The following is a 248,048-nucleotide window of genomic DNA, read 5'->3' as shown; positions in this document are numbered from 1 at the left end:
AATTAGTCAGTGTATTGTACTTAGACATTTGCATAACTTTAAAACGTGCTGCAGGGGGCACTATTTAATAAGAAAAAATAAATAGGCACGCTATTGGGGCTAGGGAGTGAATAATTTTAAAAAATATAAAGGGTGTTTTGATCCATGTAGTTTCTTATTCATTTCAATTAGATATGAAGTAGGGATTCAATTCAAATATTTTTTTCCCCGAAATTCATAGATCTGGAAGTGTCTGCACTCTGAATTTACTCAGGATAACGCATACTCCATTATTATTTTTTCAGGAAAAAACAATTTTTGCTAATTCCATATTATCTGACAGAATTTTATGTCTGAGTTTTATAATTTGAATTTATTCTTGTCAGTAAGAAATCAATGGCAAATGAAGTAAAGTCAAGATATAATCGCATAGAGACTAGTATTATACCATAGTTTTCCACAAAAAAATGTAAAAAAATGACTGAACAAGATAAGATGGTCAAATTCACCATTATAATGTTCTCAGAGAAGATGAGCATATCACTTTCTATCGGTAAACAAGATATTTTGTATTTTAATTTAAATGTGGACATCCTGCTGGTAATAATCTACATATTGTAAACTCCCTCATGGATGCCAGACAATAAAAAAAATTCAAAATTTTCTTGTGAGTTTAAAGGGAAGTGAGAAGATGTCAGTTAAGAGACTGAAAATGTGTTTTAAGACATGAAGCTCTGAATATCAATATATCACAATATTCTATTCAGAGTCTGACTGCATGTCTTATCACATATTTTATCTTTAAAAATTATTTATAAGACTTGCAGAACACTTAGAACACCAAAGAAAAGACAAACCACTTCTGCTCAGAATATATTTATGCTAAATTCTCACTGGTCCGTAGCAAGTTTAAGAGACAGCTACTGCTCTTTTATTTCTGAAGAAAGCAATACAAATGTGATAGTAAGATGCTAGCTCTCGCAGCCAGGAAGGCCAACCGTATCCTGGGCTGCATCAAAAGAAGCGTGGCCAGCAGGTCGAGGGAGGTGATTCTGCCCCTCTGCTCTGCTCTGGTGAGACTCCATCTGTAGTACTGTGTCCAGCTCTGGGGTCCTCAGCACAGGAAGGACAAGGACCTGTTGGAGAGGGTCCAGAGGAGGGCCACAAAAATGATCAGAGGGATGGAACACCTCTCCTATGAGGAAAGGCTGAAAGAGCTGGGGTTGTTCAGCCTACAGAAGAGAAGGCTGCGGGGACACCTTATCGCAGCCTTTCAGCACTTAAAGGGGGCTTATAAGAAAGATGGGGACAGACTTTTTAGCAGGGCCAGTAGCGATAAGACAAGGGGTAACGGTTTTAAACTAAAAGAGGGTAGATTCAGACTAGATATAAGGAAAAAATTTTTTACAGTGAGGGTAGTGAAACACTGGAACAGATTGCCCAGAGAGATGGTAGATGCCCCATCCTTGGAAACATTCAAGGCCAGGCTGGATGGGGCTCTGAGCAACCTGATCTAGTTGTAGATGTCCCTGCCAATTGCAGGGGAGATGGACTAGATGACCTTTAAAGGTCCCTTCCATCCCAAAGCATTCTATGATTCTTTGTGTCAAACATAGCAGTTCAGCATGCACACACTTTCATAGGACTGGGAAATAGTTTTCTATTCAATTTCTGTGGATATGCAGTGGCAGTGCAAGATACCTGTACTGGTTTGGGCTGGGATAGAGTTAATTTTCTTCATAGTAGCTTGTATGGGGCTATGTTTTGGATTTGTGATGAAAACAGTGTTGAGAATACAGGGATGTTTTAGTTACTGCTGAGCAGTGCTTACACAGCATCAAGGCCTTTTCTGCTCCTCACACTGCCCCACCAGCGAGTAGGCTGGGGGTGAACAAGAAGTTGGGAGGGGACACAGCTGGGACAGCTGACCCCAACTGACCAAAGGGATCTTCCTTACCATATGATGTTGTGCTCAGCAATAAAATTGGGGGGGTGGAGGTTGGCAGGGGCTGCTGTTGCTCGGGGACTGGCTGGGCATCCGTCGGTTGGTGGTGAGCATCGTTTGTTTTTCTTGGGTTTTATTTTCTTCTCTCTTTGTTGGGTTTTTTTCCTTACATTTTTTAATGTGTTTTTTTTTTCTTAATTATTAAACTGTCTTTATCTCAACCCATGAGTTTTCTCACTTTTACCCTTCTGATTCCCCCCCCCCCCATCCCACTGTGGGGGAAGCAAGTAAGTGACTGTGTGGGGCTTAGTTGCCAGCTGAGGTTAAACCACAATAGTCTGTTTTTGGTAGCAGAGGATGTGTTGGTGGAGACATAGCTGTTATTTTATTGATCACATCCATTGGGATATGACGACGCCCATCTTGCCATTTTATTCCTAAAATTTGGATCTCCTGTGCGGATCCTTTGACCTTACTTTGTTTCATGGCAAAACCAGCTTTCAGAAGAATCTGGATTATTCTTCTCCCTTTCTCAAACACTTCCTCCGCTGTTTTGGCCCACACAATGATGTCATCAATGTATTGCAGGTGTTCTGGAGCTTCACCCTGTTCCAGTGCAGTCTGCATCAATCCATGGCAAATAGTAGGGCTGTGTTTCCACCCCTGGGGCAGTCGATTCCAGGTGTACTGGATACCCCTCCATGTGAAAGCAAACTGACCTGCACTCTGCTGCCAAAGGGATCAAGAAAAATGCATTAGCGATATCAGTTGTGGCATACCAGTTGGCTGCCTTTGATTCCAGTTCATATTGAAGTTCTAGTATGTCAGGCACAGCAGCACTCACTGGCAGCGTGACTTCGTTCATGCCATGATAGTCCACTGTTAGCTGCCGCTCTCCCTTAGATTTTCGCACTGGCCATAGTGGACTCTCTTAAAGAGTAGGCGAGTCTTGCTGATCACTCCTTGACTCTCTAGTTGCTGGATCAGCTTATGGATGGGAGCCAGGGAGTCTCGATTGGTGCGATACTGTTGCTGGTGCACCGTCCTGGTACCAATTGGCATCTGCTGTCTTTCAACCTGCAGCAACCCCACAACAGAAGGATCCTCTGAGCGACCAGGCAAGCTAGACAGCTGTTTAATCTTCTCTGTGCTCAAGGCAGCTATACCAAAAGCCCACTGGTACCCTTTTGGGTCCTTGAAGTACTCTCTCCCTTGAGCAGAAAAAGGCTGACTTTTAATAGCCAAGACATTGGTCGATATGGGTGAGGAAGACATATCCTTCTTTAATTGCTGGGACAATTGTTGGGACAGTTTCTCCACAGCTGAGATGCAGGCCCATAGGGAGGAAGCGAGATTCTCTTCAAATTCTCGGAGTTGGCTGGCCAATTCATCCATAGTTGGTGCCTCCATGTCTGTCCAGCTCATTATTGCCAGGATGTTGGCATATGACATCAGTGCACTTTGTACAAACTTTTGCCACATGGACCGCATGCACTGGATTTCATCTAGGTTCTTGGATACCTGGTTGTCGTCCAGGTTGCTGTAGATCACCTCCACCTCAGCTAATTCCCTCAGATACTGGATACCTCCCTCAATGGTGGTCCACTTGCTTCAGGAATTTGCAAGATCTTCCTTGAAGGGATACCTGTCCTTCACACTCAACAGGAGTCGTCTCCTGCCCCTTTTCCAATCCCTTTGCCAATGGCCTTATCCCTAGCAAGGGATCCCAGCTGCTGGGCTTCCTTACCCTCTAATTCCTGACTATTGGCCCCAATATCCCAGCATCGTAGTAAACAGCTGATAATTTGCTTTCTGAAGAAAGCAATACAAATGTGATAGCAAGACATGTCAAACATAGCAGTTCAGCACACACACACTTTCATAGGGCTGGGAAATAGTTTTCTGTTCCAGTTCTGTGGATATGCAATGGCAGTGCAAGATATCCCGTTTTGTCAGCAGGAACTTTTCAGCAGGAATGGTTTCCAGCAGTCCTTTATATGTTATTACTTGATTGAATTAAAAATGGGGAAATATGAAATCAGATCAGTTTTATGAGTGTTAGTTTGAATAGGACTTTTATCTACAAATCAGGTTACATCAATCTGGATCTTTAGCTGTTGCTAATCAATTCTGAGTACTAGATCTTAGACTGGAGAATGAAGTAGACTGTATCTTGGGATGATTCCATTATACTAATCAGGAAAATTTGAATATTGATCCAGTCACAAGATATAACTTCCACAACCCATTTTTCATGCTATTATAAAGTAGCCAAAAATAAACATGCAATAAGATGTTCTGGACTTACAGGAAGCCATGTCACTTGCTTCAATCACTATAAGTGTAGAGGCTGCCAAGTGATTGAATTAACCATCTGTATCTGGTGGATCCTTCTGCCTTGACTGGAGCTGCTCCTGGCCAGCTGGAGGACCTATTTCTCCAAGCAGTGCAGTGAGAAGCAGCAGCTACATAACTCACATAATTTGTTTTATATTATTAAGTAGGTTGAGGAAAAGAAGCCAGCAGAAAAATCACATCAGTGTATTATTGGAGGAGACTATAAATTCCCTGTGCTTCCCAAAAATTTATTACTTTTTGATATATTTGAACTCCATCAACTATAGTGGTCTATTACATACAATCATCAATTTCTTCTTTGTCATGTGTGATATGAAGATAACAAAGTGTTATATGTTGCTGTTCATATGAAGATTTCTGGGGATTTTAGTGGCATTAAAAAAAGGTCAAAGTGGCTGAGAAATTTGTTGGTTGTTATAATGAAAACCACATATCCCACTAATTCCTTAACTGAAAACTTGCTCTCCTAAAATTCAGGGTCCTGACTATACTCTTCACCTGGCCCATATCCCTCAAGACTGTGAATGGTTGAGGTTGGAAGGGACCTCTGGAGGTCATCTTGTCCAACCCCCATGGACAAACAGGGTCACCTAGAGATGGTTGCCCAGGACCATGTCCAGATGTCTTTTGAATATCTCCAAGGAGGGAGACTCCACAAACTCTCTGGGCAACCTGCTCCAGTGTTCGATCACAAACCATCTCAGCTTCAATTAACAGAAAGATAAAACAGATCTGTTAACCTGTTTCTGTTACAGAAGTGAAAGTCTTGAAACACTAAGAGAATCAATTACCGAAGTTGGACTTTTTCAATACTATTTCATCGCTAATGTTGAAACAGCACATACCATCAAACTCATTACAGTGGTGGACATGTCTAAGTAATAGATAAACCACAGCCACGCGGTTTTGAAGAACACCTTTGTGGCAGCATTGTTTAAAATTACTTGGGATTTAGTGGCATTAACAAAGATTGCACAAGCTTCTGCAAGGGTAACGTTAGCAATGCAAAAAGCATAGGTGTGATAATCTAACTGGGAAGTGACAGTACCCATATCATATAGGTTAGCAAAAGTCACGCATATTCGGAAACTTTTTAACAGAGTATAATTCTGCAAAACATTCAGTGGTGTACTGACTCCTAAAAAACATGTCTCCATCAGATCCCCAACAGCTACAGTGTGAGGTAAACAGAAGTCTGATGCATTTAAAGCAGTGTGTGCCAACAATACCCATACGCTTGTAGTGTCCTCGGCACGTGGTCCCCATCGATCTGCTGTGGTGCTTCCCAACAGAACAGGAGCAAAACTCTGTCATTCATAGTGCTCGCCGAGTTAACAGGGACCGTTTGTTTTCCTGGTCCCTCGTGATACCAAGTGCTGACAAGTAGTACACGAGCGGATTGTGGTCCTGTAAGGACAACTTGACCTGTTTTGGGTAACAAAGCAGAAATGGTTAATACGTGTTGACCTGCTGTCCAAGATATTTCATGATCGCCACAATTGTGGCAACGGAGGGCCGTTAATGGTAGCTCTTCTGGTTGCCATAAAGTTGAACTCCTCTGCAGGTCTGCGATCGGCAATGTCAGTGCAAAAATGGTATTTGGTATGCTATGTCACTTCCCACTTGCTGCCCATGGGATAGCAGTAGTGGCAGGGGCAAGATTTCCTGCTTGCCCCGCGAGCAGCTGAAGTTATGTGCCATCCATCCACAATTGTCCCATCAGGTCTTCTTGCTGTATACAAACAGTTATTGTGCGATCAGGTGCATCTTGCAAATGCTCATAGGGTGTTGGGTAGAACATTGCCTGTTGCAGCACCTCCCCCCACCCCTTCAATGTGTGGATAGCTGTCAATTTTTGTATTTGGTCCTTTAAGAGGCCATTCATACGCTCTATCAGACTGTTTGCTGTTGATATATATGGTAGGTGATGCAACCATCGTATACCCACATCATTGGCCCATTCTTGGACTTGCTGTGGAGTAAAATGGGTTATATATTCAACAATTGGAGCCGCAAGCGCTGTAGCTTTAAATGGGGGTGCTTTACCTAATGTCAATGTTACTGTTACAAGGCCAGTCGCAGTCTCCACCACCCCCCAATCCTTGTACCAGGACTGCAAGTCCCTGCAAGTCCCGCGAAGCTGAATGCAAAATAGTTACTTCTGCCCCTGTGTCCAACAAGGCCAGTACATGTTGTGTTCCTCCCCACAGCCAATGAACTGTAAGCGGAACAAAGTGGCATCGGTGCCCCACGCTCATTGTCACCGCTCGCACCGTGGAGGGCCAGCCTGCAAGTCCATCCTGCGCAGGCGGCAGGGACCATTCAACCGGGGCACGGGGCACTGCGGAAGCGAGTAGCATCGCGGCATTTCTCGCAGCCCCCTTGCATTTCGGCTGGTGGCGCGCTACGCTGCCCTGCTGGCAACTGTAGCCAACGTTGGTGATGGGCTCAGCTTTGGCCAGCGGTGGGTCTGTCTTGGAGCCAGCTGGAACTGGGTGTGTCTGACATGGGGACAGCTTCTGGCATCTTCTCACAGAAGCCACCCCTGCAGCCCCCCTGCTACCAAAACCTTGCCTCACAAACCCAATACATTCCACCCTTCGCCTCTGTGAATCACATATTTAAGAATTATCATTAAAATACACATTCATCAGACAATTTACAATCTTCACAAACTTCACTTACATCAACAAAAAGAATTCCCCACACCAAAATAAAAATAACATCATCACAACACCAACAAAGGTGGGCAATTTATACACACTCCACCCCTCGTCCCTTCACCACAATTACAACAACAGAAATTCCCAACAATTATTCTGCTCTCTGCTCTCTAGCAATGTTCAGTCCATGTTTTGTCTGTTACCTCTCCAATTATTATCCTTATCTCGAATTCCTCATGCCCCAAGTTGGGCACCACAAAGGATTGTGGTGGGTTGACCTTGGCTGGCTGCCAGGTACCCACCAAGCTGCTGTATCACTCCCCCTCCTCAGCAGGACAGGGGGGAGAAGATAAGATTAAAACCTCATGGATCGAGACAAAGGTGGTTTAGTAGAGAAAAGCAAAGGTCGTATGCAGAAGCAAAGGAAACCACACACAAAAAAATTATTCTCTACTTCCCATCAGCAGGTGATGTCCAGCCACTTCCTGGGAAGTAGGGCCTCAGTATGCGTAGCAGTTGCTTTGGGAGACAAACACCTTAACTCTGAATGTCCCCCATTTCCTGACATTGTTGCTCCTTACCTGAGAGCATCCTATGTAAACGTAAGATCTCATCATCCAGGGCGTGGAGAGCAGTGAGGAATAACCACAATGCTTCACCCACCGCTTTCTTCTCTGCCCCTGGCCGGTGGCCCAGGCGCAGCCGAGTTAACATCGCCTCAACTTTCTGTGGCATTACTTTGGCTGTTTTTTGCAGCTCCAGCCAGTCCACCGGAGTCGCCCAGCCTACCACCATTTGCACAACTGACCCCCATCGCTCTGTTGAGGGCCATTACAGTAGGCACTGCAGGGACAGCTCAAGCTTCCCTGCCTCCCCCGCTTTCAGCCAAAGCTGATGGATCCTGCTGACTGCGCCAAGTGTTACGAGCGAAAAGCAGGTGCGGATCCCTCAGGGACGAGGCAGAACACTCAGCAAGTGAAAGCTTTGGCTTTACTGAAAGCATAGCGTTACCACAGTGGGAGACCCAGGACACCAATGCTGATCAAATGGGGACCCGACACAGTGGAGCCCTGGTCAGGAGTGAAGCTCAAAGGAAAGCACCACAGGGCTGGATAATAAAACTGGCGCTGATTAAGATATGATACATATACAATGTCCTGTTTTGCTCATTAACGAACTCACTGATGTAATGCAGGTGCTGTTGTCCGAATTCCGAGATCCACAGCTGGCCGTCACTTTGGCACCCATGCAAAAGTAGGTGCAGATGGGAGGGGACGCGTACTATCCTGGGTTACTGTAACAAAGTCTTCTTGCGCCCTACAGGAGGATTCCATAATACACAAGGAGGCTTTATCCTCTAAATTTCTCTACTTCATTACGGATTACCACAAATACCACAAAAATCACCACTAGGAAGTATACCTATGATTAATAAAGCAAATATATATAAATCAAGCTATTATAAATTATTAGCAGCAATCAATAGTATAGCAGCACTCAATAATAGCAGCACCAAATATATGTATAATATTACAAGTTACTACAAACTTACGAACAATATAACAGCAGATATACTTATGATAGATCGCTTATATGTATATATATGTATGTTCATAATATTAATGGTACCAAGCGCATTAAACCGATCCCAGAAGGGGGAAAAACCATCCCAGAGGGGAGGACAAACCAAACCCAGAGGGGGACCCAACCACCCCAGAAGTGGGAGGACAAACTGAATCAACCCCAGAAGTGGGCCCAGAAGGGGGGACCAGTAAAATAACAGACAGACTCTCACTTCAAGGATGATCTGCATCATGGAGTTTGGAGTCAGCCAGGTGTTCCCGGCGAGGGTCCAAGATCTCGTAGAAAGTTCATGAAGGGAGTTCGACCTGTTTAGGTGTAGGAAAAGGAAAAGTACATGCAGCACGGGAAGTTCTCAGGGAGACAAGCTCCATTTTGGGTAAAAATTAAGTCCTTTTTATATCATAGAGAAATAAGAGGGCATAGGACACCATCACTTAGAGCAGCCAATAGATGCTGTTATTTTCTAGTTTCAACCTGGAACAGCCAATAGACGATGATGATTTCTATTGTCTCAGACCAATTTTTATCTTTCCAGACCATTTTCCTGTTCTTGCAGTTAGAACAGCCAATGGCAGTTACCGATTCTTACTTTCTCAGGATATTTAACCTTTTTCCAGACTATTTTTCGCCTTTTCAGACGATAAGTTGCTGTTACAGTTCCTTAGTTTTGCACTTATTAATGGTATCTCAGGATGTCTCCAGTTTCTAGGTACCCAGATGTACTTCAAAGATGCCAGCTGCATTTCTCAAGGATTCTTCTGGTTCACAGGCCTAGTTCCCAATCTTGCAGTTCCCAGGCTGGCAGGCATTTTCTCTGTCAGTATTTCAGCAAACATTTTCTTCTATTCAGTAATTTTCCCCTTCTGACCAGGTCACCTTTATGGCTGCTCACATCAGGGTGTTATCAAAAATACAAGCTAACAACTGGAGAACTGCGCAGATCAAAACCAGCAAGTGTACTTAATACTGGGTAACAAGCAGGAGGAGTTGGAAGCCACTGTGCAGCTACAAAGCTACAATCTAATCACTATCACTGAAACGTGGTGGGATGAATTGCACGACTGGAGTGCTGCAATCGATGGCTATAAACTGTTCAGAAGGGACAGGCAAGGAAGGAGGGGCAGGGGGCTTTGCCCTCTATATAAAAAAATGGATTGACTGAACAAAGCTGTCTTTGAAAAATAGAGATGAGCAGGTTGAGAGCTTATGGGTGAAAAATAGGGGCCAAGCCAACAAAGGAAACCTTGTGGTTGGTGTTTACTACAGGCCACCTGACCAAGGGGAGCCTGTTGACAAGGCATTCTTACTTCAACTACAGGAAGCATCATGCTTGCAGGCTCTGATCCTGCTAGGGGACTTCAGTCACCCTGACGTCTGCTGGAAAAGCAGCACAGCAAGCTGTAAGCAGTCCAGGAGACTCTTGGAGAGTGTCGAGGATAATTTCTTAATCCAGGTGATAGACAGCCCAACCAGAGGAAAAGCATTACTGGACCTATTCCTCACCACCACAGATGAACTAATTAGAGGTGTCAAGATTGGTGGCAGCCTGGGCTGCAGTGATCATGCCCTGGTGGAATTCACAATCTTGAGGGATATGGGCCAGGTGAAGAGTAGAGTCAGGACCCTGAATTTTAGGAGAGCAAACTTTCAGTTGTTTAAGGGATTGGTGGACGGGACCCCCTGGGAAATTGGCCTCGGGGACAAAGGAGCAGAACAGAGCTGGCAGCTCTTTAAGGACATTTTTCTTAGAGCACAAGAGCTCTCGATTCCCACGTGTAAGAAATCAGGCAAGGAAGGCAGGAGACCAGCATGGATCAGTAAGGACCTCCTGGTCAAACTAAAGTGTAAGAAGGAAATGAACAGGCAGTGGAACCAGGCACGTGTGTCCTGGGAAGAATATAGGGACGCTACCCAGATGTGTAGGGATGGGATCAGGAAAGCTAAGGCACAGTTGGAGCTCAATTTGGCAAGAGATGCGAAGAATAATAAGGCAGGCTTCTGCAGGTACATTGGCCAAAAAAGGAAGATTAAAGAAAATGTATCCCCCCTGAAAAATAAGACAGAACTGGTGACAACCAACATGGAGAAAGCTGAGGTACTCAACAATTTTTTTGCCTCAGTTTTCAGTGGTAATCTCTCTTCCCACATCTCTCAAGACCTTGAACCTCAAGGCAGGAACTGGGGGAATGAAGTTCTTCTCATCGTAGGAGAAGATAAGGTTCGAGACCACCTGAGGAACTTGAACATACAGAACCCCATGGGACCTGACAAGATGCACCCCAGGGTCCTGAGGGAATTGGCTGATGTAGTTGCCAAGCCACTCTACATCATATTTGAAAAGTCATGGCAGTCAAGTGAAGCCCCCAGTGACTGGAAAAAAGGGAAACATCACGCCCATTATTAAAAAGGGTAGAAAGGAATCATAGAATGCTTTGGGATGGAAGGGACCTTTAAAGGTCATCTAGTCCATCCCCCCTGCAATGGGCAGGGACATCTACAACTAGATCAGGTTGCTCAGAGCCCCATCCAGCCTGGCCTTGAATGTTTCCAAGGATGGGGCATCTACCACCTCTCTGGGCAACCCGTTCCAGTGTTTCACTACCCTCATTGTAAAAAAATTCTTCCTTATATCTAGTCTGAATCTACCCTCTTTTAGTTTAAAACCATTACCCCTTGTCCTATCGCTACTGGCCCTGCTAAAAAGTCTGTCCCCATCTTTCTTATAAGCCCCCTTTAAGTATTGAAAGGCCACAATAAGGTCTCCCCGCAGCCTTCTCTTCTCCAGGCTGAACAACCCCAGCTCTTTCAGCCTTTCCTCATAGGAGAGGTGTTCCATCCCTCTGATCATTTTTGTGGCCCTCCTCTGGACCCTCTCCAACAGGTCTATGTCCTTCTTGTACTGAGGACTCCAGAGCTGGACACAGACCTCCAGGTGGAGGGAAGATTTAGACTGAATGCAAGGAAAAAAATTTTCACGATGAGGGTGGTGAAACACTGGAACAGGTTGCCCAGAGAGGTGGTAGATGCCCCATCCTTGGAAACATTCAAGGACGGGCTAGATGGGGCTCTGAGCAACCTGATCTAGTTGTAGATGTCCCTGCCCATTGCAGGGGGGTTGGACTAGATGACCTTTAAAGGTCCTTTCCATCCCAAAGCATTCTATGATTCTACGATATAATTCTATGATATTGGTAGATGAAAAATTGGACATGAGCTAGCAATGTGCGCTTGCAGCCCAGAAGGCCAACCATATCCTGGGCTGCATCAAAAGAAGCGTGGCCAGCAGGTCGAGGGAGGTGATTCTGCCCCTCTACTCTGCTCTTGTGAGACCCCACCTGGAGTACTGTGTCCAACTCTGGGGTCTCCAGTACAAGAAAGACATGGACCTGTTAGAGTGGTTCCAGAGGAGGGCCACGGAAATGATCAGAGGGCTGGAACACCTTTCCTATGAGGAAAGACTGAGACACTTGGGGTTGTTCAGCCTGGAGAAGGGAAGGCTGCGGGGAGACCTTATTGCGGCCTTTCAATATATAAAGGGGGCTTAAGATTTTAAACCGAAAGAGGGTAGATTTAGATTGGACATAAGGAAGACTTTTTTTTTACAGTGAGAGTGGTGAGACACTGGAACAGGTTTCCCAGTGAAGTTGTGGATGTCCCATCATTGGAAGTGTTCAAGGTCAAGTTGGACGAGGCTTTGAGCAACCTGATCTAGTGAAAGATGTCCCTTCCCGTGCCAGGGGGGTCGGACTAGATGATCTTTAAAGGTCCCTTCCAACCCAAACCATGCTATGATTCTATGAAAACAGGAAAAAAAAATAACTGATGAAATTAAAAAGGCTACATCAAAGTTTTACTAAACTTTCCTTTTAAGGGAAAGTAATTAAAAGATATAGGAATTAAAAATGGAATGCCATGAACATGGGTTTATCAAATAATCGTTTATGGCTGACTAACATGATACGTTTAGTCAGCTAACTTATCTAAAGCAGGGATGATGTCGTTTAATTTTTTGCAATCAAAAAGAATGGGAGTTTACAGTAGGTACAGGTTGCAGTGGAGGTTCAGATCATCCCTGAATATGCCCTGTAGTTGCAATAACAGAAATTAATTAAAACCAGCATGAGATGTAATGTTATGGGTATAGTGACTCACATCAGTAATTTTTATAAGCTGGTGGCAGGGAGGGAAACAGGGTCATAATTTGAAAACTACTTATAAAGTAGTAGCCCCCAGGACCTCTTTGTTCCTAAATGACTATGATCCATCAGTGTAACAACACTATGAAAAAAGGTGATTAGTTTTAATACACCATGAGAGAGGGAGAAAGGCTCTAAAGACTCATCTAAAATAACTGTTCATTAAAGTTTAGCCATCTGTGTTCAAAAATATATCTAAGCACAAAAAAATCTATCTATCACATACATTGCATGAATGCAACTATTACTTGTTAAAGGATGTTAGGAGTGGCTGCCGCCTTCAGGAGCTCCAGCCCAGGACTTCCTTCTGCCCAGCCTCTGGAGCCCAGTCCGATGCAGGGACTCAGGCTGAGGGACATGGCTGCCACTTTCCTGTTTCAGGTTCTACCACTAGCAAAGCTGAGCACATATCCAGAGACACACATAGAACGCAGAATACTGACACGGCCAGTTACGCAGATTGCCACAGACAAGGCACTGCCTTCAACAGCACCTACATACAGGATTCACATAAAACATAAGCATTGACAGACAGCCAGGCCTCCTTCCTCCTCTTCGGTTGGTAGAGATAGAAGTTCACTAGTGAAAGCATACACTCAATACTCTCTAGGTTCACAAGCACATGCACTTTCACAGATGCCTCGAGTACCAGCACAGCCCCTTCTGTTCATCTGGTACCACTGCCTGGATCCTGGCCCCTCTTACCTGCTTCACAGGTCTCCTACTCACTGGCTAGTTGATCTTGATGCTCGCTAGCAAACACACGCACTCACACACTCATCCCACAGGCACCCCACATTCGCAAGTCCCCCTGGATACCAGCATGGACACTCTGCCTGCCTGACACCCCTGCTCGGACCCAGGACTTCTTACTCACCAGCTAGTCCAGCTTGAAGTTTGCTAGCAAATTACACATGCACACCCACACACACACCAGGTTTGGAGGACATACAAACACTCTGCCTCCCCAAGCAGCTGGCACCAGGCACACAGGCTGTGACACGCAGTCCCACTCCAGCCACCAGCACCGAGCCCCTCACTCGCCTCACTCATGCTGTTCCCTCACAGTAGCTGGTTTTTGGGACACAGACACTGTTCCCACCCCAGTGGCTGGAAACAGAGACCCTCACCCACTCCAGTAGTAGTCTGACTCCAGTAGCTGGTGAAAGGGTTAAAGCCAAGATAGACAAAGCCACTGCATCAAAATGCCTCCTGAAAAGCCTAGGGGCAAGGAGTATATTTAAATATCTTAGTCACTTAACTAAACAAAAGAAAGGCCTTTGTGATTTAGGGAGTAGTTAAGAATGGTTGTAAGATAAGGGGGCTCCGGGATAATCCCATCTCAGACAACTGGGCCTTGGGAGAACAAATGCGCGGAAGATAGGAAGTCACAGAAGAATGACGACAACAGCCTTGAAGGACACCGTTTAGGTGATCCTAGGACTGAGTTTGCACAGAAGCAAAGGTCAGTCAATCAGCGAGCACGTTGAAGAAGACTACGAGCCTTCATCTGAAGACCCGCAAAGACCACCTGAAGACCACCACGGGAGAGGACTGCGCATGCAGATCGGACAATTGCATATGTTAATAAGTTCCAGGAAATCTCATGTTTATGTAAATGATTTTTGGGAAATCCTGTGAATATGTAGGACTTTATAGTATATAATCTCTGAAAGTCCACCAAATCGGTGGAGCACTTATGGTGGAGAATCCCCAGTGCTGCCCAGCGCTGCAATAAAGAATACCTGCTTAATAGTAACTTCGTTGCTATTGAGTTTCATTTCAGGGACTCTCTGAATACTCCGTTTTTCCCTTGGGGGAGATTCAGACTGTGAGGAGAAGCATCCGTGAATTTTTGTATCACTGGCACCCAGTCCACTCACGCCAGCTGGCACTTAGACCTTGCAGCAAACATACACAGGGGACAGAGAGTGAGATTACACAGAGAGAAAGTTAAGAAAAGTTTTAATAAGATAGGACAGACTGCGGTGATCACACACAGGGCTCAGCCAGACAAGTGTACTGATGTGCCCTGTTTTACACGTGACTGGCCCCTTTTATACCCTTTTCTGTCTAACTCCCCTTTTGTTCCTCCCTGCTTCTCCTTCCCCTGCACATTCCCTCATCAGCTGGCATAGCTCCACTGACCCCACTCCAAAATCCTGGACCCTCAGGTTTGCATCCTTATCAGTTACAAAGTCCTAGGTTTGCCTGAAGTTTCTTGATAGCCCATCAGTTAGCGTGACTGATTAGGTTTGTTTCTGGTTATTGTCTTTGTTAATGCTAATTGTCTGTCTGTCTCCCTCCCTCCCTCATCACCCCAACTGAAAAAATAAACATTCTCGCACTCCACATATCCTTACCAATTAGTGTGACTGACCAGGTTTATTCTTATCACTACCTCCTTTATCATGTGTCCCTCAGGTTTGTGCCTGAATGGTCTTGTTTATGGCTCCTTTGACCAGATGCCCTTAAAGGAGCAGACATTCTACTTCGACATACCCTTACACTACTGCCAAAAAGAGGTGCCTTACATCAATATAGGCATTCCTGTAGATTATATTGAATTATCTCAACTGTCTATTTCAGTTCCATGTTTGTGCACTTGCGTGCAGATTAAACCTTGTTCCAGTTTATGTATTTTAATGAAAAGACACAATTTTTAAAAAATTGGTGATACCCAATTAGATATTATGCCTAACATAAACATTGTCAAATCTGAATAAGAGTTTTTAAAAAAATATATCTTAAACTCCAAAAATTTTGAGATCCTAGCTTAAAAGTAGCTTGTTTGGTACTTGGTGGTGAAGTATTGTACCAAGAGGGAGCTCAGCTTAACGCTAATGTGCAAAATTTTAAAAGAGAGAGAGGAGAGAGATGTTTGAGAAAGAGAGGGAGAGGAAGCTCAGCGTGAGACTGAGAGAGACACTTGAGAGGTGTGAGACAGAAACCTGAGGGAGGGAGACAGTTGAGATGATAGACTTATGAGAGAGCTGAGATGCGGGGGGGGCAGGGCTTGAGAGAGAGACTTGAGGGAGAGAGACTAAAGCAGGAGAGAGAGGAACTTGAGAGGTGGGGGGGGGGAGGGGCGGGAGAGAGGGAGAGACTAGTCACAGAGCGGCTTGAGAGACAGAGACATGTCATGGTTTAAACCCGGTAGGCAGCTAAGACAATCGGAAGAGTAAAAGGGAGAAAACTCGTGGGTTGAGATAAAGACAGTTTAATAGGTAAAGCAAAAGCTGCGCACGCAAGCAAAGCAAAGCAAGGAATTCATTCACTACTTCCCATGGGCAGGCAGGTGTTCAGCCATCCCCAGGAAAGCAGGGCTCCATCACACGTAACGGTTACTTGGGAAGAAAAACGCCACAGTATCCCCCCCCTTCCTTCTTCTTCCCCCAGCTTTAATTGCTGAGCATGACTCAACCATTTCGTGATTACTGTGGCCAAGACAGCCGCCTACCATCATATCTCCCACGAGTCCTTCTCTATTCACAAACAACAAGTCTTTTCTAGTTGGCTCACTGAGTACTTGTGACAAGAAGTTATATCTTCCACAAGCTTCAGGAATTTCCCAGACTTGCTTGTCACAGCAGTATGGTATTCCCAGTTGATGCCTGGGAAGTTGAAATCTCCCATAAGGACCAGGGCTACCGATCCAGAGATTTCTCCTAATTGCCTGTAGAATAACTCATCAGTGCTATCATCCTGGCTGGGCAATCGGTAGTAGACACCCACTACGACATCTGCTTTGTTTTCCATCCCCCTAATCCTCACCCAGAGGCTCTCAACCACATCATCCCTAACTGTAAGGGCTGTACAGTCACACCTCTCCCTTACATACCGTGCAACTCCTCCACCTCGCCTGCCCTGCCTATCCCTCCTGAACAGCCTGTAGCCCTCCATCCCAGCACTCCAGTCGTGGGACTCATTCCACCAAGTCTCGCTAATACCAGTGACATCATAGCTCTGATTTTAAGGAACCACACTAAAATGGTAGTGATAAAAAATTATGGGGATCTGTCCTTGTATGTGAATTATTACAGAGCCCAGGCCGGCAATGGTCACCCTGGTTTTCAAGGCATTCCTGTGATGTACGGTGCAGGTGTCAGAGATATATTCTGTAGTCTGTTTAGAAAGGGCATCCTGCTTTTGAAAAGGGTTTTAGAAATTGTTAAGCCATCCATTAAAAGCATTGCTCAAGATATTGCAATAAACACATTTGGACATGTTACCAAAGCCATCCTGGATAAGCTGGAAACACTGGCAAATTAGGAGGGCTTGAGACTTGCTTATATTCAAAGAAAAAGCCTTAACAGAAAGTCTGCTATTTCATACTCCCGGAGGGAAAGTCCACCCAACCCCTGTAAAAGAAAAAGAATGAGGGAGGCTGTCCTGGTTTCAGCTGGGATAGAGTTAATTTTCTTCCTAGTAGCTGGTATAGTGCTGTAGTTTGGATTTAGGATGAGAATAATGTTGATAACACACTGATGTTTTAGTTGTTGCTAAGTAGTGTTTATACTAGTCAAGGACTTTTAGCTTCCTATGCTCTGCCAGATGCACAAGAAGCTGGGAGGGGGCACAGCCAGGACAGCTGACCCAAACTGGCCAAAGGGCTATTCCATACCACATGACATCATGCTCAGTATATAAACTGGGGGGAGTTGGCTAGGGGGCAGTGATTGCTGCTCAGGGACGTGCTGGGCATCGGTCGGCGGGTGGTGAGCAATTGCATTGTGTGTCATTTGTTTTGTATATTCTTTTATCATCATCATCATCATCATTATTATTATTATTATTATTATTATTATTATTATTATTATTATTATTATTATTATTATTATTTCCTCTTCCTCTACTGTCCTATTAAATTGTCTTTATCTCAACCCGTGGGTTTTACTTTTTTTTTTTTATTCTCTCCCCCATCCCACTGTGGGGGGTGGGGAGAGGGTGAGCAAGCAGCTGTGTGGTGCTTAGTTGCCAACTAGGGTTAAACCACGACAGAGGCCACATACAACAGCAGTCTAATCAGGGAAGAAGAAGAAAAAGAACAACAAGCCAGGTAAACGGTGCAAAAGAAACAAAACCCAGAGAAAGAGGTTCCATTTTACTGCTTGAAAAGGAACTATATTTTAGAAGGAATGGCTTTCATTCATGGCTGATCAGAAGAATGTACCAAATCTGAGCTGGATTTGTTTGAAGTATCCCCAGCACAGATCAGCATTGAGAAAAGCCTGTTTATTGAGGACCCTCTGCTTTCCACTATTGTGGAGTCCACACCTCTGGACTTTTTCATAGCTGGGAATGGGGAAGATTACATAGATCTGAACAACACATGCTGTACCTTTGCTTCAAGATTATAAAAGCTGATGGGTCCAACCTTGGTGCCTGTGAGGCTGTGGGCCTTGTGATTTACCCAGCAGGATGTTACGCTAGGGGGCCGACTGATAAGCCGGAGCAACAACTGCTACCCCTACCATGCCATCATCGGGCTGCTTCTCACTTACAACCATGACACCCTGTTCATACACTTCTCCACAGAGCTGTTCTGCAAAGACACATCCGGGCAGCAGGAAGCAGTAATGCTGGATGGTATTGGTAATCAGGGATTCAGGCAACGTTCAGTTCTGATGGCCCAGAGTAGGAATATCAAACTATTGGGACCCCTCCACAGCAATTTGCTCTTTCAAGACAAGCTTTTGTTGAACAACATGGATGTAAAAATTAAGCTGACACACAGCAAAACCAGCTTTTGTTTGATGAGCTCCCCAGCAGCAGGATCCTGCAGGCTAGTTATTACCAATGCCTTGCTGTTTGTGAAGATGCGGGTGGCACCTGGAGTGCATTTGGGGCACTCTGAGGGATTACTTACGTCCCATGCTAAATACCCAGTAGACCAGGTGGGCAGGAAAGTGTCCAGTATACCATCCAACAGTTGTGTCAGCAACCAGGAAAATTTGTTTCTGGGACAGCTACCCAAGCTTTCTGTTATTGGGTTCATAGATAATGACGCTTTTAGCGGCAATTATGCTAAGAACCCTTTCAGCTGTAAACATCATGATATAAATTTTGTGGCCCTCTGTGTGGATAGTGAACAAACCTTGGCAAAACCAATGCAACCTGATTTTGAGAATGCCTGCGGTGTGAGAGAATACATGCAGCTCATTCAGGTGATCAGCAGCCATATGAAAAAACATTCCCTGTTCTTTGAGAGGGAAGAGTTCACCCACAGCTATACCCTGTTTGCCTTTGACCTGTCTCCAGACCAGAAATGTGTTGATCACTATTCCCTGGTTAAAACAGGAAACATGATAGCTTTGCAGCGTCCTTGACCACCACCATTAATATGATTGTGTATGGAGTATTTGACAATGTGATAGAAATGAACTGGCAGAGACACATGCTCTTCAACTACATGTGAGGATAGACACCAAACAGCTCTCTTGTTTTTTTTTTTCAGCGGACCCCTATGCCAAAGAAACACTTCTAGGCATTTACCCTAGGGCCTGTGTTTCTCTAAGACCAGCAAGTGAGGTTGTGAATACGCATCCACATAACCAACCTGGAGAGCACTGGCTAGCAGTTGTCCTGGCAGTTCAGAACCGTGCAGAGTTTTTTGACTCATACATCTATCCCCCAAATAGTGTTCTCTTTCCTGAAAGCATCATGTCCTTTTTAAAACACAATGTTATGGATATTGCTTTCCAGAGGAAGCAACTGCAGCATCCCCTCTCCACGGCCTGCGGATACCACTGTGTCTTTTTCCTACATCACCATGACAACAGACTACCTTTTGTACAGCTTTTAAAACTGTATTCTGACCACCTAGTACAAAATGACGAGATGGTGATGCATTTTGTAAAATATGAATATGGAGCTTTCCCCGTGACCAGAGCTACTCAAAATATGTTTCGGAAGACCCAGACCTGCATCTCTTGTAATGATTTTCATAAATGTATTCTGTAAATAAAACTTACAGCCCAACTGAAGGGCTGTGTGTGTGTCTCTGTGTGTGTTCTTTAACCATTCCCCCCCGCCCAAATAAGTTTTTTTAAATGAACACTACAAACAACAAAGTTTAAGGATTTTATAAATATTTTATTTTCACCAGTAAACTTTACAGGGTGAGCCACTGGGCTTTAGGTATCTTTCTCATCTTCAGGGGTGTGTGTGGTGCTTCTCAGTCTTCTCTTTTCCAAGAGATCCCTGTTTGCTGTATGATCCATGACAGAAGATGGGATGCATTGGATTTACCTGGCAAGGTTTTGGTAGAAGGGGGGCTGCAGGGGTGGCCTCTATAAGAAGAGGAATGGGGCTGCCCCCTTGCCAGACAGAGCCAGTTCCATCTGGCTCCAAAACACACTCACTGCAGGCCAAAGCTGAACAAATCAGAGAAGCTGGTGGTGCCTTTGTGAAAACGTATTTAAGAAAGGGCAAAACACTGCCTGGCACTGTGAGGAGCAAGGAAAAAAAAGTGTGAGAAACAGTCCTGCAAACACCAAGGTCAGAGAAGAAGGAGGGGGAGGAGGTGCTCCAGGCACCAGATCACGTATTCCCCTGTAGCCCATGGAGAGGATCACACTGGACTAGATATCACACTGTAGCCTATGGAGGACCCCAAGTCATAGCTGGTGGCTATTCCATCATCATGCAGGAGCAGGTTTTCCTGGCAGGAACTATGTCCTGTGGAGGACTCACTCTAAAGCAGACTTTATCCTGAAGGATGGCAACCCGTGTATAGGACCCACACTGGAGCAGTTCTTGAAGGAACTGCAGCCCTTGAGAAGGGCCCACACTGGAGCAGGGGAAAAATGTGAGGAGGAAGGAGGGACAGAGAGGAACTGTTACAAACTGCCCACGATCCCCCATTCACCATCCACCATGTGCCACTATGAGGGGAGGAGGTAGAGGAGCTGGAAAAGAAGGAGTGAAGTTGAGCCTGGGAAGAAGGGGTGGGTGGGGGGAAGGTGTTTTAGGTTTTTTTATCTTTGTTTCTCACCATCCTACTCTATTGGCAATAAATTAAATTAATTTTCCCTAACTCGAGTCTGTTTTCCCCGTGACGGTAATTGGTAAGTGATTTCCCTGTCTTTACCTCTACCCATAAGCTTTTCCATCTTATTTTCTCCCCCTGTCCTGTTGAGGAGGGAGAGTGAGTGAGTGGCTGAGTGGGGGTCTGGCAGCCAGCCAAGGTCAACCCACTACAGCAGACATTCACTGCTGCCATGGCTTTCATAAAAACATCCCAGTCTTTAGGTGTTCTCAGGCTAGAAGGGGCCCAAGTCTGAAGGATGCATCAGACTAAATCAAGCAGGCCAGTCCCCTTGAGGACATCTTTGTATACAAAACTTCCCTGGTTGGCCCAAGAATAAATATGCTTTTGTTGCCCTAGTTTACCCAGGAGCACTTGTGCATTCTTCTGATACCGTGGATGTACATTACACAACATTTCCTGAACAACAATATCAGGGGCCTCAGCAGTCTCCAGGGGCTTTTCTGCTTCTGTCTCATTTTCTTCCAGAAAAACAAGAGTTATTTTCCCCCTTTCCTGATCGCTCTGCTTCACATGTGCCAAGTACATTTGAAGCTGTATACACCTTAGCTTTCTCATAGGCTGTCAAGCCTGGTTTCTGGAGAACGTCCTTCATTTCAGCATCCAAAGAATGGACTGCATCAACCCTCATGTCTTCCCTGGGCAATGGTGGCACTCAGCTACTCCAGCTGATTTGCAGGCACCAGATACAGTTTTTCTGCATATTCTGCATATTCGCTGCTTTACCAAAAGCCCCGTGATGAGCAGAAGAGCAAAACGTACAAGAGGACCAATACACCCAACAGTGTGCTTCACTGATAGCTTCTTTCTTTTGAAGAACACACTTTTACTACTCAGGCTTTTAATGAATTTGCATCCCTTTTTAAGGACACATAGCTGGTGGGATGTTAATGGAATGTCCCCCTTCAAGGTATTCAGGGACATTTCAGAAATGGCCTTTATCAGATCATCAGAAGCAGTGCAGAGTATTACTTTCCTCTGCCAGGAGGAGGACCAGATCAACAGCCCCAGGAAGAACAGAATACTCTTCACACACTGGGACATCATCCTCACAAGTCTGTCCCAATACCAATGCAAGGTGTCAGTCCAGCTCCTCTCTATTTATTGCTGAATACCAGTCTTTTTTTTTTTCAATATGTAAATGGCTGGCATTTACCACTTTTTAGCCTAAAAGCCTCAAGGGTAGAAGCGTTTAAATCAACAACCAGGTACTCATATGGTGCCTTCATAGCATCTTTAAACACTTGTAAAAAGAACCAGGCCTTCCCAGGATACATTTGTCAGGCTAGGGACACAACCTGGAGCTTATCTCAGGGGTTCATAAATAACACCATATATTTTGTACTGAGAGTAATGGTGTGGCTCTTTGTACCCTGACAAAAAACATTTCAGGCAATCTACAGGATGCTAAGATTATTTTGATGCATATACTTCATAAAAGCTTTCTTAATTTCATCACTCTCACAAGCAGAGTTCATCAAATCATCGATCACAGCCATATTTACTTTACTAGGGGGAAATAAATGGCTATCACTAAGATTTTCAGATAAATCCTCCACCAGTTTGATAAAGGGATATTTACAGAGCAGTTCCTGACACAGCAGTTGCCAACAACTGTAACACCACACAATATTCTCAGACATAACAGACAGCAAGCAGTCGGCATTCTCCAAAAGACTTTTGACAAAATAACTTTTCCCACAGTTGCTAGGCCCTACCAGAACAGCAGAAAAGAGGTGCTTCCAGCGCATGCCTATGATCAAAAACCATAGGGGAGGCTGTTAAAATTTTTAGTCAGTGCTCTATTGTCATAGACCACCTTCTGCGTCTTCTGGTTTCTGCGTCTTCTGGTTTCTATTGCCCATTCTGCTTGTTCCTGACCATAGAGCACTGCTCTATCATGATCCACTGTCTAGATTTACATCATAATCCAACATAAGATCCCTCAGGGCCTCAAGATTAATCTTTTATCTGTTTGTTGCATTTAGAGTGATGCCTTTAACCTTTAAACAACACTTTCCTCCAGACTGCAAGTAGCCATAGGATTTGGAGCCTGATGACACAAACTCAGTAATGTCCTTATCTGGCAGCAACTTGCTCATCAACTCACCTAAATAATTGCTGAGCAGTGGGGCCCAATCTCCTGGATGACTCACAAATATTGCAGAGTCTATGTCATGATAAAGGCAGTGGTTCTGCAGGGCATCTAAGAGATCAAAAAGCTCTAGGTACACATATGCTGCAGTGAAGCAAGCTATAAAAATGCTAGTGTTGTGCTCCAGAGTCATGCGTCCTTTGGCATGCTTCCATGAGACAGTGGCCACATCCTCATCAATAAAATCACAGGAGGGCACATGATAAGACAGAGAAAAGAGGTAACCATACAACTCATCTGGTTCTCTTGCAATGGTGGTGTCGGGTAGGTTGAACCTCTGTCCAAATTTTCCCCACAGGATTTTTCCTAATATGTTCATGCCACAAAAAAGGTCTTTTTTTCTGCCTGCAGTCTTCAACATATTTAGCTTTTCTGTTATACAGACAAATGGCATTTTTCCTGCCATGAAAAGCATGTCTCAGCATCAGCAGTGTGGGCAGTTTGGTACAGGCTAAGAACTCTGCCAGCTCCCCATCTGAATTTGTCATCGCGATCCACTGATGCTCCCATATAGATCCGATGTTAAAAGCCACTCTGTTTAGGTGGGCCATCTTTTGTTGTGTTGTATAATACAAATATCCAAAGGTGGCCCCTCACCAGAGGGTTCCAGTCATTTTCATGGTAGCATTTGATAGAGCCATGGAAAAACTACCCATTAAATTCAAAAGCTGTCAGCACCCCATCAATATGACTGCATAGCCATCCAAGAAGCAGGATTCACTACTGTGTGATGCATGAAAGATTTGAATACTTTCCTTTTTGGGCACATATATAAGCCATTGAATAGATGGGGTTGAATATCTCTTTCCTCCGATGACAGCCATCTGGAGGGAGGAGTGCAATTGTGTTAGGTTTAAGGAACGTAAACCGGTATGTGGACATGCAAGTAGGGGCCAGCACGGTATGCTGAAAGGTGTCTATACAGCGCTAAACCTTCACCTTTTCACAGTCTTCTTTCTCATTGAATGTGCAATGGGTCATCACCATCATCTCATTCCTGTATGATTGGCAGGCCTTCCTCGGAATTTTTACATCTTGCTGGCAATAGTAACTCAGTTCTTTTTGCAAGTCAAAAATCTTCTCCAGATTAGCTGTGTGACGTTCTAAGAACTGCTTTTTCTCTTCAAGCATCATGCTGTCCACCCCATAATATTCTGGTGGCGGAAGAGGGCCCACATAGCTTTGATTTTCAGCAGTGCTGAAAAAATTGTGGAAATAACCTTTGCAGCCCTCAATACCCCAAGCTTGGGGAAGGCTGCTTAGTTTCATGGGTAAAGAATTTAAAGAGTCTTTGAAATGTATGCTCAGGCTGGGTACTTCCGTGCACATGCATTTAGCACCTTGGATGATTAATTGCATATCCATTTTTTCCTTCAGAAGTTGACTAACAACAAAGTAGCCATCACAGCCTTTGGCATTATGCACTAGGAAAGTGTAATCCTGAAACTTTGTGTCCATAAACAACTGAATAAAGTCCATGAGACACATGTCCCTTTTAAACTCCCATTCTCATTCAGTTTTCCTTTCTGCCCTTTCTTCTTCATCCCAAGGGGCATTTGGAGCTAACTACATGGCAGAAATGTAATTCAAGACATGTGTCCCGGTTTCCTGCATAAATTCCATGTCATAGATGATATAGCCCTGCCTTCTGGATTTTTGATCATGGGCATGAAACATTGGTACTGGTTTACATTACAGATCTTCTCAAAGCACATTCTGCACTTCCAGACTTTACATTTGTGATGCTTTTCCACATAAGCCTCACACTTTTCACAGAAAAACATAACCAAACAATCAATTTACTTTTTAAATAGCCAGGGCCTTGTGCTTCTGTAAGCATTCTCCAGACCTGCACAACAGCCTGCAGCTGGAGCACCTTATCCTTATCTTTGTCCCCAAGTTAAATGCAAAAATGCAAGACAAGCAGAGCCAGCAATAACATTTACAGCTGTGGCCATGGTTATACAATGTATGACAAAGCTCACAAAACACAAGTTTCTCACTCCAAATACCTTCCTGACATCCTTAACACCATAATAATGTTCATCATATAAAAGGAGGAAACAGGTCTTGGGATATCTAAGATTGTCTTTTGGCTTAAAAATCCCCCAACCCTTTTTCCCCCGCAGATAAGAGGATGATGCATATATTAACATGTAGCAGATCCTCAGACAAGGGCATGTCACTCAGCATGACCTTCCTGTGTACCGACCATCCCCCATCCCCAGTTTGTCATGTAGCTCTTTTGCTCTGCTTAACAATTCTGCATCTATTAGATGCCTCAACGCTGTAATCGCTGTGAAACTCCCAGCAAACAGAGATTATTGTCGCTGTTACTTAGATCAATTAAATAGCACTGGGCTTTGTCTATAATTTTGGAATGGGGGACAGACTGCAGGATTCTGCGAACCCCACCCCCAACAAATTTTACAAGAATGATAGCCAGGTGGAAAGTCTGATTGAAACACAGCTCTCCCACTTCGCGGGAGAGTACTGACTAAGTCTAAAAATCTCTCTGCATTCATATTGCTTAAATTAATAGTAGGAGAATATGAAGAGTTGTGCATGCTGACATCTTCAAGATTGAAATTAATGTAATCACCAGGTTCAAACAGCTAGTGTAAATAGTAAAAAAAAATTGCTCTACACCCGAAACAAATATTTCATAAGCTTCATGAAGTCATACCTGATCTAAATTAACAAATCTGTATTTTTCTACATATCGCCTAGCCCCAAACCTCTGGATCAGCCATTCTCACTGCCAAACATGTTCCATCCTAGTGATGGGGTGGTCTACCGCCTCCTCCACCACCCCCGCTACATTTGAGGGTGGGGGTAAAGCTGGGCTTTTCACATGCCCCCTCAGGCCTTGGGAGTGCAACAGGCAGCCTCCCCTGGGAAACATCCTCATTGTTTTCAGCAGCATTTTGCTCTGCAGGGATCTGCAGGTGTCGTGGTTTAACCCCAGCCAGCAACTAAGCACCACACAGCCGCTCGCTCACTCCCCACCAGTGGGATGGGGGAGAGAATCAGAAGGGTAAAAGGGAGAAAACTCATGGGTTGAGATAAGAACAGTTTAATCACTGAAGTAAAATAAAATAGAACAGTTAAATAGGCAAAGCAAAAACCGTGCACGCAAACAAAGCAAAACAAGGAATTCATTCACTCCTTCCCATGGGCAGGCAGGTGTTCAGCCATCTCCAGGAAAGCAGGGCTCCATCGTGCGTAACGGTTACTGGGGAAAACAAACGTCATCATACCCAATGTGTGTCGCCCCCCCCTCCTTCTTCTTCCCCCAGCTTATATACTGAGCATGACGTCATACGGTATGGAATAGCCCTTGGGCCAGTCTGGGTCAGCACCCCCCCGGCTGTGCCCCCTCCCAGCTTCTTGTGCACCCGGCAGAGCAGGGGAAGCTGAAAAGTCCTTGACCAGTGTGAGCGCCACTTAGCACCTATTTAGCAACAGCTTAGCACTACTTAGCAAGAACCAAAGCATCAGTGTATCATCGACATTGTTCTCATCCTAAACCCAAAACACAGCCCATTACCGGCTACCAAGAAGAAAATTAACTCTATCCCAGCTGAAACCAGGACAGCAGGAAACAGGAAATCCCTTCCAGGGTGTCATCTTCTACCCTAGTGGGAGACAGGTTCAGAAAAGCAGTTTGCATTTAAGGGCCCTTGTGGTCCCTGTAACTCCTTGTCAACAAGACACTTGCAGCAATGCAAAATTTGTTTAGTTTGCCTAATCAGCAGTCTTAGCTGTAACAGTTTTTTTCTGTTTTGTTGGTCTGTAAGCCAAGGCCCCAGAACTAAGAACCCCACCAGCCCTTTTATGAACTCCATCCTGCCTGCTACTCCTCTGTGCCCAAAAACAGTCATGGTCTTTCAGCTCTGCAGCACCCCGCTTTCTCATATTGATCTGCTTGCTCTTTCTGTGGTAGCTGTGGTCTCACAGTATGGGGCTGCAGTCTGTCCGAAATCTTGGATCTTCTGGTTCGCATGGTCTTTTTCTTATTTTTCCCATGCACATGTTCTTGAGAGAGAAAGACTTATGAGAGAGACATGGTCTTGTGAAGATGGCATTTTGCTCTGGTTTTCTGTTTTTGCAGACAGTCTGGCCTGTATCTTGCAGCATCATACAAAGCCTAAATCTGCTCCAGTACTTCATGGTCCTCCTGTTGGGCTGGTCCCGGATGCAGGGGCCTCTCAGTCCCGCTCACAAGACTGGGCTCTTCTTTGTATGCAACAGGGTTTCTGCAAGGGGCCTCTTGGTGGACCTCCTACTAGGGGTCTGTAGCCCTTGGGATGTTACAACTTGTCCATGCCCCCCCCCCCGTTTTGATGAAGTTCTGCCCTCTTGAAGTTCCCCCACCCCAGACATGCTAGGGCATGTTCAGCAGCCTTGTAAAGTTGGCTGGCACCAAACCTGACTTTTACTTTTGTTTAATTACATTCTATTCACATTTAAACTTTAATTGTTCATTCCATTAGTTCTTATTAATGAGTGTTTTATTCATGTTATACCTATGCTTTTACAGACATATATATAATTCCTATAGCTTTATAAATGTACATATATAAAATAGTGTATGTATAAATAAATTAGATATATATTTATACATAGCTGTACACTTCATTATATATATGTCTCTGTATATATTGTATATAAACATATATATTTTTATATCTTAGTATTTCTTGGTCCAAAGGTAGCAGGCAGCTAATCAGAGAGAGATCTGAGAACACTCTCTCACAAGAATATTTTCCACAAATCTCTCACAGAATTCATAGTCTCTCTCTTTCTCATGTCTCTCTCATAAGTCTTTCTCTCCCACAAGCCTCTCACTAACAAGTCTCTCTCTTTCTACACAAGCCTTTCTCCCCCATCCCCAGGTCTCTCTTTCACACAAGTCTCTCTCAAGACTCTCTCACATCTCTCTCTCACACAAGGCTCTCCCCATCATGTGTCTCTCTCATGTGTGTCTCTCTGCCTCACAAGTCTCTCTCTTTTACAAGTCCCTGTCTTTCCCTCCATTCTCTCTCTTTCTCTCAAGTCTCTGTTACAGTATCTCTCTCTCTCTCAAGTCTCCCTCCTATATTCTCTAAGAAGTCTCTCTCTCTCTCACACATGCAAGTCTCTCCTCCCCCATGTCTCACTCGCTCTGTCTCACAAGCATCTCACTTTTGCACAAGCCTCTCTCTATCACAAGTGCCCCACTTTCACACACGGTGCGCTCTTTCTAACAAGTTTTTCGCTCTCTCACAGGTCTCACACATGCCCCCCTCTCTCATGTCTCTCTAGCTCAAAAGTCTCTATCACTCTCAAACAAGTTTCCCTCTATTTCACAAGTCTCTTTCTCAAGTCTCTCACATGTGTCTCCTAGTCAGACAAATAACTCTTTCAAAAGTGTCTCTCTCAAAACTAGCGCGTTCTCACAATCCTTTCTCTCTCTCTCTTCCCCCCACAACAGAGAAGTCTCTCAAGTCTTTCTCTCTATCACACTGTGTTGGGTTTGCATGGCAAAATGGGGGCTACAGGGGTGTCTTCTGTGAGAAGCTGCCAGAAGCTTCCCCTATGTCCGATAGAGCCAATGCCAGCTGGCATACAGTTAATACTGGGATGGAGTTAATTTTCTTCATAGTAGCCTGTATGGGGCTATGTTTTGGAATTGTGCTGAAAGAGTGTTGATAACACACTGATGATTTAGGTATTGCTGAGCAGTACTTACACAGTGTCAAGGCCTTCTCTGCTCCTCACACTGCCCTGCCAGCAAATAGACTGGGGGTGCACAAGAAGTCAGGAGGGGACACAGCTGGGACAGCTGACCCCAACTGACCACAGGTATATCCCATACGTCATGCTCAGTTAGAAAACTGGGGGGGTGGAGGTTGCCGTTGCTGGGGGACATTTGTGGTTATGGTGTTTGTCTTGCCAACAGGGACTTGTCATGCATGATGAAGCCCCCTATCTTGGGTTTGCGTGGCAAGGTTTTGGCAGTGGGGAGGGGCTACAGGGGTGGCTTCTATGAGAGGCTGCTAGAAGCTTCCCTTATGTCTGATAGAGCCAGTGCCAGCCAGCTCCAAGACGGACCTGCCACTGACCAAAGCTGAGCCAATCAGTGACAGTGGTAGCACCTCTGTGATAACATATTTAAGAAGGGGTAAAAACTGCTGCCCAATAGCAGCTGGGAGAGAGGAGTGAGACTATGTGAAATAAACAACTATGCAGACACCAAGGTCAGTGAAGAAGCGGGGGGGGGAGGAGGTACTCCAGGCGCCGGAGCAGAGATTTCCCTGCAGCCCATGGTGAAGACCATGGTGAGGCAGGCTGTCCCCCTGCAGCCCATGGAGGTTAATGGTGGAGCAGATATCCACCTGCAGCCCATGGAGGACCCCACACCTGAGCAGGTGGATGCACCCAAAGGAGGCTGTGACCCCCATGGGAAGCCCATGCTGGAGCAGGCTCCTGGCAGGACCTGTGACCCCGTGAGGGACCCATGCTGGATCAGTCCGATCCTGAAGGACTGCACCCCGTGGAAAGGACACATGAAAAAGACCCACACTGGAGCAGTTCGTGAAGGACTGCAGCCCATGGGAAGAACCCACGTTGGAGAAGTTCGTGGAGGACTGTCTCCCATGGGAGGGACCCCACGCTGGAGCAGGGGAAGAGTGTGAGGAGGAAGGAGCGGAAGAGACAACGTGTGATGAACTGACCGCAATCCCCATTCCCCGTCCTCCTGTGTCATTTGGGAGGAAGAGGTAGAGAAATTGGGAATGAAGTTGAGCCCAGGAAGAAGGGAGGGGTGGGGGGAAGGTGTTTTATGATTTGGTTTTATTTCTCATTATCCTACTCTGGTGTTAATTGACAATAAATTAAATTAATTTTCCCGAGTTGAGTCTGTTTTGCCCGTGACGGTAATGGCTGAATGATCTCCCTGTCCTTTTCTCAACTCACGAGCCTTTTGTCATATTTTTCTCCCCTTGTCCAGTTGAGGAGGGGGAGTGACAGAGCGGCTTGGTGGGCACCTGGCATCCTGCCAGGGTCAACCCACCACACACACATGTCTCCTTCTCTTTCTCTCAGAAGTCACTCTCACAAGTCTCTTGCATGTCTCTCTCATTCACAAGTCTAACAAGCCTCTCTCTAGTCTCTAATGCCTCCCTCTCTTTCTCCCATCTCTCTCAAAAGGCTTTCTTTCTCACCAGTCTTTCCCAAGTGTGTCTCACATGCATGTCTTTCTGTCAGAAGTCTCCCTCTCAAAGTGTCTCTATCTTTCGAGAGTTTCTCCCCTTCTCTCTCTCAAACAACTCTCTCTCAGGTCTCTCACACAAGTATGTCTCTCTTGTAAGTCTCTCTCACAGGACTCTTGACAAGTCTTTCTCTCTCACAAGTGTCTTTCACCCCCCTCCCCCCAAGTCTCTCTCAGAAATCTTTCTCAATTGTGTGTGTCTCTCTCTCATGTGTCTCTCACACAAACTTCTTTCACAAGTCTCTTGCACACAAGCCTCTCACAAGTATCTCTCTCACTGTCCTGGTTTCAGCTGGGATAGAGTTAATTTTCTTCTTAGTAGCTGGTATAGTGCTGTGTTTTGGATTTAGTATGAGAATAATGTTGATAACACACTGATGTTTTAGTTGTTGCTAAGTAGTGCTTACACCAGTCAAGGACTTTTCAGCTTCCCATGCTCTGCGTGGCGCACAAGAAGCTGGGAGGGGGCACAGCCAGGACAGCTGACCCAGACTGGCCAAAGGGCTGTTCCATACCATATGACGTCATGCTCAGTATATAACTGGGGCGAGTTGGCCGGGGGGGAGGGGATTGCTGCTCGGGAACAGGCTGGGCATCAGTCAGGGGGTGGTGAGCAATTGTACAGTGTATCACTTGCTTTGTACATTATTATTGTATTATATTATTATTACTACTACTACTACTACTATCATTCTATTTCATTTTACTTCAATTATTAAACTGTTCTTATCTCAACCCAGGAGTTGTCTGACTTTCACCCTTCCAATTCTCTCCCCCACCCCACTGGGGGGGAGTGAGTGAGCAGCTGTGTGGTGCATAGTTGCTGGCTGGGGTTAAACCACAACAGTCCTTTTTGGCGCCCGAACAGGGACAAAGGGTTTGAGATAATAACAGATTAATCAGAGTGTATTAAGGAATTTGTATCTGTTAACAGTTGCTGGTCATAATATTGATTCATCTGCTCTCGGTATTAGTCTACCTGATCTGCACCATGCTCTTGCTTTTGCAGTACATGTTAAAGATTGGTGTTGGGTGTTGCAGTTTTCTGTGCTCTGCCGTGATTAGTGATGTTTTGCCTAGGAGATTTGTTATTGAAACACTGACCTTGAGCACTATCTGGTATTTGGGTTCTGTACTGAAGCCATTACTGTACTTTGGGTACCACCTCATGGAGCCAATTAGCAATTATATCTCTTCCTCTGAGAGGTTTTTTATAGAGGAAATACAGAATGGCACCTTCACTGCCGCCTTCTATGTTTCCTCCTTCATTACAACAACTTTTCAGTATCTTGAACATCCTTGGGTAGTTAAGATACATCTATTGGTATTTCTTGGGTATATTGTTTCGGTTTTGTCTAGAGTTAATAAGCATTTTAAGAATATCATCCAGAGATCTGCCCCAAGGCTGGATAATTATGAGTGGCAGGGTGTGTGGGAGAGTATGGGCAAATGCCTAGGACGGTGGGCCCCTCCAGTGTTTTGGAGTTTCACCCCTGAACAAGTGCAGAATCCTGAAAAATTAGTAGAGCATTTGGAAAAAGTATGCTGTCATCCTGACAATTCTAGGGAGACACAAATCACTGCAACGTGCTGGGGCCTGGCCCATGCCTACCGAGCCGTATTAAACACTATTCAGAACCCTCAAGGGGAAGAGAAGGTCTCTGGATCTGACAACAAAACAACTGGCGTTGCAGCTATGCCAGCCCCGGCAACAGACACTACGGCTACGCCAGCCCCTGTGACGAGTGCTGCCGATACGCCAGCCCCTGTAACAGGTGCTGTGGCTACACCAGAGAACCAACCCGTGCCAGTATCAGTTGCCCCTATACAGAAGAAAAAATACCCAAGGAAATCAACTCGTTTAGTAAGGGCTGATGATGAACCAGGGCCATCACAAGAACAGGAGGAGGAAGAGGCAGAACCCACAAATGAGATGGTAACAACCCGATCTCTGTCCCTGAGTGAGCTGCGAGATATGCGAAAAGATTTTAGTCGTCATCCAGGCGAGCACATCATCACTTGGCTGCTCCGATGCTGGGATAATGGGGCTAGTAGCCTGGAATTAGAGACTAAGGAAGCCAAGCAGCTGGGATCCATTTCTAGGGAAGGGGGCATTGACAAAGCGATTGGAAAAGGGGCAAAAGTCCTCAGCCTCTGGAGGCGACTTCTGGCAGCTGTGAAGGAAAGGTATCCTTTCAAGGAAGATTTTTTTATGTCAGCCAGGCAAGTGGACCACCATGGAGAGAGGTATCCAGTACCTGAGGGAATTAGCCGTGCTGGAGGTGATGCATAATGACTTGAACAATGAGCAGTTATCCAAAGATCCAGATGAAGTCCAGCGCACACGACCCATGTGGCGGAAGTTTGGGCGGAGCGCACCGTCATCATATGCAAACTCTTTGGCAATAATGACCTGGTAAGATGAAGAGGGACCGACGGTGGATGAAATGGCTGGCCAACTCCGACAATACGAAGAAAGTCTCTCTTCCTCCCTACGGGCCTGCGTCGCGGCTGTGGAGAAACTGCCTGATGTGCTAGCTGAGAAATTATCCCGGGAGTTCCAGCGATTCAAAGAGGACATGTCCTACTCCTCACCTGTACGGACCAGTATCTCAGCCATCAGGAGTAAGCATCCCTCTCTTCAAGAGAGAAGATATAGTGAATACACACCACGGGCCACCCTGTGGTTTTATCTGCGTGACCATGGAGAGGACATGAGGAAGTGGGATGGAAAATCTACCTCGACCCTAGAGGCACGAGTACGTGAGTTGCAAGGAAAAACAATCACAAAAGGTGGTTCTTCCAGGAAAATTGCTGCTCCAGTTTCCAGTGAGCAGTTCCCTAGACAGGATAAAAGGGCTGATTTTGCTTCCGATCTCAATAAAGGGGTTTTTGATTCGCATTTACAAGAAGTGAGTAACGAATGCTATGACCAGGACTAGAGGGGCCCTGCCTCCAGCCAGGTGGAGGAAAGGGACAACCGGGTGTACTGGACTGTGTGGATTCGATGGCCTGGCACATCAGACCCACAGGAGTAGAAGGCTCTAGTAGACACCGGTGCACAGTGTACCCTCATGCCATGAAGCTATGAAGGGGCAGAACCCATCTGTATTTCTGGAGTGACAGGGGGATCCCAGCAGCTGACTGTATTGCAGGCCGAAGTAAGCTTAACCGGGAAGGAGTGGCAGAAGCACCCCATTGTGACTGGCCCAGAGGCTCCATGCATCCTTGGCATAGATTACCTCAGGAGAGGGTATTTCAAGGACCCAAAAGGGTACCGGTGGGCTTTTGGTATAGCTGCCTTGGAGACGGAGGAAATTAAACAGCTGTCTACCCTGCCTGGTCTCTTGAGGGACCCTTCTATTGTGGGGTTGCTGAGGGTCAAAGAACAACAGGTGCCAATCGCTACCACAACAGTGCACTGGCGGCAATATCGCACCAACAGAGACTCCCTGATTCCCATCCATAAGCTGATTCGTCGACTGGAGAGACAAGGAGTGATCAGCAAGACTCGCTCACCCTTTAACAGTCCCATATGGCCAGTGCGAAAGCCTAATGGAGAGTGGAGACTAACAGTAGACTATCGGGGCCTCAATGAAGTCACGCCACCACTGAGTGCTGCCGTGCCAGACATGCTAGAACTTCAATACGAACTGGAGTCAAAAGCAGCCAAGTGGTATGCCACCACTGACATCGCTAATGCGTTTTTCTCAATTCCTTTGGCGGCAGAGTGCAGGCCACACTTTGCTTTCACTTGGAGGGGGGTCCAGTACACCTGGAATCGACTGCCCCAGGGGTGGAAACACAGCCCCACCATTTGCCATGGACTGATCCAGACTACATTGGAACAGGGTGGGGCTCCGGAACACCTGCAATACATGGATGACATCATCGTGTGGGGCAACACAGAAGCAGAAGTTTTTGAGAAAGGGAAGCAAAAAGTCCAAATCCTTCTGGAGGCTGGCTTTGCCATAAAACAAAGTAAGGTCAAGGGACCTGCACAGGAGATCCAGTTTTTAGGAGTAAAATGGCAAGATGGATGTCGTCAGATCCCAATGGATGTGATCAACAAAATAACAGCTATGTCTCCACCAATCAGCAAAAAGGAAACACAGGCTTTCTTGGGCATTGTGGGTTTTTGGAGAATGCATATTCCAAATTACAGTCTGATCGTAAGCCCTCTCTATCAAGGGACCTGGAAGAAGAACAATTTCAAATGGGGCCCTGAGCAACGACAAGCCTTTGAACAAATTAAACAGGAGGTAGTCCATGCAGTAGCCCTTGGGCCAGTCCGGGCAGGACAGGATGTAAAAAATGTGCTCTACACTGCAGCCAGGGAGAATGGCCCTACCTGGAGCCTCTGGCAGAAAGCACCAGGGGAGATTCGAGGTCGACCCCTAGGGTTTTGGAGTCGGGGATACAGAGGATCTGAGGCTAGCTATACTCCAACTGAAAAAGAGATATTAGCAGCATATGAAGGGGTTCGAGCTGCTTCGGAAGTGGTTGGTACTGAAGCACAGCTCCTCCTGGCACCCTGACTGCCGGTGCTGGGCTGGATGTTCAAAGGGAGGGTCCCCTGTACACATCATGCAACTGATGCTACATGGAGTAAGTGGGTCGCACTGATCACACAACGGGCTCAAATAGGAAACCCCAGTCGCCCAGGAATCTTGGAAGTGATCATGGACTGGCCAGAAAGCAAAGATTTCGGAATATCACCAGAGGAGGAGGTGACGTGTGCTGAGGAGGCTCTACCATATAATAAACTATCAGAAAATGAGAAGCAATATGCCTTGTTCACTGATGGGTCCTGTCGTCTTGTGGGGAAACATCGGAGGTGGAAGGCTGCTGTATGGAGTCCTGTACGACAAGTTGCAGAAACTGCTGAAGGAGAAGGTGAATCGAGTCAGTTTGCAGAGGTGAAGGCCATCCAGCTGGCTTTAGATATTGCTGACTGAGAGAAGTGGCCAGAGCTCTATCTCTGTACTGACTCATGGATGGTGGCAAATGCCCTGTGGGGGTGGTTACAGCAATGGAAGCAGAGCAACTGGCAGCGCAGAGGCAAACCCATCTGGGCTGCCGCATTGTGGCAAGATATTGCTGCCCGGATAGAGAACCTTGTTGTAAAAGTACGTCATGTAGATGCTCACGTACCCAAGAGTCGGGCCACTGAAGAACATCAAAACAACCAGCAGGTGGATCAGGCTGCTAAGATTGAAGTGGCTCAGGTGGACCTGGACTGGCAACATAAGGGTGAATTTTTTCTAGCTTGGTGGGCCCATGACACCTCAGGCCACCAAGGAAGAGATGCAACATATAGATGGGCTCGTGATCAAGGGGTGGACTTGACCATGGACACTATTGCACAGGTTATCCATCAATGTGAAACATGTGCTGCAATCAAGCAAGCCAAGCAGTTAAAGCCTCTCTGGTATGGAGGACGATGGCTGAAATATAAATTCGGGGAGGCCTGGCAGATTGATTATATCACACTCCCACAAACCTGCCAAGGCAAGCGCCATGTGCTTACAATGGTGGAAGCAACCACCGGATGGCTGGAAACATATCCCGTGACCCATGCCGCCGCCCGGAACACTATCCTGGGCCTTGAAAAGCAAGTCCTGTGGTGACATGGCACCCCAGGAAGAATTGAGTCAGACAACGGAACTCATTTCCGAAACAGCTTCATATACACCTGGGCCAAAGAGCATGGCATTGAGTGGTGTATCACATGCCCTGTCATGCACCAGCCTCCGGGAAAATCAAACAGTACAATGGACTGTTAAAGACTACACTAAAAGCAATGGGTGGTGGGACATTCAAACACTGGGATACCCATTTAGCAAAGGCCACCTGGTTAGTCAGCACTAGGGGATCTGCCAATCGAGCTGGCCCTGCCCAATCAAGACTTTTACGTACTGTAGAGGGGCATAAAGTCCCTGTAGTGCACCTAAAAAAATATGACGGGGAAGACAGTCTGGGTTACTCCTGCTTCAGGCAGAGGTAAACCCATTCGTGGGATTGCTTTTGCTCAAGGACCTGGATGCACTTGATGGGTGATGCGGGAGGATGGGGAAGTCCGATGTGTACCTCAAGGAGATTTGATTTTGGGTGAAAATAGCCAATGAACTGAATTGTATAATGTTAGTTGCTATATAATACTGGATGTCATCACTTCAATGATCACTATGTGCCATATCAACAGTATACAGTAAGAATCACCGAAATTAATGACGAAAAAACTTTGAGGAAACTGAACAAAGTGCAGTGGTGATGGAACCAGAACTGGCTTCAGCATGCAACAATTCAACACCACACTCTCTTCTGCCCTGAAAGACTATTATGACAGATGAAGCCTAAAGTCATGGACTAAATGAACTCAACAAACATTTTAGAGGGATAGCCTATAGACTAGGGAAATTATATCTATATGTGTATGTGTGTGTATATATATATAAAAAAATATATCAAAAGACTGGAAAAGTGGTAGTGATTAATTGGAATGTATTTGAAAGACCTGGGCATGACGTATATGGTATGGAATAAGGGGTGGATACTGTCCTGGTTTCAGCTGGGATAGAGTTAATTTTCTTCTTAGTAGCTGGTATAGTGCTGTGTTTTGGATTTAGTATGAGAATAATGTTGATAACACACTGATGTTTTAGTTGTTGCTAAGTAGTGCTTACACCAGTCAAGGACTTTTCAGCTTCCCATGCTCTGCGTGGCGCACAAGAAGCTGGGAGGGGGCACAGCCAGGACAGCTGACCCAGACTGGCCACAGGGCTATTCCATACCGTATGACGTCATGCTCAGTATATAACTGGGGCGAGTTGGCTGGGGGGGAAGGGGTTGCTGCTCGGGAACAGGCTGGGCATCGGTCAGCAGGTGGTGAGCAATTGTGTCATGTATCACTTGCTTTGTACATTATTATTGTATTATATTATTATTATTATTACTACTACTACTACTACTATCATTCTATTTCATTTTACTTCAGTTATTAAACTGTTCTTATCTCAACCCAGGAGTTGTCTGACTTTCACCCTTCCATTTCTCTCCCCCACCCCACTGGGGGGGAGTGAGTGAGCGGCTGTGTGGTGCATAGTTGCTGGCTGGGGTTAAACCACAACACTCACGCATATATTTCTCTCTCAGAAGGCCGCCTCTACCAGAAGTCTGTCTCACTCTCACCATTGTCTCTCTCAAAAGTCTCCCCCTCTCACAAGTCTCCCTCTCACCAGTCTCTCTCTCACACGTTGTGCTCTCTCCCCCCATTCTCTCCCTTGCTCTCTCAATTCTCTCTCTACACAGGCATCACTCTTACACACAACACTTGCCCCCTCTCAAGTCCCTCTCTGTCAATTCTCTCTCCCTCAAGTGTCTATTGCTCTTAGTTTCTCCTTAATGACTCTCTTTTGAGTCTCTCCCCCTCTCTTTCTCAAGTCTCATCTTCTGGTCTCTTCCCCCCCCCCCCCAGTCTCTCTCAGCTCTCTCTCTGAGGTTTGTCTCTCATCTCTCAAGTCGAAGTCTCTCACTCAAGCCCTCCTCTCTCAAGACGCTGATACAAAAATTCACGGATGCTTCTCCTCACAGTCCGAATCTCCCCAAGGGACAAACGGAGTATTCAGAGAGTCCCTGAAATGAAACTCAATAGCAACGAAGTTACTATTAAGCAGGTATTCTTTATTGCAGCGCTGGGCAGCACTGGGGATTCTCCACCATAAGTGCTCCACCGATTTGGTGGACTTTCAGGGATTATATACTATAAAGTCCTACATATTCACAGGATTTCCGAGAAATCATTTACATAAACATGAGATTTCCTGGAACTCATTAACATATGCAGATGTCCGATCCGCATGCGCAGTTGTCTCCCGTGGTGGTCTTCAGGTGGTCTTCGGGGGTCTTCGGATGAAGGCTCCTAGTCTTCTTCACTGTGTTCACTGATTGACCTCTACTTCTGCGCAAACTCAGTCCCAGCATCACCTAAACGGTGTCCTTCAAGGCATCTTCCATGCATTTGTTCTCCCAAGGCCCAGTTGTCTGAGATGGGATTATCCCGGAGCCCCCTTATCTTACAACCATTCTTAACTACTCCCTAAATCACAAAGGCCTTTCTTTTGTTTAGTTAAGTGACTAAGATATTTAAATATACTCCTTGCCCCTAGGCTTCTCAGGAGGCATTTTGATGCAGTGGCTTTGTCTATCTTGGCTTTAACCCTTTCAATGCCGTCTCAGTCAAGTTTCTCTCCCAAGTCTTTCTCTCTGTCAAGTCTTTTGCTTGTCTCTGTCACGCTTAATTACTTCAAGTCTTTTGCTTGTCTCTGTCACGCTTAATTACTTCTTAAGGTTTCTCTCTCTAGTCTCTCCATCCCTTTCTCAAGCCTCTCGTCTCTCTCTCTCAAGTCCCTCTCTTCCTCTCTGAAGTCCCCCCACCTCGTCTCTTAAGGCCATCTCTCAAGTATCTCAGTTCTCTCTCAAATGTCTCTCAAGCCTCTCAAGTGTCTCCTTCCCCGCCCCATCCACTTGGGAGCACTTCGGTGCTCATCTGGGGGCACTTCGGTGCCCATCTGGGAGTACTTCGGTGCTCATTCGGGGGCACTTCGGTGCTCATTTAGAACACTTGCATTTGGGTATATTGGACCTTGGCTTTGGAACTCGGTTATTTGATTTTGGGATTGTGTTTGGCATGTTATAAGGACCAGTAGTTGCTCTGTGTTTGCTTTTAGGATTTTTGTTCATTGTATTGGTATGTGAGCTTTTTGTTGTCAAAAGTGTCTATACTGTCCTGCACGTCTGAGAATGAGACGTACTTGGTATTTGAGTGTTTTGTCGTCAAAAGTGTGTATGCTGTCCTGTGCGTGTGTGAATGAGACGTACTCTTAGTACGAAGCGAGTCCTGATCCGCAGTGTCGTTGTCCCGCGAGGGAAACAGCCGGAGACGGACGAAGCGAAAGAAAAAGGTTGTAAGGATGTAAAACAGTAATTCTGTAACCCTCTAAGTGGTAAAGTGTGAACCGTGGAATTAACTATTAAGATACTGTGGGAATACAGGAGAGAACTGAGACCAACAAAATGGGAGGGTCACAGCAAAGTAAAGAGATACCAAAGAAAACCCCATTAGGTTGCATTTTATATCACTGGAAGGACATAGGGGGTCCTCCTGGAGGAAATGTGAATAAGAAAACTCTAATTAAGTATTGTAATCAGTGGTGGCCATTGTATAAATTAGATGATGAAGAAAAGTGGCCTGTGAATGGGACTCTGAAGTATAATGCCTTGCTGCAACTCCTGTTATTTTTAAGGAGGGAGGGAAAATGGGACGAAGCTATGTATGCGGATATGTTTTTCACCCTCCGAAATCACCCTGAGTCCCAGAAAGATTGTGGTTTTAATTTTGCTCCCCAAGATCCCATGGTGTTGGCTTTGGAAAAGGAAAATCAGAAAGAGTTAGGGAAGTTGAAGCGGTGTTGTTCAGCATGTAGTATTGGACAGAGGTGTTTGAAGGTGAAAGAGAAACCCAGAACGGCAGAAGAAAAGTGCCTTTCCAGATGGATGATGTGGATAAGTGGAAGGATGCAGTTAAAAGGTATAGGGAGGACCCAAGTGGGGTTGCAAAAAGGTTTGAGTGGATTACTAAGAATTTGGACCCGGATTGGAAAGATGTGGATCTTATGCTAGATGCTATGACTGAAACTGAGAAGCAGCTTGTATTAAAGGCAGCCCGAGCTCATGTAGAAACACAGATTGAGGGACCAGTGTTACAGGGCACAGCCGAAGATCATGTGCCCTCCAGGGACCCGGGTTGGGACCCTAATGATCCAGCTCAGTACCGTTTGTTGCAACAATACCGAACCTGGATTAAGTTTGGAATAGAACATGCGATCCCAAAGGCAGTTAACTGGTCTGCTCTGTATGCTATCAAGCAGGGGAAGACTGAAACGCCCACGGAGTTTTTAGATTGCTTACGGGCTGCTGTGAGAAGATTTACTACTATGGAACCGGAGTCAGAAGCTGCCACGCAGCAGCTGGTATCTCTGTTTCTGGGACAATCCACTAATGATATCAGAAAGAAACTTCAGAAACTTAGGGAACCAGATATAAGGAATTTAGAAAAATTGCTGGAGGAAGCATGGAGAGTATATCGGAATGGGGAGGGGGAGGACAGAAGGAAACTGGGAAAGGAGATAGTGGCTGCATTAGCCACATTCTCTGTATTGAATCAAACCTTGTTACCTATAAGTAAACAAAATGTTAATGTTGTGGGAGCAACTGGGCAGGTTGAAAAAGCTTTTTTCTTGAAACCACTAAAATTTAGAATTGGGAAGAGTGTGGGGATTCACAAATTTCTCTACCTGCCTGAGGCTCCTAGACCATTACTGGGAAGGGACCTATTAGAACAACTAAATGCCGAAATAAAATTTAGAAATGGGGAAATTGAGTTTAAAATACTAGACAAAAATCACATTGGAATTTTAAGCTTAGTTCTTACTGAACCCCAAATTAGAGAAGAAGAAAGTATACAAGAAATAAAAGACTAGGTATACCCAGGAGCGTGGGCCTCAGGAATACCTGGAAAGGCTAAAAATGCTGAATTGGTTGTTGTTAAACTCAAAGAAGGGGCACGACCTGTTAAGATAAAGCAATACCCCTTGAAATTGGAAGATAGGCGAGGGGTAAAAAGTATTATAGAAGAGTTTATAAAATTTGGACTATTAATTGAATGCTCTTCAGAGTGTAACACTCCCATTCTGCCTGTCAAAAAGCCTGATGGCAAAACTTATCGATTGGTGCAAGATTTGCGGGCAATAAATCAAATAGTTGAAGATTTGTATCCGGTAGTGGCAAACCGATATACTCTGCTGACTGGTTTAAACAAAACCTATGAATGGTTTACTGTGTTAGATTTAAAGGATGCATTCTTTTGCCTTACCTTGGCTCCAGAAAATTGCAATTTATTTGCCTTTGAATGGGAAAACCCTGATACAGGATGAAAAAACCCAACTGACCTGGACAGTGTTACCCCAAGGCTTTAAAAACAGCCCTACCATTTTTGGGAATCGATTAGCTAAGGAATTAGAGACCTGGGAGAGGCCCCCAGGAAATGGGATTCTTTTGCAATACATAGATGATATCTTAATAGCCACAGGAAAGGATGAAGAGTGCAAGGAATGGACTGTGAGCTTGTTGAATTTTCTGGGATTAAGTGGTTATTGAGTCTCATTACAGAAAGCCCAAATCCTGAAGAAGGAAGTAATATACCTGGGATTCGTGATTTCTAAGGGACAAAGACAGCTCGGGAATGACCGAAAGGAAGCTATCTGCAGAACTCCAGAACCAACCACAGTAAAAGAGCTTTGAACCTTTTTGGGAATGTCAGGTTGGTGCCGATTATGGATCTATAATTATGGACTTTTGGTTAAACCTCTATATGAACTGTTGAAAATAGCCAGACACAAATAATATGGACTGATGAAGCTAAGAGGGCATTCAAGGAACTGAAACTGGAGCTAATGAAGGCTCCAGCTTTGGGCCTACCAGATGTAACGAAACCTTTCTGGCTGTTCTCGTATGAAAGGCAAGGAGTGGCTCTGGGAATTCTGGCCCAGAAGCTGGGTCCTTATAAACGAGCTGTAGCATACTTCTCTAAACAATTGGATGAAGTAAGCAAAGGATGGCCAGGATGCCTTCGGGCAGTGGCTGTCGTTGTTTTGATTATCCAAGAAGCTCGAAAATTTACTTTGGGACAAAAGATGATTGTGTACACTTCCCACACTGTAACCTCCGTTTTAGATGATATAGAAATCATAAGCGATAAACATGAAATGGAGACTGTCATGATTGTATAGAAACTATTGAAACTGTATATGCAAGCAGACCAGACTTGAAGGAGGAGCTGCTGGAGGAAGCCGACCGAACCTGGTACACTGATGGGAGCAGTTTCCTAAAGAATGGAGTTCGAATGGCAGGATATGCTGTAACCACCACAGACCGACTGGTGGAAGCAAAGTCACTCCCTAAGGGCACATCTGCACAACGAGCTGAAATAATTGCCCTAGTGAGGGCGTTGGAGCTGGCCGAAGGGCTGCGAGTAAATGGACGGATTCAAAATACGCCTTTGGTGTAGTCCGTGCCCATGGAGCAAACTGGAAAGAACGAGGACTCTTAACTGCTCAAGGGAAAGGTATAAAACATGCTGATATAATTTTACGACTTTTAGATGCTGTACAACTTCCGTCAGCAGTGGCGATTATGCACTGCAAAGGGCATCAGAAAGGTAACGCTGACAGGGAAGTGGGAAATAAATTGGCTGATTACGAGGCAAGATGAGCTGTGGAACAAGGTGAGGTATTAAGTATAATTCCTGAAAAATCTTTGCCACTACCTGAGACAAACATATGATTTAGATCTTGGTGAAACCACCTCTGAGGGTATCTTATGTGGACAACAGTCTCAATTATATGAACCATGCTTATTAGAACATTCTGTTAACAATTGCAAATGGATGATCCTGTCTCCTGATGCGTTTGAAATGTTTGTAGAAATTAATGCCAGACGTGTGTGTTTAGTGACTAATAACTGATTGGTAGTTGAAGAATATCACCTAATCACTCCCTTTATGTGTTTGCATATACAGAAGAATAAGTGGCAATGTTTTGGCTTAAATATAAGTCGTGCAAACATATCTCTGGAAAAATTAAACAAAATCTTGAACCAATAATAACTAAGGACAAACTTATTGGACTGTCTAGTCAAATTAAAGATGATACCGCCCATCATTGGTGGGATATCTTTTGGGATACTCACCCTCTGCAGAGAAAACTTTGAATGTTCTAGCCCACCCACTCTTGATATTATTGGTGTTTGTTATTATACTAACAGTTGTCAATTGCCTTTTGTGGTATAAGCTGAAGAAATTGGCTATGAGAGTTTGGGCCTTGAAAACTTAAGACCTTTGTAAAGAAATTTACAAAGTTTAAAGAAAAGGGGGGAATGAAAGGGTTAAAGCCAAGATAGACAAAGCCACTGCATCAAAATGCCTCCTGAAAAGCCTAGGGGCAAGGAGTATATTTAAATATCTTAGTCACTTAACTAAAACAAAAGAAAGGCCTTTGTGATTTAGGGAGTAGTTAGAATGGTTGTAAGATAAGGGGGCTCCGGGATAATCCCATCTCAGACAACTGGGCCTTGGGAGAACAAATGCACGTAAGATAGGAGGTCACAAAAGAATGACAACAGCCTTGAAGGACACCGTTTACGTGATCCTAGGACTGAGTTTGCACAGAAGCAAAGGTCAATGAGCGAGCACAGTGAAGAAGACTACGAGCCTTCATCTGAAGACCCCAAAGACCACTTGAAGACCACCACGGGAGACGACTGCACATGCGGATCGGACATTTGCATATGTTAATAAGTTCCAGGAAATCTCATGTTTATGTAAATGATTTCTCAGAAATCCTGTGAATATGTAGGACTTCATAGTATATAATCCCTGAAAGTCCACCAAATCGGTGGAGCACTTATGGTGGAGAATCCCCAGTGCTGCCCAGCGCTGCAATAAAGAATACCTGCTTAATAGTAACTTCGTTGCTGTTGAGTTTCATTTCAGGGACTCTCTGAATACTCCGTTTGTTCCTTGGGGAGATTCGGACTGTGAGGAGAAGCATCCGTGAATTTTTGTATCAGCCTTTCTACATTTTAGCAGAAGATAATGGCTCAATGGAATAAAGGGTAGATGGGTAGATGTAACGCACCATTTCGGAAGGCGTGTCTCATCAGAAGTTCGGGAGTCAGTTTGACAAAATTTTTAAGCTCTGAAGTTGTGCAAGTTAGTGATAACCGAGCCACACTGTACTTTTCAAAAAAAAACTTTCCTGTACAATTATGTCAATCTCTTACTGAGAAGATACTGTTATCATGATCTTTGTTTACCTAAAAGCTAAGAACACAACCAGGACACTGATTTAGTCCTGCTACAGATAATGTAAGTTCATAGGTTTAGTCTATGAGGCTGAAGAAAATATATTATCCTGCATAATAGCTGAGAGCTATGATCATGCTTTCTATCATCTGCCTTGCAGTATAAAGGTGCTGGAATTGGCATGAGAGTAGACTGCAGCATGGGCCAATTAAATATATTTCCTTCTTTGCATGTTTTGTCAGGGTAAGTTAGTCTAAGCTCCTCTTAAAGTTAAGTTGGGGAATCTCTGTACTGCATTGCTCAGGAGGGAGATCCTTAGCAGAGGACTCTTTCCCACCTACTACCCATCCACACACATCATTGTTGTAGTATGACTGTACAAGTTAGCTGACTTCAAAGTTACTACACTTATGTTTCGATTTTATAATCAGGAGGGAGAAAAGTCATTACAGAGATCAGACTGCTTTAAAACAAGCCTCCATGGATTTAAGATAATGTTTTCACTAATGAAACAGTACTAAAACTTTACAACAAAATACTGCTTCATTTGGCCCTCGTTAAAACCTTGAGAAGCTAACAAAACATTCTCAAATCACTTAGCACCAGACCAAGTCGCATCATGAACCTCCTTTGTTCACAACCTTTGTCTGTCTTCAACTTGTTCAAATAAGTGGCTCTTCATATTATCTTTGGGGTTTTGAACTTTTTAGGGAAAAAATAAAAAAGTACATAAATCTCTTTAGATGAACTCTCATTTTTAGCTCTTGGAAAACAAGCTAGAGCACACCAGGAGAAATGTTGAAAGGGCTGTACAGTGAAACTGCAGATATTCCCCTTTCCTAACACATGTTGAAAAGTAGCTTTGGTAATGCTATGCAGAAAATAAGTCACACCGTCAAAATTGGGGAAAGCTCAAAGAGCAAGCAAAATAGCTAGCTGCATCTGCTACAGGATGCCATGTAAAATTTCTTAAATTTTTTAGCGTTTGGTACTTGATGCAAAACAACTTTTTTTTTCTTTTACTTTGCAAGTTATTTTCAATGCCTGCAAGTGCTGCTTGCTTGTCTGTTTCAGAATTCAGTTCGTTCTCATCTAAATTGTTGTCAACATCTTTGTCCTGGTTCAGTGCTTCATGTCTGCATTTGTCTGGAAAAACATTTAGATTAATTTTGTGCTACACCATAACACCATCTGCACAAGAAACAGTTCCTGTAACAATCTACTACAGAATTTATTTTGCAGTTGAATGAACTGCTGTTTAAAGAGTGAGTTTTTGTATTATTTTTCCTTTTGAACTCTTAAATTTCAGAACGGTTTTTGCTGTAAATCTTGTACTAGAGCTAGACAACAGAGAATCTTCTGGGATTTGGAAAGTGTAATAAGTCAGAGCTCAGAAGGACAGAAAGTAAAAGCATTAAACAATTACAGAATACATTAAATCACAGCCTATGAAAGAGTAAAAACTGAAGCAGATATTGAAAACTTGACCAAGGTGTTGTTTTTAAATGTGTTAGCACCACCACTAGGAAGTATCTCAGATTCCCCCCTTCTTGTTTTGGTTTGTCCACTAAGTAGAAAGCTGTGAAGATATAGCATAAAAAGAGTACTTTAGGATGTACTAACTTGACACAAAAGTGGTTTTCTATAAAAGAGATTTTCTTCACCCTGCTCCATACAGATTTATCTCAAACAATCTTTATTGACTACCTTAAGATTTCTTTATAGAGAGCTCAAAAATAAATGAAAATTTTATTTCTGACCCCCCCCCCCTTATTTTATAATTAACCAGGCAGAAAAAATACAATGGCATAGAGGTATAAGTATACCACAGTTAAGAGAGACATGAGTCTCTGGTTCTCAAAGAGAAAGAAAAGCTAGACCCTCGAATTAGCAAGTGGTTTAGAAAAGGGCTTGAAAACATTCAGCCTTATATTGGCCGTGTTCAGACCACCACATCAAATAGGTTTTTATGGTAGTAGACCTAAAGATCTCAAGCTTTTAAAAGAAGTTTTAATTGAAAGAGAGAGGCTACTCAGAAAATGTATAAGAAATCCTTTTCTGCCTTGCTGCTGAAAGTAGCTCTCTGTTTCTAGGAATTTCTGTGCAACTGACAAAAATATTGTCTTGCCATATTCTAGTACAGAACAGTTTACTTACTCTCTCCAAATACATAAAAAAGTGTCAATTTAAATTTGAAAGATTAGCTGATCTGTTATTTCTAAAACAGTGTCTCATGGGCTTATTGAACACATACTTCTTGCTTCAAGTTCTATCCTACACAATGTATTTCAAAGTCTTTTTTATGTTTATCAAGAAGCTTAGCTGCAAGGAAGATAAGCAGTAAGGATGCTATTTTTGTTGAGTAATTAAGCATGAAGAACATCCTCCTAGTCTTTTTAGCTCACAGAAACTGACCTTTCATAGGCTATATGGTAGAGTTTCTTCCTGTACTAATTGTTGAATGATTTTTGTACCTAATTTTTCTGTTATTTCAATTAAAATGGAAGTAGTTTAGAGATATATTGGCATTTCTTTGGAGAATAGTGTAAAAGTCAGTTCTTCACCGGCCAAGGAGGGAGACAAAGATGCTTAGCATAGAATTACCAAGGGAATATATTTTCTCATGTTAGCTATGTGCATAGCAGTGCCCCAGTCTAATGCATGGAGGACCCCAATACAGAGGAAAGCAGGGTTTACATACGTTACAATGCAGTTGCGTAGACCAATCAAATTATTCATGTTAAGGGGTGGGCTATTGCTCATGGAATCAGTACGTGCTTGTCTCGTACAGGTGGTGTAGACACATGGTCAGTGGTGTGTTAATCTTCATTGTTTTAAATCAATGTCTCATGCAGGTGGAGTGTTTTTATACTGGATTCTGGTTGATTGCTGTTCTGGCCATGGTTATATGCCTGTTTTTTTTTTTCCAAAAGGCAAATCTTCTACTGTTTTATCATCGGTATAGGGTGTTCTCAGCCAGTGGGAGCTGGCTTAGGTCAGGTCTTCAGGTCACATTGACCCTGAGGTAATAGCTCATAGTCTCGGGTAGTGTTCGTTCTTCTAAGCAAGTTGTATTGCAGTTAGCATCTTGCCTTTCACAACAGCTTGCTCTGGCCAGCATCTTTTTGGGGCAATCAGGAAAATATACTTTAGTAATGCAGATGAGATTATTTATCCCTACCAAGCTATCAGCTGTATTAACATCATTATTCATGATTACATGAAAGCATTCACTGGATTAAAAAGCATAAACAACATTTCTTGTGGGTGTTAGTCCCTGCTCTGACTGTCATAAGGCTTCCTCTTGCTTATTCTGTCTGGGCTATTGACTCAACTTGGCATTATACTGGGAAGAGTGAAGGGTTGGTAGTGAGGTACTTAGGATACTCTATCAGAAGATACAAGACACAGACTTGAATGAGCTCAGAAAAAAAACAAGGAACTGAGCCTGCATGAATGCTGTCAACTTCTCCAACTGCATAAGAAAATACTACTCTGTTCTGTGAAAAAGTAACCAATACTACAGTTTTAGGAGAATCGTCCTGTGTGCATGAATTAAAATCCTCTTGCAGCACACATGTGGCTGAGTTCCTCAAGATGGACAGAGAGATGTCTAGAATCTGGTCAGGTTTAGGCATGACATCGATACTCTGCTGCTCAGCAGTGTGGAGACAGGTGTTTTGGGGGCACACATGTTAGAGGCCAAAAACTGGCACCTTTGCTGGCAACCTCCTATCAACCTCTGATTTTAGACACCTAAAGTCTTATGTTGAGTTGGCCGTTTTCTTCTATGCTAGTATATTTTGAAACAGGGCTAGATAACATTTACACATCAACACTATAGACCACCTGCAACATTAATGTATAGTATTTCTCTACCTATCAGTGCTCTGGATGGATAATATATCATCGCATTCCTTTTAAAATGCACAGACCTTATTCTTATAAAGCCTCAATACCAAAAAGTTTCAGGGGCTAATTTTCCCAAGCACCTTGTACAGTCAATGGAGAGAGACACAGGAAGGCTGCTATGGTGATGCAGAACAAGACCCCTGTTAGGTTAAGTGATAAGAAGCTCATCTGCACATACAAAGAAGGCACAGAGAAACAATGGCAGGAGGAGTAACTTGATTAATTACCTGCCTCAACTACTCCTAGGCCCATCACAGGAGCCATCTGTGGCAGTGTGCTCCCCCCCCCCCCCCCACCTGTTCCCATAACCCTGCTCAAGCAATAATCACCAGTGGCAGTTGTGATGGATACATTCAGCTCAAGGTGGATTCTGGGTAGACAGATAACAAAATAGCCAAGGGCTAATTTATGGCAATGTGTCCACCTAACCACAGTGCTGGTCAATGTCCGACTCAAGCCAAATTTGGAAGAAACTAACATACGCAGTTGGTATGTAAATATGACTATGAGTTAATCATCTTACCCCCATAAACAGTGAGCAGCCCAAGAACCCTTTGAGCTCTCCTGCACGGCAGTGGGCTGCACGCCAGGATCTCCCCTTGAGTAGGGATGCCTCTCGAGGTTACTCCTTGAGGTTGAGAGATTCCTTGCCACAACAGATCCTCGGTAAGTGACTAATAGCATGCTAAACTTTGAAACCTTAGCTAAGTGATATAAAGGCTTGATTGTGCATATATAATCCTTTAGACATAAACCGTTGACCAAGTCTGGGACTAGGATTGGATCCAGCTGCACCTAGACTCCTCTCTGAGAAGGAGTTTAAAAAGCAAGGGGGGTCTTCTCTGAACCTCATGACTCAATGGGAGGATCTCCCTGACAGTTTTGTCTGACCCTGTCCCCTATGCAGTAAATAATCAAGTGTACCTTGCCACTGAATCTCGTTAAACCACTGTCGCATTTACTATCAAACTTTGTTATCAATAAACATATTGCTCTTATGAGTGCACTCTCACTCCATCTGTGACACCATCAGCCCATCAAAGGCCCATCTCCACAAGCCCAGACGAGCAGGGGGGTACAATGGCAGGTGGGGAACCCAAATTAAAGACTCAGAGGAAGGTGTACCCTGTCTGGGCCCCTCCCAGGGCTGTCCCAAGAGAGTCTCAGTCCCAGTGTCCAGGTATGAAACCCATCAAGATGACTCATTGGAAGCAGCTTTTAGACTAAGCGGGGGTTGCTACCTGGGGTGTGGGATAGATTATGGGATGCAGGGGAAGAGCATTTTGGGATTGCACAGGATTTATTATGGGATGTTTAGGGGAGGAACCAGAGGTGGGAAAAGGGAGGGATTTAGGTGATTTGGGAAGGAACGAATGTGGGAAATAGGGGCCGTGCCCTGCGCCTGATCACCACAGGCTGCTCTGTCTCCTTATTAAGCTCCAACATCAACTGTTTTCTGGTAAGGGACTTTTTACTCTGTGTGCTCGTGTGTATGGGGGTCTGTGGTGCCAGCAACTGGAGTGAGTGTGTGAGCACTAGCAAAGATCAAGCTGGACTAGCCCATGAGTAGGTGAAGTGGCCTGGGAGCCAGGGGTGTGTGTGAGCCTCTAAAGGCCAGCTCTGGGTGCGGGAGTGCCTGTGTATCTCTCTCTAAAGGAAAGAGCTATTGGGAGCAGGGGAGTCCTGGCCACATGTGCACATGTGAGACTGTCTGTACCAGCAACTGGAGTGGGGGCTGCAGCCTTGGAGGCATGTATGTCCAGAGACCAGCTACTGGACAGACTGAGTGTCTGAGCTCAAGTGCTGAAGGGATCCACCTTGTACAATGTATATACATAGTTTCACTAGTGGACCACCATCCTGCCCAGCCAGAGAGGGGAGCAAGATGAGGCCATTGGTGCTGTTGGTGTTTGTGTGAGTGCTGTGTGTGTCTGTTATTTGTGTGGCTGGCTGTGTATATACGTACATATGTGGTGTATACACGTGCTCTGTGTGCATGTGCCTGCTGGGAATACATTTTCAGCCTCGCTACTGGTTGGACCTGGGGGCATGGGGCTACAGCAGCCTTGCCTCTCTTGGGCTGTCAGATCTAGCATGATATATTTTCCTCTATTTCCCCCAACCTGGGGGTTGCACAAACAGAAACTTCCATCTTTACCCACTGACTGTAGAAGAGTGCTAGGGATTGACAAATCTTTTGTATTTCTCACTAACCTTTATGAAACCTCACATTATGTCTGGCTAGGTGGCATTACTGTTTCAGAAATCCTGCCCCATTCTACACTTCTTTATTGGCACCATAACATGTTACCAACCATCCTTTCCAGGGAGTGGGTCATCCTGCTAAGCATCATAATTTAAGAGCTGCTCGCTCCACTTCCTCATTGGCAGCCTGCTCTGCTGCCAGCTGTAATGCATCTCAACCAGCTATGTGTGTTTCATCTTCATTCAGACTCAATTCCTTCTCTGGCTCAGGGGGCATCTCCTTACAACCTGCAGCAACCTTGAATGAATCCTTGTGGGTGTTTCAGTTCACTAGAAAGCATCTCTTCCTCTGCTTTAGGCTCCTGTTTTCGGCAACTGGTCCATTTATTCTTTCTATAAACAATAAAAATCACTCTGAGTACAAAACATAATGCCCTTCAGTGGCAGCACAAGTTAAGAGCCTTAAATAAATACTGCTTTATCCTTCTATCTCACAATCGCTAGCCCTTGTTCTCATGGGAGACTTCAACTTACCAGATGTCTGCTGGAAATAAAATACAGCAGAGAGGAAACAGTCTAGGAGGTTCCTGGAGTGTGTGGAAGATAACTTCCTGACACAGCTGGTGAGTGAGCCAACTAGGGAAAGCGCCACTCTGGACCTGTTGTTTGTGAACAGAGAAGGACTTGTGGGTGATGTGACAGTTGGAGGCCGTCTTGGGCATAGTAATGATGAAATGAGTGTTTTCGATTCTTGGAGAAGTAAGGAGGGGGGGGCAGAAAAACTGCCACCTTGGATTACCGGAGGACAGACTTTGGCCTCTTTAGGGGCCTGGTTGAGAGAGTCCCTTGGGAGGCAGTCCTGAAGGGCAAAGGAGTCCAGTCTTGAAGGACATTCTTCAAGAAGGAAATCTTACAGGTGCAGGAGGAGGCCATCCCCATGTGCAAAAGACAAGCCGGCGGGGGAGAAGACCGGCCTGGCTGAACAGAGAGCTTTGGCTGGAACTCAGGAATAAAAGGAGAGTTTATGACCTTTGGAAGAAGAGACAGGCAACTCAGGAGGACTACAAGGATATTGTGAGGTTATGCAGGGAGAAGATTAGAAGGGCCAAAGCCCAACTAGAACTTAATCTGGCTACTGCCGTAAAAGACAATTAAAAATGTTTCTACAAATACATTAGCAACAAAAGGAGAGCTAAGGAGAATCTCCATCCTTTATTGGATGCAGGGGGAAACAGAGTGAGAAAGGATGAGGAAAAGGCTGAGGTACTTAATGCCTTCTTTGCCTCAGTCTTTAATAGTCAGACTAATTGTTCTCGGGGTACCCAGCCCCCCTGAGCTGGAAGACAGGGACAGGGAGCAAAATTAAGCCCCCATAATCCAAGGGGAAATGGTTAGCAACCTGCTACACCACTTTTAGACATGCACAAGTCTATGGGGCTGGATGGGATCCACCCAAGGGTACTGAGGGAGTTGGTGGAGGTGCTCACCAAGCCACTTTCCATCATCTATTATCAGCAGTCCTGGTTAACCGGGGAGGTCCCAGTTGACTGGAGGTTAGCAAATGTGATGCCGATCTACAAGAAGGGTCGGAAGGAGGATCCGGGGAACTACAGGCCTGTCAGCCTGACCTCGGTGGCAGGGAAAGTTATGGAACAGATCATCCTGAGTGCCATTACGCGGCACGTGCGGGACAACCGGGGGATCAGGCCCAGTCAGCATGGGTTTATGAAAGGGAGGTCCTGCTTCACTAGCCTGGTCTCCTTCTATGACAAGGTGACCTGCTTAGTGGATGAGGGGAAGGCTTTGGATGTTGTCTACTTGGACTTTAGTAAGGCCTTTGACACAGTCTCCCACAGCATTCTCCTGGAGAAGCTGGCTGCTCACGGCTTGGATGGGTGCACTCTGCTCTGGGTTAAAAACTGGCTGGATGGCCGAGCCCAGAGAGTGGTGGTGAATGGAGTCAAATCCAGTTGGCGGCCGGTCACGAGTGGTGTTCCCCAGGGCTCAGTGTTGGGGCCGGTCCTGTTCAACATCTTCATTGATGCTCTGGATGAGGGGATTGAGTGCACCCTCAGGAAGTTTGCAGATGACACCAAGTTGGGTGGAAGTGTCGATCTGCTGGAGGGTAGGAAGGCCCTACAGAGGGACCTGGACAGGCTGGATCGTTGGGCCGGGGCCAACTGTATGAGATTCAACAAGGCTAAGTGCTGGGTCCTACACTTGGGTCACAGCAATCCCACGCAACGCTACAAGCTTGGAAAAGCTGCCTGGTGGAAAAGGACCTGGGGGTGTTGGTTGACAGTCGCCTGAACATGGGCCAGCAGTGTGCTCAGGTGGCCAAGGCAGCCAATAGCATCCTGGCTTGGTGGTGGTGATATTGGTAAAGATTATCTTAGCTCATTTTACCCTAACAATACCATGACATCGTGAAACAGGATATCTGTCTCAGAACAAAAACCCCAAAGTGAATGATAGTCTGTTTTGTTAATTGCCCGTGAAGGGCCAAAGTTAAGTGAAACTAGGGTAAAGGTAATTCCAGCAAGGGGAGATCACGACCACCAACTCAAAGACCACCCACTCAAGAAACCCACCAACCCAAAAGATTAAGGAAGTAAAGGTCTCGAAAATCATAGTGAGCATGCATAGTAATTTACATGGCAGGCGAAGAATTTTAACCAATCATTTAACAGAGAAACAATGAATATGTATTAGATGATTAGATATGTTAAAATCTTGTGTATAAATAACTGTTAGTTTACACCAACGGTGTGCTGGTTTGTACCATGCACCCATATCTGCGCATTTACATAATAAAGGAAAATACCTCGAGTCTGTGTGTAAATTGGGCGATGCACACCGGGTAACGGACCCAAGTTTTTGGGACAACAGTGGGTTGACCTTGGCTGGCCACCAGGTGCCCACCAAGCTGCTCTATCACTCCCCCTCCATCAACAGCATAGGAGGAGAAAACATGACAAAAAGCTAATGGGTTGAGATAAGGACAGGGAGATCACTCAGCCATTACCGTCATGGGCAAAACAGACTCCCGTCATGGGCAAAACAGACTCAACTTGGGGAAATTAATTTATTGCCAATTAATCAGAGTAGGATAATGAGAAATAAGAACCAATCTAAAACCACCTTCCCCTCCCTTCTTCTTGGTCTCAACTTTACTTCTGAATTCTCTACCTCCTCCTGCCAAGCAGCGCAGGGAGATGGGGAATGGAGGTTGCAGTCAGTTCATAACATTTCATCTCTGCCACTCCTTCCTCCTCATGCTCTTTCCCTGCTCCACTGTGGGGTCCCTCACACGGGAGACAATCCTTCATGAACTTCTCCAACATGGGTCCTTCCCATGGGCTGCAGTCCTTCAGGAATGGACTGCTCTAGTGTGTGTCTCCCACTGGATCACAGGTCCTGCCAGAAACCCGCTCCTGCTTGGGCTCCTCTCCACAGGCTGCAGCTTCCTTCAGGGCACAATCCCACCTGCTCTGATGTGGGGTCCTCTACAGGCTGCAGGGTGGATATCTGCTCCACCATGGACCTCCATGGGCTACAGGGGAACAACCTGCATCACCATGGTCTTCTCCACAGGCTGCAGGGGAAGCTCTGCTCTGGTGCCTGGAGCACCTCCTCCCCCTCCTTCTTCACTGACCTTGGTGTCTGCAGGGTTGTTTCTCTTACATAGGCTCACTCCTCTCTCTCCCAGCTGCTGTTGCGCAGCATTTTTTACCCTTTCTTAAATATGTTATCACAGAGGCTCTACCAACATCACTGATTGGCTCAGCTTTGGTCAGCGACAGGTCTGTCTTGCAGCCAGCTGGAACTGTCTGTGTCCGACCTGGGGGCAGCTTCTGGCATCTTCTCACAGAAGCCACCTTCTTCCTCACACTTTTCCCCTGCTCCAGCATGGATTCTTCTATGGGCTGCAGTCCAGGAAATATCCAGCTGCTCTGGCATGGGGTCCTCCATGGGCTGCAGTGTAGATATCTGCTCTGGTGTGGTCTTTTCCATAGACTGTAGGGAAATCTATGCTTTGGCACCTGGAGCACCTCCTCCCCCTCCTTCTTCTCTGACCTTGGTGTTAGCACTACTGTTTCTCTTTTTTGCCCTCCTCCTCTTCCTGTGTGGCATGTTTGCCCTTTCTTAAATATGCTTTCACAGAGGCAAAACCAGCTTCACTGATTGGCTCAGCTTTGTCCTTCGGTGGGTCCATTGCAGAGCCGGCTGGAACCATCTATGTCCGGCACAGGGCAGCCCCTGACCTCTTCTCACAGAGGCCACCCCTGCAGCACCCCCCCCCCCCCCAATCTTGCCAAGTACACCCAATAATACAATCTTGCAAACTTAGCATGGAAAAAAATTTCGCAGTATCCCAGCTACTGTGATCCATGAAAACAGGCATTATTCCATCTAAAAACATCAGCTAAAACCACACACAGATTTATACAGGTTTGCCCCGCACTAATGATAAATATCTCGGTCTTTGTACAAGCAAAAGTTACAAGCCCTGGGCAAACAAACAAGTGAGAAAGTTACAACTTGATATAAGAAACAGTATCCCAGATAGTAGGGAACACACGCAGACATAATTTCTTTAGGCTGCAACTATATTAGTGGTTATCTCACCCTAGACCATTCCATCTATAGATTAAATGGAGAACTGATAACCTGCCCTGCCTAAATTGCTGACTACTTTGAGTGAAGATTGCTTCCAACTATCGGTCTTGTTGAAGAAGGCTGAAATTGTGCTGTAGAGGAGCTTCAGCCAAACTCCCCAGTTTCCTTCTGGGATGACTCCCAAACTGGAAATGGAAGTAGAGTATAAAGGAAACCTCATCTGGTACAAGTAACTTTAATGAAAACCTGCCACAAAGCAACAATTGAAATTAAGTTGACCTCTTTAGTTTGCCCTCCCCCAAGTCAATTTTCCAAATGATTAGCATTGTCCATCTTGACATCAAACATTTGTTCTGCAAGGTTTCCTTAATCATCTCCAAATGATGCACTTAAAATGATGGTTGTTAAAAATTACCAAGTTAGACAACCAAGAGCATTCACTTGTTTTTAAAAGGATAAATGACTAGTGTTTCCTGTCTCTAATGCTTCATTAATCTTGTAGCTGTCTTGAACAATGCAGGTTCTCCCAGGATAAAAGATCCCAAACTTCAGCAGTTCTTTCTTCCACCATTTTACATAGGGGATTTGTAGGAGGAAAACAGAACAGGCACAGACTGGAACAATTATCTGAACCTTGAGGGGTCTTTGTGCAGGTAATACTGATGGAATTTTTTTCCCCCCACTCATTTCCAGCTATTTGCAAAACTCAGCTTTCAACTCCAGTTATTTACCCTTTCCATTTATGAAGTCATCAGATTCTTTCTTCTAGTATCTTTTTCCTAACCAAAGAGTAAAGAGTATATACTACCAAACCATGCTCCATCAAAATAAACAAATTATACAAATGACAAAACATTTGAATGTTGCAAAGGCTAGATGGTGAGACATCTTTAAGGGAATATCTTTTTCTCTTTAAGAGGAAGGGAAAGGTAAACTGTATGTGGATCAAGGGGTGGAATGTAGCAATCCTGACCCAGAGACCATTGTACATTGAGGAGTTAGTGATCCACATACCTGCCATGCTGCAGGTACAGCTCAGCCTTCAGGCCTGTGTTGTGCTGCACATATTCCTTGGCAGCAGAATAAACTCAGCCAGCTCACTGTAACAAAGGAGCCTGCAGGCAGCTCCCATTTGGTACCAGCGATTACACCACCAAAGTGCAACAAGTTCTCATGTGAACATCCTTTATGAATATAAGTTTCTAACAAGAAAACAACTCTATAATAGCTTGAATGACCAAAAAGGAGGAACCTTTCTCCACGGACGGGATCTGTGCAGCACGCTGTGGGAAAATCCATCTGGGGTCTGTCCAACACTTCAGCATCTGAAGGGACATAACATTTACTCACTATCTATATTCCTCTTTTTATTCTGTCTTATTAAAACAGCTATTGTATTAAGCCATTTGTTGTCAGGCCTTTCTTACTGAGATCCAGAAAGAACCCTGCACTGTCTCTCACCTGTCCCCCTCCACCTCCAGTGCAGAACACTGTCTGTCACTCTTTTGCTATGTCTCTCTGTTCCATTGTCTCTCTCCCCCATCCATCTTGTTCTCTCTTTCAAACCCTCTCTCCCCCACTCTTTCACTCAAAGTTGTCTCTCTCCCTTTCACTCTCATGCTCACTCCCTCTCCCGCCACATCTGTTTCAGTCCATATCTTTCACTCCGTGTCTCTCTTCACTCCATCCCTCACTCTCTTACTACATCTCTCCCTCCCTCCCCTCTGTCTTACTACATATCTCTCTCACTCCATCCTGCTCTGTCTTTACTTTGTCTCTCTTGTTCATTCAATTTCTCTCATTCCATCTCTCTTTCACACCCACTCTGTCTGTGTCTCTCTCCCCTGCCCCTCCCCCCATTTCTCTCTCCATCTCACTCAAGCTCTCTCTGCTCTGCCTCTCATTCTCTTTGTGTTTGCACCTCTCTTTCTCACTCCAGATCTCTCGCTCTTTCAGTTTGCATACCTCTGTCTCTCACTCTGCATCTCTCTCTCATGCCTAATATATCTCTCTCATGCTCACTATCATTCTCTTTCACTCCACATCTCTCCCTCTTTCACTTCATATCTCTGTCTCTGACACCATTTAGCTCTCACTCCATCTGTCTCTCACGCTCCTTCAGTTCACAGCTCGCTCTTTCTCTCTCTGTGGTGGCTTGACCCCAGACAGCAACTAAGCACCACCACCACCCTCTGCAGCAGGATGAGGGAGAGACTAGGAAGAACAAAAGCAACAAAAAATTGTGGTCAAGATGAAGATAGTTTAATAAGTGAAGACAAGAGGGAAAAAAATTATGCAAAGGCAATCACTCTACCTCTCACTAGCAGGCTAATGCCCAGCGAGTCTCTGAGCAACAGCTACTTTGGAAAGACTAATCCCTAGTTCTATTGCTGAGCATGACATTACATGGTATGGAATGTCAATTTAGGTCAGCTGTCCTGGCTATGGCCCCTCCCAGCCTCTTGCCTACCTCTAACCTACTTGCCAGTGCAGCAGAGTGAGAAACAGACAGGGCCTTGATGCTGTGCAAGCACTGTTCAGCAACAGCTAAAACATTGGTGTGTTATCAGCATTGTTTTAGTCACAAATCTAAAACACAGCACCATATGTGTTGTTATGAAGAAAATTAACAGCATCCTAGGAAGACCCAGTACATTCCCTCTTCCATTCTCTCCCTCCCCCTCTCTCTGCCTCCATCTCTCTCTCTCCGCTTATACTGGTTTTGTCTGGGATAGAGTTAATTTTCTTCACAGTAGCTTGTATGGGGCTAGGTTTTGGATTTGTACTGAAAACAATATTAATAACACACTGATGTTTTAGTTATTTCTCAGCAGTGCTTAAACAGTGTCAAGGCCTCTTCTGCTTCTCACAATGCCCTGCCAGCGAGTAGGCTAGGGGTGCACAAGTTTGGAGGGGACACAGCTAGGACAGCTGACCCCAACTGACCAAAGGGATATTCCATACCATATGATGTCATGCTCAGCAATAAAAGCTGCAGGGAGGAAGCGGGGGGGGGGGAACATTCAGAGTTATGGCTTTAGTCTTCCCAAGCAACCGTTACACATAGACTCATAGAATGTCCTGAGTTGGAAGGGACACACAAGGATCATTGAGTCCAACTCCTGTCCCTGCATAGGACAACCCCAAAAATCACACCATATGTCTGAGGGCGTTGTCCAATTGCTTCTTGAATGTTGTCAGGCTTGGCGCCATGACTACCTCCCTGGGGGATCTTGTTCCAGTGCTCCACTACCCTTTGGGTGAAGAACCTTTTCCTAATGTCCAACCTAAACCTCCCCTGGCATATCTTCCTGCCGTTCCCTTGGGTCCTATCATTGGTCGTCAGGGAGAAGAGATCAGCGCCTGCCCCTCCTCCTTCCCTTGTGAGGAAGCTGTAGACCGTGATGAGGTCTCCCCTCAGTCTCCTCTTCTCCAGGCTGAACAGACCAAGTGACTTCAGCCGCTCCTCGTACGGCTTCCCCTCTAAACCCTTCACCATCTTTGTGGCTCTCCTCTAGACACTCTCCAGTAGCTTTGTATCCTTTTTGTACTGTGGCGCCCAAAACTGCACACAGTACTCAAGATGAGGCCGCACCAGTGCAGAGTAGAGCGAGACAATCACCTCCCTTGACCGGCTAGCAATACAGTGCTTGATGCACCCCAGGACACGGTTGGCCCTCCTGGCTGCCAGGGCACACTGTTGGCTCATGTTCAACTTGCCGTCGACCAGAACCCCCAGATCCCTCTCCGCGGGGCTGCTCTCCAGCCTCTCGTTCCCCAGTCTGTATGTACATCCAGGGTTGCCATGTCCCAGGAGCAAAATCCGGCACTTGCCCTTGTTAAACTTCATACGGTTGGTGATTGCCCGGCTCTCTAATTTGTCCGGATCTCTCTGCAGGGCCTCTCTGCCCTCGAGAGTGTCAACGGCTCCTCCCAGTTTTGTGTCATCGGCAAACTTGGATAACAAACCTTCAAGTCCTGCATCCAAGTCATTTATGAAGATATTGAAGAGCACTGGCCCCAAGATGGATCCCTGCGGAACCCTGCTAGTGACTGGTCACCAGCCCGATGTAATCCCATTTACTATAACCCTTTGAGCCCGACCCGTCAGCCAATTGCTCACCCATTTCATTATGTGTTTATCCAGCTGTATGCTGGACATTTTGTCCAGGAGGATACTGTGAGAGACAGTATCGAAGGCTGTACTGAAGTCCAAAAAGATTACATCGACTGGCTTCCCTTGGTCAACTAGGTGGGTAACCTTGTCATAGAAGGAAATCAAGTTTTTTAAGCAGGACTTTCCCCTCGTGAACCCATGCTGGCTGGGACCAATGACTGCGTTGTCTTTCAGGTGTTTTTCACTAACTCCCAGAATAATCTTCTCCATCATTTTGCCAGGCACAGAGGTGAGACTGACAGGCCTGTAGTTACCGGGGTCATCCCTGTTGTCCTTCTTGAAGACTGGGACAACGTTTGCCAGCTTCCAGTCAGCTGGGACCTCCCCAGATTCCCAAGAGCATTGAAAAATCATTGAGAGAGGTCTCGCTATGACATCAGCCAGCTCTTTAAGTACCCTTGGATGAATCCCATTGGGCGCCATTGACTTATAGGAATCCAGCTGGAGCAGCAAATCCCGCACAAGTTTGGGGTTGGCTGGGAGTTTGTCGTTCTCGCAGTCGTGGTTCTCTAGCCCAGGGCTCTGGGGGTCCCAGAGCCCATCATCGGTGTTGAAGACCGAGGCGAAGAAAGCATTAAACATCTCTGCTTTGTCTATGTCCCTGTTTGTGAGGTGACCATGCTCGTCAAGTAATGGGCCAATGTTATTTCTGGCCTGTCTTTTGCTATTTATATATTTTAAAAAGCCCTTTTTATTGTCCTTCACAGTAATGGCCAGCTTTAGCTCTACGTTTCCTAATGTCCAGTCTGAACCTCCCCTGATGCAGCTTTGAGCCATTCCCATGCATCCTGTCACTGGATACCAGGGAGAAGAGATCAGCACCTCCCTCTCCACTTCCCCTCCTCAGGGAGCTGTAGAAAGCAATGAGGTCGCCCCTCAGCCTCCTTCTCTCCAAACTAGACAAACCCAGAGTCCTTAGCCGCTCCTCATAGGACATGCCTTCCAGCCCCTTCACCAGCTTTGTTGCCCTCCTCTGGACGCATTCAAGGACCTTAACATCCTTCTTAAATTGCGGGGCCCAGAACCGCACACAATACTCAAGGTGAGGCTGCACCAACGCTGAATACAGAGGGATAATCACCTCTTTTGACCGGCTGGATATACCACGTTTGATGCACCCCAGGATGCGGTTTGCCCTCTTGGCTGCCAGGGCACACTGTTGACTCCTATTGAGCCTGCCATCAAGCAGCATCCCCAGATCCCTTTCTGCAGGGCTGCTCTCCAGCCACTCCTCTCTCAGTTTATGCTTGTGCCCGGCGTTGCTGCATCCCAGGTGCAGAATCTGGCATTTGGTCTTGTTAAATTTCATGCCACTGATGATTGCCCAATGCTCCAATCTGTCTATATCCCTCTACAAGGCCTCTTGTCCCTTGAGAGAGTCAGCAGCACCTCCCAGTTTAGTATCCTCAGCACTACTTGCTAATGGTGCATTCAACTCCTGCATCCAGATCGTCGATAAATATATCAAACAGAACTCGCCCTAGGATTGAGCCCTGAGGAATGCCGCTGGTGACCGGTCGCCAGCCAGATGTAGCCCCATTCACCACAACCCTTTTGAGCCCTGCCCTTCAGCCAGTTCTTCACCCAGCGCACCGTGAACCTGCTCATCTCACAGTTGGACAACTTGTCCAGAAGGATGCTCTGAGGGACAGTATCAAAAGCCTTACTAAAATCCAGAAACACTACATCCACCACCTTCCCTTCATCCACCAGGCGGGTGACCTTATTGTAGAAGGATATCAGATTAGTTAGACAGGACTTTCCCTGTTGTGAACCCATGTTGACTGTGCCTGATGATTGCATTGTCCTTTAAATGCCTTTCAATAGCACCCAGCATGATCTTCTCCATAATTTTTCCAGGAACTGAGGTTAGACTAACAGGTCTGTAGTTTCCTGGGTCTTCTCTCACTCCCTTCTTGTAAATTGGAATAACATTGGCTAGCTTCCAGTCAGCGGGGACCTCCCCAGACTCCCAAGACCTTTGGTAGATGATTGAGAGGGGTCCTGCCATAGCATCCGCTAGCTCCTTCAGTACTCTGGGATGAATCCCATCAGGCCCCATGGACTTGTGAACATTCAGCTGATACAGCTGGTCCCTTACAATTTCGGTGTCCACAAATGGAAAGGCACTGTTCCCACACTCGCTGTCCTCCAACTCAGGGGACCGGGCAGCCCAAGGTTGATCAGTATCATTAAAGACTGAGGGGGGGAAAAAAAGCATTGAATGCCTCCGCTTTTTCTTCATCCCTATTTGTCAGGTGACCATCTTCAACAAGTATCGGTCCAATGTTTTCCTTAGACCTCCTCTTGCTATTAACATACTTAAAAAGCCTTTCTTGTTGTCTGACACAACGCTGGCCAGTTTCAACTCTAGTTGAGCTTTGGCCTTTCGTGTCTTCTCCCTGCATATGCGAACCAGGGCCCTGTAATCTTCCTTCAAAGCCTGACCTCGCTTCCAGAGATCATACCATTTCTTTTTCCTCCTGAGTTCCAAGAGGGGTTCCCTGTTCAGCCAAGCTGGTCTTCTGCCCCACTCGCTTGACTTGTGGCACAATGGGCTTGCCTGCTCCTGTGCTTTTAAAAGGTGGTTCTTAAAGACTGACCAGCACTCATGAACCCCTAAGCCCTCAAAGGCAGATTCCCAGGGGACACTGCTAACTAGCTCCCTGAGTAGCTTAAACTTTGCTCTCTTGAAAACCAGGGCAGGAACTCTGCTGACCTTTTTCCTCATTACACCGAAAATTTTAAACTCAACCATTTCACTGTGGCCAAGACAGCCACTTACCATTACATCTCCCATGAGACCTTCTCTATTCACAAACAACAAGTCTTTTCTAGTTGGCTCACTGAGTACTTGTGACAAGAAGTTATATCTTCCACAAGCTTCAGGAATTTCCCAGACTTGCTTGTCACAGCAGTATGGTATTCCCAGTTGATGCCTGGGAAGTTGAAATCTCCCATAAGGACCAGGGCTACCGATCCAGAGATTTCTCCTAATTGCCTATAGAATAACTCATCAGTGCTATCATCCTGGCTGGGCAATCGGTAGTAGACACCCATCTGCTTTGTTTTCCATCCCCCTAATCCTCACCCAGAGGCTCTCAACCACATCATCCCTAACTGTAAGGGCTGTACAGTCACACCTCTCCCTTACATACCGTGCAACTCCTCCACCTCGCCTGCCCTGCCTATCCCTCCTGAACAGCCTGTAGCCCTCCATCCCAGCACTCCAGTCGTGGGACTCATTCCACCAAGTCTCACTAATGCCAAAGGCATCATAGCTCTGGGAGACTGACCAGCGCTTCCAGATCACCCTGTTTGTTTCTCGTACTGTGTGCGTTGGTGTACAAGCATTTCAGATGTGCTCCTAAGCCCTCAGTGCTCCCTGGAGCAGTGTAAATGTTCCCATTAGCATTGCCACCCCCAGGCAATGCCATGTCAACCCTTGGCTTACCTTCAGCTCTCCTGTTGGTATCCCCTTCCCCCATCTATTCTAGTTTAAAGCCCTCTCAATCAATCAGTCCTGCCAGATTATGAGCAAAGAAGTGTTTCCCCCATCGGGACAGGTGGATCCTGCCAGGCCCCAGCATGCCTTGTGTCTCAAAGACTCTTCCATGGTTATAGAAACCAAAGTTCTGGTGGAGGCACCAGTCCTGGAGCCAGGTATTGATGTCTTGGGCTTGCCCGTTTCTTCCAAAGCCTCTCCCCATTACTGGGAGGATTGAGGAAAACACTACCTGTGCTCCTGAACCTTTTAGCATTCTTCCCAGGGCCCTGAAATCTCTTTTGATTGACCTTGAACTTCTTGTTGCGACATCATTAGCACCCATGTGAAAGAGCAGGAGTGGGTAATAGTCCAAAGGCTGTACTAAGCTCATCATAAACAGGTGATGTTTACACAGAAGAGAAACAAAATTAGAATATTTGCAAAAATCAGCAATAGTCTGTGCTCCCCAAGCACCAGAACAATGTACCCTTTAGGAAACATGGGTTTCCAAAAATGAGTGCATGTATAAGGGAGAGCACATTAGGCCTTTTTGGAGCTTCCTTGGGCCTGTGTTTCTAGGTGAAGCTCAAAAGCTTACATCTAGATGGGTTATCACTATTCTAGGTCAGGTGACAAAAAAAACCAAAAGTCTTTCCAGCACTCCAATGTTATGCCCTCACTGCAGTATAAATTACTGTTATTTTGTTTCTAGAGCTTTCTTGTTTAGGAGTTGAGACACAGACAGGAAAGAAGATGCTAGATTTTGAGGAGTTCACTAAGTCTTTGTCAGCTCTGCACAAGGATGGCCATGCTGCTTTGCTTGCTAAGTGACCCATGCTTCTGAAACATTGATGTTTTGCATCAGAACCATGAGATGTCATTTGAGATCACTTTGGTTTCAAATATGTAAAACTAACAGTTTGGATTTCTGTACATGGAGGTAAATTGCTGCAAGTTGGCTATATCGCTAAGTTCTTGGTCCTTGTATTCTCTTGGGTCTCATCTCTACCTCTTCCCTTGATACTGTAGTAGTAGCTGGTAGAGCTGTGGTGGAAGTATATATCCTCCCTGACAAGATCCCATCAGTGTTCTGTCTGGATTGCTTTGTTGGTTTCTGAATAGCAATGATAGTAGAAGTATAGGGAAACAGTGGGCAAAGGACTAGTTGGAGCAGCATTGATGAGAATATCATGCATGGCACAGGGATGTGACCCTGCTGCTGTATCTTGGAAGAGAAAGCAGCACTACAGTTGAAACACAACTATGTGTAGGGGCTCTGCTATCTTTTGTCTGCCTATGGCATGCCAAGGCTAACTCCTGAAATCAATTCATACTCCTTTGCACAGCCATGGACTGCTTTAGGTTTAACTGCACATAAACACCTTTCATGAGCTGATTGCCCTACAGCACAGACAAGCACATATGTGCCAAAACAGTCTTGGAGCTCATCAGATCTGTATGTCATTCATTGCACTATCCCGGTTAGCTCTTTGTGGCCGCCCTCTGTAGAAGTGTAGTCAGAGCTCGCCCTGATCCAACATCCATAGCCCTTTATAGACTTGAAGGATCATGCATTTGAAATAATACACTCAAAACCAGAATGCGACAGCCAGCTGGATCATAGCTCAGCACAGACTGTCTCACCCAGTGCCTGAGGAGTAATAAGTGGGGACTAATTGCATTGATCATTCTCTTCCCTGATTGTATGAATGTAATTTTTAAGAGTCTAGGATCAGCTGCAAGTACAAGATCTGAGAACCATTTTCTAATCTATTGCTGCCAACAGACTTGTGCCTGCCCTGAAATACTCCAGGACATGAGTGTGACCAAGCAATGAACCTCTACAATGGAAGAAGGCTCAGAGAAGATAGATAAGGATGATGAAGCTCATGAAGCTCAGAAAAGAATGTAGGAAGTGACCACAGCTATCATAAAGGAAGCTGAACTTATCTCAACACTAAGGGGACTGGAGGGTGGCCTTTGTTGTAGATAAACGGCTGTATCAGCTGAGTGGGTCAAGTGGTTATGTAAGTGGTGTTCCTAAAATAATCAATAGAAAGTATTATCTTACTAAAACAGACAGACCAACATGGGGTAAGGGTATATGTATCTCAGCCCAACACAGAGTATAGAAATTGAACACCCAGCAAAATGAACTTTGAAGAGAGCAATGGGCTTGAGCTGGCTTCAATCCACGTATTCCTTCCCAGCGACTGGGGATGCCCAGCATCATGACGGTGAGCATACAGAATCATAGAATCATAGAATCGTTAAGGCTGGAAAAGACCCTTAAGATCATCAAGTCCAACCGTTAACCTAACACTGCCAAGTCCACCACTAAACCATGTCCTCAAGCACCACGTCTATCCGTCCTTTAAATACCTCCAGCGATGGGGACTCAACCACTTCCCTGGGCAGCCTGTTCCAATGCCTGACTACCCTTTCGGTGAAGAAGTTTCTTCTAATATCCAACCTAAACCTCCCCTGGCGCAGCTTGAGGCCATTTCCTCTCGTCCTATCCCTTGTTACTAGGGAGAAGAGACCAACCCCCACCTCGCTACAACCTCCTTTCAGGTAGCTGTAGAGAGCGATAAGGTCTCCCCTCAGCCTCCTCTTCTCCAGACTAATCAACCCCAGCTCCCTCAGCCGCTCCTCATAAGACTTGTGCTCTAGACCCTTCACCAGCTTTGTTGCCCTTCTTTGGACATGCTCCAGCACCTCAATGTCCTTCTTGTAGTGAGGGGCCCAAAACTGAACACAGTACTCGAGGTGCGGCCTCACCAGTGCCAAGTACAGGGGCACTATCACCTCCCTGGTCCTGCTGGCCACACTTCTTGATACAAGCCAGGATGCCATTGGCCCTCTTGGCCACCTGAGCACACTGCTGGCTCATTTTCAGGCAGCTGTCAACCAACACCCCCAGGTCCTTTTCCGCCAGGCAGCTCTCCAGCCACTCTTCCCCAAGCCTGTAGCATTGCATGGGGTTGTTGTGACCCAAGTGCAGGACCCGGAACTTAGCACTGTTGGACCTCATACAGTTGGCCCCGGCCCAACGATCCAGCCTGTCCAGGTCCCTCTGTAGGGCCTTCCTACCCTCCAGCAGATCGACACTTCCACCCAACTTGGTGTCATCTGCAAACTTCCTGAGGGTGCACTCGATCCCCTCATCCAGATCATCAATGAAGATGTTGAACAGGACCGGCCCCAACACTGAGCCCTGGGGAACACCACTCGTGACCGGCCGCCAACTGGATTTGACTCCATTCACCACCACTCTCTGGGCTCGGCCGTCCAGCCAGTTTTTAACCCAGCGTAGAGTGCACCCATCCAAGCCGTGAGCAGCCAGCTTCTCCAGGAGAATGCTGTGGGAGACTGTGTCAAAGGCCTTACTAAAGTCCAAGTAGACAACATCCAAAGCCTTCCCCTCATCCACTAAGCAGGTCACCTTGTCATAGAAGGAGACCAGGCTAGTGAAGCAGGACCTCCCTTTCATAAACCCATGCTGGCTGAGCTTGATCCCCCGGTTGTCCCGCACGTGCCGCGTAATGGCACTCAAGATGATCTGCTCCATGACCTTCCCCGGCACCGAGGTCAGGCTGACAGGCCTGTAGTTCCCCAGATCCTCCTTCCGACCCTTCTTGTAGATGGGCGTCACATTAGCTAACTTCCAGTTGGCTGGGACCTCCCTGGTTTTCCAGGACTGCTGGTAAATGATGGAGAGTGGCTTGGCAAGCTCCTCTGCCAGCTCCCTCAGTATCCTTGGGTGGATCCCGTCTGGCCCCATGGACTTGTGAGCATCCAGGTGGAGGAGCAGGTCAGTGACTGCCACCTCTTTGACAACCGGGGCTTCATTCTGCATACTATCTCCATCTCCCAGCTCAGGGGCCTGAAAACCCCGAGGATGATCAGTCTGACTATTAAAGACTGAGGCAAAGAAGGCATTCTCAGCCTTCTCATCCTTCGTGGCAAAGTTTCCCTCCGCATCCAACAAAGGAGGGAGATTCTCCCTGGCCCTCCTTTTGTCACTGATATATTTGTAAAAACACTTTTTGTTATCTTTTATGGTGGTGGCCAGTTTAAGTTCTAGCTGGGCTTTCGCCTTTCTAATCATCTTCTCCCTGCATAACCTCACAACATCCTTGTAGTCCTCCTGAGTCGCCTGCCCCTTCTTCCAAAGGTAGTAGGCTCTCCTTTTTTTTCTGAGTTCCAGCCAAAGCTCTCTGTTCAGCCAGGCCGGTCTTCTCCCCCACCTGCTCGACTTGCGGCACATGGGGACGGCCTGCTCCTGTGCCTTTGAGATTTCCTTCTTGAATAACATACAGCCTTCCTGGACTCCTTTGCCCTTCAGGACTGCCTCCCAAGGGACTCTCTCAACCAGACTCCTAAACAGTCCAAAGTCTGCCCTTCTAAAGTTCAGGGTAGCGGTTTTGCTGACCCCCTTCCTTACTTCTCCAAGAATCGAAAACTCTGTCATGTCATGGTCACTGAGCCCAAGACAGCCTCCGACCACCACATCACCCACCAGGCCCTCTCTGTTCGTAAACAGCAGGTCCAGCGGGGCACCTGCCCTGGTTGGCTCGCTTACCAGTTGTGTCAGGAAGTTATCTTCCACACACTCTAGGAACCTCCTAGACTGCTTTCTCTCTGCTGTGTTGTATTTCCAGCAGATATCTGGTAAGTTGAAGTCTCCCACAAGAACAAGGGCTAGAGATTGTGAGACTTCAGCTAGCCGCTTGTAGAAAACTTCATCTGTTTCCTCATCCTGGTTGGGTGGTCTATAACAGACTCCTACCAGGATATCTGCCTTATTAGCCTTCCCCCTGATCTTTACCCATAAGCACTCAACCTTATCATTACCATCATTGAGCCCTATACAATCAAAACACTCTCTAACGTATAGAGCTACCCCACCACCTCTCCTTCCTTGCCTGTCCCTTCTAAAGAGCTTGTAGCCATCCATTGTAGCACTCCAGTCATGGGAGTTATCCCACCATGTTTCCGTGATGGCGACCACATCATAGTTTTCATGCCGCGCAATGGCTTCCAGCTCCTCCTGCTTACTGCCCATGCTGCGTGCATTGGTGTAAATGCACTTCAGTTGGGCTATTGATCTCTTCTCCAACACAGGCATGCCACCCCTAGGCTCATCCCTAGCAAGCCTGGTTTTATCCCCTTCCCCCTTCGCATCTAGTTTAAAGCTCTCTCAACTAGGCCTGCTAACTCCTGAGCCAGAATCCTTTTCCCCCTTTGAGACAGGTGAACCCCATCTGTCTCCAGCAGGCCTGGTGCCATGTAAACTGCCCCATGGTCGAAAAAAACAAAATTCCACCACTGGCATCAGCCTCTGAGCCATGTGTTAATGAGATGGGTCTTCCTGTTCCTTTCCGTATTCCTCCTGGCTACTGAAGGGATGGAGGAAAACACTACCTGCACTCCTGATCCTTCAAGTAATCACCCCAGTTCTCTAAAGTCCCTTTTGATTGTCTTTGTGCCTCTGTCAGCTACCTCATCACTGCCAACCTGAACAACCAATAGTGGATAATAATTGGACGATTTCACCAGCCTAGGGAGCTTCCTAGTAATATCTCTTATCCTTGCCCCAGGGAGGCAACAGACTTCCCTATGGGATGGGTCCGGTCGGCATATCGGGCCCTCTGTTCCCCTCAGAAGGGAGTCGCCTACAACAATTACCCTTCTTTTTTTCTTACCAGTGGCCGTTGTAATGCGTGGGGCTGACTGGTTCCCCCAGTCAACCCCTTGGATGGATCACTGTCCGTATCTTCATCCTCCTGGCCCTCGAGTTCCAGAGCCTCATACCTATTGTGTAAGGGCACCTGGGAGGGCGAGGTAGGCCGGGAGAGGATTTGCCTGCTGCGCCGAGCAGGGATCTGTTTCCATCCCCCTCCGTCTCTTAGGTCCCCTCCTTCTGCCTGGTGGCAAGAGGGTAGGGGAGCCTCTCCTTCTCTTGATGCTTCCATCTGGCGTGCTCGTCTCAGGGATGGTAGGGAGTGGCTCCACCAGTCTATCTCCCTCTCGCACTCCCTGATACTCCTCAGTCTTGCTACTTCTTCTTTCAGCTCTGCCACCATGCTGAGCAGATCCTCCACCTGGTCGCACCTCACGCAAGTGTTGTCTTGGCTGCCCTCCATCACCAGAGCAAGGCTCTGGCACTCCCTGCAGCCAGAGACCTGGGTGGCTGCATGTTTTAGTGGGAGCTCCGTCTGTGTCGCCACATCCCTTCTGGCGATGGCTTTTGTCTGAGTGGAAACCATGGCTAAGTGTCTTCTGGGAGGGCGTAGATCACAAGGAGAGCTCACCAGCTGCCTGCTCGCTCTGCCTGCGAAAACTGCCGTGCCACGCCCTTTCTGACGCACCACACCCTGTTTGCCTGTCCTGGTCGCTTGTGCTCCCTAGGGGCCCGTTTAACTCTCCCGCGGTTGCCCCAGCAACGCCCAAGCCTTGTCTGCCTCGCTCACTAGAGCAGTAATTTTTTCTTTGGCGCGAGGGCCCCACCAGGCTCTTTATCGGGTTCCCCGGCACAGGAAACCCCCTTTTCCACCCCAATCTAGCGCCCAGTCGCAGGATTTACCGTTGCTGCTGCCGCGTGCTTCGCCAACTGAGTGCTGCTTCCAGGATCTCCGTGTTTAAATATAGAGACCGGTAATGAGAATCATGTTTGTATTGTGTTTCAACTGTATATTGCAATTGCTATATTGTGCTTGTGTTGTGATTTCAGTATATTGCTATATCACTTTTCTAAATCAAAATCCAGTTTAACGTCAAATATCTTCAAATAAGTAAATTTAGTATTAAAACATTAAACCCTCCTCATGTGGAATATCTAAAAGAACCTGGTCAGAGAGTATTGGACTCTGACACTAATGAGAATGCAAACGTTCTCACTTCTTTTACAATGGCTGCTCAGCAGCGTTCTGAGTCTGCAGTCCCACTGTCAGGCATGATCTGTGTGCTGCTCTCCCCACTAATATTATTCTCCCACCACACAAAGAAGGAGCTTTTCCAAATCTTTCCTTATAACAAAACAACCTTAGCAGAAAAATAATAAGCATTCAAGAAAACAACAGTTTCCTAGCTAGATCCATAATACTCTCCTATATCTGCTTTCTGAGTGGTTGCCACTTCAGGTGGGAAATGGCATTCTTTAGGTGTCTCCATCAAATGTAATCACCCTCCTCTCCAGATAAGGCAACCCCTTGAAGCAATTGGAAGAACAGTCTAGAAACTGTTATTTTGTGAATCTCAGTGTATCTATCTGCTGTGATTTGTGCCACATCTTTTATTTCTACCATGCCTCAGGCTCTACTATTTTTTTCAAAAACATGCAAATTCTTAGTATAAATTCTGCAGTCCCTCAAGAAAACACAGACAGGGCTTTGCACCTGCATTACATAGAATTGATAACTGTAAGATGTAACAATCATTTACATATAGCCCCATTCATGCTACTCTGGCAACACGCAGGGCCCTTTACAATCAAGGGAAGCATAGTTTATATCTGCTTTGGGGCAATGCGTGTTTTACAAGGCATAATAAATAAAAGAGACTAAAGGCAAGAGCTCTTGAAAATAGTTTCCAGCTGTGATACTATGTCCATCTGACCTTGGGAGAGCAGGATCTATACTTAAGTTTGCGTGCATGTATTTGTTCAGTGGCTGTAATGTTTTTTAGCTGATGAGGTCAGTAGTTGTCCAGTGTGCACCATTCATATAACACAACAGAAGCTTTACAGAGCAACATCATGCAAAACAAAACAAGTACATTATCAAGATAACACTAACAAGACAGGAATATTTACTTGTTGTACATTGGGAAACAAAACAAAGGCCATTACCTTGTAAAAGTTCTTGTAACTTTCTCTTACACTCCCATGATCCTTATGGGTCCCTTCCAACTTGAGATATTCTATGATTCTATGATTCTGTGATTCTGTTTGTGCTCACAGCTTGAACTGACACATGCCTATTTCTGAGAGCTTGGGGACAGCCAGTGAAATCCCTGCTGAGGGTTCTAAGCAGGTGCATGAATGCAGAGAACACTGTCACTGTCAAGCATTACTTAAAAAAAACCCAAACTATGAAAGCTTGTTACATGTTATAACAAGTTGTTATATATTATAACAAATCTGTACAAGGTAAATAGTTACTCTGCTATGTAACAGAAGGAAACTTCTGCTGCATCATGCCGCCACCGCATGTTACTCTTGAAACAGAATGATAAAGCAAGATTTTAGTGAGGATTATAAAGTTCTGGTGGGGATGGAGCCTTTTTTACCAAGGCAAGAAATGACCCTGGTTCTTTATGTTTTACATATCATTTGCAAAAGAGCCTGGTCTTCTGTTCCCTCTACGGTATAACTTTATGGTGAAGCTGTGCTTCTGATGTGAGAAAAAACAACCCACTGTGACATAGCCATTCCTAACTAAGCAAGCTGGTGATGTCCTGCAGGACATCATTAATTTTCCAATTAGCGAAACTACTAACCACCTGTGCCTTGGGAAAGGAATTTGGGAGGGAGCTAAAAGATATGGAAGTGTTTGTGTAAGTAACAAACCGTGGAAAATTAACAGCTCTAACCTTGAAGAAGAGCTAACAAGCTGATAGAAGGGAACATCTTGGTGCCAAAGACTGGATGGTGGCCAGAGAAGCATGAAGTCTGATAAAACTGCAGTAACTGGGTGAAAGGTAAATGCGGTGAGGGGAGATCGCAACCACTGACTCAATTCAGGACCGAAAAGACTTGCCCCCCCACACCTGAAAGGAGCATGCGTGCTGATTTACATAGCAAGCAAGACTCATTTAAATATAGTTAACCAATAGTGTGTGAAATGTTAATCACTAACCAATAAGTGTAGATTTAGGCATGTTTATACTAATCATTTAACCTGATAAATATGCTGTGGTTTTGTATGATAGGGTGCTTGATTTGTGGAATTACCACCGAGCACCCTGCGCAGAATAAAGCACCGTCGGCTCTCTAAACTAGACTTTTAGTCTTTCGTTTGGAGGGTTTTCTCAATTACGAGCAACACTGGTACAGTACCGATTCTGGAGCAAAGAAAACTGGTATTGCTGCACTGTTAGATCAGAGGCAGTCTTAAAAGGAAAAAACCCACCCTTTTTGTTTTATATATTCAATTTGTTGCATGAGAAGCTAAAAATACTTGACTAAGAGTGACTAGGGGAGAAAGGAGGAAGAGAAGGGAGAGGTTTAAGATCAGCTTTAAAGATCTAACTTTTAATCACCTTGCTGCATAGCTGAATTCAAAGATCCACATTAAACAGTGAGGCTCCTTACTCAGTGCACAGAATGAGGTGAGCAAGTTCCAGCACCCTGAGTGGAATAAAGCACTTCAGAATTATACATCCAACATCACAACAATCACTGAAAGTTACACACGTTTCTTAATAAAGGTAACTAAAGCTCCTATTACTCCTCAAAAGGAGCAGCAGATATTGAAAGCTTTTATAAATAGACTGTATTTCTGCCATATAGTTTTTGGTTACTCAGTTTCAGCAACAATGTTATAATAATTTTTATTAAATTCCTCACCATAAAAACTTCTACATCAATAAAAGCATTGATGCAAAATATAGGTAAGAATGCCTTCCTCCTCATTTGCTTATCCTCCATTGACTTCTCAAAAGACTTTTACAGTAATTTAATGTTTTAGCTCATCCATGAATGTTAAGCACCAGAAATAAAGACAGCATAAGCTGACCTCCTTGACATTAAGCGATTTTTGTTTCGTACTAGGAAATCTTCAAACACTTCAAGAAAGCTGGTCTTTCCTGCAAATTACAGACAGTGAACCATTATGACAGTGCTACCACTGAAATGCAAGCACTGCTCCAGGAGCTGTTAGAATCTAAGGCACAGTCTTGCCTTTGGACCACATTAAAACAACTATTTTTAAAAGAATAATTTCTATAGCTGTCCTGGTTTCAGCTGGGATAGAGTTAATTTTCTTCTTAGTAGCTGGTATAGTGCTGTGTTTTGGATTTAGTATGAGAATAATGTTGATAACACACTGATGTTTTAGTTGTTGCTAAGTAGTGCTTACACCAGTCAAGGACTTTTCAGCTTCCCATGCTCTGCATGGCGTACAAGAAGCTGGGAGGGGGCACAGCCAGGGGGCCTGACCCACGTTGGCCACAGGGCTATTCCACACCATATGACGTCATGCTCAGTATATAACTGGGGCGAGTTGGCCGGGGGGGGGGAAGGGATTGCTGCTCGGGAACAGGCTGGGCATCAGTCAGGGGGTGGTGAGCAATTGTGTCATATATCACTTGCTTTGTACATTATTATTGTATTATATTATTATTATTATTATTACTACCACTACTACTATCATTCTATTTTATTTTACTTCAATTATTAAACTGTTCTTATCTCAACCCAGGAGTTGTCTGACTTTCACCCTTCCAATTCTCTCCCCCACCCCACTGGGGGGGAGTGAGTGAGCGGCTGTGTGGTGCATAGTTGCTGGCTGGGGTTAAACCACAACAGTCCTTTTTGGCGCCCAACGTGGGGCTCGAGGGTTTGAGATAATAACAGATTAATCAGAGTGTATTAAGGAATTTGTATCTGTTAACAGTTGCTGGTCATAATATTGATTCATCTGCTCTCGGTATTAGTCTACCTGATCTGCACCATGCTCTTGCTTTTGCAGTACATGTTAAAGATTGGTGTTGGGTGTTGCAGTTTTCTGTGCTCTGCCGTGATTAGTGATGTTTTGCCTGGGAGATTTGTTATTAAAACACTGACCTTGAGCGCTATCTGGTATTTGGGTTCTGTACTGAAGCCATTACTGTACTTCGGGTACCACCTCATGGAGCCAATTAGCAATTATACCTCTTCCTCTGAGAGGCTTTTTATGGAGGAAATACAGAATAGCACCTTCACTGCCGCCTTCTATAATGTTTCCTCCTTCATTACAACAACTTTTCAGTATCTTGAACATCCTTGGGTAGTTAAGATACATCTATTGGTATTTCTTGGGTATATTGTTTCGGTTTTGTCTAGAGTTAATATGCATTTTAAGAATATCATCCAGAGATCTGCCCCAAGGCTGGATAATTATGAGTGGCAGGGTGTGTGGGAGAGTATGGGCAAATGCCTAGGACGGTGGGCCCCTCCAGTGTTTTGGAGTTTCACCCCTGAACAAGTGCAGAATCCTGAAAAATTAGTAGAACATTTGGAAAAAGTATGCTGTCATCCTGACAATTCTAGGGAGACACAAATCACTGCAATGTGCTGGGGCCTGGCCCATGCCTACCGAGCCCTATTCAACACTATTCAGAACCCTCAAGGGGAAGAGAAGGTCTCTGGATCTGATGACAAAACAACTGGCGTTGCAGCTATGCCAGCCCCGGCAACAGACACTACGGCTACGCCAGCCCCTGTGACGAGCGCTGCCGATACGCCAGCCCCTGTAACAGGTGCTGTGGCTACACCAGAGAACCAACCCGTGCCAGTATCAGTTGCCCCTATACAGAAGAAAAAATACCCAAGGAAATCAACTCCTTTAGTAAGGGCTGATGATGAACCAGGGCCATCACAAGAACAGGAGGAGGAAGAGGCAGAACCCACAAATGAGATGGTAACAACCCGATCTCTGTCCCTGAGTGAGCTGCGAGATATGCGAAAAGATTTTAGTCGTCATCCAGGCGAGCACATCATCACTTGGCTGCTCCGATGCTGGGATAATGGGGCTAGTAGCCTGGAATTAGAGACTAAGGAAGCCAAGCAGCTGGGATCCATTTCTAGGGAAGGGGGCATTGACAAAGCGATTGGAAAAGGGGCAAAAGTCCTCAGCCTCTGGAGGCGACTTCTGGCAGCTGTGAAGGAAAGGTATCCTTTCAAGGAAGATTTTTTATGTCAGCCAGGCAAGTGGACCACCATGGAGAGAGGTATCCAGTACCTGAGGGAATTAGCCGTGCTGGAGGTGATTTATGATGACCTGGACAACGAGCAGTTATCCAAAGATCCAGTTTTTAGGAGTAAAATGGCAAGATGGACGTCGTCAGATCCCAATGGATGTGATCAACAAAATAACAGCTATGTCTCCACCAACCAGCAAAAAGGAAACACAGGCTTTCTTCGGCGTTGTGGGTTTTTGGAGAATGCATATTCCAAATTACAGTCTGATCGTAAGCCCTCTCTATCAAGTGACCCGGAAGAAGAATGATTTCAAATGGGGCCCTGAGCAACAACAGGCCTTTGAACAAATTAAACAGGAGATAGTCCATGCAGTAGCCCTTGTGCCAGTCCGGGCAGGGCAAGATGTAAAAAATGTGCTCTACACTGCAGCCGGGGAGAATGGCCCTACCTGGAGCCTCTGGCAGAAAGCACCAGGGGAGATTCGAGGTCGACCCCTAGGGTTTTGGAGTCGGGGATACAGAGGATCTGAGGCTAGCTATACTCCAACTGAAAAAGAGATATTAGCAGCATATGAAGGGGTTCGAGCTGCTTCGGAAGTGGTTGGTACTGAAGCACAGCTCCTCCTGGCACCCTGACTGCCGGTGCTGGGCTGGATGTTCAAAGGGAGGGTCCCCTGTACACATCATGCAACTGATGCTACATGGAGTAAGTGGGTCACACTGATCACACAACGGGCTCGAATAGGAAACCCCAGTCGCCCAGGAATCTTGGAAGTGATCATGGACTGGCCAGAAAGCAAAGATTTCGGAATATCACCAGAGGAGGAGGTGACGCGTGCTGAGGAGGCCCCACCATATAATAAACTATCAGAAAATGAGAAGCAATATGCCTTGTTCACTGATGGGCCCTGTCGCCTTGTGGGGAAACATCGGAGGTGGAAAGCTGCTGTATGGAGTCCTGTACGACAAGTTGCAGAAACTGCTGAAGGAGAAGGTGAATCGAGTCAGTTTGCAGAGGTGAAAGCCATCCAGCTGGCCTTAGATATGGCCGAACGAGAAAAGTGGCCAATGCTGTATCTCTTTACCGATTCATGGATGGTGGCAAATGCCCTGTGGGGCTGGTTACAGCAATGGAAGCAGAGCAACTGGCAGCGCAGAGGCAAACCCATCTGGGCTGCCACATTGTGGCAAGATATTGCTGCCCGGATAGAGAACCTGGTTGTAAAAGTACGTCACATAGATGCTCACGTACCCAAGAGTCGGGCCACTGAAGAACATCAAAACAATCAGCAGGTGGATCAGGCTGCTAAGATTGAAGTGGCTCAAGTGGACCTGGACTGGCAACATAAGGGTGAATTATTTCTAGCTCGGTGGGCCCATGACACCTCAGGCCATCAAGGAAGAGATGCAACATATAGATGGGCTCGTGATCGAGGGGTGGATCTGACCATGGATACTATTGCACAGGTTATCCATGAATGCGAAACATGTGCTGCAGTCAAGCAAGCCAAGCGGTTCAAGCCTCTCTGGTATGGAGGACGATGGCTGAAATATAAATACGGGGAGGCCTGGCAGATTGATTATATCACACTTCCACAAACCCGCCAAGGCAAGCGCCATGTGCTTACAATGGTGGAAGCAACCACCGGATGGCTGGAAACATATCCCGTGACCCATGCCACCGCCCGGGACACTATCCTGGGTCTTGAAAAGCAAGTCCTGTGGCGACATGGCACCCCAGAAAGAATTGAGTCAGATAACGGAACTCATTTCTGAAACAGCCTCATAGACACCTGGGCCAAAGAGCATGGCATTGAGTTGGGTGTATCACATCCCCTATCATGCACCAGCCTCCGGGAAAATCGAACGATACAATGGACTGTTAAAGACTACACTAAAAGCAATGGGTGGTGGGACATTCAAACACTGGGATACACATTTAGCAAAGGCCACTTGGTTAGTCAACACTAGGGGATCTGCCAATCGAGCTGGCCCTTCCCAGTCAAGACTTCTACGTACTGCAGAGGGGGATAAAGTCCCTGTAGTGCACCTAAAAAATATGACGGGGAAGACAGTCTGGGTTACTCCTGCTTCAGGCAGAGGTAAACCCATTCGTGGGATTGCTTTTGCTCAAGGACCTGGATGCACTTGGTGGGTGATGCGGGAGGATGGGGAAGTCCGATGTGTACCTCAAGGAGATTTGATTTTGGGTGAAAATAGCCAATGAACTGAATTGTATAATGTTAGTTGCTATATAATACTAGATGTCATCACTTCAATGATCACTATGTGCCATATCAAGGGTATACAGTAAGAATCACCCAAATTAATGAAGAAAAACTTTGAGGAAACTGAACAAAGTGCAGTGGTGATGGAACCAGAACTGACTTCAGCATACAACAATCCAACACCACACACCATCTCTCCTGTCCTGAAAGACTGTTATGACAGATGGAGCCTAAAGTCATGAACTAAATGAACTCAACAAACATTTTAGAGGGATAGCCTATAGACTAGGGAAATTATATCTATATGTGTGTGTGTATATATATATATATATATAAAATATATCAAAAGACTGGAAAAGTGGTAATGATTAATTGGAATGTATTTGAAAGACCTGGGCATGACGTATATGGTATGGAATAAGGGGTGGATACTGTCCTGGTTTCAGCTGGGATAGAGTTAATTTTCTTCTTAGTAGCAGGTATAGTGCTGTGTTTTGGATTTAGTATGAGAATAATGTTGATAACACACTGATGTTTTAGTTGTTGCTAAGTAGTGCTTACACCAGTCAAGGACTTTTCAGCTTCCCATGCTCTGCATGGCGTACAAGAAGCTGGGAGGGGGCACAGCCAGGGGGCCTGACCCACATTGGCCACAGGGCTGTTCCACACCATATGACGTCATGCTCAGTATATAACTGGGGCGAGTTGGCCGGGGGGGGGGAAGGGATTGCTGCTCGGGAACAGGCTGGGCATCAGTCAGGGGGTGGTGAGCAATTGTGTCATATATCACTTGCTTTGTACATTATTATTGTATATTATTATTATTATTACTACCACTACTACTATCATTCTATTTTATTTTACTTCAATTATTAAACTGTTCTCATCTCAACCCAGGAGTTGTCTGACTTTCACCCTTCCAATTCTCTCCCCCACCCCACTGGGGGGGAGTGAGTGAGCGGCTGTGTGGTTCATAGTTGCTGACTGGGGTTAAACCACGACAATAGCAAATTTCTATTACCCTCCTTCAGCTAGTACCCTTTTGCACACTTTTTCAGAGGCAATGCTTTCTCCCAGCAGTACATGTCTGGGGAATCAAGCTACGTGTGTTTGAAATCAAAATTCTAAAGCAGGGACAGCTATTATCAGAAAATAGCCAGGAAACTCAGTGAATAATTATTTTTCTTAAGTCAGAAGAAATCCATTGCTTTATAGTCCTAATCCAAAATTCACCGAAGCCTGTGGTTTTTCATTGCCTTTGACGGGTTTCAAATCAGGTCTTTAAAAAAAAAAACACACCACAAAATAATACGGACGGACCAAGACGGACCCACCGCTGACCAAGGCCGAGTCAATCAGCGACAGCAGTAGCGCCTCTGTGATATTTAAGAAGGGGGAAAAAAACCAACAAAACCTGTGCAGTTGCAGCCAGAGAGAGGAGTGAGAATACGTGAGAGAAACAACTATGCAGACACCAAGGTCAGTGAAGAAGGAGGGGGAGGAGGCGCTCCAGGCGCCGGAGCAGAGATTCCCCTGCAGCCGGTGGTGAAGACCATAGTGAGGCAGGCTGTCTCCCTGCAGCCCATGGAGGTTAACGGTGGAGCAGATATCCACCTGCAGCCCATGGAGGACCCCACACCAGAGCAGGTGGATGCCCAAAAGAGACTGTGATCCCATGGGAAGCCCACGTTGGAGCAGGCTCCTGGGAGGACCTGTGGACCTGAGGGGGACGCACGCTGGAGCAGTTCATGAAGAACTGCAGCCTGTGGGAAGGACTCAGGTTGGAGAAGTTCATGGAGGACTGTCTCCCATGGGAGGGACCCCACACTGGAGCAGGGGAAGAGTGTGAGGAGTCCTCCCCCGAGGAGGAAGGAGTGGCAGAAACAACGTGTGACGAACTGAACGCAACCCCCATTCCCCATCACCCTGTGCTGCTCAGGGGGAGGAGGTAGAGAAAATCAGGAGTAAAGTTAAGCCCGGGAAGAAGGGAGGGATGGGGGGAAGGTGTTTTAAGATTTGGTTTTATTTCTACTCTAATTTACCCAAGTCGAGTCTGTTTTGCCTGTGACGGTAATTGGTGAGTGATCTCTCCCTGTCCTTATCTCGACTCATAAGCCTTTCATTATATTTTCTCTCCCCTGTCCAGATGAGGAGAGGGAGTGACAGAGCGGCTTTGGTGGGCACCTGGTGTCCAGCCAGGGTGTCCTGGTTTCGGCCGGGATAGTTAATTTTCGTCCTAGTAGCTGGTATAGTGCTGTGTTTTGGATTTAGGATGAGAATAATGTTGATGATAACACACTGATGTTTTAGTTGTTGCTAAGTAGTGCTTACACTAGTCAAGGACTTTTCAGCTTCCCATGCTCTGCCAGGTGCACAAGAAGGTGGGAGGGAGCATAGCCAGGACAGCTGACCCAAACTGGCCAAAGGGCTATTCCATACCATATGACATCATGCTCAGCATATAAACTGGGGGGAGTTGGCCGGGAGGGAGAGACCACTGCTCGGGGACGGGCTGGGCATCGGTCAGCGAGTGGTGAGCAATTGCATTGTGCATCACTTGCTTTGTATATTATTATTATTATTATTACTACTACTACTACTATTTTACTTTATTGTATTTCAATTATTAAACTGTTCTTATCTCAACCCATGAGTTTTCTCACTTCTACTCTTCTGATTCTCTCCCCCATCCCACCAGGGCAGGAGGGAGTGAGTGAATGGCTGCGTGGTGCTTAGTTGCTGGCTGGGGTTAAACCACGACAGTCCTTTTTGGCACCCAACGTGGAGCACGAAGGCAACAGGTGGAAAATCGCTACCACAGCAGTGCATCGGCAGCAATATCACAACAGCTGAGACTCCCTGATTCCCATCCATAAGCTGATTCATTGAATGGAGAGCCAAGGAGTGATCAGCAAGACTCACTCACCCTTTTACAGTCCCATGTGGCCAATGCAAAAGTCTAATGGAGAGCGGAGACTAACAGTAGACTATCGCGTTTGCAGATGACGCTAAGCTGAGCGGTGCAGTTGACATGCCTGAGGGACGGGATGCCATCCAGAGGGACCTGGACGAGCTTGAGAAGTGGGCCTGGGTGAACCTCATGAGGATCAACAAGGCCAAGTGCAAGGTCCTGCACCTGGGTCGGGGCAATCCCTGGTACCAGTACAGGCTGGGGGATGAAGGGATTGAGAGCAGCCATGAGGAGAAGGACTTAGGGGTACTGATAGACAAAAAGCTGGACGTGAGCCAGCAATGTGCGCTTGCAGCCCAGAAAGCCAACCGTATCCTGGGCTGCATCAAAAGAAGCATTGACCAGCAGGTCGAGGGAGGTGATTCTGCCCCTCTACTCTGCTCTGGTGAGACCCCACCTAGAGTACTGCGTTCAGCTCTGGGGTCTCCAGTACAAGACAGACATGGACCTGTTGGAGATGGTCCAGAGGAGGGCCACAAAAATGGTCAGAGGGATAGAACACCTCTCCTATGAGGACAGGCTGAAAGAGCTGGGGTTGTTCAGCCTGGAGAAGAGAAGGCTGCGGGGAGACCTTATTGCAGCCTTTCAATACTTAAAGGGGGCCTACAAGAAAGATGGGGATAGTCTTTTTAGCAAGGCCTGCTGCGACAGGACAAGGGGTAATGGTTTTAGACTAAAGGAGGGTAGATTTAGACTGAATACAAGGAAAACATTTTTCACGATGAGGGTGGTGAAACACTGGAACGGGTTGCCCAGAGAGGTGGTAGATGCCCCATCCTTGGAAACATTCAAGGATGGGCTAGATGGGGCTCTGAAAAACCGATCTAGTTGTAGATGTCCCTGCCCATTGCAGGGGGGATGGACTAGATGACCTTTAAAGGTCCCTTCCATCCCAAAGCATTCTGTGATTCTATAATGAAGTAATGTCCCCTCCGAGTGCTGCCATGCCAGACATGCTAGAACTTCAATACGAACTGGAGTCAAAAGCAGCTAAGTGGTATGCCACAACTGATATTGCTAATGCCTTTTTCTCAATCTCTTTGGCAGCAGAGTGCAGGCCACAGTTTGCTTTCACTTGGAGGGGCATCCAGTACACCCGGAATTGACTGCCCCAGGGGTGGAAACACAGCCCCACCACTTGCCATGGACTGATCCAGACTGCACTGGAACAGGGTGAAGCTCCAGAACACCTGCAATACATTGATGACATCATCATAAGGGGCAATACAGCAGAAGAGGTTTTTGAGAAAGGGAAGAAAATAGTCCAAATCCTTCTGGAGGCTGGTTTTGCCATAAAACAAAGTAAGGTCAAGGGACCAGTTGGATATTGCATCATTGGGACCGCAGGCGACTGTGCTGGTCCCGGGGAAGGAGAGACTCCCTGTGCCATACATTGCGCTGCTGTCGTCGGGCCTGTTGAGCTGATCACTGGGGCAGGTGGGGATGGCACGGCCCTCAGCCATCCCCTCTTCTCGTTTCCCCAGCCTGGTCTCCTTTGCTGACTCCCCGATTTGCACTGTCGAGCTCTGTGGCCTAGTCGCCCACAGCGCCAGCATCGTAGGTCTCTCTCTCCTTCCCCTGTTCCGGGGGTGTTTATTTTTGAAGGGCATTGTCGCGCCATGTGTCCTTGCCCCCCACACCTATGGCACATAAGTCGTGCGCCGCGGCAGGCCGCATGGACTGCGGCCACTACCGGTTGCATACTTTGCGCCTGTTCCTGTTCCAGCACATAACGAATCATCTGTGAAAGCGTGGTCCCTATGGGTAACTGTCTTAGCAACACTGCAGTTTGTGGGTTTGCTTGCGTACGTGCACAGTCAAGCAATATTGCCTCCTTAGCCTGCTCAGGAAGTCGAGCAACCTGGAGCGCCGCTTGCAGCCGGTCTAAAAACTTTGTGAAGGGCTCACTTAACGATTGCCGTATTTGGACCCATGGAGGCTCCCTTTTATCAAGAGCTGCGATGATGCGTATTGCTTCCTGGGCAGCTTTCGAAGATGCAGCAAAATCGCGCCCCCGCATTCGCTGAGCCTGTGCCTGAGGAGTTGCGAACTGCCCTTCACCCATCAGCTGCTCTAAAGTCACTCCTGCCATGGGATGGTTGGCCTGTTGCGCCTCAATAACAACTTGGGTGCACCGATTCCTCCACTCCTCCCTAAACAATACCATCATCGAGGGGGTCAATACGGCCCGCATCAACTGAATGATATCAAAAGGTGCAAGCGGCGTTGCAAAAACACAGTCTAATAGGACTTGGGTCTCTGGGGAATTTAATCCATGACTTTTCACTGTTGTGACCAATTCTTTCACCAACTTTGCATCTAACGGTTGCCACTCATATCCTCCACCTGGGGCTGCTCGGATAGGAAATGCTTGAATCGGAGGGGCCTGGAATCACACTCCTTCCAAGACACAATTTTTTGCAATCATCTGCCAATCCGTCCCGTTTGCCCTCTCTTTCGGCATTCCCCCTGGCATAAGACTTTCCGCATTTGCCACCACCCCTCTCAATCGGCTGATCAATGCCTCGAGTTCCCTTGAAACCTCGTTAGTCCGTCTTGGAAGCGGGGGCGGATGAGCAACAATCGAGGATCCCTCGTCACCCCCTTCGCCCTCACTGCTATCAGAGCTCATGGGGTAATCGTGTACAGGCTCCCTCCACTGTGAGGGAATACCAGTTTGATTTCTCATTGCCCTAGGGATAGGGGTTCCCTCTGGTGGCTCAAGTATCACTGACAGTGCCGGGGGAGCCCTACCACCCCCCCTCGATGTCCTGCGCTCCGCTCTCTGTGTGTCCAGCACTCGTCGATCACTGGGATACAATGGGGCGTCCTCAGGTGTTTTGCCTTCTTTTTCTCCTTCCCACCATCTTCCTTCACGTAGTTCACGATACTGCTGGGATCCCACATCAGCCCCCGGGACCCAATCCAGCAACCTATCAGTCAGCTCCCTTTCCACACATTGTTGCAACTCGCCCCAGGGGTATTGAGGAAGTGGCAGATCCGCCGGTGCAGGAGGTGCCGAAGGTTCCGTGGGCGGCCGCTCTAAACTCCCCACTTGTATCGGGAACACCTTTCCCGACTCCTTTGTTCCCGCTGCACCATAGTCTCCTTGCACCTCCCCTTCCTCCGTTGGCTCAGCCCCCAGTAACAACGGTTCCGTCTGTGTCCCACAGGCCACTCCTTCCCAGCCAGCCTGGGTCCCCTCCGAAACTAAACTTGTTGGCTTTTCGTTCCCAGGAGATTCCTGCCCCATCAGCACACCACGTGCAGCAGGTCGGCGCCGCCTTGCCGCAAACCCCCTCTTAAGCACCCTTGTCGTTACCGACTTTAGTACCTTTACGAGTTCCACGAGCTCCATCGCTGTTGCCTGATCACGTCGGGGTCACCACTGTGTAGCAAACACTACACATCAAGGTTATCCCACCAGATCTCCAGCCGACCCGGGCTTTATACCCCCAGCAGTAGGTGTGTCATGTTATAAGGGGCGGAGACAAGGGAGGGTCGACCCTTAACTCTTTCCGTACAGCACGTGATCTTCCGGTCGCCAGCCCTTATCTTTACTACAGGGACCTGCACAGGAGATCCAGGTTTTAGGAACAAAATGGCAAGATGGACGTCACCAGATCCCAATGGATGTGATCAACAAAATAACAGCTAAGTCCCCACCAACTAGCAAAAAGGAAACACAGGCTTTCTTGGGCGTTGTGGGTTTTTGGAGAATGCATATTCCAAATTACAGTCTGATCGTAAGCCCTCTCTATCAAGGGACCTGGAAGAAGAACGATTTCAAACGTTGCCCTGAGCAACGACAAGCCTTTGAACAAATTAAACAGGAGGTAGTCCATGCAGTAGCCCTTGGGCCACTCCGGGCAGGACAAGATGTAAAAAATGTGCTCTACACCACAGCTGGGGAGAATGGCCCTACCTGGAGCCTCTGGCAGAAAGCACCAGGGGAGACTCGAGGTCGACCCCTAGGGTTTTGGAGTCGGGGATAAAGAGGATCCGAGGCCTGCTATACTCCAACTGAACAAGAGATATTGGCAGCATATGAAGGGGTTCGAGCTGCTTCAGAAGTGGTTGGTACTGAAGCACAGCTCCTCCTGGCACCCTGACTGCCAGTGCTGTGCTGGATGTTCAAAGGGAAGGTCCTCTGTACACATCATGGAACTGATGCTACATGGAGTACGTAAGTGGGTTGCACGGATCACCCAACGGGCCTGAATAGGAAACCCCAGTCACCCAGGAATCTTGGAAGTGATCATGGATTGGCCAGAAGGCAAAGATTTCAGAATATCGCCAGAGAAGGAGGTGACGTGTGCTGAGGAGGCCCCACCGTATAATAAACTGCCAGAAAATGAGAAGCAATATGCCCTGTTCACTGATGGGTCCTGTCATCTTGTGCGGAAGCATCAGAGGTGGAAGGCTGCTGTATTGAATACTATACGACAAGTTGCAGAAACTGCTGAAGGAGAAGGTGAATTGAGTCAGTTTGCAGAGGTGAAAGCCATCCAGCTGGCTTTAGATATTGCTGACTGAGAGAATTGGCCAGAGCTCGCTCTCTATACTGACTCATGGATGGTGGCAAATGCCCTGTGGGGGTGGTTGCAGCAATGGAAGCAGAGCAACTGGCAGCGCAGAGGCAAACCCATCTGGGCTGCCGCATTGTGGCAAGATATTGCTGCCCGGATAGAGAACCTGGTTGTAAAAGTATGTCACATAGATGCTCACGTACCCAAGAGTCAGGCCACTGAAGGACATCAAAACAACCAGCAGGTGGATCAGGCTGCTAAGATTGAAGTGGCTCAGGTGGATCTGGACTGGCAACATAAGGGTGAATTATTTCTAGCTTGGTGGGCCCATGACACCTCAGGCCATCAAGGAGGAGATGCAACATCTAGATGGGCTCGTGATCGAGGGGTGGACTTGACCATGGACACTATTGCACAGGTTATCCATCAATGTGAAACATGCACTGCAGTCAAACAAACCAAGCGGTTCAAGCCTCTCTGGTATGGAGGACGATGGCTGAAATATAAATATGGGGAGGCCTGGCAGATTGATTATATCACACTCCCACAAACCTGCGAAGTCAAGCGCCATGTGCTTACAATGGTGGAAGCAGCCACCGGATGGCTGGAAACATATCCCGTGCCCCATGCCACTGCCCGGAACACTGTCCTGGGCCTTGAAAAGCAAGTCCTATGGTGACATGGCACCCCAGAAAGAATTGAGTCAGACAACGGGACTCATTTCCGAAACAGCCTCATAGACACCTGGGCCAAAGAGCATGGCATTGAGTGGGTATAGCACATCCCCTATCATGCACGAGCCTCTGGGAAAATCGAACAATACAATGGACTGTTAAAGACTACACTAAAAGCAATGGGCAGTGGGACATTCCAACATTGGGATACCCATTTAGCAAAGGCCACCTGGTTAGTCAACACTAGGGGATCTGCCAATCGAGCTGGCCCTACCCAGTCACAACTGTTACGTACTGTAGAGGGGGATAAAGTCCCTGTAGTGCACATAAAAAAACATGATGGGGAAGACAGTCTGGGTTACTCCTGCCTCGGGCAAAGGCAAACCCATTTGTGGGATTGCTTTTGCTCAAGGACCTGGGTGCACTTGGTGGGTGATGCAGGAGGATGGGGAAGCCTGATGTGTACCTCAAGGGGATTTGATTTTGGGTGAGAATAGCCAATGAACTGGATTGTATGATGTTAATTGCTATATAATACTGTTATCATCACTTTTACAACAATACAACACTACAAACCATCTCTCTTGCCCCGAAAGACTGTTATGACAGATGGAGCCCAAAGTCATTGACTGAATGAACCCATTGGACATTTTAGAGGGATGGCCCATAGACTAAGGGAATGATATCTGTGTGTATATATCAAAAGACAGGAAAAGTGGTGGTGATTAATTGGGATGTATTGGGAAGTGTAAGACCTGGGCATGACGTAGATGGTATGGAATAAGGGGTGGATACTGTCCTGGTTTCGGCTGGGATAGAGTTAATTTTCGTCCTAGTAGCTGGTATAGTGCTGTGTTTTGGATTTAGGATGAGAATAATGTTGATAACACACTGATGTTTTAGTTGTTGCTAAGTAGTGCTTACACTAGTCAAGGACTTTTCAGCTTCCCATGCTCTGCCAGGTGCACAAGAAGCTGGGAGGGGGCACAGCCAGGACAGCTGACCCAGACTGGCCAAAGGGCTATTCCATACCATATGATGTCATGCTCAGTATATAAACTGGGGGGGAGTCAGCCGGGAGGGAGGGACTACTGCTTCAGTGAGTGGTGAGCAATTGCATTTTGCATCACTTGCTTTGTATATTATTATTATTACTACTGCTACTATTTTACTTTATTTTACTTCAGTTATTAAACTGTTCTTATCTCAACCCACGAGTTTTCTCACTTCTACTCTTCTGATTCTCTCCCCCATCCCACCGGGGCAGGGGAGTGAGCAAGCAGCTGTGTGGTGCTTAGTTGCTGGCTGGGGTTAAACCATGACACAGGGTCAACCCACCACCATCCTTTACAGCTTTAAAGTAAGTAAGTCTTAAATCCTTACATAGCTCTCATCCTGTTGAATTTCTGTGAGAATGACTAGATGAGGGTAGCTAAGCGAGATTTAGCCCTCTTCCCTCACATATATTCATAAACACCATCTGATGCAGCAGGGCTGCATCCATGCTTAGTATCTCATCTGTGCAGAATTGACTCTCCTCATCTGCTGTGTTTAACAGTCACATGTATCTCCAGGGAATCACTTACTTACATGATGAAGACAGAAAAAGAGCACAGTTAGGCAACTACCAGCATTGGTGACCTCTGAGCAGCTTAGACAAAACAGTTGTAGCACCTGGAAAGAGGGGCATCTTTGTGGAGAGGCAACACTGCTGGGCTAACTGATTAGAAACAACAACCAGGCAAGCCAGAGATGTTGCTAAGTACTTATGGACTGGGCTTTGGGTCTGGCAGAGAGATCTCCTCTGTTATCAGAACTGAGGGAATCCTGTTATAAAACAGAAGAGCCTGATGGGTCAAATGAGAATTGATAGAAGAGAAGGGAGGAATACACCTGGGAAATCACCCCTGAAGCAAGACAAGCTGAAAGAGGAGTTGTCCCTTGGGCATTTGCAAGCAAAGACTGCTTCATGACTGACAGGGAAAGTCATTGAGAGAAAAGATGATTAAAACAAACACAAGGCATTGTTTGGGAAGATGATAGAAGACAATGGAGAAGTAGAGAAGTGAGGGATTAAAAAAATAAGGAGAGAGAAATGAAAGGAGGACAGAGGAGGAAGGACAGACTTAAATTCCTTAATCTGGGCAATGATTCCATAGCACAGGGCACAACCTGTTTAGGTAAGTGGGGTGACTAACCTAAAACATGCCTGAGCGCAAAATCACATCTGACCCAGGAACATCTCAGACAACAATTAACTGAGCCAAGCTCCCTAGATTGGGAATTATGTTCAACAGAAAAAGACATAATACTTGTTATATAAGCACTGACATATTACTTTCTTGGAGAGACAAAGAAATACATGTTCTTTCTCTGAAGGCTTAGATTTCCCTGCCTCAAGCTACTGCACATCTGAGGAACAGTGAAATCTTTGGAAAAGAGAGTAATTTTTTACTACTGTGTTTGTACAGCATGAAGACGTTATGCTCCAGGCTCAATTTCAAGCTACTACCACAGCCCAAAGAATAACAAAAAATAATGATAACTTCTTAATTAAGGCACTTAAATTTTTATTTGCTTTCTCTGTTGATCTGCAGTCATTCCCATTTACATTCATGACGTAGAACAGCATATGCAGGATAAACAGAGACAATTATTGAATCCTTAAAACTCAAAGGGAGGGTGTAGTGTGTCTTCTTAGGTGTTCCCTCTAGTATCTTGAAAGGTCCGTGTTCTGGTTTCAGTTGGGGTGGAGTTGATTTTCTTAGTGGCTGGTAGAGTGCTGTGTTTTGGATTTAGGATGAGAATAATGTTGATAACACACTGATGTTTTAGTTGTTGCTAAGTAGTGCTTACACTAGTCGAGGACTTTTCAGCTTCTCCTGTCCTGCCAGGTGCACAAGAAGCTGGGAGGGAGCATAGCCAGGACAGCTGACCCAGACTGGCCAAAGGGCTATTCCATACCATATGACACCATGCTCAGTATATAAGCTGGGGGAAGAAGAAGGAAGGGGGGGACGTTCGGAGTGATGGCGTTTGTCTTCCCAAGTAACCGTTATGCGTGATGGAGCCCTGCTTTCCTGGAGATGACTGAACACCTGCCTGCCAATGGGAAGTAGCGAATGAATTCCTTGCTTTGCTTTGCTTGCGCGCGCGGCTTTTGCTTTCCCTATTAAACTGTCTTTATCTCAACCCATGACTTTTCTCACTTTTACTCTTCTGATTTTCTCCCCCATCCCACTGGGGGAAAGTGAGTGAGCGGCTGTGTGGTGCTTATTTGCCGGCTGGGGTTAAACCAGGACAGTCTGTCATTTGCTTCTCCAAAAAATTTGAAAAGGCTCCTTGCTTTTCATTTATACAATTATTTCCATTGTAGCCCCCTCAGATTGTGGAAGATCACATATATTATTTCTAACACTGGCGAAAAGATACATATTATGTTAGCATATATGTAATACTACTGTTTCTCAAAAAGAAGTAGGAGTATACTGTAACAAGGGAGAACACTGAACTCTGCATGCTAGAAACGAAATTGAAGTTCAGGACCTAACTCTGTAGTGAGGTATCCAAAGAGACAAATGCCTACGTTGTTTTTTATTGATGGGTTTTTATTTGTTGCTTTTGTTTTTTTATAAAAAACATAGGCCTAGTCCTGCTTCCAATGATGTGGGTGGAGAAATTCTTACTGATTACAAAGTCAGGAGGAAAAATAATTCACATATCATCATCACTGTTTGGTACCCATGTTTCAAATCTCAGTTACTAGGCCAAAAAATGACTAGCCTCAACACTTAATGACTGCATGCTCTTGCAGATGTGGGATGCTAGCAGATCAGCAAAGACAGGTTTGTACTGATGCTGCCTATGTTGCATCTGTTATTTGAAGTAAAAAACAGACCTTATCTCAGTTCAGCTTGTTTCATCCTATTCCCATGTTAAAGCCTCCTTGGTCATCTAGACATAGATTTTATTGCTGTTGGCCTCCAGGGAACATCTTGACAGAGAAAGCATGAGAACCAGTTGAAAACAGATGCCTAAATGGTTGCCTGCTTCTTGAGGATCATAAGGAAGTAGATGCTATGGCAGTCCTTAGATGCAAAGTAACCTACCTAAAAGTACTGTAACAGTAGAAACCATACTGTATCTCCTCCAAATTGTTCCTTGGAGATTTGAGGTTACATCTGAGAATCCAGAAGCTATAAAGATGGCTTTAACTTTTTCTGAGTTATGCAGGAAGGCCACTCACTGCTATTAAACTGGCATTTTTCTTAGACACATACACTCAGAGCAAAAGTAAGATATGAAAAAGAGATACGAAGCTAAAAGTACTTTGAAGTCATGCGGATGGGGAGTAGGGGAGGAATATGGTTAGTGTAGCTTTGACACAGATTCTCCACTCTGCTGTTCAAGTGGGAGAAAAGATGCTCTGGTGTGGTAGACTCTCCAAGCAGAATAGTCACAGTATATGCAAGCTATCAGCTGTAGCAGATCCATAAAAAAGCCTGTTAATCTACTTCAGGGCCAATGTAGAGTTAAAAAAAACAAGGTGTCATTCAAGCACTATTGATTTGAGAATCCATTCCTTTGTTTAAATGAGGAGAAAATCGTTTTCATTGATCCAGCTCCCACTGAAATCCAAGCCAAGATTCCCACTGAATTCAATGTCAGGAGCAACTAACAAGCTTAGAATAATTAACTGCCCCCGTGCATAAGGGCCAAACATAAACCACCATGAATCTGAGCAAGTTCCCAAATGTCTATCGTGATTTTATTTACCTTTTCAATATTTGTTACAGGCTTTTATAGAAAAATAAATATTTGGCATAAATACACGTAGCAGAACATTTGCTTACTTTTGCTTTGACGAGCCTCTTTTTTCATGTCCCAGCTATTCAGGTTTCTACTATTTGGAAATTATTTCAGAGTGTAATATCTGAGTTCTCATATTCAGGAACTGTCTCTTGAAATTCAGTCTCAATTATTTTCCTTCTTTTAATTTTTATTCTGTTGTTCCTGGCTAATCCCATTTGTGCTATTCTGAGACATCCATAAATAACTATCCATACAGGCTGCTCACCTTCAGAAGTGTGTAATTTAGAAATGGAAGAAATCTCAAATGATGGCTGGAGCCTTTCCTCTTTCCTGAAATGCTGTATTTTGCATAATACCTCCCCATTGAAACATTTGTCTTGGATCAAAGAAACTAGCATAGGAAGGCAATTTCTGATCAAAAACACATAAGGGAGTATAAGTTTTTGCAGTGGGTCACAAACAAGATTTTTTGGTGCCTTCCAGCAACAGATTTTTTTAAATTTAGATTTAGACAGCTGCTTGAAGTCTTCAGATATGAAACTGTCTGAGATTCTCATTCCTGTTCTTGGTGATTCAGCATTTTCCTTTGCAACATCTATATGTGAACAACTATTACTAATAGACTCATCAGAAAAAAAGCTTTGTTTGTTACATGCTGCAGCATCCCAGTTGTTAGATTTTACTGCTGACTGTATAATATGGAAGAGAGAGATGTGCACTTGCTCCAAAAGTAACTGGTACTTTTGCTGCTCATTTTTAGTATTTGCGAGGGATGACAACAATTCTGACCCCTGAAAAAATATCGGAAATTTTCCACATTAATGGCCCATGACTGTAAAAATAAATTCTGTGGACGACTTGGAAGTTTTCTTTTATATTATTATTACTTATATTTTTTAAAGACTAAAAGTTTTGATAAGAGTCTGTGGTGGGTTGACCTTGGCTGGCCACCAGGTGCCCACCAAGCTACTCTATCACTCCTCCTCCTCAGCAGGACAGGGAGGGGAGGAATAAGATGAAAAAGAACTCGTGGGTCAAGATAAAGGCGGTTTGATAAAAGAAAAAGCAAAGGCCACACGCGAAAGCAAAAGAAAACAAAAAGGTTTATTCTCCACTTCCCATCAGCAGGTGATGTTCAGCCACTTCCTGGGAAGTAGGGCCTCAGTATACATAGCGGTTGCTCTGGAAGACAAACACCTTAATAATGAATGCCCCCCTCTCCTCCTTCTTTCTCTTAGCTTTCATTGCTGAGCACAATGTCATATGGTATGGAATATCTCTTCAGTCAGCCTGGGTCAGCTGTCCTGGCTATGTCCCCTCCCAAGCTCTTGCCCATCTCCAGCCTACTGGCCTTTGAAGGGGGGGTTTGGAGAGACAGCCTTGATGCTGTGTGAGCACTGCTCAGCAGCAGCCAACACATTGGTGTGTTATCAACACCTTTCTAGCTACAAATAACAAAGCACAGCACTATGAGGGCTGCTATGGGGAAAGTTAACTCCATCCCAGCCAGACCCAATACAGAGTCACAGTTTGGTAGTCATTGATCTGTATACAATACAAAAAAATCATCCTTGCCACAAAGATCTTAGAATCTAAACCAAGGATAAGAAGTAAAAAAGGGCTAGAGATAAAAGCAAGATGATCATATAAGATATAATGAACTGCATTCCCAGCACTCCAGAATAATGACTATTCATTCCCTTTTGACTGATTTGTATCATCATGCATAGATGTTTCCTTTCTGATGTTTATAACAGATTGTGGATGTCAACCACTCCATGAAAAAAAATCTCAAATTTTCCTACTTCATGCCCTGATTAATAAAATTGTCCAAAACTAGTTTAAAAATGTAATTTGCCTGGAACGGTGTGTAAGTCTATGTATATAAAACAGATCACTAAAGGTGAGAAAGCAAATCTAAGGAAGCTGTAACATTTTGGATCCCCCTGTTTATCTTATGTCAGCACCCAGTGCCAGCCAATCTCTTACTAGGAAGTTGCAAATATGATGCACTAAATCACGAGAAGGATGTGATATCTGCTTGCTGTCATATGCTATTAGGTACTGGATCCAAATATTATGCAGTAAAAGTAATTTTATGTTACTGAAAACTCAGAGAAACTGAGCATTTCTGTATAGATATAAATAACATTGCTTAGAATAGAAACTATTTGAGGCAGAATGCCAGTTGATGAGATTGCAATTGAAAAAAATGGCTTTTTGTTTTATTTAGATATTACTCAAAGATTATGAAACAAAGCAAGCAAGTGAACTGCTTCCATTAAGATAAATGGGTATTAAAGGAGACACAATCTAAAGTAAAAAACAGAATCAGATACCTGGCTCTTACTGACCTTCTGACCAAATATACTGATATATACAGCACCACTGAGAAACAAACAAAATAATCTTTCAATTTATACTATGCACATAAGACAAATAATTATTTTTCTCAGTATAGTGGCAAATGATAGCATCTGAAATACTATGCCCATAAATACTGAGCTTGTAACATTAAACTGCTATAAGTTCTGATATGATTCTTTTTTTGCTACAAAAATTCATTGCAAATGTACTTGTGAGACTTAAAAATTAATTTGTATTTTCTTGTTAGACATCATTCCATCAAAGCCTAGAATACCTTTTCACTCTGACAATGCCACTATACATATCAAAGAGGGTTTTGAACAAATAATTCGGTACTGTAGAGGTACCTAGCTAATCATTTTACCAAAAAACCCTGAGGATAACAGGAAGTAGATGGCACAGAAAACTTGCAAACTGGTTATATGATGTTATAGTAGTCACTTTCCAGCCAGGAGAGAACAATTGTATATCCTGCTCTGTATCTTCTGGCAGTATATCATTCCCTGTTTGACCCATTGTGCCTTTGCTGTGCTGAAAAAAAAAAAAAAAAAAAGCAAGTTTAATTATTACTTACAAGATGTGAAAATTATAGTGAACAGAATTAAAAGAGGAAAAAATGAGCAGGAAAAATACAAATGCCCAAAATTAGGCAGACAGTGAACGGGTCAATCCCTTATTCCCAAGACAGTGTCCTATAAGTGAAAATTATGCCTTTTCTATTATGCATCACAGTATTTTGCCCACCAGAGTTTAAAACCTTCTCAAAGAGAACAGGATTTCTCACTTTCCTTGTGAGATGAGCCTCAGGCCAAGGGGTTTCAGCAGCAAGTTCATCCTAAAATTCTAAGTTTTCCTTGGCTTCATTCTTTTTTCCCTGGTTTCCCTTTTCCTGCCATAAACAAATCCCCTGCTCGCTTGCTGCCTACTTGCTCTCATAGACAACCATTTTTCTCTCCTTTAGTTATATTTTGCCAAGATTCACTGGCGCCTTTTAAGTTTGCTTTGTGGGTTTCATAACACCCTTCTGCTGTTGATACACTCTACCCTGAATGTCTTTCCCATCCCAAGAAGGTTGAAGGCAAGCTGAGAAGAATCCCCCAGGGGTTTCTTGCTCAGAGTGATGGCCTACAGGTTGCTGACATCCCAGTTAAAACCTGGGCCCATCCCACCCACCATGGCTCCAGCCGTGGGCTCTGCCATGCACCACCCACAAACCACTGCACTCTTACGGGGAGAACGGTGAGATGGAGTTCATTAGGAAAGGAGGAAAACCACCGCTCTAAGAAACACCCCAGGGCCTGTGAGGATGGCAGGCTCAGCTGCCCCAGAGCCATCTCAGAGAATGCCCTCAGCCACAGGCCTCGGGTTTCTGCCACCCTCTGCTTCACAGAGCCCTGTGCCACTGGGGAGCGGGGCCCTAAGGGTTGCATTTTGAGAGATGTATGTATGTAAATCCTCTTTATTATGACATGGGCCTAATTATAACACAGCCCTGTTTTAACTAGCTTAACTAATGCCCTGGTATCACAAATTTCAGTAACACACAGGATGACATACATGTCACTCTACCATGAATAATTTTCTTTGAAATTTTCAAAACCTGCAATACACAACTATTGCTCTGAGTCTTTTTATACTACTTTACAGTTCTGCCATGTCTATGTCTATCAAATGAGAATGGCAAAGACCTCTATTAAATGTTTAATAATCTTTGGTTTTAAGGGTTATAAAGTTCTAAATTATTTGTAGAAATCAGAAGTTCTTCATAAAAAGAATACTGTAAGAGACAGCTTACAATGTCCTTGCAGCATATATTTCAGGCTCCCAAGGACATGGGCAGATGACCCCTAGCTCATCTTGATATGGTAATTTAAGTAATCTACACTCACTATATAGTTATTTGTCACTTTGCTGGAGTTTCCCCACATTTTAGCAAAAGAAGACAGGTGCCTCTCTTGAAGCAACTAAGTGCACAACATAACATATTAACATAAACTCATCCTCATCAACTGAGGTTCAGGCACTTGTTTCCCAAATCTGCTGCAGGAGTGGCAATCTCAAACAGAGGGGACAAGTACACAGGAACATCTCAAAATCATTTCAGCAAGATTTGCCAGAGGTTTTTCTGTTTAGTTGAATCTCAGTTCATAGCTTGAATAGTAAAGGCAGAAATTTGGGAAATATATATCTCAAGGAGAAGCAATGTGTGATTTCTCTTTTTAAAAAAGTTTCCAAATAGTTTTTAAATTATTACTATTTACACCTGAGTATTGGATTTTTTGTATTCATTAAAAATTCACTAGAAAATAAACTTTGATTATACAGTTCAACCAGCTCTAATTTGCAAACATGAGAACTGTACTCTGCAAATATCTTATGAAAATGGAGGATGACAGTTTCCAGGAGGGACTGAAGCACATAACACCTATGTGCTTCATAAGATCCCACAACATTAAGTCCATTAGTACCTTACCTTTTCTCCTCATTTGATTACTTGTTTGCATTTAAGCTTCTTACGTTAAACAAGCACAAGGAAGGAAAGAGTATAATTAACAGCAAAGTAATCTAATGTAAACACAGTTTTGCCACACTTCATACAACAGGTCTATGCAAATAATTCACCATGAACAAATGAAAGACTAAAACAGATGCCTGAAGAAGGAAGTGGCTGGGTGGAAATCTTCTGTGTGAAATGAATTCTACTACTCAGGTTATTTCAAATTTTTGGAGGCTGACTCATTGTTTCATTAGCTAATAAGGGTAACTTATTCCTGCTATCTAGACCTGGTTTCAGTAAGATACAGAAGGAAATTATTACTATGTAATACAATCATTATGCAATCAGTAAAAATCCAGAGTACGTAAGGTGCAGGGAATGAGAGTATTTCTGCTGTGAATGGAGACTATACAGTCTCATTAGATTCTTTGCCCCATTGGACTGCATCATTCCAACAAGGAACTTCTGTTATCCTGGAGATTAAAGCTAACAATCAGAAACAAATCTGCAGTAATTTGGAGTCAAACACAACAGTAATGAAGCACACTACTAGCAGGTAGAGGAATGCTTAAAAAAAACCCAAACAAACCAACAAAAAACCCAATGCTTTAACAGCATTTTCTTTAAAAAGAATTGCACTTGGACACAGCTGGTCAGCAAGCTATGCTCTGCTTGTCTGTTACCCTTTGCATCAGGAGGTCTAAAGCGATTTGATATTCTGCATTTCTACAGCCAACAGCCATCCTTCAAGAACAGATAAAAAGCACAGGATGGAATACACAGAAGGACAAACAGCACAACTTAACAATTGTTATCATCAGTATAAGCAAAAGTACTTCAGTATACAATAGGAAATTTAGAACATGGGTATCAGGAGAGAAGTGATTCTTGTTTTGAAATGGACAGACTGGAAACTTGCTGTCACTCTGTGGCAATAGGTATCTGTTCCCATGAACTACTATTTCAAGTCAAGCCTATGAAAAGAAGCAGTGGTTAGGACACTGCAGCTGGACATGGTCTAGGACTCTTGGATTCCACAGCTTGAGGGCTTGGTGAGCACTATTATTAGTTAACACACACACATGCTAAGAAACGGCCCACTGAAATGGACTGTAAAAGATGAGGGTGAAGAGCTTGCTTAAATTCAGCTGATAATCTTCCAGCACTCTATTCCTATTTAAGAAAAACACCAGATATTTGTATATAAAAATTACTATTCACATGCTGCTCAAACCCAAATATACTGGTTTTGGCTGGGATAGAGTTAAATTTCTTCATAGTAGCTTGTATGGAGCTATGTTTTGGATTTGTGCTGCATCAGTGTTGACAACACACTGATGTTTTAGTTATTGCTGATAAGGGCTTACACAGCACCAAGGCCTTTTCTGCTTCTCACACCACCCTGTCAGCAAGTAGGTTGGAGGTGCACAAAAAGTTGGGAGGGGACACAGCTAGGACAGCTGACCCAGACTGGCCAAAGGGATATCCCATACCACATGATGTCACGCTCAGCAATAAAACTGGGGGGTGGAGGTTGGTGGGGGGGATGTTTGGAGTTATGGCATTTGTCTTCCCAAGTAACTGATATGCATGATGAAGCTCTGCTTTCCTGGAGATGGCTAAAAACCTGCCTGCTGATGGGAAGTAGTGAATGAATTCCTTATTTTGCTTTGCTTGTGTGTGCAGCTTTTGCTTTCCTTATTAAACTGTCTTTATCTCAACCCATGAGTTTTCTCACTTGTACCCTTCCAATTCTCTCCCCCATCCCACTGTGGGAGGAGTGAGCGAGTGGCTGTGTGGGGCTTAGTTGCCTACTGGGGTTAAACCACAAGACCAAATGCATGTGAAACTGTGCTAAGTACTTGCATTTTAGCTGACCAAGTTGAATCAACATTATCTCACTGTTTCAGCTGGGATAGCGCTGATTTTTCTTCCTAGTAGCTGGTATAGTGCTGTGTTTTGGATTTAGGATGAGAATAATGTTGATAACACACTGATGTTTTAGTTGTTGCTAAGTAGTGCTTACACTAGTCAAGGACTTTTCAGCTTCCCATGCTCTGCCAGGTGCACAAGAAGCTGGGAGGGGGCACAGCCAGGACAGCTGACCCAGACTGGCCAAAGGGCTATTCCATACCATATGATGTCATGCCCAGTATATAAACTGGGGGGAGTTGGCCGGGGGGCAGTGATCGCTGCTCGGGGACGTGCTGGGCATCGGTCTTCAGGTGGTGAGCAATTGTATAGTGTATCACTTGCTTTGTATATTATTATTGTATTTTATTATTATTATTATTATTACTATTTCATTTTACTTCAATTATTAAACTGTTCTTATCTCAACCCACGAGTTTTCTGACTTTCACCCTTCCAATTCTCTCCCCCATCCCACTGGGGTGGGGGGAGTGAGCGAGCGGCTGTGTGGTGCTTAGTTGCTGGACGGGGTTAAACCACAACAGTCCTTTTTGGCACCCAACGTGGGGCAACTGATACTGGCACGGGTTGGTACTCTGGTTCAGCTGCAGTGCCTGTCGTTGCATTTCCAGGCTCTTGACAACATTTGGTGGTCTCTCTCAATCTCCTCAGTATCATGAATACAAAAATTTATCAATTATCTCCAGCATATTTCCAAAATGTATTACTTTCCCTCAACATTCTGAATCTTCACATAACAGGAAAATGGAATTTAGCTTTAAAGCTGAACAGACCCAAAATGTGGCATAAACATAATAGACTAAGACATATTAGTATCATTAGATAGGACTGATGTGGAATGGCCAGGATATTTCATCGATTCATAGAATGGTTTCGATTGGAAGGGACCTTTAAAGATCATCTAGTCCAACCCCCCTGCCATGGGCAGGCACATCTTTCACTAGATCAGGTTGCTCAAAGCCCCATCCAACCTGACCTTGAACACTTCCAATGATGGGGCATCCACAATTTCTCTAGACAACCTGTTCCTTTGTAACATCACCTTCATCATAAAAAAATTCTTCCTTATATCCAATCTAAACCTACCCTCTTTCAGTTTAAAACCTTTGCCCCTTGTCCTGTCACTACAGGCCCTGGCAAAAAGTCTGTCTCCATCTTTCTTCTAAGCCCCCTTTAAGTATTGAAAGGCCGCAATAAGGTCTCCCTGGAGCTTTCTCTTCTCCAGGCTGAACAACCCCAACTCTCTCAGCCTTTCCTCATAGGAGAGGTGTTCCAGCCCTCTCATCATCTTTGTGGCCCTTCTCTGGACCTGCTCTAACAGGTCCATGTCTGTCTTGTACTGAGGACTCCAGAGCTGGACGTAGTACTCCAGGTGGGGGTTTCACAAGAGCGGAGTAAAGGGGAAAGAATCACCTCCCTCGACCTGCTGGCCATGCTTCTTCATATGCAGCCCAGGATACAACAGCCTTTCTGGGCTGCAAGTGCACATTCTCAGCTCATGTCCAGCTTTTCATCCACCAGTATCCCCAAGTCCTTCTCTGCAGGGCTGCTCTCAATCCATTCATCCCCCAGTCTGCATTGACACTGGGGATTGTCCTGACCCAGGAGCAGGACCTTGCACTTGGCCTTGTTGAACCTCATGAGGTTCACAGGGGCCCACTCCTCAAGCCTGCCAAGGTCTCTCTGAATGTCATCCCTTCCCTCCAGCAAATCAACTGCACCACTCAGCTTGGTGTCATCTGCAAACTTCCTGAGGGCTCACTCAATCCCACTGTCTATGTTGGTGATGAAGATATTAAATAGCATTGGTCCCAGTACGGACCCTTGAGGGACACCGCTCGTTACTGGTTTCCACTTGGACATTGAGCCATTGACTGTAACTCTTTGGACATGGCCATCCAGCCAATTCCTTACCCATCTAACAGTCCATCCATAAAATCCATATCTCTCCTTTTTAGAGGTCAGAATGTTGTGGGGGACCATATCAAAGGCCTTACAGAAGTCCAGGTAGATGACATCTGTAGCTCTTCCCTTGTCCACTGATGCAGTCACTCCATTGTAGAAGGCCACCAGATTAGTCAGGCAGGATTTGCCCTTAGCGAAGCCATGTTGGCTGTCTCTAATCATCTCCCTGTCTTCCATATGCTTCGGCATGTCTTCCAGGAGGATCCGTTCCATGATCTTACCATGCGTGGAGGTGAGGCTGACTGGCTGGTAGTTCCCAGGGTGCTCCTTTTTACCCTCTTTAAAAATGGGCATGATGTTTCCCTTTTTTCCAGTCCCCAGGGACTTCACCTGACTGCCATGACTTTTCAAATATGATGGAGAGTGGCTTGGCAAATACATCAGCCAATTCCCTCAGGACCCTGGGGTGCATCTCATCAGGTCCCATGGGCTTCTGTATGTTCATGTTCCTCACGCGGTCTCGACCCTGATCTTCTATGATGGGAGGGACTTCACTCCCCCTTCGGGGGAGCCTTGAGGTTCAAGGTCTTGAGAGATGTGGGAAGAGAGATTACCATTGAAAACTGAGGCAAAAAAAAAAAAAAGCTGTTGATTCTCCGACTCAAATTGCCTATCTGATTAAAAAAACCCCACACCTTTTATGCAAGCAGTTACTTTGATTGAAATAATTTTCAGCATCAAAATATACCAAAATGATTTTTTGGCATATAGAAGTTTTTACAATAAACATCTGACTATTAGAATTTTTACCCTGAGAACAGTGTGTGGAAAAGCGTAACAGAAGTCTATGTATTAACAGCCCCACCCTTCCAGTATGTGTAAATGCCTTCCTGTACTTGGTAGTTAATACTTTTTTCTTTGTAATATATTCTTATACTATTCCAATAGTGTTAATATTTGGAAGTATTAAATATTTCTCAGAAATATTAAATTTGGCAACAGGCCTAATGCTATGCCACAGTGCTTGTTTTTTCTTGTAAACAATCATTTCAATAGAGGAATATTTCACCAACAGGCAACATTTATTATTATAACTGAGAACTCTACATAAAGTATTATACAAAGTTATAATGGACCAATCAACAAACCCATGTTCCTATATAACCGTTATTAGCATTTTTACAGAAGTTTAATATATTGTGCATTAGGTGTTTTAGTAAATTGACAAATGAGGGCATTATTTCAAGGAGCACAAGCTTGCATTGAAGGCATGTATACAAAACACATGAAAGTATGCTAAATATGCCAAAAGCCTAAAACCACCTCAAAACAAAATTAAATGTATAAAGTAACAGCATTCTTAAACACCAGTGCTACATTCCTAGTCTTATCTTCTAACAAGAAACAGAGAAATGCAATCTGAAAAAATGCCCTTTATCTTTGAGTTTTAGAAATACAACCTCAACTATATCACATTAACTGGATTTTTTTCTGCAAGACTGAAGGACTTACGGCATTATAAATTTACCTAGCCAGTGTATTACTAGTTCTTCCTGAAGTACTATACAAAATAAAGTAACTGTATATAACAGTTGACTATTAAAGGAACAAGTGTTTTTCCATCACAAAGTGATATAGTATGCGGTTAAAATTCATGTATGTAATATTAAACTATACCTGTGGAAATTTTGACTTTCTACTCCTGTGCACTCAAAAAAATATATCAAGAACGATTTTATTTTCATTTTTAGTCTTCCCTCTACACCTTTCCCTCAAGCATGGTCTACCTAGCTGCATTCCTATGTCTTCAGCATGTTAGTACTCCAAAGTTGTCATACCCACATCTATGAACAATTCTCTAGACCAGTGTGACCTCTGGATTTTCCAGCCTCAGTATTCAGTTCCCTCCCATTTCAATACCTTCCTGTCTGACTAAAATATCATGGTCCCTTGTTGTCCACTTGTCCTGGTTTCAGCTGGGATAGAGTTAATTTTCTTCACAGTAGCTGGTACAGCGCTGTGTTTTGGATTTAGGATGAGAATAATGTTGATAACACACTGATGTTTTAGTTGTTGCTAAGTAGTGCTTACACTAGTCAAGGACTTTTCAGCTTCCCATGCTCTGCCAGGTGCACAAGAAGCTGGGAGGGGGCACAGCCAGGACAGCTGACCCAGACTGGCCAAAGGGCTATTCCATACCATATGATGTCATGCCCAGTATATAAACTGGGGAAGTTGGCCAGGGGGCAGTGATCGCTGCTCAGGGACTGGCTGAGCATCAGTCAGCAGGTGGTGAGCAATTGCATTGTGCATCATTTGTTTTTATATTCTTTTATCATTATTATTTCTTCCACTGCTGTCCTATTAAACAGTCTCTATGTCAACCCATGGGTTTTACTCCCCCCCCCCCCCGATTCTCTCCTCCATCCCACACGAGCAGCTGTGTAGTGCTTAGTTGCCGACTGGAGTTAAACCATGACACCACTACATATCATTTCTACTCTTTTGAATAACTGTTCAGATCAGTTGCCTAGACAGACAAGTTCTCTTCTGCACAAGTGAATAGCTTAGCTAAACAATGTCACTTTTAGACAATCAGAAAAACAGGGATATAAAAAGGATGGAATGATATTGCTATAATACTAGCTTTAGGGAAGGCCCATAGAGAGGCTTCTGCTTCTGCCTGAGCACCAGTGGAGGAAGTGCTGAAGACTTATCAGCTTGAAAGGAGGATGGGCTTGCAGAACAACAACTCTGATTATGAGAAAATAAATTAGTTTAATTTCCAAAGAAAAAAATGGCCTCCTATAATCATAGGATTTTTAATACAGTCAGTAATTAACATTTTTTTAAAAAAATAGAAGCCTTTTAAAATTATAAGTGGTTTTCCTGTTAGCAAGTTAATCTCATGAGAGTAGTTAAACAGAAGTTACCATTAGCTTTGTAAGTGGAAAAACCCTAATACTGAGTCAACTTGCTAAATAGAGCAAGTTGTAACAAAATTAGTAACAAATATTACTACAAATAGCTAATGAAAGTTATGAGATTCCTTCCTCCCTCAAAAAAATATGTTCATAGCTTTTTGTGCACAGACTGCATATGACAGTATATACACATTCTGTGAACACCGGTAATCAGAATTTGAAGGCAGTTTTACCAGTTTTGTGATTTAAGTCAGTCAAGACAAATAGAAACAACAGAAACAAGAAGCCTGTATATATTCAGCTTTAATATTTCAGTGCCTGAATATATTTTGTTCTTGAAAACCACCTAGTAACTACAGCAGAGACTGTGCCTTCAACAAGGCAAGGAACAAGACTGAAGTTGGGTTAGCATATTTTGAACTATTACTAGTAGCAGCGCTATGGCAGCCTACTGTTAAATTTGCACATGAACTGCTTTCTGGACTTCCCTAGATTTATGGGTAAATAAACCACCAGACAAGTCTATACATAAAAACATCAGAAACCTAATAAAACAAATTATTTATCTACATAATCATAGTGAACTTTGAAGCTGAGGAGTGTGTGTCTGTGTATATAAATATTTAAACACAAACATAGAAGTGGTATTTTTTTTTTCAACTCAAAGCAGAATAAATAGGCGATATATTCTCGCAAATGGCTTTTGGATGGGGAAGTGCAAGTGGAGTGGACAAAGAAAACGGCAAAGGAAAAGAACAGTGAGATTTTACTTCCATGGTACATGAAAACACAGAAATGCTACAGCACTTAAATGTTCTTACCTTCTGGGTCCCAATTAATCACACATTACAGTGTAAAAACATCAGTGCAGGGATTTAACACACAATTTAAATTTTCAAAATTAATTAACTTTATTTTCCTTAATGGCATCCACACTTTGCACAGCCTAAGAACCTGAAGAAAATGCATTTGCTTTTGAAAGCCACATATTCAGCAAGTGTTTTATGGCTTTCAAAAGTCAAAGAAATAGTCCTGAAATTTCAAATGTTAAAGCTTTCTCCACAGCCACATGTTCCTTTGATGTTTGGATTATTGAAGACAAATTCACTGGACAGTTTGTCTTCCACATAGTCCATTTCAGTTCCTAGAAGTGTCAGCTGTGCTTTCTTCTCAATAAAGATTCTAATCCCTTAAAGGCAACAAAGAAAAATATTACATACAGCAAAACCGTTCATCATTCACTTTGAAATGTTGTTCCAACCAGTGATAAAAGTGGAAGCTAAATACAAAAAAACCTGTCAATATAACTCGTTTTCCCTAGCCTAAGATAGGGCTTTTATTTTTTTCCTCCTTTTTTTTTTTTTTTAAACAAAATTCTAGCAACAGTCTAGTGCTGGTATTTGTGTACATGTGTGCATTTATTTTCATTCGGATTTAAAACCATGATACCCAGAGTAATCAGTTATAGAACTTGGGAATGAATCTCAGCTTTGATACTTCCTTTCCCACGCATTATAGTCAGTAACCCATTTACTGCTGTTCTTAAAGCCTGTGCATCCAACAACATGTAAAAAAACAAAACAAACCCACAATCCCTATAAATCCAACTGAAGAACCCTTCTCTCATAAGGAATATTCTTTGCTCTGCCAAAATTATTAGGTGCACATGAATTATTAGCAATATTGAATCCTATACTAAGGTAGATGCGTGAACTTTTGAAAATATCATAACCTTTAAGGACTAAGAATTAGTAGTTCATCTGCAGAACTACAAAGATCTCCTTTTTCTAAAGTATGCAAAGTATTACCAGCCTGGAAAGTTATTGAACTTTAAAACTGCAAGTATGGTATAAAGTGGTTAGTATGAATAGACTGCTTTAGCTGTCCATAGACTAGGAAATAATAAAAATAAAAATTTAAAAATAGCATCAGTAGCAGCAACAAGAACTCATTAAATTATAGGAGAGTGCTGGAAAGCTGTTTCATCATAGTAGAAGTTGAGATGAAACACTTCAGTAAAACAACTCAAGTCTGTGGGCAACTAAGTTGAACCTCCACATTTTTCTTGGTCAACCTGGACAGTAATACACAGGGAAGGCTAAATCTAATGAAAGAGGACCTGAACCCTGAAGCAGAATCACAATTCTGTATTAAGCATCAGAACTTGCTAACTAAAAGCCAGGAGAATTGGGTTGGTATCCAATGCCACCAGCTCACTGAGCAGTGCGCTATATAAAAGTCAGATCCTTCAGTGGAAAGCTGTCTAGAAGCAATCAAAATAAAACAGAAGGCACACAGCTACAACTGAAACATCGTCTGGCTTTAGAGATTAAGGCCTCTGTCATGACTGAGGGAAACTGCTTCCATCTCCCTTAAGAACCAAGCCAGGAACTGCCTTCTGAAAAATGTGTTTTCAGCCCTGTAAAGCCAGAGCAGCTCTGGAGTCAAGCAGAGGCAACTGTAGGAGCCAGCTAAATCTGAAGTCAAGAAGCACCTGCAAAATTAGGTGGCAGTCCTGACCTCATCTACTCTATTTCAATTTAATCATTTGCTAAAGTTCCAACTAATTTTTTAAGACAAAAAAAAATTATGGAGTTGGTCACAGATATTTTCAAGGCAGCTGGAATTTGAGCTCTGCCAAGTAGCACAGCTATGTAAGAAAATAAATGTGATCTCCTACTCTTATTTGAATCTCCTACTTTGCCACCAGTTGAAAAGTAATCTTTCTGGATGCAAACACAGCACAGTTCAATAACATATAAAATAATAGCAATTTTTAGAAGAACAGAAACCAAGACAAACATTATTATGCCTTTCTAACAATTCATGCTTGACAAAAATATCACTGAGAAAAGTTTCTATAAAAATTGGAAAGATGTATGGAACTTTCAGTACTTTAATAGACCTATAATGGGACTACTCAATGAAATTATCAGGCAGCAAGCCTAAATACCAACCTAAGAAAATGGTTTCAAACACAATGCTTAATTAAAATTATAGAATGCATTGTCACAAAACAACATCAAGATCAAAAGCATAAAGACATTAAAAATAAGTCAATTACAAGGCTAGTTATAGAAGACAGTTGGAAAAACTCTTTGCAAATAAAACCTTTACTTTGCCAAGCCTTATTTTAGGTATGTTAGTAAAGTATCCTCCTGTCCGTGCCTTGTTCTGTATTCTCTCAGATATTTGCTATTTGCCACCTCCAAAGACAGGAATAAAGGGCTAGGCCATTTATTCTGACCCAGTATAGAGACTTTTTTGTTGTTATCATAGGGAACTCCAACTTAACCAAACACAGGCATGAAATGAAGGTTGGATCAAGGATATTCCTTGTTTCCTCTACGAAGCTGCAGATTTTAACTAACTGATTACTTTTACATCTTCACAACAGAAACTAAGGTGTTACTTGTTACTTTGAAGTCCTAACCTGCCCCTTGGCAAACCTGCAATTAGGCTATTCTTCTCCCCCCCCCCCCCAGTTTTGCTTTACTGCATCAGAAACTCACCATCTTGAACTACTTCTTCATCGGAGTCTCCTTTTGACTTTGCATATTCTAGTGCGTAAGAAAGTCCATTGCATCCTCTTGTACGAACACCTACTTTCACACCTACCTAAAATAAAACATTTATTTTTTTAAACCTATTCTTGAACACCAAAATAAAAAGTATGCAGAACAACAAAAAGCTGACATTTATTCTCCCTTGCCTCAAGGTGAGTGTTAAAACAGAAATGAACTAGTTTAATGGATTAAAAGGTAACATTTTTCTCTTATAAAATTGACTACCAAGGTAAATAGCAGACACCAGATGTTTGTTACTGTGGACCAAGCCCTAAAGCATGTTAAAAAAAAAAAAAAAAAAAAAATCTAAGTAATGAACTGTCGACACTCCTTGGTGCTTGATCTCATAAGAGTCAAACTTCAAGGACAGATATTTTTGCAACTACAAATGAAAGTTTATTCAGATGGTAATTCAGGCACTATTTTAAGATTGTTGACAGTAACATAATTATGAAGTTGTGAGGCCAAGTCAAGGGCAGTTGCTAGATTTTTACATAACTCCTATAATGACCATCAGAAATCTACTACTACAATCCAAAGTTCTGAAAACATTAAGATCTTCATTATGTACATTACCGTTCACACTTAAAACTTAATCCTCTCCTTTTTGCAAGTAAGTTTATTCATTTACTGTGTTAACCAATGTTAAAGTCCAACCTAGTCAATATGTTTGTGGATAATGGATATGGATAATTTGCAATTATCCAACACGACCCTGTGAGTCAAACAGAGCACCTATGCAAGTAAAGAGCTGAGTAAAGACTGTAGAAGGTTGATACAGGTTGTTGAAAATGAACTGGAAAATTATTTGTGCACAAGGATCTTCCAAAAGTATCTGTACCACTTTCCACACACAAATGCTTCAGTACATAATTTGAGAAGTATAATAATCTATGGAACCAATGTTATGATTAAAAACGTATCAAAATGTATCGCTTGATGACAAGTGGAACCTCAGACAAACAGCACTCGTTCTTTTCAGACTAAAAACCCTCCTCTACAAGAAGGGCTAGAAATAATGGGTTGGAAAACATGAACACCATTTATAACAAAGGGGATGACTGATCAGCTAAGCTGTAGGCTTTGGGCTTCCTTAGGATGGTTTAAAACATTAGAATGAAGAGTCTAGTTAGTTGCAGAAGTGCAGGAAGCAAAAGAAACAATGGGTTTTATACAAAAGTTGAGGGAAATAATCTTCTTGAACTAGTACTTGCTGTAAAGAAGAAAGCCTAATGCTTGCTTTTATAATGGTTAGAAAGCAAGACTGCGTGCTCTTCCTAAGAAGAAAAGATAACATTCTCAATCAGCTATTTGTTAAAATACTGATTATTTACAAAAAAGACATTGGCAAATTTCATAAGAATGATACCTTTTCCAATGGGTATGAATCTAACATTATTATCTATTTCACAACCAGAATGCCTTCAAGAATTTAATAACATCTTAGTATCAACAGCTGAAGATCTCTAGCCCTACCAGAAGTCACCACTATGCCATACTAGAATAGTTGATTAAAATATGGCTTAGAAATATTTTTCAAGCTTAAGGTGGCTTTTTTTTTTCCTTCAGTTTTACCCATCTCAGAAGTAACTGTACAGTGAAAGGTCATTACAGTCAATTATTTTCTGCATTTTACTTTATATAGAAATGAAGCTTGATAAACTTACACAGTCCCATCAAAAAAAGACACCAACATCTCCAAGTTTTTCAGTGTTTATTTCAAGCTGCTAGGTTAGCCAGAAATGCTTCATAATAATCAGGAGTGCTAATACCTTAGTATAATCTGCAAGATAGCCCCGTTTGCACTTACATGCTCAGGTTTATCTTTAAGAAGCTGTTTTATCTTCTGAACAGCTGATGGGGTCTGAAAGACAAATATATGCATATGATTATATGTAGTTTAAAAAAAAATAAAAATTCAAGTATGCTACACGCTTTGTAATACATGCGAGTCACACACTGCAAATAAAAAGTTCTCTTTGTGCAATCGAATTTTGTCTTAGTGTACAGTTAAGTTTTGTCTATCTGCAAAGTCCACCTACAGCACCAACCATCTGACACTGTCAACTAGCCTTTCTTCTACTTGAAACTGATGCCTCAAGATACATACTGCAAAATTACTACAACTCAGTTAAACAGTTCTGTTCTGGTCAAAATGTTGTCATATATGCATTACAGAAAAATCAGTCAGGCACAGAAATGTTTATTCCCTTCTCTTCCCATTAACTTATGAGGGGAACTATGACTTTACAGAAGATAGATCTATATGAACTATGAGTTTATCTAGTTACTGCAGAAATGCAAGACTATATACACAAAATATACATAAAAGAGTTCCCCTTACATGCTTACAAGTTTCCAAGATATTGAGTAAGATCAAGTTTTTATTACTAGCAGATTCAAACACACAAAGCAAACTTCTACTAGATTTTCATTAGAATACCTTTTCTAATTAGCACTATTAATGTTCAGTTGCTACAAGATCACTACAATACAGGAATTACCTGCCCAGAAAAATGACTGAACTTGACATACTTAGTCTGCCCCTGTCAATGCAGGGAATCCTCCCTCTGGAGTAAGCCTTCCCAACTGTACGGCCTCCGCAATACTGCCACAACTAGTAAATGCGCTTTCTCAATTAACACAGGAATACAGAGTCTACTTGGGAACAACTTACTCGCCAGTTTCTGTACTGAATTTCCATTCTACAAAATAAATATACTTCTTAGAGTGACTGTGCAAAACACCACCCCATATGAAAGCAACCGCACCGGTCTTTCCCCCTTTTCCCGCTGCCTGCCGGCCGTTATCAGGCCAGAGACTGCCCACCGCTAGCACACCGCACCGCAGCTCGGATTTCTCCAAACTCCGAAACAGTCCCGCTTTCTCTAAGCATCGTCTCTACACAGGCGCAGATGAGGAAACACCAGAGCCTTCTCCTCACGGGGAGCACAAACACCCCCGGCAAGCTCACAAGCGGGAATAGGTCCTTTCCACCTCCTCATAGACCCTTCCTAGCGACCAAATCTCAACACCAGCACGCAGCTGGCAACCTCGGAGGGTTAAAAGCGCTCGCCCTCAGGCCTACGGCCCTGTGCAGCGGCAGCACTCAGAAGCGCCGGGCGCAGGTTCGCCTGCTGCTGGGCCAGGCGTGCAGCACCGCCAGCCACGTACACAGGCTCGACAGCACGACCCACGCCGTCCCACTGCCACTAGCAGCCTAGAGGCGTCGGCGTAGCATCTGCCTCGGGGCGGGCAGACGGTCAGGCTGAGGGAGACCCTTCAGCCCAGCCCTGCCCGTGGGCACAGTTCTAACGCCCGCTCTCAGGGCAAAGGCACAGGGCAGAGAGGCCCGTAACCAGCATCCCACGGAGCGGGGCCCGCCACGCCTCCAGCACTGACCAGGGTGAGGGCAGCGCGGGTAGCCTGGATCTTCCTCTTACTCACGGCCCGCACCGTAGCCCTCACGACGGACGAAGCCATGACCATCTCAAACCCTTCCTCTCCCATCTGCCATAGGCACAGCCGACATGACGCCACGACGCATAGCGCGCTCCCTGCGCCCACCCCTATTGGGCAGCAGCCCATGATTGGCAACTAGCAACGGCTCTGCCTTCTTCCCCGGCCCGGCACACCCCCAGCTATTGCCGAGAGGGAGCTGTAAGAACCCCGCTGCCAAGCGGTGTGTACGTGCCTTTTTATTTTAAACTCTTAGACGTTGTGCACCCAGGAAAGGAAGGGCGTTGCACGCAGGAGGGCTGTTCGCAGAGATGAGCAGGCGGGTGGTGCTGAGACTTTCTCAGGGGAGCAGGAGTAGGAAGCCCTTCCCTTCAGGCCTCCACTGGCAGTCCCGAGGGGAAGGCAGGGAGAGGGTAAAAAAGAAATCTCCCCTTTGAATTTTTTCAGGAACAGCATTAGATACTAGTTTTTAACTCTATTCCACCCCCACCCCCCAGACTCCCACTAAAATCGAATTAGTATATAGTCCACCTCTCCATGTCTACAAAAAGCATAGTAAAAAACCGTAAAGATTTATTGATGATAACATAGAGAAACATTTTAAAGCAGATTGGCATAAGGCTATTCAATTTTAAACGTTGGCATCTCAGGCAAAATCTAAGCATAGAATAGTGTAGCTTTGGACAAATTATTTAAATTATACAAAACCAGGAAATGATCACCTGTAGGACAGGGTAAAGTTGATGTATCACAGCTGGATAATGAATGCATACAGTATATGCATAGAAGCAAATATTTTTTCCTCTGTATGTCCTCTTCCCCTTGAAACTTCCTCTTTTTTTGCTCCCCTTTCCTTCTGGATTTATGTCCAATAGTGGTTTGGTGACTGCACTGTGGTCACAGACTTCAGGCACTCTTCACCACTTACATGGGCCTAAGATGCATGCCTGGTTCACGCTCATGTTATTTCTTCCAGCCCCAGAAGATGCTGAAAGAACTGTATTCTGCCACTCCCAAACTGCTTGTGGCAGCCCTGTGGAGGTACATTGGGGTAACTTTTGATACTCGGGAGAAACCTTGAGAGCCTTGGCACAAGAAGAGTAATCACATTGCTTTAATTTGAATGATGGCTACACCAGAAGGAAAAAAATTGCCTATTTTTCATTTCCTTTGACAGCATCCTTAAACATGCTAGACAATACTTTAAACCTATATTTACCTTTAATTTACGAAGTTCAAACACAAGCAACACTTCTGCATCTCATTACTGGATCTAGTTTAGGTAACAGACTCATTGCATGCTTAGCCAGTTTTAGATAGCTTAATAGTAAACATGCAGAATTTTTTTCTTTTTTTTTACATACATAATTATGCCACTCCTCTTTAACACTATGACTGAGGCATGGTACTTCTACCTCAAATATAAAAATCAAGATAGCAAATGTTTAAAAAAAGCTGCATTTTCTTTAGCTACACAAAATATATGCAACTCGTGCACACGTTCTCATCTAAAACACACCTACTTGGGGGGGGGGACCTTAAACCTATCAGCCTGAAGTTGGTGTCAGTAATATGTATACTTAAAAACTGGAAGCTTCTGTATGAATGCAACTAATACATCATTCACAGTTTACCATGCAGATATGAAGAGCTTTACCTTCTTGTATTTCCTTAGTATGCTTCCAATCATCACTCTTCAGTCACCTTTCTGTTGACTATGTCTTGGCATAAAAAGACCGAGTATGAGATAGGAAAATAGCCTTTATTTTTTAAATGCTTTTCATCTTCATTACATTACCAAAAGAAGAAGGCAAAAATCAATATTAAAACCTAAATAGTTCAAGTGAATAATAAGAAAGATTATTGATAACTTCATTACTATAGGAAAAAATATTTTCTTTGCTAGCAGGTACCCATTCTAAGTAATCATTTAACACCCAGAAGATTTACTAGTGAAGATTATTTTTGATGCAGCTTCTCGAGTTCTTAAAAAAATTTGATCAGGTTTATAAAACAAATTCTTGTATATTCAAGACATTTAAATAAAATCTTAATAGATGACAAACCTGTTTTAAATATATCTATAAAACAAATCTTGCCACAACAGTTAAATTGGGAGAGTTGGATTTGTGGTCTTAAGATATGAACATGGTGACTTTTTAAAAGGAAGATGAATTAAGATAATCTAGTAGTTATATAGCTATCTAACTAAGATTAAATAGCTATATTAGGTAAATTAAGCTATATAGTTGACCTTGCTTGGTTTCACCTTAAATAGCAGTAGCTATTGCTGAAGCATAGTCAAAATACACCTCAAAGCTTATTTTTTATAACATAATAACAAATTAAAAGCAGAGGTAAATATTTTAACTGTTAAATCCTCACAATTATACAAAAACATCCTTTCACATTACTGCAAATGAGAATGCAGGTAGGTTCATCTCTTTGTCTTCCTTGGTCTCCAGATTAAAAACCAGGGAGCATAACCAAGGAGAAAGGGTAGGAGAAATAGCTGAAAACTTCATATTCCAGAATCTCAAGACCTCAGTTTCTTCTTCTCCATCTCTGCTAGTGAAAGACTGGCAAGCTTGAAGCTAGAAAGACAGTTAACTGTGCTGCATATATGAAACAGAACTACTTCTTTCTCCTTTTTACAGCACTGATAACTACTGATAGCACAAGACATATCAACTTCGGAAACAGGGACACCAAGAACACAGGGAATTGCTTTGAAACAAGACAATAGTGCATTTTTTTTTTATAAGCAGCACAAGTGAATAGTACTATCAACTCACTTACTGACTAGCCTTCTGTATCATTACAGGGACAGAGTATAGGGGTGGTACAGAAGAGATCTTTCTGCAGCTTTCCAAAGGCTGAAGGGCTGCTAAGGAGAAGCACAATCATTCCAGAAAGACCCTTCCAAAGATTACTGCATCACAGTAAACTAAGTGAAGATGCAGAGGCTTCTACAGCTGAGCCATCTGACATCCCTAAACATATCACTTCCGAGGAGGTAACAAACAGGATGAAGTAGTGAGTTAGAAACTTCCAATGAAAATAAATCATACTGATGCTACAGAATTATGAGCATGTCAATTTTAATATGAATTCTCTCCCTTCCCTAAACATAAATGGCTAAAGACATGCTAGGTACTTAGTGGGTGCTAAATGTCTGCTCTATCCCCGGGAGTGTTTATTACTGAAATTTGTCAGAAGGCAATGTTAGGAGCAATCTGACTTTATACATTCTGTTCAACAGAAGGAATTTGCTTTTTGATCTTCTAAATTATGGATTATCAATTATTATATTTAATAGTATCACTTTAGTTGTAAACTATTAATTTAGTTAACTATTAGTTTTGATACTGTTCTTTTTCTAGAAACTTTTTTTAATGCAGTGGCTTTTTCAGATTATTTTTTTTTGGTGGAAGGTTATTCCCTTGATAATATACTTGCATAAAGTGAGCATGATCTTGGATATCAAGAATGTTATAAAGAATTAACTCCCTTTAATTTTCAATCCCTTTCTTAAGACTTTACAACAAACTAAGCTTTAATAATCAATCCAGCAGATATGTACACCTCATCAACTGTTTATTCTGTGTCACGGATCATTGTTATTTGTCACTATGTTCTTTAACTACTGTTTAGGCAAACATGCATTTATTGTTTAGTTGTTTAATACTTGCAATATATAGCCCAAGTTTGGGGGGGTTATTTTAGGACTGAGATTAGTAACAATATAGAATTTGTAGTTGAATAAGCAAGCAGCAGCTTCACAGTGAGAAGACTGGGGATCTGCAGAATAAGCTTCCATTCAGATATGAGTTTAGTGATTTCACAGTTGAAAACTTCACAGTTAAACTACAAAACACCACAAACAGAAGAGGATAAGTATGTGTAAAGTATTTTTTGTTTGGTTTTGTTTTTTATAAATAAATATCTTCTATCTTTAAAGTGAGATGCTGCTGCTGTCCCTTGGAGGTTTATACATTTCATTCCCATCAGCAAAAATTGAAGATAATTCTGAACATAATTCTACCATATCAGCCTCTGTATATTGTTGGGAAATGAATAAAAGTACATTAAACTTATTTTTGAGGGGAAAAACTGACTTAGTTTTATATGAAAAATATGCTATAGAAAAAAATTAAATTATTTTTTGTTTGTTGCTGGCTAAGATTTTTCTTGAAAATATGGTGAGGAAAAAATATAAAAGAAATCTTTTGGAAAACTCACACATCTAGAAATTTATAGATGGATGGTTACAGATGGATGAAACCCACCCTAGTTAGGAGCCCAGATCTCTAAGGCCTCTTTGGAAATACCAGGTTTCATCTTTATTAAAAATAGTTGAGGAAAGAAAAATAATTAAACATGACACATTTCAAAGAACAGAGATAATTCTAATAAGTTATCATTAATTCTAAATTTAAATCAATAATACTGAAAACTAAGTACAGTGTAAGAAGAAACACAGAAACTTAGGCCTGAATTTTGATTTATTTTATTTTATTTTAAAGTCATAAATAACAGTGGTTTCAGTTTTACTATGTAATTAATTCTTTCCTGAACAAGATAAGATAGTATCCTGCTATCCAGCTCTGGAAGGACTTCAAGTAAAGCTCAAATTGATTATACTAATTAAATTTGTGGCTGTTAGAAGGATCCTCTTCAAATTTTATGAAAAAGGAAATTGGTTTTCCCCAACTGCCAAATATAATTTTTCTAATCCTTAATGAAGTTTTGTCTGTATCTCCAAGGCCATGAAAAAGATTCGTAGCAGCATCAAAACAGGACTGACCTGTTAGTCTTCCCTTTCCTGTACACAAGCTCAGCAGCTAATGAACTCTCATAAAATCACAGAAGGGGAAAACCAAAACAAACTCCATCAATGACACTGCTTGCCCACAGAGATTTTTTACAGAAATTTACACATGTCCATGTTTTCAGTTCTCTACAGAAAAAAGTTTGCAAATCCAACTGTAGCAGTCTACAAACATTTGAAATTCTTTTATACAAGAATTCAGTAAACAGTCAACATTAATAAATACTATTTCCTCCTTCAAAAAACCAATTTTTTAAGAAAAGATATTTGGCTTACACACAATTATAGTGCATTTTAAAAGGGTCAGGTTGAGTGATAAAACCTTGAAAATGGTCCATTTTTTAGTACCTACCCTTATCTATATATATTGGGTTTACATAGCAAGGTTTTGGTAGCGGGGGGGCCATGTCGGACAGAACCAGTTCCAGACAGCTCCAAGACAGACCCGCCGCTAGCCAAAGCTGAGCCAAACAGAAATGTTGGTGATAACATATATAAGAAGGGGTAAAAACTGCTGCGCAACAGCAGCTGGGAGAGAGGAGTGAGAATATGTGAGAGAAACAACTATGCAGACACCAAGGTCAGTGAAGAAGGAGGGGGAGGAGGAGCTCCAGGTGCAGGAGCAGAGATTCCCCTGCAGCCCGTAGTGAAGACCATGGTGAAGGAGGTTGTCCCCCTGCAGCCCATGGAGGACCCCACACAGGAGCAGGTGGATGTGCCCTGAAGGGAACTGCAGCCCATGGGAAGGATCGAAGTGTGAGAAGTTCGTGAAGGACTGTCTCCTGTGGGTGGGACCCCACGCTGGAGCAGGGGAAGAGCATGAGGAGGAAGGAGCGGCAGAGACAACGTGTGATGAACTGACCGCAACCTCCGTTCCCCATCCCCCTACCCCGCTCAGGGGGAGGAGGTAGAAGAGTTGGGAGTGAAGTTGAGCCTGGGAAGAAGGGAGGGGTGGGGGGAGGGTGTTTTTATATTTTTTTCTTATTTCTCATTATCTTACTCTGATTGGCAATAAATTAATTTCCCCAAGTCGAGTCTGTTTTGCCCATGACAGTAATTGCTGAGTGATCTCCCTGTCCTTATCTCAACCCATGAGCTTTTCGTTGTATTTTCTCTCCCCCCCCCCCCCATCCTGTTGATGGAGGGGGAGTGATAGAGCGGCTTTGGTGGGCACCTGCTGGCTAGCCAAGGTCAACCCACCTCATTTACCTAGCAAATACAAAACATCGTGGGTTTTATTGAAATGCTCAAGCTGTTTAAGAGCATATTAAAATTCATAGTTTCTTCAACTAGTGATTTAAAATAAAATAACCATTTCTCTTTAAACTTAAGTTGAAGATTGTTTATGCTGCTGTCCTGTGAATCCAGATGCCATAGCCAAAATAAGCTTTTAAGTGAATGAAGGGCCTGCATTGCAATTTAACAGTGCTTCATATCCCTCATGATTCTTGTTGGGTCCTCTTCTGTGAAGTTTTTCCCTGAGTCATATACTTGGAAAGGCTGCCTAAGATGAGGGGGGAGGGGGAGTGAAGGAAGAGAAAGCATCACACTTCAAAGGTTTCAAAAACCTACATAAAACAACTGAAACAAAAAAATCAGGAGAAAATTACTGTCAAGTCCAACTATAATGAAAGCAAACACAGTTCAGTTTTATATTATTATCTGCTGTTCAACAACAGGGAATATAAAAATTAAGACTAGATTTTTTTCAACGTAACACCTAATGACAAATGACTGTGTTTAAAATGCCCAAACTTAAGTCTTGAAAAAGCCTTGTAGTGAAAACAGAACATATCCTCCCCCCCAAACCAAACTGAGAAGCTAATTGGAAATACTTAATTGCATTTTAGCTTTCAGAAGTTTGTGAAAACTCTTTTATTGAATTCCCTCTTCAGGTGCTGTATTGGGTGCATGTGACAAGGTTTTGGTGGTGGTGGGGTGCTGCATGGGTGGCCCCTTTGGGAGAAGATCAGGGGCTGCCCTGTGCTGGACACAGGCAGTTCCAGATGGCTCTGCAACAGCCCCATCACAGGCCACAGCTGAGCCAATCAGCTAAGTTTGTGGCACCTCTGTGAAAACATTTAAGAAATTGCAGCAAATGCCAGACAGGCAGAGGAGGAGGGAACAAAAAGAGTGAGAAACAAGAGGTAACACTAAGGTCAGAAGAGGAGGAGGAGGTGCTCCACAGCAGAGCACGTATTCCCTGCAGCCTGTGGCTGACCCACCTCAGAGCAGAGGAAAGGCATGAGAAGAAAGGAACAGCTGAAAGAAACCACTATGTACTGACCATAACCTCTGCCGCCCCCGACCTTTGTGCTGCTCCTTGCCTTGCTGAAGGGACTGAGTGTAACCTGTGGTAATAATAAGTGGGGGAGGAGAGGAGTCTGGATTGAAAGAGTGAAGTTCAGCATGGGAAAGGGGAGAGGAAAGGTGGTGTTTTAATGCTTGCCTTTTTGTTTCCCACTACCTGAATCAGTAATTAAATATTTATTTTAATTGGTAATAAATTAAGTTACTTTTCCCCGAGTCAAGTCTGTTTTGCCTGTGACAGTAATTGATAAGCGATCACCTTGTCTTTATCTCAACCCACAAGATTTCTCATTCCTATTCTTCCTATTTTCTTCCCCTGTTACACTGGCGGGGGGGAAATGAGCAACTGGTTGGGTGCCAGCCAAGGCTAACCCACCACAGGTGCCCCAGAAGAGATCTATACATCTTATGATTCTAGATGATTACACTGAGGAAGCCTCACGAGAACGTGCTCCACATGTGAATCCTGAAGAGAAACAAAAAACCCCATGTAGGCCAAAATATGAAGAAGAGAAGAGAGAGAAGGATAAAAATACCACATTTTTCTGCAAAATAAATCTATCAGGGTTAAATAAAGAACAAATGGCAGACAGAACTGACGTGCTTTATAAGTTTTGCTTCCAAAACAAAACCAAAAATATCCAACACACTTCTCCAGTAAAAATATGTCTTCAATTCAGCAGCCTGTCCAGACTCTTTCTGTGATTGACAGATTAGGCAGAGTTCCCTTTTCTCCTCTGAGAGGCATTTGGTGGAGGAAACACAGAATGGCACTTTCACCACCTTCTTCTGTGTAGTAGATGTGGTAGATGTTTTCTCCCTCATTACAATAACTCATTACAATAACTCATTACAATAACTCATTACAATATTGAACAGGACCGGCCCCAACACTGAGCCCTGGGGAACACCACTCGTGACCGGCCACCAACTGGATTTGACTCCATTTACCACCACTCTCTGGGCTCGGCCGTCCAGCCAGTTTTTAACCCAGTGTAGAGTGCACTTATCCAAGCCGTGAGCAGCCAGCTTCTCCAGGAGAATGCTGTAATGCTGTGGGAGACAGTGTCAAAGGCCTTACTAAAGTCCAGGTAGACAACATCCAAAGCCTTCCCCTCATCCACTAAGCAGGTCACCTTGTCATAGAAGGAGACCAGGTTAGTGAAGCAGGACCTCCCTTTCATAAACCCATGCTGACTGGGCCTGATCCCCCGGTTGTCCCGCACGTGCTGCGTAATGGCACTCAGGATGATCTGCTCCATGACCTTCCCCGGCACCGAGGTCAGGCTGGCAGGCCTGTAGGTCCCCGGATCCTCCTTCCGACCCTTCTTGTAGATGGGCATCACATTAGCTAACTTCCAGTTGGCTGGGACCTCCCTGGTTTTCCAGGACTGCTGGTAAATGATGGAGAGTGGCTTGGCAAGCTCCTCTGCCAGCTCCCTCGGTATGGATGCATTTGCGGGTACTGAGTGTACTGATGGATGAAGTTGCTAAGCCACTATCCATCATATTTGAGAAGTCGTGGCAGTCCAGAGAAGTTCCCGCTGACTGGAAAAGGTGAAACATAACCCCCATTTTTAAAAAGGGATAAAAGGAAGACCCGAGGAACTACAAGCCAGTCAGTCTCACCTCTGTGCCCAGCCAGATCATGGAGCAGATCCTCCTGGAAACTATGCTAAGGCACATGGAAAATAAGGAGGTGATTGGTGACAGCCAACATGGCTTCACTAAGGGTGAAATGTGCCTGAGAAATTTGGTGGCCTTCTATGATGGGTTTACAGCGTTGGCGGATAAGGGAAGAGCGACTGACGTCATCTACCTGGAAGTGTGCAAAGCATTTGATACTGTCCTGCACGACATCCTTGTCTCTAAATTAGAGAGACATGGATTTGACAGGTGGACCACTCAGTGGGTAAGGAATTGGCTGGATGGTCGCACTCAAAGAGTTGCGGTCAACGGCTTGATGTCCAGGTGGAGACCAGTGACAAGTGGTGTTCCTCAGGGGTCAATATTGGGACCGGCACTGTTTAACATCTTTGTTGGCGACATGGACAGTGGGATTGAGTGCATCCTCAGCAAGTTTGCTGACGACACCAAGCTGTGTGGTGCGGTCAACATGCTGGAGGGTAGGGATGCCATCCAGAGAGACCTTGACAAGCTGGAGAGGTGGGCCCGTGCGAACCTCATGAAGTTCAACAAGGCCAAGTGCAAGGTCCTGCACATGGGTCGGGGCAATCCCAAGCACAAATACAGGCTGGGCAGAGAATGGACAGAGAGCAGCCCTAAGGAGAAGGACTTGGGGGTGTTGGTTTATGAGAAACTCAACATGACCCAGCAATGTGCGCTTGGAGCCCAGAAAGCCAACCATATCCTGGGCTGCATCAAAAGAAGTGTGGCCAGCAGGTCAACATGATTCTTCCCCCTCTATTCCGCTCTCATGAAACCCCACTTGGAGTACTGCGTTCAGCTCTGGGGCCCCCAACATAAGAAGGACATGGACCTGTTGGAGCAAGTCCAGAGGAGAGCCACAAAGATGATCAGAGGGCTGGAACACCTCTCCTATGAAGACAGGCTGAGAGAGTTGGGGTTGTTCAGCCTGGAGAAGAGAAGGCTGCGGGGAGACCTTATTGCAGCCTTCCAGTGATACCTTCCAGTATCACTTGTTTTTTCCTGTTTTTTTTTTCTCTCTCTCCCTCTCTTGTTGTTTTCCTTTTCATTACAATTTATTATTACTGTTGTTGTTGTTGCTATTATTATTATTCAATTATTAAACTGTTCTTATCTCAACCCACGAGTTTTCTTACTTTTGCTCTCCCCATCCCACTGGGGGGGAGTGAGCGAGCAGCTGTGTGGTGCTTGGTTGCTGGCTTGGGTTAAACCACGACAGGAGGCACCAACTGTGGATGGATCGGCCAGCCAACTCCGACAATTAAAAGATAATCTGTCTTCCTCCCTATGGACCTGCGTCTTGGCTGTGGAGAAACTGTCCCAACAGTTCCAGCAATTCAAAAAGGATATGTCATCTTTCTTGCCCATAACAACCAACATCTCAGCTATTAAGAGTCAGCCTTTTTCTGCTCAAGGGAAAGGGTACCGGTGGCACACACCACATGCCACCTTCTGGTTCTATCTGCATGACAGGGGGAGGACAGGAGGAAGTGGGATGGTGAACCTACCTGGAGACTAGATGCTCGAGTACAGGAACTGTAAGGAAAAAACAACAGCCAAAAGACATCCATCCAGGAGAATTACTGCTCCAGTTTCTATGGGGCAAAGTAGAAGGGCTGATCTTACTCCTGACCCTGATGAAAGGACTTCTGGTTTGCAGTTACCAAAAATCAAGTAATGAATACTCTGACCAGGAATAAAGGGGCTCTGCCTCTGGCCAGGTGGAGGAAAGGGACAACCATGTTCACTGGACTGTGGGGGTTCAATGGCCTGGCACATCAGCCCTATGGGAATATAAAGTTCTGGCAGATACTGGTGCACAGTCTACTCTAATACCATCTGTATTAGGCCTGGCTGGGATGGAGTTAACTTTCCCCATAGCAGCCCTCATAGTGCTGTGCTTTGTATTTGTAGCTAGAAAGGTGTTGATAACACACCAATGTGTTGGCTACTGCTGAGCAGTGCTCACACAGCATCAAGGCTGTCTCTCCAAACCCCCCCTTCAAAGGCCAGTAGGCTGGAGATGGGCAAGAGCTTGGGAGGGGACATAGCCAGGACAGCTGACCCAGGCTGACCAAAGAGATATTCCATACCATATGATGTCATGCTCAGCAATAAAAGCTGGGGGAAGGAGGAACGAGGGACATTCGGAGTTACGGTGTTTGTCTTCCGCAGCGACCGCTACGCGTACTGAGGCCTTACTTCCTAGGAAGTTGCTGGACATTGCCTACTGATGCGAAGTGGAGAAAAAAATCTTTTGTTTTCCTTTGCTTCCATGCACAGCCTTTGCTTTTCTTTATTAAACTGCCTTTATCTTGACCCACGAGTCGGCCAGCCAAGGTCAACCCACCACACCATCAGATTACAAAGGGGCAGAATCCACCTCTGTCTCTGGAGTGACAGGGGGATCCCAACAGCTGTCTCTGTTGGAGGCTGAGGTAAGACTAACTTGGAATGAGTGGAAAAAACATCCTGTTGACTGGCCCAGAGGCTCCATCCATTCTTAGCATAGACTACCTCAGGAGAGGGTACTTCAAGGACCCAAAAGGGTACCAGTGGGCTTTTGGTATAGCTGCCTTGAGTACGGAGAAGATTAAACAGCTGCCTAGCTTGCCTGGTCACTCAGAGGATCCTTCTGTCATGGGGTTGCTGCAGGTTGAAAGATGGCAGATGCCAATTGCTACCAGGATGGTGCACTGGCAACAATATTGCACCAATCGAGACTCCCTGGCTCCCATTCATAAGCTGATTCAGTGACTGGAGAGTCAAGGAGTGATCAGCAAGACTCGCCTACTCTTTAAGAGAGTCCACTATGGCCAGTGCAAAAATCTAAGGGAGAGTGGAAGCTAACAGTGGACTACCATGACCTGAATGAAGTCACGCCGCTGCTGAGTGATGCTGTACTGGACATGCTAGAACTTCAATACGAATTGGAGTCAAAAGCAGCCAAGTGGTACACCACAATTGATATCGCCAACACATTTTTCTCAATCCCTTTGACAGTGGAGTACAGGCCGCAGTTTGCTTTCACTTGGAGGGGCGTTCAGTACACCTGGAATCGACTGCCCCAGGGGTGGAAACACAGCCCTACCATTTGCCATGGACCAGACTGCACTGGAACAGGGTGGGGCTCTGGAACACCTGCAGTACATTGATGACATCATCATATGGGGCAATACAGCAGAAGAGGTTTTTGAGAAAGGGAAGAAAATAGTCCAAATCCTTCTGGAGGCTGGCTTTGCCATAAAACAAAGTAAGGTCAAGGGACCTGCACAGGAGATCCAGGTTTTAGGAACAAAATGGCAAGATGGATGTCATCAGATCCTAATGGATGTGATCAACAAAACAGCCATGTCTCCACCAACCAGCAAAAAAGAAACACAAGCTTTCTTAGGTATTGTGGGTTTTTAGAGAATGCATATTCCAGGTTATAGTCTGATTGTAAGCCCTCTCTATCAAGTGACCCAGAAGAAGAATGGTTTCGAATGGAGCCCTGTGATGAATTCGCTTGACCCCTTGACCAGACTGGTGGTGGTTTGGTGCAGGCTCCGGAAGACGTAAAGGCCTGAGCCGTAGCTGGGCTGTGAACTCCTCTAGTTTCAATCTCTTCTCTGAAAACCCACAAAGGAGCAGAGTGACACAGTGAACGTGGATGCATATGAGCTTGGAACACCGATCATGCGATTAACACATGAATAGCGGGTGGCTTTTCCAAGACTCATTTATCAAGGAACAAAGAAAGTTGTGGGTACAAGGAGTCTCCTGCATACCTTTTCTATGGCATGTAATTTGACTACAAGCCAACCACTTTATCCTATAAATATGACAGCCGAGGTGAGTCTTCTTTGAGCTCTCCCTGCTAGGCAGCGTGGCTGCATGGAGGTGATCTCCCCTTGAGCTGGGACACCTCTCAAGGTTGCTCCTCGAGGCAGAGAGACCTTTTACCAACGACAGATCTTTGGTAAGCGACCGATATCGTGCGTAACCTTGTAGTATGGTAACTTTGATTTTGTCTTGGTAACTTTGACTGCATGCTGAATTGATGCTAATGAAGCATTACATAAACTTTGCATGTACGATCCCTTAGACATAAACCGTTGACCAAGTCTGAGACTAAGATTGGACCTAGCCGCACCTAAGCTCCATCAGGAGTTTAGAAAGCAAGGGGGTCTACTCTGAACCTCGTGACTCAACAGGAGGGTCTTCCTTACTCTTTGCATCTCCGGTCTCTCTGTGAATCATTCTAACTCGAGTGTAACTCAGTTTTCCTTTGTATGATTCTTCCATGCAGTAATTAATAGAGTGAACCTTGCCATCGAACTTTGTTAAGTCGCACTTTTACAACATCATATTAAAACCACTTTTGCTAATACCTTTGTCAGTGATTCCTTAAGTAAGTGTTCTAAATCACCCATTCATGACAAATTGGCATAGTTGGCAGGATCCTAAATCAGGATTTGTGACAAATTGGTGTAGTTGGCAGGATGGCAAGTAATATCACTGATTACTTACGAAGGCATGGAATAAATCCGAGTCCCAAATTCTCAAAAGAATGGGCTCGTGATAATTGGCATGATTGGGTAGCTGTGGAAGAACAACTAAAGGTGGCGAGGGGGCATATAAAAGATGGAAAAGGGAAAGGAATTATTTGCAAAATGCTAGGTACCTGTTTAGAAGCTGCTTATCAAGATAGGAAGAATTACAATAAAAGGGAGCAGGACCTAAAAGAAGAAATAGAAGGCAGAAAGGCAGCTGAATTAATACTGTCTTTGAAAATTGAGCAGCTGCAGAAACAATTACAGGAAGAAAAGGAGAAAGCACAAAAGCTGGAAGAAAAGATCGAGATGATGCTCATGCAGGCCTCACATCCCGCTAACTCCATGCAAATTAGGAAATTAATAGTGTCCCCAGAGGATTGGGATGGTGATATTTGGGGTGATCCTGATGACTATGATGAAGGAAATGATGACCCCTTGTTCCCCTCAGATTGCTCTGAATATGAGGCTAGATTCCAGTTGGCCCTCAATGACAACTGGTGAAATTCCTAATATATACGGGAGCACAAATTTCAGTATTAACACAACAGGATGCCAAGATGCTGGGTGTATGACCTGGATGGCAAAGAGTTAAAATTACTGGAGTGAATGGAGGAAGTGCTATTTGCCAAACCCTGAAAGTTAATTTATGGCTTCTGGGGAGAAGTGCATGTCATCTGCTGCTTTGCAGTTAAAAAGAACAATGAAAATATTTTGGGTTTTGATGTTTTGACCAGACAAAACTGACGCTTGCCAGATGTCAGCGAGTGGTTCTTTGGTACAAGTACTGACCCCAACCCCAGTAGAAATTGGGAGGCTACAGTGTGTGTACTCCATGCAGCCCCTGCACTCCCTGATTCAAAGGTTACTAATGTACCACAATACCCGATTTCTGCTGCAGCACGAAACGGGATTTCTGAAGTAATAGCAGACTTGGAAAAATGGCACATTGTTTCTAGAACCCACTCTCCATACAATTCACCAGTCTGGCCAGTCCGAAAGCTGGATGGGAGATGGCGTCTGACAATTGATTATCAGTGCTTAAATGCCAACACAGCTCCGTTAACGGCTGCAGTACCTAATACTGCAACAGCCACATTACAAGCAGCTGCACACTCATGGATGGCAGTGCTAGATGTGAAGGATATGTTCTTTATGGTCCCCTTGCAGGAGAAGGATAAAGAGAAATTTGCTTTTACCTGGGAAGGCATACAAAACACCTTTAACAGACTCCCACAGGGATATAAACATTCACCTACCGTTGCTCATGCTGCGCTTGCTGAACTCTTACAGTCTCATTCCCTCAAGATGTGACACTGTACCAATATATAGATGATATCCTAATCAGAGGGACCTCCCCTGAAAAGGTGGGGGAAGCGGCAGCAGCAGTGTGGCAAACACTACATAAAGCAGAAGTTGAAATCCCACCCGAAAAATGTCAGGAACCTAGTAGAGAAGTAAAATTTTTAGGTACTTGGTGGATTGCAGGCAGTGCAGCAATTCCACCGGACACACTAAGTAAAATAGAACAACTGCAGATGCCTCAATCTAGGAAAGAATTACAACAACTTATGGGTACTTTAGGGTACTGGAGGAAACATGTACCTGGATTTTCTATCATTGCTCGCCCACTGTACTCACTTTTGTGAAAGGGAAAACTGTGGAAGTGGAACCCAGAGCATGAATAGGCAGTCAAAACTCTAATAGAGAAATTAAAGGCATATCAGTCACTGGGGCCAGTACACCCCTGCAACCCTATTATAGCAGAATGGGGTTTTGCAGAACACGGTACTTATTGCAATCTATTCCAGACCGGGCTGAGAGGGCTAAAAATACCTTTAATGTTTAGCTTGACTGCATTTAAAGAGACAGAACAGAGATATTCCGAGTGGGAAAAGGGACTTTTGTCTTTAGTCCGAGCAGTTAAACAAGTTGAGCCACTAAGGGGTAACCCGTCTGGAAAAACCCCACCGAGACTTGTATTGTTTTCCGTTTCCAGGAATGATACCGGGAATGATACCAGCACACCTCTCCTGGAGATCGTTAACCATCGGCGGATTGCTTATCCTTCTCACTGGAGCAATCATCGTCAGCATGGACCAAATTTGGCTTATACGCCAACAAGCCCAATGCATAGGGTGGAGACCCTCACTTCCTTTATTTATGCTAATCAATATGGTAACTATAGTACATTCTGCACCATATATGTTTCTCATTTGTGGGTGCAATCTACTGTAACAGCAATTATAAGGGAAGGCGATGAGGGCACCTTGCCCACTGAAATTCAAGAGGTAATTTGGGATAATGTGATTCAATTTGAAAGGGAATTCCAGTCCTGGTGGTGTCTAGTCAATTTTACCTATGATCTCACCGACAGGAAAGCCATAGCTTTTGTTCTGACAATGCGCAATGCTTTGGTACACACTATATACTGAATCATTGCGCTAGGATTAAATCACAATGGAACTGTTCTCTATCCGTTAGAACATAGAGTATGGGCCCAACAAAATGGGAACAAATGGCAAACTATTGATGTTGATGCATGTGTTGTGTGGGAACAAGAGGGATTTATTTGTGAAAGTAATACCATTAAGGCACAAGACATTTGCCTTGACACTGAACAAAATGTATCTCATTTTGAAATACATCCTGATGAACCCCCTGAAACTGTACTTGCATACGTTGGAAATGGATGTGTTTGTATGAAAACCCTTTGTGATTCTGTATCTATAGACATCACTACTGTAGATATATACACTCAAATATCTGTAATTTTACCAAAATCATAGGATGTGTCTTTAACTATTCAGCTCTTGTCACAACCCACCAATTGTTACAATCTAACTATATATCATATCAAGATTTATTGCCTACCGCCATTGGAATGAATCTCACATTGCAGAAAGCACCTGGAAAGACTTAAGGTCGACCTTTAGGGTTTTGGAGCTGGGGATACAGAGGATCTGAAGCCCGTTACACTCGAACTGAAAAAGAAATATCAGCAGCATATGAAGGGGTTCGAGCTGCTTCAGAAGTAGTTGGTAATGAAGCACAGCTCCTCTTGACATCTCAGTTGCCTATGCTGTGCTGGATGTTCAAAGGGAAGGTCCCCTCTTCACATCATGGAACTGATGCTACATGGAGTAAGTGGGTCACACTAATCATGCAAGGGGCTCGAATGGAAAACCCTGACTGCCCAGGAATCTTGGAAATGATCATGGACTGGCCAGAAGGCAGAAACTTTGGAGTGTTGCCAGAGGAGGTGACTCGTGCTAAAGAGGCCCCACTGTATAATAAACTGCCAGAAAATGAGAAGCAATATGCCCTGTTCCCTGATAGGTCCTGTCATCTTGTGGGGAAGCATCGGAGGTGGAAAGCTTCAGTGCAGAGTCCTACACTACAAGTCACAGAAACTGCTGAAGGAGAAGGTGAATTGAGTCAGTTTGCAGAGGTGAAAGCCATCCAGCTGGCTTCAGATATTGCTGAATGAGAAAAGTGGCCAATGCTCTATCTCTATACTGACTCATTGATGGTGGCAAATGCCCTGTGGGGGTGGTTACAGCAATGGAAGCAGAGCAACTGGCAGCGCAGAGGCAAACCCATCTGGGCTGCCGCATTGTGGCAAGATGTTGCTGCCTGGATAGAGAACCTGGTTGTAAAAGTACGTCACATAGATGCTCACATACCCAAGAGTCAGGCCACTGAAGAACATCAAAACAACCAGCAGGTGGATCAGGCTGCTAAGATTGAAGTGGCTCAGGTGGATCTGGACTGGCAACATAAGGGTGGATTATTGCTAGCTTGGTGGGCCCATGACACCTCAGGCCATCAAGGAGGAGATGCAACATCTAGATGGGCTCGTGATCGAGGGGTGGACTTGACCATGGACACTATTGCACAGGTTATCCATGAATGTGAAACATGCGCTGCAATCAAGCAAGCCAAGCAGTTAAAGCCTCTCTGGTATGGAGGACAATGGCTGAAATATAAATATGGGGAGGCCTGGCAGATTGATTATATCACACTCCCACAAACCTGCGAAGTCAAGCGCCATGTGCTTACAATGGTGGAAGCAGCCACCGGATGGCTGGAAACATATCCCATGCCCCATGCCACTGCCCGGAACACTGTCCTGGGCCTTGAAAAGCAAGTCCTATGGTGACATGGCATCCCAGAAAGAATTGAGTCAGACAACGGGACTCATTTCTGAAACAACCTCATAGACACCTGGGTCAAAGAGCATGGCATTGAGTGGGTATATCACATCACATATATATCATGCACCAGCCTCTGGGAAAATCAAACGGTACAATGGACTGTTAAAGACTACACTGAAAGCAATGGGTGCTGGGACATTCAATCATTGGGAGTGGCTGGAGAGCAGCCCTGCAGAAAGGGATCTGGGGATGCTGCTTGATGGCAGGCTCAATAGGAGTCAACAGTGTGCCCTGGCAGCCAAGAGGGCAAACCGCATCCTGGGGTGCATCAAACGCGGTATATCCAGCTGGTCAAAAGAGGTGATTATCCTTGAGTATTGTGTGCAGTTCTGGGCCCCACAATTTAAGAAGGATGTTAAGGTCCTTGAATGCGTCCAGAGGATGGCAACAAAGCTGGTGAAGGGGCTGGAAGGCATGTCCTATGAGGAGTGGCTGAGGACTTTGGGCTTGTCTAGATTGGAGAAAAGGAGGCTGAGGGGCAACCTCATTGCTCTCTACAGCTTCCTGAGGAGGTGAAGTGGAGAGAGGGAGGTGCTGATCTCTTCTCCCTGGTATCCAGTGACAGGATGTGTGGGAATGGTTCAAAGCTGCATCAGGGGAGGTTCAGACTGAACATTAGGAAGCATTTCTTTACCGAGAGGGTGATCAAATGCTGGAACAGGCTTCCTAGATAGGTGGTTGATGCCCCAAGCCTGTCAGTGTTTAAGATTCATTTGGACAATGCCCTTAATAACATGCTTTAACTTTTGGTCAGCCCTGAATTGGTCAGGCAGTCGGACTAGATGATCATTGTAGGTCCCTTCCAACTAAAATAGTCTAGTCTATTCTAAATTTAGCAGAAACCACTTGGCTAGTTAACATTAGAGGGTCTGCCAGTTGACCTGGCCCTGCCCAATCAAAACCTCTGCACACTGTGGAAGGAGATAAGGTCCCTGTAGTACATATAAGGAACTGGCTGGGAAAAACAGCCTGGGTTTCTCCTTCCCTGGGAAAAAGCAAACCCATTTGTGGGATTGTTTTTGCTCAAGGACTTGGGTGCACTCAGTGGGTAATGCGGAAGGATGAGGGAGTCCAAAGTGTACCTCAAGGGGATTTAATCTTGGGTGAAAATAACCCATGAATTGAGTTGTATGATGTCAGTGTTACATGATGCTGTGTATCACCACTGCTGTGGCCACCATATGTCAAAGGTATTACAGCAGGAACCCCTTGCTGCTAGCCAGACTGTAGGCAAGAGGAGGAGTTCATTGCAATGTTAAACCCTATGGCCTGGTCCAAAGGGACCAGGGGTGGAGACTGTAATGGATATACCTTTAAACTGTTGTAACCCATGATTTGAGTTGCATGTTATAGGAAGTACTACAGTAGAAACCACCCAAACCAATGGGGGACAAGCCTCACAAGAAGCAGTGCAAGTGCAGCAGCGACCCGACCTGAGTTGGTTTTGGTGCCCAATAACTCCACGCAACACACCACCTCTCCTGTCCTGAGTGACCACCATAACAGATGGAACCCAAAGTCATAGACTAAACAAACTCAGTGGACATTTTATGGACATTTATGGCCATTTTACAGGGGTGGCCCATAGACTAAGGGAATGATATCTGTGTGTTATATCAAAGGATGGGAAGGGCTGGGGGGTGGTTAATAAGGATCTATTGAATAGTGTGGGACCTGAACATGACATAAATGGTATGGAATAAGAGGTAGAGATTGCACTGGTTTTGGCTAGGACAGAGTAAATTTTCTTCACAGTAGCTTGTATGGGGCTATGTTTTGGATTTGTGCTGAAAACAATGTTGATAACACCCTGATGTTTTTGTTATTGCTGAGCAGTGCTTACACAGAGTCAAGGCCTTTTCTGCTTCTCACACTGCCCTGTCAGCGAGTAGGCTGTGGGTGTCCAAGATGTTGGGAGGGGATACAGCTGGGACAGCTGACCCCAATTGACCAAAGGGATATTCTATACCATATGACATCATGCTCAGCAATAAAAGCTGGGGGAAGAAGGAGGAAGGGAGGGACATTCGGAGTGATGGCATTTGTCTTCCCAAGTAACTGTTACGTGTGATGGAGCCCTGCTTTTCTGGAGAAGGCTAACCATCTGCCTGCCAATGGGAAGTAGTGAATGGATTCCTTATTTTGCTTTGCTTGTGCACACAGCTTTTGCTTTACCTGTTAAACTGTTGCATTGGGTTTGCATGGCAAGGTTTTGGTAGCAGGGGGGCTACAGGGGTGGCTTCTGTGAGAAGCTGCTAGAAGCTTCCCCTATGTCCAACAGAGCTCCAAGATGGACCCACCGCTGGCCAAGGCCGAGCCAATCAGTGACGGCAGTAGCACCTCTGTGATAATATATTTAAGAAGGGGGAAAAAAGAAACTGCACAATTACAGCCAGAGAGAGGAGTGAGAAAATGTGAGAGAAACAACTATGCAGACACCAAGGTCAGTGAAGAAGGAGGGGGAGGAGGTGCTCCAGGTGCCGGAGCAGAGATTCCCCTGCAGCCCATGGTGAAGACCATGGTGAGGCAGGCTGTCCCCCTGCAGCCCATGGAGGTTAATGGTGGAGCAGATATCCACCTGCAGCCTGTGGAGGACCCCACGCTGGAGCAGGTGGATGCCCAAAGGAGGCTGTGACCCCGTGGGAAGCCCGTGCTGGAGCAGGCTCCTGGCAGGACCTGTGGACCCATGGAGAGAGAGGAGCCCACACTGGAGAAGGTTTGCTGGCAGGACTTGTGACCCCGTGGGGGACCCATGCTGGAGCAGTTCGTGAAGAACTGTAGCCCCGTGGGAAGGACCCACGTTGGAGAAGTTCGTGGAGGACTGTCTCCCATGGGAGGGACCCCACGCTGGAGCAGGGGAAGAGTGTGAGGAGTCCTCCCCCTGAGGAGGAAGGAGGGGCAGAGACAACGTGTGATGAACTGACTGCTACCCCCATTCCCCATCCCCCCTGTGCCGCTGGGGGGGAGGTGGGAGTGAAGTTGAGCCTGGGAAGAAGGGAGGGGTGGGGGGAAGGTGTTTTAAGATTTGGTTTTATTTCTCATTATCCTACTCTGATTCAAGTGGTAATAAATTAAGCTAATTTCCCCAAGTTGAGTCTGTTTTGCCCGCGACAGTAATTGCTGAGTGATCTCTCCCCGTCCTTATCTCAACCCACGAGCCTTTCATTATATTTTCTCTCCCCCGTTCAGTTGAGGAGAGGGAGTGATAGAGCGGCTTTGGTGGGCACCTGGTGTCCATCCAAGGTCAACCCACCACAACTGTCTTTATCTCAACCTACGAGTTTTCTCACTCTTACCCTTCCTGTTCTCTCCCCCATCTCACTGGGTGGGGGAGTGAGTGAGTGGCTGTGAAAGGCTTAGCTACCTACTGGGGTTAAACCATGACATGGGGAAAGCAATTTAAAAATACATGCTTTGACACAGATTTTCTGAATTGAAATTAAGAGATACAAACCTGGAGGAGACTGAGGGGAGACCTCATCACGGTCTACAGCTTCCTCACGAGGGAAGGAGGAGGGGCAGACACTGATCTCTTCTCCCTGATGACCAATGATAGGACCCGAGGGAACGGCAGGAAGATATGCCAGGGGAGGTTTAGGTTGGACATTAGGAAAAGGTTCTTCACCCAAAGGGTAGTGGAGCACTGGAACAAGCTCCCCCGGGAGGTAGTCATGGCGCTAAGCCTGACAACATTCAAGAAGCAATTGGACAACGCCCTCAGACATATGGTGTGATTTTTGGGGTTGTCCTATGCAGGGACAGGAGTTGGACTCAATGATCCTTGTGGGTCCCTTCCAACTCAGGATAGTCTATGATTCTATGATTCTATGAAACCTGACTGGAGACTCAGAACCACTTTTCCTTTTTGTTTCTTTTTTTCTTCATGTATAAGCTTTCTCTATAAATAACATATACACAGTGATGGATAAACAAAATTGAATTATGGCATTTCACAATCAAAATAAAAGTGTCTCCTTGAAAGCTTAAGTAAAGCTATTGTTAGTTATTTATATGGGCTTTAGAATATTTAAAGAAAAAAAAGACCCAGGAAAAGGGACATTTGGTGTTTACCTGATTTAATTTACCAGCATGTTTGGCAGCACTGGGTAAAGAAGGGGATCCACACAACAGTTGTGGTTTTGAATCACCTAAAAATGTCATGATATAACAAAGACTTACTAATTTGAAACTAGTTTCCCTCTCAAGTATCATAAGATATAAAAACACCAAAATACTTGCAATCTACCTTCATAGCCTCTAGAAGGTAGGACACTTATTTTCCTCAATTTTATAATATGGAAAATGGGCACAATGAGGTGAGATGTATCTATCTCACCTATAATTAAGCATCTAAGTTAGGAACCTACAATAAGTTAAACTCAGTAACTTTTTCCAGAATCAACAAAGGGAGACAGGGACCTTCAGAGGATGACTGAAAATAGATAAGTGAATTGTCCATAGTCCAACAAAATGTTTGTAGCACAGCAAGGAACAAAATTAGATCTCTTAGGTTCCGTTCTTTATAGTGCTCTACTCAACTAGAAAGAACACTTTGGACACTAAGTAAAGAACCCAATCCAACACATTTTCTTCATTAAATTCAAAGATTTTTTCCCAAAATACAATGAGCCAAAACCTCCCATTCCAGAATTCATGATTTTTAGACACATATACTGTACAGTCTCTGCACAGTTCCCAGGTATTGAATGGGATAAAATACAGAAATGTCAATGACTTCGGAACAGTCAGACCTATTCCCTCATCTTAGCCAACTGTTATCATGGCAAAAGGACAGAAGCTGAATGCAATGTGGCTTGAATTTTTATAGATCTTTTTTGCCCATCCAGTACTTCTGGACTGGTTTATCACAATAAGAATACTTTTAAATATTTTGAAGGTTCTAAATACATTTGCATCATTTTCCTCCCACTTCCAGTATCTTGGTAGCATAATCTTACACCCTCTTGCACCAAATACATCTGATGCTTAAGAAGAGTCTCCTTATTTAAGGACAGAACATTTTTGCTAGTAGAGGAGAGTTGGTTTCAGATGATGTTTATGCAAAGGATTCCTATTTGTTACTTTAAGAGGTCAAATAATGAATAATCTGTAGAGCAAACTTTTCTAGCACGAATTTAAGTGTTTCTAGGATTACCTAAAAGGAAACTATAATACTGTGTTCCTTTGGAAACTACCTAAAATTTCATTTTATAAATTTTCATTTCTATCTTATAGTGATTTTCATTTACAAAGCAGATGATGAGATATCTTATCTGAAGGATGACTTAGCTACTGCTTATTAGTTCACTATTTCTTATAAGTCTGTCAGTCAGGACCTGGGTTTTGGGGCATTTTTTCCAGTTTTTAGATGTTTAAGCCAAAGTTGCAAATTGGCTAAGAGAAAAATAAGATAAGACTGCTGTACAGAGTATCCCTCTGACTGCTGAGTTGGGAGGAACGTTTTTTATTTCATTCACAATATTTTATCTGAGCAATTTATACACTGTCATAGTGACTTCAGAGTATTTATGATGAAGTCTGTTTCACGTGATGTGAAGAGCTATAGGCTAGCTTTTATTGCTGCTGTGATGCACTGAAATAGAATCTGTAATTTGTAATGTTAGCAATCTATTATATAATGATGACAATGGAAGCATTTTCAACATACTAGAAAATTTCTTTCTTTACAAGCTTTACTTTCTTTCCTTTCTGTACAAGCATCTTACCTGCTACAAGAAACCATGCGAAATCTCCCAGGATACACCAATGTTCTGAAAGGTAGGTGAAGATGAAGGGAAAACTGACCATACGTGACTACATTTTAAAAAATAAATTATCATTTATGTCATGCCATTAATAGCAAAAACCTTATCCTTAAATCAACCCTGTTAAAAACAGCAAAAAACATATGCTCTGTTTAAACTACTCAACTATATCAGAGTTTCATACCTACAGCTCCTTTATACTGTGGGCATTTTTTTTTAATGTGACCTTCTCTTCCACAGATAAAGCAATGTTTTTCTCTTAAGCCCCTGTATTCCAGGAGTTTCCACTTCTCTGCTGATTGCCTGGAATTCTTTTCTCTTCCAGTTTCCACTATTCCCCTTGCTGCTAGTTTGCTCTTCTGAGGTGTAGATAGTTGCAACTTTCCCTCCTTGATTGAGCTCTCTTTTTCTGTTGTTTTATTCCAAGTTTCTTTGTCCTCTTTGCTTCTTTTCTCTTTTTTTTCTGTGTAACTTTGTTTTTTGACACCTTCAAAATCACATCACCAGCTCAGTCTACAGGAGAAAAATGATGCAGAGTTCATAGGCTTTACATCTATGCATGGAGGGGAAAAAAAAAGTGCTGTGTATAGACAAAATAATCCTAGTGTATTTATTCAGTGGTTTAAAGTGAATTAATGTATCTATTCCTTTGACTCTCCTAACAAACAGTGTTACACTAATGTAACATACATTTAATAATGTAACAACAATTAGATAACAATATAGCACTAAAATCTAATAATTACATCTAAACAAATATAATCATAATGTAGATCTAGATGCTGGAGCTGCAAAAGACAAGTGGAAGAGAAGAAACACCCCAAAAAATGCTAACAAACCATAAAAGCTGAGGCTATATCTCTATTTCTCTTACTCATACACTATCATCAGAAATCTAGCTTCTTTCCACTAGTCTGAAACTGCGTTATACTCACAGTATTTCTAAAAAGCTTTTTTAATGGGAAATGCTTCTAGCATTTTAAGTCACTTAAAGATCTAGCAGTGGAGACCCAGGTATCACTGCTGAACTGGTTTTATTTAAGTTCATCCATGACTTGGGGGAGAGATCAGTGAAACCTCCACATCTGAAGATGTTACTAAGCTATTTTGGTCAGTCAGATGCAGCACTTAATGACGAGCAACTTGAAAATACATCACAAAACTGAATGAACAGGCAAAAAGGTGGTGGATGACCTTCAATGGAGATAAATGTAAGGTAATGTATCCAGTTAAAAATAATCTGAACCATGTCCATATGATGTTGAACTGGGAGCTAGCAATTAAATCTAAGAAAGAGAAGAGACCAGGGGCTGCCCTGTGCCAGACAGAGCCAGTTCCAGACAGCTCCAAAACCACCCCACCACTGGCCAAAGCTGAACCAATCAGCAATGGTGGTAGTGCCTCTCTGATAACATATTTAAGAAAAGGTAAAATGCACTGCACAGCAGCAGCTGAGAGAGACAAGTGAGAAAATGTGAGAGAAGCAACTGTGCAGACACCAAGGTCAGTGAAGAAGGAGGGGGAGGAGGTGCTCCAGGCGCTGGAGCAGAGATTCCCCTGCAGCCCGTGGTGAAGACCATGGTGAGGCAGGCTGTCTCCCTGCAGCCCATGGAGGACAATGCTGGTGCACATATCCACACTGCAGCCCATGGAGGACCCCACACAGGAGCAGGTGAATGTGCCCTGAAGGAAGCTGCAGCCCATGGAAAGCCCATGCAGGAGCAGGCTCCTGACAGGAACTGGGCCCATGGGGGACCCTTGCTGGAGCAGTCTGTTCCTGAAGGACTGTACCTCATGGAAAGGACCCATGCTGGAGCAGTTTGTGAAAGACTATACCATGGGAGGGACCCCACGCTGGAGCAGGGGAAAAGTGTGAGGAGGAAGGAGTGACAGAGAGGAACTGTTATGAACTGACCACAATCCCCATTTCCCATCCTCCCTGCACTGCTTGGACTGGGAGGAGATAGAAGAGTCAGGAATGAAGGAGTGAATTTGAACCTGGAAAGATGGGGGCCTGGGGGAAGGTATTTTTAGTTTTGTCTTTGTTTCTCACCATCTGTTCTGGATCTGGTTGGGATGGAGTTAATTTTTTTCATAGCAGCTCATATGGTGCTGTGTTTTTGATTTGTGACCAAAACAATGCTGATAACACACCAATGTTTTAGCTATTGCTGAGCAGTGTTTGCACAGCATCAAGGCCTCCTCTGTTTCTCACTCTCTCCCCAGAGTGAATAGATTGGGGGGGGGGGGTGCGCACACATGCTTGGAAGGGGACACAACCAGGCAGATGACTGAAACTAACCAAAGAGATATTCCATGCCACATAATGTCATGCTCAGCAATAAAAAGGAGAGGAGGAAGATGGCTGAGGTAGGTAAGTGTCCTGGTTTTGGCTGGGATAGAGTTAATTTTCTTCCTAGTAGCTGGTATAGTGCTGTGTTTTGGATTTAGGATGAGAATAATGTTGATAGCAACAACTAAAACATCAGTGTGTTAAGTAGTGCTTGCACTAGTCAAGGACTTTTTCAGCTTCCCATGCTCTGCCAGGTGCGCACGAAGATGGGAGGGAGCACAGCCAAGACAGCTGAACCCACACTGGCCAAAGGGCTATTCCATACCATATGACGTCATGCTCAGTATATAAACTGGGGAAGTTGGCCAGGGGGCAGTGATCGCTGCTCAGGGACTGGCTGGGCATCGGTCGGTGGGTGGTGAGCAAATATTCTATTATTATTATTATTATTATTATTATTATTATTATTATTATTATTATTATTGTCTCTTCCTCTGCTGTCCTATTAAACTGTCTTTATCTCAGCCCACGGGTTTTACTTTTTTTTTCTTCAGTTCTCTCCCCCATCCCACCGTGGGGGGAGGGTGAGTAAGCGGCTGTGTGGTGCTTAGTTGCCAACTGGGGTTAAACCATGACAGTCCTTTTTGGCGCCCAATGTGGGGCTCGAAGGCTTGAGATAACGACAGATCTGACCAGAGTGTGTTAAAATAAATTTGTGATAAGCATTCATTATATTAGTTTAGTAATCGCTGGTCACAACCTTGATTTACTTGCTCACAGAGTTGTGTTATGTAACACCTTACTTGCCATATATACTGTTTATCAGTATTTATGTGCTGTTTATCACCTCTGGGAAATGGATTAAGGTTGTCACTTTGCTGTACTGTGTAACACTGGTTTATGATATGATAAAATTACTGGTCATGAGATCAATCTCGCATTTGTACGCAGCATTGCCGTCACCTCTCTACTTCGGGAGCCATCTATCGGAAATTATTAGTAATTACACTTTTTACTTTTTCTCCTCAGAGAGACAGCCTATGGGGGAGACACGTTCCTCCATCTTCCCCTTCTTCTCCAGGCTAATTACAGTAGCTCTTGAGAATTTTGAATATCCTTGGGATGTTCAAACCAGCATGTTCCTATTGCTATGTCTCCTGAATGTGTGTCAGGTCTTGCTTAGGGTTAAACAACTATTTAAGAATATTGTGGCTACTCCACCCCCTGCAACAAGCACTGTGGCTACTCAAACCCCAGTGACAAGCATTGCGGTTACTCCAACCCCCGCAGCAGGCACTGCAGCTATTCAAACCCTGATGACAGGCACTGCAGCTACTCAAACCCCGGCAACAGGTACTGTGGCTACTCAAACCCCGGTAACAGGCACTGCCGCTGAACCAGAGAACCAATCTATGCTGGTATCAGTTGCCCCTATACACAAGAAGAAATCTTGGAGGTCAAACTCAGCTCGTTTAGTAAGGGATGATGAAAAAGCAGGGTCATCATGAGAACAGGAGGAGGAAGAGGCAGAACCCATAAATGAGAAGGTAACCACCTGATCCCTATCCCTGAGTGAGCTGCGAGATATGTGAAAAGATTTAAGTCGTTGTCCATCCAGGAGAGCACATCATCATCTGGCTGCTCCAATGCTGGGATAATGGGGCCAGTAGCCTGGATTTAGAGGGTAGGGAAGCCAAGGAACTGGGATCCCTTTCTAGGGAAAGGGGCATTGACAAAGCAATTGGAAAAGAGGCACAAGCCCTCAGCCTCTGGAGGCGACTCCTGTCAGGTGTGAAGGAAAGGTATCCCTTCAAGGAAGATGTTATATGTCACCCAGGCAAGTGGACCACCATGGAGAGAGGTCTCCAGTACCTGAGGGAATTAGCTGTGCTGGAGGTGATTTATGGTAACCTGAACAATGAGCAGTTACCCAAAGATCCAGATGAAGTCCAGTGCACACGACCCATGAGGCGGAAGTTTGTATGGAGCGCACCATCATCGTATGCCAACTCGCTGGCAATAGTGACCTGGAAAGATGGAGAGTGACCAACAGTGGATGAAGAGGCTAGCCAGCTCCAGGAAAACAAAGGAAGTCTCTCTTCCTCCCTTGTCTTGGCTGTGGAGAAACTGTTCCAGGAGGTCCAGCAACTCGAAGAGGACATGTCCTACTTTCCACCTGTATGGACCAGTATCTCAGCCATTAGGAGTAAGCGTTTTTCTACTTAAGAGAGAGGATATAGAGGGTACACACCACGGGGCACAGGGTTTTTCCTGCGTGACAATGGAGAGGACATGAGGAAGTGGGATGGAAAACCTACCCCAACCGTAGAGGCACAGGTATGTGAGTTGCAAGGAAAAACAATCACAAAGGGCAGTTCTCCCAGGAAAATTGCTGTTCCAGTTTCCAGTGAGCAGTTCCCCAGACAGAGCAGAAGGGCTGATCTTACTTCTGATTGTAATGAAGGAACTCCTGGCGCATATTCACAAGAAATGAGTAATGAATACTATGACCAGACATACAGGGGCCCTGCCTCCAGCCAGGTGGAGGAGAGGGACAACCGGGTTTACTGGACTGTGTGGATTCAATGGCCTGTCACATCAGACCCACAGGAGTTTAAGGCTCTAGTGGACACGGGTGCACAGTGTACCCTAATGCCATCAAGCTATAAAGGGGCAGAACCCATCTGTATTTCTGGAGTGACAGGGGGATCCCAAGTGCTGACTGCATTGGAGGCTGAAGTGAGCTTAACCAGGAATGAGTGACAGAAGCACCCCATTGTGACTGGCCCAGAGGCCCCGTGCATCCTTGGCATAGACTGCCTCAGGAGAGGGTATTTCAAGGACCCAAAAGGGTACTGGTGGGCTTTTGGTATAGCTGCCTTGGAGACGGAGGAAATGAAACAGCTGTCTACCCTGCCTGGTCTCTTGAAGGACCCTTCTATTGTGGGGTTGCTGAGGGTCGAAGAACAACAGGTGGAAAATCGCTACCACAGCAGTGCATCGGCAGCAATATCGCACCAACAGAGACTCCCTGATTCCCATCCATAAGCTGATTCATTGAATGGAGAGCCAAGGAGTGATCAGCAAGACTCACTCACCCTTTTACAGTCCCATGTGGCCAATGCAAAAGTCTAATGGAGAGCGGAGACTAACAGTAGACTATCGCGTTTGCAGATGACACTAAGCTGAGCGGTGCAGTTGACATGCCTGAGGGACGGGATGCCATCCAGAGGGACCTGGACGAGCTTGAGAAGTGGGCCTGGGTGAACCTCATGAGGATCAACAAGGCCAAGTGCAAGGTCCTGCACCTGGGTCGGGGCAATCCCTGGTACCAGTACAGGCTGGGGGATGAAGGGATTGAGAGCAGCCATGAGGAGAAGGACTTAGGGGTACTGATAGACGAAAAGCTGGACGTGAGCCAGCAATGTGCGCTTGCAGCCCAGAAAGCCAACCGTATCCTGGGCTGCATCAAAAGAAGCATTGACCAGCAGGTCGAGGGAGGTGATTCTGCCCCTCTACTCTGCTCTGGTGAAGACCCCACCTAGAGTACTGCGTTCAGCTCTGGGGTCTCCAGTACAAGACAGACATGGACCTGTTGGAGATGGTCCAGAGGAGGGCCACAAAAATGGTCAGAGGGATAGAACACCTCTCCTATGAGGACAGGCTGAAAGAGCTGGGGTTGTTCAGCCTGGAGAAGAGAAGGCTGCGGGGAGACCTTATTGCAGCCTTTCAATACTTAAAGGGGGCCTACAAGAAAGATGGGGATAGTCTTTTTAGCAAGGCCTGCTGCGACAGGACAAGGGGTAATGGTTTTAGACTAAAGGAGGGTAGATTTAGACTGAATACAAGGAAAACATTTTTCACGATGAGGGTGGTGAAACACTGGAACGGGTTGCCCAGAGAGGTGGTAGATGCCCCATCCTTGGAAACATTCAAGGATGGGCTAGATGGGGCTCTGAAAAACCGATCTAGTTGTAGATGTCCCTGCCCATTGCAGGGGGGATGGACTAGATGACCTTTAAAGGTCCCTTCCATCCCAAAGCATTCTGTGATTCTATAATGAAGTAATGTCCCCTCCGAGTGCTGCCATGCCAGACATGCTAGAACTTCAATACGAACTGGAGTCAAAAGCAGCTAAGTGGTATGCCACAACTGATATTGCTAATGCCTTTTTCTCAATCTCTTTGGCAGCAGAGTGCAGGCCACAGTTTGCTTTCACTTGGAGGGGCGTCCAGTACACCCGGAATTGACTGCCCCAGGGGTGGAAACACAGCCCCACCACTTGCCATGGACTGATCCAGACTGCACTGGAACAGGGTGAAGCTCCAGAACACCTGCAATACATTGATGACATCATCATATGGGGCAATACAGCAGAAGAGGTTTTTGAGAAAGGGAAGAAAATAGTCCAAATCCTTCTGGAGGCTGGTTTTGCCATAAAACAAAGTAAGGTCAAGGGACCTGCACAGGAGATCCAGGTTTTAGGAACAAAATGGCAAGATGGACGTCACCAGATCCCAATGGATGTGATCAACAAAATAACAGCTAAGTCCCCACCAACTAGCAAAAAGGAAACACAGGCTTTCTTGGGCGTTGTGGGTTTTTGGAGAATGCATATTCCAAATTACAGTCTGATCGTAAGCCCTCTCTATCAAGGGACCTGGAAGAAGAACGATTTCAAATGGGGCCCTGAGCAACGACAAGCCTTTGAACAAATTAAACAGGAGGTAGTCCATGCAGTAGCCCTTGGGCCACTCCGGGCAGGACAAGATGTAAAAAATGTGCTCTACACCGCAGCTGGGGAGAATGGCCCTACCTGGAGCCTCTGGCAGAAAGCACCAGGGGAGACTCGAGGTCGACCCCTAGGGTTTTGGAGTCGGGGATAAAGAGGATCCGAGGCCTGCTATACTCCAACTGAACAAGAGATATTGGCAGCATGTGAAGGGGTTTGAGCTGCTTCGGAAGTGGTTGGTACTGAAGCACAGCTCCTCCTGGCACCCTGACTGCCAGTACTGGGCTGGATGTTCAAAGGGAGGGTCCCCTCTGCACATCATGCAACTGATGCTACATGGAGTAAGTAAGTGGGTTGCACAGATCACCCAACGGGCTCAAATAGGAAACCCCAGTCGCCCAGGAATCTTGGAAGGGATCATGGACTGGCCAGAAGGCAAAGATTTCAGAATATCGCCAGAGGAGGAGGTGACGTGTGCTAAGAAGGCCCCACCGTATAATAAACTGCCAGAAAATGAGAAGCAATATGCCCTGTTCCCTGATAGGTCCTGTCATCTTGTGGGGAAGCATCGGAGGTGGAAGGCTGCTGTATGGAATCCTGTACAACAAGTTGCAGAAACTGCTGAAGGAGAAGGTGAATTGAGTCAGTTTGCAGAGGTGAAAGCCATCCAGCTGGCTTTGGATATTGCTGACTGAGAGAATTGGCCAGAGCTCTATCTCTATACTGGCTCACGGACGGTGGCAAATGCCCTGTGGGGCAATGGAAGCAGAGCAACTGGCAGCGCAGAGGCAAACCCATCTGGGCTGCCGCATTGTGGCAAGATGTTGCTGCCTGGATAGAGAACCTGGTTGTAAAAGTACGTCACATAGATGCTCACGTACCCAAGAGTCAGGCCACTGAAGGACATCAAAACCACCAGCAGGTGGATCAGGCTGCTAAGATTGAAGTGGCTCAGGTGGATCTGGACTGGCAACAGAAGGGTGAATTATTGCTAGCTTGGTGGGCCCATGACACCTCAGGCCATCAAGGAGGAGATGCAACATCTAGATGGGCTCGTGATCGAGGGGTGGACTTGACCATGGACACTATTGCACAGGTTATCCATGAATGTGAAACATGCGCTGCAATCAAACAAGCCAAGCGGTTCAAGCCTCTCTGGTATGGAGGACGATGGCTGAAATATAAATACGGGGAGGCCTGGCAGACTGATTATATCACACTCCCACAAACCTGCCAAGGCAAGCGCCATGTGCTTACAATGGTGGAAGCAGCCACCGGATGGCTGGAAACATATCCCGTGCCCCATGCCACCGCCCGGAACACTGTCCTGGGTCTTGAAAAACAAGTCCTATGGCGACATGGTACCCCAGAAAGAACTGAGTCAGACAATGGGACTCATTTCTGAAACAACCTTATAGACACCTGGGCCAAAGAGCATGACATTGAGTGGGTATATCACATCCCCTGTCATGCAGCAGCCTAAATGAACTCAACAAATATTTTAGAGGGATAGCCTATAGACTAAGGAAATTATATCTATGTGTGTGTGTGTATATATATATATATGTATCAAAAGACTGGAAAAGTGGTGGTGATTAATTGGAATGTATTGGAAAGGGTAAGACCTGGGCATGACATAGATGGTATGGAATAAGGGGTGGATATTGTCCTGGTTTCGGCTGGGATAGTAGCTGTGTTTTGGATTTAGGATGAGAATAATGTTGATAACACACTGATGTTTTAGTTGTTGCTAAGTAGTGCTTACACTAGTCAAGGACTTTTCAGCTTCCCATGCTCTGCCAGGTGCACAAGAAGCTGGGAGGGGGCACAGCCAGGACAGCTGACCCAGACTGGCCAAAAGGCTATTCCATACCATATGACATCATGCTCAGTATATAAACTGGGGGAGTTGGCCAGGGGGCAGTGATCACTGCTCGGGGACAGGATGGGCATCTGTCAGCGGGTAGCATTGTGCATCACTTTATATATATTCTTTTATCAATATTATTATTATTTTCTCCTCCTCTGCTGTCTTATTAAACTGTCTTTATCTCAACCTGCGGATTTTAATTTTTTTTTTTTCTAATTCTCTCCCCCATCCCACTGCGGGGGGGAGGGTGAGCGAGCAGCTGTGTCGTGCTTAGTTGCTGACTGGGGTTAAACCACAACAGTAAGCCATCTTTGTCCTTGGGAACTTGCTGGGCGTCAGTTTACCTGTCGGAGGTGGTGAGTGACTGCCTTTGCATCTCTTGTTTTGTTTTCTCTTTCTTCTTCCCCTTCTCCTTTGCTTATGAAACCGTCTTTATCTCAGCCCATGAGTTTTCTTGCTTTTACTTTATATTTTCTCTTCCCTCATCCCACTGGGGGTGAGGAGTGAGTGAGTAGCTGTGTGGTGCTGAGCTGCCTACTGGGGTTAACCCACACCACCATCCTACTCTATTTTTAATTGGCAATAAATTAAATTAATCTTCCCCAAGTCGTGTCTTTTTTGCCCGTGACGGTAACTGGTAAGCAATCTTTATCTTGACCCATGAGCTTTTCCATCTTATTTTCTCCCCTTGTCCTTCTGAGGAGGGGGAGTAAGAGAGCAGCTTGGTGGGCAGCTGACAGAAAGCCAAGGTTAACCCAGCACAAGAAGGTACAGAGAAAGGCAGCTAAAATGTCTTAGGTAGCAACTGTCTTAGGAGGAGATACTAAAAAGGTTTGAGACTCTTCAACTCTGAGAGGAGCCAGAGGGTAAACACAATCATGACTTAAAAACCTCAGAGCAGTGTCATTACTAACAAAATCTCACAATACTGTGCCTGTGGAATGTTTGATGAAACTAAAGTGAGTTTGGTTTAAAACAGATTTTAAAAAATACTATTTTACACAGCAGTTAGCATACTTCTGGAACTGGTTGCCACAGAAGATTAAGGAAAACAGGAAAAACAGGTTCAGGGGGAAAAAATGCACAACTGCAGTCCACAAATGAGTATTACAAGAACCAAGGCAGGTATGTGTTCTAACATCTCTTATACAGCAACTGAAGATGTTGGGGGAATACAAGAGAAGAGACTGCAGAAAACAGCCAACTAGCATGTCCTCCATAAACAGCATCTCCTATTGCCACTGCCGGACAAAGGATTCAGCTAGATAGGCCAGTGGTCTGACCTCATAGGGCATTTACATTCTTAGAATCGAAATCCCATTGACTTTTGCTCTAATGTTGTATACAGCATAGCTGCATATGTGAAATTAACTGGGGTTTCACTCCAGAATGCAGGATTAAAGTGCATCTGAAACAGCAGTTTAGACATTGAGTGGATTTTCACAGCACCATCAGCATTCTTGATTTTCAACCTATCATCAGCTAGTACACTTACATTTGGTGAAGTTGAATAGATTCCTAAACTAACAATCTTAGCAATATTAGCTCACAGTTCTCTAGAGTTTTTCAAAAAGGCTACTTTATCTTGTCTTTGTACACCAGCTTTTTAGCAGCTTATATATAAGTGTAGGAGATTTTTAATTACAATTAAGATATATAGATTCCAAAAAAAGGTCAGGTTTCCCATTCACCTTACAAACATGAAGAAACATGAAGTCTTTAAAGTGCTTTAGTGTCTTTACTTGGAAAAAAAAAATCAATCAATCAGTTTTAAGTTTAGACAGCTTATCATATAAAGAGCAGAAAATCAGTTTAGCATTCATTTGCTACAGGAAGGTATTTGCTGAATTTTGGACAACTGGTTACTGAGAATCAGGAAGCCAACAAGGCTAAGTGTCAGGTCGTGCACTTGGGTCACAACAACCCCATGCAACACTACAGGCTTGGGGAAGAGTGGCTGGAAAGCTCCCCGGCGGAAAAGGACCTGGGTGTGTTGGTCAACAGCCAGCTGAATATGAGCCAGCAGTGTGCCCAGGTAGCCAAGAAGGCCAATAGCATTCTATCAGGAATAGTGTGGCCAGCAGGACCAGGGAAGTGATCATCCCCTTGTACTCGGCACTGGTGAGGCTGCACCTCGAGTACTGTGTTCAGGTTTGGGCCCTTCACTACAAGAAGGACATCGAGGTACCAGAGTGTGTCCAAAGAAGGGCAACGAAGCTGGTGAAGGGTCTAGAGAATAAGTCTTATGAGGAGTGGCTGAGGGAGCTGGGGCTGTTTAGCCTGGAGAAAAGGAGGCTCGGGGAGACCTTATCGCTCTCTACAGCTACCTGAAAGGAGGTTGTAGCGAGGTGGGTGTTGGTCTCTTCTGCCAAGTAGCAAGTGATAGGACAAGAGGAAATGGCCTCAAGTTGTGCTGGGGAGGTTTAGGTTGGATATTAGGAGAAACTTCTTCACCGAAAGGGTAGTCAAGCATTGCAACAGGCTGCCCAGGGAAGTGGTTGAGTCCCCATCCCTGGAGGTATTTAAAAGATGGGTAGATGTGATGCTTGAGGACATGGTTTAGTGGTGGACTTGGCAGTGCTAGGTTAATGGTTGGACTTGATGATCTTAAAGGTCCTTTCCAACCTAAATGACTCTATGATTCTATAATATTGACCTGAAAATGATCAGTATTTTTTTAAATACTGCTCACAAGTGGCGCAAATCAGCATTCACAGAATAGTATCTCAGAAAGGAAAGCATTAATCTATTACTGCATTTTCAAAATATTTGATAGAAGGTAAGTTCTTGAAATAAGATTTCAGCCCAGGGACGTGAGAGCTATCCGCTGACCCATATGGATGCAGAACTTCAACCACTAATTCTGAAAGTCTTTTCTTGAAGTATGCTCCTCAAGACTCCCCTTGAGCTGATAAAGAAAGTTCAGAAAGTGCAACACTTGGCACTAAAACTTAATTTCCTTTGATGTTTCAAAGAACTGGCTTTTAAAGTTCAAAGACACTGAACCCCCCCCCCAACCAACATACCCAAAACTCACCCAACCACAAAACTTGTTTTTAAAATATTTGGCCAAGGATTTGTTCTCTTCTGTAGACTATAACATGTGTCCCAGTTCAGGCAAGCTGGATTCAAAATCACTATCCCAGGTCTCAAAATTTAAGCAAGAGTCATGAATGGGGGCAGGAAGGCTGAAGTTATGTTATTTTGTCTTTTAAATTACAGAAATTCACCTAAAACACTAATGCTTACTCTTACTGAAGAACTAATATATTCTCTTAGACAAATGACAACTCTAAAGTCTCAATTGTGTAACTGACTCCACTCATTTTGGATATGAGCCAGCAATGTGCCCAGAAAGCCAGTCATATCCTGGGCTGCATATAAAAGAAGCATGGTCAGCAGGTCGAGGGAGGTGATTCTGCCCCTCTACGTCACTCTGGTGAGATCCCACCTAGAGTACTGCATCCAGCTCTGGGGTCCACAGGACAAGAAAGACATGGACCTGTTAGAGAAGGTCCAGAGGAGTGCCACAAAAATGGTCAGAGGGATAGAACACCTCTCCTATGAGGAAAGCCTGAGAGAGCTGGGGTTGTTTGGACTGGAGAAGAGAAGGCTCCAGGGAGACCTTATTGTGGCCTTTCAGTATATAAAGGGGGCTTATAAGAAAGATGGAGAAAGACTTTTTACCAGGACTGTCGTGGTTTAACCCCAGTCGGCAACCAAGTACCACACAGCTGGTCGCTCACCCTCCCCCCACGGTGGGATGGAGGAGAGAATCGGAAGAGCAAAAGTGAGAAAACTCATGGGCTGAGATAAGAACAGTTTAATAACTGAAATATAATAATAATAAGTAATGAAAAGGAAAACAATAAGAGAGAGAGAGAGAAAGAAAACCCAGGGAAAACAAGTGATGCAACCACTCACCACCCGCTGACCGATGGCCAGCCAGTCCCCGAGCAGCGATCACTGCCACCCCGGCCAACTCCTCCCAGTTTATATACTGGGCATGATGTCATATGGTATGGAATAGCCCTTTGGCCAGTGTGGGTTCAGCTGTCTTGGCTGTGCTCCCTCCCATCTTCGTGCACACCTGGCAGAGCATGGGAAGCTGAAAAAGTCCTTGACTAGTGTAAGCACTGCTTAACACACTGATGTTTTAATTGTTGCTATCAACATTATTGTTATACTAAATCCAAAACACAGCACTATACCAGCTACTAGGAAGAAAATTAACTCTATCCCAGCTGAAACCAGGACACAGGTGAAGGGGCAACAGTTTTAAACTGAAAGAGGGTAGGTTTAGATTAGATACAAGGAAGAAATTTTTTACAATGAGGGTGGTGGGACACTGGAACAGGTTGTCCAGAGAAGTTGTGGATGCCCCATCATTGGAAGTGTTCAAGGTCAGGTTGGACGGGGCTTTGAGCAACCTGATCTAGTGAAAGATGTGCCTGCCCATGGCAGGGGGGTTGGACTAGATGATCTTTAAAGGTCCCTTCCAACCCAAACCATTCTATGATAGTCAAATAAAAAACTTGTACTCAGAAATCTAAAATTGAAATAGGTAATTGGTTCATTATCGAACCTCAACAAAACAAGCATTTTATCCTCATGAAGACACCCCACATTTTCCTGTTAACAAAAAAGGAGATAACCTTACCAGGGTGTTATATAAACTGATGTCTACTTCAAGACCACTGACATGGAAGAATTTGACAATTGGGACTTTAGCAGTTGTTATAGGCAAGACATTTCTTAGATCTAGAATGAAATGTTACTGAATGACTGCAATACAGTCATAACACAATCAAGTGCACTACAAACCATCCAAAACTGCAGTAAAAATGTTACAAAATATAATTTTAGTATCAGATAAGATCTTATTTCAGTTATATTTTAATATTGATTTTAAGCATTTATCAGAGACTATGAATCTACTAAATATAATATATACAAATATACATATACTCCCAATAGACTGAAGGTTAATTTAAACTTTACAGCAAAATAAACTTAAGAGATCATTGAAAGTTCACTCCAATTATATTAAATTTATGTGAGATACACCAAAACAAACATTCTACTTTCTTGTAGATAAAACAGAATACTTAGTGCAAACTTCTGTCAGCCCGCCTTTTACTATTAACTTATTGGGTTCTGAACATACAAATACAAGATAACGATTAAATTGAAGCTCCAAGCTTTAACTTAAGGCTTGTTCTCATGCATATAGGTTATAAATATACTATCTATCTGTCCAATTTAGATCTGGACCTATAACATTATAGCCTCAAAGACGTACATATACAAACAAAAATAAATCTGAGTGTTCACAACATACACCCTTGTTCTTAATAATATTACGGTCTTTAATGCAGTTTTATCTTCATTATTTTCCACGTACAATGCCCCAGAACTTCCTCACTGCATCAGTCACATAAACAGAACTACTTATTTTAATTTTCAAGAAAGTTACCTGAATGTTTCTTGAGAACCTTTGCTAAATCTTCAATGATTCTGATGCAATCTAGCCCCTAAGACATGAATAAAAAAAGTCAGCACTGAAATTATGTTAGAAGTGTTCTAGACAAAGTATTTCAGACATACCTTTTTTAACTTGCTGTTAAGCTTAAAGCTGTATGATTCAGTTTCATATTACACAGAATGATGTGAATACCAGAAATTGTTTCAAAATGGCACTTCTTGTAAAATCAACACTAGACAGTATCTCAACATAGGCTTTTTTAAACTTTATATTAGGCGTGAAAGATGATTTATGTCCTTTTCCACCATCTTCCATTTCTAGTTGTTTATGCTACAAAGCATATCTTGTTTATTTGCACAGTTTATGCTAGAATGTTAGTACAGAATTCAGAAAACTGAGTACTGAGTAAAAATTCTTAAACACATACCTAGAACAACAGCAAAAAACCCCTGATAATCTGCTTTTGAGGCACCTGTTTGCATTTTCCTCTAATCTGAACAGCTTTTTTAAAAAGTAAATTTGTTACAATATATACACAATAAAACTATAAAGTTTAATAAAGTTATAAAGTTAATAAGTTGTGTACTTATTAATACCCATCCCCCCAAATGCCTTGTCTAACTAGCTCAGCAGTTTCCAGTCCATCAATTGCCATACGCATATCAAGGTCACTTTGTTTGAAGCCAAAGCCATTTTTTGAGGAGCCAAACAAATTCAGCTTGGTTCCTGTAAGAGATGTGACAGATTATAATCCCATATCAACACAGAATCTCAAATTGTACACAGCTTCAAACCACAGCATGAATACATTACTATTTTTCTGTAGTATTTTAAAACTTATTTTCTCAACAGTTTTGCTGATGAGGAAAGAATTCCTACTTTTACTGGTTCAAATGAGGAGTCTGACAGATCCAGAAACAAATTAGGTGGTCAAATAAATCAGCAGCATGCAGGTCTGAGCTAAAATCTACATAAAATACATGATTGCTCTCTACAGAGATCTTCAGGATAAGGGATAGATCTGCCCACATAGCAGGCTCCAGCTAAAAATTCTTTCACAAATTTTAAAAGACTATAAATTGAAGTCCAGGTTCTACAGATAAGAATTCCAGAAATAAACCAACAGTTTCAAACAACTAGGCTATGTAGGCAGGTTAGATGTTGTGTCCATATTTTAAAACATTTCAAAACCAATAAGCTTTAGTAGGGATGAGATGCAAACTCTTCCAGCCCTATGCAAGACCCTTTTGACTTTTCTATTTTATTTTATTTTTTACTTTGAGACTATCAACTTTTCTCTGTCATAATAAAAACAAGAGCAAAGAAGAATGCTGAAATGAAGGGAAACACATATATGAACTAAAACATTTTTTCTTAACCTTGGGATCAGGACCCCTAAGGAGTTTCTTTAAGGACTACAGAAAGCTTATTGTTTGTAAGAACATATGCAACAACAAGAAAGCTGGAAAATAAATGAGGTTAAAACAACAATTATAAGACTGTTCTGCTACTACTTTGGTCCTTGTTTTCTTAACTTGCTATTGTTCCTTCCTACTGATGCGCTGTATTTCTGACTAAGCCAAAGAAAGCTTAAAACTATTTATTTATTTATACACACACACACCCCTGACATGATTTTGGAGCCTTTATTGTTTGTTTAAAGAAAGAGAATGTCAACATGAAGGGAGTCCAGTACATAATATACAAAGTTAAGACATTAAGCTGTAGTAGATATATGGTTATTATATACCTGTTCAAAGAAAAACATTAATTGGAGAAACAATGCATTTTGTCTGGTCAGAAATGATGAAAGAGAAAGGAGAAAAGTTGGATGACTCTGAAAAGAACGAAAGCGAAGAAGGGTTATAAAACAGCGTTCTGACTGATTTTTCTAGAACATTGATGTCTTTGCTTATTAAAAAAAAATCCACAGCTTGAGGAACAGTAATGAAATTCAAAGTAGAGACAAATGTAAAAGCATCAGTCAAAAAAAACCTACCCAAAATTAAATTCTTAGATTAATATTAAGATGCCTAAATGAGTAATCAGATAGTCAGTATGCAGAAGATAAACATTTTGGATTTTTCTAGATTCAAACTATTTAGTAGTTCTATTATAGTCCTTATGAATTTAAAAGTATATCTAATATAGTTGGATGTAGGATGGCAGATAAATTGGTCCCCTTTATAACAGCATTAGCCTGTGGTTATTTCATTATTTTTTGCAATTCTTTTCTTCCCCACAACAATATTCAAAGGAAAAAAAAAACTTACGGTAGAACTGGACACAAATCTAAAATAAATGAAAATTTGGGTGTCAGTGCTGGAAATGGGTCTAGCTCGATTTTCTTGAGGTCTTCTGCACAAGCTACATACTACTGTAGGAGACTGCATGAACAGAAAGCAAGATTAGTTTTTTTAAAAAAATAAATAATCTTTTAATGAATTTGAGCAATATTTTCATAGAACTGATAATAAAACATAAACATATTGCTTATTTTCTGATAAAGTTTGCTTACCTTGCCCTTAGTAAAAGCTGGTTTACTGAATTCATAAAAGTGTTCAGATTCTAAACACTGTTCTATTGCTGTGTTCTCTTCAAAAAGGCTTCTTTTCTCAGTAAGACCCTCTTGACTCAAATTGATCCTCAGAGGTCCATCCACATTTTCTTTGATATGTTTGTCTTCATATTTAATGGGGATGGACAAAACTTTCTCAGACAGTGCATCCTCATCTCCAGATCCAGTGCATGCATTATCTAGCTCACCTTCAGCTCTTATGATACCATCACATTCTGTCTGATTTAGAAGACTTGGTTCTTCAATTTCATCATTTGAGCTAATAATTGCAGATATCCTATTCTGTATTGATGGTATGAATTTGTTTGGGGATTCATCCAGTTCATCAGTACCTTCAGTGCTCTCCTCAATGCTAATCTTATCATCCATTATATCACTGTACTCTAAGTCAAACTCATCACTCTGTAAGTGCAGGGTTTTGAAAACCTTTGAAGTACTACATGTCTCTATATCATGCTCATTCACTGTAACAGGGAGATGTCCACTTTCACTGTCTTCATCTATTCCCTGATCAGCAGTCATCAAGATATTATTCCATCTTCTCTCTTGTTAACGATGTTCTTCCTCTTCTTCCTCTTCATTTTCCTTCTCTTCAAGACTTGGTTTAAAAACCTCATTATCTCCAGAAATAACTTCTTCAATTACACAGTCTGAATCTTCATGGGCAATTCCCAAATGACTTGTATCATCAGCCAGTTCTTCTGTCAAGCTTTCTGAGACACCACACAGTTTTGAATTCTATAAGCTCAAGGGATACTTGTACTCTCGATTATGCAATCTACTGCTCTGCTTTATCATCTAAGTTTTGCAACTCAGAATTTTCATGCTTTACGGCATCTTTTCCATGGTCCAACATTTGGGATTTCTCCTCATTGGTATGTGGAGATTTTTTTTTGCTCAATTTTGCAGGTTTTTTGTGAGGCAAGGCAAAATACTTATAAGTTACTCTCAGACAATGAAGAATATATTCATACACTAGCTGGCTGTTCAGAGTTCTTGCCACATTCCTTTTGACTGCATATAGGTCTAGCAGAAAGAAGTGAGCCAGCAGTGTAGGAGTTAACTTTTTAAAAAAAATAATATACTTATAGCCTTACAAAATTTAAATACACTACCATCAATTACTACGTGTAGGGACATGACATCTACGAATTGTGCTGAAAACATTTTTTTAAAATGTACTTAATTATATTTGATAACACTAATAAAAATACCCAAGAGAAACATTAAATTTATTTTTTCAAAACATATTCTACTCTACTGTTGTGAATCACAGTCCAATATTAAGAAAATAAGTGATTACACATTATGTCAGTAGCCAAGACAATACCCTAGGAAGTTAAAGGTAATAGCTCTTTAAATTTTTATGATAAACATACCTTCCACAGCAATGTGCTTTTTAGGCCAGTCCTTTGATTCACGAGACACTGTTTCTTTGAGTTGTATGCTAATAACCAAATCAGCCGAATTAAACTCCAAGACATAGAAATGAAGAAGTTCTACCCAGAGCTGCCCAACAGGTGCTGAACACCAGTGTACTGAATCAAATACTAAAGGAGCCTGTCAATTACAAAATAAAAGCTTAAATAACATTTAATGCATACATAGGTATTTAGCTATAAAAATGAATAAATCTGCTAATCTAGAATATGCACTTGTTAATAATGTCATATAATTTGATTTCATTGTAGTCCATCTGTAATGTAATATTACAAAATTTATAGTTGTCTCCATATTCCAATGCTCATGTCTCAACATGGAAGATTAATACTTTACCCAAATAAGAAAAACTGCAATAAACAAAATTTAAAGAAATGAGCAAGGATTATAAAGGTTAAAAATGTCACACTGTAGTAATGGTTAAAGAATAATATCAATGATTAATAACAATGCCTATTAAGTGTTTTTTGTCACAATTAATATTTTTCCAAGAAAATATCACAGAATATATATATTGAGAGAATGGATATAGCTTATGTGTTAGCAAAGCCTAAATTCGAGATATAGCGAGTGCAAAAAAAATATACTAAATATACATTGAAGTTTACAGAAGAAAAACACATATTCAAGCAAGGCATGAAAAAACAGAAGTTGTATCACTTAGACTTTCTGAATGCTTATTCTGCCAGCTCTGAAATGTTTAACCCCCATGAAATAATTGGTTTCTTGTGGCATATATCTGCTTGGTACACAGCAACAGACAATAGATACTATGAATATTATCTCAATATTGACTTTAGTGTATAGTCTTTTAAAACAGTTGGGTTTTTTTTGGAAGGTGGAAATAGTTTTCATATACTTAAATCTAACCTTAAAATAAAATGGCTTCAAGTCTGGAAACTATATTTTCTCCTCTGGTTCACAGATTAAAACCCAGGGTCTTATCAAAGAGTTAGCTGTACCAGGCCTAGAATACTCCCTGCTCTGCTTCTCTCTCCCTCTACTTCCCTATACTTATACTAGCACTCAAGAGTTCAGCACTTTTGTAAGGGTATCCATATTACATAAAACTTTGTCTTAGCACATTACTGATGCATTAAAATACAGTTTTTAATTATATAACCATATACTATAGAACTTTTGCCTCATTCAGTGCAGACAGTGGAGAGACTCTGGGGATGAGTCAATTACAAAGTGAAGAAAGCAGTTAACTGAAATGTCCATGTAATTGGTTATGGAAACAAGAGCACACTTAATCCAACACACAAGTGTAAGAACCCATTTTTAAAAAGGGTAAAAAGGAGCACCCTGGGAACTACCAGACAGTCAGCCTCACCTCTGTGCCCGGCAAGATCATGGAGCAGATCCTCCTGGAAGACATGACGAAGTATATGGAAGACAGGGAGGTGATTAGAGACAGCCAACATGGCTTCGCTAAGGGCAAATCCTGCCTGACTAATCTAGTAGCCTTCTACGATGGAGTGACTGCATCAGTGGACAAGGGAAAAGCTACAGATGTCATCTACCTGGACTTCTGTAAGGCCTTTGATATGGTCCCCCACAACATTCTGACCTCTAAAAAGGAGAGATATGGATTTTATGGATGGACTGTTAGATGGGTAAGGAATTGGCTGGATGGCCATGTCCAAAGAGTTACAGTCAATGGCTCAATGTCCAAGTGGAAACCAGTAACGAGCGGTGTCCCTCAAGGGTCCGTACTGGGACATATATCCAGTGATATATGATGAATATCTTCATCACCAACATAGACAGTGGGATTGAGTGAGCCCTCAGGAAGTTTGCAGATGACACCAAGCTGAGTGGTGCAGTTGATTTGCTGGAGGGAAGGGATGACATCCAGAGAGACCTTGGCAGGCTTGAGGAGTGGGCCCCTGTGAACCTCATGAGGTTCAACAAGGCCAAGTGCAAGGTCCTGCTCCTGGGTCAGGACAATCCCCAGTGTCAATGCAGACTGGGGGATGAATGGATTGAGAGCAGCCCTGCAGAGAAGGACTTGGGGATACTGGTGGATGAAAAGCTGGACATGAGCTGAGAATGTGTTCTCGCAGCCCAGAAAGCCAACCGTATCCTGGGCTGCATCAAAAGAAGCGTGGCCAGCAGGTCGAGGGAGGTGATTCTTTCCCCTTTACTCCGCTCTTGTGAAACCCCCACCTGGAGTACTACGTCCAGCTCTGGAGTCCTCAGTACAAGACAGACATGGACCTGTTAGAGCAGGTCCAGAGAAGGGCCACAAAGATGATGAGAGGGCTGGAACACCTCTCCTATGAGGAAAGGCTGAGAGAGTTGGGGTTGTTCAGCCTGGAGAAGAGAAAGCTCCAGGGAGACCTTATTGCGGCCTTTCAATACTTAAAGGGGGCTTAGAAGAAAGATGGAGACAGACTTTTTGCCAGGGCCTGTAGTGACAGGACAAGGGGCAAAGGTTTTAAACTGAAAGGGGGTAGGTTTAGATTGGATATAAGGAAGAATTTTTTTATGATGAAGGTGATGTTACAAAGGAACAGGTTGTCTAGAGAAATTGTGGATGCCCCATCATTGGAAGTGTTCAAGGTCAGGTTGGATGGGGCTTTGAGCAACCTGATCTAGTGAAAGATGTGCCTGCCCATGGCAGGGGGGTTGGACTAGATGATCTTTAAAGGTCTCTTCCAACCAAAACCATTCTATGATTCTAAGAACAAAAATGGGCGCCACAAATAGAACGGCTGAATGGTGCCCTGAAGAATTAGATTCTGGATCTGTGTCCATAATAGAACTCCTGATATATAAAGTAGTAAAATGCAATTCAGGCTTTAAGTCCAAAAAAACCATCCTCTAAACCCCTAGTCTGATCCCTCAAGGCAGATATCGCACCAGTGTCCTCCCTAACAGTGGTCTACATGTAGTGACAACTAACCTCACCTTTGCCAAGTCAAACCATGTACCCACAATGGTCCTCAGACTAAGTGTTCCCTTACTTAAGTTCTCAGCTAACTAGATCTGATAGGTGTACTTTTTGTAAGGCTTTAACAAATTTAAAAGGTCAAGCTCTACACAAGACTGTGACCCCTACTACTTTCATTAAAATTGATAGGGGAATGAAATGGCATTAGCAGCCATGCTTTATTTCCCAAAAAAAACCCAGTTATAGTTCTCGCCCTGAAAGTACTTTTCTTGGAAAAGGAGATTCCTGACTCTCGGTTCATTGTTCTAGGAACTGCTTAGACATTTCACATTAGTCTTTGGATAAAATACATAAGCAGCACTGGGAACAGAAGGAGCTCAAGAGAGCTCCTGTAATCATCCTTCCACTAGGTATCTTTATCTGGCTTGAGGAGTGTTGCATTCTTGCCTACACAGTGGCATAATTTCACCTAGAAGGACTGATAGTACCCTCAGAGCTGGGTGCTTAGGCTACTCTCTTGGAAAGCATTAAGAGATGGGTCTGAATCCCTTCACACTGAGGAGGAGATAAAAGACATTTCCTATTTACTAGACACGTGCTTTGACCATTAGGCTTATACATAAGAAGCTGAGTACCATCACTACTATTTCTAAACAATGAGCCAATCATCTTCTTCACTAGAAATGAAGAATTAGATGTCAAAGTCTAAGACATTGTTTTGGGAGGTAGCTACATGAATTCAGATTTTTCAAGAGTTTGGAAGAAAGGTTAAAGAAATGAGGAAGTAGGTGGTGTTATGAATCGCATTCTTCAATGCCCAGCTCTCCCTATTCACTAAAGTTCAACAGAAGCACTTAATCCAGTGATTACAATTGTGAATTGAATGCTTAGAGCCAAGCATAAAAAGGTAAGGTGTAGCCTGGTTGAATTCACGTTCTTTCTGAATTTCAGCAGAAGTGACTGGCTTATGGTTTGTGCTCAGTAGAGCAATAAGCTGACACGTTACAACACCACAAGTGAAGAAAAGGATCATCCTCTCGTTCATAATATTCAATGTATTAATACACATACCCATGATCCCAAATAAACAGATAGAAATGGCTTTTTCCTCTGTTGCAGAAAGAAAATAACCATTAAAGCAAATACATAAGTTGACAAGCCTCCTTCTTCAGGATGATCAACACAGCAAAACTGTAAAAATAAATTGTGCAGTCATTAAAGTTTCAAGTGACACTGAAAAATATTCTTATAATTTCTATTCATAAGTGTGCCACATTAAACTCAGACATCTTTGACCTCCTCTTATGAGATGGACTTGGTTCTGAAGGCCTTTATATTTACTGGAGTCATATTACTACTATAGTCTTTTCAGTGTGAGTCCTACTATACAAATATACTGCAGAGTCATAGTATGCAGAATTGCAAAACAGAGAGCATACTGTACATTTGCAAAAAAAATGATATATAGATATAACAGAAGTTTAAACTCATATTTTTCTTAAGTCGTACTTTAATTGCATGCACACAAAGTTTTGGAACAAGTTATTTTAATTTACATGAAAATGTTTTTATCTACATATAGAAACAAACAGTTTTTTCTTTCAATTTTTTCATGATGGATTAAGTTTATGGTAAACCGGTGATTCCATCTTATATACATTCCTCTGACTTGCTTGGTAATGTAGAAGAACAGGACACTTACAGTCTGTGTCATTGGCTGAAGCTGAAAATTCCACTTCTGAAATTTTACACAACACTCTAATGTACAAATGCTAATTATATAATTTATAAAAATTACAATTTACAGATATTTTAAATATCCCTTTTCCAACTATTTCCCTAAAAAGAGTTTCAACAGCTGTTTTCTAATCTATACATACAGTCTCACTAGCATAACATTAATGTTCACAGATGAGGGAATACAAAGAACTCTTACCTTTGCCCGGTACCTGAAGGCAATCACTAAAGGTACAACAGTGGGTTCTAGTTCTCCAAGTGTAGCCAAATGGTATGTTGTCAGACAAGCATTCTCATTCCCTGTACTTACTTTACAAATAAGGCCACTAAAAAATGAAAAGAAACAAAGTAAAAGATCTTGCAGGTGTTGTAAGAAAAGTGATAGGTCAGATGACGTCTCACAAAACATTATGTCAGATGACATCTGTGGTGGTGCATTCCCCCCCCCTTTCTTCTTGTGCACCTGGCAGAGCATGGGAAGCGAAGCTGCTTTACAATCTCAGTAACCACCGTCAAAACTTGGCCTTTGTGTAACGAGTTTGGCGGTTAAGAGTCCCTTGACCGTATCAGAAATTCTTACATGGCTGAGGTGGGAGCAGCCCCGTCTGTCCCAGGAAGGCAGCCCTGACAACCTTGGAACATATTTTTCATCTGTACTAGTCGCCACCTGGCAGCCTTGGGGCCTATCTTATCTAGGCTGTAACTCGGGAGGATCTGTACCAGCATCACTGGAATTTTTGAGGACCTTAGTAATTTTCAACATGGGCTGTGAAAGTAGAATGGAAATTTACTGATGCCTAAAGTCAATCATCTCGTAACTATAAACAGCGGTGCCAAGTGAGACCCTTTGAGCTCTCCTGGACCGCAGTGGGCTGCACCAGAATCTCCCTCTGAGTGGGACGCCTCTTGGAGCTGCGAACTCTTAAGTTTGCATGAGCTGATCTCTGGTGCTCCTTGCTCCTTGAGGTTCGACTTTCGCCCGTTGAGACAGTCATTTACAGCGAGTATTTCACTAAACCCAGCAGGGAATTTTTATTGGTGCCTTTAACTGCGCATATTTCAATAGGTACCTTTAACTGCACATATAATGAGTATTTAGGCCTATTGTGTGTGTGTGAATCGATTCAAATATTATAGTAAACCTCATCTGATCACTTTGTAGATGCTAGATTAATTAATGATTAGTTATTGCTAAATTTTTGTGATTCTCTCCTTGCTGCAAACAAACCTTAAACTGCTGCTAAACATATAATCCTTAGACATAAACCATTGACCAAGTCTGAGACTAGGATTGGATCCAGCTGCACCTAGGCTCCTCTCTGAGAAGGAGTTTAGAAAACAAGGGGGTCCATTCTGAACCTCATGACTCAACGGGAGGGCTCCCTTTTTCCTCCGTGTATTTTCTTCGGGCTCGATTTCCTCTTTCTTTCTCTTTATATATATATTCCATTCATTTAATAAGTAATAGAGTGAACCTTGCCATCGAACTCTGTTTAATCACACTTTTATAAATTTTTATTAAAATCACTATTTGCAAATATCTTTGATGGTGGTTTTTAAGCGGCCTAACCACTCATCCGTGACAACATCTCACAAAACATTCTGGCAGCCAGAAATAGACGTATAATGCACATCAACTTCTGGCTTCGTGGCTGGTGCTGTCGTGAGGGTTTTGGCTTTTATGACAATGGGACATTCTTCTATGACTATAACCTGTTAGGGAGGGATGGAATCCACCTGTCTAGAAGAGGCAAGGGAATCTTTGGCAGCAGGCTGGCCAACTTGGTAAGGTGGGCTTTAAACTGAAGGACTCAGAGGGCGGGGTTCAAAGTGGTAATGCTCACGCCATCGCATCCAACTGGGGAATAAGCCAGGCCAACCAGAGCAGCGACAAATGTTCCTTAGCTGCCTCCCAAGATGAGAATCAGAAGGCCAACCACCTCAAGGCTGTGTGTGGCTATGGTGGATCCCCTTGCACCCCTCCTGGGAAACATGCATGCTCAATTACCTCTCTGAAATGCCTGTACACCAATGCACTCAGCATGGGGAATAAACAGGAAGAATTAGAGATCTGTGTGCGGTTGCAGGGCCATGATCTTATTGCAATTACGGAGACATAGCAGGATGGTTCGCATGACTGGAATGCTGTCATGGATGGCTACGTACGTTTTAGGAAAGACAGGCCAGCAAGGCAAGGTGGTGGAGTTGCTCTTTATGCGAGAGAGCAACTGGAATGTATCTAGCCCTGCCAAGGGTTGGATGAAGAACCAGTCGAGAGGTTATGGGTAAGAATTAAGGGGAAGGCTAATATGGGTGACGTTATTGTGGGTGTTTACTACAGGCCACCTGATCAGGAAGAGGAAGTCGATGAGGCCTTCTACAGACAGCTGAAAGTAGCCTCACAATCACAGGCCCTGGTTCTCATGGGGGACTTCAACCACCCTGATATCTGCTGGAAAGACAACACAGCTAGGCACACACAGTCCAGGAGGTTCCTGCAGAGCATTGATAACTTTTTGACACTGGTGGTGGAGGAGCCAATGAGGAGAGGTGTACTGCTGGACCTTGTACTAACAAACAAAGAAGGAATCCCATGGGTTAGGGCTCTAGAAGGTAGGGGGGTTCAAGAGAGCTGGTTAATATTCAAGCATCACTTCCTCCAAGCTCAAGATTGATGCATCCCTATGAGTAAGAAATCAAGCAAAGAGGGCAGGAGACCTGCATGGATGAGCAAGGAGCTTCTGGCAAAACTCAAATGGAAGTTTACGGAATGTGGAAAAAGAGACAGGGCACTTGGGAGGAATATGGGAACGTTGTCAGAGTATGCAGGGATGCGGTGAGGAAGGCTAAGGTCCACTTGGAATTAATTATGGCAAGGGATGTCAAGGACAACAAGAAGGGCTTCTTCAAGTACATCAGTAGCAAAAGGAAGACTAGGGAAAATGTGGGCCCACTGCTGAATGAGGTGGTTGCCCTGGTGATGGAGGATACAGAAAAGGCAGAGTTACTGAATGCCTTCTTTGCTTCAGTCTTTACTGCTAAGGCCGGCCCACAGGAATCCCAGACCCTGGAGGTAGGAGAGAAAGTCTGGAGAAAGGAAGACTTTCCCTTAGTTAAGGAGGATCAGGTTAGAGATCATTTAGGCAAACTGGACACCCACAAATCCATGGGCCCCGATAGGATGCACCCACAAGTGCTGAGGGAGCTGGCAGATGTTATTACTAAGCCACTCTCCATCATCTTTGAAAGATCATGGAGAACAGGAGACGTGCCTGAGGACTGGAGGAAAGCCAATGTCACTCCAATCTTCAAAAAGGGCAAGAAGGAGGACCCAGGAAACTACAGGCCAGTCAGCCTCATCTCGATCCCTGGAAAGATGATGGAACAGCTCATTCTGGATGTCATGTCTAAGCACGTGGAGGAAAAGAGGTTATCGGGAGTAGTCAACATGGATTCACCAAGGGGAAATCATGCTTGACCAATCTGATAGCCTTCTATGATGGCATGACTGGCTGGGTAGATCACAGAATCATAGAATCATAGAATCATCAAGGTTGGAAAAGACCCTTAATATCATCGAGTCCAACCATTAACCTAACACTGCCAAGTCCATCTATACCATGTCCTCGAGCACCACATCTGTCCGTTCTTTAAATACCTCCAGGGATGGAGACTCAACCACTTCCCTGGGCAGCCTGTTCCAATGTTTGACCACCCTTTCGGTGAAGAAGTTTTTCCTAATGTCCAACCTAAACCTCTCATGGCTCAACTTGAGGCCATTTCCTCTTGTCCTATCACTCGTTACTAGGGAGAAGAGACCAACCCCCACCTCACTACAACCTCCTTTCAGGTAGTTGTAGAGAGCAATAAGGTCTCCCCTCAGCCTCCTCTTCTCCAGACTAAACAACCCCAGCTCCCTCAGCTGCTCCTCATAAGACTTGTGCTCCAGACCCTTTACCAACTTCGTTGCCCTTTTTTAGACATGCTCCAGCACCTCAATGTCCTTCTTGTAGTGAGGGGCCCAAAACTGAACACAGTACTCGAGGTGCGGCCTCACCAGTGCCAAGTACAGGGGCACTATCACCTCCCTGGTCCTGCTAGCCACACTATTCTTGATACAAGCCAGGATGCCATTGGCCCTCTTGGCCACCTGAGCACACTGCTGGCTCATGTTCAGGCAGCTATCAACCAACACCTCCAGGTCCTTTTCTGCCAGGCAGCTCTCCAGCCACTCTTCCCCAAGCCTGTAGCATTGCATGGGGTTGTTGTGACCCAAGTGCAGGACCCGGAACTTAGCACTGTTGGACCTCATACAGTTGGCCCCGGCCCAACGATCCAGCCTGTCCAGGTCCCTCTGTAGGGCCTTCCTACCCTCCAGCAGATCGACACTTCCACCCAACTTGGTGTCATCTGCAAACTTCCTGAGGGTGCACTCGATCCCCTCATCCAGATCATCAATGAAGATGTTGAACAGGACCGGCCCCAACACTGAGCCCTGGGGAACACCACTCGTGACCGGCCGCCAACTGGATTTGACTCCATTCACCACCACTCTCTGGGCTCGGCCATCCAGCTAGTTTTTAACCCAGCGCAGAGTGCACCCATCCAAGCCGTGAGCGGCCAGCTTCTCCAGGAGAATGCTGTGGGAGACTGTGTCAAAGGCCTTACTAAAGTCCAGGTAGACAACAGCCACAGCCTTCCCCTCATCCACTAAGCGGGTCACCTTGTCATAGAAGGAGACCAGGTTAGTGAAACAGGATCTCCCTTTCATAAACCCGTGCTGGCTGGGCCTGATCCCCCGGTTGTCCTGCACATGCCGCGTAATGGCACTCAAGATGATCTGCTCCATGACCTTCCCCGGCACCGAGGTCAGGCTGACAGGCCTGTAGTTCCCCGGATCCTCCTTCTGACCCTTCTTGTAGAGGGGCGTCACATTAGCTAGCTTCCAGTCGGCTGGGACCTCCCCGGTTGACCAGGACTGCTGATAAATAATGGAGAGTGGCTTGGCCAGCTCCTCTGTCAGCTCCCTCAGTATCCTCGGGTGGATCCCGTCTGGCCCCATGGACTTGTGAGCATCCAGGTGGAGGAGCAGGTCAGTGACTGCCACCTCTTTGACAACCGGGGCTTCATTCTGCATACTATCTCCATCTCCCAGCTCAGGGGCCTGAAAAACACGAGGATGACTAGCTTGACTATTAAAGACTGAGGCAAAGAAGGCATTAAGTACCTCTGCCTTCTCCTCATCCTTCGTGGCCAGGTTACCTTCTGCATCCAACAAAGGAGGGAGATTCTCCCTGGTCCTCCTTTTGTCACTGTCATATTTATAAAAACTTTTTTTGTTGTCTTTAACGTCAATGATGAGGGGAGAGCAGTGGATGTTGTCTGCCTTGACTTCAGCAAGGCTTTTGACACTGTCTCCCATAACATCCTCATAGGTAAGCTCAGGAAGTGTGGGTTAGATGAGTGGACAGTGAGATGGATTGAGAACTGGCTGAATGGCAGGGCTCAGAGGGTTGTGATCAGCAGCACAGAGTCTAGTTGGAGGCCTGTAGCTAGCGGTGTTCCCCAGGGGTCAGTACTGGGTCCAGTCTTGTTCAACTTATTCATCAATGACCTGGATGAAGGGACAGAGTGTACCCTCAGCAAGTTTGCTGATGATACAAAACTGGGAGGAGTGGCTGATGCTGAATGGCAACACAGCCTTCTGGTGTGAGACCTGGACAGGCTAGAGAGTTGGGCGGAGAGGAACCTAATGAAGTTCAACAAAGGCAAGTGTAGGGTCCTGCACCTAGAGAGGAATAACCCCATGCACCAATACAGGTTAGGGGTTGACCTGCTGGAAAGCAGCTCTGCGGAGAAGGACCTGGGAGTCCTGGTGGACAACAGGTTAACCATGAGCCAGCAATGTGCCCTTGCGGCCAAGAAGGCCAATGGTATCCTGGGATGCATTAGGAAGAGTGTGGCCAGCAGGTTGAGGGAGAGTATCCTCCCCCTCTACTCTGCCCTGGTGAGGCCACATCTGGAGTACTGTGTCCAGTTCTGGGCTCCCCAGTTCAAGAAAGACAAGGAACTACTGGAGAGAGTCCAGCGGAGGGCTACGAAGATGATTAGGGGACTGGAGCATCTCTCTTATGAGGAAAGGCTGAGAGAGCTGGGTCTGTTTAGCCTGGAGGAGACTGAGAGGGGATCTTATCAACGCTTACAGATATCTTAAGGGCGGGTGTCAGGAGGATGGGGGCCAGGGTCTTTTCAGCATTGCCCAGCGAGAGGATAAGGGGCAACGGGCACAAACTGAAACACAGGAAGTTCTATCTGAATATGAGGAAAAACTTCTTTACTTTGAGGGTGACAGAGCACTGGAACAAGCTGCCCAGAGAGGTCGTGGAGTCACCTTCTCTGGAGATATTCAAAACCTGCCTGGACACGATCCTGTGCAACCTGCTCTGGGTGAACCTGCTTTAGCAGGGGGGTTAGACTAGATGATCTCCAGAGGTCCCTTCCAACCCCAACCATTCTGTGATTCTGTGATTATAGCTGGAGGCCGTAAGGAAAGATTTAACAGCCTCTCAAAGACACCAAATACAATTAAAATTTAAGTACTTGTTTCTAATTACTAATTCTAATGGCATTATTTCACTGAACTAAATCTTACAGTATTAGTTTCCTTCATGAATCAAGAACATCTTCCCATACCACACCATCATAAAACAGTTTCTATACAGTTTCTAGAGCACAAGAAAAATTTTCAAACAAACAGTGAAAGATCAAGGTAGCAGCAAATCCTGGTAAAATTTCTGCATCAGTAGCCATTTATAGAACATTTCATGAACCTTAAGTGATATCAATTAAATGGGCAAAATAAAATGCCTTTCTCCCATTCTCAACATATTACCAAAGCCAAGCAAGCTGCTCTTGCCCTTAAAGAAATTCTTAATTTAATATGGTATCTATATTATCTAGAAGAAAGGAAGGAAATTTCTGCTTAAGCAATCATCCCAAGTGGAGGGGTAAGGGTACATGCTGGAAGCCATAACTGTTTAGAGGACTGGGAAATAGGTAGCTGAGGACAGAACAACCTTTACCCTCTTATTCTAGGCTAGAAATGACTTGCCCATGAGTGTTAATTTGCTTTTCAAGATCCATGGAACTGTAATGATTTAGTACAGAAATATAATTTTTCAGTTATTGGTAATTTACATTGTGTATTCTAATAGCATATAACAAAGTGACAACTGAGACCTTGGCTTTTCTCTGCACACCACCACTGGTATTCTAGCATGGAAATCTGCATCAACTTCAATAAAAGATCCTAGGGGAGGGGAAAGAAAAAGCCACGTTAAGCACGGTAAAGATAAGATAAAATAAATGTTGAACTGGAAGTTTCTGCAACAAGAGGAGTACAGCTAGATTCTGAATCTCAATTTCTTAATTATCTCAAAATTAATCATTTAATTAACTCAGCCAAGAATGCAGTACATCAGATCTGACCGATCAATCCTGTCACTCTTACAAAGCAAGTTTTTAAAATGTGAAGGGAAGAATGTGATCTATACTCTGCTAAGCAGTGTTTAAAAAATATTTAAGAAAAAACCCAAACTTTTCCAAATTCACATAGACAGTAGGTTTAATACAATTAAGCAGATATATTTTTTTCCAAGTGTTCATTTTCACTGTAGACAGATTAAACTCTAAAAAAACTTCAGTATTTCAGGCATACAGACAGACCAATGACATTTGTAAAACAACACTAGAGTGAAAGATAAAAAAAAAACAACAAGCAGAGCATTACATCAGTACTGAACAGAAAGAAAGTATCTAAGTTTGTTTTCCCTGGTAATCTAGAAATGCTTAATGTAAGTATTAGAGCAGGCTTGCTGACATGATATAATGCCTTCTTTCTATATTTTCTATACTTTTTTTTCCCTCTCATGCTTTATATAGGCTTCCAAATTCAATTCAGCTTCATTTTTATCTTAACGCTAAAAAAATTCAAATGCCACTGCATTCCTTTTCTGAACTATCCTGGGTTACCGTGACAACAAGATAGGATGTACTTTGGACTCTACATGCTTGGATGGGGAAGGAGAACTATCCTGGGTTACCGTGACAAAGTCTTCTCACATCCTACAGGGACTCTATGTAATTGTTCCATAAGGCAGCTTTAGCAGAAACAATGAATGTTTCAGGGCTTCATAGGTGTAAACTAATTCTGGCCACTGAAGAGCATCCCAAAGATTAACTCTGTTCTTACTAGCCAATTTGACCAGCGTAATATTGTCAGATTTCCCAGATTTCCTTATTATTTGCACTGCATTTATTTTGGTGTTTGCACCATTTGGGGGCAAGCTAATTTTCTTCTTTTTCCTTGTTTGCTGTCAGCATGCTGTTCAATAACAAAGCCTTTTCACATCAGCTGCACAAGGTAGAGCTATTGTGTCCCAGCTGTAAGTTATAATAAGGCATCTTTAGCTCTAAGTTATTCTAATGAGTGACATGATGTTTCTATATACAAAACTCTTCCACTGCTTTGTAATTCAACACACAAGGCAAAACCCTGAAAGCTGAGCACCTGCTGAGCACCCACAAACTCCCCCTGAAGCCTATCAGTATTGCAGGTATAGAAGTTGAGATACTTAAACATACAGAAAATGTTCTTTATTATTTCTAGTGTATAAGGACACTTGTCTTCTGGATCAAGCTCTACTTGACATGGAGTTGGAGGAGATTTCTAGACCTGGTTAATATAAAAACCCTTATGAGGTCTTTACTAATTTCTTATTTTAGATTTTACCCAGTCCTTGCTGAGTCAACCCCCCTGCCCCAATTTCGGATGACTGAAGACAGTCTGTAATTCACAGGTCTCCTGTATGCTATTCTAAAATTCATTATCATTTTGGAGCTGAATTTCATTTTGTGGATGGCAGAGTTAGGCCTTACACTGCGACTTCCCAGCTATTGGCTGTTCTATGGCCTCGGGTCTCTCAAAATAGACAGCAAATACGTAGTTTCATCACTTCTTGAAAACATGCTGAAAATGAGCTGTGTTCACACTTTCACAGATGTGTTCTGTTAAAAGACAGTCATGTACCTAGAACCCTTCACATTTTACCTACTACTTACTTTTAGCCTTTTCAGGATAAAAAATTTATCAGATCTTAAGCCCTCATAGAATTTATTGGCATGACATTTTGAAGGGCATAATATATCATCACAGCAAAGATCAATATGAAGAAATATGGCCTTAAAATACATTCTCCTACTTGAAACCTAAAATGAACTGAGAGATTCTGTTCTTTGCCCAGAACGCTGCCCTGCAAATGCAAGAGGTCCTGCACAAAACTCTGCAGGCAGACTAGTTTGGCTCTACTTTCAGAAACAGCAGTATAGTAAACAGGCATCCCTACTTTCTTTCCAATTTTTTGCCTGTTAATGTCCAGAACCATATTATATTTTCAGTACCTTTTATTACTGTTCTATGCAAGCTCTGTGGAGGCAAGTGCCCATAACCATTCAGCAAAAGCAGGCAAAAATGTTCCCTTGTTCAGATAAGAGAAAAAAGCATCAATTACCTTGTCCCTGCAGTTGCTGATGGCAATGATGTTCACATTCTCAAGTTCTGTAGAACAATGCCTCCCTCCCTTAATGACCTAAAAGGAGGCATCCAGCCTGGTGTACACATTGCAGCTGATGCATCTAGAGGCCTTTTCACTTTTCATTACTGCTTCCTCGTTTTTTGTTAAACAAAGTTTTTCTCAGTAGGATTTCACAGCCATCACAGAAGAGCAATGTGGTAGAGTCATTCACAATTTAGAAGGTCGGGGAGTGTGGCAGCACAGCCCCATGAGGACTACTGGGCAACAAGAAGAGGCTATTACCTTCTTCTATTTCTTGATATATATGCCCTGAGTTTTGGACAATATACTCTTGCTATACACATCACTTATATCTTACAAGCTGTTAAAAAAAGGTTTGAGAAGCTGATGAAATAGAAAAGAACAGAACAGTTCAGTTGGAAGGGACCTACAATGATCATCTAGTCCAACTGCCTGACCACTTCAGGGCTGACCAAAAGTTAAAGCATATTATTAAGGGCATTGTCCAAATGCCTCTTAAACACTGACAGGCATGGGGCATCGACCTCCTCTCTAGGAAGCCTGTTCCAGTGCTTGACCACCCTCCCGGTAAAGAAATCATAGACTCATAGAATGTCCTGAGTTGGAAGGGACATACAAGGATCATCGAGTCCAACTCCTGTCCCTGCATAGGACAACCCCAAAAATCACACCATATGTCTGAGGGCGTTGTCCAATTGCTTCTTGAATGTTGTCAGGCTTGGCGCCATGACTACCTCCCTGGGGGATCTTGTTCCAGTGCTCCACTACCCTTTGGGTGAAGAACCTTTTCCTAATGTCCAACCTAAACCTCCCCTGGCATATCTTCCTGCCGTTCCCTTGGGTCCTATCATTGGTCGTCAGGGAGAAGAGATCAGCGCCTGCCCCTCCTCCTTCCCTTGTGAGGAAGCTGTAGACCGTGATGAGGTCTCCCCTCAGTCTCCTCTTCTCCAGGCTGAACAGACCAAGTGACTTCAGCCGCTCCTCGTACGGCTTCCCCTCTAAACCCTTCACCATCTTTGTGGCTCTCCTCTAGACACTCTCCAGTAGCTTTGTATCCTTTTTGTACTGTGGCGCCCAAAACTGCACACAGTACTCAAGATGAGGCCGCACCAGTGCAGAGTAGAGCGAGACAATCACCTCCCTTGACCGGCTAGCAATACAGTGCTTGATGCACCCCAGGACACGGTTGGCCCTCCTGGCTGCCAGGGCACACTGTTGGCTCATGTTCAACTTGCCGTCGACCAGAACCCCCAGATCCCTCTCCGCGGGGCTGCTCTCCAGCCTCTCGTTCCCCAGTCTGTATGTACATCCAGGGTTGCCATGTCCCAGGAGCAAAATCCGGCACTTGCCCTTGTTAAACTTCATACGGTTGGTGATTGCCCGGCTCTCTAATTTGTCCGGATCTCTCTGCAGGGCCTCTCTGCCCTCGAGAGTGTCAACGGCTCCTCCCAGTTTTGTGTCATCGGCAAACTTGGATAACAAACCTTCAAGTCCTGCATCCAAGTCATTTATGAAGATATTGAAGAGCACTGGCCCCAAGATGGATCCCTGCGGAACCCTGCTAGTGACTGGTCACCAGCCCGATGTAATCCCATTTACTATAACCCTTTGAGCCCGACCCGTCAGCCAATTGCTCACCCATTTCATTATGTGTTTATCCAGCTGTATGCTGGACATTTTGTCCAGGAGGATACTGTGAGAGACAGTATCGAAGGCTGTACTGAAGTCCAAAAAGATTACATCGACTGGCTTCCCTTGGTCAACTAGGTGGGTAACCTTGTCATAGAAGGAAATCAAGTTTTTTAAGCAGGACTTTCCCCTCGTGAACCCATGCTGGCTGGGACCAATGACTGCGTTGTCTTTCAGGTGTTTTTCACTAACTCCCAGAATAATCTTCTCCATCATTTTGCCAGGCACAGAGGTGAGACTGACAGGCCTGTAGTTACCGGGGTCATCCCTGTTGTCCTTCTTGAAGACTGGGACAACGTTTGCCAGCTTCCAGTCAGCTGGGACCTCCCCAGATTCCCAAGAGCATTGAAAAATCATTGAGAGAGGTCTCGCTATGACATCAGCCAGCTCTTTAAGTACCCTTGGATGAATCCCATTGGGCGCCATTGACTTATAGGAATCCAGCTGGAGCAGCAAATCCCGCACAAGTTTGGGGTTGGCTGGGAGTTTGTCGTTCTCGCAGTCGTGGTTCTCTAGCCCAGGGCTCTGGGGGTCCCAGAGCCCATCATCGGTGTTGAAGACCGAGGCGAAGAAAGCATTAAACATCTCTGCTTTGTCTATGTCCCTGTTTGTGAGGTGACCATGCTCGTCAAGTAATGGGCCAATGTTATTTCTGGCCTGTCTTTTGCTATTTATATATTTTAAAAAGCCCTTTTTATTGTCCTTCACAGTAATGGCCAGCTTTAGCTCTACGTTTCCTAATGTCCAGTCTGAACCTCCCCTGATGCAGCTTTGAGCCATTCCCATGCATCCTGTCACTGGATACCAGGGAGAAGAGATCAGCACCTCCCTCTCCACTTCCCCTCCTCAGGGAGCTGTAGAAAGCAATGAGGTCGCCCCTCAGCCTCCTTCTCTCCAAACTAGACAAACCCAGAGTCCTTAGCCGCTCCTCATAGGACATGCCTTCCAGCCCCTTCACCAGCTTTGTTGCCCTCCTCTGGACGCATTCAAGGACCTTAACATCCTTCTTAAATTGCGGGGCCCAGAACCGCACACAATACTCAAGGTGAGGCTGCACCAACGCTGAATACAGAGGGATAATCACCTCTTTTGACCGGCTGGATATACCACGTTTGATGCACCCCAGGATGCGGTTTGCCCTCTTGGCTGCCAGGGCACACTGTTGACTCCTATTGAGCCTGCCATCAAGCAGCATCCCCAGATCCCTTTCTGCAGGGCTGCTCTCCAGCCACTCCTCTCTCAGTTTATGCTTGTGCCCGGCGTTGCTGCATCCCAGGTGCAGAATCTGGCATTTGGTCTTGTTAAATTTCATGCCACTGATGATTGCCCAATGCTCCAATCTGTCTATATCCCTCTACAAGGCCTCTTGTCCCTTGAGAGAGTCAGCAGCACCTCCCAGTTTAGTATCCTCAGCACTACTTGCTAATGGTGCATTCAACTCCTGCATCCAGATCGTCGATAAATATATCAAACAGAACTCGCCCTAGGATTGAGCCCTGAGGAATGCCGCTGGTGACCGGTCGCCAGCCAGATGTAGCCCCATTCACCACAACCCTTTTGAGCCCTGCCCTTCAGCCAGTTCTTCACCCAGCGCACCGTGAACCTGCTCATCTCACAGTTGGACAACTTGTCCAGAAGGATGCTCTGAGGGACAGTATCAAAAGCCTTACTAAAATCCAGAAACACTACATCCACCACCTTCCCTTCATCCACCAGGCGGGTGACCTTATTGTAGAAGGATATCAGATTAGTTAGACAGGACTTTCCCTGTTGTGAACCCATGTTGACTGTGCCTGATGATTGCATTGTCCTTTAAATGCCTTTCAATAGCACCCAGCATGATCTTCTCCATAATTTTTCCAGGAACTGAGGTTAGACTAACAGGTCTGTAGTTTCCTGGGTCTTCTCTCACTCCCTTCTTGTAAATTGGAATAACATTGGCTAGCTTCCAGTCAGCGGGGACCTCCCCAGACTCCCAAGACCTTTGGTAGATGATTGAGAGGGGTCCTGCCATAGCATCCGCTAGCTCCTTCAGTACTCTGGGATGAATCCCATCAGGCCCCATGGACTTGTGAACATTCAGCTGATACAGCTGGTCCCTTACAATTTCGGTGTCCACAAATGGAAAGGCACTGTTCCCACACTCGCTGTCCTCCAACTCAGGGGACCGGGCAGCCCAAGGTTGATCAGTATCATTAAAGACTGAGGGGGGGAAAAAAAGCATTGAATGCCTCCGCTTTTTCTTCATCCCTATTTGTCAGGTGACCATCTTCAACAAGTATCGGTCCAATGTTTTCCTTAGACCTCCTCTTGCTATTAACATACTTAAAAAAGCCTTTCTTGTTGTCTGACACAACGCTGGCCAGTTTCAACTCTAGTTGAGCTTTGGCCTTTCGTGTCTTCTCCCTGCATATGCGAACCAGGGCCCTGTAATCTTCCTTCAAAGCCTGACCTCGCTTCCAGAGATCATACCATTTCTTTTTCCTCCTGAGTTCCAAGAGGGGTTCCCTGTTCAGCCAAGCTGGTCTTCTGCCCCACTCGCTTGACTTGTGGCACAATGGGCTTGCCTGCTCCTGTGCTTTTAAAAGGTGGTTCTTAAAGACTGACCAGCACTCATGAACCCCTAAGCCCTCAAAGGCAGATTCCCAGGGGACACTGCTAACTAGCTCCCTGAGTAGCTTAAACTTTGCTCTCTTGAAAACCAGGGCAGGAACTCTGCTGACCTTTTTCCTCATTACACCGAAAATTTTAAACTCAACCATTTCACTGTGGCCAAGACAGCCACTTACCATTACATCTCCCATGAGACCTTCTCTATTCACAAACAACAAGTCTTTTCTAGTTGGCTCACTGAGTACTTGTGACAAGAAGTTATATCTTCCACAAGCTTCAGGAATTTCCCAGACTTGCTTGTCACAGCAGTATGGTATTCCCAGTTGATGCCTGGGAAGTTGAAATCTCCCATAAGGACCAGGGCTACCGATCCAGAGATTTCTCCTAATTGCCTATAGAATAACTCATCAGTGCTATCATCCTGGCTGGGCAATCGGTAGTAGACACCCATCTGCTTTGTTTTCCATCCCCCTAATCCTCACCCAGAGGCTCTCAACCACATCATCCCTAACTGTAAGGGCTGTACAGTCACACCTCTCCCTTACATACCGTGCAACTCCTCCACCTCGCCTGCCCTGCCTATCCCTCCTGAACAGCCTGTAGCCCTCCATCCCAGCACTCCAGTCGTGGGACTCATTCCACCAAGTCTCACTAATGCCAAAGGCATCATAGCTCTGGGAGACTGACCAGCGCTTCCAGATCACCCTGTTTGTTTCTCGTACTGTGTGCGTTGGTGTACAAGCATTTCAGATGTGCTCCTAAGCCCTCAGTGCTCCCTGGAGCAGTGTAAATGTTCCCATTAGCATTGCCACCCCCAGGCAATGCCATGTCAACCCTTGGCTTACCTTCAGCTCTCCTGTTGGTATCCCCTTCCCCCATCTATTCTAGTTTAAAGCCCTCTCAATCAATCAGTCCTGCCAGATTATGAGCAAAGAAGTGTTTCCCCCATCGGGACAGGTGGATCCTGCCAGGCCCCAGCATGCCTTGTGTCTCAAAGACTCTTCCATGGTTATAGAAACCAAAGTTCTGGTGGAGGCACCAGTCCTGGAGCCAGGTATTGATGTCTTGGGCTTGCCCGTTTCTTCCAAAGCCTCTCCCCATTACTGGGAGGATTGAGGAAAACACTACCTGTGCTCCTGAACCTTTTAGCATTCTTCCCAGGGCCCTGAAATCTCTTTTGATTGACCTTGAACTTCTTGTTGCGACATCATTAGCACCCATGTGAAAGAGCAGGAGTGGGTAATAGTCCAAAGGCTGTACTAAGCTCATCATAAACAGGTGATGTTTACACAGAAGAGAAACAAAATTAGAATATTTGCAAAAATCAGCAATAGTCTGTGCTCCCCAAGCACCAGAACAATGTACCCTTTAGGAAACATGGGTTTCCAAAAATGAGTGCATGTATAAGGGAGAGCACATTAGGCCTTTTTGGAGCTTCCTTGGGCCTGTGTTTCTAGGTGAAGCTCAAAAGCTTACATCTAGATGGGTTATCACTATTCTAGGTCAGGTGACAAAAAAAACCAAAAGTCTTTCCAGCACTCCAATGTTATGCCCTCACTGCAGTATAAATTACTGTTATTTTGTTTCTAGAGCTTTCTTGTTTAGGAGTTGAGACACAGACAGGAAAGAAGATGCTAGATTTTGAGGAGTTCACTAAGTCTTTGTCAGCTCTGCACAAGGATGGCCATGCTGCTTTGCTTGCTAAGTGACCCATGCTTCTGAAACATTGATGTTTTGCATCAGAACCATGAGATGTCATTTGAGATCACTTTGGTTTCAAATATGTAAAACTAACAGTTTGGATTTCTGTACATGGAGGTAAATTGCTGCAAGTTGGCTATATCGCTAAGTTCTTGGTCCTTGTATTCTCTTGGGTCTCATCTCTACCTCTTCCCTTGATACTGTAGTAGTAGCTGGTAGAGCTGTGGTGGAAGTATATATCCTCCCTGACAAGATCCCATCAGTGTTCTGTCTGGATTGCTTTGTTGGTTTCTGAATAGCAATGATAGTAGAAGTATAGGGAAACAGTGGGCAAAGGACTAGTTGGAGCAGCATTGATGAGAATATCATGCATGGCACAGGGATGTGACCCTGCTGCTGTATCTTGGAAGAGAAAGCAGCACTACAGTTGAAACACAACTATGTGTAGGGGCTCTGCTATCTTTTGTCTGCCTATGGCATGCCAAGGCTAACTCCTGAAATCAATTCATACTCCTTTGCACAGCCATGGACTGCTTTAGGTTTAACTGCACATAAACACCTTTCATGAGCTGATTGCCCTACAGCACAGACAAGCACATATGTGCCAAAACAGTCTTGGAGCTCATCAGATCTGTATGTCATTCATTGCACTATCCCGGTTAGCTCTTTGTGGCCGCCCTCTGTAGAAGTGTAGTCAGAGCTCGCCCTGATCCAACATCCATAGCCCTTTATAGACTTGAAGGATCATGCATTTGAAATAATACACTCAAAACCAGAATGCGACAGCCAGCTGGATCATAGCTCAGCACAGACTGTCTCACCCAGTGCCTGAGGAGTAATAAGTGGGGACTAATTGCATTGATCATTCTCTTCCCTGATTGTATGAATGTAATTTTTAAGAGTCTAGGATCAGCTGCAAGTACAAGATCTGAGAACCATTTTCTAATCTATTGCTGCCAACAGACTTGTGCCTGCCCTGAAATACTCCAGGACATGAGTGTGACCAAGCAATGAACCTCTACAATGGAAGAAGGCTCAGAGAAGATAGATAAGGATGATGAAGCTCATGAAGCTCAGAAAAGAATGTAGGAAGTGACCACAGCTATCATAAAGGAAGCTGAACTTATCTCAACACTAAGGGGACTGGAGGGTGGCCTTTGTTGTAGATAAACGGCTGTATCAGCTGAGTGGGTCAAGTGGTTATGTAAGTGGTGTTCCTAAAATAATCAATAGAAAGTATTATCTTACTAAAACAGACAGACCAACATGGGGTAAAGGTATATGTATCTCAGCCCAACACAGAGTATAGAAATTGAACACCCAGCAAAATGAACTTTGAAGAGAGCAATGGGCTTGAGCTGGCTTCAATCCACGTATTCCTTCCCAGCGACTGGGGATGCCCAGCATCATGACGGTGAGCATACAGAATCATAGAATCATAGAATCGTTAAGGCTGGAAAAGACCCTTAAGATCATCAAGTCCAACCGTTAACCTAACACTGCCAAGTCCACCACTAAACCATGTCCTCAAGCACCACGTCTATCCGTCCTTTAAATACCTCCAGCGATGGGGACTCAACCACTTCCCTGGGCAGCCTGTTCCAATGCCTGACTACCCTTTCGGTGAAGAAGTTTCTCCTAATATCCAACCTAAACCTCCCCTGGCGCAGCTTGAGGCCATTTCCTCTCGTCCTATCCCTTGTTACTAGGGAGAAGAGACCAACCCCCACCTCGCTACAACCTCCTTTCAGGTAGCTGTAGAGAGCGATAAGGTCTCCCCTCAGCCTCCTCTTCTCCAGACTAATCAACCCCAGCTCCCTCAGCCGCTCCTCATAAGACTTGTGCTCTAGACCCTTCACCAGCTTTGTTGCCCTTCTTTGGACATGCTCCAGCACCTCAATGTCCTTCTTGTAGTGAGGGGCCCAAAACTGAACACAGTACTCGAGGTGCGGCCTCACCAGTGCCAAGTACAGGGGCACTATCACCTCCCTGGTCCTGCTGGCCACACTTCTTGATACAAGCCAGGATGCCATTGGCCCTCTTGGCCACCTGAGCACACTGCTGGCTCATTTTCAGGCAGCTGTCAACCAACACCCCCAGGTCCTTTTCCGCCAGGCAGCTCTCCAGCCACTCTTCCCCAAGCCTGTAGCATTGCATGGGGTTGTTGTGACCCAAGTGCAGAACTTAGCACTGTTGGACCTCATACAGTTGGCCCCGGCCCAACGATCCAGCCTGTCCAGGTCCCTCTGTAGGGCCTTCCTACCCTCCAGCAGATCGACACTTCCACCCAACTTGGTGTCATCTGCAAACTTCCTGAGGGTGCACTCGATCCCCTCATCCAGATCATCAATGAAGATGTTGAACAGGACCGGCCCCAACACTGAGCCCTGGGGAACACCACTCGTGACCGGCCGCCAACTGGATTTGACTCCATTCACCACCACTCTCTGGGCTCGGCCATCCAGCCAGTTTTTAACCCAGAGCAGAGTGCACCCATCCAAGCCGTGAGCAGCCAGCTTCTCCAGGAGAATGCTGTGGGAGACTGTGTCAAAGGCCTTACTAAAGTCCAAGTAGACAACATCCACAGCCTTCCCCTCATCCACTAAGCAGGTCACCTTGTCATAGAAGGAGACCAGGCTAGTGAAGCAGGACCTCCCTTTCATAAACCCATGCTGGCTGAGCCTGATCCCCCGGTTGTCCCGCACGTGCCGCGTAATGGCACTCAAGATGATCTGCTCCATGACCTTTCCCGGCACCGAGGTCAGGCTGACAGGCCTGTAGTTCCCCAGATCCTCCTTCCGACCCTTCTTGTAGATGGGCGCCACATTAGCTAACTTCCAGTTGGCTGGGACCTCCCTGGTTTTCCAGGACTGCTGGTAAATGATGGAGAGTGGCTTGGCAAGCTCCTCTGCCTGCTCCCTCAGTATCCTCGGGTGGATCCCGTCTGGCCCCATGGACTTGTGAGCATCCAGGTGGAGGAGCAGGTCGGTGACTGCCACCTCTTTGACAACCGGGGCTTCATTCTGCATACTATCTCCATCTCCCAGCTCAGGGGCCTGAAAACCCCGAGGATGATCAGTCTGACTATTAAAGACTGAGGCAAAGAAGGCATTCTCAGCCTTCTCATCCTTCGTGGCAAAGTTTCCCTCCGCATCCAACAAAGGAGGGAGATTCTCCCTGGCCCTCCTTTTGTCACTGATATATTTGTAAAAACACTTTTTGTTATCTTTTATGGTGGTGGCCAGTTTAAGTTCTAGCTGGGCCTTCGCCTTTCTAATCTTCTCCCTGCGTAACCTCACAACATCCTTGTAGTCCTCCTGAGTCGCCTGCCCCTTCTTGCAAAGGTAGTAGGCTCTCCTTTTTTTCCTGAGTTCCAGCCAAAGCTCTCTGTTCAGCCAGGCCGGTCTTCTCCCCCGCCTGCTCGACTTGCGGCACATGGGGATGGCCTGCTCCTGTGCCTTTGAGATTTCCTTCTTGAATAACATACAGCCTTCCTGGACTCCTTTGCCCTTCAGGACTGCCTCCCAAGGGACTCCCTCAACCAGACTCCTAAACAGTCCAAAGTCTGCCCTTCTAAAGTTCAGGGTAGCGGTTTTGCTGACCCCCTTCCTTACTTCTCCAAGAATCGAAAACTCTGTCATGTCATGGTCACTGAGCCCAAGACAGCCTCCGACCACCACATCACCCACCAGGCCCTCTCTGTTCGTAAACAGCAGGTCCAGCGGGGCACCTGCCCTGGTTGGCTCGCTTACCAGCTGTGTCAGGAAGTTATCTTCCACACACTCTAGGAACCTCCTAGACTGCTTTCTCTCTGCTCTGTTGTATTTCCAGCAGATATCTGGTAAGTTGAAGTCTCCCACAAGAACAAGGGCTAGAGATTGTGAGACTTCAGCTAGCCGCTTGTAGAAAACTTCATCTGTTTCCTCATCCTGGTTGGGTGGTCTATAACAGACTCCTACCAGGATATCTGCCTTATTAGCCTTCCCCCTGATCTTTACCCATAAGCACTCAACCTTATCATTACCATCATTGAGCCCTATACAATCAAAACACTCTCTAACGTATAGAGCTACCCCACCACCTCTCCTTCCTTGCCTGTCCCTTCTAAAGAGCTTGTAGCCATCCATTGTAGCACTCCAGTCATGGGAGTTATCCCACCATGTTTCCGTGATGGCGACCACATCATAGTTTTCATGCCGCGCAATGGCTTCCAGCTCCTCCTGCTTACTGCCCATGCTGCGTGCATTGGTGTAAATGCACTTCAGTTGGGCTATTGATCTCTTCTCCAACACAGGCATGCCACCCCTAGGCTCATCCCTAGCAAGCCTGGTTTTATCCCCTTCCCCCTTCGCATCTAGTTTAAAGCTCTCTCAACTAGGCCTGCTAACTCCTGAGCCAGAATCCTTTTCCCCCTTTGAGACAGGTGAACCCCATCTGTCTCCAGCAGGCCTGGTGCCATGTAAACTGCCCCATGGTCGAAAAAAACAAAATTCCACCACTGGCATCAGCCTCTGAGCCATGTGTTAATGAGATGGGTCTTCCTGTTCCTTTCCGTATTCCTCCTGGCTACTGAAGGGATGGAGGAAAACACTACCTGCACTCCTGATCCTTCAAGTAATCACCCCAGTTCTCTAAAGTCCCTTTTGATTGTCTTTGTGCCTCTGTCAGCTACCTCATCACTGCCAACCTGAACAACCAATAGTGGATAATAATTGGACGATTTCACCAGCCTAGGGAGCTTCCTAGTAATATCTCTTATCCTTGCCCCAGGGAGGCAACAGACTTCCCTATGGGATGGGTCCGGTCGGCATATCGGGCCCTCTGTTCCCCTCAGAAGGGAGTCGCCTACAACAATTACCCTTCTTTTTTTCTTACCAGTGGCCGTTGTAATGCGTGGGGCTGACTGGTTCCCCCAGTCAACCCCTTGGATGGATCACTGTCCGTATCTTCATCCTCCTGGCCCTCGAGTTCCAGAGCCTCATACCTATTGTGTAAGGGCACCTGGGAGGGCGAGGTAGGCCGGGAGAGGATTTGCCTGCTGCGCCGAGCAGGGATCTGTTTCCATCCCCCTCCGTCTCTTAGGTCCCCTCCTTCTGCCTGGTGGCAAGAGGGTAGGGGAGCCTCTCCTTCTCTTGATGCTTCCATCTGGCGTGCTCGTCTCAGGGATGGTAGGGAGTGGCTCCACCAGTCTATCTCCCTCTCGCACTCCCTGATACTCCTCAGTCTTGCTACTTCTTCTTTCAGCTCTGCCACCATGCTGAGCAGATCCTCCACCTGGTCGCACCTCACGCAAGTGTTGTCTTGGCTGCCCTCCATCACCAGAGCAAGGCTCTGGCACTCCCTGCAGCCAGAGACCTGGGTGGCTGCATGTTTTAGTGGGAGCTCCATCTGCATCGCCACATCCCTTCTGGCAATGGCTCTTGTCCGAATGGAGACGATGGCTAAGTCTCTTCCGGGAGTGTGTAGACCACAAGGAGAGCTCACCAGCTGCCTGCTTGAACTGCCACGCAAACTGCCGCGCCACGCCCTTTCTGCCGTGCCATGCCCTGCTTGCCCATCCTGTTTGCCTGTCCTGGTCGCTTGTGCTCCCTAGGGGCCCGTTTAACTCTCCCGCGGTTGCCCCAGCAACGCCCAAGCCTTGTCTGCCTCGCTCACTAGAGCAGTAATTTTTTCTTTGGCGCGAGGGCCCCACCAGGCTCTTTATCGGGTTCCCCGGCACAGGAAACCCCCTTTTCCACCCCCGTCTAGCGCCCAGTCGCAGGACTTACCGTTGCTGCCACCGTGTGCCTCGCTGACTGATCTTGGGCCAATCGATAAGTTTTGCCATCAGGCTTTTTGACAGGCAGAATGGGAGTGTTACACTCTGAAGAGCATTCAATTAATAGTCCAAATTTTATAAACTCTTCTGTAATACTTTTTACCCCTCGCCTATCTTCCAATTTCAAGGGGTATTGTTTTACCTTAACAGGTCGTGCCCCGTCTTTGAGTTTAACAACAACCAATTCAGCATTTTTAGCCTTTCCAGGTATTCCTGAGGCCCACGCTCCTGGGTATACCTAGTCTTTTATTTCTTGTATAATTTCTTCTTCTTTAATATGGGGTTCAGTAAGAACCAAACTTAACATTTCAATGTGATTTTCATCTGGTATTTTAAACTCAATTTCCCCATTTCTAAATTTTATTTCGGCATTTAGTTGTTCTAATAGGTCCCTCCCCAGTAACGGTCTAGGAGCCTCAGGCAGGTAGAGAAATTTGTGAATCCCCACACTCTTCCCAATTCTAAATTTTAGTGGTTTCAAGAAAAAAGCTTTTCCAACCTGCCCAGTTGCTCCCACAACATTAACATTTTGTTTACTTATAGGTAATAAGGTTTGATTCAATACAGAGAATGTGGCACCTGTGTCTATCAAAAATTCTACAGGTTTCTCTTCTTTCCCTAGCTGAACTTTTACCAAGAGTTCTGCTAGGGAGCATTCCCCTGGTCCCCGTCAATCATTCTCTTGTAATTCTGCCACAGTCTTCAAATTACGTGTCTGCTGGGGGCATTCCTTTTTCCAATGTCCAAGCTCTTTACAATAAGCACATTGATTATATCTCAGACTACCCTTACCTCTATTACTCATTCCTCGCCCTACTTGCCCCGCTCTTCCTGCCTGCACTTTTCTAAATTTTGCTGAGCTAAAGCAGCCACTATCGCCTTTCCCAGTTTCCTTCTGTCCTCTCCTTCCCTGTTCCGATATACTCTCCATGCTTCCTCCAACAACTTTTCTAAGTTCCTTATATCTGGTTCCCTAAGTTTCTGAAGTTTCTTTCTAATGTCATTAGTGGATTGCCCCAAAATAACGATACCAACTGCTGTGTGGCAGCTTCTGATTCCAGCTCCATGGCAGTAAATCTTCTTACAGCAGCCCGTAAGCGATCCAAAAACTCCGTGGGCGTTTCATTCTGCCCCTGCTTGATAGCATACAGAGCAGACCAATTAACTGCCTTTGGGATCGCATGTTCTATTCCAAACTTAATCCAGGTTCGGTATCGTTGCAACAAACGGTACTGAGCTGGATCGTTAGGGTCCCAACCCGGGTCCCTGGAGAGCACATGATCTTCGGCTGTGCCCTGTAAAACTCGTCCCTCAATCTGTGTTTCTACATGAGCTCGGGCTGCCTTTAATACAAGCTGCTTCTCAGTTTCAGTCATAGCATCTAGCATAAGATCCACATCTTTCCAATCCGGGTCCAAATCCTTAGTAATCCACTCAAACCTTTTTGCAACCCCACTTGGGTCCTCCCTGTACCCCTTGAGCACATCCTTCCACTTATCCACATCATCCATCTGGAAAGGCACCCTTATTACCATTGCCTGCCTTAAAGGCGCCTCTATAATAGGTCTCATTTTACTGCGGGTCCTGGTTGTAATTGGAGTATGTCTCGGGGAAATAGAGGGTCCCACGTCTCCTTCCGAAACCTCCTCCTCACTGTCTGGGACCGTTGGAGAGGTTTGAAGTTGAAGCTGGTCCCGGACCCGGGGGTGCCACATAGTCCTCTATCCTTTCTTCCGCCTTTCTGGGTTTCTCTTTCACCTTCAAACACCTCTGTCCAATACTACATGCTGAACAACATTGCTTCAACTTCCCTGACTCTTTCTGATTTTCCTTCTCCAAAGCTAACACCATGGGATCTTGGGGAGCAAAATTAAAACCACAATCTTTCTGGGACTCAGGGTGATTTCGGAGGGTGAAAAACATATCCGCATACATAGCTTCGTCCCATTTTCCCTCCCTCCTTAAAAATAACAGGAGTTGCAGCAAGGCATTATACTTCAGAGTCCCATTCACAGGCCACTTTTCTTCATCATCTAATTTATACAATGGCCATCACTGATTACAATACTTAATTAGAGCTTTCTTATTCACATTTCCTCCAGGAGGACCCCCTATGTCCTTCCAGTGATATAAAATGCAACCTAATGGAGATTTCTTTGGTATCTCTTTACTTTGTTGTGACCCTCCCATTTTATTGGTCTCAGTTCTCTCCTGTATTCCCGCAGTATCTTAACTGTTAGTTCCACGGTCCACACTTCACCACTTAGAGGGTTACAGAATTACTGTTTTACATCCATACAACCTTTTTCTTTCGCTTTGTCCGTCTCTGGCCGTTTCCCTCGCGGGACAACGAAACCGCAGATCAGGACTCCGCACTCGCTTCGTACTAAGAGTACGTCTCATTCACACACGCACAGGACAGCATACACGCTTTTGACAACAAAAACGCTCAAATACCAATACAATGAACAAAAATCCTAAAAGCAAACACAGAGCAACTACTGGTCCTTATAACATGCCAAACACAGTCCCAAAATCAAATAACCGAGTTCCAAAGCCAAGATCCAATATACCCAAGAGCAAGAGTTCCCAAATAAGCACCAAATGAGCACCAAAGTGCTCCCAAGTGTATACCTTTAAGGCGCTAGCAGCCCGGTATACTCCACCCAGCGTGAACCACTCACGGCTTACAGGGGTTTCCAACAAATGACTAGTCCCAAACCAAATTTAAGAAAGAATACCTTTTTCCGAATATGGTCCTTGTCTGCTCCCACAGTGATCCGATTGAGGCAAGGAGTCCCTCCGGAAATTTTCTGGGGGTACCCTAGGTAGTCTCATTCTCAACGGGTCCTGCAGCTGAGCAGAGAGGGTCCCATCTGGGGTGCCAAAACTGATAAAAAAATTCATGGATGCTTCTCCTCGCAGTCTGAATCCCCCCAAGGGAGAAACGGAGTATTCAGAGAGTCCCTGAAATGAAACTCAATAGCAACGAAGTTACTATTAAGCAGGTGTTCTTTATTGCAGCGCTGGGCAGCACTGGGGATTCTCCACCATAAGTGCTCCACCGATTTGGTGGACTTTCAGGGATTATATACTGTAAAATCCTACATATTCACAGGATTTCCCAGAAATCATTTACATAAACATGAGATTTCCTGGAACTCATTAACATATGCAAATGTCCAATCCACATGCGCAGTCGTCTCCCGTGGTGGTCTTCAGGTGGTCTTTGGGGGTCTTCAGAGGAAGGCTCGTAGTCTTCTTCACTGTGTTCACTGATTGACCTTTGCTTCTGCGCAAACTCAGTCCCAGCATCATGTAAACTGTGTCCTTCAAGGCTGTCCTCATCCTATTGTGACTTCCTGTCTTCCATGCATTTGTTCTCCCAAGGCCCAGTTGTCTGAGATGGGATTATCCCGGAGCCCCCTTATCTTACAACCATTCTAACTACTCTCTAAATCACAAAGGCCTTTCTTTTGTTTAGTTAAGTGACTAAGATATTTAAAATATCCTCCTTGCCCCTAGGCTTTAATTCTTTCAGGAGGCATCTTGATGCAGTGGCTTTGTCTATCTTGGCTTTAACCCTTTCACCTTAACTGTTGTATTTTCAAATAAGTTTTTCTGTGTTTATTCAGGTTCCTTCTGGAGCTCTTCTTATTTTCACTGTATTCATAAGGAACACTTCAAATCAGAGCAAATTAGGAACTCTCCGAATGCAGTGTTAAAATAATAAAGTGCTCCCCAGTACATTTCAGTAGGTTGGTGGCGTTTTTGCCAGCACCTGTGACTGACCAGCTGTTGGGGGGGAAGAAAGCCATGAAGCTGAAGTATGCATATTCCAAGTTCTTTGACAGTTTTAACATACATAGCAACACAGTACATCTCTGTGTGAGTCAGCACAGGCAGGGCGCAGGAACAACCATGAAACCACGAATGAAATACAAAGAATAAATTTATTTTCATTACCTCGCCAATCGGGGCATCCCCAAAGCAGCACCTGGGCAGAGGCACACAAGCAGGAACGCAGGCACCGCTGAGCTCAGTCCACGCTAGAGGATCGCCAACCCTGCTGTTTTCGCCTGTTTATCAGGGGTTTGCCCAAGCGTAGTTTACCACTGTGCTTTGATTTTCTCCGTAGCAGGGCAGGAATTTCAAGCATGCCCGATAGGGCACCTCTATCATAGGCCTATGTTAGCTAAACACAGATGTTCTACTTGTCAAGCACATAAGGATAAACAACAATTAGTATGATATATGTATTTTTCTACACCCCAGCTGCAGGTCACTTGAGCATGTTTATAATCCTCCTCGCCAATCTTCCGTTGTTTTCTCACATTCCACTCCCTCACTCAAGGGACCATTTCCGCTGGGGCTGGCAAAGCTGGAGGTGTCCATTTGGGCTTGTGGGGTGTAGGGCAGGGTGATTTACAGAAGCATGTAATAAACACATATAAAAAAAAAGGAATAAGCATATCCCTACAATAATGCTTTGAATCAGGTGTCCCACCCATCCCGTCAGGGAATTAAACTTGCAGAAGCAACATCAGCTCCAGTGCCACTGCTCTGTTTTGACCTATGTTTCAGCCTTGATGCTTGAATCTGCTCTCACCCAGTTTGTGTGGTGTCTGGTCATCCAAGGAAGGGCAGGAGTGCTGTCAGCCTTTGCTTATCATATTGCACCTAACCCAGTCTATTTTACTTCACATCCAGTACATGTACCAGACAGATGCAGCAGCACAAGTAAAAGCTAAAGTTGGAGTGATCATGTTAATACACCTATACACCTGTATGGAAATTCAAGTCTGTGTTGCTTAGGTCAAGCCAAAACCTTTAAAAAATGTTATATAACAGGGAACTCCTGTCTCCCCTTTTTATGTTTGTACTCTTTTGACTGACCAACTTCAGTACAGCCTCTTCAGAAATTGGTAAGCGTGAATTAACTCACTCTCAAACCCACTGTGTTTCCCTAATATCTCAGCTGATAGATCTGTCACCATCAGGCAGGGTGACAGGGCATGGGAGTTTATATGTCCTTCCAACAACTAGTCCAATAAAGAAATGTTCCATGAAAGCAGACCTGGTGACTCTCCTGTTCTGCAGGTGATTTCTCTCCAGAAAATTAATTTTTTATTGTTTCATAGCTTTCAGAAAAGAAAATTGATTCTTTGGAAACCTGTTACTTAGAAGATATATATACCATTATATCTTATATAATGTTAATGTTTCTCATGCCAAAGAATCCCAGATCACTTTTTATGTCAATTACCTTCCTGGGAAAGGCTATTGAAATAATATGTTCTCGATGCCCAGTAACATACAAGTCTATCATACTTAGTTTAGAACAGGAAGACTCTTAAGTAGATTAGTTAACTGATACAGCAGGAGAGGAATCAAGAAAGAAGACTATAATTACTGAATTACCACTTGCTATAGCTCAGTTCTCAAGGTGGGAAGCACAATCACCTTTTTGGTTTCCCAGTTTCTTAAAACTGCCTCAGTTCCTCAAAACTGCCTCCACCAGGCTTATAAAGGACATTTGAGCCAGGGCAGCTTCCTGCATCTGATACTAATGAGGTAGGTCCCACCCTGGGAGGGGTAGGCACTGAGTCTCTTCCCTCTTCAGTCCCATTTTGCAGGCAACAGAGGTCAAGAGAGTGTTAAGGCATTTGAAGATTAAATCAAGGTGGTAGGCAATGGTATCAGCACCCTGGCAGCTTTGCCACAGCTGGAGGGTCCCAGGAAGGGAAAGGAGGAAGCAGGTGCTCCTGGGTAGGGTGAGGAAGCACAAAAATACTTGCTTGAAAGCTGAAGAGTTGGCAAAGGTGACTGCCTTCCCTGACAGCCTTGGGAGTCAGAGTCCATGTGTATTAGATTATGCTGTTGTCTCACTTCATGTTAAAGACCGGATCTTCAAGAATAGTTAAATGACTGAAAATACAAGACCCATTCATCTTCACTGGGAAGAGCATGCCTAAGCTACTTCAGCAGTTTTGAGAATCTCAAGCTAAATAATTTTAGTACATCAAAAGTGAAAAGGTCATCTAACTTGAGTCAGATTCAAACCCACTGATTTCAGTTGAAGCTTTGGATGTTCAACAGTCTTCAGGTGTGGCCTCTGAAAGGAAAAAAAAAAAAAAACAGCCACACAAGAAAACCCTCACTCAATACTGGGAGCTAAACCTCCTCCAGAGGGTGTTACATGAGAGAAGTTTTCAAAACAGTCCTTGGAGGGCTTGACTGCAGGAACAGGACAGGCTGAATGTCTGTCTGATACTGGCTGGGGTCAGCAGGTGTGTTTTTTGAAGCAGCACCCAATTACAGTACCTTGTCCAGTTTGATTTGCAGCCATTTCAAATTCTGAAAATGTTTTCTTGTCCACCACTCCTTGATTCCTAGGTCCCCATGAAATAAAAAACAATCAATGTCTTCAATAACAAGAAGGCACCAGAGTGCACTTGTTACCAGAGGGCTCTAACCAGTGAGGACCGCTTTATCTAGCTTAAATCTTTCCAAACATCAGTAGTGCAACCATGTTTTTTCAACTTTGTTTTTTAATGTTTCCTCACAACCCCAGAGGTTAAGGGCCAGATGTTCAAATACAGCCTTAAACTGGCACTATCTGTTTGCAAAACAGAGGAGGAAGGGATGCTGTCTCAAGGGGGAGGCAAAGAATGGAAAGCACTTAAAGTTAAGGGGCATTTTGAAATAACCTATGTGCTTAGTTCTCTCGCTTAAAGGCTGAACTGTTATATCATCACAAAATTGTTCTTCAGATGAAGGGTGCGATTTTCTTTGGTATAGTCTAAATCTCCCCACTTAAGTCAACAGAAGATTTACCACTGACTACCACCAACAGTTAACAATGATTGGAGTTTAAAATGTTACATTATAGAATCATAGAATCATAGAATCGTTAAGGTTGGAAAAGACCCTTAAGATCATTGAGTCCAACTGTTAACCTAGCACTGCCAAGTCCACCACTAAACCATGTCCCTAAGCACCACATCTACATGTCTTTTAAATACCTCCAGGGATGGGAACTCAACCGCTTCCCTGGGCAGCCTGTTCCAAAGCTTGGCCACCCTTTCGGTGAAGAAGTTTTTCCTAATGTCTAACCTAAACCTGCCCTGGCGCAACTTGAGGCCATTTCCTCTCATCCTATCACTTGCTACTAGGGAGAAGAGACCGACCCCCACCTTGCTACAACCTCCTTTCAGGTAGTTGTAGAGAGCAATAAGGTCTCCCCTCAGCCTCCTCTTCTCCAGGCTAAACAACCCCAGCTCCCTCAGCCGCTCCTCATAAGACTTGTGCTCTAGACCCTTCACCAACTTCGTTGCCCTTCTTTGGACACACTCCAGCACCTCAATGTCCTTCTTGTAGTGAGGGGCCCAAAACTGAACACGGTATTAAAGGTGCAGCCTCACCAGTGCCAAGTACAAGGGGACAATCACTTCCCTCGTCCTGCTGGCCACACTATTTCTGATGCAAGCCAGGATGCTATTGGCCGCCTTGGCCACCTGGGCACACTGCTGGCTCATATTCAGCTGGCTGTTGACCAACACCCCCAGGTCCTTTTCTGCCAGGCAGCTCTCCAGCCACTCCTCCCCAAGCCTGTAGCATTGCATGGGGTGGTTGTGACCCAAGTGCAGGACCTTGTTGAACATCATACAGTTGGCCTCGGCCCATCGATACAGCCTGTCCAGATCCCTCTGTAGGGCCTTCCTACCCTCCAGCAAATCGACACTTCCACCCAACTTGGTGTCATCTGCAAACTTCCTGAGGGTGCACTCAATCCCTTCGTCCAGATCATTGATAAAGATATTAAACAGGACCGGCCCCAACACTGAGCCCTGGGGAACACCACTCGTGACCGGCCACCAACTGGATTTGACTCCATTCACCATAACTCTTTGGGCCTGGCCATCCAGCCAGTTTTTTACCCAGAAAAGAGTATGCCCGTCCAAGCCATGAGCAGCCAGTTTCTCCAGGAGAATGCTGTGGGAAACGGTGTCAAAGGCCTTACTAAAGTCCAGGTAGACAACATCCACAGCCTTTCCCTCATCCACTAAGTGGGTCACCTTGTCATAGAAGGAGATCAGGTTAGTCAGGCAGGACCTCCCTTTCATAAACCCATGCTGACTGGGCCTGATGACCTGGTTGTCCCATACATGCCATGTGATGGCACTCAGGATGATTTGCTCCATAACCTTCCCTGGCACCGAGGTCAGGCTGACAGGCCTATAGTTCCCCGGATCCTCCTTCTGTCCCTTCTTGTAGATGGGCGTCACATTTGCTAACTTCCAGTCAACTGGGGCCTCCCTGGTTAGCCAGGACTGCTGATAGATGATGGATAGTGGCTTGGTGAGCACTTCCACCAACTCCCCCAGTACCTTTGGATGGGTCCCATCTGGCCCCATAGACTTGTGCGTTTCTACATGGTGTAGCAGGTCACTAACCATTTCCCCTTGGATTACAGGGGCTTCATTCTGCTTCCCGTCCCTTTCTTCCAGCTCAGGGGGGCTGGGTACCCTGAGAACAATTGGTCTGACTATTAAAGACTGAGGCAAAGAAGGCATTAAGTACCTCAGCCTTTTCCTCATCCTTTCTCACTCTGTTTTCCCCTGAATTCAATAAAGGATGGAGAGTGTCCTTAGCCCTCCTTTTGTTGTTAATGTATTTATAGAAACATTTTTTATTGTCTTTTACAGCAGTAGCCAGATTAAGTTCTAGTTGGGCTTTGGCCCTTCTAATTTTCTCCCTGCATAACCTCATGACATCCTTGTAGTCCTCCTGAGTTGCCTGCCCCTTCTTCCAAAGGTCATAAACTCTCCTTTTATTCCTGAGTTCCAGCCAAAGCTCTCTGTTCAGCCAGGCCAGTCGTCTTCCCCTCCAGCTCGTCTTTCAGCACAGAGGGACAGCCTGAGCTTGCACCTTTAAGATTTCCTTCCTGAAGAATGTCCAGCCTTCCTGGACTCCTTTGCCCTTCAGGAATGCCTCCCAAGGGACTCTGTCAACCAGGCCCCTAAACAAGCCAAAGTCTGCCCTCCAGAAGTCCAAGGTGGTAGTTCTGCTAACCACCCTCCTTACTTCTATGAGAATTGAAAACTCTATCATTTCATGATAACTATGCCCAAGATGGCCTCCAACGATCACATCACCCACAAGTCCTTCTCTGTTCACAAACAACAGGTCCAGAGTGGCACCTTCCCTAGTTGGCTCCCTCACCAGCTGCATCAGGAAGTTATTTTCCACACACTCCAGGAACCTCCGAGACTGCTTTCTTTCTGCTGTGTTGTATTTCCAGCAGGCATCTGGTAAGTTGAAGTCCCCTATGAGAACAAGGGCTAGCGATCGTGAGACTTCTCCCAGCTGCTTATAGAATATTTCGTCTGCCTCTTTATCCTGGTTGGGTGGTCTGTAACAGACTCCCACCATGCTATCTGCCTTGTTGGCCTTCCCCCTGATTCTTACCCATAAACACTCGACTCTTTCTTCACCATCATTAAGCTCTAGACAATCAAAACATTTCCTAACATACAGGGCTACCCCACCACCTCTCCTTCCTTGCCTATCCCTTCTGAAGAGTTTGTAGCCATCCATTGCAGCACTCCAGTCATGAGAGTTATCCCACCATGTTTCCATGATTGCAATTATATCATAGTTTTCCAGCTACACAACGGCTTCCAGCTCCTCCTGTTTGTTGCCCATGCTGCATGCATTGGTATAGATGCACTTCAGTTGGGCTATTGATCCTGCCGCTTTTTTGGGGGGAGAAGTCCTAATTCCTATGTGACTGTTCTCAGGTGCTTTTGTGGTTTCTAACGCATCAACCACCCTTGCATCTTTGCTGCTGCATGGATCTCCATCCCCTACCTGCACTGAGATGGCTAAGGAGCATTCATTGCTGCTCTGGTTGGCTTGGCTTTTTCCTCTATTGCATTCAACTTCACAGGTGTCACCACTATGGACCCTATCCCCCAGGCTTGTCAGTTTAAAGCTTGCTTCACCAAGTTTGCTAGCCTGTTGGCAATGATTCCTTTGCCTTTTCTAGTCAGGTGGATCCCATCTCTCCCTAGCAGGTTATAGTCATCAAAGAGCGTCCCCTGATCACGAAAGCCAAAACCCTGTTGAATGCACCAGCCACGTAGCCAAGTGTTTATTTGCATGATGCGTCTGTTCCTGCCTGCACCCTTTCCTCTAGCTGGTAAAATAGAGAAAAAGATAACTTGACCACCAATCCTTTTCAATTGCACTCCCAGAGCTTTGTAGCCTTGCTGGATTCTGCCCAGGTTCCAGCTTGCCATGTCATCCGTGCCCACATGAAAGAGTAATAGTGGATAATAGTCTGTGTTTCTAACAAGTTGTGGCATCCTCTCGGTGACATCCCGGACATTAGCACCTGGAAGGCAGCAAACTTCACGTGATTCCCTCTCGGGCCAACAAATGGGTGCCTCAGTGCCCCTTAGCAGAGAGTCACCCACTACCCCACTACGAGCACTCATCATTTCTTTTTTTGGTTTCTAGTGTGTGCTGCTGGTACGATTTCTCCTTGTGGAGCTTGCTCATACGTGTCTTCAGCTGTTCAGATGCTGTTGTTATGCAGGAGGGTGGAGAGTGGAGTCCTGCTCTTGTGGGTCACTAGGGTCCACAGTGCCTTGTTCTGAGTAGCATCAACCATAAGAGACTGGTTGTGAAACCATTCATCTATCTCTTCTTCAGCCCCATCTAATACCATGCAGTCTTCCCACTGTCTCCTGTAACTCAGCCACCTGGTGTGACAGATCCTCGACCTGCTTGCATCTTTTGCAGGTACTTGCTTGTGCCTCAGGAGGAAGGTCTGGACACTCATCACAACCTGAGGTCTGCACCACAATCTCCTTCCTTAGCAGTTCTGTCTGAGTGGAAGCATTGGATGTCTCAGGGGTTGTCGCTGTAGAAACCCCAGCTTTCTCTCTGAAACGAGTGCCCACCATTCTACTAAGAGGGGCAGATGGAGCTGACCAATAATAGGAAGAGAGGGTGGCCCTCCCTGCGTGTCCTCCTTGTGTGCCCTTCTGTGCAAACTGCCGCGCAAACTGCCATGCCACGCCCTGACTGACGTGCCACACTCTGTTTGCCTACCTTGTTCACAGCGCTTCTGGTGAGTCTACAATTCAGGAAAGTAAGAGACTTGGGTTTTAAAATTTTCTTTTATAGCTACAGAGACAATATATACATTCAATTAAACATTTTTGAAGAAATGTATCCATAAAACTGTAGTTGATTTTCAACAAAGCCAAAGCCTTAATTCCACAATTAAACCAATATACTGCTTTCAACTGGTGCACAATTCCTGGTTTTATATCAGAAATAGTAAAAGGAACATTGTATTTTCTTAAGCCCCAACCTATATGAAATCCCATTGTTACGGCATTCAATAGTTAACAGTATAACAATAGTTCTTTGGAGCACACAAAATGCCTAACTGTCAATTAGAACAAAGAAGGAACAGGACATTGTTTACATCAGTGCAGCATAATGAAGGTATATACATTAGCTAGGTGAATGCATTCTACTGTGTTTCAGTAAGCCCAGTGCAATCAATGCTAATAGAGTGAATATCAAGCAGATCTATAGTAACAGATTATGGAGATATCAGCTGCACTGTAACTGGGTATTCATTATAACTTTATATGTGGTATGCTCCACAGATTGGCAATATTTTGGAGAGCGTTGCTTTGGGGGAAGGTTATAGATGGGAAAGGGGATTCAAAGATGCCTAACAGACTGCAACTGACCTATTGAAAATAAGGAAACAGTTTCATACAGCCTCATCACTGGCCTTTGGTATTAGGAAATAAATCAGCTTTTGTTTCCTTCTGGACAAAAAGTGAAGGAATGTCATTATGACTTTGTCCTGGTTTCAGCTGGGATAGAGTTAATTTCCTTCCTAGTAGCTGGTATAGTGCTGTGTTTTGGATTTACGATGAGAATAATGTTGATGATAACACACTGATGTTTTAGTTGTTGCTAAGTAGTGCTTACACTAGTCAAGGACTTTTCAGCTTCCCATGCTCTGCCAGATGCACAAGAAGCTGGGAGGGGGCACAGCCAGGACAGCTGACCCAGACTGACCACAGGGCTATTCCATACCGTATGACGTCATGCTCAGTATATAAACTGGGGGGAGTTGGCCGGGGGGCAGCGATCGCTCCTTGGGGATGGACATCAGTCAGCAGGCGGTGAGCAACTGTATAGTGTATAACTTGCTTTGTATATTATTATTATATTATATTATTATTATTATTATTATTATTACTACTACTGCTACTACTACTATTACTACTATTCTATTTTATTTTACTTCAATTATTAAACTGTTCTTATCTCAACCCATGAGTTTTCTGACTTTCACCCTTCTGATTCTCTCCCCTTTTCCACTGGGGGAGGGGGAGTGAGCATGTGGCTGTGTGGTGCTTAGTTGCTGGCTGGGGTTAAACCACTACAGTTCTTTTTGGTGCCCAACATGGGGCTCGAAGGGTTTGAGATAATAACAGATTAACCAGAGTGTATTAAGGAATTTCTATCTGTTAGCAGTTGCTGGTCATAATATTGGTTCATCTGTTCTTGATATTAGTCTACCTGATCTGCACCATGCTCTTGTTTTTGCAGTACATGTTAAAGATTGGTGTTGGGTGTTGCAGTTTTCTGTGCTCTGCCGTGATTAGTGATGTTTTGCCTGGGAGATTTGTTCTTAAAACACTGCCCTTGAGCATTATCTGGTATTTGGGTTTTGTAGTGAAGCCATTACTGTAGTTCGGGTACCACCTCATGGAGCCAATTAGCAATTATACCTCTTCCTCTGAGAGGCTTTTTATGGAGGAAATACAGAATGGCACCTTCACTGCCTTCTTCCATGATGTTTCCTCCTTCATTACAACAACTTTTCAGTATCTTGAACATCCTTGGGTAGTTAAGATATATCTATTGGTAGTTCTTGGGAATATTGTTTCAGTTTTGTCTAAGGTTAATATGCATTTTAAGAATATCATCCAGATATCTGCCCCAAGGCTGGATAGTTATGAGTGGCAGGATGTGTGGGATAGCATGGGCAAATGCCTAGGACGGTGGGCCCCTCCAGTATTTTGGAACTTCACCCCTGAACAAGTGCAGAATCCTGAAAAATTAGTAGAATATTTGGAAAAAGTATGTGGTCATCCTGGCAATTCTAGGGAGGCACAAATCACTGCAATGTGCTGGGGCCTGGCCCATGCCTACCAAGCCCTATTCAACACTATTCAGAACCCTCAAGGGGAAGAGAAGGTCTCTGGATCTGACAACAAAATGACAGGCACTGTGGCTATGCCATCCCCTGCGACAGGTGCTGCAGCTATGCCAGTCCCGGCGACAGGCACTGAGGCAATGCCAGAGAACCAACCCATGCTGGTATCAGTTGCCCCTGTACAGAAGAAAAAATACACAAGGAAATCAGCTCATTTAGTAAGGGCTGATGATGAACCAGGGCCATCAGGAGAACAGGAGGGGGAAGAGGCAGAACCCATAAATGAGATGGTGACCACCCAATCCCTGTCCCTGAGTGAGCTGCGAGATATGCGAAAAGATTTCAGCCGTCGTCCAGGAGAGCACATCATCACGTGGCTGCTCCGATGCTGGGATAATGGGGCCAGTAGCCTGGAATTAGAGACTAAGGAAGCCAAGCAGCTGGGATCCCTTTCTAGGGAAGGGGGCATTGACAAAGTGACTGGAAAATGGGCAAAAGCCCTCAGCCTCTGGAGGCAACTCCTGTCAGGCATGAAAGAAAGGTGTCCCTTCAAGGAAGATGTTATATGTCACCCAGGCAAGTGGACCACCATGGAGAGAGGTATCCAGTACCTGAGGGAATTAGCCATGCTGGAAGTGATTTATAATGACCTGGACAACGAGGAGTTATCCAAAGATCCAGATGAAGTCAGGTGCATGGACTTCATGTGGCGGAAGTTTGTACGGAGTGCACCATCATCGTACGCAAACTCTTTGGCAATAATGACCTGGAAAGATGAAGAGGGACCAACGGTGGATGAATTGGATGGCCAACTCCGACAATACGAAGAAAGTCTCTCTTCCTCCCTACGGGCCTGCGTCACGGCTGTGGAGAAACTGCCTGACATGCTAGCTGAGAAATTATCCCAGGAGTTCCAGCGATTCAAAGGGGATATGTCCTACTCCTCACCTGCATGGACCAGTATCTCAGCCATTAGAAGTAAGCGTCCCTCTGTTCAGGAGAGAAGATATAGTGGATACACAACACGGGGCACCCTGTGGTTTTATCTGCGTGACCACGGAGAGGACATGAGGAAGCGGGATTGAAAATCTACCTCGACCCTAGAGGCACGAGTACGTGAGTTGCAAGGAAAAACAATCACAAAAGGTGGTTCTTCCAGGAAAATTGCTGCTCCAGTTTCCAGTGAGCAGTTCCCTAGACAGGATAAAAGGGCTGATTTTGCTTCCGATCTCAATAAAGGGGTTTTTGATTCGCATTTACAAGAAGTGAGTAACGAATGCTATGACCAGGACTAGAGGGGCCCTGCCTCCAGCCAGGTGGAGGAAAGGGACAACCGGGTGTACTGGACTGTGTGGATTCGATGGCCTGGCACATCAGACCCACAGGAGTAGAAGGCTCTAGTAGACACCGGTGCACAGTGTACCCTAATGCCATGAAGCTATGAAGGGGCAGAACCCATCTGTATTTCTGGAGTGACGGGGGATCCCAAGTGCTGACTGCATTGGAGGCTGAAGTGAGCTTAACCAGGAATGAGTGACAGAAGCACCCCATTGTGATTGGCCCAGAGGCCCCGTGCATCCTTGGCATAGACTGCCTCAGGAGAGGGTATTTCAAGGACCCAAAAGGGTACTGGTGGGCTTTTGGCATAGCTGCCTTGGAGACGGAGGAAATTAAACAGCTGTCTACCCTGCCTGATCTCTTGAAGGACCCTTCTATTGTGGGGTTACTGAGGGTCAAAGAACAACAGGTGGAAAATTGCTACCACAGCAGTGCATCGGCAGCAATATCACAACAGCTGAGACTCCCTGATTCCCATCCATAAGCTGATTCGTCAACTGGAGAGCCAAGGAGTGATCAGCAAGACTCGCTCACCCTTTAACAGTCCCATATGGCCAGTGCGAAAGCCTAATGGAGAGCGGAGACTAACAGTAGACTATCGGGGCCTGGACGAAGTCACACCACCACTGAGTGCTGCTGTGCCAGACATGCTAGAATTTCAATACAAATTGGAGTCAAAGGCAGCCAAGCGATATGCCACAACTGATGTTGCTGATGCCTTTTTCTCAATCCCTTTGGCAGCAGAGTGCAGGCCACACTTTGCTTTCACTTGGAGGGGGGTCCGGTACACCTGGAATCGACTGCCCCAGGGGTGGAAACACAGCCCCACCATTTGCCATGGACTGATCCAGACTACATTGGAACAGGGTGGGGCTCCGGAACACCTGCAATACATTGATGACCATCATTGTATGGGACAACACAGCAGAAGAGGTTTTTGGGAAAGGAAAGAAAATAATACTCCAAATCCTGAAAGCCAGTTTTGCCATAAAACAAAGTAAGGTCAAGGGACCTGCACAGGAGATCCAGTTTTTAGGAATAAAATGGCAAGATGGACGTCGTCAGATGGATGTGATCAACAAAATAACAGCCATGTATCCACCAACCAGCAAAAAGGAAGCACAAGCTTTCTTGGGCGTTGTGGGTTTTTGGAGAATGCATATTCCAAATTACAGTCTGATCATAAGCCCTCTCTATCAAGTGACACAGAAGAAGAACGATTTCAAATGGGGCCCTGAGCAACGACAAGCCTTTGAACAAATTAAACAGGAGATAGTCCATGCAGTAGCCCTTGGGCCAGTCCAGGCAGGACAAGATGTAAAAAATGTGCTTTACACTGCAGCCGGGGAGAACGGCCCTACCTGGAGCCTCTGGCAGAAAGCACCAGGGGAGACTCGAGGTCGACTCTTAGAGTTTTAGAGTCAGGGATACAGAGGATCCAAGGCTGGCTATATTCCAACTGAAAAAGAGATATTGGCAGCATATGAAGGGGTTTGAGCTGCTTCGGAAGTGGTTGGTACTGAAGCACAGCTCCTCCTGGCACCCCGACTGCCGGTGCTGGGTTGGATGTTCAAAGGGAGGATTCCCTGTACACATCATGCAACTGATGCTACATGGAGTAAGTGGGTCGCACTCATCACCCAACGGGCTCGAATAGGAAACCCCAGTCGCCCAGGAATCTTGGAAGCGTTCATGGACTGGCCAGAAGGCAAAGATTTCAGAATATCGCCAGAGGAGGAGGTGACGTGTGCTAAGAAGGCCCCACCGTATAATAAACTGCCAGAAAATGAGAAGCAATATGCCCTGTTCCCTGATAGGTCCTGTCATCTTGTGGGGAAGCATCGGAGGTGGAAGGCTGCTGTATGGAGTCCTGTACGACAAGTCACAGAAACTGCTGAAGGAGAAGGTGAATTGAGTCAGTTTGCAGAGGTGAAAGCCATCCAGCTGGCTTTAGATATTGCTGACTGAGAAAAGTGGCCAATGCTCTATCTCTGTACTGACTCATGGATGGTGGCAAATGCCCTGTGGGGGTGGTTGCAGCAATGGAAGCAGAGCAACTGGCAGCGCAGAAGCAAACCCATCTGGGCTGCTGCATTGTGGCAAGATATTGCTGCCCGGATAGAGAACCTGGTTGTAAAAGTATGTCACATAGATGCTCACATACTCAAGAGTCAGGCCACTGAAGAACATCAAAACCACCAGCAGGTGGATCAGGCTGCTAAGATTGAAGTGGCTCAGGTGGATCTGGACTGGCAACATAAGGGTGAATTATTTCTAGCTTGGTGGGCCCATGACACCTCAGGCCACCAAGGAAGAGATGCAACATAGAGATGGGCTCGTGATCAAGGGGTGGACTTGACCATGGACACTATTGCACAGGTTATCCATGAATGTGAAACATGCGCTGCAGTCAAAAAAGCCAAGCGGTTCAAGCCTCTCTGGTATGGAGGACGATGGCTGAAATATAAATATGGGGAGGCCTGGCAGACTGATTATATCACGCTCCCACAAACCCACCAAGGCAAGCGCCATGTGCTTACAATGGTGGAAGCAACCACCGGATGGCTGGAAACATATCCTGTGCCCCATGCCACCGCCCGGAACACTATCCTGGGCCTTGAAAAGCAAGTCCTATCGCAACATGGCACCCCAGAAAGAATTGAGAAGAATGAACTTTGAGAAAACCGAGCAAATTGCAGAGGTGATAGAACCAGAACTGGCTTCAGCATGCAACAATCCAACTCCACACACCATCTCTTCTGCCCTGACAGACTGTTATTACAGATGAAGCCCAAAGTCATGGACTGAATGAACTCAATGAACGTTTTAGAGGGATAGACTAAGGAAATTATATCTATGTGTATATATATATATCAAAAGACTAGAAAAGTAGTGGTGATTAATTGGAATGTATTGGAACGGGTAAGACCTGGGCATGACATAGATGGTATGGAATAAGGGGTGGATATTGTCCTGGTTTCGACTGGGATAGAGTTAATTTTCTTCCTAGTAGCTGGTATAGTGCTGTGTTTTGGATTTAGGATGAGAATAATGTTGATAACACACTGATGTTTTAGTTGTTGCTAAGTAGTGCTTACACCAGTCAAGGACTTTTCAGCTTCCCATGCTCTGCCAGGTGCACAAGAAGCTGGGAGGAGGCACAGCCAGGACAGCTGACCCAGACTGGCCACAGGGCTGTTCCATACCATATGACATCATGCCCAGTATATAAACTGGGGGGAGTTGGCCGGGGGGGAGCGATCGCTCCTCGGGGACGAGCTGGGCATCGGTCAGTGGGTGGTGAGCAGTTGTATCGTGTATCACTTGCTTTGTATATTATTATTGGTTTATATTATTATTATTATTATTACTACTACTACTACTACTACTACTACTACTACTACTATTGCTACTATTTTATTTTATTTTACTTCAATTATTAAACTGTTCTTATCTCAGCCCAGGAGTTTTCTCACTTTTACCTTTCCAGTTCTCTCCCCTATCCCACCAGGGTGGGGGGAGTGAGCGAGCGGCTGTGTGATGCTTAGTTGCTGGCTGGGGTTAAACCACAACAGACTTATAAATTGTGCAGTTACAAAACAATAAAGATATCTTTCCTTTTATGTCTGAATAACTTTAATTGTCTGGAATTTAAACTTTAGTCTATTGAGTGAAAGGAATGCTTAAATAGGGCTCTTCACTGAAATATTGAGTCTGAGCTAAAATCAGCATAAAAAACTGCAAGGCTGGTTAAAGACTGAGCAAATCTTGTAGTTGTATCATTTAACATTTTTTGACTGAAGATGAGACCAGAGATGGCAAAATGGCAAATTATGCATTTTTGCATAAATTGCGGTGCAGGGTTCTTTCTACATCTCAATAAGAAAGGCCCGACAACAAATGGCTAAATAAAACCCTTTCATCTTGGTACTCACTTAACTGCCCTAGCATGAGAATTAAATCATCACTGACCTCTTTCCCCTGGGCAGCTCCCAGGAGAGATGTGATGGTCCCTTTAAGATTAAAAGGCTCTCCTTCAACAGCCTGGATTGCATTCCTGAGGTAAATACCTCTAAATTTGAGCTAGTGAAGGTAGAGTTGTAAACACCCTATTGAATAGCCCTTCTCTCAAATACTGCCCCCCCATATACCTCCATGTCACCATTTTATCATCCCAACCAAATGGGGAGGGGTGCTGTAGCTTTATCGACCTCTGCAACCATTGCCATTTACCTGGGTCCCTATTAAGCATTGTGTCACCATTGGATTTTGGGAAATTATTCACAGATTCATCACTTCTTTCAGGGCTCAGCTGTACACTCTCCCCTCCTTAGTCCCACCCTCGTAGTAACGGCTGTCCCATTCTCTCCCTGGGATTCTGCCAGTACAAGTCTGCCACATTCTGCCGTTTGGTCTGAGTGTAATCTCACACTTGATATCGTATGCTGCAGCACCCCGGGGGGGTCCTTTTGCTTTGTTAATAACCAAAGGTCACACAGAGATTGTCCTCCGACCCTTCAATCCATTCCTCAGTAGAGGAATCCCAGCTGCCACTGTCCCCATAATCATCAGGGTAACTGACTGCTCTACCCCTATGCTCCTGTTGATATTGGTAAAGATTAACTTAGCTCATTTTACCTGAACAATACTATGACATCGTGAAACGGGATATCTGTCTCAGAACAAAAACCCCAAAGTGAATGATAGTCTGCTTCGTTAACGGCCCATGAAGGACTGCCTAGTGTTGCCAAATTTAAGTGAAACTAGGGGAAAGGTAATTCCGGCAGGGGGAGATCACAACCACCGACTCAAAGACCACCCACTCAAGAAACCCGCCGACCCAAAAGGTTAAGGAAGTAAAGGTCTCCAGAATCATAGCGAGCATACGTAGTAATTTACATGGTAGGCGAAGAATTTTAACCAATCATTTAACAGAATAACAATGAATATGTATTAGATGATTAAATCTTGTGTATAAATAACTTAGTTTACGTCAACGACGTGCTGGTTTGTACCATGCACCCATATTTGTGCATTTACGTAATAAAGGAAAATACCTCGACTCTGTGTGTGAATTGGGTGACGCACACTGGATAACGGACCCAAGTTTTTGGGACAACAGTTTTCTGGTGACCCAGATGGGACAGTGCTGACTGCCTTGCCTGGTTTGTCTTGCTGTACCTGACGGGGAGAAGGGAACTGAGTGGATTCCAGCACGCACTGGCCTGTTGATCGCGGACTCCAAAAAATCTATCAAAAAATCTGTTGTTTCATTCCCCATTTTCACTGGAACCAGAGGATTGGCTGTGGAATCTTTAACAGATTACTCCAGTCCCCTCCAATCTAATCCTATTTCTGCCAGTACCTCAGTGGCTGTCTCCGTCCCTTTTTCCTGACTATTCGACCGATGTGGACAATTGTTTTTCCCATGACCATCCTGCTTACAATAAGCACATTGATTAGGCCCTAAAGGGGTATCGCACTGATTCCCCCTTGAATTTCCACGGCCTCCTCCTCGGCCCCTAAATCCACTTGGTGAATTTCCTCTGCCTCTTCCTCTGCCTCTCCCTTGTCCTTCTGCCAAGGCAACTAACAAGGAAGCCTGTAGCTTTGTCTTTTTTTTGTTTTTCTTTTTTCTTCCACTTCATTCCGATTATTATAAACTTTATATGCAATTGACATCAATTGTGAAATTGTCATTCCGTCTGCACCATCCACTTTTTGCAATTTCTTCCTAATATCTGACACCGATTGGCCAATGAACAACATATTAAGCAATTTCATATTACTAGCATCATCCGGATCCAAATTTGTCCATTTTCAAGCTACTGCACCCGTTCTTCCAAACGATATTGTGGCCACCATTGATTACAATATCTTTTCAATTTATCTTTTGTCCTGGGGTCCCCACCAAATTAATTCCAATGTTTTAGGATGCATCCTAGAGGAGAACAAAGGCTTCCTGAGAAGCAGCAGAGCCCATTTCGGTACCGAACAATTATGCCACTACTGTGTATCCTTTCTGATGCGCCTTATGCAGGGCTTACCAGTGGCTTACTGCTTCCCAAGAGATTTCACCCATCCCCCCTTTTCCCAATATTTGAAAATACCTCTTTTCAATAGCATTGCACTATTGTGTCACTTACCACCCGACTGCAGGAGAGGAGCCAATGGAGTCCGCGATCAACAGGCCAGTGCGTGCTGGAATCCACTCAGTTCCCTTCTCCCCGTCAGGTACAGCAAGACAAACCAGGCAAGGCAGTCAGCACTGTCCCATCTGGGTCACCAGAAAACTGTTGTCCCAAAAACTTGGGTCCGTTATCCAGTGTGCGTCACCCAATTCACACACAGAGTCGAGGTATTTTCCTTTATTACGTAAATGCACAAATATGGGTGCATGGTACAAACCAGCACACTGTTGACGTAAACTAACAGTTATTTATACACAAGATTTTAACATATCTAATCATCTAATACATATTCATTGTATGTCAGTTAAGAGTCACCAAAGATTCCATAAAATGAACACCCTTCCTCTCTCCCTTAAGAGTAACAACTTCAAACCACCACGGCTTCAACAGATGATGTGACCTGGGGAAAAAAGTCCTTCTGATCCCGGGTCTCATGGGCACATGAGTAAGGTACTCTAACTAAACACTTCTACAGGTGCATCCTATCCAGTACCTCATATCTTACAATAGCTAATTATTGATACTTGAGAGAAAACTGGGGAAGGGGACAGAAGCCCAGAAGCCAATGTACATATCAGAAGGAAAGGAGGTCCCCTTCAGGTAACTAGTGAAAACTTAGAAATACAACATGAATTGTTTACAAATAAAGTTACAATGGAAATTAAATGTTTACAGTAAACCATTTCAGTTAAAGGATAACTTAGCACTCTGTGTAAGAAGTGCATAGACAGAATGCTACTGCCCAAGGCAATTTTTTTCCTTTCCAATAGTTCAGCAGTGAATTTAATGAAACCATACCTGTCAATCAGGTTGTAAGCATGTTCATAATTTACATTGACTATAAACTCTTCCATGCTTTGACTACATCCTATGTTTGTGATCACCCAATAAGAGCTATTTTTTTTTCTTTTGGTTAAGTACAGGCAAGATGTTCTAAGCTTCCTAACAGACAGACTTGCAAGTGCAGGCAGTTTTCATAAAAATGGAAGACATGTTCTGTTAAAGAGAAGTATACCATTACCCTGCAAGGCCCCTATTGGTGATGGTGAATGCGTGCATGTGGTCTGGGCAGCAGCGTAATGATGTTTCTTCCTCAACAGTATTGTCTCTTGAGGCAGAAGTTGTCGATTTGTCATATTGATTTAAGTAATCAGTAGGAAATAAGGGGAATGTACCAAAATAGAAGTATAAGGCTGTAGACCATCATGTGGATTACTCAGTTTACTGTTTTGCAGCAATCCTAAACTGTGTGAACCATTCTGGCTTTGGGTGAAAAGCACCTGTTACAAGACATTCTCCCATACATCACTGTATGCCACCACCCCCACCCCCCGCTCGCCCCCAAATCCAACACACTCATACCTTTAGTAAATAAGTCAAGCATCCTGAAGGACTATAATGTGCCACATGAAAACAGCACTGGAAATTTTGAAAAACAGAGCTAAAACTGATCTAAAAAACATATCTACAATGACCAACTCCCTATCACCTTCCCCCAAATCTTAATTTCTAAATTCCAGGAAAATGTCATGCAATCTTTTTCATTAATTTAAAAAGCTCAGTCTTAAAAAAAAATTACAGAGTCACAGAATGGTTGAAGTTGGAAGGGACCTCTGGAGGTCATCTTGTCCAACGACCCTGCTCAAGCAGGGCCACATAGAGCCAGTTGCCCAGAACCAGAACGGTGTCCAGAAGGCTTTAGAATAACTCCAAGGAGGGAGACTCTACAACCTTTCTGGGCAACCTGTTCCAGTGCTTAGTCACCCTCACAGTAAAGATGATGCCATGGTTTAACCCTGGTAGGTAGCTAAGCTCGCTTGCTCACTACCCCCCACAGTGGGATGGGGGAGAAAATCGGAAGGGTAAAAGTTAGAAAACTTGTGGGTTGAGAAAAAGACAGTTTAATAATTAAAAAAAGGAGGAAAAAACCCAAAACAACAAAGAGAAAGAAAAAAAAAAACAAGAAAAAAAAGTTATGCAAAAGAAAACAATTTCTCACCACCAACCTACCAATGGTGGCAGTTTTCGTGGCAGTTCGCGCAGGCAGAGCGAGCAGGCAGCTGGCGAGCTCTCCTTGTGGTCTATGCCCTCCCGGAAGAGACTTTTAGCCATGGTTTCCGCTCAGACAAGAGCCATCGCCAGAAGGGATGTGGCGACGCAGACGGAGCTCCCACTCAAACATGCAGCCACCCAGGTCTCTGGCTGCAGGGAGAGCCAGAGCCTTGCTCTGGTGATGGAGGGCAGCCAAGACAACACTTGCGTGAGGTGTGAGCAGGTGGAGGATCTGCTCAGCATGGTGGCAGAGCTGAAAGAAGAAGTAGCAAGACTGAGGAGTATCAGGGAGTGCGAGAGGGAGATAGACTGGTGGAGCCAGTCCCTACCATCCCTGAGACGACCATGCCAGACGGAAGCATGAAGTGAGGGAGTGGCTCACCTGCCCCTGCCCTTGTACCATCAGGCAGAGGGAGGGGACCCAAGAGAAGGTGACCCGCTCAGTGGATGAGGGGAAGGCTGTGGATGTTGTCTACTTGGACTTCAGTAAGGCCTTTGACACAGTCTCCCACAGCATTCTCATGGAGAAGCTGGCTGCTCTGGCTGGGTGAACTCTACGCTGGGTTAAAAACTGGCTGGACAGCCGAGCCCAGAGAGTGGTGGTGAATGGAGTCAAATCCAGTTGGCGGCCGGTCACAAGTGGTGTTCCCCAGGGCTCAGTGTTGGGGCCGGTCCTGTTCAATATCTTCACTGATGCTCTGGATGAGGGGATTGAGTGCACCCTCAGGAAGTTTGCAGATGACACCAAGCTGGGTGGAAGTGTCGATCTGCTGGAGAGTAGGAAGGCCCTACAGAGGGACCTGGACAGCCTGGATCGTTGGGCCGGGGCCAACTGTATGAGGTTCAACAAGGCTAAGTGCCGGGTCCTGCACTTGGGTCACAGCAACCGCATGCAACGCTACAGGCTTGGGGAGGAGTGGCTGGAGAGCTGCCTGGCGGAAAAGGACCTGGGGGTGTTGGTTGATAGCTGCCTGAACATGAGCCAGCAGTGTGCTCAGGTGGCCAAGAGGGCCAATGGCATCCTGGCTTGTATCAGGAATAGTGTGGCCAGCAGGACCAGGGAGGTGATAGTGCCCCTGTACTTGGCACTGGTGCGGCCGCACCTCGAGTACTGTGTTCAGTTTTGGGCCCCTCACTACAAGAAGGACATCGAGGTGCTGGAGTGTGTCCAAAGAAGGGCAACGAAGTTGGTGAAGGGTCTGGAGCACAAGTCTTATGAGGAGCGGCTGAGGGAGCTGGGGTTGTTTAGTCTGGAGAAGAGGAGGCTGAGGGGAGACCTTATTGCTCTCTACAACTACCTGAAAGGAGGTTGTAGCAAGGTGGGGGTCGGTCTCTTTTCCCTAGTAACAAGTGATAGGACAAGAGGAAATGGCCTCAAGCTGCGCCAGGGGAAGTTTAGGTTAGACATTAGGAAAAACTTCTTCACCGAGAGGGTGGTCAAGCATTGGAACAGGCTGCCCAGGGAAGTGGTTGACTCTCCATCCCTGGAGGTATTTAAAGAACGGACAGATGTGGTGCTCGAGGACATGGTATAGATGGACTTGGCAGTGTTATGTTAACGGTTGGACTCGATGATCTTAAGGGTCTTTTCCAACCTTGACGATTCTATGATTCTATGAATGCCCAACCTGTCCCCGAGCAATGGTAGCCCCCTGCCAACCTCCACAGTTTTATTGCTGAGCATGATGTTATATGGTATGGAATATCCCTTTGGTCAGTTGGGGTCAGCTGTCCCGGCTGTGTACCCTCCCAGCTTCTCATGCACCCCCAGCCTACTTGCTGGTGGAGCCGTGTGAGGAGCAGAAAAGGCCTTGACTCTGTGTCAGGTGACATCTGTCATGTACAACTATGACAGATGCACAAGTACATGTATGTATTTGTCATTGTTGTACATACATGTACACTGTCATTGTCATTGTTGTACATACATGTACAACTACAGTATGCTAGCTGGAGATCTTTGCGTAGATGGGCATCACATCCCAGTCAACTGGGACCTCCCCGGTTAGCCAGGACTGCTGGTAAATGATGGAAAATGGCTTGGTGAGCACTTCCACCAGCTCCTTCAGTACCCTTGGGTGGATCCCATCTGGCCCCATAGACTTGTGTGTGTCTAAGTGGTGTAGCAGGTCGTTAACCATTTCCCCTTGGATTATGGGGGCTTCATTCTGCTCCCTGTCCCTGTCTTCCATCCCAGGGGGCTGGGTACCCCTTGAACAAATGGTCTTACTATTAAAGACTGTAATGCATGCAGTCTACATTTTTTGGCAAATGTCTCAGTAAAGCAGATGGTATTTTTTCTAGATGGTACTTCTTTTGTAGGACCTGCCCTTCATCCAGCAGACAAAGATAAGGCTGACAATTTTTTTCATGTGTTTAATTTTTTTAATTTTTTAAATTTTTTTCAATGCATTTAAAGACTAGCTCTGTGTTGTACCAGTGAATTATTGACTGTTTTGATGATGGATAAAGGCAACAAAGTAAGAACCTTCCTTTTAATAGGGTTGTCCAAATTTAGTTTTACTGCTCTCAAGGACTTTATTGCGAGTTCTCTTATAATGAGCCAAGATGCTTCTAGATGGAAAACTTGGCTTTTGTTTCTGACCAAAGAATCTTGAAGACAGCATCCTTGATATGTTTTCTGCCTGGACTGCCCAGTACACTATATCTTCAGCAGATTGTCTGTCCAATTGCTCCAGGAAAATGTTAGTCCTTTACATTGCTCAAGCAAAGAAAATAACATTTTTTTAATTCATTCTGTTCTTTTTCTTTGTTGTAGAGGACATGTGATGTTTTTTAGAATTCCCAGTGAAGAATATTTTCATTGAGCATAACTAGAATTATATGCATGAATTGAAAATAAACAAACTTCTATGATTGCTATTACAATGGCACAGAATTTTTATATTTTTTTTGTTCTAGTTATGTATATCTTGGAAAAGGGTGAAATACTGATTTAGGCAGAAAGGTCTTTTGCTATAAAATGGCATTGATTCTTAGAATATAATAAGTTTATAAATACTGAGAGAATAGCTGTGGTGGGTTGACCCCAGCTGGCAGGTAAGCCCCCACCCAGTTGCTCACTCACTTGCCCCGCAGCAAGATGGGGGAAATAATTGGAAGGGGACAAGTGAGAAAAACTCGTGGGTTGAGATAAAGACAGTTTAATAAGTGAAGGAAAAAAAATCAGGAAAAAAATCAAGTGATGCAAAGCCAATCATTCACCACCTCCCACCAGCAGACCAATACCCAGCCAGTCCTGGAGCAATGGCTACTTTGGAAAGACTACTCCCCAGTTTTATTGCTGAGCATGACGTTATGTGGCATGGAAGATCTCTTTGGTCAGTTTGGGTCAGCTGTTCCAGCTGCATCCCATCCCAATACCTTGCCCACCCCTAGCCTACACAATGCAAGGGCAGTGTGAGAAGCAGAGAAGGCCCTGATGCTGTGCAAGCACTGTTCTGCAATAGCTAAAACAGTGGTGTGTTACCAACACTGGTTTAGCCACGAATCCAAATCACAGCACCATATGGGCTGCTATGGAGAAAATTAACTCCATCCCAGCCAGACCCAGTACACTCAATTTGCTTTTTCCTTCAATGGTTTCTGCAACTTGTTATGTGGGACACCATACAGAAGCTTTCCACTCCCAATGCTTTTCCACAATATGACAAGACCCATCAGTAAACAGAGCATATAGCTTTTATTATACAGTTGGGCCTCTTCGGCACAAGTCACCTCCTTGGGCAATGATGTTCCGAAATCTCTGCCTTCTGGCCATCCATGATCTCTTCCATGATTCCTGGGCAGTTGGGGTTCCCCATTCAAGCCCGTTGTGTGATCAACGCTACCCATTTACTCCACGTAGCGCCAGTTGCTGTAGATCACTTCCACCACTGCTAATTCCCTCAGATACTGGATACCTTCCTCAGTGGTGGTCCACTTACCTCCATAGTTTACAAGATCTTCTTTGAGAGGATATCTCGCCTTCATGCTTGACAAGAGCTGCCTCCAGAGGCTGCAGATTGTTACCCCTCTTCCAACTACTTTGTCAATTCCCTGGTCCCTAGTGAGGCATCCCAGCTGCTAGGCTTCCTTACCCTTCAATTCCTGACTGTGGACCCCAGTATCCCAGCATCGGAGCAACCAGGTGATAATTTGCTTTCCTGGAAGACAGCTGTAATCTTTCTGCATATCTCACAGCTCGCTCAAGGATAGGGACCAGATGATTTTTGACTTGTTTATGATTTCGGTCTCTTCCCTCTCCTGTTCTTGCAGCTGCTCTGCTGCAGAACAGGCTGCCTCTTCTGATTCTTCCTCCTGCTCCCTGTCGGGAAGAGCTTCTTCTTCCCTTACTAACCAGGTTGACCTCCACTTCCATTGCTTCTTCTTGACTACAGGAGCGACTGTTATAGTCAAGGGTTGGGTCTCTGGTTTAGCCACAGTGTCCATTTGTATGTCCTCAGGTCCAGAGATCCTCTTATCCCCTTGAGGGTGCTGGACACAGGTTCAGTACAAGTAGGCCAGGCCCCAACACAGTGCTAGAAGTTGTGTTTCTTTGGTATAGGCAAGGCATCCTTCCTTCAAGTGGTCTGCCAAATCCATAGGATACCACACCTGTTTGGGTGTGAAGTTCCAGACCATCAGAGGTGAAAATCACTCTAAGCACATGCCTAAATTCTCCCACACGCCTTGCCACCCATGACTCGACTGCCTCAGGGCACATACCTGTGTGGCATTCCCAACCAGTTGGTTGACCTTAGGAAAAGCAGAAATCAGATTTATGGCACACACACACACAAGCATTCTGGTTACGCAGGGATGTTCAGGAAACTGAAGGGCCATTGCAACAAGGCAGGAAACATCTACCCCTGAGAAGAAAGGGGAGGTGTCATTCTTCATTTCCTCACCATGTGTCTCCTGGAGGAGGAGAAAGGTGTAATTGCTGATTGTCTCCATGAGATGGTTCCCGGAGTACTGGGAAGCAGTGCAGGGCCCAAATACCACCTTAGGCTGAAGGCCAGTGCTTTTATGATAGCTCTCCCAGGCAAAACACAACAAAAAGTGATAAACAGCACAGCAAACAGCAAAAGCCAGAAACAGCCATTAACAAGCCCTGGAGTTTGATGTACAGCAAGAGAGAGAGCACATGACGAATCAGGCAAGGGACGAAATAAACCATTATCGATAGCAAACAAGTCAACATTGTGACTAGCAACATAAAGTAACAATCTGCCAAGTAAAAGCTAAATAGGTATAGCAACTATAAATTCAGTCTAGCACACTCTGATCAAATCTGTTGTTCTGTCTAACCCCTTGGGCCCCACATTTGGTGACTGACAAAAAGGACTGTGGTGGGTTGACCCCAGCCCAAGTTAACTCCATCCCAACTAGATCCGGTACTGTAAACAAAGACAAAAGTAAATACATTGCTACTTTCAGAGAAATCAAGACATGAGGTGATTTGGTTACCAAGACTGCTAACTCCAGCTATTTGAAGGATGAATATAAAGTAAAAAATTATTCTGATAAGGAAAAAAAAAATTAGGGAGGTTTTTTCAAAGACCTCACAATACTTCATATCCCTATCCTACTTGAGCTTTCCATGTCCATGTACTATGATATGAATTTTGGTTTATAAGAACTGCCACGAATTTGGATTATAAACTGTCTTTTGTAGTCTTTATGACTGATCTCTCCAAGGCACAGAGTGTCCTCAGTAGGAAATTCTCAGCTTCAAGAAGTAAACCACATCCACTCCCTAGGAATAGTATGACAGACTTTACATCTTGTCCCAGTCCAGAAAACCTTTTCCAAAAAACTAGCAAATAAACAAAAACCACCCAAAGTAGAGATTTTGAATGACTCAGGGGAAGAGAAAGTTTTAAGTTTCCCTGCAGCCAGAAAAAGTGTATTACAAGAATTTTTTATAAAATCATAAAATAGTACCTATCAGATTCAGATTATTCAACAATTTTTTGCTGTAACTTCATCTAGAAACAGTAGTGCGTTATCAACACTTTTAGCCACAAATCCAAAACACAGCACTATACAAGCTGCTATGAAGAAAATTAACTCTGTCCCAGCAAGACCCAGTACAGTAGTGTATACCAATGAAGAACAAAATGAATTGGAAACTCAGTAGTTCTTTTTATGTAGCATATCCATTGCTTAATGCTGTTGATTTGGACCATCAGGAGGGTACTGTTACCACATTCCAGTTTTTAGGAGGTGGGTTGTTAACCACTGCAAATAAATTCTGTGCTAAGGCTTATAAGAGTATAATTTTCATATTAGTTTAATTCTCCCATAGTCATCTTCAGAAAGTGTACAGAATTTTGATGCTTTGTTTCTGTTCTTTTCATTCTAAATATGCCTGACTTAAAGATAAATTCTGGTTTTTTTCTGTGTCTTTTAAGAGTCTGATACCTACCTCTGCATGTCAGTACTCCTGCCGGTGGATGATGAAGCCTATATAGGTGAGTATGGGTTCACTGGAAAAACCTAAGAAGCTACTTTGAAGCAGCTTAACATTTTTTTTCTTTGACTCATATCAACTTAATCTTTGGCTGTCAGAGTTTCTAAACTACATTTCATGGCTGTACTGGTTTTGGATGGGATAGAGTTTATTTTCTTCATAGTAGCTTGTATGGTGCTATGTTTTGGATTTGTGATAAAAACAGTGTTGATAGCACACTGATGTTTTAGTTACTGCTGAGCAGTGCTTACACAGCATCAAGGCCTTTTCTGCTTCTCACACCGCCCTGCCAGCGAGTAGGCTGGGGGTGCACAAAAAGTTGGGACGGGACACAGCTGGGACAGCTGACCCCAACTGGCCAAAGGGATATTCCATACTGTATGCTGTTGTGTTCAGCAATAAAAAACTGGGGGGAGTTTGCCAGGGCTGCCGTTGCTCGGGGAATGGCTGGGCATTGGTCAGCTGGTGGTGGACAGTTGTTGATTTTTTTTACGCCATTTGTTTTTCATGGTTTTGTTTTTCTTTTTTCTTTTTTTTTTTTTTTACTTAGTTAACTGTCTTTATCTCAACCCACTGGGCGGGGAGTGAGCGAGTGGCTGTGTGGGGCTTAGCTGCTGGCCAGGGTTAAACCACAACAGTCCTTTCTGGGGCCTGAACAGGGGCTCGAAGGGTTTGAGATAACGAAAGATTTGACCAGAGTGTATTAGAGGGAACTTATAATTATTATATCTGTTTAACAGCTGGTCATGATGTTGACTTATCTGTTCTTAATATTGGTTTATCTGATCTGTGCCATGCTCCCTTTTTGCTGTACATCAAATTTGAAAGCTTGTTAAAAGCTGATTTTGCCTTTTGCAGTTTGCTGTGCTATGTAGCATTTGGTGGTGTTTTACCTGAAAGAATTATGATAAACGCACTGACTTTGAGACTAATCTGGTATTTGGGCCCTGCACTGATGTACTTCAGGAACCATCTTATGGGGATGATTAACAATTACATTGATGTATTATTCTATAAGGAATTAAGGGAAATCTCTAGATCAGTTGCCCTTGTCTTTATGGGCGACTTCAACTTCACAGATGTTAACTGGGACTATCAGACAGCAGACATGAACAGGTCCAGGAAATTCCTGAAGCACATTGAAGATAAATTTTTGATACAGGTACTAAGGGAGCTGAGTAGGAAAGGTGCCCTCCTAGATATATCGTTTGTAAATAGAGATGGTCTTGTGGGTGAAGTGATGATTGGTGGCTGTCTTGGCCACAGTGATCATGAAATGGTTGAATTTAAAATCTTTGGTGATATGAGAAAAACTGTCAGCAGAGCTACTACCCTGGGTTTTGGGAGAGCAGACTTTAGGCTGCTCAAGGAATGAGTTAGTAAGGTCCCCTGGGAATCTGCTTTCGAGGGTATTGGGGTCCATAAATGCTGGTCACTTTCTAAGAGCCATCTTTTAAGAGCAGAGGAGCAGGCAATTCCAATGAGTTGGAAGTCAAGCAAGTGGGGCAGAAGGCCAGCTTGGCTGAGCAGGGATCTCCTAGAACTTAGGCAAGGTCAGGCTACCCAGGAGGACTACAGAGATGCTGTTTGCCACTGTAGGTAAAACATTCATACCGACCAAGCTCAGTTGGAGATGAAACTGTCCAGTACTGTGGTGTCCTGGTTTCGGCTGGGATAGAGTTAATTTTCTTCCTAGTAGCTGGTATAGTGCTGTGTTTTGGATTTAGGATGAGAATAATGTTGATGATAACACACTGATGTTTTAGTTGTTGCTCAGTAGTGTTTACGCTAGTCAAGGACTTTTCAGCTTCCCATGCTCTGCCAGGTGCACAAGAAGCTGGGAGGGGGCACAGCCAGGACAGCTGACCCAGACTGGCCAAAGGGCTATTCCATACCATATGATGTCATGCTCAGTATATAAACTGGGGGAGTTGGCTGGGGGTCAGCAATCGTTGCTTGAGGACGTGCTGGGCATCGGTTGGCAGGTGGTGAGCAATCATGTAGTGTATCACTTGCTTTGTATATTATTATTGTATTATTATAATAATTATTATTACTACTATTCTGGTTTATTTTACTTCAGTTATTAAACTGTTCTTGTCTCAACCCATGAGTTTTCTCACTTTTACCCTTCAAATTCTCTCCCCCATCCCACTGGGGTGGGGGGAGTGAGCGAGCGGCTGTGTGGTGCTTGGTTGCTGGCTGGGGTGAAACCACGACAGTCCTTTTTGGCACCCAATGTGGGGCTTGAAGGGTTTGAGATAATAACAGATTAATCAGAGTGTATTAAGGAATTTGTATTTGCTGGGGAAGACAGTCTGGGTTATTCCTGCCTCGGGCAAAGGCAAACCCATTTCTGGAATTGCTTTTGCTCAAGGACCTGGGTGCACTTGGTGGGTGATGCGGGAGGATGGGGAAGTCTGATGTGTACCTCAAGGGGATTTGCTTTTGGGTGAGAATAGCCAATGAACTGAATTGTATGATGTTAGCTGCTATACAATACTGTATATCATCACTTCTATGGTGGCTATATGCCATATCAACAGTATTACAGTAAGAATCACCCAGATTAATGAAGAATGAACTTTGATGAAGCTGAGGGAAGTGCAGCGGTGATGGAACCAGAACTGGCTTCAGCATGCAACAATCCAACACCATGCACCATCTCTCCTGCCCTGAAAGACCCTTATGACAGATGGAGCCCAAAGTCTTGGACTGAATGAACTCATCGGACATTTTACAGGGATGGCCGATGGACTAAGGGAATGATATCTGTGTGTATATATCAAGAAATCTAGGTAATCTAGGTTTCTAGTTCATATTTAGGAGCCTAAATAAATGACCTGCTTTTCAAAAGAAATGAGTACTGAGAAGCCACCTCTGGAGCCACTGAGGAAATTAAGTTTTCCATTGGAATTGTTAAGCAGGATATAGCTTCTTCTCCAAAAGATTCACAATGATGCTGGTTTGAAAGTGTGGATAAAAATGTTAAGCTTTTCATTTGTTTGTTTATTCTAAGTAAAGTTGCAAGTAAAACTTTAATGCAGCCGTAACTCCTCTAATTAATTAGATAAATATAGAGCTATATATATAAAAGATATTGTGCTGACTGGGGGACAATAGGGCTGAGTAAGGGTGCTGAATAGTGTTTGGTAGGCATAGGCCAGGCCCCAGCACAGTGCATCTCTTTGGAATTGCCAGGGTCAGGACATACTTTTTTTAAACGTTCTATCACTTCATCAGGATCCCGCACTTGTTTGGGAGTGAAGTCCCAGACCATCGGAGGTGGCAACCTTTCTAGATACCTGCCCATATTCTCCCACATGCCTTGACACCCATAACCACACTGCCTCGGGGCATATCCCTGTGTGATATTCCTAAATATTTAGTTAACCTTAGAAAAAGCCAAACACATATTTGCGAGAAGTACCAATAGGAGTATTTTGGTTACCCAAGGATGTTCAAGATACTGAAGAGTTACTGTAACAAGGGAGAAAGCATCTACCCCACAGGAGAAGGGGAAGGTGCCATTCTGTGTTTCCTCCACTGATTGGCTCTCAGAGGAGAAAAGGGAAAAAGTGTAGAGTCATAGAATATCCTGAGTTGGAAGGGACTCATGAGGATCATCAAGTCCACCTCCTGACTCCACACAGGGCAACCAAAAAGTCAAACCATATATCTAAGAGCATTGTCCAAATGCTTCTTGAACACCAACAGGCTTGGGGCCGTCACCACTTCCCTGGGGAGCTTGTTCCAGTGCTTGACCACCCTCTCAGTGAAGAACTTTTTCCTAATATCCAATCTGAACTTCCTCTGATGCAGCTTTAAGCCATTCCCTCACGCCCTATCACTGGACACCAGAGAGGAGATCAGCACCTCCCTCTCCGCTCCCCCTCATGAGGAAGTTGCAGACAGCAATGAGGTCACCCTTCAGTCTCCTCTTCTCTAAACTGAACAAACCTAGTATCCTCAGCCGCTCCTCATAAGTCACGCCCTCTAGTCCTTTCACCATCTTTGCTGCCCTCCTTTGGACACATTCTAATATTTCTACATCCTTCCTGCACACAGTACTTGAGGTGAGGCCGCACCAATGCTGAGTATAGTGGGACAAAAATTAGCTATACTGTGCTTAATGCACCCCAGGATATGGTTGGACTTTTTGGCTGCCAAGGCACATATTGAGCTTACCATCAACCAAACCCCCCAGATCCCTTTCTGCAGGGCTGCACTCCAGCCTCTTGTCCCCCAGTCTCTACATACATCCAGGATTACACCGTCCCAGATGCAGAATCCGGCATTTGTCCTTGTTAAATTTCATATGGTTGGTGCTTGCCCAGCACTCTAATCTATCAAGATCTCTCTGTAAGGCCTCTCTACCCTCAAGGGAATCAACACCTCCTAATTTAGTATCGTCAGCAAACTTAGTGTGCACTCAACTCCTGTGTCCAGGTCATTGATCAAAACATTGAAGAGAAATGGACCTAAAATTGAGCCCTGGGGAACACCACTAGTGACTGGCCTCCAGCCAGATGTTACCCCAGTTACTACAGCTCTTTGAGCCCAACCCTTCAGCCAACTGTTCACCCATTACATTGTGCACGTGTCTAGCTGTATGCTGGACATTTTGTCCAGAAGGATACTGTGAGAGACAGTATCAAAAGCTTTGCTAAAATAAAAAAAAAACCAAAACACATCCACTGCCTTCCCTTCGTCCACTACATGGGTAAGCTTGTCATAAAAGGATATTAAGTTAGTAAGGCATGACTTTCCCTTCATGAGCCCATGTTGGCTTTGACTGATGACTGCATTGTCTTTCAGGTGTTATTCAGTAACTCCCAGAATAATCTTCTCCATAATTTTACCAGGCACTGAAGTGAGACTGACAGGTCTATAATTATTAGGGTCCTTCTTTATTGCCCTTCTTTAAAATTGGAATAACATTTGCCAGCTTCCAGTCAACTGGGACCTCTCCAGATTCCCAAGGCCATTGATAAATAACTGAGAGAGGTCTCGCAATAACATTGGCCAACTCTTTCAGGACCCTGGGATGAACCCCATCGGGCCCCATACACTTATGTGCACTCAGTTGCAGCAGCAAATCCTGTACAAGTTCAAAGTCAACTGGGAACTTATCACTTCCCCAGTCACGGTCCTCCAACCCAGGGCTCTAGGGGTCCCAGAGCCCATCATTGGTGTTAAAGACACAGGCGAAGAAGGCATTAAATGTCTCTGCTTTATCTTCATCCTTATTTGTGAGGTGATCGACCTCATCAAGTAACAGACCAATGTTTTTTGTAGTCCTCCTTTTGTTGTTAACATACTTTAAAAAGCCTTTTTTGTTATTATCGTGGTTTAACCCCAGTCAGCAACTAAGCACCACACAGCCGCTTACTCACTCCCCTCCCACCCGGTGGGATGGGGGAGAGAATTGGAAGGGTGAAAGTCAGAAAACTCGTGGGTTGAGATAAGAACAGTTCAATAACTGAAGTAAAATAAAATAGAATAGTAGTAATAGTAGTAGTAATTATAATAATAATAAAAAAATATACAAAGCAAGTGATCCACGATGCAATTGCTCACCATCCACCAAACGATGCCCAGCCCGTCCCCAAGCAGCGATCGCTGCCCCCCAGCTGACTCCCCCAGTTTATATACTGAGCATGACATCATATGGTATGGAATAGCCCTTTGGCCAGTTTGGGTCAGCTGTCCTGGCTGTGCCCCCTCCCAGCTTCTTGTGCACCTGGCAGAGCATGGGAAGCTAAGAAGTCCTTGACTAGTGTAAGCACTACTTAGCAACAACTAAAACATCAGTGTGTTATCAACATTATTCTCATCCTAAATCCAAAACACAGCACTATACCAGCTACTAGGAAGAAAATTAACTCTATCCCAGCCGAAATCAGGACAATATCCACCCCTTATTCCATACCATCTATGTCACGCCCAGGTCTTACACTTTCCAATACATTCCAATTAATCACAACCACTTTTCCAGTCTTTTGATATATACACACAGATATCATTCCCTTAGTCCATCGGCCATCCCTGTAAAATGTCCGATGAGTTCATTCAGTCCAAGACTTTGGGCTCCATCTGTCATAAGGGTCTTTCAGGGCAGGAGAGATGGTGCATGGTGTTGGATTGTTGCATGCTGAAGCCAGTTCTGGTTCCATCACCGCTGCACTTTCCTTGGCTTCATCAAAGTTCATTCTTCATTAATCTGGGTGATTCTTACTGTAATACTGTTGATATGGCATATAGCCACCATAGAAGTGATGATATACAGTATTATATAGCAATTAACATCATACAATTCAGTTCATTGGCTATTCTCACCCAAAATCAAATCCCCTTGAGGTACACATCAGGCTTCCCCATCCTCCTGCATCACCCACCAAGTGCACCCAGGTCCTTGAGCAAAAGCAATCCCACAAATGGGTTTGCCTTTGCCCGAGGCAGGAATAACCCAGACTGTCTTCCCCATCACGTTTTTTTATGTGCACTACAGGGACTTTATCCCCTTCTACAGTACGTAACAGTTGTGACTGGGCAGGGCCAGCTCGATTGGCAGATCCCCTAGTGTTGACTAACCAGGTGGCCTTTGCTAAATGTGTATCCTAATGTTTGAATGTCCCACCACCCATTGCTCTCAGTGTATTCTTTAACAGTCCATTGTATCGTTTGATTTTCCCAGAGGCTGGTGTATGATAGGGGATGTGATATACCCACTCAATGCCATGCCCTTTGGCCCAGGTGTCTATGAGGTTGTTTCGGAAATGAGGCTTTAACTGCTTGGCTTGCTTGATTGCAGCGCATGTTTCACATTCATGAATAACCTCTGCAATAGTGTCCATGGTCAAGTCCACCTTGTTGATCTCTCTATAAGGCTGGCTATCAACAGCACGATTTTCCTTGTGATGTTTTGTGTAATCCTTGCTAAGAAGTGAGTCTGTGTCCATCATACAGGTTCGCCATCCTCTGCCTATACATTATTGCTTTCCTGAGGTTAAGACATTGCTATCTCAATGAGTTGATGTCATGGTTTAACCCCAGCCAACAAGTAAGCACCACAGAGCCGCTTGCTCGCTCCCACCCCAGTGGGATGGGGAAGAGAATTGGAAGGGTAAAAGTGAGAAAACTCATGGGTTGAGGTAAGAACAGTTTAATAATTGAAGTAAAATAAAATAGTAGCAATAGTAGTAGTAGTAATAATAATAATTATAATAATTATAATAATAACATAATAATAATACAATAATAATATACAAAGCAAGTGATACACTACAAGATTGCTCACCACCTGCCGACCGATGCCCAGCACGTCCCGAGCAGCAATCGCTGCCCCCCAGCCAACTCCCCCCAGTTTATATACTGAGCATGACGTCATACGGTATGGAATAGCCCTTTGGCCAGTCTGGGTCAGCTGTCCTGGCTGTGCCCCCTCCCAGCTTCTTGTGCACCTGGCAGAGCTGAAAAGTCCTTGACTAGTGTAAGCACTACTTAGCAACAACTAAAACATCAGTGTGTTATCATCAACATTATTCTCATCCTAAATCCAAAACACAGCACTATACCAGCTACTAGGAAGAAAATTAACTCTATCCCAGCCGAAACCAGGACAAATTTAAAAAAAAGAAAAAATAAAAAAAGAAACTTTCAAATGGACAGTGATTGCCAAGCAAGGAAAAGAAAAAATAGGCATGTTTAATAATAAAATCCATAATAAAACATATAAGAAAAAGATTTAGAGGAGCAACCTAGAGAGAGCATAAAAAACTACTAACAGAAATTTTCAAACATATCTGAAGTAGGAACTCATTGAGGGTATGGAGGCCAGTAAATAACTGATGGAAATATAAGAAGGACAACCAAGGCAGGGCAGGGTAGAAAGGCTGAATGGATTATTGGCGCTGGTGTTCACTTCAGATGTGGTCAGGGAGGTCCTCACATGGCAGCCACTCTCTGCAGTCTGAAGAATGTTATCAAACAAAATTGTCAAAAGAGGAAATTTTAGAAAAAAACATCTAAATAATCTGTAGCAAATGACCAGCTCAGATGGCATTCACACTGAGTTAAAGGAAACTAAAGATGACATTTTTTTAAACTTCTAAGGAGTATGTAAACTATTACTTAAAGCAGCCTCAGCACCAAAGGACTGCGTTATGGCAATTATGTCCATCTTAAGAGGGATCCTTGCACAGCATGGGGAAACACAGGTCACTAGGTTTGATTTCGGCATCAGGCAAGTCAGTAGAAACAAAGAACGGAATTTGCAGACACACAGATAAATATGAGAAAAGTTAATACAGCTTTTGTAGTGGGAATGTCTGACATCCGTGATGGCATCAATGAGCGCATAAACGTAGTGAGCTGGTCTGGACCTTGTGCTTGTGTTTGCAAAAGGCTTTTGATAAGATTTTTCCACCAAGGCCCTTAAGAAACTCCATTCTCATAGAGTAAGAGAGATTTCACCCACAGGCTGGAACAAAGAGGTGAAATAAGTTGACAATGATCACAGCAGAGTGAAGGTATCAGCAGGCACCGACAAAGATCAGTGCTGTTCGACACAGTGATCTTGGGAAAAGGGGTGAATAATGAAGTTATAAAGTTTGTTGATGGCACAAAATTACTCAGAATAAAAAAAACTGAAGTTGACTATGTGGAGCTGCAGAAGGAGCTCATGATACTGATTGAGCAATAAAATGGTTTTTGAATTTCAGAGTTGAAAAATACAACGCAGTGTACATGGGAAAAACTATTTTAACCATAAATACCCAGCAATGTTCTCTTAACTAGCTGATACATTTTAGGAAGGAAGCACTGGCATCCTTGCTGTCTTGAGTGAGCTCTTTACTTGTCTGATTCTCATCCTCTTCCCCTATTAGCAAATGCTAACGCCCAGTGCTGGAGACAGGATACTGGGCTCAGCAGATATTTTATCTGACCCAGTACAATTCTCATGTTCCCCTGTTACATTTTTATGTGGCTCTCAGATCATTACCTTGGAAATGGGTTTCTCTCAGTTAAGATGAAGCAGAGAGGTGAGAATCTTGGATTCCAGGTCCTAGAAAAACCATGGGGGTGGGGATTGTATTCATCCCTTTGGATTTTCTAAAGATTATGGGAGATTATATATGAAACATTTCTCCTGCCTTTGGAAACTGGCAGCAACTTGGCTTTGAGGCAGAAACTCAAGCCCAAGGTGCATTAAACATCTTCCATTCATCCATCCATACCTCTAAGGGGTAAAGAGGACTGGACTCACGAGTTGCCCACAGATCCCCCAGAAATTTAATTTCCATTTGGGCACATGGGCTTGGCAGGAATTGCCTGGATCAATGGCTATCACAGGTCCACGAAACACAATATCCCAGCATAGACACATCCATCCTCATCTCAGAGCCGGCACAGAAGTCATACCATGGTTTCTGGCTGCCTCTCCCCATGCTGTCAGGCCTGAGCAGAAAGCCTCAGGCACTATTAATCTAGCAGACCCCCAAAATTTCCTGAGAGAAAACATGAGAGCTCTTTTAAGCTATTGTTCATACCCTTGGTATTGTGTACTGGCTTCTGTTTACATTGTCACTAGTTTTTTCAGGCACTGAGCCAAATACTTGCTGCCAGGGAAAAGTATTGTTCTTTGCTTTGGGAGGGGAAATTCTGCAGAAATAGATGTTTAGACAAACATCAGTGTTCTTGTCTAACATTGGTTTTCAGTCTCCTCTTACTCTTTATACTCAATATTGTATGCTGATGGGGCTTTTAAAACTGTGACTCCTGGAGAAAAGAGGAAAAGATGTCACCGCAAAAGCTGGAAGTTACCATGTGTTAACTGTAATTAAACCTAAAAGATTTCTCAGAATGTGCAGAAACTTGAAACTTTTATTTCTATCCCTCTATCTGTAACTTAGGCATAAAATACACAGCAGAAGGTACACCCATGTCAGTGACATATGGTTTAGCATTTAACATTTTGCTCAGGATGTTCACAGGCCACACCTGATGATTTTGTACTGAAAATGGGGGCAATGATCCATCCCAAGTAATCAGAGATGCTAGAACCCATTGCTATGAAAAGCTACAAGCAATTACAGAAATTGCTTCAAATTGTGTGTCTGTTGTGGGATGGCTGTAACATCTCTCTTACAAAGGGCTCCTTAAAAGTGGTACCTTGATGCCTGAGGAGCATCAAGTGTACTAAATCCAAGTTTACTTCAATACTTACTTGAGTTGTGTCAGCCAGATTCCAGATTTCTGACGAGGTATGGTTTTATCCCAGCATTGCTGTAATATCACCAGAAGCCACTTAATGGAAATAGTAGCCCAAAGTGGCTTAATTGGCCCCAGATGAATAGCATCTGGGGAATCCAGGGGTTTAAATTGATGGGTTTTTTTCATAAGAAAGATTTGATCCAGATAGGGGCAAAAAAACCCCAAACCATCCAATTATTTTGGAGGGAGGGAAGGATGGGAACCTGTTTAAAGCTATAACCAGTTGAAATATTGAATTAAATATATGTAGGCAGACATTTCATAACAGCACAGCTTCTCAAGGATGATGAATTTTCCCCATTAGTTACACGGGTTACTTATGTCATTGTTATTTCTCTCTAGTATTGCTCCTGGCTGTTTGTACACCCTGTATTTTAAAGAAATGTCATTATGGGAAATTAGGAAGTCAGAGGAACTATTTATCTAGGCATGCCTATCCAGGAAAGGACTGGTGGGTTATGTCTCCCCTTCCCCAGGGCATTTACAGTGTCTGGTGCTCAGAAGATGCGTTTGCCTTGAACATGTACAGTACTAAACCATGCTCTGATTGTACCACAGTAGCAGAGGGACAAGGCTTCCTCATAAGGAACACCTGGCTGGAAAAGTGCATTCACGTCTCCCACTACGAGACCAACAGCATCAGCCTGACCGACTGCAAGGTGCACTTCCAGCAGCAGCAGTGGAGCTGGGACCCCGCCACCAGGACCATCATCAGCCTTCAAAGCAAGCAGTGCTTGTTGGCCCACAAGACACAGGAGTATGCTGTGGTCAAGCTGGAGCCCTGCAGGGACTGGGAACACCAAGTATGGGTCTGCAGAAAGAAGGGACACTTGACTCTGCAGAGCTTGGGCTTCCACCTCAGCACCAAGGAAGGAGGCCACAAGGTATTTGTCTTGAGGAAGAAGGACAAATTCAGCAGGTGGAAGACTTTAGCAGATGAAACCATCTGTGCTGCTGCCTGGACAGCAGTTCCAAGGCCCAGCAAACCAATGCAACAAGCTATAGACACACGGGTGTGGATCTATGAAAGTAAGATAAAGTAGATTTAGCATCAGATAACATCTAACCTTAGGTATCATCCAAGCCACCTAACACCAGGCTTGCATTCATCATTCTAACTCATGATCACTTCAGCCTCATCTGGAGAGATACCAAATGGCTCCAAATCAGCCCAACTGCTCTGTACCACCAGTTCCCAGTAGTTGCTGTTCAGTGTTTTCCAGAAAGCATGCAACACCTTACAGGATCAGGTCTCTAAACCACAGCTGCATTTCTGATGACAGGCAGAAGTCAAGTATTTTGGAAAGTTCATCTGAATCAGTGCCCAGAGCTAAGAATAGTTTGAATTGCTTGAGCCTCCCAGGTCCAAAACAACCAAGGAAGTCCCATAAAGTCAGGTGCTTAAGACTTTGAAGGGGCTTTCAGTACTTTATACTTTGGGATATCATTTTTTGGTAACAAGAAAACTAGAGGCAGCTGAAAACCTCTTTTAAACTTGTATGAATTATTGAGGAGCTGCTATATTTAAAAGGAGAAATTGTTGCTTCAGTTTCTAAGGAACACATTACAGTTATCTCCTGCCAGACTCCAACAGTGCTCCTATCACTAATGAAACCACAGTTCTTACCTTCATCCCATGCTCTCATGATCCTCAAAAGTGAACCTCACTCCTGGTGCCTGATGTAGCCATAAAGGGACTAGTGAACACAGCAAGTAGTGGGAGGTAGTTAAAGTGCTGTCCTCCATTTGCATTAAGAAAACCCAAAACATGACATCAAAAGATCATAAAAATTCTGTTTTATATTATGAGTTTTATGGCCTTGGCCTCTGCTAAAAAGAATTTAATCTCTGCCTTCATGAGTGTTCACTACCCTCTGCCAGGACTGGACACAAAAAGGGCAGAAACCCTGGTCCTGTCATAGTTTTAGGTGTTGGACACCAGGCTAACAGACATCAGGCACAGTCATTGCACCAAAATGTGACTGTCATCATTTGTCAGATGGCCAGTGAAGCCCACTGCAGACCACTGATAATTTGTGGTCCAATCTGATTCCCTCTTTCATTTACTCCCTTATGCAAAGGAAGGTGGTTTCAGGACTTTTCTTGTGAAGTTGTGTGCAGAACTGAGACCTGAAAATCACACTCAATTCCTCCTCCCATCCTCTCCCTTCTTCCACTCCAGGGACCAGAAAAGAGCTGGCATTTGTAATGACCTTTCTGTGTTTGCATTTCCCAAGGCAATGTTCCTGGCAGCCTAGGGCTGCCTCCGAGCCAGGCTCCCCAAATAAGGCTGTGAGTACAAACACAGAGCAGGCTTTGAATCAGGTTGTGCCAGTCAGTGTGTCTATCAACCCCATGGTTCAGAGTCCACTGAAGGGAACCTCTGACTACTCAGTAATAACATCAGTCCTATGTGTTTGTTTAGGCCTTTCTTATCCAAGTTTCAACTGACCATTGACAGACAACTTCTACTTCGGTGGATTATTTGCTCAATAAATTACACCCGTGTACCTATGGATGCTTGTGCCACAGGAAGGGATGAGGTTGGCATAAGCAGCAGGGAACCCTACAGACACGGGTTTCTTGATCTTGCTGCATGCATCAGTGCAGGACAGGGGTGATTATTACTGCCACAAGATTTCCCACAACCTCCCCTCTAGCAGTAGTTGCTACCCTGTAGGAATACGTGAGATTGTGTTTTACTTTGACGAGATGCAGCTGTGCCCTTGAGGCTTGTTACAAACAAGTTTGTGAAACTTAGAGGCAGAAAAATAAGGATGAGATTGGATACATCCCTGAAAGAGGAATTTGCGTGCACCAGCTTGAAGAACCAATAAGTAACGCTGAAGAGGTGCGTGGACAAAAGACAGTAGCCAATGAAATGGGTTTTGCTTGCTCATGAACACTAGATCATAATATAAAAGGGATAGATTGTAAAAATAAAGGGTCTTCGCTTGTCTTCGCCTGAACTCATATGCGGAGTCCGTTTTCTCCTTCACCTGCTCCTATGCCTTCAGCACCTCTGCTGGCCCTTCCGATCCCTGCAATCAGTACCCCTCCACTTCCCCGCCCACCCGCCCCGGCCCCTGCTGCGTCGGACCTCGTACCGCCTTTCTCTACTGCTTCTAATGCCGATACTCCACAAACCCATAATCAATTGCCGCCCGAGGAATGGGGGGCGTCAGCCACTGCTACAAGGTGGCAAAAGATTAGACACCAAGCATTGAAAGCGGGAGATACAGCTTTTTGTTCAGCGATAGCGTGTCCCATCATATGCAGCAACGCAAATGTCCCCGATGAGCATGAACTTTTTGGCTATAATGTTTTAAAAGATCTACGACAAACAGTTGCCGCGCATGGACTGGGTTCTTCTTTTACACAATCCCTGCTACGGGGAATATTTACAAATGAAATACTACCATTTGATATATGCACGCTTACTAATCTTATATTGACCCCAACGCAAAAGGTGATCTTTGAAAGCACCTGGCGTACCGCCTGCTAAAACACTACAATTATCAATATGCAGCGACAACAAGGCAACCCTTTACAAGGGGCAGGACTCCCACAGCTTATGGGGGATCCACCGCTAAATCACCCAACGTTACAGGCACGATTACAACCAGAGATATTAGCACAAGGGAGAGACCTTGCTTTACAGGCATTACTAAAAGTGCCGGATGCCAGAAGAGCGACAAAATAATTTACGTTAATAAAGCAAGGGAGAGGAGAGGGATATATCTCATTCTTAGATCGTCTTAAAGAGGCTTTGGAAAAACAAATCAAAAATGCAGAAGCAAGAGAGGTCCTACTCTTAAAATTAGCCTCTGAAAATGCGAATACGGACTGTAAAAAAGTGCTTTTGCCTCTAAAAAATCCCTCCTTAATGGACATGATAGAAGCTACCCAAAAGGGGGGGTCAATGTCCCATAATATGGAAACATTAGCTACAGCTTTTGCCACCGCAATGAAAGTACAGAAATCATGTTTCTCCTGTGATAAAACTGGACATTTTAAAAGAGATTGCCCACACCTAAGAAAAAGAGATACGATGAGCTCTAAACAGATATGGACTTGAAATAGCCCCTGAAAAAGTGCAAAAAACTGAGCCTTGGAAATATCTGGGCTGGAAAATCTTGCAACAAACAATTGAACCTGCAAAAACAAAAAGGGGGAATGCCAGGAGCCACTCCAGCAGACAGACTAAGTAAAGCCGTGTATGTGTTAAACTACCTGAATATGTCTGAAAATAATATTCCAGTTATTATCTCTCATTTTCTGTCTCTTCAATCAAAAGATTTAATAGCCACCCCCACAGAGGGCTTGATTGGAGTCGGCGGCCTTTCGCAAACCTTTCAAAGTACCCACCTGCTCAATATCAATACCCAAGAAGGGTCTACATTTACTGTACGGCCATATGTGACAAATTTGCCCATGAGCCTGTTGGGGCAAGATGTAATGTCCCAATGTGGCTTCACCTTAAATTGCCCTGAAAATTTTCAGTAGCGGCCGTTGATGAGCAACCGACAATGAAACTTATTTGGAAAAAAGAAACACCCATTTGGATAGATCAACGGCCGCTCCCCAAAGAAAAGGTCGCTGCCCTTCAAGAACTGGTCAAAGAACAACTTCAACAAGGACATATCACTCCTACAACCAGCCCCTGGAATTCTCCTGTATTTGTTATAAAAAAGAAGAGTGGAAAATGGCAACTGCTACATGACTTGAGACAAATAAACGAAGCTATGGAAGAAATGGGAGTGCTCCAACCCGGCTTGCCCTCGCCAACAATGATACCCCGAATTTGGGGCATAATCATAGTAGACTTAAAAGACTGCTTCTTTACTATCCCACTACATCCTACGGATGCACCGCGTTTTGCGTTTTCAGTACCAAAAATTAACCGAGGCGAGCCAATGGATAGATACCACTGGACTGTCCTGCCTCAAGGAACGAAGAATTCTCCAACAATCTGTCAAACATATGTGGCTAAAGCCATACGTCCTGTACGACTAAAATTTCCGGAAATGTATATCTATCACTATATGGACGACATTTTACTAGCAGGCCCCACGAACACCATGGTGCGTGAAGCGCTACCTGTTTTAAAATATGCATTGCAAAGCAAAGGACTGCAAATCGCACCAGAAAAAATTCAAATGGAAGCACCATGGAATATCTTGGGTGGAAAATCTTACAACAAAGTATCCAACCTCAAAATGGGATCATTTCAGCAGACATAAAAACCTTGAATGATGTACAAAAACTACTGGGAAACATAAATTGGATTAGAGCGCAGTGTGGTATTGATAACTACACATTAACACCCTTATTTGAGCTACTTAAAGGAGATACCAATATTAACGCACCACGCCAATGGACGACCGAAGCAAAAAACACACTGAGAATCATAAATGAAAAACTCTCACTGCAACAATGTCACCGATGACTTGAAAATTTACCCATACAATTATGTATCTGCAACCAAAACCAACAGCCTCTAGCAATCATCGGACAATGGGAGAACAAAGGAATAGACCCTCTCATAATGTTGGAATGGGTGGTTTTGCCACATCAACCTGCGAAAACCCTGGCTACTCGTATCGAAATGTTCACCACCTTGATGAAAAAGGGCAGAGAACGAATTGTAGAAATGGCTGGAGAAGAGCCTCATCTCATTGCCCTTCCTGTCGTAAAGGACTACTTCGATTGGTGCTTACAAAATAGTCTAGAACTTCAAATGGCCTTAGCAGGGTTTGGTGGAAAAATTGATACTCATCACCCCCCCCCATAAAATGTTCACCTTTTACAATAATGTGAAAATTGAAGAGGCGCCGCTATACCAGTGGCAACCGGTTAAGGGTCAAACGGTGTTCACCGATGGCTCAGGGAAAACAGGAAAAGCAGTCATCACATGGCAAAAAGGTGGTCAATGGCAACACAAAATAGAACAAATTGAGGGTTCACCTCCATTGGTCGAGTTGCATGCCATTACCATGGCTTTTAGAGAATGGCCTCTAACTCCACTAAATATTGTATCAGACTCACTATATGCTGTAGGAATTGCGCAACGCATTGAAAGGGCACAACTAAAACATATACTGAAAGAAGCCTTGTTTTTGAAGTTTAAGGAGCTATTATCCTTAATAGAACAACGAAAACATCCCTATTGTGTAATCCACATTAGAAGCCATACAAACTTACTCGGGTTCTTTACAGAAGGAAATGCACGAGCCGATTACCTAACGAACATTGCATTACATACCCCAGTACCAAACACACTTTCTCAAGCTCAATTATCACATCAATTTTTCCACCAATCTGCCAAAGCTCTCGTGAAACAATTTGCAATCTCTATGGGGGATGCAAAACTTGTTGTGCAAACATGTCCAGACTGTCAACAACAACCATCCCACTCATTGTTTGCGACAAACCCTAGGGGACTGTCCTCCCTTCAGCTCTGGCAAACTGATGTGACTCATGTACCCGACTTTGGTCGGCAGAGATATGTTCACGGTTCCATAGATACCTACTCCCATGCAATCTGGGCCACTGCAATGACAGGTGAAACTAGCCAGCACGTACAAAGCCATTTCCAAGCTGCCTTTGCAGCGCTTGGTATTCCAAAAGAAATAAAAACAGATAATGGCCCTGCATATGTCAGCCATGCGACACAAAAATTTTTCCACACATGGCGTATCGCTCATAAGACAGGGATACCCCATTCCCCCACAGGGCAAGCTATTATAGAACGTGCACACAGAACCTTAAAAACTCTATTGCAAAAACAAAAAGAGGGGAAAGCTCAGGAATCTCCCCAAAACAGATTAGGAAAAGCTATATATGTACTAAACCATTTATCGCTGCCTTTTCAACATGAAGATGTCACACCCATAGTCAAACATTTTAAAGCTATGGAGTCGGGAATGGCACATATATCACAGGAGAAGGTGATGGTAATGATGAAAAATTTAAATACTGGATGTTGGGAAGGGCCGTATCAGCTACTAACTTGGGGTCGAGGGTATGCTTGTGTCTCAACAGATGTAGGACCTAAGTGGGTACCTGCAAGGTGCGTAAGACCGGCTCTTGCATTGGATAACAAGAATGAACAGCAGAAGACACTGAACTCCGAGAAGACTGATGGGGAATGACTTATCAGATAACTCCGAATCAATCCATAAAGCAATCAAAGATTTGAAGTTAGCAAATTACAAGTCAGTGATGGATTTGATTGGCTGAATCACTTACTAACAAGTTGGGGAATTGGCGGGTGGATAACGTCTCTAATCAAAATGGGTCTTTTCTTGTTACTAATATTTTGCGCTATAATAATGATAGTTTCTTGTCTAGTGTCTTGGGTATAGAAAATGCTATAGAATATGATTAAACAAGCTTTTGTGATAGAAAAACAAAAAGGGGGATTTGTAGGAATAAGTGAGATTGTGTTTTACTTTGACGAGATGCAGCTGTGCCCTTGAGGCTTGTTACAGGTTCGCAGGAATGCAGCTGTGCCCTTGAGGCTTGTTACAAACAAGTTTGTGAAACTTAGAGGCAGAAAAATAAGGATGAGATTGGATACATCCCTGAAAGAGGAATTCGCGTGCACCAGCTTGAAGAACCAATAAGTAACACTGAAGAGACGCGTGGACGCAAGACAGTAACCAATGAAATAAGTTTTGCTTGCTCGTGAACGCTAGATCATATTATAAAAGGGATAGATTGTAAAAATAAAGGGTCTTCGCTTGTCTTCGCCTGAACTCATATGCGGAGTCCGTGTCTCATTCCCTTCACTACCCCACATACCCCTACTTCTGCAGTAAGCTTGGCAAGAAAAAGGATGTCTTTGAGTCTTGCAAGAGGTATGGACTATTTACCACCCTTTTGATCCCATTTCATCTGCTGTGTTGGTAATACCTGTGATGCTTCGCTACAGTTCTGTTTGCCTCTTCCTCTCACCTCTTCCTTTAACAGCTGGTGTTGCACTCGTACTTTTTAGACCAACGACCTTATCTACCACCAGAAAACAAGCTCTGCTTTGGCTGTAGATTCAGTCTCAAGAGGTTCATTTAATCTTTGAAAATCTGTGAAAATTGAAGGCCCCTGATATACAGGAGAAAGTGATTGCTATTGCACCACATCCTGTTTGCCTTGCAGGGTAGAGGACTAACACAGCAGGGCTTAGTTCCCTTCCCTTGCCGGGCACTGAGTGTATCCAGGTTTCTGTACAAAAAGTAAATTATAATCACGCACATCTTTGCTTTATTTCCTTCCAAGCTAAAACCATCAATTCAAAGATCGATGCCATGGACAGAGAATCTTCTGTGAGCTTGACTGACCCACCTCTGGCTAACAAACTTAACAGCACAGTGTCTCTAGTGAAGACCAAACAGGCATACCTCCCAGCAAACGAGGGTGAGCACTTTTCCAAATGCATATGTGAGAACAGCAGGAAGGAAAGCGTGGGTGGTATCTAGAAATTACTCAAGCATTTTCAGTGGCGGTAGAGTATCTAAGTACTTCTGAAGAACTTCCATGTGTACTACCAAGCAGTTCAAGGCTTTGCTTTCACATGACATGTTGAGATGTTTGCCTTGGCAAGCGGTTCAGCGATACAGCTGTAGTCTTAACCTGGAGGCACAGCCATCAGATGTTCTAGTAGCAAAAAAATATCTGTGGCTGGGGAACGCTGAGGAACAAGAAAGTTCCCTTTTCCCTTCCGACTCCATACAAAGGGGTTCTGCAGTTATGGTACAGCCCCAGGAGGAAGTTGGAGCTTCCTCTGGTCCAATAGTGAAAGCTTCTAATCTGAGTCTCTCTGCTTCTTCCCCCAGATGTGTCCCACAATCACTCTAAAAAGCACCATGGAAACAGAGGGAAAAATGTTGGGGCCAGGCTTGCAAGTAGGTCCAGGGATCACCCAGAAGAGGAAGAGACCAGGTTCATCAGTGCCCCTGACCTTCCCATCAATGCAGAGTTACATTCCCCTGGGTCCTGCTGAGGATACTCAGTAGGGAACGAGGGCACTAAATTACCTATCAAAAAAGCTCCTTTTAAAGATTAAACAAATCTCCCCAGGCCTGGAGTACAAAAGTGAGTAAAAACATGCAAATGCTTTGTCCCAGCTCATCAGGAGAAACAGATACCCACTAGCATTGGTGCCTTCCCCCAGCCCTTCTTATTTCATATTGGAGAGCTGCAGAGCAGATGTCCTGGTTTCAGCTGGTGGAGAATGTGGGCATCGATTGCACCACGACAGCAGAGAAACATGAATAGTTGTTGTCTTCCTAGCAAGAAAGAAAGAAAACCTTTCTGTGGCCATTTTCAATAGAGGGATGCTGTGGCAGTGTAAAGCAGTTGTAAGGTGTTGATCTCACAGACAAAGCACTTTTCCTGTTATCTGCTGGTCTGCGGGGACACTACAGGTGCTTTTTGTGGCAATCCTGGCTATTGCATAAGAATGGGGATAGGTATGGCAAATGCATGATTGTTTTCTATGATATCCTTTGAGGCACCAACTGGAAGATGGCCATGCTGGTCCTCAGCCCATTGGCATTCATACTGGGATTAATAATACCGACACTCAATGTTCATTACAACAAGTAAGTGAAACAAAGATTTGTTCGGTTTGCCACTTCCCTGTCCAGCATTTCAAAACAAAAGTCTTGATCTTGGCACCCTTCCCAATCCCACACCTGAAGTGTCTGGCTCTGAGCAGATGGCTCTGCTCACCCATGATGTCACCCTTGATAATTTCTCCTCTCTGCCATCCTGTTTCTCCCTCCCACTCACTATCCCATCCAAATGCAGCCACTAGTGTTGGCTCCTTCTCCTCTAGACACCTTGTGCCATCTCTGAAGGTTTAGGAAATTTGGGCACTACGGCTGCTGATCCAGTTCACATGGAGAAGCAACCAAGTGACAGGCAGATGCAGTTACGTACCCTCTTCTCCTAGGAAGAAGAAAATCCTCTGCTCTGAAGAGTTCCTCAGCCAACAGCAGCAGAGCTGACTTACAGGAGCCATCTCCCTTATGACAAGGTCCCCAGCCATACCCTTCCACCATCTCGCTCCCCTTCCTTGAGGCGTAGAGAGATCCTCATTGAGTGGAAAGACAGGACTGTCACTCCTCTGTTTGATAATGCCAATTATCAAATGGACTAGCTCCAAAATAACAGAGCTGTTGTTCCATCCTGTGTCACCCTCTACTCTTCTCACCAGGAAGAGTGCCACCATAGCCAATCTCCTCTCTAGCCTTGCCGTTTTGATAGGGAGTTGTAAGCGCTGTTTGGTTTTTCTTAACACTTAAGAATCTCCCTGCACAACACGAGGTTGAAGCAAGCAGAGCAGATTGCTTGGTTTATATATACACGCTGCTTAGCTCTTCCAGAGCTGATTTAAGCCATAACAAAACCCAGATTTAGCTAAATGAAGTTGAGACTCTCGCCAGCTGCAACTGTCCATTGCCCTGAAATTCTAGAGTTACTGAGCATATGAGAAAGTAAATCCTTGGAGACAAGGTATAAGGTGAAAAACACAAGTTCTGGTGATCCTTAAATCCTTTTTAAGATAAAACTAGCTGCCAACAGACACAGAAGGCTGTCAGTTACTTTGTGAATGTGAGAATGTAACTAATAAGCACTGCCTTCAGTACTCAAAGATGAAAGTCTCCTCCAGATATCTGCCAAAATACTCCCCCCACTATGTTATCAATTTAGTAACAGCAAGTCATTTTTCTAACTTAAAAAGTTGCAATCCATCATCCTCTCTGCATCACTGCAAGAGTCCTGCTGAGAGAGTATCTCTCTCAAAATACTTCCATATTTAGGATGTATTAGACCTTATTAGAACATAAACCCTCTTTCTTTATGTAGAATTACAAGTAATGTTGGTGATGCTTGTCAGGGATATTACGTTATCTGGCCATTTTATATCAGCTTCAGTCTCTGATTTCCTATAGTCATATGGAACAGACAATGAACAGATATACTGCTCCCATTTAGAGCAGTAATATGGTTTTTTTTTCTAGAAAGGAGTAAGGCACTATTTTCAGCCTTTACACTTCTTGTATGCGCATAATTACCTGTGACCCGTCACACTCAATCCTGATCTTTTCTCAGTGAAACTTGCAATGTCTTAGTACTTTCCTAATATCCATTAATTTAGGCTTTCCTTCTCTCTAATCTTGTGATGATGTAAACCATAATCACGGCTATAAATTTGGAGAAAGAAATACTAACACCAGGAAATTACAAGTATGAGCCGCATCAGTATACTTGTTCAGCAGTGCAAGGGAAACCATATCTGTCTCTTACTCAGACTTAAAAAACACTTTTCATTTTACCTAAATTAAGTTGTGCTATTTCAGCGGAGCTTGGACCTCTCTACAATTTGATTTTATTTAACCTAAGGCAGAAGTAAGCTCTTCAGGGAATTTAAAGTCTCTGATTTTTGATTTTTTTTTTTTTTTTTTTTTTAAATAGCCCCACCACAGCCTGGTAAAAAGTTAACTGCCACAAGATATTATTACAATCAAGAATTTAGCTGGTCTCAAGAAAGAAAATACAAACCTTATTGGTTCAGGGCATAAAATCATAGAGGTTGGAAATAAATGTCCTCCCCAGTTAGATTATTCCATAATTATTTACTGGAGTGTTTCCCACACTCTCCTTGGGAAAAATATTTTGCTACTAGACATGGGCAGAGGAAGAACTCTCTCCTCACCAATGAACAGTGAACACAAACGGCATTCAGAATTAAATTCTGACTTTCTAATGTTTCCACTTTAAAACAAATCCAAAGACTTTGTGTATACTTTTGGGTCAAGTTTCCAAATGCGTAAGCAATCATTTTACACACAAAATTTGTGGGAATACATTCTGTACATAAATCACTCAAAACACACATGCAGTGCCTCACCAATTATCACAGTTACATCCCTTCTACCTTTTTCTACCACAATTAAAATGCCCGCCTTTGAAATTTTGTCCAAGGAGCACATTGCCTTACAGTGCACAGCACTTGTTACCCCCCAAAATCTTGACGCACTTTGGGAACACTATGTATGCAGTGCCATGAATGTCAGTTGCAAATAAATAAAAATTTAATAAATAAATAAATAAATATTTTCCCCCTAATTCTCAGCACTGCAACTAAAGCTGTCTCCTTCTTTTTGACAATGTCAGTATTTCCATAGCTGGGACTTTTACTAATAGTTGAGAAATAGAATCCACTTGGCCTTGCACAGCTGGATTACTTTTACAGTACCCACAGCAAATGCCCACAGAACATACATGAACAGTATGTAACCACTATTTTTAATTATAATCATGATTCATAGTCACCAAATGCCCAATGAGTTGAGGTTGCAATAAAACTGAAGGGCTGAGATTCAGTTTCAACTCAAAGGACACCAGTGCAACCTCCTGCCCTCCAGCACAGGGAAAGGCAATCACCTCACCCTGCTGTTGATAACCACAAGTCTAAGCTCAGTAAGTTTCCAACTTTGTGCAATACACTCTACCTACCTGGAGGAAAAAAAGACTGCTGGCAGCACATCACATCACAGCTTCCAGCTCCTCAAAGCCGTTTGCACTAACACAGTTACAATATGCTGAGGAGGAAAATGAACCCTGCATCCCCTTCCTATCAGCCTTGGCTAGTGCAAAGTCACAGTTGTAGGAACAGTGATGAGGCTGATAAAGCTCACATGAGGGGGATCCAAGCAAGTACAGTTTAATCCCATAAGGGTTGCAGCTGCTTAGGGAACTTTTAAAATACCCTTGTACAGCTGTAGCCATAAGTTGCCTTTTGTGTGCTCTTGGATAGACGATTATAACTTCTCATTCTGGCTCCTGCCACATTAAATCTATGTCTGCATCATATACAAGTTATGTTATTGTATCACACAACCTGAGGCTGCCTTTGAAGACCACTCTTATCGCAGACTATATATAATGCAATAGCTCCTTTGTTTATTGCCCCCAAATCTGTACCAAGCTACTGTTAAAGGTTGCCATCAGATTGTGGCTTTTGTATGTGGCTTTTGATCTATAAAACCTTAAACAGCATGAGATGTATGCCTATGAGTCATTTTACTCCCTACTGAAATGCCTGAGAGTCATTTCAATCGCTTGTCCAGAATTACTGAGTTCCCAATGAACCTCTCCATGTGGATCTCTCACAACAATTAATCATGTCCCAGCACATGGTTTTGGCTTTCCAGTAGGCTACAAACTCTACTCCCTTAGGCTTTTGGTGAAGCGGACAAAGGGGGAGGTTTGGAAAGTTTTGTTCTTTCCCTTAATAGGGGAACATAGTTGATACTGTTACAAGCTTTTTTCCAATTTGCAAATTCCTGTTTACACACTGCTCCCATGCTATGCTTTAAGAGCACTGTATTTTACAAAACAAGAAGTAAAAACTAGCAGGAAGAAATCTCAGAGGGTAAGAAACAGCATTTAAGATCTCCAAGGAACCTGAAGTATTTCTATGTTATGCTTTTCCTGGTACCAGGGCTGGGATGATGTACTACCAAATACACTCTGCCACGTGTCTTTACAGACAAGGTATTGCTATGTGTCTTGGGATACCAAGCTTGTCTTCTCATTTGGGGCCTCATTGATGAGCAAGGATGGCTTAAGTGAAGATGGCCGATACAGTTATTTCTCCTAGCTGCCCCTCTCATCTCTGCTGCATTAGGTCTGTGCTCTTCATCAATGATCTCCTGAACTTAAAGAAAATCCTGCATCTTACAGAAAGGCATTTTAAAGTAAATAATCACCAATTTCAGTTTACCTTCTAATGTTGCACTGCGAACTGTGACCCTTCTGATTACACATGGGTCAAACAACTGTGCATCGGCAACAGCAGTATCTGGCAGAGGGTCAGACCTGAGCAAGAAGGTAACAATTTCTCTAGCTATCTAATTTCAGTTGGCTGCACAATGTCTGCCAGAAACATCAAACATCTGAGGAACAGGATTAGGTGAAACCCCCCCCCCCCCAACCCCAATCAGTCATGCCCAATAGTTTATACAGCCGCAACTTGCAAAGAATTTTGGCCACAAAACTCCCCACTCTGCTGCACAAACAGCATAATCAGCAGCTACTGTCACCTGATTAACTGCCTCTCAAAGCAGACTTTAGCAGTGTTCAGCCAAAGTTCAGTCTGTAATCTCACTCACTCCCAACACAAATGACCTTGAAGCGTGTTATCAGAACAAACCTTTGGGTGGGGTCCAGCGATAGGTCCCATAGAATGTCTGAAGAAGGAGGTATTCAATACCATCAGTGACCTTTGAAGATGGTGCTGACTGCAGCCTCCTGTAGATGATCAAGCCACATGCTCTCACAGCCATGCTCCTCTGTTAACTGCATGGAGAGCTGTGGAAGAGCACAGAGGATCAAGCAGGAACAACATACAACATGGAGCTCAGACAGACTAGTTATATTTAGCCAGGAAACGTATCTCAGCATGGGCTAAAAGTCATCCATCCCTTTGTAGTTACTAAACAATTAAACTGCATCTTAAGAACTATGTCTGAAATGTAAAAATGGAGTCCTTTCCTTTTAAAACCAGGAAGCAGGAACCTATATAAAAGTTCTAAAAAAGTTATCAAGAAGCATGAAATATGACCTGCATGGCATTTCTTTGCAGATGATACATTACAAATCATAACATAAGGAGAAAAAAAGAAGTGATAGAGCAAAAGGAATGCCAGCAATTCCCACTCTGAAGTTTTTCCACTGCAAAAAGATAATACCTCAACATTACTGGAAGTGGCATACAGAAATAATTACCCAACACAGATCCCCTGCAGCAGAGAATTCCTCAAGATGTCAGTGCAGAGCTGAAAAAAATAGCAACGGACAGGCTCTCTGTTGTCTGGGCTAGACATGAGGCTGTTATACAAAACTAAAAGCTTCTTGGCATACACATTAAGCACTAATGTGACGTAAATAGCAAGGAACACGCCTCTTAAGTGACAAATATTGTAATCAATAAGCTACATAGCCAGGACAACTGATCCTGTACAGAAAAAGACAGACAGCAATGAAAATGAGAAATCCATTTTAAAGAATATGACAATGCCGGTTCCAGGCAACGCTTTGTATTTTGACAGAACTGCACATTTCAATAAATAATACATTTACACAACACTGGTTTTCCCTGAGATGCCCAGTGAGGCATCGTGACAAACTGGGAAACCACAACAGAGTCTTCCACCAGCAACCAAGCCTCAGGATGGTGTTCAGCTGTCTTGGTTAAACGCCTCAATTAGTTTCTGATCAGCCATACCAAATATGACACTTACTATCAGCCACCAAACCCACGGGCAGCATAGGCATGAACTCTGCCAAGAGGCCGCGCAAGGCGGGAGACCAACACCATCTCCTGTGCGTGCCTGGAAACGCCGCACTCGGACGCCCAGAGCCTAGAAGGACAAACACCTCCGAGGGCTGCCAGGCCAGTGCCCCTCCCCCTCCTCCTCCGGCGCTGCCAGTCATTCCGGGGCGCCCACGCCCCTTCCCCCCCGCCTGCAGAGGATGGGCCCCCAGGTAGTGCCAGGCCCCTCCCAGCAGGCAGAGCACCCCCAGCACCGGGCTGAGGCGGGGGCACCAGGCCTGGCGGCACAGAGAAAGGCAGAGTCCCTCCAGGGCGTTACCACGGCAGCGAAACAGCCCGGAACACCGGGAGAACCGGCCACGAAGGGTCAGAACCCGAGCCACCCCCCGCCCTCAACTTCGCTTCCCGGCCAGGGAGTAGGCGGGTGCGGCGCACGACTGAAGGTAGCCTCAACCAATCACAGCGGCACAGGCGCCGGCGGCAGCTCCTCCCCTCTCATTCCGTGCTGCTTCCCCCTTCCGGCTTTCTCTCGGCTCCGCCCCCTCCGGCCGCGGAGACCTCAGATTGGTTTCTCCCCTCCGAGACGCGCCCCACACGCACCTCCCTCTCGCCCCATTCGCTGGCTGCGGGGGTGAGGCTGCGCGCGAGCGTTTGAAGCGGGAAAGGCGTTGTTACTATGGAGACGTGGCCTAGTCACTCTAGCGGCGCGGCCGGTGAGTGGCTGCGGGGGCCGCGGACGGGGAGGGTGCTTGCCTGCTATGAGGTGAAGGGGGCGGCCGCGCCGGGGGAGGGGGGGAGTTGTCCCGGGAACCGTCACCCTCCCCGGGCGGCGGGGCAGTGCCGCAGCTTCCCTCAGCCCCGTCCCGCTGTGGAGCCCGAGCTGGCTGCGGTGAGGTCTGCTGAGCCGCCCCCTCCTGCGGGCTCCGCCCGGCTCTAATGCGTGTGGGCAAGAGAGGGAAGAAGAAGAAAAAAAAAAAAAAAAAAAACCACAAAACAAACAAAACATGGGGCGGGAAGGATGAGAGGAGAGCCCGGCGGGGCACAGGGGTGAGGTGGCCGCTGCGGGAGGGGCCCAGCAGCTGGCAGAATGCAGTGCCCCTGTTTCAGCCCTACACTTCTTCCAGTGGGTGAAGCTATGAGGTTCCTCAGTCTGGGACTAAATTCAGTGAGGGAAGCTATAAATCCCTATGGGGCTAAATTCAGTAACCATGTCCCCCCTGAGTCATACAGTGTAATCCCAGGTGCACAGTGGTTTGTTTTGATACAATTATAAAATAAATATTGAAAGCCCTTTGGTAAATCTTGCTGGCAAGAGAAGCTCAGGCACAATTTTCAAATAATCAGCATACTAATATAACTCAGATTATTTTCTTAGTGTGCAGTTGAATATTAGACACTTCCTGTTTCCATGCAGCTGTTGTTTCAAGCAGTTGTTGGGGATCAGTGTAGGATGGAGTCTCTTCTGCTGAGGTCACCAGACTATACTTAGTATGAAGGAATGAATGATTATTAAAAATAGTCTTGCAAATTGCAAAATATTCTGTTTGGAAACAGAAAAAACCCAACATTTAGTTGTTGGATTTAAGTCTGTTTCAAAGAACATTGAAATTATTTGTAGTTCTAGTAACCGACTGTGTTAGGTATGTCAGTTGCAAAGGATGTAGGAGTGTTGCTGCAGGGAGAAGACCTTCAAAACAGGCTGCTACAATTGTTCCAACTAGCAACAGAACATTTAATACTGTGTTGTGTACATGCACAGGGAGTTGCATAGTGTAATCCTATGATCTTACAAAGGGATCTGCTGCAATGATCTATGAATGTTTCAAACAGTGTTTCACAGATCCCAACCTAATGCATTAAACTAAAATGATGAACTTGTGTTACAGTAGAGATTATCTCTTATTATGGAGCTTGCGCTTATAAAAATACAACTGCATCCTGACCCTGTTCTTAACAGGAATACCATAGTATCCAAGGGATGGGGTCAGAATGATTAAAGGTAAAGCATTTTATGTGGTGCTCTGGAAAAGCAAATTAGCCATTCACTTCTGGAGAGCTAAATCAGATTTGGCTTTGGATCACAGTTTAAAAAGAGCTTAATGTTCAGATGAATAAGAAATAAAGATGGATGACTGGTGACATGAGTTAATAAGTTTCCCTTTTCTCTTTTGTAGGATTGCCAGTAAAGATTGGCTTCGTTCTGGTCTTCTGCTTCTATACCGCAAAAACCAACAAACAGCTTGGCACAGAGACTGTGCTGAAGACTTATTTGGGGTAATGTGGTTACAAGTAACACATACAATACACTGGTATAGATGTGATCAGGAGAGGAAACATACCTATCTGCTACATGTATTTACAAATTTTATAAGTTCTTAACTTTTGTTTTTTATAAGGTATCTGTAAAGCAAAATTACATAATACAAAGTGATAGGCAGGAAAACAAGATGCTGTTTAGGTTCTGTACACTGATTAACAATTACTACTTTTATCAGATGCCCTTGAGAATTGTTCCTAATAAAATTATTTAATGATCAGACCAGAGTTTATGATTCAGAATGATTTTCTTAGATTTTTTGCAGAATTAAATGTATAGTTGCATTAGTTTGTGTTTTTAAGGTTAGGAGTGCCACATAAGGTTTCTTCACTTTGCCATGACTTAATTTCCCTAGTTTAAAATATAGATATAGTGATACTTGTGTCATGTCTCAGTGATGCCACTCAAGAGTATCAGTGGAAGAAGTCAGCTAAAATTGTCAGATAAATATGAGTGAGCTACAGTGGGATAACAGGGCATATGAGTGCTATTCAAGTGAACAGTGCGCTGAGATCTTTAATATATCTTTAATATCTTTTATATTTTTATATATTATATATATAAAAATTATATATTTAATATCTTTTAATATCTTTAATATATCAGAGGTCGATCCAATAAGGATCAAGATATAGTGGTCTAAGGCTGCTTTATTCTTAAAACAGTCTATGTAGGGATTTTATGTGATTTATCTTATGCGTAGTGACTGACACTCGCTGAGTATCTTTGAAGGCCAGCCTTTTCTCCACTTTGAAAAGTGCATTGAGAATGAAAATATCTGTGTAAGAGCTAATTAATAATTAAAAGCATTTTAAAATGGAGGATCAGCTCCTAGGGCATAATTTTGCAGTAAGTTAATTTTCTTCAGAATACATAAAATGTAACCGCTGATTTCTACTATTTACGCCTGTTTTTTCTTTTTTTCCCCAGCTTTATGACCTTTAAAAAACCTCTGTTACTGAAACAGAGGAGTTCTCTGATGACAAGCTATGATCTTATTCTGTGCTTTGAGTTGGTCCCTTTATATAAAATTCTAATGCTTTTTTACAATAAGTACTTATCCATTACCAGCATCTGTCAGCCTTTTAAGATCTTTGTAAAACTTCTTTGCATAAGAAATAAGTTGTAGAGAACTCAGGTTTGCCACATAAAGATGATAGGCTAACTGGTCCCTTGTTCAGACATCCCACATGTTCCAACATCACACATGTTCCAGCATTAAGGTATATCATCATTAACTGTTTCTCCCTCACTGCTAGCTTGTGTATTAGTAAGTAAAGATGCTCTGGACTTCACTGACTTCACTGTTTCACTGACCAGCTTCAGCAACTTCTTGTCAGAGGAAAAAGCAGGACCCTTGTGTGAGAGGAAGGTGAAAAATTTCAAAGTGAAGCTGAATCTTTCTGTCAGCTAAAATGAGAAGGGCAACCACTGAACAGCAAAAAATTACAAGCAACGTTGTAATAGAGATTGAGTGAAAAGTTGTTCTTAGCCTGAGACTTATCTGACCTTATAACTGGGTGCTCATAGAGAATTATACCTCCGTACTGACTCACTTCTTTCTCAAAACATGTTATATCCAACTATTTTAAGACTTCTTAGGCTTTTCTCTCGATCCTGTTTTCAGTGAAGCCACCCATAGTTTTGCGGGGATCAAGACCTGGGCTTTGATATTAAACTACCACGCTGAAGAATTGTTATATTTTTCTGCACCAGGACAGAGTGTTGTCTCAGGTGAACAAGCGAAATTAGGTCCTGACAATAACTGAGGGAATGCTGGTTGTTATTCATTGTAAAAAAATGTAAAAGTCCTCTCTTTGCCAGAAGATGGCATTATCATTAACAGTTTAGGATTCTTGAAAACCTACCAATACTCCTTTTATTTCTTTAGAAAGCCAATTTATTTTGAAGAATTGATATATCTGTTTTCGAAACTGTCTTCAGGCACAAAGAACTCTACAGTGTTGGATGAATTAAGGTATTCTTTTTATCGGGAGAACAGCACTCCATTCTTTTAGAGCATTGCCGCTTAAAAGGCCAGAAGGGTTTCGCTAACTGCAACTCCCCTGAATTCTCTTGTGTATGAACCAGACCAAATCTTTTAGAAAATTGTCTACTCTTGAGTTTTAAAGTTATCAGAAATGTTGGAACCCATCACCATGACCTTTGCTTAATTTTTTCCATGGTTAATTAATTTGTTACTCCTTTATTAGTCAATGTTCAGTTTTCCGGGGTTGTGAAATTGCTGTTCTGTGGATGGAGAGACGCTGGAGTTATCTCCTGAAACCACTTAGATCCAGTAAGATTTATTATATCTAGGGAAGCAGAAGCAGTTATATTACTTCCCAGGCCAGCTCTCATTAAGAAGCCATTTAGTTGCTTACACATGGCACAGAGCCTTAGACAATAAGCTGTGCAGAGCTGCTTATGTGTCTCAGTACTAACCTTCTCATATGTTCTGCAGTACCTATATTACTTGGATTTTCCATATTTTGAGGATCTTAGTCCCTTGTTCCCCCCAGATATGGAAATCTGGCTGTACAGTCATTTCCAGATATTTAAATATATTTTGTTTAGTTTTTAATTAGAACCTTGAGCTTAAAATTCTTAGTTATATCCCTTTGTCTGTTGCTCTTGCTTTGGGAAGTGTATCCATTTTTTTTTCCTTTTTATCCTCTCTCCTGTGCTCAACATTATCATTCAAATAGCGGTTAACACAGAATTAGTTCTTGCACTGGTTTTTGGCCACTCTGTATTTAACTTAAGCATATATAATCTAGGACACAGAGTGAGAATAGATGAAAGAAATCTGCCAGATTGTTTTCATCTTTAACAGATTCTCAGTACTTTGAGATTGGTGTCTTGGCTTTGTGTTCTAGCTGCTCCTTTCATCAAACAAAAGAAGTTTCCCATGGCAGTGCATACAGTTACACAGGACCTGTACTGGTTTTATATTTTAAGTTACCTTACATAAGATATGCTTTTTTTTTTTTTTTTAAACATAACCCTTCTTTAAATGAAGTCTGAAGTTCCTGTGGAATTTTATTTGTTAGAGAACTTAGCAAATTGTGAATGCTTGTGAAAACCCTTGTACGTGCGTCATAGTTAGACTCTATGATCTTTGGGTTTGCTATCTTCTGTCGATTTTGATTTCCCCCTCCCAGGATCTAAGAATCTCAGCAGTGGCTCTGGCTTTACCTCAAGATTCAGAATCACATTACATACACATTAAATAAGTCCACCTACATACCAATGGTTTTGTCTTGAAGCTTGTGTTGACAGATACTTGAAGTGCTATAATTTTACCATTTTATGGGAGAAGTAAAAATATCTGCAGATACTAATCCATCTGGATACAGACAACTGCACAATGGATTGCTAGGGAGACATGAGTGAAGGAGCTGAAGGTTTTTTGGCATACCTTTCAGTGATGCATGTTGTTCTTTTGGGTTTCCCAAGAATGCAAGTATGGCGTTCCAGTAGCATATATAGATTTAGAGAAATTCTGTGTTTCAGATTTTGCAGAACGTTTTTGCTATTCTGTCAAGGACACCTAGAAATGCTCACAAGATTCATGACATACAAGAGAAAGTTACACAACAAAACTACAACTTTGCTGTAGTTCATCTATAAGATGAATGGTATTAATTATTTAGCTTGAGGTGAGGATGAATGCAATTTCTTCTCCTTTGGTTAGTTAACCAGGAATAGCTGAACCACATTAGACCACATGACCCGATATTAAATTGAGTATCTAAAATTAGGCATTTTACATTCTGTAGCTTGAGGACAGGGTTTCAGTAGCTGCAACATTCATCAAGTAGACATCAGGCATGTAGGAACTCTGTAGCAGTAACACTGCATTGTGCATTTCTTACACATTATTGTGTTGTGTGTAATTTTAAAATATAGTTTCATAGGTAAAATATTTGCTTCATGTTTAATTTATTTTTATTATTGTTATATTCTATAGTGTTTGGCAGTCTAGTGTGTGGAGTTTAACAAGCTAACTGCAGGTAACGGCATCTGGGGAAATGTGTAGTTTATTCATTAGTAACTTTATCAGATGTGATGTTTCATATGAGTCTAATATTTATTTTGTTTGATTTCTTGTAGGCTTTAGCTTGAAGATGGCATCATGCCTTTATGAATGCCTTTGTGAGGCAGAACTTGAAAAATACTATCCCCATTTTGCTGCCTTCGATCTTCAGAAGACTGATGAGATTGCCAAAGTTTCCATGAAACATTATACCAAACTGGGGGTCCACGACATGAATGACCACAAACGACTCTTTCGGCTCATTAGAATAATCAAAATTATGCAAGAGGAAGATGTTGTAGACTTAAGCAAGCAAGATTTTCAACCAAATGGCCTTTTCTTTCAGCCTCAGGTGACCAAATCAGGTCCCTGTACACAGCTGCATTTTGAGTCCTTCTTTGAAGAAAATGATGGAACACTTAAAGACTCTGAATCTGAATCATATGGTTCATCTGATTTCAGTGCTAATGAAGAGAAGAACAGTGTAGTGGAAATCATAGAATTATAGAATCATAGAATCGTTAAGGTTGGAAAAGACCCTTAAGATCATCGAGTCCAACCGTTAACCTAGCACTGCCAAGTCCACCACTAAACCATGTCCCTAAGTGCCATGTCTACCCTTCTTTTAAATACCTCCAGGGATGGAGACTCAACCACTTCCCTGGGCAGCCTGTTCCAATGCCTGACTACCCTTTCGGTGAAGAAATTTTTCCTAATATCCAATCTAAACCTCCCCTGGCACAGCTTGAGGCCGTTTCTTCTCGTCCTATCACTTGTTACTTGGCAGAAGAGACCAACCCCCGCCTCGCTACAACCTCCTTTCAGGTAGTTGTAGAGAGCAATAAGGTCTCCCCTGAGCCTCCTCTTCTCCAGACTAAACAACCTCAGCTCCCTCAGCCGCTCCTCATAAGACTTGTGCTCCAGACCCTTCACCAACTTTGTTGCCCTTCTTTGGACATGCTCCAGCACCTTGATGTCCTTCTTGTAGTGAGGGGCCCAAAACTGAACACAGTACTTGAGGTGCAGCCTCACCAGTGCCGAGTACAGGGGCACTATCACCTCCCTGGTCCTGCTGGCCACACTATTCCTGATACAAGCCAGGATGCCATTGGCCCTCTTGGCCACCTGAGCACACTGCTGGCTCATGTTCAGGCAGCTGCCAACCAACACCCCCAGGTCCTTTTCCGCCAGGCAGCTCTCCAGCCACTCCTCCCCAAGCCTGTAGCGTTGCATGGGGTTGTTGTGACCGAAGTGCAGGACTCGGCACTTAGCCTTGTTGGACCTCATACAGTTGGCCCCGGCCCAACGATCCAGCCTGTCCAGGTCCCTCTGTAGGGCCTTCCTACCCTCCAGCAGATCGACACTTCCACCCAGCTTGGTGTCATCTGCAAACTTCCTGAGGGTGCACTCGATCCCCTCATCCAGATCATCAATGAAGATGTTGAACAGGACCGGCCCCAACACTGAGCCCTGGGGAACACCACTCGTGACCGGCCGCCAACTGGATTTGACTCCATTCACCACCACTCTCTGGGCTCGGCCGTCCAGCCAGTTTTTAACCCAGAGCAGAGTGCACTTATCCAAGCCGTGAGCGGCCAGCTTCTCCAGGAGAATGCTGTGGGAGACAGTGTCAAAGGCCTTACTAAAGTCCAGGTAGACAACATCCACAGCCTTCCCCTCATCCACTAAGCGGGTCACCTTGTCATAGAAGGAGACCAGGTTAGTGAAGCAGGACCTCCCTTTCATAAACCCATGCTGGCTGAGCCTGATCCCCTGGTTGTCCCGCACATGCTGCGTAATGGCACTCAAGATGATCTGCTCCATGACCTTCCCCGGCACCGAGGTCAGGCTGATAGGCCTGTAGTTCCCTGGATCCTCCTTCCGACCCTTCTTGTAGAGGGGCGTCACATTTGCTAGCTTCCAGTCGGCTGGGACCTCCCCGGTTGACCAGGACTGCTGATAAATGATGGAGAGTGGCTTGGCAAGCTCCTCTGCCAGCTCCCTCAGTATCCTCGGGTGGATCCCGTCTGGCCCCATGGACTTGTGAGCATTCAGGTGGAGGAGCAGGTTGGTGACTGCCACCTCTTTGACAACTGGGGCTTCATTCTGCATCCTATCTCCATCTCCCAGCTCAGGGGCCTGAAAACCCTGAGGATGACCAGTCTGACTATTATGTTGGGAACATTCAACCACATGATTACGAGCTGATCAGATTAACTAGAAGAGACCTAAATACTTATGCAATATGCACAAAAAAATGACCTGAGCTGTCCCAGCTGTTTCTGATGATATTGGTCCTCTCCTGGGGGATTCTGAAGCTTCCATTATACAAAGAGTAACTCATATTTGAGAGTATAATTAGGGACTACCTCATTCCTGTATCAGGTAATAATCAGTCACCTTTATTTTACTATATTTCAAGTTAGTCATAATTAATTCTTTCTTCATTGGGGAGGAGAATCTCTCTTCATCACCTCCAAATAAGCAATCCTAACAGTACAGAAGTTGTACAGAGCAATGCAAAATCTTAAAGAGAAGGGAGAGATTAATAAGCACTTGTGACTCTAAGTCTGTTAGAAGGGAACGGTTGAATTTCACCAGTTGCTCCTCACCAAGATTGTCTAAGAATAGTCTTCATTGTCTTTCAGGATATAAGGCTTTGTTTTCTTGATGTTCTGGCTAGTCTTTCTTTCTCTCTTTCTTTCCATGAGACTATCTTGCAAAACATTATTTTTCAAAAATATGTTGATAAGTTTGTCAAGTTTTTCCCAGTAAAAAGGATGCATGCTGTGATGGCTATATTTGTTTATAAAGAAATTTCTGAACTGGAGCTTTAAAAAGAAACAGAATTAATATAACTGGGATGGGATACAGACGTGGTGGTCAGAGGGACGCCTTGCAGCTGCTCCCTGAGCACATTATCTGTAACTTTCGTACTTTTCCCAGTGTTTGGTAACAGAGGGGCTATGGTTATCTTGAAACCCTGGTAAATCTACCCTGGCAACATTTTTAAAGCACAAAATAATTTTTTCTTGATTCACCAGGCAGAGCTGCACCCCCCCCTACACACATGCTACCACCATCTAGCTCATTGCAATGCAGTCATGGCAGTTTTGTTTTAAAATGCAGTGAAGAGTGGTAGCTGTATGAGGTTGGGCTTGGTCTGGGAAGGCTGTGGTGAAAGATTTGGTATGTGGGAGGATCCATGGAGTAGGGGTGCTGGTTACAACTCCCATTGAGCATGCATGTAGCCTGGAGGGATAGATGCTGTTGCCACAGTGGAAAAGTACTAAGGTGAGACAGTAGTTAGAGCACTTAACCTGTGAAATGAAAGACTCGGATCTATAATTCCCCTGTGCTGGAAAGAATTCATTCCCACCTTCCAGAGAATCATAGAATCATAGAATTGTTAAGGTTGGAAAAGACCCTTAAGATCATCGAGTCCAACCGTTAACCTAGCACTGCCAAGTCCACCACTAAACCATGTCCTCAAGCACAACGTCTACACGTCTTTTAAATACCTCCAGGGATGGGGACTCAACCACTTCCCTGGGCAGTCTGTTCCAATGCTTGACTATCCTTTTGGTGAAGAAGTTTTTCCTAATATCCAATCTAAACCTGCCCTGGCGCAACTTGAGGCCATTTCCTCTCGTCCTATCACTTGTTACTTAGCAGAAGAGACCAACCCCCGCCTCGCTACAACCTCCTTTCAGGTAGTTGTAGAGAGCAATAAGGTCTCCCCTCAGCCTCCTCTTCTCCAGGCTAAACAACCCCAGCTCCCTCAGCCGCTCCTCATAAGACTTGTTCTCTAGACCCTTCACCAACTTCGTTGCCCTTCTTTGGACACGCTCTGGTACCTCGATGTCCTTCTTGTAGTGAGGGGCCCAAAACTGAACACAGTACTTGAGGTGCAGCCTCACCAGTGCTGAGTACAGGGGCACTATCACCTCCCTGAAAGTGTACTAACCTCCTACATATATTGGCATCTTAGTGCATTCTCTGTCTCCTCTAGAAGCTGAGACAAGGTGCAACAAAAAGGGCAGGATTTATAGTGCTGGAAAGTAAAAAAACAATAAAATATAACCTAATGGCTTAGAGGAGTTCAAGATTTTGAATCCTGTAATAGAGCCATGTTCTCCATTGTTCTCACTTTCTTCCCTTGTTCTCTTCTTTTTTCTAAGCACATTCTTCTGTGCCTAGTGTTATGGTTCATCTTGTAGGCTTTCTGCATCCTCCTCTTGACATGCCCAGCTTTCTCCTGTTTTGACTGTAGAGAGCATGTTGTGCATTCCGGGCTTGGGCCAGTCTGCTGACACTTGGGTTTGTGATTCCTGTTTTGCAAGTGCCTAGCTACTTCACTGAATCCATCCATTCCCATGTCACCTTGTGATTTGACCACTGCGAAGGCTAATGCAGTCTCATCTATGAGAAACATTGGAAAACAGTGGCATGATTTCAGATGGCAGAAAGATAAAGAGCTCTCTTAATATGTTTAAATATATTTTGCACTTGCCCACAGCAAATGGCTTGATTTTGACAGTAGCAGACAGGGCACAGTGATTCTTCTGATCTATTGTCTAATCAGGTTTCTAATTATCTGTTTTGAAATTTTTGTTTTTTCTAGTAATAAAAAATATATTTTGTTATAAAATATAATTTCCATTTAAGAAAGGTTAGTAGAAAATCTAAACTTCAGGTTCAGCATATAGAATTAAAATGCATTCTGTTCCCATACAAAATATATTCAATTAAATGTGTCTCTGTACTAGAAAGAATTTATGCCTTTTCTCTCATAAACAGAGCCTCCAAGTCTTCAGTTTTTCCTTTCTCCAAATCTTGCAATCAGTCCTTTCCCCTTCAAGCTCTTAGATCAAAACAGGCTCTTTCTATAGGTAACCAAATCCAGCCTCTGGTGACATGAGAATTAAACTTCAGAGCCTCTGAACAATTGTTGGACAACATTTGGTGCCCAGTGATATCCATAAGCTCACACTAGCTTATGAAGCATCTTATTTCAAGTATCATTGCCTTTCTTTTAAGGGGAAAGAATTTTCCATCTAAACACAGGGCCTGATCCTGATCTGCATAGGAAAGCCATACTAAAATTAACGGTACTCCAGTTACAAGTGAAGATTACTCATGTATAGTCTTTGAAGACCACATCTTGAGATTTATATCTGCATGTCATATGCTTCTGGGGAATCATGCAGTACAATAGCAATGATGATACTACAAGCTTGTAGTTATGAGATATTGAGTAACTTGTGGTTTTGGTTTTAATTTACGAGACGACTAGTATATGTCAGTTTTCAGTTGCTACATTAAGAGATTTTGGGAAGGGCATTTGGACAGCATGGCAGAAACACTACTGGGCAAGTCAAGGCTCGATTAAAATTAATTTTTTTCTAACAAATTGACATTCAAATCCAGGCTGAAGATCATTACTCATTTGTCTGAAGACAGCTTGAAAAATGGAAAGGTGGAATTAATGCATTTTGGTTGAATTCAAGCATATTCTGTATTCTGCATCACAAAATGCTTTACACAGCAGGTCAATCAATGAAACACAAAATGACCTCATGTTTCTGAGGTGTCTGGAAGGGAACTAAAGTAGACTTGCCAAAACACAAGAGCACAACTTTGCCTGTAGTCTGTAATCGCATAATTTTTTATGATAAAAGGAACAAATTGGATATAAGACCAAAGGGGAGACAATAACGAGATCAATATTTCAAATTTTCTTTGAGCTAAATAGGAACATGGTGATACTGTCTTGTTTCCTAGCGTGAGTCATTTACTTGTAACCTGTTTGACAGCCTATAATAGGAAGAATGAAAGTCAGTATAAGAGGAAAAGCAACTAAATGTTATACCCTCTCTCCTTTTCAAGATCTGTTCATATTTTTATCTGTACATAATTAAATGACTAATTGTGACTGCAAATAATTTCAGCAAGATTAATTTTCATTAAGTTAACTTGCATATTATGCCAACTTCAGTCACATGTTTGTGGACAACTGAAAATATGCCAGTCCAGCAACAAGCTCAGGGATGTAGCTGTATAAACACAACTATTTTTTTAACAGAAGTGCACAAAAGGCATCAGTCTATTTAGGAAAAAATGGCAGAAACTTCACCATGTAACAATGAGAGGTGAGGTTTTGTTTGGTTGGTTGGTTTTTGATAAGCCATTAAAGACAGAAACATTTATCTGATAAAGCTAACAAACCAAGTCAAATTTATGCATATTCTAGATTCTGTAGTAACCTGATTTTAAAATGTAAAACTACACTGTTGTTGTAGATCCGGTACTTCTGAGAAAGAGACTCCATGGACAGAGAGTGAAAAAATCAGAGTGCGTGTCTGAAAACATCCCCTAAGAGAGGAGCAATGTGGGGAGTTTAATATCATCACACTGAAAGATAAAGAAACTCTACTTCTTCATGAGAAGAAGGTGGTTGATCTCGCCCAAACAGGTAACATGCTCCACTTGAATGTTGTGTTGCTACGCGCTGTTGCTGCAGAATTGCCTGCTGCAGAGTCTCCTGATAGCTTTCCAGGGTACTTCAGTGAGGAATTCCCTTTTCACTATTTCAGCACTGTAGTTCTGTTTCAAGGAATCACATTGTAGAGAACTGCTAGTGCAAAACAACAAGATGTCTCAAACAGCCTTGGTGCTAAAACCAGAATGCAGAGCGACGGTCGCTAGGACCCAGGACCGGACAGTACCCTGGAGTGAGGGTGAGGGAGGGAACCCTGTGGAGACAGGGCGGCCTTGCCTCGGCCTCATTCCCCGTGGTCTGTGAAGCGTCTTATTCCCCCCCCCACCACCACCTACTGCCTGGGGGACAGTCCTGGTATCACTTCTCTTGTTTTGACTGTTAAGCTCCTCTTAATTCGACTGGTATCTCTGATGTAATTTTCCAATTAGCAAAACTACTAACTACTTGTGCCTTGGGAAAGGAATTTGGTAGGGAGCTAAAAGATAACGAACTGTGGAAAACTAACGGCTCTAGCCTTGAAGAAGAGCTAACAAGCCGATAAAAGGGAACATCTTGGCACCAAAGACTGGACGGTGGCCAGAGAAGCATGAAGTTTGATAAAACTGCAGTAACCGGGTGAAAGGTAAATGCTGCGAGGGAAGATCGCGACCACCGACTCAATTCAGGACCGAAAAGACTTGCCCCCCCACACACCTGAAAGGAGCATGCATGCTAATTTACATAGCAAGCGAGGCTAATTTAAATACAGTAAACCAATAGTGTATGAAATGTTAATCACTAACCAATAAGTGTAAATTTAGGCGGGTTTATACTAATCATGTAGCCTGATAAATGTGCTGTAGTTTGTATGACGGTGTGCGTGCTTGATTTGTGGAATTATCACCAAGCACCCTGCGCAGAATTGACATCTCTATAAGAATCTTCACTTCTCCTGCTTGTTCTTCTCCTTTTTTCTCACCAGATACCCCTGTTGGCAGGTCCAACGCTGGATCCAGGACTGGTGATTCTCTTTTCCTTCTCTCTCTCTCTCTTTCACTTTTCCTAAAGGTGATTAAGTTGTTAAAGTTGTTAAATTGTAGTCAAGTACTGCACGGCCTACCTTGATTTCCCATAAAGCCGCATAGCTGGGGTAGATATAATCGTGAGAGGGCTGGTGGGTATCGAATATTTGTACTCGATATTTGTCTCTATAGAAGCTTTCTATTAAAGCTGGTGTTTGTGTACGGACCTTGAGTGTTGGCCCACCTTAATCCACACCGAGAGGATTTGCGAATCTTTGTCACTCCTCCCCCCTCCTCCCCAGGTGGGACGTGACATTTTTAAATTGGCTCATGGACAGGATCCCCTCAGTGTTGGAAGGTCCTAAGGGGATACTGATTCTCCATCTGGCGAATGCAGACAGGGAGAATCGGGAAGTGACCTCTCAGCCATAGGCCAGCAGAGGTTCGAGCAGTGGCAAGTCATGACTACCTGGGAAATGTCGATGCTCGACTGCTCCCCGATTTTTGAGAAGTTGAAGGAGTACAAGGTGTGCCCTACACCACCTGGAATAGCTTGGGCTCACGATAATTGGCATGACCCTGAAACAGTGGTGAATCATATAGTCACCCTTGCGAAAGAGTAGAAGTGGCGAGCGGGTAAAGGAAAGGCTCTGGTGTGTGCTATATTAGGAGCTGCACTGATGGCAGCACAAAAGGAAAGGCATTTGGCGAGGCAGGCAGAAAGAGAATCAATTAGGTCTTTGCAGGACTAATGAACAGCGGAACGTGAGAAAAATGAAAGTTTACTGTAGTAAAGATAAGGGCTGGCGACCGGAAGATCACGTGCTGTACGGAAAGAGACTGTGTAGCAAACACTACACATCAAGGTTATCCCCCTAGATCTCCAGCCGACCCGGGCTTTATACCCCCAGCAGTAGGTGTGTCATGTTATAAGGGGCGGAGACAAGGGAGGGTCGACCCTTAACTCTTTCCGTACAGCACGTGATCTTCCGGTCGCCAGCCCTTATCTTTACTACAGTTTACAAAAACAACTGGAGAGTTCACAAAAACATAACTGTGGAGTGCAACGTCACCCAGCGGGCTTGCGCGGCTCTAGCGGATGCATTGAACCGAGAGAAAATCTTATGGTCTGAATTAGAAGAGAACAAGCGGGGGGTTTATGATTGAACAGATCGTGACTCAATTCCAGATAGTGAGCTGGGATTTTCAAGTTTGGCAAAGTTAGCCGAAAAGTCGGCATCCAATTCAAGACCTCTACACCCGCTCAAGGAATTGGAAATCAGTCAAGAAATTTTTTACCCCGAAACCAAAAAGGAGCAGGCAATTCTGAGACCATTAATTAAAACGGAGACCACCGAAGGCCAAGGTGGAGGAGCTCTGCAAGTCACCACCTGGACAGTGCCGTATTTGCCAGCCGAACTAACAAAAATCCAGGAAAAATATACTAGGCAGGCTCAAGAATCTGAGACTGAATATGTATGGAGAGTGTCATTGACCGTCGGAGACCGAGTTTTACTGTAAGAAGATGAGGCACAGGGATACTGGGGGCCCGGTGAATTTTTAACCACTGATGATCAAAGAGAGCCGTGGTCGTTAACTCAGCAAGCCACGTATTGGGCAGGAGGCTTAGACCCCCTGGAAAGAGGAGACCTGGCATGTATTGAGGCCCCCAATATAAATCATTTAACTGAAAGTTTACAAAAGGCTGCTTGCCTCCAGTTGATGCACAACAGGCGTTTAGTCCCTCAACAGCCTTCCCCAATGTTGCTAAATGCACACCCTGATAGAATGACTCCCCTGATCCAGGGTCTTCTGGACTTGCTGAAACTGTACATGATACAGCTGCAGGACCGTCTAAGGCATATGCTAACCCCAAGGGGGGGTGTGGGGGGTGGAAACAATGAGGAGGAGGGGCCATGACCTGGGGGGAGGTAGCCCAGGAACTGATAAATTATGGTAGGAGAATGGGTCTCACTGGAGCGGCTATAACTGGCTATAAGGGTGGAACAGCAGGAAAATTGCCCCCCCCCTCGGGCCTCAGGGGCAAGAAGAAACCTATTGTGGGCGGAGGGAATCGAAAAGGGAATTCCCCGGGAGTTAATGGATGGTGTGCCTACTATGGCCTTAGAGAAGCTCGTGTGAACGTGGAAAGACAAATGGAAAGTACCCCTCCAAATTGACCAGCCCACTAGAGAGAGTGTGAGGGCGGAGCCCTGATCAAACGACATTGTGGGAGGTGCCTCCAAGGCACCTAACGCCCCTGAAAAGGATTTGATTGATCTTGGGATGGGAAACTGGATGCATGGTCCCCAATAAGTGAGCCAGGGGACAGCCAGTGGGTCCATTTGAGAAGGCTCACAGAAAACAATAAAGGGGACTTGTTAATTACTTTTCCCCTTGGTCCCTTTAAAACCCCAGTTACTTTCTTAGTTGACACAGGTGCTCAGATGTCAGCACTTCGGGCGGATGTCACTAATCGCAATGGCGTAGTTGCCGATAAAAAACAAATTTGGGTCACAGATGCTTTTGGAAACTAAGCCACAGCCAACGGCTCGAGTCAGATGCTGGTTACCGGGAGACACATCTCCTGTTGAGGTCACGATGATATTGGGTACTTTGCATATGAACATTTTAGGACCTGATTTATTGAAGGGGAGGGCATGGATAGACTCAAAAGGAAGGGAGTGGAAATTCGGACTCCCCATGGTTTCTGTAAGACTTTTACAACCGGCACCTGCGCTCCCTCCTTCCAAAATCGTTAATGTCAAACCGTACCCTCTTCCCTTAGGGGCCTGAGAGGGTATAACCCCTGTGATAATGAAGTTGCGAGAGCAAGGGATAATTATTCCAATTCACTCACCTTACAACTCCCCAGTATGGCCAGTCCGCAAACCCAACAGAAAATGGCGATTAGCAATTGACTATCGGCGCCTAAATGCCAACACAGGCCCCTTGATGGCTGCAGTGCCTAACATAGCCGAAGTGCTTGCAACCATACAGGAGCAAGCGCATCAGATTTTAGCAACCATTGATGTGAAGGATATGGTTTTTATGGTTCCCTTACAGGAAGCCAACAGAGACCGCTTTGCCTTCACATGGGAGGGTGTCCAATTCACTTTCACATGTCTCCTCCAGGGATACCGCCATTCACCAACCATTGCGCACTATGCACTAGCAC

The 248,048-nt window shown here is 44.4% G+C and overlaps 1 protein-coding gene, 2 long non-coding RNA genes and 2 pseudogenes across 6 annotated transcripts; 3 read left to right on the top strand and 2 right to left on the bottom strand.

Moving 5' to 3' along the window:
• Positions 1 to 98,963: 98,963 nt before the first annotated feature.
• Positions 98,964 to 108,362, bottom strand: LOC104017968 (iron-sulfur cluster assembly 1 homolog, mitochondrial). 3 transcript variants are annotated; one of them, XM_087760466.1, is made up of 4 exons: positions 108,264 to 108,351; positions 106,627 to 106,680; positions 104,763 to 104,868; positions 98,964 to 102,439 (listed from the first exon to the last, which is right to left on the bottom strand). In XM_087760466.1, the coding sequence occupies exons 1-4, from the start codon at positions 108,324 to 108,326 to the stop codon at positions 102,291 to 102,293; spliced, it is 372 nt and encodes a 123-aa protein (XP_087616592.1). In that variant the 5' UTR covers positions 108,327 to 108,351; the 3' UTR covers positions 98,964 to 102,290. The 3 variants fall into 3 exon arrangements, with proteins under 3 accessions (XP_087616592.1, XP_087616593.1, XP_087616591.1); XM_087760467.1 differs by having other exon boundaries at positions 108,273 to 108,340; XM_087760465.1 differs by having other exon boundaries at positions 99,184 to 102,439; positions 108,219 to 108,362.
• Positions 108,363 to 131,182: 22,820 nt separating this feature from the next.
• Positions 131,183 to 231,407, bottom strand: LOC148055462 (terminal uridylyltransferase 7-like; annotated as a pseudogene). The gene is made up of 9 exons (XR_015705391.1): positions 230,980 to 231,407; positions 229,890 to 230,047; positions 154,835 to 154,961; positions 153,970 to 154,089; positions 149,939 to 150,119; positions 148,500 to 149,585; positions 148,255 to 148,368; positions 145,973 to 146,030; positions 131,183 to 132,114 (listed from the first exon to the last, which is right to left on the bottom strand). The product of XR_015705391.1 is annotated as a terminal uridylyltransferase 7-like (transcript).
• Positions 212,714 to 225,827, top strand: LOC148055463 (uncharacterized; annotated as a pseudogene).
• A 247-nt stretch (positions 231,408 to 231,654) lies between the features above and the next one.
• LOC148055461 (uncharacterized) lies at positions 231,655 to 238,119 on the top strand. The gene is made up of 3 exons (XR_015705404.1): positions 231,655 to 231,724; positions 233,186 to 233,285; positions 237,445 to 238,119. It is a non-coding gene; the product is annotated as an uncharacterized LOC148055461 (long non-coding RNA).
• Positions 238,120 to 239,230: 1,111 nt separating this feature from the next.
• On the top strand, positions 239,231 to 244,867 carry LOC148055460 (uncharacterized). Its single transcript, XR_015705380.1, has 3 exons — positions 239,231 to 239,752; positions 243,670 to 243,842; positions 244,831 to 244,867. It is a non-coding gene; the product is annotated as an uncharacterized LOC148055460 (long non-coding RNA).
• The last annotated feature ends 3,181 nt before the right edge of the window (positions 244,868 to 248,048 follow it).

This window comes from Nipponia nippon, unplaced genomic scaffold (genome assembly GCF_047370975.1).
Source record: "Nipponia nippon isolate SJK-2023a ecotype South Korea unplaced genomic scaffold, ASM4737097v1 scaffold_22, whole genome shotgun sequence".
NCBI lineage: Eukaryota > Metazoa > Chordata > Aves > Pelecaniformes > Threskiornithidae > Nipponia > Nipponia nippon.
This window is presented reverse-complemented; position numbering and strand designations above follow the sequence as displayed.

What these genes read in the sequence shown, in the direction of transcription:
- LOC104017968 (XM_087760465.1), bottom strand. Translation starts at nt 108,326, where the DNA reads ATGGGAGAGGAAGGGTTTGAGATGGTCATGGCTTCGTCCGTCGTGAGG. An exon ending in CCCGCGCTGCCCTCACCCTG is followed by an intron (nt 106,681 to 108,218) that starts GTCAGTGCTGGA and finishes TTTGTCTTTCAG; the next exon opens with ACCCCATCAGCTGTTCAGAA. An exon ending in TTAAAGATAAACCTGAGCAT is followed by an intron (nt 104,869 to 106,626) that starts GTAAGTGCAAAC and finishes GTTTTATTTTAG; the next exon opens with GTAGGTGTGAAAGTAGGTGT.